We start from the raw sequence: 237,071 nt of genomic DNA, 5'->3' as shown, positions 1-237,071 counted from the left end.
CTGACTGAAAAACCAATGTGACAAGGTGGGCATATTTTGTTTTTGTTTTTATGTAAAGTTGTAATACCAGGGCTAAAACTTTATAGCCTAATGGCCTCTAGAGGCTGCATTAATTAGCGATGTTGCCAATTAAAATGTCTGTCCTGGTGCTCTGAGAGTATGTCCCCATAATGACTTAATATTTTGAAAATGTAGCTATTTATATATGCATGTAAAGCAACTTTAGATTGTGAATAGGTTTGTAAAAATTGTAGTATGGTGCATATTGTAATTGTGTCATTTTAAAGACCATTATTGATTAACTCTGAACTACTGTAGTAGCTTTTAACGACTGTGCTTGGTGATTTTAGGGAAATGCTAGTGTCCTTATGCTAACATACTTATAATGACAACATTAACATGAAGATATTCAGCAGGTTAAGGTTTGCCACCTTATTTTAACGTATTTACATGCTAACATTTCCTAATACCAAACAGAAATTGCAGCTGAGGTTGAAGGGAATAATTAGTTTTGAATCAAAGTATTGGACAAATTTAAATGTCGACCTGATGATGATGGTGCTAATTAGGCAGTCAGGGGATTGACAAAGTCATTAGTCTTCATCCTCTGGAGCATGCGGATGTCTGTGCAAACAGCCCAGTCACAAGAAGAAAATGCTGGCTTTATAAGTTTCTGGAAACCACAGATTTGTTACATTTCCACGTTTCACATGTATGATATAAACATTTCTAAAGTGATGCAGTTCTTATTACTGTAGACATAAAAGACATTTTTTTTGTAAGACACATTGTTTGGAGGGTCTTGTATAACTGCCCTTATTTGGGCGGAAGACATTTAGCCATACAAAAAAATGACACTATTACAACAATTGTTTTCACCTCTTTCACCTCTCTTTATTGTTCCTTTTATGTGACTCCTCTTTCCCTTGTTATCCCAGGAAAGTGTTTCATTGGAAGAATAAATGAATAGGTACAAAAACAATTACAGCAGTGTTAAAACAACAGCAAACTTTCTGAAAGTAGGAAATTTTCCAAGACTGGCGGGAGTGGGAGCTGGAGTGAGTGAGTGAGAGACAAATTGAGAGAGCCATTGTGGTGGATACAAAATGAATTTTATAACTTGTCAGGACTGTACACAATGGGCCACTGAATTAATGGTTTCAGATGGTGAATAGTGTATGGGGGTGTAAGGTGGGATAGCAAAAACAGAAATGTAACAATTTATTCATTACTCATTCACTCACCCACCTTGTAGAAAAAAATTACACAATGAAAAGCAACACCAGAAAGTGTAATAAACTGAGCAGTAAAATAGTAACTAAACTAATTATAATCAATGAGCGAACATACTATTCAAATGCTTTTACTCATGGTAGCACTGAATTGAATATCTCCTCCTGAAACATGGGAATTAGTCAGACTCTTGTTATTCAGTTTTTTTCATTCTTCAGTCATTCTGATGAACAAAGGAACAAAAACTATGCCTGCGAATGTGATTCTAATTATAATAGACTAGAAAAGAAAAATGACCCAGCTGCAGGGTAGGATTAGGGGGAATACATTATCATACATCATTAGTGAGTTTGTCAGAGGATGTTATCAGTCATGGCCAACCAGACAGGCTTTTCCTCCCTATTCAAAATCCGTTATCACACATGTTGTATGTCACCTTTAGACCTTGATTATCTAAGGACAAACTAAAAGCATGCAGTAAAATCTCTTGAAACTTTAAGACAATGACTGTTTAAAAGGTTTGCACAACAAAAAGAGATGGATTTAATTGGGTGGGCAACTTTATTTCAGTTTGAGGTCACTCCCTGTCTTACTTCATGCTGTCATGTTTCCACAATGGCTCCCTCTCTTACAGATAAGCTCAGTATAAAACTATACTTAGAAACGCACTATTGGTTGTCTCAGAGCAAATCGGTGTTCTTTAAAAGCCATCAAAATGCCAGCTTAGAGCCGATAATCCCCAATTATCCCCTGGACATGAATAAAATATCTCTATCAAACAAAGCACAGAGGGTGAATAAAAGTGAATGTGTTGGCAATGTAGGATTTTGAATGCAGAAATGATGTTTTTCCCTCCCCTCTCTTGCTATTCTGCACAACAAAAGGAATGGCATCCCGCCACTTTCCTCCAGTGGTGAAGAGGAGTTTATTTGTGGTATATCTAAAATTGTTTTTTTGAGCTTATGAAGCTAAACAAACAACAGCTTCAAGTCAGATTTCCTCTATGTGAAAGCCGTTAAATTCTTTTGTTTATCTTAATTCTCTTTATTTCCGTTTGCTCCCTCCGGTAGGAGACACGCTTCCCTTTTTACTGTCTCATGCATTTACATTGCTCTCTCTGACAGCACAAATAGGTTTCGCAAATTTGCAACTTTTAGTTACTAGAACAATTTATCTTACAGTACCTCAACACTCTGGCCTGTAATGAGCCAGATTGCCCATGTGACATTAGAGCGCCTTAAAGAAAACCTAAAGTGCTAGAATCTGTTAATTTTCGCTGTAGTACAGACCCCTTACTGATGTCTCAGGGCTTCTTGCTTCAGTGCAGGTCCCCTGGGATTTTAGTGCATTGAGGAAGAACTAACCCACCAGATGAGAACCTCAGGCTCCAACTGTTAGCTCATTCCTATTATGATATACGCAGCTCCATCCCATGTTCAACCCCAAACTCCAACTTCTTCTTTCTTTTCTGTCTTTTCTCTCAGCAGTTTGTAACTTTCTCTATTGAACTAGGGTGACCTTTTGAAATCCCAAAACCGGGACCTTTAAGTGTAGCGCACGCTTGTGCTCTTGATATGTAGAGTATGTGTTTATGCACGCACCATAAGTATTTTCATTGGGATGGGGGGGGTAATATTTCAGTGCTTAGCACACTACATAGCATAACTTTCAACACCATGGACAGCACTTCAGCAGACAAAAAGTTATGTTTTGTCTTTCAAAATCCACTGAGACAGAGTTTATTTGAAAACTGCATAATAAGACTAACATGTGGCGCTCAGTAGCTCACGTAATAGAGCAGGCGTCCCAAGTACAAAGACTGTGTCGTTGCTGCAGTAACTGTGGGTTTGATTCCATCAGGGCCCCTTGCTGCATGTTATCCCCCCTCTCTTTCTCTCTCTCTCTCTGTATCTATCTATCTCTATCTCTCTCTCTCCCTTTCATGCTACACCTGTATTATCAAATGAAGGCAAAAAAGCCCCCCCAAAAATCTTTAGAAAAAAAAACTAACATACAACACAGGCAATCAAGTCAAGTCAATTTTATTTATAAAGCCCATTATCACAAATGCTAATTTGCCTCAGAGGTCTTTACAGCATACAACATCCCTCTGTTCTTAGATCCTGACATCGACAAAGGAAAAACTTCCCCAAAAAAGCACTATAATGGGATAAAAATGGTAGAAACCTCAGGAAGAGCCACTGAGGCGGGATCCCTCTTTCACGATCGATAGACGTGCAATAGATGTCATAAATAACAATTAAATTACAGTAATGACATAAAGGAAAGAGAAAGAGAGAGGAAGAGAGAGGGGGGAGAGAGCAAAAATAATGGAAACAAAGACATAAAATCTTAACATGATCTAACTAGTAAAGAAAGTTACATATTTCGTAAGCTAAAGACTCAGACATTGTTGTCAGGAGCTGGTAAAGACAAAAAGCTAAAAGAAGAATAACTGTTGGACTTACACTCATAATGGTAAGAATTACAATCAGAAGAATATCAATGTCACACCATGTGTGCTGAATGTGTGAAAAGTATGTTCCTGCAAAAATGTTGGCCTCAATAACTTTGAAGAGCTGTCAAAGCTTAGCAATTACCTGATTGTACTGCTAGCTAGCTTGTTCTGTCCAATGCAAAAAAGCTATCAAAATGAACTACTGGTAGCGCATACCCTTTCCCCACCAAACGTAGTGCTTGTACAAAATATGAATTGGTCTGCTCTCTTATTGCCAGTAGACCAGTGTTGTGTACACAGCTCTGCAGTAGACAAGACAAAAATCTTTGTGCAGACTAAATTTTAATTGGTGTTCTAGCACTGTTTGGACGGAAGTGGACAGTATTTTTGTGGCACTGTGACTGTGACTACCACAGAGTCATTTGTCCTGAAAGTGAATGCTGATTGTATCTTTTTCCATCAAATCCGAAATCCAGATGTCAGTGGGTGTTAGTGGGTTTTTTGTCCAGTAGGAACGAGACTATAGAGTAAATTAGCTTGTTATTTACACCTATCAGTATTGACTACGCGTACATTTAACAAAGACCAACGTTTTAAAACATTTTTTTTTTTTTTTACCCCATGTCCGCACATGCCATAGCAGCGTTTGTAGGGAAATATGTAAAGTAAAACCCCAGACTTTGAATATGGAACATGTGGACTCTTGTAAAGAGTTTCCTCAGCAAAGTAACAGATAACTCGTTGGTAAAAGCCCCCAGCTCAATCTTATCAAGCTAATAACACTTCCTGATGCTAAGACATGATTCTTCATGCATTAAAGTGCACACACGCACACGCACACAGCTTCTGTCAGACAGTTTTCACTGGGGTGTTTTATCTGTTATTATGTATAATGACATTTGAGAGGGTTTCAAATTTTGACAACCTGTCTAGGGACCTGGAGAGTGTGCACTGTGGGTCAAGATTACCAGAGCAGGGGGCATTATGCCCAGTTGGTGACAAAGATATGAAATCTAATCTAGCTGAGAAATGTGTATTTAAACTACACGTCTGTGTGCTTTTGTGTGTTGACGTCCATGTTTTTTTGGAGGGCAGGGAAAAAGTAAACAACTTCCCCCAGCTTTCTCCTTCTAGTACAATTCAATGTAATCATAAAGGCAGTACTGAGTTGGATCCCACTGTGCTCTACTTATATTTGATTGTCTCTTGATGTGCCCCAGTTGGTATTGCAAGTGTATTGGCATTATCAGCAGCATGTGTTTTAGTAAAGTATAATAACTAAGTAAAGGGGAATGGTGGTTCTTACACAGAACAGAACAGAACAGAACAGAACAGAACAGAACAGAACAGAACAGCAGCATATCAAAAAAACAAACTGTTATTTACAAACTTTTTTTTGTAATAAAACTCTTGAGAAATGTGTCCTTTGTGCAGAAAACGGCTCTGTGTGTGAAAAAAACAAATTTGTAAGTGCTGTAAAAATAGCAAACAGAAAACGGAGCAATTTACCTTTAAAAGATAAGCAACACTTGCTTATTAAGGGGCATCTGCTACAATACCCTGGCAAACCTCAAATACACGTCATTATTCATTCATTCATTCATTCATTCATTCATTCATATTTGGTTTATTTGCTCATGTCAGCGTATATATATATAGAGATGTCTGCCTTCTTTCAGATATAATGGAACTGGTACTCAGCCTGTGCTTCCTGTGGTGCTGAAAGTGCCAAAAAAACAAATTGAAAAACTCAACAGCGATGTCTCTTTTCAAGAATCATGACCCTGTTAGTCAAGATAATCCACATACCTTAGTGACTCATTGGCTGAACTTCAGTGTTCACTTGCTTTAGTCTTGCTAAGTCAGCTAGCAGTAGATGCACACTTACATTAGCGTGGTGATACAGTTGGTGGGTGTAATTTGGTAGAAAGAAAATAGTTCCAACATGAAACTGCTCAAAACAAAGTCTGTCAATCTTCAAGTTACTTGGTCATGATTTCTGGCGAGAGACATTGCTGTTAAATTTATCAAATGTTTTTGTTATTTTTTTCCGCTTTGAGCACCGGTAGCAGAGTGACATCTAATTCCACAATGTTTGAGATAAAACAGACATCTTTTCAGCTGATATTTCCAACACTCAGCAACTGGCACCAAAACAATCTAGATTGGTAAGTAGCACTACAGGTTAAAGGAAAAAAATAGTGATATCCATTTTTGGATTACCTGTCCATTTAACACCACTTTTGCTAAACTTAAGTTTTCCAGTGTTTTACACTTTGAAGTAACCAGTGTTAACAAAAGTATTAAAATTAAGAATTTTTCCCCTCTCCTCCAAAATGTCCAGTTGTTACTTCCGTGTTCCTCACAGTCTTGTTTTTAAGTACTTACCTGATTCTCACAACAAAATTACATTGTAAATTGGGGGGCTGTATAATAAGTGTTGCTTATTTTGTTTTGTTTTAGATCACATGGCTCACAACACAGAAGTAAGTAGCTGTGGTTCAAGCTTATTCCACTCACAATCAAATATAATGGACTGTATGATGCATACTGTGTCAGAAAAGCAATGTTCCTGATAGTAGTGAAGGTCAGTCATGAACACAACAACTCATACCTTCCGTGTTATATAAAAAAAACTGCAGACTAAGCACTCTGAGGTTTTTGTCATCCACTCTGACTTACAGAAAGTGAGCAGAGAGCTGCCAACTAGGCAGCAGTGTTTGGAGTGACATAAGGTGCTGCTGTGCTGGCACGGAGCAATGGAGTCACATTGAGACATGACTCATTATCCTTGTGGCTAATTTCACTTTCACTTCTTCAGCCATCCCCTCTTATTAGTCGCCATGATTACCTCCACTCCAGCTCCCTCTGACTGACAGATCGACTCTTGTAATATCTTTCCTCACAACCGCTGAACTGCTTTAAGAGTGGCTATTTACATCCCATTGTGATCACAGATTCCATTAAGTTTGATATAATGTATCAGGATGTCAGTTTTAATGTTGTTGATAAGTGGAGGCTGGAAAACATAATAGCCTAGAGAATAAAAGAAAAAGTAAAATTGATTTGGGGCAGGTTGCAGCATGACAATACCTCACCATTATGTCATAGATAGATATTTCAAAATGGAAATTACCACCTTTGTTAAAGTCAAAATAGGAGTTTAAATTGCTGAGAAAATGCTTTCCAATGATGATAAAAAAAAATCTAAATTACTTATTATTGCAGTAATTCATATTCATTTGGCATTATTACATCTGTATATTCCACGAATGCTGTCCTGACATTAGGGATGATGGTTCTTGAGAACCAGAAAATCCTAATCTAAAAAACTGTTGAGCAGTAGTAAAACAAATATCTTATACATTAATAAAATGTTTATTCCTCTTTAGATTGTCTTTAACACAAAATAATTTGTTTGGTTATGCATTTTGGCCAGGTGAAAATATATCACTGGACACTAGATATGTATTTGTGTTAATGTTGGAGACATACATTCCTAAGTCCATTTTTGGAGAATAAGAACTATTGACTAAGTGAAACTCTAAGTAACTAAGTGAAAAAAAAAAAAGAAAACCAGAGAATTCATTCAAAGGTAGAATTCAAATCTTCCCTATCATAAACAGATAAATATAGTCTATATACAGTAAGTTGTCTCTTTGAATAAATTACAGCGTTTTCCAACTATTCATTTATTTGTGGCCGCCCATCATGATACAGACATCTGCTGCCATGTGTTGATTTTTTGTTTGTCTGAGCTGGATCATTCATTAGTAGTGCTGATGAAATATATACACTACTCCCAAAACGCAGAGTGCACTCTGGGCACAGACGGAACAGCAGAATGCCTGGTGCAGTGAAAGTGAAACTTAGCAGTTTCTTGCATTGTGTCTACAAGGGCTGTGTTTACAGACTTGGAAAAACTTCTGAATTTAGAGCGGGGAGGGAGACCGGAAAGTTTGCTGGCACCACAGGTAAAGGCAGGGAATTACCAACATCATATGTGAAGCAAAAATATCTTAAACAAACTTCACTGCAATTCATGGAATTTGTTAAGAATTCATTTTCAATCAAAGTAGTGGACTGACAGACCCAGAGCCTTACTTGTGCTGTCAAAAATTCTAAAAACTAAACTGCTGCATCATTTGCACCCAATGATTACCCTTTGATCACCCATTTTAAGATAAAATCGAGACTGTGTCAGGTGACTTTTTTTCCTGTTTTTTATACCTAGATAAAAAGATGTATCCCAGTGCTGTAATATAGTTTTTTTCTCTGCTGTACATCCTGTTTGCTCTCTAAAATGTTAAATGTTTGGATTTGAGGTTCCTGATGAAATGGCATGGGATTAATATTTATGTTCGACTGTTGGTAATGTGAGTTTAACTTTTTGTTGTAACCGGAAATTGCTCTACACTCTACCCTGGGGGGTTGTTTTCCCTACTCTTGTTTTGTTATGTGTGTAGTATGTGGTTGTAGGTATGGCTTTTAGTGTGCCATCCTAAGATTTTCAGTTGACCCATCTGGCCATCCCAATGAAAAATGTCTCGGGGCACCACTTCTACTCTTCCACCATATCCTCTCTGTACAACAATACTCAGTTCTTGATCTCCAGTGTCAAGTAGTCCTGGATAGCAACCAGTATTGCAGCCCTGGTGTTGCTTTACCTACTGCACCATTGTGTAAGTGTTTTCAAAAAGGGACAATTTTTTTGCTCATCTGTGGTTGATAAAAGGGTCACAGATTCAAAAAAGCCCTTCATCAGTGGGTAACGAGACATGAAAGGCATCTCTGAGCCCTGGTCATGGACAGTCAAGAAGCCTGCCTTCATCAGGGCAAAGATGGTGCTCTTGTTTCTGAATTCCTTGTTATTTTCTTTACTAGAGAGGATGTTTTTCTCACGCTGTATGCGTGCCAACATAAATGAGCTTCAGGCAGAACTCTTCAAATTTGCATAAGCATTACACAATTACAGTTTACTGTGCTTTGACCGGAAATAAACTGGGCAAGGCAGATAAGCCTTTACTCTATACTAGTAGCTGTGTTGTAGTACGCAAAATCAGTTTTGGTCTCAAGACCACTTTTTGAAAGTTTATTTTCACTCGGTCTTTTCTCAGTCTCAGACAAAGGGGACTAAGGATTTTATTTTAAAATACAGCTGCAGAGGTATCATTATATATCCAGTGCATGTCTGATTTATTTGATACTGTCATTGCTGTAAAACTTCCCTCTTCAAATGCAGGCAGTAACTACTAATTTCTAATTCAAAATTTTTATTACTGTTAACATCTGTCATCCCTCCTTTCACTCAAAGAAAGTGAACACAGTAGATGAGAAGAAGCTGTGGATGCCTGGGAGGAGATGTTGGTCACAGTTCTAGTAAGAAAATTTGACCACCTGAAAAGGATCTTCATTTGTTTTTTGTGGTTTTTTTAGGCGAGTGTGGGTCTTTCAGATCAATTTGAGGAATGCCTGTGGTTTGTATGGTTCACATTTTGCTGTTAGTGGGTCATGCAGTGTGGTACTCTCACTTGTCTGGTCTTTGTCTTGTCTTGGTTTCAGTACACTCTGGTCTTGGTTGTGACTTGGTCTCACTTTAGGTAGTCTTGACTAAAACACTGGCAAGCAGACTCTGGCAGCATCATTTCTCCCAACTTTGGAAATAGCTTCTTTTCATGGTTTGTGTACTTTCAGACTGCTTACCACTTGGAAGGGTCACTGGCCTGATTTTTCCTCTAGGAAAAGGAGAGAGTAGGAAATCAATCTAAAAATTCAAAAGTACATTTGGAAAATAGCTGGCAGTTATGTAGAGTATGCACAATTATAATGGGTCTAAACCAGCAGTGAGGTTCTTTTAGCAGGTTGAGAGTAAAGATGTTAAAGCAGTGGAAAAATAATTTTCTCAGAAACCTTGATGTGTTACTCATATTTTTTCATATTCATGTTCAGTTTCAGCAAGTTTGTAATAACTAAACTGCCACAAAGCCTCCTACGCAAAGTCAATAATGAAGCACATTCTTTACCAATGTTATTCAAGTCTCTTCCTTGTCATTTATGATATTAGGAATGATGCACACCAATAAACATTAATGCAACTGAATGTGTCTCATGAGTTGAAAATTACATAACCTGGATGCAGACCTACACAATTTCACACAAAGCCTGAAGTTAAATAGCAATGCTCTCTTCATCTTTAAAAAGCTGCCAGAGACAGCAAATGGGATGTCAAAGACGATTGCACATTAGACATCTTGGTATTACAAAGCAGGATCTGTGCCTCACTCCTCTACCCACATCAAGCCTGCTTATGCAACTATCACTGTTCTTGCTCAGGCAAACAGCCAGTTAGTTAGCTTGTAAAGCACAGCAGCAACAGCAGTTCCAGTATTCACATACTGAGAAATGGCATGGTCATGGTATGTGCATCCTGACTTCCAGCTGGTCAACTGGCTGCTACATTTGAAGTGTGTAGGCTCTCTGCCAATGCAACATACGGACACGAGGAAAGTGTAGTTACACTCAGCTGTCCTCAGAACTCTGTTGTCGCCTTGATTAAAAAGATGTGAGGGAATGTTTCAAGGTGGCTTTCTCCCATAATCATCTGCCCTCTTGTCTCTTCTCAATTACAGAACAAGATGATGGTTGATGTTTGCAGTGTTTGAGAAACCTTCAACACATGAGCATGGTGAGCAATGAAATTTCCTGAGACTGTCCTTTCCAGAAAATCAGCAGCTTTGCCTGCTTAAAACAACCTGTGTGTTTTTTCCTGACAAATGGCCTCTTGCAGTCATGCAAATATTGGTAGTTTTTTTAATATGTGGGACAAGGTGTAAAATGACAAATGATAAAAGAGAGGCTGGACAGTTTTGTCATGTAAACATTTGCAAGTATTGGCAATGCTTACAAACAAGCTAAATAGTTTAGGGGGCACCCAAACTAAATCCTACCTAGGGTCCCCAAAAATGTAGGACTAGCCCTGCTGCAGACTACCGTTTAAGATCAACAAGCAACAAAACCAGGCATTTCTTAGCAAAACATTTGCGGCATTCCTAGCTGTCAAAACATGACCTCTTTCTAGCCCTAAGTGTTTTTGTACCTAAACATTACCTCATTTAACACAACTATGTGGAAAATAAAGAAATGTAAATTTTCAACATGTAACTATTAACTAATAACCACTAAAAAGCAGATGTTACATATCCATTATGTGCAGAAATATACAATGCCAACATTTATTCTAGTGATTGTGTTGGCAATAAATGCAATTTTCAGGGGACAGGGTTGATTCCTAAATATATTCTTATCCAGTCTGACTTTGAGAACTCATCTGCATTCAGCCCAACATGACTGGCTATGTAGCCCCTTGTGGATCCACAAAGAAGCTTCTTTTTACATTACCAACTTCCAACCTCTGCTGAGACTCTGTGCTGTGCAGTTGTGTTTTGGTTTTGTAGTCCCTGGAAGCATCATGTGACAAGTCTTATTGTGACAGGAGCTTGCTGTTGCACCGCAGTCCCAAATGCACTCAGTGCTGCAATTCCACAAGGGCATGATCTAGCTGTCCCCCTCAATGAAGCACTAGGCTAACTGCGTACAACAGAATAAGTCTTAATGAACTGTGTAGCTGGAATGATTGTTGATCTGCTTCTCTCAGCTCTGTTTCTCTCTGTTCCTCTACGACTGTTAGTTGCTGCTTACGTTAGTTCTTGAACAGAAAAGCCTTTTCAGTTCAATGTACTTCACTTCTCATATACTCAAGATATGATTATAGCCTTACCTTGTCTGGCTCCGCTTTCCTCAGAAAGTCTCTGTCACTTTTATGCGAAACACACTTGCTTTATTACTTTAATTTATGTCATGGTCATGATTGGAGTATAATTAGTGGTTGCCAGTAACAACTGAACAATTAATCGAAATTTTAGCGAAATCACAGCCTGCTGCATCCTTCAAATTGCAGGAGGCGAGATATTTGTTAAAGGCAAAATATGCTTCAGAGTTTCATTTTAAATTAAATACTGACATGCTACAAAGATGTCCTGGCAGAAATACCATATTATACAGACTTAAGAAAATGCTGTTGTTTGGTAAAGACCTCTGCAAAAATCCCCCCATAATCATCCTTTTTTTTTTTTTCAATGAAATATGGAAAAATCATGTAATTTTTTAAAATTTCCTCTAATATCACTCATTATTTTGCAAATGCAATATCAGTCAAAATTATTCAAAATTGTTTGGCCCTACTGCCAATGACTATGGTCTCAGAGCAGCAAAGATTTTAGCCTTTTCCCGTGGTATCCCTGACATGTGCAAACCCTTTGCTCAGTTTATACACATTACTAAAATACAGACATAATAAGTCAGAAGCTGTAATGGGGAGGAACCCCCTTCCTCAAGCTTTGGTCATCAGTGAATCCCAACTCCTTTTATAAGCTGGTAGATGTGAAATACACATCACAGTTCCTGTTTCATGCTTTTGGCACAGACTGCGAATGTCAGCACTTTGTCATTAATGAGGATTCATGTATCTAATGCTGTTCGATAACAGGTAAACACTTGCTGATACAGTCTTTGCACATGGCAACTACTCATTATGCAGCTTAAAATTAGAGAAGTATTTCTCTGCTAGAAACATGGTCTTTTCTTAAAATTTGGCTGCCTATGCAGTAGAAAGATGCATGTACAGTTTTAATTAGTGCCACATGACTTGAAAAAACAGAGGAAAATAACTATGGCATTTGCTTTTGCTCAAGTGGTAGAAAATCTACATCTACCAGAATGCACTGCGCCACACCAGACCAATAAATGCTCCTGCTGATGTTGATTTACTGTAAGCTTGGCTGTCTTGACCCAGGAAACAATAACGCAGCCAACTGGTAACAAAAAAACAGTAAACTAAAATATGTCTAAAAACATTTGAGGCGAATAATAGACAATGCAGTAACAGAATCTTATTTCATATCTGATCAGTACTGCTTAGTTTTACTGTTTGATCTCAGTATTTTTAGCACCCATTTTTACAATATGGGCAACAGTATGGCACCCACTTCCTCTTCCTCTTCACAAATTCTCATATAACAGCCAAGTAGTGCACTTAAATATATTTCTGAAGACACTGAGTAGATAAATGGTTATTGTATTAACAGAATCTTGGTTTATGTTAGTTCAGTACTACCTATAGTTTTACAGTTTAATCAGTTTGGTCTAAGTTTGAGGGAAACGTGGTTCTCTCTTTGTCTGCTTCTGTCCTCTTTGTGTCCATGGTGACAGGCATGCAAAAATGTAGAAGTACAATTTGTATTTTGAACCAGCCAGCAGTTCAAGACAGACCTGTCATCCAGTATGTTTGAGAGATGAGCAGTGAGATCTGGGTGCTGGTAAGATGTAGGGAAGTTTTCATTTACACATACTACTGTTAGGATACAAAGCTTTTTGAAAATCTGGAGCGCATCCTTGTAATCACAGAGGTGAACATTTTGGAAAACAAAGAGGATCCAGTTGGGAGAAGCTGCTCTCTTGAGCTGTAAGAATGATTATGTCTTCATTGATTGCACTGTTTTAACTATATTGTTAGACGTTGAATGATCAGCACTCTCCCAGACAGGCTAGTTAGTTTTCCCTGAAATTGAAAACCAGTGCAGTGTTGGCCTTGTTTATGTTGTTATAAATCCACTAGGAGCCTCTGATCATTAGCAGATGTTAGTTGATGTTCGGTGTCACAATGAGTGATAGCGGCCCTCCCTTAGATCAGAGGTTGAGCTTTAATGCCTGGCTTTGTCTGTCACTTATGTGGAAACACAGTCACAGTTAGTAGTCTCTCAATACAATTTCAGTTCAATTTGCGTTATAGGCATAAATGTTTGTAAAACAATATTGCCAAAGCCTTAGATACAATTAAATGATGATATAAATAAATACTCTGTCTCTCTCTCTGTCTCTTTCTCTCTCTCTTTCTTTGTTTTTATATATTTAAGATGAAATATTGTTTTTTGGCCCAATCCCAGTTCTCTTCCTGCAATTCTACTCCTTAAATTACTTGCTCACATCTACCTCTTTATTCTCCAACTCAGATGTTCCGAAATGTTTTCTCATCGAGGAAACTTTTGATGGAGTCATTTGCCAAGATTTTGCTTGAAGAAAGAGGATTTTTGCTGTTAGGTAACATTTTGGACTGAAAAGTGTCTGCCTGACAGAGTTGAGGCAACAGTGAAAGAATATTATACCAAAGTGTAGTGAGTGAAATACAAGAGAGCCAGACAGAGACATAAACCAAGGGCTTTGATATGGTCCAACACACGCATCTCTTTTACTTGTTCAAAGACCCTTCTCTCTCCCACTTCACTTGATCCGCCCAATCTCCTCATCCTCTGTTTCCATTATTGTCAGTGCAGCATGGCAGACTGAGTTGGACTTGATCCACAAGCCATTCATTCTAATTAGATTCCTCAGTTTAACTGGTGAATGTTTTAAATGCAGTATGCGGTCTTTAAGCGATAGACAGAATTTAATCAGGGCGCCTAATTACAGACTTTTTTTTTTTTACACAGAGTGACATTTCAAGTCTTGTCACTTTTAATTAAGTTACATATGTTCTCCACCTTTCATGTGAGAGCATTTCTTTAGCCCCACCTTGCTATTCTTTCTGAAAAATCCACCTTTCCGTAGCTGCTTCCTGATCAGCTTAGAAACACCTGAATGCAAATCAAACCTGCTCACAGCTGCTGCAGGGTCCTCATATATCATGTTATCAGACTTTTATGGAGAGCTCGCAAAGCTGCTGTAGTGGCACTGTGACAAGAATGAAGTGAACTTCAGTTGTCTGTACATTGTAGGGTATACATTTATTTTTAATTTCTTAATAACTGGAAATGTTCTTACTCAAAAACCTTAAACTGTGCAGTGAAATAATTGCTGTCGTTCAGCCATTATTATCCATGGTGGGTCAGAAAACTTAATGCATGAAGTGTATATCACAGAGCTCACAAGAGCTCACTGAATTAGCCAGGGGGGAGAATAAGAGACTACTTTTGCTCAAGTGGTACACCTAATTATCTGTCATGTCAAGGAATATAATACTATTTTACCAAGAAAAAAAATATGGCTGAAATTTGACAACAGTATCTGTTGAATATCTTCAACTTTTGGGCAGAATGTAGCAATATTGAAAAGTTCAGGGGGTCACCAAGTACATTAGGATTCACTGTCTGAGCCCACTATGTCCACAGGAAATTTCCTGAAAATCTTGGGGTATTGTAGGGATTAAAGAACTATTCACATTAGACTAATATTACAAAGGGACCTCATGTGATTTAAATTTTACCCCCTTACATCTCTGTTCCATGCAGCACATTCGCATGGGATAATTGAATTCTGTATTTTACCCAAATATACTTTTTAATTGTCTATATGCATATATGCCACTGTACAACAATAATATTCAGGGTTGGAAACGAACTTTTTTGTCCATCTGCCACTGTGGCTGGTAGATTTTAAAATCTACGAGCCACTCAATAGATTGCCATTGTGTTTTTTGGCTGGTGAGTGAAGAAAATCCAGCAACCACTTGTATATTTTACCAGCATTTGGTTGGTGGCCGTTGCTAATTTCCAGCCCTGATAATAACACAAACCCAGATCACAGAGATTCAAATTTGCATTATCACATGACCTCTGTGTTTGGCGAAATATGGTTGGTAATTTGCGGTTGAATTTTTACTTAACCAATTATGGCCATGAAAAATTCATGCAGTATTAAGACCACATGTGACCTCTGCAATTTTTTTTACAAATTACCAGAGGTCCAAAGGTAATAGTAGTCCTGTGCAAATAGGGTTTATGTTTTCATTTGATTACTGTTTCTCCAAAGTGTGTTCATTTCAATTTTATGCCCATCATATTTTGATATTTCTTCTATATGTGAAAACAAATATTCTTGTGTCTAGACAGGCTTTAGGATTCATCCTCTAGAGACCATGAATACCCATAGCCATTCTGCCCACCTTTATTGATGTGTTTTTTCAGCACCAAAGCTTGAATGGACAAAAAGTTTGCAAAAAATTGACTGGTTTTGCATTAGGGCTACTGTATCTTTAACTAAACACGGTCAACCCCCCAAAAAATTGCTTTCAAGAAAGTAATATTCCAGGAGAATAGTTTGCCTGCTGAATTAATAGAAGGAATATGTATTTTTATTTTCTAAAGATTATAGCCAAGACTGAATGTCATTTCCAACACATTGACAGTGACACCATAACAAGATGCTTACGTGTGTCCTGCTTTATCTCTTTGTCTTTTTCTATGTTTATGTAAGCATGATTATGTCATGTATTCATATGTGTATGAAAATTCCCCTGAGGCCATCATATGTCGGTCATGGACAGCTCCAGAACTATTTCTGATTCATGCTATATGTAGTGTTCTTTACATTGTTCACATCATATATAGGACACAGTAACTGACTCATAAAATATTATTATCAGTAATAATGCTTATGAAAACAACAATGCCCTAATACTGTCCTGATATGTTCAAAGGCTTATTCGGCCATTCACAAAACATGTTTACAAGAAACAACATGTTTAGAAAACCAGTAATCAAATGCTGATGACTCAGGGACCTTTACAGTTTCATCACAATGTGTTATGAGAATATTTCAGCTCATCACTGAGATACGTCAACCTCAAGACCAACAGAAATCATGTTTACCTGCGAATCTGAGCAGAAATCTGAGGATAATCACTGAGTCTCAGTTACAGTGCTCTTACAGAATGTAATAGACCTGCATGAAAGACTGAGTTGGCTAACTGTAAGGCAGAGATTGACCAGCTTTGTGACATTTTGTCAGAAATGTACTGGAGACACAATCACCAGATATATTATATGAATGATTATTCTCTCAATTCGCTCAACACAATCATCAGAAACTATATGCAACACAAAGAAGGTTCATACTTGCGAAAAAAAAAGTATGAAACAGAAAACATCCCATGGCCCATGCACAGAGCCATGGTCAGGTGGAGCTCATTCCCAGTATGTATGTTAAAGAGAATATTACGTATCGGTTCGAAATGTTGTTGAAACAGTATCTCCAAACATTTTAGAAAAAAGTAAATTGTGTTTGTGGATGAAAGTAGAAATCCCCCTTGGAAGTTATGCTTTTTTAATACCCTCTTTTCTTAGAATTAAATGTGTGAAAGCACCAGATGGATAACTATGCAACTCAAGGTCAGTCAAACAAGGAGTTGTGTTTATGAAGAATTACTATATGTATATATGAAGATTGAAATAATCAAATATGCAATATGCTGCTGAATTCTTGTGGGTTTACAGTTGATTTATAATTTTGTGTGTTGGCTCAATATTTGTGAAAATAACTTTTTTGTTTCTTTTCTGTACTTAATGTTAAACCAAAAATCATTGTAAAAATAAACTAGTTGTTCATTAGCAGTAGCAGTTGGAAACAATATCAGCTGGATCATATATTTAAAAATCCTGAGCACTAGTTCACTTGGTAGCCATCATCATTTCAAACCTTGTGTAAAGTTTTTATGATATTCCTTTAGTGTATGATATGTCGGGACCATTTCACAGTAACCCATTTTTGTAGATACAGCACATTATACTACACAACTGTCCTTAAAAAAGGGACATTGATATCTAGCTAAATTAATTCTAAAATCAAGATTTTTTGCTATATATTTTCACTCAGTATCTTAAAAAACAAAAAAAACTGAGTGACCAAGTTGACCGAAGCTGTAAGGTGAGGTCACCAGCTCCTCAAAGGCACTGCAAACAGACACTATGCCAACATAAAGAGGGACATAGGGAAAATGAAAAGCATTTCCCACTGCATATTATGTACAACTTTTAAAATACTTAATGTCTTATGACATGAATATCAATATATTGCCTTTTTGGTATGGTAGTGGGGCTTTTAAAAAGTAAGTCAGTAAAAAACAATAAAATTGAATTTATAATAGAAAGGGGTGATTATATGGGACCCTTTATGAGGGTTCATAAAACCTGTTATTGTTCTCAGAAGATGGTTTGGCATGATTTTTATGAACCCCTGCTGTTTCGTTTGTGTTGCTGTCTGGACAGAATTTACGTTCTCCAAATAGCCAGATTGATGCAATCAACTTAAAAAATCCTGGCCCAAAGATAATGAATTCTCATATTTTTAAGCAATTTTCCAACAAATATTCACTTGTAACTCCCCCAAAAACAAACAAACAAACAAACAAACAACAAAAAAACAATTGCAAAGCTGTAGCTCAATATTTTCTGAGAGAAACATCCTCCAGAGTCAAATAAAGTATTGCATTTTAAATTTTCAGCAGCAGGTGTAACAAACAAGAGGCTGGCCAACCAGTCAGAAGTTGCGGGATTAGAACAGTTAAGGAAAGCGGAAAACCTTTAGAATAAATGGAGATGCTTTACAGTTTAACAGCTGACAGTCATTGTGAGCACATAGTACAGATGTGGTTCTGAAGACAATCCAGTAATACAATTTATTCAGTGCAATCGTAATTGGGTTTTACAACTTGGTGATCTAAAACCTCATGAGCATTATGAGCAATGTTTTGTAAAAGAAAACAGTTACATCTCACAAATTCCATCAATATTCTGCTTTGGCAAGTGCAGAAAGAGTTCTCATTGTCATTGTTTCAAGAATAACAATCTTGACAAAAACGCAAAGCAGAAAGGAGATGAGAGGCACTGGAGCGGATGCATAATGATGTATAGTTAATGAGTCCAATTTTTTATCTATTGCAATTCATCCTGTCATTTCACAGGACACGTTGTGCAGTTGGGGAACTGAAAGTCATCGTTAAATACTAATGGATACAAACCAAATGATGTACAGCTTCTGAGATTAATCACTGAGTAACCTTGCTTCAAAGCTTAATCTGGGATTAAGGTATGATGCCTGCTGCCAGTATGTGACAGCTATGCATGAGTTTCTCAGGCAATTTGAGGTTCTTAGACATTTTCTAACCACTGCAAGGAAAAAATACTCCTCAGAAGCTTGTATTTGAGAATTTGTGCACTATAAAAAGAAAGTATCAATTTATCCTAAAGGGAACCTTATATGCTTATATGCTTTATTTTCTTTCATATATTTAGTATAAATATATGCTTTATTTTCTTCCATATATTTAGTATAAATATATGAAAGAAAATAAAGCATGTAAGCATATAAGGTTCCCTTTAGGATAAATTGATACTTTCTTTCTGTTTTCAGAGTTTTTTTCTACTTTGATAACTTTACATGTTCCTCTGCTCCAGACATGATGCTACAAGTCTCTACATTATGAAACCTACACTGCTGCATGTAGCAACATGCCGAGACAAAAGATACATGTAATCGTGGTTGCTGATGTTTTGCATTTCTCCCCCAAATTTGGATCATATTCCTACTGGAACATGTCGTGAACATTTTGCTGTCAAAGCATTTATTTGTGATTTTTCACAGTTGAAGTAGCTGCAATACTAGCTTACAGTCATTCCCTCGGTTGTACTGAAGGTGACAAGACCGGATGTATAAATAAGTGTGGATACAGAGTTTAAGGCAGGGCCCTGTTAATTCCCATGAGAGTTGCTCAGTGGTGCATGAAGCCAAAATGGTTCAGTTGCATTACCCGGATGATCATCACTGCTTTTGCACTGTACGTCCCATGGAGCAGGCTACTTCAGGTTTAGCGCTTCATTAACTTAAACGGTGATAAAATGATTCAATTGTGCAGCTGGACTTTCCGAATGTTATTAGAACGAACTGATTAAATCCTGAACGTAGAGAGTCATGCAGGGATTTTGAAGCTGAAAATAGTGTTTGGTCTTTTTGGGCTGTAGGGCATCACAACTCAGATCAATCAGAGCAGACGGGGCTTTTTCAGGAGGGGGGCTCAAATAAACACATGCTACAATGGAGCGTTTCTGATAGAGGGTTAGTACAGGTGTTCCAGCACAGACAGTTTGATCAAAATAAAGTTTTTGTTTTTTTTTAACATTAAGTATGGAAAAATGTTCTTGTAGTAACTCAAAGTACAGATATTAGCATAATAAGTTCCCTTTATATCATGTGATGCTTTGTGTTTTAAAATATGCTATAATGCATTTTTGTATTTCATATAAAGAACTTTGAATAACACCATGTTTAAAGTTGGCATACAAATAAACCTTACTTTCCCCTTACTTCTTTTAATGCTGATTAGACCTCCTCCAGGGTTTGGGGTGTGTATAGAGTACACTTGATTGATTACTCCCTGATTCCCCTTTTTGTTTTGCTAGAGCAAGACAACTTGCACCTTTATTTTTCATGTATATGCAGTTTGGTGACTGCCCAGTGTCAGCTTGAATAGAGGTCTGATCAGCCAAAATAACTGAAAAACCACCAGAGTTGTATGCCTTTACATTCAGTACCCTGCATGAAGTGCTCTCAACATTATTTATGTCCTTAAACACAAAATGCTGTAAATTAATCTTTTGTAATAGAACACCAATTACTTTATTCTTGTTTTAAGTATACATGCTCAGTGGTGCATTATTATGGGATAAAATCACAAAGGGAGGTTATTTTCACAGATCAAAGCCATTTTTACAGCTGAACAAAATCAATTTGCAAACATAAACTGGCTACCACGCTGAAAGCACCTGAGAAATTGCTGTTTGTCCTTAAGGGCAAGACGTGAGGCTTCAGTGAATTAAAAAGCAAAAACACAATGTAAATCTCCACAGGGGATATTAAAAGACACTTAGAAGTCCTATTAATCTATTTCCACACCAGCTCAGGAATGAGTTTTGCAATGTAAAACAGCCATGCCCCCGGAGCTGCACACCTAAATGCACACTGTCCTTTCTACTTATTCTTCACCTCTAATTTCTGAGTGGAATAAATCTCCATAAACAACCTGTTGATGTTTGTACCTTTGCTCGAGTAATGGTTGATAACTTTTATTCTAAAATAAATGTGCAAAAATATTTAATTATTTGTATAAAAATGAAAATTGACAATAAAACAAGAAAATGAAGCACTAGAACACTGAATATGTGGCATGTGGGATTAATACTTAGCATAAAAATGAAGTCTTTGAATTTTTTTTGTTTTTATTTTGCATTTATGTCTAACGGTTTTTAAAACCGCCACTGATATTACATTCTGTCTCACTTTTGATCTCACATAAAATGATATAGGCTTTGGAGTCTTCCAGGAAAGAAAAACGAACCATGCTGGAACAGCTCTATGCCTTAGTGTTGTGCATTGTGTGGCTTGTGTAAAACAGGTTGCTTTTTTCGTTTCCTGTGTTTATGTGTGCCTCAGGTCCAATTGTAGTGAGGACACCAATTTGGCCAAAATATATACTAGCTATTTATCTGTCCATTTTCTATACCTGCTTACTGTGTTCAGGGCCACAGGGGGCTGGAAAGTATTTCAGCGTGTGTTTGGGAATATCTTGAATAGGTTGCCAGGTTGTCTTTCTCATTGATAAAAAATATAAACATGTAGCCTATGTTTGAAACCATGGAAAAATATGATAATAGACTAGATACATTTGCCAAATAATTTGCGACAATACTACTGAGAAAGCATATCCCTTGTTTAACCACAAACAAGTAAATTACTTTGTGTCAAATTATCTGTATTGGTTGATGATTTAAGTATGTATCATTTTTAGAAAAGGTTATGAAATGATACACAGAACTGTGGTTGTCATCAGTCAACAGAGTTCACTGTAATCTGAACAAAATTACTCACTACTTTACAGATGATGTTTGACAGATGAAGCAGGAAGCAATATTGTTTATTTGACTCCAGTCTGCACTCAGTGCATTATTGTTTCCAAAAATACAATTCTGGAGACAAATTGTGTTTGCAACATGGTTTAAAGAGTACTTTGACGCCACTGGTGAAAATTCTCCTCTATGTATGCTTTTTGTATTAAGTTATATCAATTTTGCGATACTTGCATCACTAGGTTTTCATTACGGTCTTTCCACATTACATAAGAAAGGGTTTGTCAATAGCTCCAGAGAAAACGGTGTGTGTTTGTGTGTGTGTGTGCTGCCTTTCTTGAGGATTGAACTCAGTCAGCCTGAGGGAAATTTGACTTCGTCAAATCTCACATGGGCCACATGTTAATGTGAGCTAGAGGTGGTAGAGCTGTTGATAAAGTATGACCTGAGGAAGTTCTGGTGCTTATGGGATTTGAATTACTTCAAAAAAAAAATCTGTATAAGTAAGCCCCAGGAGGACCCCCTTCTGCCTGCACACACATATTCACTCAGATACCGGATAAATACTTCCCAGCAGTCTTTGCTGACACAAACAATGCACACTCACACATTTTATGGACCCTTTATGTGAGATTTTGATTAAATTTGTGAGTGAGTTTAGTGTGAGATTAAAATGTTTACGTTCTGTTTTAAAATGCTTTTTGTAAGAGCCAAAGCATAATGATGATTTCTAAGTTAGTGAAGGATAAGTTAACCATGAAAAGTCACTCCAATGTTGAAACATTTGTCAAACAAAAAATGACAGTGATACAGCTCTGCAGACTTGTACTACCAATGAACTGTAATTGCTTTACAGGTGTGATTACATATTATTTCAACCCAGTGATGGTACAGAATTTTAACAAGATGACATTTCCTCCAAGGTTTAAGGTTGCAAAATGACTTTCCATTTCAGACACGTAATGTGCATTTCCCTAATTGGCTTCCCAGGAGACATTTTGACTTGAACCCAGGTGCAGTTCATGGTTGGCACCTTAACCCCTTGGCCACCAGAGCGCCTTAGCTATCATTAGTCACAACATTTATTTATTACATTTATCTATTATATTATTGCCTATATTTATTAAAATTGCTATAGTTTAAAATGGACATTCCTCTCAACACGTGTACAACAAACCTCTGTATTTTTGTAACTGTTTGGTTTGTAAGTAACCAGAGAGTAGAGGGTGAGGAACAAAGGAAGAAAGAAGGGAGGGAGCTATGAGGTACAGTAATTAATCTTAGTAAAGGGCAGTCGCAAAGCATCTGTTAACACATCTAAGTGAGCTGCAAATGTAAAACAAAAAACATGACGGTAAAACAACACAAATTCATGTTGGAAATCCAGCTACTGAAGACAAATGTTCTTTGGAAATTCTTCCAGTGGTCATTTGAGTCATGAGATGTGACAGAGCCGTGACACAACTTTAAGGCAGTTGCTGTGTGTGCCAGTTAGCTGAGGTCTGAAGGCTCAATTTTGATGGGTGGTGGACATGCAAAGAAAAAATAACCCTGCATAGAGAGTATAAGAGCAACTTGATCACATATTTTATACTTGGTTAAAATATTTGTGTTGGTATATGACATAAAATATAGGCTCTGATATTATTTAGGTTTACATAGCAGTTTCCGTATATTTTAAATAGTGTATAGTAGTAGACTATTCTTAGGTTATGTTTATATGTACATCATTTATGATATTATTTTTGTTAGAATACAGGTATGGTTAATTGTGACAGCAATGGTGCTGTAAGGCAGTTTAGTGTGCATGACTAAAGTTTTTTACTTTATGTGGTGACCTAGGAACTTTGGTGTATTGAAACGGCCACTATAGAGAGAAATAGAAATGTGATAAAGAATACAGAAAAGCATCTTGTATTTGATTGTGTTGTCTGTATTTGCAGCATACTATATGTATGTATTTGGTTGTTTTTCTACGGAAGCCCAGAGGGAAAAAAAATATAAGGTGATCACTCTTCCAAGTGTGATCCAAAGTGTTTTCTTACATGTGTTTATCACAGATAACATATTTTTTGCCAGGATAATCTTTACAAGGTCCTTAAAAAATAATCTGTGAAACAGGTAAGGGAAAAGGGTTTGGCAGATGATTTTTTTCATACAGGATCATTTTTCTGATTGTTGTCTTAATATTCATTTTGGCCACAAGAGGCTGAAATGCACGACGACAACTAATGGCAATCATGTTTTCTTTTTCCAGAGTTTTAGAATCTGCATGCACTGTATTTGTAGGTTTTAGAAAATTAGCAGCCTCTTGTGGCTGAAATTAGTATTACAAGAACACACATTTAAAAAAAAAAGGCCAAATCTTTCTTCTCACCTCTTTCACAAAGGGCAACAAATTAATGAACTTTGAACAATATCATTGGCAATACCTTTTCCCACCTGTTCTTAACACCAGAGACATTTTTTTTAGATCAGACTTTGAAAATGGATTACCAAAGTTTTCTTTTTTCCTTACTTGCATCTTATGTCATCCAGTTTTCTCATGTTGCAGTGTCTTTGGTAAATGCTGCATGTGTTGTCAAATTGATGAAGACAGTTTCTTCATGGGCTTTAGTTTAACCTTTTTGCATGTGTTTTGTAGGTTGCAGAGCAGTGAGCTCTTACTGCCACCGTATAGTATGCATGTAAATATCCATACCTATTGAAGCTGGAGGCAAGGGATGAAAGCGAATAGGATGGAATTTCTCTCATTACACAGTAGCCCTGTATCCCATGGAATTACATCCATATTAGATGTTTTTACACCACCGAATTTATGTCCAATGCCAATGTCCAGCACTACTGCAAGATGTATCGTGCACTACATGTAGTGAGACCGACAGGGTGACAAAGTCAGGGTAGTAGATGGAATTCAGAGAAGTTGTGAAAGGGGACTTTTGGATAGCCTCAAACTGCTTCTGCACAACTATTCAAATAAAAAGTGGAACATCCATCTTGAACGAATTTGTTCAGGGGAAGCAAACTATTGTTGGATGATAAGCAAAATAAATTGAGATATTCCTTAAGAACCCTGGGCGAGTTGTTTTTCAGTCTGACTGTACTGTGAGGGCCATCAGTTATGTCTATTAGGTATTATATCATAGTCAAGACCACCATTAAGTCTGTTTACTGTCTTAGTACAACCAGTGCACGCAGTACAATAAATTATACAGACAACAGTCTGAGCAAATGCCCCTGCTAACAAATTCAGTCAATATTTAAGGTTTGATGCTGATTTTATAAGTCTACCTTTATTTTGGAAAATAGGAAGACTCACATTTCCTACAAATTGTTGCAAGTGTAGAAGCAGAGAAGTAATCACAGCTGCAAATATTTTCCATTTTCTGTCTGCTCTGCTTCTGAAGAAAGATCAAACTGTTCACTTTTTTCATTCCTTGATGATGAGTGGTCTGAAATGAAACTTCTGTTTGTTTGAACAGGAGGGCACTGGCATCAATTATAAAGTTTTTTTCCCTCCTTTCATATAAAGCTTTCCTGTGCCCCTTGGTGCAAATACCAGTCTTGATGCTTTTAATGTCTATTTGACATGCTCTTCTCCAACTCCACACTGAATCCACTCTTTATGGACCCCCTGCTATCACCTGCTGAAGGCATTTTTTTCCCTACATGATCACATCCTTCTTTGACATAAATGATTGCATTACCATTTTTATACTTACTCTGAATATTGCTTCTACTGAATGATGGAAGTGTCTGTATGTAGTCCTCGACTGTCCACAGAGTCACCATTACTGACTATGATGATCAGAAGTGCAGTGTCCAAGCTAAAGTCAACTTGTCCTACTGCCTAGGTAAAACAGATATCAAGGTAGATATATGCAGTAAACTTTAGTCTACATGAAGTAAGTGTTGTAAATTGACTTCTTGAGGGTTTTAGATTATCAATACAGCTGAATTTTATTATTGAATTTAAAAAAGCAGCCAGACATAAAAAAGCCTTCATAATGTATCAAATGACTTTAGTTGTCTAAGGCCAATAGCACGCTTATAGTTTGACGTCTATTTTCTAATGTCTGTTGACGCATCTTTATTGTCTTAGGAGTAGTATAATTGCACTTAGGGAGCTGAGTATAATAAGAGTATACATCTTGTTTACATGCACGCTAACACACTAAGGCACATCTCACACCTGCATTAAAAACACAATCAGAAGCTGCATTATTTTCCAGACACAAAAAAGGATAAGAAACAAAAGTTTTGATAACCGTACAGAAGAAGCAGGCCCGCTGAAAGGGTCCATTCAGCTCAAATTAGCCTCCCTTTTAATATCAGTTTTCAAGGTTTTAGCTCGCTTTTTTTTTCATACTTTCCTGTAACAAACCTATTGTAAGCAAATTAATTAATGGAAAAGCAAGATGCCACACTTTGGGTCTTCTGTTATCAAACACCTCTCAGTTTGCCACTATATCTGAAAACAAGTCTAGTCTCATTTCATCAACAGTGTTTTTGTTAATACGCATGAAGAAGGCTACAGAAGCAGACTAGGGTGGAAGAATTGTTTTATTGTGCTCGCTGAACCTTTGGAGGTTGCGAACAGGTTACATATTATCATGCCTTTAAAAAAAACGAAATTATGATAAAGCTAACAACAGTTTACCATACTTTTGGGAAACTTAATTCATACGGTTAGCTAACTATTTAACTTCTCTGCTTGCTTGCCAACTTTTGCATGAACCCTCAACTACAGCACATAGAGTTCATTTACTACATCTGACACAAGTTGAGAGGCAGCTTGCTGTTTTTTGTAAATATACAAAACTTCAGTTTAACACCAACTTTTAACCATTTTCAGCTGTTTATACACAATACAGAGATATGTTTTTAAAGTCAAACCAATTTCCATTTTTATTGAATTTAATTTAGTTAAATAGCTGATCTTTTACATATGTGCCCCCTGGCAACTACAGAAGTACTTCCTGGGGTACAATTAATTAATTAGCCCGGAGTTGGGAATCACTGTGATGAAATATTACTTTTATACCAGTAAAAACAACAAAACCCATTACAAAACAAAAAAACCTCTTGGAGGCACTACACTTTTGTTCTCCTCGAAGGCATGTTGCTCTTGTTCATGTGTAAGTTGAATAGAGATAGTCAAAATTGTGTTTGGTAATGAATGTAATGTTGTGTGTGTGGCCAAAGAATAAGTGAATCTAGAGAAACCTTGTTAATTTTGAACCTGAACTGTAGTTTCCCATGTTCTGTGTCTGAGAAGGCAACAATTTTTGAAATTAGTCGAGTCCTGAGAGAGATGTCTACAGCTGCAGTGGCAAGACAGGCGTAATCCCTATGGGAAATTGCGCACTGTAAATTTATGTCCACTAAGAGTGGTTGACAGGCTCACATTGTTCTTATAAGTGTCTTACAACATTATGGATGAGACCATCCAGAGGAATAAGCCGTTTGTCTTTACCTTTCATTGTTTCAGTCTGTTAGTTATTAAGTGTAATCAAGTCTAACTCGGAAGCCTTATTCTAAAATCTTGCAGACACGTTGACGAAATCAACAAAGTAGCTATAAATTTAAGATACCTATTAGACAAGACTAAGTTATTCCTTCTGTCCTAAAACATGATAAACTCTTCAGAGCACTCCTCCTTTCAACTCTCGCTAACAGGTCCACCATTATTTTTTTTAAATTCTAATAGCAATTTAAGGCCGACATTGGCAAAAACAAGAGCGTTTAATGGACATAAATTGACAGTGTGCAATGTCCCATAGGGATTCCATTGCACCCTATTTTGCTGTTGTGGCTGCATTGATCTCAGGAAAATAGGCTCCGGCTTACAAAATACAAAAGTTCACATTAATTCATTAAAATTTTAGTCTGACTAGACTGTAGAAAGTAGGCTTGTACCTCCCCATTTAAAAAAAAAAAACAAACAAAAAAAGTAAAAGAGCTTGCAAAGTGTAGCAGAAGCAGCCTTAAATTCATTATGGCAAGAGTACGAAGCACAACATATGGTCTGTCCTAAATGATTAAGAGGATACAATACCTTTTAACAGAAAGTGGCAATCTGAGAAAGGCGAAGTGAAGCATAGGGTGCAAAGAGATGAGTCTTTCCAGAAAAACCCAGTCAATAAAGCACAGACTGTTTGCGGGGTAAACATGGCCATATGAGCCAACTGAGGACACAATGCTGACAGTGCTCCCAGACATATACAAAGTTATATGAGGACACCTCTGAATACAGATTTCTTGCACACCAATTAACAAGCAACATCACTGTACCTATTGAACATGAACCCATTGTTGTAAAGACCTTCAGGAGAGAAAGCAGAACAATAGGGGGAAATGAACTGAGATTTTTTTTGTTTTCGATCCGTTTGCTCATTGGGCTGCAGAGTGTGTTCTCATCAAATTGATTGTCCACTGTTGTATGGGTATCTGTTTTGGTTATTGGCTGGTAATCACTTGTGATTTAGTGCAGTCAGGTCCGAACTCTGCCCAGGCAGTACATTAATGCTGGTGGAAGGCCCTACATGAGTGTTTAATTAGAGGGCTGGCCTGACCTCCTTTCTAAATCTGTTAACCAGTCAGATGGCTTTCTTCTCTGGCTAACTAGTTAAGCAGCTTGCCCCTCGTCCTCTTTGAGTTATTCAACGAAACTTGAAGCCCCAAGTCTTTTCTCACAGGATAGCCAATCAAGTAATGGAGCACACCTCTTTTTTGAACTTGTCAAACTTATAATAGCTGGACCTACCTCTTTTTTACTGCAGCAAACAAGTGAAAAAAAACAAAACAAAAACTGAGTCAGTATTATTACTGAGCTGGAACATCATCACAAGGCCACTATCTATTCAAGGGAAATTTAAGTTTCCCATATGGTGATCAGAAAGCATGGTTCAGATTATTCTGGAACCAATCAACATATGGTATTAACACAAGGCCAAGACATAGTACAGATCTGCTCTCAGTAATCAGCCCACCATCAGGGAGATGGCATACATAACACAATCAGCATAAAGGTTCAACATTGTCCAGCAAGCCGGTTTACAGTGGGCCACAGATGCATGCTCAATCAGACCTTTTCTTTGTGCTCATCAACCATTAGCAAATACTGTAAAAATTTCAAATTTCTAAATAAGATATCTTCTTTGTCCAGTGTGTTTCTCCTAGACATTACTAGGCTCAGTTTAACGTCAGTGTAAGGTATAGACCATTTTCTCATAGCCTTCCTGTGGTCTCAGCCCAGTGTTAAAGATCTTAAAATTAGGGGTGGGAGATATGGCAAAAATTTAATATCACATTTTTTCACGATCACGATTTTATCACTATTCTTTTTCATTTTGGATTTTGAGACTATTGTGCATGTTACTGAACAGTGAAACCAAGCTAATTTCTCTATTTATAAAATACAGCCCTAAAATAAAAAAGAATAACACAACATTTAGGCCAAAGTACCTTTTTGAACAGATTTCAATCTGTGTGCGCAAATTTATTTTCCACTGTTTTGATGAGAACCATATCTTTTGTCAGGTAACATATTAGTGATGTTGAAGTTTTTTGCTGGACAAACTAATTCTTTTCTAATTCTACTTCTTCACGATCTAATTCACGATCTAATATTGTCATAGCGCACACCCCTAATTCTCTTTCTCACTGCACTGATCATTATTTGTCTCGGATCATCATCTCTTGAGATAACAGTACAATCCAAATGGAAACTTGAAAGATGTATAAATAAGCCTGCACAAGTTCAAGTCTCAATTCTGTGCATTAACTGTTCTCAGACTTGTCTCCCTTCTGAGAATCCTATGAGCACAGCAAAAGAACTCCTACTGATTTATTGTTTGTTCCTTAATTATAAAGAGTGGTTTAGGGAAAAAACAGATCAGATTCTTCATATTAATAACTATAAGTTATGACTTCAACAAGTTATTGAAAGTTGAAATTAGCTATAGACACTAAAACCATTTTTGCACCAGACGGTACACCTGTTTATTTCTGATTTAAAGTTGGACATGCTAACATGGGGGTCTGTAGGGGTTGAGTCACTTGTTGAGCCAGCCTCAGATGGCCATTAGAGGAACTGCTGTTTTTTGCCCTGGCTTTTTTTCTGTGAAGGTTGTAGTGTGAAATGCAGTGTGTGTTGCCAACAACCCACACTGCATTTCGTTTTCCACAGTCACCTTGGATTTTCCACCATTCACTGGGAATAGTAATTGCGAAGGCCTCACATTGATACTCTTTAGTAACTGGGGATAACTACCAATAGCTACCAATAAAACAAAAGCAGTATCCTACTCCTTTTCAGTGGTTGACACACTTCCTTTGTATTGTAAATCAAGCCTTTATTTTCCTGGGAGATTGTTCCTTGGTGGCTGACCATATTATGTAATCAATGTAAATGCTAAGCTAAAAAAAAGTCTTTCTCCCATTTAACATATTTGCTTGATGTTCAAATGTAACATACTCTGCTAAGTAAACCAATCTGGATCCTAATCTGTCACTCATTTGTGGTTGTATCAGGGAAGACAAAGGTGACACACCAAACATTATTCATGTGTACATGCAATTTGCATTACTCTGTTAATGATTTATGTTTTATAAAGCCACACACTCAAGGACAACTTTAATCAAATGACAAGAGAGGCGGTAGATTGAGCTGGAGTGAGAAAAAAAAGACAGATTGAGAGATGTAAATTCTCTGGAAACCAGACCCACATGTAGCACACACCACAACAATTATCCTGAACAGTGTCCTTTAGCTTTACTATATTATGGATTTATGATTTGTGAAGGTTAAACTGATATCTATATTTTCAAAAGTAAGTGACTGTATTTATGTTAATGAAAACAAGTGAATATGTTAAGACATGGTGCGGGGCCCTGGGCATGCTTATTCTCGGCATTGTAAACTGGTTCTAGGGACGTAGAACTTAACCTTTTTAGCAGGGAAGGAACTGGAGCTGGTGCATGAGGTGGAGCGGTACCAGCTAGATATAGTTAGGCTCACCTCCATGCACAGCACTGGTTCTGGAACCAAACCCCTGCAGAGGGGCTGGACTCTCACCTTTTCTGGAGTTGCCTAGGGTGAGAGGGGCCGGGCGGGTGTGGGGATACTCACGATCCCCCGGCTGAGCGCTACTGTGTAGGAGTTTACCCCAAAGAATGAGAGGGTTGCCTTGATGCAACTGACAGTTACTTAGAGAAGGTCTCTGAATGTTGTTTGTGCTTATGCAATGCTGCTAGAAGCTGTGGTCAGAAGGTCATTGGTTCCTGTTGTGGCGGCAACCAGAGGACCCGCTGGTGGATACTAGTGGTGAAGGAGGCCATCAGGCTAAAAAGGAGTCCTTTTGGGCTTTCTTGTCCCTGGGGTCTCCTGAGGCAGCGGACAGGTACCAGTTGGCTAGGAGGGCTGCAGCTGAGGTGGTCCCCAAAGCAAACACTTGGGTGTGGTAGGAGTTCAGGGAGGCCATGGAGGAGGACTTTTAGTTGGCCTCAAGGAAGTTCTGGCAAACTGTGAGAGGCCTCCGGAAAGGAAAGGAGGGCTTGTCTCAGGCTGTGCTCAGCAGGGGAGGAGAACTGCTGACCCGGACTGGTGATATTGTCGAGCAGTGGAAGGAACACTTTGAGGAACTGAACCCAGCCATCATTGCCTCCATAGAGGCGGCAGAGTCTGAGGACTCGGGGGAACCTTCATCCATATCCCTGGCAGAGGTCGCTGAGGTGGTCAAAAAGCTCCTCAGTGGCGAGGTGCCAGGTGTGGATGAGACTCGACTGAGATGCTGAAAGCTCTCGACATTGAAGGGCTGTCTTGGATAACACGCCTGTTCAATGTTGTGTGGAGGTTGGGTACAGTGCCTATGGAGTGGCAGAGAGGGGTGGTGGTTCCCATTTTTAAAAAAGGTGACCAGAGGGTGTGCTCCAACTATCAGGGTATTACGCTTCTCAGCCTCCCCGGGAAAGTTTACTCCAGGGTGCTGGAAAGCAGGCTCCGACCGATTGACCAACCTGGGATTCAGGAGGAACAATGCGGATTCTGTCCTGGTCGTAGAACGGAGGATCAGCTCTTTAACCTTGTGAGGCTGCTGGAGGGGGCATGGGAGTTTGCCCATCTGGTCTATATGAGTTTTGTGGACTTGGAGAAGGCCTATGACCGCGTTCCTCGGGTGGTCTTGTGGGGGGTACTGCGGGAATACAGGGTGCCAGGGTTGCTTCTACAAGCTGTCCTGACCCACCAAAGTGTGAGCTGTGTCAAATAAGTTCCCAGTTGGTTTTGGACTTTGCCAGGGTTGTCATTTCTTACCGATTCTGTTCGTGATTTTAATAGACAGAATCTCAAGGCGCAGCCAGGGAGAGGAACGGGTCCGGTGTGGGGACCTAAGAATTGCATCTTTGCTCTTTGCAGACAATGTGGTTCGGTTGGCCTCATCACACCGTGACCTCCATCATGCACTCGGGTGGTTTGGAGCCGAGCGTGAAGCAGTCAGGATGAGGGTCAGCACCACCAAATCTGAGGCCATGGTTCTCTGCCGGAAAATGGTGGACTTTCACCTCTGGGTGGGGGAAGAGTTGCTGCCCCAAGCGAAGGAGTTCAAGTATCTTGGGCTCTTGTTCACGAGTAAGGGTAGGATGGAGTGTGAGATGGACAGGTGGTATGATGCAGTGTCTGCAGTAATGCAGGAGTTGCATCTGACTGATTTACCAGTCCATCTCCGCCCCAACCCTCACCTATAGTCATGAGCTCTGGGTACTGAAATGATGAGATGGCGGATACAAGCGGCTGCAATGAGTTTCCTCCATAGGGTGTCTGGGCTTAGCCTTAGAGAGAGAGTGAGGAGCTCAGACATCCGGGAGGAGCTCGGAGTAGAGCTGCTGCTCCTTTGCGTTGAAAGGGATCAGTTAAGGTGGTTTGGTCACCTGATCAGGATGCCTCCTGGCGCCTCCTGGGCACCAAAACTAATGCAACTTGGTTTACTAATGATATTACACCATGGTTACAGGTGGATTAGATAATTACTCATGTTTCAAACTAAGTACAATACAACACAATAGGTTACACAGATGATTGATGTCTTGGATAATGCAACTCCCAAGTGTGGAGATCATGATAGCAACTGAGAGGGGCATGTGTTTTCTTGATTGCCTTCGCCTTCATCCCTGCTATGTATTGGGTACTTTCCAAAAGTCCCTACGGAGCGCCCACAGTTATTTAATGGGCCTCCATAGACTTACACAGTTGTCCAAATTACACATCCTTAATGGCATGTGGGTGGCATCATCTTATCAAAATCTGCTGCCTTTTCCTTATCATTTATAGAAATAATGCACCCATGTTATTTGCTTGCTTTGGTTGCGAGTGTGATCTCCACACCGTTCTCCTGCACACAACTCTTATTTTAACTCTACAATGGATGGATGGATGTTAAGACACTGAAAACTGTTAGAGGCTTGAATTTTTAATTAACATCTCCGTGTTATTATGTGCTACATTGGAGTAACATGAAACATATTCTTTAAGTAGATAATGACGCTGATGGTTTGTGGAAAGTCTTGCAAAGATTTCAATGAGCAGTGAGTAATTTGTAGCATTTGTCATTACCAGATTGGATTTTTTTTTACCATATGCTCTGAACTGACTGGAATTAAATTGTTTGATGGCCAAGTCATATTATTAGAAACCAATCAGACTGTCATGCAATCAAGAATTTAGCCACACTGTCTGAGGAAATAATGATTGTTTGATAAAGTTGTTTATTATTTAGTTGCTTTAGGTAATTTAACGCAACTTAATGATTCCTATTGTGTCTGCACCACTTAACTACCTCGGCAGTCAGAAGCTCTATCCCTCTGTTCGACTTGCATAACCCACATCCATATTTCCATTTTATCAGAGGAGCTGTAATGAACAGATCTCAGATTACTGTTTGATGCCGTCTTTAATCCTTCCAGTCAGGCAACTGAGACACCTTCTGGACTGCCTCTGCTGAGCAGATTTGGATCAGGAAGGCTGGGACTGCCTGCCAATCAGCGCTGTGAGTGTTCAGCATGTGAACACTGAACTCAAATCATGCATTCAGGAAATAGCCTATTAACCAAACTACATTTATCTGTAAAACACCATGAAATGTGCTTTTTATGACACTGAGACTGAGCCATTTGCAAACACTTTCATAAGATGGGGACCACTGAGGGAAATTAAGAAGTTTGAAACGAAAATGCTTCATGAGTCTTACAGTTTATATCCGAACTGAACTGGGGGAAACTCATTATCATTTTCTTAAGTATTCTCAGATGCTGGCCATTCAAGATTGTCTAACAGATCTGCATACACCTCATTGGCACTCAGCGTGTCTGCATAGTAAATACAAAAACAATGAATTCATACTTTCTGAAATTCAAGGCATAAATAGATATAGTTACCCCAAAAATAACACTAGAATCAATAAGTTATCTTTAAAATAGTTTTAATAATTATGTTTTATATTAATTTTAATAAGTATCCAAAAATATCTGTAACAGTTCAATTAGTTGGAGTTAACTAAGTATATTATCTACTGTATGTGTCAATACCAGTTAATAAATTATCAAGAATTTGCAAAGCCTGCCATTGACATCAGTTGTTAGTTGTGTGTTTGCCGATACACATAATTCATAGGGATCAAATAGGGCAGAAAAATATGACAATGGAAGTAAACCCAATTACATTTATTTTTACTTAAATTTTAAGTATATTTTGATAGACTGTATGCATTTAAGGAGTAGAAATTGTCCTCGATTTCTAATTTTCCAAAGGTACAGTACATTTCATGTGGAAGTGGACGTTTATTTTGAAAAGACACATTTAACATTTAACATGAATCAACATATGTAACAAGCCTAAGGTGACATGCTGCCCAGTGCATCTCATCAAGGCCACTAACGGGTGCCTATGTGTGTCGATAGCTGACACGGAGGGATGCTAATCAGATGTTGTTATTTGACAGTTAGGAGTGAGAATATGTTGCCTAACCAAATTTGACAACACATAATTATACTGTACATGGCTGTCAAAAAAATATCATTTTGACAGAAATTTGAAAGTTTTAGCAAAATGTTTTCACATTGTTGTTTTTGTTTTCTATCTACAGTTTATACAATATATATATATATATATATCTTATTACTGCTTTTGCATACTGTAAAGTAGATACTCTGCTGCCAGTTAATTTATTGACCATTAAACTAAACACTGCTGCAGCTCTAATGTTATCACTTACAAGCTAATGTATACTCGACTGCTGGGTCAGGTCTCAAACATAAATTGCTCTCTTTATGTCCTTTGTGAGATATATTATTGTTACAAGGAAAGAGAGAAAGGGAAAGACAGGTATCAGAGTGAGTAAAAGTAATTACAAAGGCATCTCAGGGACAAAACCCTTCTAAAATAAAGTAATATGACCCTTAAATGGCATTTTGACACAATGATGAATTAAAAAATCCTCAGACAAAGTTATGTACTTCAATGTGACCACTGTAAACTGCTGAAAAGAGCTAAGTCATGTGCATCTGATGTGAGGAGCTTCATGGAAATCCTTAATGCCCCTCAGACTTATTGGTTTAAAAACTTCATCTTGGTGCTCAATCTGAAAAAGGCACAGAGGACAAAAGGGCAGGATCTAAATTAAAGCCTGCCCAACCAATTATGTGCTCTCTGCCTTTTTCTATTTCAGATAAAGTTGATCATCTGGGCTTAAAATACCCAAACGCTCCTCATAGACTTCACTGGTAACAAAACACCCATTCATACTTCATTCTAATAACTAACGGACTATGAGAAAATGGGCCCTAGGGCACAGATATACAAAAGGCCCCACCACCTCTCCTATATGGGAGAAAGACACAAAGACTGTAATAGTGATTTTGCCTCTGTTGTTGTTGTTTTGTGTCTCTGTGTAGTCATTTGGCTTTATTTATTTTTATTAACTTTTATTGTATGGCCATGTATCTCCTAGTGTTGTATTGTGTGTTTTTTAGTTGTTTATCTCTCTTTGTGGTTGTTTGACACTTTTAGTAGTTATTTTTTGACTATTTGCAGTTCGTCTGCATCTATTTGTGGTTTTTGAGTCTCTTTCTGGTTGGTACATGATAATTTGTGTAAAATTTTGCAGTTGAGGTCCAAGGGGGGCCTCTGACTCTTAGTATCCCTTTGGCCTGTGTCCATTTCAGATTCTGGCCATCACTCAGACACTCACTTTTACTGGCATGTTTGTCATAATATACTGCAGCTTGTTAATATAGGCTGCTGATGTGGATTTGACATTTTCTATTTATGTATTAAGGTAATACAAATATGTATAGCAACTAAAGGAAATAATGTCAAAGAGCATCTGATCCAACTGTTAAGACAAAGTAACAACCATAATTTTCAGCTACACACCAAGTCACTCTTGACTTTTTACTACTTTATAACTTCACATCGAAATCCAATGATAAAGAGCCTCAGAGCTAGATGACTATAAATGTAACAAATATTCCTGTGACCTTAGACTGAATCACGTACAGTACTAAAATGTTTGAAAAGGGATACTAAAACAGAGGAGACAGGCAGAAATGACTTTCTTTACTTTAGGAAAAGTGCTATATTAGAAGTAGAAGAGGAGAATTTGTCGAGAGGCAGAGAGGGGGTGTGAAGTGATTCTTGAAAAGACAATTTTTCATCTTACACTGGATCTTAAGTGTAAAGTTTGAGCACAGATGCTGGAATAGAAAGCTGCATGTGAGCAGGGAAGTAATTAATTTGGGGCATAAAATTACAGGGAGTGAAACAATTCATAGTTGTTTTACCACTGGTTGTGTAATGCATTGTGAACATTTCAACAATGGTTTTTCTTTTCATGTATTTTGTGAGAGGTCCAAGAGCGTATTTATGGTTGTGATTTGAACAATAATTGAAGACACAGTGTTTTCACCCTTTTATTTATCCATTTTCTAAACCACTTGTCCTTTTCCTGCTATTGCTGCTATTTTCCGGCTATGAGAGGCCGGAGCTCATTACAATTGGGCGAGGCTGTATCTCACCTCACAACCTATTGTATGCATGATTTCCAGTCTGTCATGGGAAAACACATTCACAATCACACCGACAATTTACAGCTCCCATTTTACCAGACCTGCATGTCAGTGGACAGTTAAAAGGAAACAGTGCACCTGGTGGAAATCCACGCAGATGCAGGCAAACCATGCAGGCACATAGTAGCTGGCTGACATTTTTTTATCACAAAGTTGGGTCAAGTGTGAACGGCACGTGCAAAGTGATTGCAAAATTAAGAGTTGTAACTTTAACTATATTTTGAGTAGGGCTTCCTCCTGAGAGTTGCAGATTCAAATCATCAGTCAAAGACCCTCAGTTGACTGAGACTGCTTTAATTCAAACAGGCTTTTTTGTTTTCTGAGTGATGTATGTTTTGATGTTTAAGTCCCCAGATTTTGCTGCAGAGTGAGCGTTCTTGACCTTCATGCTACTCTGGTTTACAGTGAGATGTGGACATGCAGGCAATGGCATAGAGGTTTAGCCTTATGACCTGTTGTTAACACCTTCAGCTTGTTTACTATACATGTGAATGCTGCTTTTACACTGAACATCTAGCAAACCCCCATACAAACTTAAAAACGTTGTACGTAAAATGAAATGAAAAGCTGAATATAGCTGAAAAAGTTTTAAAACCATTTTAAAAAATGTTTATATTGTTATTTCATATTATTAATTTGAATGGTCAAAGGTAAAAGTTAGTGGACATACACTCTAATGAATTAATAACAAAATGTTTAGTTTTAAAAATAGGTAGTTATTCAATTATATGTTCATGTTTTCTGTTCTTGTCTGAGTTAAATGTTCAGATTCTTTCTTTTGGTTGCTTCATATTTTCGTAACTATATTATTTTAACATTGTGCCAACCAACCCCATAAGATGTGCCCCGGATGGAGCTGCTTGGTGCAGATGCATAACATGACTTTAAACACAAATCACCTACTACAAAACATTTGTGTACATTAAAACACATTTATTTATTTATTTATATTTATGTATCTTTCATTTGCTGCTGGTTAGAATATTGTATTCAGAAATTATGCTAGAGAAATACAACAGGGTGAAAAGTGTGCCAGCCAACTCCCTTCTCCCCTATTCAGAAATGTAAATTAGTATGGGATTACAAAGAAACACAGTCTTAGAAACTAAAATATGTACTGCTTTCTCTTTACATTTGGGAATGGAAAAAGATATTAAAGACATTGATGTCCAGCAGTAACAGTGTTTTACTTGTGGTATTGGTTGGCACCGAAGACCTCTGACTTTAAGTATTCCATTGTGTTAAAACAGACTGAAAAGAAAATGAAAATTGTAATACCTACTCTTCAGAGCTGAACACCCAAATGCCGAGGAACACGGCAGGTTGGCTGCTTTACAGTTTCTGTTTGTTTAGGGCTGTTGATTTTGTTTCAGAGAAGGGCTGGTGTCTGCAGCGTCTGTTGTCATGACTACCGTAGGGCAACCCTGGAGATCTTGGCAGCCATCAGTGGTCTTGGGGCTCCTGTAGTCCTCAAGAAAGACCAGACAGTTGACCCATGTAGCAGCAGCTAGTCTGTGTACCTCTACCAGTTGCAAAGTGCAGTTGATGAAAGCATTTGAAGTGGAGCGGTGATGCCACAATGATTGCCGTTCTTGAGCAGCAGAAGAGGAGCTTGTTGGCAGCAAGACAAAAGCTTTAGTCTGGATAAGGCAGTTCAGAGTCAATAGTTTCTGACGTGTTTTTCTGCCAGCAATGCTCATGGACCAACTCCGGCTGTTAAGACTTACAAAGTCAACAGGCGAGGATTGTTTGAAAGCCAGCCTTCACAAAGCCAATTCTCTAAAAAGAAAGGGTTTACAGTAATTATAGCTGTTTTTTGGTGGTGTAAGGAAAAGGTCATGTCTCATAAACTGTGTATGAACTTTGCAGTCCACTTTTCATTGTTAAAGCTCAGACCTTTTAAACTCTTTGCAATAGTTCAGAAAAACATTGACCCAAACTCAGAGGCATGGCTCACTGGCAGATAAAAGCTCATTTTTAAGGTTTGTGGCCTATTATAGATATTTGTACGTGACAGAATAACCTGCTCCACCTATCAGAATAACCTACTCCCGATTTAACTACATTTATAAAGGTTCTTGTCTATTCTAATAGATATTTGTACCTGATAGAATGACCTACTCCACATTTAATTACATTTATAGAGGAATTTTTGGGGTTTTGTTTTTGGAAGTGTCAGTCATTTCAAACTCATGCTGTGTGGCTAAACATTCTTGCGACCCATGGAACTAAATTTTAGATTCTTCTTCACCAAACAGTGCAGTCTCTCTCTCCCTCCGTGCCACTGCTGGCATGTCCGCAGCTGCAAAGTGTAGCGTGAATGTCAAGATAAATCACTCTGCAGCAAAATCTGGGAACCAAAACATCCACTGAAGTACACTGCCAAGAAAATATGACTGCTCGACTAGAAGCAATCTCAGTCAACTGAGGGTCTCTGTCTAATGATTTGGGTCTGCGACTTTTAAAGGGCAGCCGTAGTTGCATCTGTCACAAATTCACACCGCTGTCCCTCTGAATGTTTTTGATGTGGGCAAGTTTTTTCTGCATTTTCATGTTGTTTATTTGTCATGTCCCCAGTGTGTGGAGGCCTTAACTTGTCTCAGGAAACAAGTAAGCACAAAAGTAGTCAGAGCAAAAAGACTGGCAGGTATTGCAACATCAAATCATGGATCAGATAGGCACAATAAAGACTGGAAAGCTTTAGCAGATGCAAACTAGTTGGAAAACTGTCAGGAAATAAGTGGAGATGGACCCATATGTGTAGGCGGCTTATTAGGGGAAATGGGAAGACGGTGAGTGAGTGGTCTGGGAAGGTCAGGTAAAGGGGACAGTGGGAAAGGGGTTACTGCAGGGCAGTGGGGAGTGCCTGAATGTGAAAAGAGAGAATTAGCATATGGCAGAGGAGCAACTGAATTAATACAAGAAGAAGGCTGCAGTAGTGATGCTCTAAGCAAGCTGCAGCTCACTGGTTGCATCAGTCATTTTAAACTCTTTTTGTGCAGCTAAACATGGTTGCAACACATGGAACTTAATTTTAGATTCTAGTAGAGGTTGTTTCTTAAGATATCAATTATGTCAGACTAAAATGTGGGGGAACATGAATGTATTTCTATTTGACGGAGAAGTGCAGCCACAAAATACATGGAGTCTTGGGTTAGAATATTTCACTCAGTATTAACATCATAAACTGCTTCAATGATAAGCTGGCGCAAGCCAATAGAGAAAAAATGAGACTGTCAGCCATCAGGAATAAGATGACTTAGACTCAGATTTTAATTCTTTATTAAAAAGAGATTGACAAAACTGAATTGATTGTTATTTGATTGTGCATAGGCATTTGCTGCAGGCTGATGTCAAACAGAGTAGTTGCAACCATTACTTTTTGCTTAAAATGCATTATAATGGAAAAATAGGTTTTAGACAAAAACAGTATCACTTTACAGATAAATGTTTTATCACAAAATACAAAATAGCATGAGTCCTTTGATCCCATCCCACTCTAAAGGCCTGCTGAGTCCTGCTCAACAGGGAAGTATCTGGCATGTTTTCTCTGTCTTAAATGTGAAGGGGTCCGTGTGTCAAAAGGGCACACAGGTCTCGAGCACACGTTTTCTAAATTTTTGAACTGAGGCATTTTCTCTTTATCTCGCTATGTGTAGAACTGCCGTCTCTTGACAAAAATAAACTTCAAGGAAAGATCATTTAATTAAAAGTAATTCAAAGTTTCTAAATAAAGACCTATTTACCTCATGATATCTATGACTATGATGCATTCAGTTAATCCATGTAATTTCATAAAAGAGCTCCCTCTAATCTCTGCTGTAGAGAAATGAAATGGCACGATATTGTTTCTGGGTGAAATTAATACATGGATTAACAAAGTTAATCTAATGCATGGATTGTCTTTGTTAATCCGTGCATTAGGTGCAATTAAAGTCCCTTTTACACGTTGAATTTGTGTTATTTGTGTTAGTTATTCAGAATTATTAAAGGGAAATGCAACCAGCCACTTAAGCCTTGATATGAAAATTGCTGGCTGTTTGAAGACAAAGATGTAAACCAGAGATATGAGTTTAACCTGTTTGTTGATCTTTTGAACTTGTGATATTTCTTTCTATGTGGCAGCCAACATATATTGCAGTTGAAAGAGTTCTTTTTGTTTTTGGGAGTGGTGTAATTACAGTTTGATATTTAAGCAAAGAATGAGAGAGTATGAACAATAATGAGTAGTGGAGCAAAATTATCACACTCAAGAGCCTTATAAATCACTTTGATATGAGCTGACCTCCTCATCTGTGGCAGCATATTGTGTCGTGGCTGGAGAGGCTGTCTTTTAATTAAAAGGACACATGAGGCCGTATGGGTTAGAGTGGAATGCACACGTTCAAAAACCTCTAGTAAGATATTTCATGATGTGTTATCATACAATATCCCAAAACTGAAAGTGTTAGATTAGAAAATATTATGCTGTGCAACTTGTTGAATTTATTCTTTCGAACTGGCTGATGGTTTTCCTCCAGCATCTTATGACAGAGCGGAGTTTGATCATGGGGGATGAGTCAAGACCACCATCTGGATATCACCTCCTGCAATTATTCATCATGAGTAAGCAGTAATTTCTCTTAACCACATCCCTCTTTCTTAATCATAATCCTCGCCTCCAGTGCTGGATCACCTCCAGCCACTTGTCCATGTCCTGCCGTCTGCTACAATCTAATCTGCATTTAGTTTGCCGAATGCCTTATGCTGTCTGGCAATTGCCTCTCTGACAAACTAATGTGGAGTGATGGAGAGACATGGTATGTTGTGTGGCTATAAATTAATTTAAAGTGTTCAATATGAAACTGCACCAGCTGATAATTTAATGTCTTTAAAAAAACATTTAGGTGTTTAGTAATTAAAAAGTCAATTTAAAAGAGTGGCCAGGATTTAGGGGCATCTAGCAGTGAGGATTGCACATTGTAACCAAGCTGAAACTTCTCCTGTGTGCCAAGCGTGAACTCTTGGTTAGGATTCCTTTAGTGCTCATTGTTAAGGAGCGTTTTTTTTTTTTTCATTTCTTCTTAAACCACGTTTAAGAAAAATGACAAATAAATCTAACTGGTACCTTGTACCTTGAATTTTTGCCCTCTAAATCCTACACACTGGAACTTTCAATTGTGTTTCATTGACAACAGTAAAAAAATAAAAAAATAAAATTTAGAGATTTAGTTTTCTTCACATACAGCTAGCACGTGACCCAACTCATACTCTTAAACTCTGCAAGCTGATAACCCCATTCACACTCACCTTTTCACCAGCTAAGGGCAGCAATATACTTTCTCCTTAATTATCTGTCCATCTCTCTTACCCATATAAAAGAAGAGTGTGTAAGTGCAAGGCAGCAGGGCTTGATGGCATAAGGGAGTTCAAAGTATGCACCACTTGCTGGCAAAAGCTCTTTTGCTCCAATTCAACCTAATTCTTTGCCTTAAGAGGGTACCTCAACTACAGGAAACTTTCAGTCAAAACACCTTTAAAAAGTCTGGCATGCTGGTCTATAATGAGAAATGTGTGGGTTTTAGTGACTTTGGGCTTTTAAAGAAACCTTTTAACCACTTACTAAGGGATGAAATATGAAACATAATGTTAAAAAAAAGCAACACATTTTTTTCATGTGCTGATTTCACATGCATTAATGAGCAAATATCACAAAGGATGATATATCAATTTTATTTTCCATAACATCGTGTTGCAGTAGAACTGTACACATAATGCATATCTTTTTACACACTGTTCATTTTGATGAGACTCAGTGTCATGACCAAGCCTTTTGAGTATTTCCATTACATTCCACAGATATCCCTTTGGTTAATCAGATCATCCACTGGGCGTCGTGGGCGGGGCCTGCACCTGTTTGTGCATTCTTGTCAGTGAGCGCCACCTCCATAAACACAGACAAGCATGCACATTCACACAGCCTCTGAACAGAGGACACTTTTCATGACATGAGTAGTCAACTGGCCCGAAAGTTCAGTCTCTGATTTCTAACCTTGCTTATGTTCTAAAATGACATTTTTAATTGTCTGGTTTAATCTGGTGCCTCTTTACACTAAAAAAGAGAGTAAATACAGCTTGAACATTTTCATTGTGTAACATCTCTAACACATGGTTTAATTCATGCCCCAAAGAATTCAGGCTGCGGGCAAACAAGAGATCCAAGCACGTCTTATGAGTTGCAGCCAACTAAGTGGCCACTGAGTGTAAATATTTATCAGGTGAAAAAGATTTGTGCTTTGCAAATGCCGTAATACGTGTTTCATTCATGTTTTTTTTCTCATCACAGTTTTAAATGTATCAATTGGTTTCTGGTTTGTAAAGAATATATAGGAGGTGCAGCTGCGTTTTCTGTTGTTTGTCAGTGCATTGCATGTGACAGTGCATTCAATTATGTTCCCAAGGCTTGTCATTTTATTTTCATTTGAGTGAAAGTACCTTGTGCATAATTTGATCAGTGTTGCATCCTTTTCTGCCTTAAGCTGTGGGCTGATGTTGTCATGCTGTTACATAACCCATCAAAAGTGGCTACTGTATGGTGAGTATGTCCAGATGAAAGTAAAGGAAGATAACAATAAGGCAAGTCTGAATTGTGTCATTCAGGCCTGTAGCTCAGAGTTGGAAAGTGTCCAGAGGAGAATATTTAAATGATCTCTTTTACCTACTTATGAGGTTGCAAGATTTCTGCACAGCAGACAGTAACACTGATCAAAAAGCTACATCTTTCGAATCACACCAAAGCCTTGATGAGCATCAGCCGTAATGAGCAAATAACTGTATCGAGTTTCTATGGTTTTGGAATATTTTGTGAACTATGGCCTGTGATTACAAATTGCATCCATAAAAATAAGTCAATTGAAGCAACTGTGTTTATAGCAGAAATCGAATGCAAGGCTTTTCAAATGCAAAGTGGCTGCTTCACCCGCATGCTGCTTTTTCTCTAAAAGATCACACAATAAAAAAGAAAAGTCAGAAAGTGAGAAATACCAGGGAATGCCTCTTTTAGGAAGATGTCGACCCTGCATAATTATTGTGCACGGGTGTTGGGTGAGGGTGCAAGAGGGAATCCAATGGCAGAAATTTGAGTGCGTCGCCTCATTGAATACAGCACTTAAAATAGATTAGTAGCACATACTGAAGAAACCTTTCATCTTCCAATGAAAACATTGTGATACCCTTCACTCCTTGCGTCTTTGTGTGTTTATTTTGAAGGCAGAGTTGTATTTACACCATTAAATATATATGTTGCTTTTTTAATTCACACTAAAAATCAACATAGGTTCACAGTTTTTTTGACTCTGAAATCAACACTTTTTTTTTCTGCCTCAGTTACAATCATACATAGCACACCTGTTGCTTCTGTTGTGAAAAACTAACACTCTGCTACAGCATCTGACGTGGTGTTAACATACTCCAAAATGGCAAACACCAGGATACATTTCCTTTTTGAAACTAGGTAGCTCACGACATAGTCAGACATGTATTAATTTGCCAGAAAATGGAAAAATGCCACAAACTACTCTATCCAAATGCTGGAGACTTTTTAAACTCCAGTTTAAAAACTAATAAATAGTGTTTTTCAGAAAAGCAGATTAACACTGCCAGCTTTTCAAATTTGAAAAACAAGATTTAGAATTTGGAAGATGTAAATGTTATTCTGTGTTAAAGCCCAGTGAGAAATTGCAGCGGAGTGGTTAGTATTAACGCTTTGAGGTTGTGCTGTACAAAAATGGTATGCGAATCTTCCCTTTAAGCTGGCGAGTAAGGTGTCACGATTGGTGGCATGGAGAAAAAGGCCCAAAGTAAGGGTGCCGACAGTGAGCATAGGAAACACAAGTGAACATAGTTACATAATGTCGCTGTAGGGTATATAGAAAGAAAACACAAAGGAGAGAAAGATAATATTTGTTCTTCTGTTTCGGCAATTGAGTCTCCCGCCTGAGGCCTGCATGTGAACTTCTGTGCGATGCTGAAGAGAAAAACTTTCTATAGACGACTGTCCTGAATACATAAAAAGAAACAGTATGGAAGCAAACTTGGTTTGCTGAATGGGTTCGTTTTTAATAGAAAATATGGCACTTGCCATGATATTTAAAATTTGACACTATTGTATTAACTGTAAGGCAGTATTTTTGAATGAAAAAAAGACCTCAAAGGACCCAAGGTGTTGTAAAGATTTCCCCAGCAATAACTCGACAAAGTGTATCTACACCTAACGCCCATCAGTTATGCCCATTTCTTTGGTTTAAATTGTTTAAAAGTCTTCCCTCCAAGTGCATCTAAAACACTCTCCAGATGTTTGAGCATTGGTTTTCTCTGCACTGTAACATCACGTTTTTGTTGCTGTTCAGTTCCTCCTTCCCTGCAGCGACCTGGACACCACTCCTGCTTCCCCAGTGGTGGATTGACCTTCTCACATCTCTTGTCAGGAGAGCGTAGTCACTCCCTATATTGATCTAAATCCCATCTCTTCAACAAAAACTATATACCCCTGTTTTCTACCCTCCTCTGCACGGCAAATGTCATTGTTTGCTTCCAAATATTCCTCCTCTGCTTGCAAAGCTCTCACATCTGTCCTGTCCCATGAATATTTATAGTACGACTTTGAGCTTTGCATCTGTTACCATTCTTGATTTATGGCTTTGCACATTTTTACCCTGTATAAGAACACACAAATGTGCTATGAATTTAAATGTGTGAACCAAAATCATTAAAATTATTATGTGGCGCTTGTTTATGCCATTTTTGGATATTTGATTTGTGCAATTAGCAGTTGATTCCATCGCCCCACACTGAAAAACAAATACATTTGTAGTGATGCAATGTACATGCCAATTAAGCAGTGTTGCTAAGAGGTTGTTTTAGATGCACTTTGCAACTGTAGAGAAGTTAATGGAAAGGGAGTTTAAGCATTATCTGATAATAACCTGTTAATTGCGTGGGGTTATTGAGCTTCACATATATTAAAAAAACACATTTTGAATACATCTCCAATAACAATATACCACAGTTAAAAACCACACTGACACTAATTTACAAAATATCCCTTTGAAATGTCTTCACACTCCCATAAATGGCAGCTAATACACTGCAAATGTTTCAGACAACCATGTAACATGACAATATGTTCGGTAGGTAGGCACCCTGAGATGGGAATACAGATATGAGCTGTACCTTCTCAACAATCTTTAAACACACTGTTCAGTCAAGAGGCAATAAAAGTCACTCTTTTGTCAGACTAAATACGACTAAGTGACAGTACAACTCCTAAACACTTTCCCTAATGTACCCTTTTTGTTTGTTTTTCCACAGTGAAAGCATCAAATTTGTCCCTGGTGAAATATTTTTTCTATTAAAAATAAATAAACTACATTAATAAAGATAAATAACCTCTCAAATGAAAAACTAAAGTTTTGCATAAGTAGTTCAGAATACAGAATAAGAATCGCCACTGCGAGAGACATTCTGCATACGATGTAGGAGGCAGAGGAACCTGTGCCCATTCTATATTGCTTGCTGTACTTTCAGAAAATGCATTTATCCGCTTCCTTTTTCCAGCTGGAGGCTTTCTAGCATAGAAGGCAGGAGAACATCCTGAACTTGCTGTGTATCTCAGTCCTTTTGTTGGCTGGCTGTGTGACCCAAACAGCAGCATCATTTTACAGTGAATTGGTAAAATATATGGATGTAGGGACTATCTCAGTTAACTGGATATGATTTTTTTTTTTTTTTTTACATGCAGCAACCACTGCTTTACTTTTTGCATAGCAAAGTGTTGCTGTGCAGAAAGAATCATCCATGCTGTTGCACTTGGCTATTTTTTTATTGAACAACTTAGTGCATTTCAATGTTGTTAATGTGTTAGTGTTAGTGTATGAAGTTTTGCTCTCACTGTGAGAAGTCTTACCCTCATTCTTTACTTGCACTGTGAGTGTTCTCTAGTGGTAAAAGAAGTTAAAGGAATATGTCACACACCAAATTATCATTTGCATATCAGTTACTCACCTCATGATACACTTGACTTTGTGAAGAAAACTATTTTTCTTGCATGCCTCCACAATTAACAAAAACAGCATATTACTGATGAATTACTATAAAGGGGGTTTGTGTTTAACAAGGCAAAACTATATTAATAAATCCATTTGCATAATCTTGCTCAACAGGTGCAGTATAATTGTTAAAACCTAAAACCTTACTATCACATTTAAACAGTCTCACACACAAACAAGTATTACACTTGGGTAAGTTTTTGTACTTTAACTCTACTGGAATGCACAAACAGTTTAAACAAGCCCTCCTGCCCAGGTGTGCTACGTGTATGTGAAAGTGTTTTTAAATGGTGAGGTTTTAGCCAAAATTCATGCGTTTGGAATGCACTTAGCATACGACTGCATAAATAAGACTTGGACTATACTGCTAAGTTATTTCAGTTTGTAAAGTTATTTGAGTTTGAAGTTTTGATGTGGTTTTGCTGTTGTTAAATGCTTCCTTCCCATGACTCTAATTAATCAAAAATTGTCTTAGTTTCTGGATTCCTTGTTCACCATTGAGGCATTCAAGAAAAGCACATATTTCTTCGCAAATTCAACTTAACACAGGGTTAGTAGTTGATATTTAAATTATCAACTTGTGGGTGAAGTATCCCTTTGAGAAAAGGTACAAATGTGTCAGCATCAAAATACACCAAAAGTACCTTAGTGCAAGTACCTCAAAAGGTCATGAATGGAATTGTGCCCTCAGTTGTAGACTTACAGTGAATTAATGCTTATTTTGTTTCTTTGTCTGGGTCTGTCCCAACAGTTTTATATTTTTAACTACAAACTGTTATTGTTTAAACAAATCTATATCTTATATATATACAGTATATTGGATTTAATTTATTATGATTTAGGTGTGTGGCAACAAGCCACAAACACTTTATTTACATTTTTGAGGACACATCTGCAAAGTGTGGTACTGTAGATGTTTTTGTGCTCTGTATAAAAGTCATGTTGAACTTTTGTAGCAGAAAATTAGAAAACAAAGACTCAATATTTTTCAATTAAAAATCAAATAAAATATGATATCATATATTTTTTTCTCACTCAAAGCTTTTGCTTGTTGTAGAAAACTGTTTTTATTCAAAAGAAACTGATGAGGAAGGTTTTTATGCAGCCTCCAGTGACCTTTAAATAGGTATTGCAATAAAGTTTTTTAATGGTTGAAGTGCACCGGCTGAAAAGTATTTGTAGTTTAAGGTGCTAGGCAGAACGATGAATACAGCAGCAATAATAGATAGGTAGGTGTCCTCACCTGCTACATCACATGCACCATTTGTTTCAGAACTTTCAAAAACTAAAGCAGCCATGCTAATTGGCACGTCCCACAAGGTGCGGTGCTAGTTTTGCGCATGACTTCCTCTGTTTCATCCATCAGTGACTTCATTTCCTGAATTAATGTAGGCTTATATGTTCATTACTAAGTTTTTGTTTGTCGTTCTTTGCAGTGCAAGAGGGTTAGACTGGGCAGCATGAAGTTTACGCTACTGACCACATGACTGTCACCAAATGGCACCCCATCTCCTCTTGCCAATATGTCATTCAGGTGAGGCGAGTTTTACTATTTGAGGCTTTTGAAGTTACTAAAGAGAGGTGTATGTTTACCAGTGGTTACCCCATTTCATGAAATATGTCTCAGAGTCTAAAACAGCAGACATTAAAGGATATTACAGTTTTTCTTTTTTTTAAGTACTAAAGTACCATTCAGATTGTTTTTAGAGTACAAGCAAAATGAAACTGCAATGCACGGCTCAGGTCCTCCAGGACAAAACATCTCTTAAAAGCTTTGCAAGCCATGCATTCCAGTTACATCTCTTACTTGATACTCTTTAGCTGCACAACCATCTGGATGTCACATAAAAACAGGAATTACAACTCCACAGGCTGAAGGGTTTCAGATTTCATTCTTTGTTTGTACGATCTCTGACCGACTCGTTGTTGTTGAGCGGCGGAGGCGGCGACTGCTTGCTCCTCATGCTCCTAGCGTCCGTGGCGGCTCGCGAAGTCTCTGTCACAAAGAGCCGAGTCACCCAGACGGATGTGACAATTCGTTTGTACTCGTTCCTGAAATTCCTGTTGAGTAAGCCATAGATGATGGCGTTCAGACAGCTATTGAAGTAGGCCATGAAGTAACTGACCACAAAAAGCCACTCGGGGATACGGGGAGCCACACGGGATGGATCTATGGCCACCGCCAAGCCGATCAAGTTAAGTGGAGCCCAGCAGATGGCGAAAAGCACAAAGACCACAAACATGGTGATGAAATTCCTCAAGTCACTTGGTCTGAGGCGAGGGCTCTCCTCTGTCTTAACTTTGCGTCGCACCTGGATACAAACACATAAGATATAAATTAGAACGTAAAAGTGATATTTGTCTCTGCCTCTTCATGTTAAACAGACACATGAAAACAGACAGAAACCCATGCAGATATCGACACATACAACCAGTCCTGGGATCTCATCCATCTATTTGACTGTCAAACACCATATCACAGCTGAATTCACAGGCACCGACTTTTTAAAGAAAACTACATCAAATAATAAAGCTACAGTAGGTAACTTTTATAAAAGATAACTTCGTTATATGTGCTGCAAATGTTATTATAGCTTGACAGTGGTATGTGGGCCGAAAATCTATGAAATGATCGTGTTCCCTTGCCTCTTCGTAGTGCCCCTAATGGCCTTTGCAAGAATCTGTCTTACCTGAATGAAAACAACAATCAGAGCCAAGGAGCCTCTGATGCTCGCAAAAACAAGTAAACAACTGTGAATGTGAAAGCTTTTTGTCGTCGGTCTTTTCTGTTTACTCTGTCTTTGCCATGTATGCTGTTGTGCGCCAGAATTGATTTATACTGCATTACAGACACCTTTTCTCTGACTGGTTGTTTTTGTAGCACCTTGTTTGGTAGCCTCGGCCACCAGTGTATGAATGTGTGTGTGAATGTGACTCTTAGTGTGAAAGCGCTTTGAGTTGTCAAACAACTAAAAAAGCACTATAGAAATGCAGGTCCATCTACCATTTGTTCAAGTGCAGTAATGTCATTAGAAGCAATATAATGAGGCAGATCATTTGTCTCATGGACTACTGTCAGGATATAGTGACAGTTTCAGGAAATATGACAAAAAGTTATTATTATAAAAGTTGCCAAGTGTAGCTTTTGAGATCAAAAATCTTAACTCAAATGCTATATGGCCAAAAAGATTTTAATGATGTGAAAATATACGGATTTTGTTTTCATCCAATAAAGGGTCATTGATTTAAGGTAAGATTTTCAGAACTTGGAGTGACCATATTTTTCACATTACCAATTTAGATGAACTTTGGAAGGCTGATGGATCATATTATTTTTTGACCCAAGATATGCCTGTATTATTTACAGCTGATGGCACACTTACGGGTTTATTTGGATGGCATTTTTACACTTTTCTAAAAGCCCCTTCCCTCAATTAATACCTTCTGTGTGCCTGGAAAGATGTAAATAACCGCATAGAGGAGCAGAAAACTGACCTGAATCACAAGTACCCAGATGCGTAGATAACAGAAGGTGACCACTGCAATGGGAACCAAGAAGTGAACCACCACTACAGCTACTGTGTAGGAACTGCTGACATTCTGGGCGAAGGTGCAGGAGTAGACCCGCGGGTCATAGCGCAGGGAGCCAACGAAGAAATTGGGGACAATGGCCACGACTGTGAGCACCCAAATTAAGGCAACAAACAGCAGAGTGTTACGATAGCTGTACAGCCGGCTGTAGGAGAAGGAGTGGCAGATGTAGCAGTATCTGTTCACTGCAATCCCAGTGATGTTGAAAATGGAGCCGATGACACTCAGCCCCATTAGGAAACCGCTGACCTGAAGAGAGAGAAAGAGTTTGTGTCAGTGTGTTGGTTTACTGGTGCTGAATTAACTGAAACATGCTTTCACAGCTGTGGTCTTACCATGCATTGTATGTTTCCCAGTGCCCATCCGTCATGGAAGAGAGCATAGAGAACCAAGGGGTAGGGGTAGAAGGCTACCACAAGGTCAGCAAAGGCCAAACTCACCACAAACACATTACCTGCAGGAGAAGGCACACAGTAACAGTCTTTAATATATTTACAGTAAATTGGTGACTGACTGTGAGATGAGTCACCTGCTTTATTTTTCAGGAGACACCATAGTCATGCTGTTCTGTTAACACTGGATTCACCCTCTAATGTAGCTCTGATGGGTTTGCCCCTCATCTTTTCATCTCAGCACAATGCATTTGCCTTCATGTGCTCAGACAGCCAGGATAAGTACATTCAACCCTGTTGGCTCATTCCGATAGGAGGCGTCACAAGTAGCACTTTTGATGCTTTTACATTTAAAGTGTGTACGTGTTTGGCATATAAAACATCTGCATTCTTATTGTGATTTACAATCTATTTAAGACTGACATTATGCTACAGTGTCAGAATAACCCTCCAGTCTTCTGCAGCATAGTCATGTACCTCTGTAGCTAACTGTGTGCACGTTTTGCAAAGTACTTTATTATGACAAGAGAAATTGCTTCACATTCCTTGATTCAATTATTCTTTCTCTGGCAAGATTGTTGGCAGAGAGAAAAGAGATTACATGCCAAAGGTTTCTAGCCACAGCTGGTTTCCTCCCCCCACACAGTTTAATCAGGAATGGCAGAGCCACTGTGTTTTGACAGAGTAGAGGGACAAGCTTTTGGACATTGCACTTGAGCCTCTGCAACACCGGGGCATGCAGGTCCTTTTTAATCTAGCTGATCCCCCAGCCTAATCCAAACAGGGGTCTCTGGTTCACAAAATTCAGTTGGTATGTAGCATTGCTTTAGTTCAGGCAGAGTTCTGTAGTTTTTGCTAGTCGGTGATCAGCTGCTTCAATCGTGCTTCACCATAAGTAGCTCATTCATTGGCTACCAGTGGACTAGTAGCATTTAATGGTATTCTCACAGGTGTACAAATCAGCAATTACAACCTGACACTTCTGGCTCTCCTGATAAGCTCATAGCAGTGTCAGAGCTCCCTCCGCCACCCTTATGTTTTAAGCCTGGGGTATTGTTAACTTTACCCTTATGTAAGATCTATTAACTTTATATAAGATCTAGTGTTAATGTTAAAGGGGGATAAGCATCCCCAGTCAAAGCCATGCAGTACACAACATACATCTGAGGTTGATGAGAAAGTCATAGATTTTTCAGGTATTTGGTCATTCATCAAAACCACTGGACAAATTTAAAGTGAGACCAGATAATGGTCCTAGATGAAAAGTTTAGGGGTTACCAAAATCATTGTAATTCATCCTGTGGGGAACATGAATGTATGGATGAGCTTTCATGACAGTCCATCCAATAGTAGATGTTTAACAAAAAATACTAATATGAATCTCATGGTGGCACTTTTTAGAGGAGAAGTCAGGGGATCATCAAAGTCAGAAGGCTTTGTCCTCTGGGGACCATGAATGATTGTACCACATTTCCTGACAATGGCATCCCCTAGTTTTGAGCTATTTCAGTATGGACCAAGGGGATGGAGCAACCGATCGGCTGACAGAACAACATTTGCATCCAAAAGACATACAACACAGGAAAACAAAAAACACAATTGTGCTTCAAATACACAAACACTGAAAACAATGTACTGCAAATACAGCTAGGAAATGGTCTGCACCTTTTTTCTTAAAATGTTGCATTAAGAGTGAAAATTTGCATTAAATATCACTGATATACAAGTTTTAGTACCCTATAATTAACGCGACACAAACACAAACTGATAAAAGTTCATATTTACTGGGACGTCTCAGTGCAACAATAGCTTAATGCAATCACCAGTTATTGCTCAGTGTGTGTGTGTGTGTGTGTGTGTGTGCCCGTCTGTCTAACAGTGCATGATTTAGAAAAAAATCCAGACATCAAAAGGAAAAAAATATTATTTGAAGTGACAGTCATAATCACAACCAACAAATATGTTGATAAGAAAAATGTCTAGATGTTGACAATCCTGCATGGGGTTATAGCAAGTGCACCATGGCATCTTCAATTATAGCTGATAAGACTTTACTATCCAATACATTTTTTTCAGTGTATTTGAATATAAACAGTATGTGTGCATTAGGGGAAAGAACATACAGAAGTAGAAATAATATTTATGGATAGACATTTGTTCATTATCAACTGCTTTGTATGTGTTTGGGCATGCATGTCCCACTTAAATAGACAATTACGGGAATGAAGAGGTTGAGGTGCACATGCACATTAAGGTCTACAATAAATAGACAGACCTTGACCTTGAGGCTATAGCAGTCTTTACAGGAAAGAGTTTTGAGACTCAGTGAAAGTGGATATTCAAACTTTACCTTTTACATGCAACAAAACAACATTAGTTTTTTCAAAATGCTTAATTGCATTCTCTTTGCGACATAAACCTTTTTTTTTTTTTTTTTTTTTAAAGTATCAATCTCAAACTGATGCGCACTGATGAAAGTATTGCAGTATTTATATATGTGCAATTAGTAAAAAAAAACCTGGGATCAGCGCTGGGCTTTGAGGCCATTTCGACACAGTGGCCAAACATTGGAATTACAACTCCTTGGTTTGTTATGTGATACCATTTGGTCAAGAAAGACTTCTTTCCATAGACCTAGACTATGAAAGAAACATCAGAACATCAGTGGATACTTTTTTTTTTTTTAGCATCACAATGCAAAATGACCCATTTCACTATTGCATTTGATCCATATGTTTCGATAACATTTTGAAAGTCTAGGTGAGCCATGCAGTTAAATTATTTTACACTCATACAAGTTAACAGAACATTAAACTGGAAGTTAGCTACTCAGATGGCTAAAGTTAGTAGATGGCAACTGCAAGTCTCTAGTGCGCTTGCTCTATGGGCCCAATGGTGCAGTAGATCCGAGTAAATTTATACCTGAGAAGTCAAACTTTTTGGCCACTGAGCAACTTTCATAGGAAATGGAGCCCCACCTCTAACGCTCGTTCAGTTCTTTTTATATATCCATCATTATGAACTGGGTGTTGAGGGTGCTGTGTTAAGTTACGGCTTATGCAAACTGAACATTCCCGAATATTTCCTATGGCTGCAGTTTCATATTTAACTGGCAAGTTCACTTTTACTTTGAAGTAGTCACAGCAGGATATGCAATGTGTTTTTCATCGAGATTCGCACTTACCACCATCGTTCATCAAAAATGTGTCGACAAAACAATTCATTTTTGACAGGGATTAGTTTTAAATATCGCAGGGAGTAATGGAACAAGAAATAGCTGTTAAATGAAGAGCTGCAGGCAACAAATTGCAAACCTCCAACTTAGCAATTTCCTCAGCATAAAATGAAACATTAGTTGCTCACAGAATTAAGGAAAAAGGCCACATTTTACTGATTCTTTAACAACAATATTTTGTTTTTGCCTCCCCCAGAACTCAGTGACCTGTAGTATAAAGCCATATTTATGGATCCATCATTTCCATGCTTCATTGTCTATGTAAGCAGCTTTGCAATACATTGTGGTAGTGCAGTGTTTTGTTTCAAGAGAATGGATCTCTGTACCTCATTTGTGTAAATTTAAGTCTAGGCAGCTTGATGTAAGGCAGGGGAGTCCAGTGTGACATTCTGGAACTCTGGAAACTCCCAACAAAGCTTTTAAAGTAACCATTGTCAATTTAAAATAAAGACAGATTCAACAACTGCACTGATGTTTACAGAAGCCCATTTCCAGGAACTGTTTTTGTAATATAAGAGAAACGAGCCATTATGGTCCGGATCTGGGAGCAGACAGCTCGTAGGACTGAAATCTTCAAAATCGCCATTTTAACTTGCTTGCATGCTTTCTTTTTCCACGCAAACATGACTTTTTGTGTTTTGGAAATAATCATTGAGCAATGGAACTCGTTAGAAATAATGCTCAAACTCTGCATCATTACTGTAGCCAATAAAAATGTTATATGGGCTTCTTAAAATATATTCTCAAACAACTGCACTTGGCAACCAAGGCCTATTGTGAATGACTCTGTGCAGTTAGCAGCCTGCCAGAAGAATGAGATCATTTTAATCACAGTTGTTATGGCATTAAGTAGAAAATGGACAGAAAAACCTTTTAAATGTTTTTTTATGCCAATGTACAAAGGCATGCATTAGAAAAAAAAACTTTTTGTTATAGTTTCTGGAAAGTCTCTTTTGCATTAACTTTGAATTGATGCAAAAGTTATTCTTCTATCTTCATAAAAACCTGGAAACATTTTCTGTAAAAAATATCTGCAATCAAAAATGACTGTGAACACAGGTTTTCAGATAATTATGGGTGTTTGATTTTTCAATTTACATGCTGAACTGAGTCACCTCAAACACAGAAAAGTGTTGCATATTTGCAAGTGTGATAGTTCAGCTGCGTGGATAGTCAGGCTTTAAAATATTTGGACAATTATCACACAGCTGTCATAGCCATGTTTTCCTTTTGAAAGGAAATCACCAACACTTCTAAACTGCGAAATGTGTGACCTATTCAATGACCCTCTGTTCCACGGCACTGCCATGGCGTCACACTACATGAGAAATAACAAGCGTTACATAAACTCCTATAAAGCTGCATAGCTGTTATGAGCCTCTTGTTTGCACATAATTGTGTGCTCAATCAAATTTCAGGTACTTTTACCAAATTAGTTGTTTTGTTGTTTATGTTGAAGCATTGTTTATCAGAGAGATACATGAAAGTTATGTTTATTCATGAGTGTCAGAGCAGTCCATGTAGTCTAAGAGGTAATGAGTAGGAAAGCCGTTAACATGATGTTTTAATTTGTTGAGTGAAAATCATGAGATGTGATGGTGTAACAGATTGTTAATAGGCAGTGGAAGGAACGAGTTTTTTTCTACTCACACACACACAACTAATGGACATGTATCAGTGCTGTTTTAAAGCTGGCAGATGGTTGTAATTATTACCAAACTGAAAAGAGAAATCCTTTCTGCAATAGCTGTTTATGACTTTTCTGACCACGCAATGCTGTTAATGCAGTATGACTGGATAAGCAGCAGTTGCCACACGTGTGCACTTCCCTGGCACAAACCCAGGCAATCTGTGTGTCTGTTTGTGTGTATGTGTGTGTGTGTGAGAGAGAGAGAGGGTGAGCAGTAGCTGGCAGCTTTATGTTCTCCGCCATCAGCCTGATGAAGAGCAGCGCACATTTGACGAAGCACCAAACAAGTGTTTCACATGTGGGGATCGCACACAGATGCACACCTGTTAGAGAATTTCTGAACCATCTGTTCACTAAGCCACGGATTATGATGGTGATCACATTTCCCAATTATTCATAGATGAGAGTCTATAAGCTTAAAATCTTGTTTTAGGTTTTGGAGCAACATAAACTATCGTTAGATTACACCACAACTTCATTTACCCAGAAGCCTCTGGGAATGGGGTGTAATTTGAACAAGCAAGTGCTCAGAGACCTTGATTTTTTTGAATTTCCAGTTGAAAGCATATACACACTCTGAAACTCTGGGATTAATTTGCAGTAGCAACCTATTTGGCTGCACCAATCAAAGAGGAAATGAACAAACATGCATAGTAAACAGTATTTTTTGCACTGCTGCTTGTTTTTTTCCACCCTTTTTATGCCTAATAGGTGGATTTGATGTTCCTGAGATTGAAGTTTGTACAGCGCTTCACAAGGTTATTCACATGTACATAATTGCATATGGAAATGGTGACTGAAACTTAATCTTCTTTGTCAAAGGCATGCGTGAATGATTACTGTAATAAACAATATTAGAACCCAAAATGATTTTATGCATTTTCCCTCCATGTCTGTGAGCAGCTCCCAAGGGGAAGAGATTGCAAAGATTTTCCTCTCATTTGCTTTTTTTAAATGTCTTTCCTGTGGGAGGACATGCTAGGCAGATTTGCCTTGTTTGCATTTAAATTTGTTTTCAGTGAAGGAGTGAGGCCAAAATAAAAAATGAAAAAAAAGATGATAAGGGAATGATGACAGGAATGGGGACTGGATCCAGAAAGGAGTGATGTGGAGAGAAAAGAGTGGTCAGGCATGGTAAAAAAAAAAAAAAAGCTGTACTTTCATGTGGAAAGGCTGTGTTAGAAGTCTCATTTAAGACAGGGAAAATAAATAATGCAATTCCCAGAAGACATGATCCAGACAATTTACATCCTTGTAATTTTATAATGAAGCTGTCACCTGTGGTCATTTCTTCAATCTGTTAAATTGAAGAACATGACACAAAAACAAAAGGAGAGACAATGTCTGACTCAGTCTTCAGAAATGAATGAACAAAGCTGTCAACAGGAAATAGAAAATTAGGAAGATGGCGGAAAAATAAAAGGAGGTTAGAGGTTGGTGGAGGAGGGGATTGTTAGCAGTGGAGGCGGAAGAGAGGGGAGAATAAGCTGATGACAGAAGACAAGATAAAAGAGTAATACATTTTCTCATAGTTTTGTAGGCCAGGCAATAAACGATCTTGTCATCACCACTATACATCAGATCCCTTTCCTCAGCATGCCAGCAGCTTCTTCACTTCACTGCCCTGCCGACTGCCTGGTCATACATAGCTGACCCCACAAGGGAGAGAAAGGCGAACCTTTCTACCTCCTCCACTACTGTCTTTTTTTTAAAAAATTGTCTATTTCACTTAGCTGCTTCTCAAATTCCTCAGCCACGGAGTGCTAGTTTTGAACGATACGACCCAATAACCCTCCTTCCTCGCTTTTTAATGATCCAGCTTTTTCTTTTTTTTATTCCTGTGTTGTTTTCTGTTGAATGTAGAAAAAAGAGACAAACACACATACACACATCGGGAGTGCAGGGTGGGTGATCAGGCCACATTGCCAGTCTGAAATGGATTGGGAGCATGTCTGGGTACTACTGTTAGAAGAAAAGGACCTTAAAGTGCACTGTATCACTCTCTAGACTCTCCATATTAAAAAGAGTTCACAGAAGGAGAGGAGTTCCAGCGAAGTTTGAGTCTGTTCTGAAACAGAGTTCAGAATATGCACCATATTCTGTAACTGAAAAGTAGTTATTGCCTTGGGCAAATGCTGTACAGTGAGTTAAACTTTACATTCATAAGCTTACACTTTCTGCAGGAGCAAAGACACATATAGTCTACAGTATCCACGGTTTTAAGTGTCTGTTTTTTTTCTTTTTCAGGACAAAGAAAAAAAGCTGCAACAGACAATGGACGTCGACAGCCACAGGTAAGTCATAACAAGTCAAACATGTAGCTATTGAAATTACATGTTTAGTTAAAAAGCTGAGCAACAATATTTGCCATGCAACTAAATGTAAAGGCCTGAAAAGCGGACGTAAAAAACGAAATTTTCTGAAGCCCTGATTGAATTTAATCCTCAAAATCCCCTTAAGTAAATAACTGGACAACTGCTGTTTGCGCACACTTTATCCACAGCTCACCAACTATCTTATTCCAACATATTTCACTTGACAATACCATTTCTCTAACCCACCAGTAAATTATGTCTGAAGTGCAGAGGGGAAAAGTCATCCTGGTTGAGCTGATTGGTATAAACATCCCCGAGGTAACATTTTAATTAGAAATGTGCAAAAATTTATCCAGTGAGAGATGTGACGAGTCCTCCTTAATTTACCTGGAAGTTAGCGGTTGACTCTAACCAGCTCAGTACATCAAACTAGGATGTTCACATTTGGATGGGCAGTAGATCAATGAAAAAAAAAAATGTATCAATGCCTTTCCTCAGGAAGTCTCAGTATCATCTTATATTACACTAAGACTAGTGTAGCATTTACTGATCTGACATTGCTGCTTAGGTTTTTGTTACATATGTTATTTTTGGTAGTCAACAGGATGCAAAGCGTGGTCACTTGTGTAAGACACCCAAACACCAGGCCTGCTGCCTCAGAGACTTGGCACTGCAGTACAATGACACACTACACCCACCTTTACTTCAACTTAAAATAAAGCAAGGGGCTGCTCTGGTGGGGGTGTGTTGTTTCCAGTACTGGCAAAACAATGAAATATGATGTGGAAAGTCCAGTTTAAGCACATTCACTGATCTCTTTTGTTAGAAACTTTAAAATCTACTGCAGCTCTGATCACCATTTCCACATTATCACTGCTATCTGGAGGCAATAGGACAAGTCTTTGGTATAGTAAGCCCTCTGGTTTGTAGTCCTAGTAGTATTGACCAGTAACATTTGGGCGGGCTTTGGTTGCATGGAGGCAAAAAGTCCATGTGGAGAGCAAAAGAGACAAGAAGTATCGGCCAAATGAAATCTCATAACCCACTGGTTATTATCTGATGGTGATTTAGCTTTTTATTCCTTTTTCAAAATCTTTTATTGCTAGCGGAGACATTGTCCTGGGATCTGGTATAGTTTTCACCTCCTGAGTCAGTGTGTGTATGTGTCATCATGGCAATATGTGGTCCTGGTGACACCCATTGTAGCAAGAAGTACCTCAGAAGTGGATTTGGTATTTTGCAAAGCGTTTCTATGTGTATTATATGTCTGAACTTAACTGGTGTGAAGTTCAGGTCAAAATGAAGGCAAGGGGGCCTAAAACAGGGAGGTAGGAAGTAGGGAAGGGGCTTGACCCATTTTTGTTCTGAGTCCCAGATTGCTGTAGTGATACAATTACACAATGGTCACTAGTAATTTATTCATCTTCATTATATAGATATCAGTTTATAGGGCATCGTGACTTTGTGAATGTATCATCTCAAGGTGCTTATCAGAAACAATGACCTTTGCATGGAAGTGGAAGTCATGTCTTGATATTTGCTAGCTGCACTGTAACCCCTGAAATATTCAGAACGATAGCCGATGGGTTTCGGGGTTGCTGCTACATAAATGCAGTTATTCAACCATCGGGGGTCAGCAAGTATCTTAAAGCTGGTGTTAAGTTACTTCTTAACAAGAGCCTTAGAGTTTAAAAAAAGTCATTGGAGGAAAGTGTGTAGGAAGTGGTTGCTGAATATTTCAGCAAATATGATTCAGCCGTTGGTCGGCTGCTGCTTTGAAAGCAGCTTTGCAAAGCAGCTCTTCCTTCAGCTGCCTCCCTCAGGTCTCTTTCTCTCTCGCTCTCTCTCTCTGCCTCCGTCGCCTCTCTTCAGCGGGCACTGTCACAGATTGTTTACTGTGTAAACAATGTGCATCATCCAATATGACGCTTCATTTATGAATCACATTAACTTTGAGAAAGCACCGCCAATGATTACCATGTTAACAGTGTTAAGCAACTAGCTCCAAGATATCAAATGCAACATGATGAAATCAGTAATAAACAGTGTCCACAGCTGGAGCATAAATAATTCTCAATAACTTGCATAAACACAAAAAAACATAAAATCTTATTTCACACACAATAAAAAATAAGTGTTTTTCTTATATTGTTGCAGCTGCTTTTGGTAAGCTGCTGCTTTTCCCTTTATTGAAGTTTTTATACATTTAATCTGCAATTTTTACTGTTGGAAAAAGCCATTCGATGGAGTGTCACATCACTTTACGTTTATACTCACAAGAGTTTAAGGCAAACAGAACACAGTGACCGCAAAGAACAAACACAACCCTCATGCTGTGTGCTCTTCGCTGATTAACTGGGAACCAATTAAGCAACTGCCATGCAATATAACCTCAGTTTTAGACAAACGTGCAAACCAACCGCAATGGCTGAGTAAATCACCACCATAATGATAAAGAGCAACTTAAATCATGGTCAGTCAGGCACACGGAAAGACAGAAGGTGTCCAGGGAAAAAGTGCAGGGTTCCTCCCCCACTGAAGCACTGAATAAAATGACTGGCCACAATAAAGATATATCATCACTCATTAAATAGCAGCTTTCATACAGATCTAAGAATATCAGCAGCAGCAATTTAAAAATGGTAATAATTTTAACTTTGACACCGTAAAGTGAAAATACAGTTGTCCAAGTGGCTCGTATATTTCACAAAATGCAAAACACATTGTACAAACTTTAATACATATCTCAATATGCAAATAACTAATCTTTTTGTCCCTCTGCACACAGACTATTTGCATATTAACTACAATCAATAGTTGTATTCAGTAAAAGGGACAAAGGGTCATGTTTCTGACCTTTATGCTGTGTGATTGGCCATGCTGAAACTAGTTTATCACATTCATTCATCTCTCCTTTTTGTGTGCATCAGTATGTGCTGCTTGTGTTAATATTTATCTTACTGATCCCACATTTGTTGGAATACCAGTATATGCTAAATGTGCTGTCCCAGTGCAGAGGTGTGCATCTGTGCGTGTTCATTTGTGCAGCCGGGCTAAACTGCTTGCATGTGTGCAAATTATGCCTCAAAACATAACTGCTCATACATTTAATTATTCAGAATGTTATCTGTTATGTGTGGGATGGGAAAGAGAGACGTTTTTGGCATAGACAATCATTTGTTTTGGGGCACAGTCCTCTGAGATATTTCTCCAAATATGTCTGCACAAAATTGACTTTACCATGCAGAAAGCCCAAGACAAATGGGAATGGTGGATGACCAGAGAGCTCATTTTTAAAACGAGAAATATGAGCTCAGCAATGCCACGAAAGGAAAAAAAATCATTGTATGATACACAACCAAGTAGGCTATTTTTAATGTTCTACACAGAATTCCATATTGCTCTGGGTGTACTCTGAAATAGTGGTCTTCAACACTTTTTAGGCCAAGGACCTCTTAGCTGGGAAAGAGACGGAGCAGTTACCCCCTACTATATATGTTACATAAAATTAAGTTGCAATATAAACTGTGCCTAGAATAACGTGCCATGTATAAAAGATACTAAACTATAAAAATAATTACTGTTGTCAAATTCATAGATTTATACATACATATACATTGGTTTTAGATGCGGATGCTATTTTGGAATATGTTGCTCTAAAAGTTGCAAAACGATCCAATGTGAATCACAAAATGTCATTACACGTTAAGTAGTAATAATAAAGCCGACTGGCCAGTATGTTTCAATAATACATAACTATTAACTAACTAGTGATTGTGATTAAGCATCAATTAGCTAACACGATTGCACAAGGATTCATATGCGTAACAGTTAGCCTTTTGTTAATGTTGTGTACTTCTTTTTTTTTAAAAACGAATCGGCCATTTTATCTTTGCCAATAATACATTGGATTCAGGTAATTTTTTATTTTCAGGTCTATTTAAATTGAAAAAACAAAACAAAAGCCAAACCCTTCTATATTTCCAAGCAATAATTTGGTAACACCCTGCAGTAACTCTGAGGCCTCCCTTGGGGAGGGGATCTTAAATGTGAATGAGCATTGTTAGTTTTCATTTAAATGTTTACGTAATAAACAGTAGATCATAATGATTAGCAAACAGATCTGATAAAATTTAGGAACAATACAGATGATGTCAAAAATGCACTTGTGTGTACATCACAGTACAGTAAGTGATGTACTGAGCAGACACAAGGTTCACATGACGACAACTGAATAACTTGACTCCATCATCATATATACATAAGGGCATGCAGAGTTGGAGTTACATCAAAGAAAAGGTCTAAAAGTAAAATCTTCCAGTTTTGAGGTCTGCACTGTGTTACCTTTCAAATCAATCAGATCCCTTTTTTGTTCAATTGCTCCCTGGTTTGAAAGGCTACTTATTTTTAAAGCACAATGAAAAGAGTCATCTTCCAAATAGTGTCTGGCCATTGCATAATTAGCGCCGCCTGTACATGTGGCTTTGCTGTGTACAGGCACGTGCTTTGGGGCTCCTCTTGGTTCAGCCAACACGGACCGTGCTGCAAATAAAATCCAGCATACGTATGGACAACGTTGGTGGAATTGCAATACAGTGTTGTGATGTGATAAAAAAGCTTGTCAGGTGAAGGGATGAGTGAAGGATTTACAGCTGGTGGTTTTATTCCACACACAAAAACCCCGAAACCCTCAGGAACTGTCTTGCAAAATGTTTTTCTGTGTCATGGCCACGCTCTGTGATTCTGAATGGGTTTCGAGCACAGGAACCATTTAACTCAGCCTTGTTTTTATTCCTTTCTTTCCTCTTTTTTTTTGGATGTAATATTAGAAGTAGAGGAGCAGGATTTCACAAATGTATGCAGAGTCAGGCCTCTCATTTCGAGTGTCCAACCAACTCTGTCCTTTTGCAAAACTGCCACTGCATGCAATGGTAATAATGCCAAGCAAACTAGTTTTATTGTAATATCATTAACAAAAGCTATAATCAATCATTTTGATCCAGAAGTTGTATATTGTAATAATTACTGCTACGAATAGACAACACAATACAAGATTGACAGGCTCAGGATTCAGATATAGATATATATATTACAATCAGACTATCTCAAAATGCATTTGAAAGCACAATTGTGTTTTGTAATTATTGGTCTTAGTGTCGGAGCTGTCACTTTAAGCTTCAAGTAAAAGTATCATTTGCAGTTTGCTGGATAGAGTATACAGTCTGTGCTCAGCAAAATGACACACTGCTGTGTCACGAATGACATAAAATATACTCTGAAGTAGAGATGGAATAATAACTCTTCAGTGTTCCTGGGATGTGCTACACAGAGCTTGTGATGTCTTTTGTCAGGCATTATGAATGTGCTATGAGCCAGAGTCCATGTGAAAATCTCTTAAAAATGGGTGCTGCCAAAGGATTTCTCATGATTTGTCAAAGACAACACAAATTGGCTTGATAAGAGAGCAGCAGCATCTTATGTAACAGCACTAGGGCCAAACATGTGACAATAGATGGCAAAATAAACCAGAACTTAAAGACAAAGAGTCTGTGAAAAATGTATATTTTATTATGTATAAAAGTTTATAAAAAGAAAATATTCTCACTTGCATCTCACATTGCTGCAGCTGATTTTCTGAGAACTTTATTTTGCCTAAGAAATATTATGAAGTATGAAATCTAGTGACAGTATGTTCTGTGGGTTATCCAGAGTAGCAGTTCTTTTATAAATTGGATTTCTGAAAATGTGACAACTACCAAAAAATTTAAATAAAATCTTTTCACTGTTAGGGTATTAGCAGAAATTGCGGAGGCAGATAGCTCAAAACCTAGGAAAACAAAACATCTGCATGGTAATAATACTTCAAAAGTAAAATGAGGAAAACATACTGTGTTTTGGTTATTTGGGTGTTCTGACCCTATATACTATTATATGTTGACAGTGGACATTGGTGCCAGATGTAGCCCCTGATCTGTGATGGTAACTGCTGTTGAACTGAATTTCTGACACCTTCAAAGAGAGGGAGAGGAAGAGGGAGTTCTCAGGATCTTAGGATAATCAGAAAACATCTGTGAAATCCAGCAGTTAAGAGGTTGCAGGAAAGTTAAAGTGTGGTATCGATCAGAGCTATCGCCAAACAGACATCAGAAGTTTCAAGGACTTGCCGTTTGAAAGTTCAAGAGCATCCAACACATCGGGCCAAACAGGAAGCTTAAGTTTATCTCTAACTCTCTCTAACATGTCCGCACTGCTCATACCTCAGTGATGGAGGACTTTGCTGCGATTATATCAAAGAGCCAGAGATTAAAGCAGGTCTCTGGGGCTCACTGGGCAGATAGTGATACAATGACTGCATTGTATTTAATGTTAATGGAGAGGGTGAAAAAGTATTCCCATCTGCATGTGGCTGTCAAAAAACCCAGTCCTCATGCATAAACAACTAGATCACTTGCCAACGAATTGGTTAAGGTTGGAGGAAGATCTCATCATGGATAAGGACGGGAAAACATTACCAAACTGAACATAACAGATGGTCTCCAATGTCAAACTCACACACTTTGTTGATCCACTCCCACCTCCTCAGTATCACAACAACTTTAAGCGTCTACCCCCAACTTAGAGAGGACTGTAATTACTCATGACTGCAAGAGGTTTCTGGTCAATTAAAAAAAAAAAAGGCAAATGCTATTGTATTTACTGTTTGTTTGTAAGAATAATCAGATCTGGCCCTGATACCAAGAGTATGCATTTCCTACTGGATCTTGAACATTCTCGACATACAGTGCACTGTTTTTAATACTTTTTATTTTTCAAAACACCATGTACAGTTCAGGCTTCATCAGGAGAACAGACTTATTGGGACATTTTGAAAATAATTGTGTGTCTGTCCTGGTAAGAGGTCTTGGAGGTCAGTAAGAATCAACAGCCATGAACCATGTTCACCATCTTAGCTTACCATGTTAGGACAATAGCCATGGACAGATTTTGAGCCAATGAGCCCCTGGGCACAGACATGCAAAAGGCCCCAAGACCTCAGCCTTTGGACCGAGAAACACAACCTTTGGGGTGGCTTAGCCTCTTCTTTTGTTGTTGTGCTGCATCTCTTTGTAGTCATTATGTAATTTTAAATTTCTGTGGTCATTTTGTGTATTTTTTGGTCATCTTGTGTCCCCTGAAGATAGTTTTTGTGTCTTTTTGGTAGATTTGTGTCTCTTTATACCAATTTTGTGTGTCTTTGTGGATGTTTTGCCCCTTTCATTGTTATTTTGTGTCTCTTTACAATTATTTTGCATCATTTTGAATCTCTTACATGTTCATTTGTGTAAACTTTGGCAGTTGAAGGCCAGGGCCCCCCTGATACTTTGGGCCCTGAGGCATGCTCTCAGTACTCCCATTCAGTAATCATCCATAATGATAACAGTTGCTAATTAGCAGTAAAAATACATGGCCATGAAAACATGCTCTGAACGCAAAGCTTTCTGCTTGCCTCTTGTTACACTTGGCACAGTTTATCTTTGAGGAAAGTTTCTAACCTCCTGTTGTCACACATGTCGGCACTTTCCTCTCTATGCTGGTGTCAGCAACATAGTTCAATGAAAAAATAAGGCCATGCTGAAACCCACAGTAATTTACTGTAGCTTCAGTTGGCAATGGTGGGCAACTGCAGTGCAAATACTGCCAGTCAGCTCTGCCTGATGGTTCTCAGCAGTTCAGTCCTCATCAGCTTGGCTAAAGGTGATGATGTTGCTGCTGGCCCGGCAGGCTGCTCTCCAGCCAGGCTAGCTGCTATCCAACCGTGGGCTGCAGCACCATCAGCTACATCCTTCTTCCTCTGCCTCCTCTATTGTGCTTTTCTTTAGCAGGGGACTCTGGCCCTCAGAAAGCCTCCTTGACTCAGGCAACATAAAATTTGAAGTACTCTCCAGTAGGCTGTGAACAGAAAGAACCTCACAAAAATACTGTATGTCACTGGAAAATTAAAGTAAACTTGGAGGTGCCTTTGAAGGTCCTGTATGGAGAGTTTGACTGGATTCCCACTCTACTGCACTACACTCCTAATACACAAAATATATCTCAATAATATTGCTTTGTTTGGTCATAAAAAAATGCCAGCTACATAAAAACAATTATAAAACTCTTTTTGTAATTTGATCTTCTAAAGCAGCCCAGTGATTGCAAGGACACAGACAGAAACACACAGCTTTAAATCATATCCTCACATTCCCTTTTTTTTTTTAAATAGCAAATTAAAAATAAATTAAGACTTGAACATACATCAGGGTGATAAGAACTATCTACAATGGCAGAATTCATATTTGAGAGAAATAATTTTTGACTTGTACTCTGAGGTTTAAGTTTGGCCGATGGCTCATCTGCTAACATGGAGGGGGCAGGTTTTATGACACCTGGGGGGCAAGGGCAATGTTTTCACTTCACTTTGGGCAGCTGTGATGCTGTCCATCTGTAGGATCTCCACCAGCTCTTTAGCAAAATATCTGGCTCTTCAGCTGCTAAAGCTCCACTATGTTCACCAGCTAGTTGGTAACTTTGTCCGTCTGTTGTTTGGTGCCGGGGTGTCTGTGAATGGCAGTTTGAGAGCAGTTAGAATGAGCCAAAACAGTAAAGTTGCGGACTGGAAAACCAAAACAATAAGCTGAAAAGTGCTATAAAACTCAGAATGGTTTTTCTCTGTGGGTTTGTCTCTACCAGTAACCCATTTTACATTCAAAGAGACACGTCATCCATTGCTAATATGAAAAAAAGTTATAGCTACTTAAAATCACAATAAAAAGAGGAACCCCAAAAGATATTTGTAAGGGATGCAACAAGAGAACAACTAATGGTTAAAGTCTAAGAATAAATCATAAAGAAAAGTAATACTGAAAAACTCTTGAAAAATGTGGCTGACAAAATAGGTGAAAAACTCTCTCTTTATCATGCTCTGTGTAGACTCATGGTTGCTGTGGCACCATAAGCAACTGCTTAGTTCAGTTATGCCTCAGGCTGGCCATGACTGTGGACTTCATCATCATGTCACCAGTTTGACTAATATAGGAAACAAGGTGGAAAAGATTAAAGGTTCAAGGTTTTCTCTAAAACATCCCACTGAATCACAACAGCTCTAACGAATGCTTGATAGCCTGAAAGATGTAATGTTTTCCACCAAGTGTAATTGGAAGCATAATAATTGATAAATCAATCTATTAATCATATCCACATTGCTTTCCTTCGCTGCTCCAACTTCATCATGCATCATATTTTTAATAGGCACCACGAATGGTTGATGTCATGTTTTTTGCAGTCCACTCTGGGTGTCTTTTCAATTTGCATCATTAATTCATGCCACATTAGCGATGCACTTGTTTTCTCTCCTCACCTCAGGTGTGTGAGCATGAGAATCAACACACCGCAAGAATAATGCTCAAGCCTGTCAATTCCTTTTAGGGCCGTATTTCTAGGTACAAAGTTGTTTTTCTATCAGGCATGATTACACTCTCTGTCTCCCCAACATGCAGAGGTGCCACATATAGTATGTGTGTGCCTGGCAGCAGCTGATTTCTTGTTGTCCTTATTGAAGTGTTTTCAAAAAGAACAGCAGACTCGTGATCTGTGGCTCACTTTCAGAGTTGGGGGTTGGATGTTTCTGAGAAGAATCACCAGACTTCCTAAACTTAGGTAGGGAGAGGAGAAACAACAAGTGCTTTAACTTATGACTAATTATATTTTTAAAGGGCCAACTTGCACTTCCCTTTGTAATTTTGAGAAAAGTTAGCTGATTGACATGGTGCAAATCAGTGGCTAACAAATAAACAAAACAATCTGGTAAGAATTGGTTTACCTTGTCAATATGGACTTCATAACTGTTTTGTAATGCAAAATAATGGTATTTGAAACGTGATTGAAAAATATGATTAATCGCAATTCACGATAGAAATTCTGATTAAAAAAAATTAATTGTTTGACAGCCCTAATTTTTATATAGAACCAAAGATAGCATGCCAGCATACCAGAAGCAGAAGATGAGTGATGGGTGTGCAAAGCATCAGCCTCTCGTGTCCCATATGACATATGTGCCAGCAGCACTTTATAAACAGTAAAAAATGGCATAGCATGCCAGTAAAAATCATTTACCGGCCCTGTTATGGTAATTGATCTTGTCCTTTGCTTGGAGGGTAAGGCACTCCTGGACCTTACTGTCTTCACAATTTGCGCACATTTTTGGCTGCTGTTCTTTGAGGGAGCTGCTAAATAACTGCTTGCTTCTTTTTTTTAATCTCTCGAGGATTGGTCGTATACACAACACATTATCAAAATGTTACGACCTTCCATGGTCCTATCCTGCCACCTGTCCATTTTATGTATATGTCGTATTAGTGCTGGTATGCACTCCTTTGCTAAAAAGCAAGACAGCTCTGTTCCCTCATTTCATGATCGTACCTTTTATAAAGAATAGCAATGCTGAATAACAATGTGACGTTCCAGCTTTGAATAGGCATTAAAAGGGCTACTAGAAACATTGGAAGCAAGACTGACTGACATTCCTTTGGGCCTCTTTTTGACTGATCACCCCGCCTGCCTCTGGCAGATTTTGCTGCTCTTTATACTACATCCCCTGATGTCCTCCTTTGCTCCCGTCGTAATTACTACGGCCACTAAAGGTTGCCACCTACACTACATCAGTCCCTCCAGGTTCTTACAATGTTGAGATCGCAACAGTTCTTGAAAATTCAGGCAATCCCTTTGAATTCTACACAGCCTTTTAATTTTGGCCAATCATTGCAACTTCACTGCAACTTTGACTCATTTCATTGTAGAGAGCGAAAACACGTGAAGCCCCCCACAGCTGTCCCCAAGAGGAGCCATTTCTTGCAGCAGAAAGCAGGCAAAATATAACATCTGTCATAGGGAGGACATCATTTCAGGTGCACAACAAAACCTAACAAACAATTTTACAACACTGGACACAGATTATTGCACTCACTAGTAAGTCTTGGAGCTTTTTAATTCCACAAACTACAAAGTGTCACAACTGCTTTCAAGCAGTCAGAGGCACACCAGGCTCTCCCTCACCTGATTGTGGAGCTGTGGAGCGCATGGTGTCTCTCTCACTTGACACTGAAACTGTTGGAGTTCGGGATCCTGTTGGCTCTCATTTACCTGACAGTAAAGCTGCGCAGCGCACAGTGGTCTAGCTCTTATATGTGGCTCCCTCATCTGTCATGTAACCTATTCTTCCTGTCGATCACTGTCTTTACAGTCAGGACAGCGTCACCTCATTGTCATCGCTGTTTCGAAATCTTCTTGACTGGCTCTGACTTAGAAAACTAAGAAAACTTCAACTTTTTGCCAGTATTGGCTCTGAAAATACATCATATCATGATGTGATCCTATATAACTAACTTTAAAATAGAATACCAAGTCTTGATAAAACAACTAAAATTATCACAACTTGCACTGCAACCTTTTAGAAAAGCTGCCAATAAATCAGGCATTTCAGGAAACAACAATTACAAAAACAGTCTGCAAAATCCTAGAGGGACTGACTAAATGTAAATATTGGTCGTAATAATAAAAAGACCTATAGTCTCATTTTTAAGAGAATGGTCACAACAAATGTATGTGGTTTTTTATTTTAATGTTGAAGCAATTAACTATGTCTATACAAATAATTTTATATAATAATTACAATAATAATTGTTATGGCGATGTCCTTCATTGAAGGAAACAGCCTGTCTGGCAGTATACGACAAGCTTTCTCTCCCTCAATGAAGAGGCCTCATGGGTAGAGCTCTGTGATATCCACTGCTGTCATAAAACATGTAAAACACGGGAAAGTAATGTTGACATTATTCAAAAGATAATAAAATTATCCCCTCATGAGCATTATGGGGATGTTGTGAGGCTACTGTTGTTTATCACAGAAGTGACTGCAGGGAGTTTCAGCAAGTTTGGCAGGCTGTTAGTTTCCTCTTGAGAGTTGTTCAGGACTAGAAAACGTCTGCCTATTTTGCTAAATAAGTGAAACAAGTTATTGATCAGATTTTAAGCAGCTACAAGGGGAATAGAGATATTGCTGCCAACTATTTATCTTTTGCCAAGCTGTAAATCCAGCTCAAACTGCCTGTCCAACCACATGAAATCTTACTGAATATCTTGTACAGTGAGCGACAGAAATTAGAAAATTAGAAACTATGTGTGTGCATCACAAATGATGCATGCATTCTATGAAGTTGTCATCTGTTGGTAAGCCTTTGTTTGAGTTTGGAGATGAACTGAGGTCAGGACAATTCACATTCAAAATGCACTTTGTGGATGCTTTGCCTCAGGCAAGCCAAACCCTCCTCACCCCATCACCCCCCCACCCCCAACATTAAGAATGCACAACATTGGCCCTCCTCAGTTTTCCCCTCTGTTCCTTCCTATTAAAAATGCCATCCTGCTCAGTCTGGCGGCACATGCTGGCTGTGAGGTTTAACAGCAGATACCCCCTCTCTCTGTCTATAAACTCAGAGGTTATTTGCAAAGGTTCAACGTCTCATTAGGAAATCTTAAACAGGAGCTGGTGCAAAGTATAAATTTGTTATGGAAAAGAGGTTAGCCCTCTGTAGATTCTAAGTTATATGTCACACTGTATCTGTGATTTTGTAAATGTACACGTTGGACCAACATGATCCTGTGATGCTTTGGCTTACTGGCTTTTCTACTGAGTGCAGAAGGCAGACATTAAGTCTGGTTAGTCCTAGGAGATTGACCTTTGAAGTGCACACTGAACTGTAAGCAAAGCAGATGATTAAATCAGAAAGCTGTCTTAGCTCATCATTATAACAGCGAACATCGGGGAAAATAAAAGTCCAGATTAAAGCTACACTGCACAAAGGGAGAAATGTCTATTGACATTATTGATTATGAAACCCCCAAGAACAGTCTTTTAGGCTCAATCTCTTTCATTATGTAAAATGTTTGGCTTGGATGTTCACGTCATCTCTTGCAGAATTACGTCCAGTTGATGGACTGCAGCCCTTTGAAGGGTTTTAATTTCTCTGGGCATCCTGTGTTTGATCAGAAAACTTGGCATTTTGGATGCACAGCATTTGAATGCTCAAAGTGTCTGTCCTGGCTGCCAAGTTATACCAAGGCTGCAAACATGCTCTGATCAGAAGGTGTGAAACAGAGGAACAGAAAACAAAGGACATGTAACCCCCCAGGAGAAAGAAGCGACTTTGATTGTTTTTTGTCTGTGTTTACTCACAAATACAACTTCTGCTGATTTAACTTCAGCCTGTATTGGGATTTTAGTGAATTAAATATGTCCCAAGAGCAGTCCAATGAGTCATTCCACATGAATGTCATATTGGTTAACAGTTTTAATGGATATATTAGAATAATAATTTTCACTATCTAATTCGCTCAGGCTTCCAAACCCATTCACAGGCAAAAATACAACTTCAACCTGGTTTTACTCCTAACTTGTCAGATACTGATGCACCGTGGCACCCTTTAGCAGCAGTATGAGATGCACTTGCTGGCAGCATTTATGAAGCTCAGAGCAACAGCCAAAGTATTAAGAGTGAGAAAGCTCACATAGGTTTTTTGGATCACACGAACGCCAGACTTTCAACTGGGAGGTTGCTGTTCATGTCCTGTTGGAAACCAAAAGCCAATTGAGAATTTTAATAACACTACAGTGTGCTAGTATGTGTAGCACACTATGCTAGTGACATATGTAACATGATAAATGTGAACCATGTTATATTTTGTTACATTAGGTAAGTAAGAAACATACTTGTTTAAGCCAAACCACAATGTTTTTTTTTTCTAAATTTAACTACAGGCTTTTGTTGTCTAAACCTAAGGAAGTAAACCAATTTTTAAAATTTTTTTTTACCTACGTTATAACTTTATTTTGAAAAGAGACTGTATGCTTAAGTAGTAGAAACTGTACATTTCCTGTGCATGTAAGGAAACTGCTGCCTGACAGCTACATGCTGTCCCGAACCTCCTAAACTTACTGGAGGGTATGCAGAGCATTATAGGGCCACTCACCAAACATTGGTACTGGAAGAGTTGAAAGTGAGAAGGTGTTAAAAACTTTCAATAGGCGAAAGTTAGGAGAAAAGGGAATATATGTAGAAAAATGCCAATTTTAAGCCTAGTACCTTGAGTTTGAAAGACTAGACTTGAGTCGAAATCAATACGATTTGATTAAGTATTCAATTCAGGTTTATTTCAAATTAATCAAAACAGATTGGCCTTTTACACAGATTTCATAACTTTGTGGTCTCATTTTGTAAGAGACTTATCTTAATCTTAAGCCCAACTCTGATTAGAATTACCCCGACTGCTGTACTTGATTCAACACCACTTCAGGGGTTATCGAATAGAACTAGTGAATAAAAACCAAACACTTAACCATCTTTTAATTGGATTTGAAGCAAAGCATAAATACCACTGACATAACATTTGAATGATTTAAACATGGAGACTCATCAAAGTGTAGTTCTCAAACTCACACTGATACAGTTGCTGCAAATTATAACTTTTTGTTGTGCATTTCGCTCTGATTTTTTTGGCTTTATGATATGATATCAATTGTGCTTTGAGTGGTTTCAGTTGAGACATCACCCTGGTGATGCAAAATATAAATTAATCGGCCCATTTTCCCACTGCATTTAAACCACAATCTGAACGTAGATTCCTGTGTAAATCTAATTTTATAATAACTAGATGCATTTAATTCTTCACATTTGGCCTCTAAACCTTTATGTACATTTACAGTCTTTATCTACATCTCTGTAGGGCTGCATTGAGATGTAGATTAGGGAGTAGTCTCCATCCTACTTCGCATCTCTTCCATCGTCTGCCTGAAACAAACTTTGTGTTTGTCTGTCTTGTTTGCAGAGTCGTTTACATGAATCCAGTTCTGCGCATCCCCGTGCCACCCTCCCCTCCCCCCTCCATATCCCATTCTCATTTTCTCATCCTAGTTTCCCCTTCATTTCTTACGTCTTCACCTCCCTCCTCCATTCATTCTTTCTCCTCCTTCTCTTGCAGCAAATCTCTTGCTTCTTCCACCTCTTCACCCACTGCTGCCTGAGGGTTTTGAGAAACGGTTACATAATGCACTTCAAATTATCACAACGCATGTATTATGGATACTGGGAGATACAGGCATTACTGAATATGATAAAGAATAAAGGAATGAAATTACTGATCAGTTGCTTTGCAGATTAAGCGGGTCAATCTACCGCCTTCACGGTTATTGAGATTAAAGAAAATTGTTCCGTCAGTTGCTGTGTGTGTGCGTGCATATGTGCAAACTTGTGCTATTGAGTCATCCCCCGTCTCAGCACTAAAGTACTGATAACAACTGGGTGATTGTGATGACACACGACAGTAGTTCTTACATTGTCTAGGCTGTGCCTCTTCCCTTTATAAAGCAGCATCACTCTCCTACTTTTCATAGCGAGGGATTTCAGTCCTTTCCCGCTCTTATCTAAATGTTGGGCTGTCGTTCTTTATTTTATAGCCTGTGTCCTTGTCATTTCTTTTCTGTTTCCGAGCTGTTTCCAAACCTTCCTTGTGCCTCTCTCTCTCTCTCTGTCTCTCTCTCTCTCTCTCTCTCTCTATAGCCTTGCTCCTCTACGTCTAGCAGGTCGCAGCTACTCCTGCTTCCTTTATCCAGCTGTCTGTGTTCAAGGGAATTACAGAAGTCATGCTTCACCCAAAAAGATACAGGACAGTGTCTGGGCACAGCTCAGGCAGAAGTAGACTCCCAGAGCACTTAAAGCTGCTGAAAACATTCTCAGCAGTCATCCCCAACCCTCACTTCTGCCTAAATACTCACTGAGTAAGACAAAAAACAGTAAAAACCAGATGATGAAAGAATTATATGGCAAAGCCTCAACACATACAGAAAATCCCCCAAAGCCCTGCAGACACTCTCCTCCCATGCATTATAGATCAGCGGCAACTCGGCTCCCCTATGGATTCTACATGAAACTACACGATGAAACTACACTGAGTGGCTAATATTTGTCACAATGGGATGTATAATGGGATGTCAAATGCAATTTTCATGCGGGATTCCAAATGATTCAATATCAAGTAAATGGATTAATTCAAATCAAACCAGCAACAGAGCCCCTGTGTCTAATCTCTTTCCCTTTTCTTTTTGAGCTACAGCTTAACACTCCTCTATTTCCATTTCGCCTGCTCTGTGATCTCTCCGTCTCTCTGCCTCCTTTTCTCCATCTCCTCTGTTAGGCACATAAAATAGGTTCCAAGAGGGTCATTGGGTGGATGGTATGAATCTGCCTTCAGCTGTCTGTTTTGGACAGCTTTTTTTTAGCTGAGAAACAGAGAGCTAAGAAATCTCCTCAGCCTTAAAGAAAATCTGATCAATCTGACAACCTCTTCAGCTGTCACTGAACACTGACGTGCCCCCATGGCAAAAAAAACCCCAATAACACCTTGGTCAGGGGCATAAATTATCGTAGAAACCAAAAAGACCCAAGGATGTGAGGGTACTGGGTCATAGTGGTAATGAAAGGCATAACAGTTTTGAAAGTGATGAGCGGAATAATAAAATACTCTATAAACTGAAGACTTTTTTACCTTGCCAAAATCTTGCAGGGATAACGAGATACTGGTGGAGCAAGTAAATAAATCAGCACATTTTGAAACATTTGACACCAGGGTTACAAAGTGCTACATATCAAAAAGATCAACACAAATATAAAATGAACTTCTTACTACATATTTTTTACACCCCTTGTCTCACAACTTGTTTTATCTGTTTTGATTTTTCTCCAGTGTATTATATGTGGCTTCAGTGGTATTCTTTTTTGTATTATTCTTGTGTGTAGCAGTCTATGACTCACAAAACAGCGAATGGATTATTGCTCAAGGAGGAGGAAATAGACAATGAACTGGAAGATAAGTCACTTTTAACAAGGCCATTACCCAAATAGCTTATGATTGCCATTTTGTGCATGCTAAACTCTTAATAACTTGATTCTCAATTGATTTTGGAGGAACAAATCTCATAAATTGGCATCATAAAGTTTTCAAACTCCAAGGATGCAGTTACAAATTAAATGAGTCTCATTTTTATCCATGTGTGTCTCTTCAAAGTAGGCCTATAATTTCAGCGTGAAAGTAATTTCTGTACCATTAAGTGTGGCGAGATTAAACACTTGCACAAAGTCATTTACGTAAAAGTGAATTGAAAGAAGGACTTCAGTGGTTGGTAATGAAGAAAGAAGTTTTAGAGTGTAATAGTTCCTGATGAATATATATATATATATATATATATATATATATATATATATATATATATAGTATATACACACACACACAATTGGTTGATATATTTATTTCAGCTAGGCTTAGTTGGAGCTGACATTTATCAAACATGTCAGTTGTAGATGTTTACCAGAGAAATACCTTTTTTTCTACTTTTCTACAAAGAGGACAGCTGTCCATCTGAATTCTCTTGAAAGTGCTGTATGTTACAGCCATAGACTGTATATAAAGATGGACAACACGACAGCCCCCCCAAAGTGAGGCTATTTAATCTCGATCACCCCCTGGTGTCTGACTGCAGTATAGGTCCTAAGGCCCGCCCCTCCATGTTAGTATGACATGGTTAGTCAACATCTCTTAGTAGTCGGTCATTTTCTGTAACCGCTTGTCCTCGTAAGGGTTGCGGGGGCTGCAGCCAATCCCAGTGTGAACACAATTATCAATTATCAGTCAATTTAGACAGTGCGTGTTAGCCGTGTTAGTGTTCAGAGAGATCCCTTGCAGTAGTCTGAAAACAGCGGTATGTCCTGTCATAATGTCTGTGAGCGAGACACAGAAATCCTCCATACTTATTCATTGTGAGAAACTCTGGATTAAAGTGTCACTCAGCGCGAGGCCCAAAATGTAAAGATGTGAAATGCAGACTTAGAAACTGTCCCAGTAAACCAACAACACAAATTCTATATTTGTCTCACTTCTCTTACACACATTTTGCAGACTTTTGAGGACTGACTTGCACTCACTCACTGAGGGCGAACACTCACAGAACATCAAACATAACAACACACCTACACTATCTCTAAACCCATTTGTAACCAAGTCCCTCATCTTAACCAGAAAGCTTTTTTAGCTGTCAGGACCAGCTGTCACAAACTAAATTATCATCAGAAGTGCCTGGCTTTTCAAGAGTTGCTCCTCACAAGTATAATTACAGCAGATCAGACAAACACATTTGAATGCTTGCTCTCTCTCTGCTGTGTTAATATTTCACTCACGTTTTCATGTTTCATGTTGTTTCACTACAGCAAAGACAGAGCAGCAGTAGTATTAGTAACAGCAGTGGATGTCACAGAGGACCCTCGGGAGAAACAGAAAGGTCCAGGGGAGAGACTGTGGTTTGAATGTTTCAGAATCAAAGAGAGAGAGTCAGACAGAGAGACTGGAGGTCGTTTTTCCATACAGAGTACGCCAAGTTTAGACTCGCGTCCTTGGGAGTTTGAACTTGCCAAGTTCAACTTGGGAGTCCAAACTCTCCAAAATGGGAGGGCGCAGTATGCTCAATATTCAGTTGGAGCAGCAGTGTTCTTGCTGCCATCCATTCCAGCTCAGCTGGGATCTAGTGATTAGGCTACACTTCAACACAACTGTGCAACTGTTCTGTGACAAAATACCTCAAAGCTTTTGCTAACTGGCTTTTTGGGGAAACCAAAAAAGATTTTTTTGGAGCTTTCAACTGGATTGAGGTTGACTTGTGAGATGCAGCCAACAGTTATCTTTACTCCAATGTATATCTACAACACTTTCTGTGTTCGTTCTCATTTATGAATATGATAATGACCCCAAAGTATTCAAAACTGTTCATAGTCCAACTCAAACTAATTTGGCATCAACAAATTTTATCTTCCAAAATGAATTATACCATATGTGTAAAATGTTACAGAGAAATCAGAGGACACAACCAGTAAATTACAAAGCGATAACATTGTTCTCACCTTGAATGACCGTTAGGGGTGGGAATCACCTGTGATATGATAAAATATCATCACAATACTTTGGTCACAATACAATATTATTGCAATATAAATGTTTTGCAATATGCTGAGAATTGTGATAACACACACTGCGATATATTGTGATTTCTTTCCTTTTGTCAACTGCAAATTAAGAAAAAAACATGCCAACATCTGTTTTTATCTAATAAGATAAACTTTTTCAGTCCTTTTATCTCATTTCAATCATTTCTACTGCAGCAGCATGTATCTAGTGGACTGAAAAGCAACTTATGTTATTACTATTCTAGTAGGCTACATTAGTTATTAGTTAGTGCTGGGATGAGTGGCCCATATCACCTCACTGACAAGTCCTGACATCACTGAAAACATTGGGTCCAGTTCTCAAATAATTCTCAACACTGTTGACTATGAATTAGAGCAGTATTTAGGCTGTGACTGATGACGTTTCACAAGTTCAAAGGAACACAAGCACGGACAAGAAAGAGGATTTAGGGAGGGCCTTAGGTTTGGATGTTTCAGCACCACGGAGAGAGACAGATGAGGTGACTGAGTTTTAGTGTTTCAGCACCATGGATAGAGGCACACTGAGAGGGACTGGATGTGAAGCTGCACTGAGTGTTTTTTTTTTCTCAAGCCTCAGTCTTAAGTAAGGAATAGTTTAAGCATTATTTTTTTGTTGAGGCAGAGAGCTTTACAGAGAAGTAGCTGGAGAGGGAATGAGAGGGAGGTGGAGAGATATGATGTAAATAAAGTCTCTGTGAAGAGAGTCTGTAATGTGTGATCCTGTCTAACTCCCTTTGAAGGTTTGCAACACCTACGCTCCATCAAAGACAAATCTCAGGGGACAAAAAACCTCTGCCCCACACAACTGTACAAGACACCTTTCACATGCTCACACACACACGTTCGTACAAGACAATCAGTAGGTGTGACTTACTGCTCTGCGTTTTTTTCCCTGAATGTGCTTCACATGTTTTTGCGTGCAGGCACACCTCTGCATTCTAGAGCACTTGTGTGTGAGTCAAAGCTTTTCTTTTTTAAACGACTAATTTCAGGAGACAAATGGCTCTAATGGCTCATGAATGCATGCATGTGTGATTCTGTGTCCGCCGCACAGGCTCGTCAGTATACAATAGCACATGATGAGAGAGGAAGCCCTTTAAATTAAACATTGAAGTCTTTTGAAAAGACAAAAGAGGAGAAAAAGACAGGGCAGAAAGGTAATGAGAATCCTAATGGAGCTTGGTTACGTGAGCAACCTGCATCAGAGGTTTGATTAGTGTGAGTGTCATATTTTGATGCCAGTTCAGTGTCAGAACAATAATGAGTCAGTACTCTAATATTTACTCCCATATGCATATATCACTATTAAGGGTAGGTGAGAGTGACTCAGAGTTAGTCATCACTCATCAGCCGAGCGTCTGACAAAATACTGCAGTCCAGCACTCAGCGGTCAGTTTACTTTGTTCACTCTGCCACAGCAGGGACTCATGTAAAGCTACCACAACTGTAGAGGGTAATCATATGCTGGCCTCTGCTCCTGCTGCGACTGTTTCTATGCTTTATTAAGTCAGGTGTTTTCCCAAACACTGAGTGGGTTGTTTCAAACTACAGTAGCCGTCCTTCGAGTTCATGACTATGGGTTCAGCGTGGTTTCTCTACTGCTGAGTGGGCTGTTTGAGTTGAGAGAGATGAGCTTTAAGGCAGAAATGCACCATGTGAGCTGCAAAACTCCCTCAACAAATGTATGTTTTACTACCTCTTTATGGAGAGGTAGGCAGTGGTTCCCAACCTTTTTTCCTTAAGTGATCCCTTTTCGATCATTGACCAAACTGATGATCCCTGACAAAGTGGCATATTTTAAAGTAGTGAAGTAGTGAACACAATAAGTGCAGTTCATCTATAGTTTTGTTTAGAATGAGCTGATGAATTTTAAGCAAATTATTTCCTATAAATGCTGCTTGGTGCTAGATGAGTTTCCCTACAATCATATATACTTAATGGGCTTCTTTTCTTACAGATTAAGTGTTACCTTTTCCCTGACACTTTTGTTTTTACTGTTTACTTTTCAAAAGGCCAATTTTTTAGTGCACGCAGGTCTGCTTTGGTCGATGTGACTTAAATGTTGTCATCCATCCATGTTCCCAAAAGATCCCCACGGAACCCTGTGCGGATATCCACGTGCAGCCCATTTTTTATGACAGTACAGACTGACAGTATAACTACACATGCTTCAATCGCTTGCTTCACACTCCAGTCCAAAAACATTGCTTTCAAACCAGCCACAGCTGCTACATCATGGTGAAGTCAGTTTTGAGTTTGATATTCAACAGACATTCACTCCAGACCCACGATCATCTTCTTAAGTTTCACTTTCACCCAATGTCAGAAGTAGGAGGACGGTGAGCTCACCTCACAGCCCTGGCGTTTCCTGCCAGGGGCTGAAGCGGACCTTCAATTGTACTATGAATAGAACCGCGTGCGCGTGACTGCAGTTATCCGTCAACATTCAATGCAGAAAGTATGTCCGTGCCTTAATGCAGGAAAAGGCTGTTAAGTAGAAAGTGAAGGCTCTGTGAATATAGCTTGTGTTCAACGTGCCCTTATCTTGTCTGATTTCGTCTTAAGTTTATATCTTGAATAAAGATTTAAACTTTTAAAATAATTTTATTTAAAAATGCAATGCTGAGATGAGCCCTACTGTATATTTTTAGGTAAAGTCTTGTCACATCCTCTGAAGGGCCTTGCCACCCCCAGTAACATTTTGGCGGCCCTAAGTGGAAGTCAGAACCCCCAGTTTGAAAACCAGTGATCTGTAGGATACCTAGAAAAAGATTTTAAAAAAAAAACCCCCACAAAATTCAAGAAGTGAATTGAAACTGTCCATTTTTAATCAAGCTGTAAACTAGAGATAAGCCAGGTGTCTCTGTGCTAGCAGTAGTTCAGATGAACTATGTGTCCTGCAGTGAAAAAATTTACCGTTCCGCACTTTGGGGGAGTCATGGTCCTAAATGAGAGAAAAATCAACATTATCACCTTTCTTCTAACATCCAAGCCAAAAGCAGTCCCTCTTAAAAGCACAAGTGGCACTTGAATCAAGCTCTGTGTACAGATAAGCATGTTTTGCCAAAGGGTAAACGTGATCACAGTGCATAACACTATCTTATCCAATGTGATTTTTATAGAACACTGTTGTGGGTGCTGTGTGAGATTTATGTTGCACAAAAACTCCTACAGTTGTTGTTTAAATCTGACCACGGCCATGCGGCCCTATGCACTCACTAGTATTTCTTAAAAGTGTACTCCCAAGACTGCATGACTTCTATTTAAAAAGGTTATATCAACATAATGCAGGAGTAAAAATGAAAAGCAGCAGGGTTAAAAATGTTAAATAAACTCACAGTTACAACAACCAACTCTCTTTCTAACGAGACATAATCTCTGTCTAATTCACTGAAGATGTGGGGAGACTTATGTTTGATTACATTAAACCCTCTGATTGCAGCTATTTTAAGTGCCACTGTTAGTTGAATTTAATAAGATAATGATTAAAAGGATATTTGTAAGTTTGGCTACACATAAATGAAGGCACACTTGACATACTGCATTTGGGTTTCACTTTTGAGCGTCAATAAATAAAAAGCCTTGGTTCAAGGCAATTCAGAGCTATGAATAAGATGAACCTTACCTAAACCTTAGTTTAAAAAAAATCCATGCTAGAGTGCAGAATGTGGGAGTCTTTCTCTGAAGACAGGGTTGCACTCAGATGCTCCTTTGATGACTGTCAATCTGACTGAGAAAAAATCTCAAATAAAAGAAAAAAAGGCTTTCCCTTGTGAATGAAAATAAGAAGTGGTTCATAACGTCTTTAAATGAAAGTAAAGTAGTTGTTTTGGTTCATCCTCGGGGGTTTTTGCCCATCAACTAATAAGGAAGAAAGACTCCCAGCTGCATTCTACTGGATATGCAAATAAATGCAGATTTCCATCAGCATGTGTGGCAGACTTAACTGTATAAGATATCCATCTTGGCAAGTTTTTAGTCTCACATTTAGCTATTTTTTTTTAGAGTGACATTAGTTTTCAGTAAAGAAAAGTAGACCATACTGAAGAGGGGCAAATTACGTGGTAAACCAATAACATTAAAAAAACACACACAACAACAACCTGTGCATAATTCAGTAAAATTCTTGAAAGGGCTTCATTTTCATCTCAAAAGAGTTGAATTACAACCTCAAGGATGCATTTTTTTTCCTGGAGCGAAGGTTCAGTGAAAGAGTTCTCCCATGCTTTATGATTCGACATTGTGCTTTGCTGTAGCCAGCATGAGGCCTCCTGGGTAATTATTTCACACATTCACATCAGAATAGGTTCATCAGCACTGGTATAGTCAGTTTTTCAAAAGGACTCACCTGTGCTTATTAAGCAGCTCTTACACAGCGAGAGTGAGTCAGACTACCTTTGAACTTTACCGGTAAAGAGCAGAAGAGTGAGGCAAGAGAGAGACACCATGATGTTACAGTGGTTTTCATAGTGCAATGTATGAATCAAGCTGTCAGTGGCATATAAAGTTGTGAGGACAAATTGGCACACAGGGAGTCTTCAACACAACTATATGAAGTGGAAATGTACATGTTAAATCTGTGCTATCATGTATTAGCAGCCATGTGTCCTGCACAGATGCCCTTCAGCATGATATGAATGGTGCACTGGAGAACGTTATTAACTGGAAGCTATAGCCTTTGCATTTGGGTTGCATGCATGCTGACAGAAGTAGGTTGACAGCCTAATCCAAACAGAGGCATTTAGCTGAAACCACAGCTTTTATGGTGTGGGTTCAGTTGAGTGTTAAAGCCGTATAAAATGTACTTTGGGATAGTTTTGTTACTGGGTTTATTGATGGAGGTGGCAGGGGTGCATCCATGAAGTGACCTCGGGTGGCACGAGCCACCCATGAAATGTTATTGGTCACCCCTGATGCCCCTCCATTATGACTGACTCTCTGTCCAGTCACTTTGAACTGTTTGATGAGTGAACTGAATTTTTATTAATAGGTGCAATTCAGGCTTAAACTTGAGAGGCAGTAATGTGCCAGAGTAGTGTCCAGCCTGACTAATATTACATACAAATAAATTGATACAGCTGTTTGTTCCCACACGCTTATTTTTTTTCATTTTGTTGGCACTTATCCTTGCTATTGTACTGTTTACTTTTGGTGGAACAGTATCTCTCATAAAGTATGGAAGCTTTATTTCACATTTATGTGGCATCAGTGTTGTGTTGTGATTGGTCTATTTATCTTTTATACAAAGCTATAAACAGGAATGTAAGACACTGCAACGTTCGTAATTAAAATAAATATAGGTATTGAAGACAGAACTGGTAAATTAAAACCATGGTGGTGCATGTGCCCACAGCAGCACTTGTTATTCATGCCTCCTCTGCATAAATCAGTGCCCCACTTGGGCCACCCCAGTGAAAAAAAAAAGTCTGGATAAGCCACTGGGCGATGGTTTTGGGGGGCAAAGTGCGCTCAAGGTCTGTGGGTCAAAACATGATAAAGCAGCTTGTAGATATAAACAAACTTTATTCACTTCATCCAGAAGTCACAGGGCTTATATTATTATGCAAATCCATAGTGCTACAGTAAGGGAAGTTATGCAGCAGGCAAAAGTGCAAGAGACTTTTCCCCTTAAAAATGTGAGTTATTATAGGTAGTTGTCACTGATCCCCTTTATAGTTAGTCATTGCAATGGACAACAGATCTTACCCGAGTTCCTCAGCTTGCGGTTCCTGAACACGGAGATGATCACCAGCAGATTCCCCAGCACGTCTACCACCGTGGTGAAGATCAAAACGCTGGCCAGGATTGCTATGACCCAGGCGGGGCGGGCGCTCCCTTCCGCGGCCAGTGTGCGCTCTAGCTGCCCCAGCCGCGGCTCTGTCCGGTTCTTTATGATCGTGAATGTGTCCGGCATTACTGGCCCACAGCCCAAACGCTGCTCTCAAGTCCCAAGTGTGCTTTAAGTCCCGCAGGTACTGCCGGTACCGGTGTGTCCTAAACGAAACATGGAGCGCACCTGGATGCCTCCTGGGGTTCCAATAGAGCACACGTGAAGTCTGCGACTTAAAGGCGTATATAAGTTACTTGCTATTATGTGGCGCTCACGTGTGACCTATATAAAGTTACTTCGCTTTCTTTATCTTTGCACAAAAGTCATCCATCCACTGTTACCAAAAACTGAGTCGGCACCACAACTACTCCCCGGTGAGAAAATGTAAATTATTTGTCGTTTAGATCATATTTCATAAAAGAAGTCCACTCATATTTCAAGTCCTCTTCAAGTGCCCCTAGCTTGCTGCTTGGCATCTCTGACTCTCATCCGTATGCATGCGCCCACGTTGAGGGGGAAAAAAAAGCAGGCTATTCCTCTCTAAAATGTCAAACCATTGTACCGCCTCGGGAGTCCTTCCGATTTAATTTGCTATTCTCTGAACAAACGGAGGAGCAAATTGTCTTCCCTAACCATTTGTGATGCCCTTGCTATGCGCTGAACTACGACGCAACCGGCGCTGTGCGTGGCGAGGAGGCACTGTGGTAAATATCACAGAGGAGCCCCTCAGTCAGACACACAGCAGGATGGGGAGAAATCCACGGAGTGAGGACGGAATGAGACACACGGTTTCACAAACATTTTTTTTTTACCTTATGTGCCTCTCCCTTTCTCTCTCTCTCCCTTTCTCTCTCACTTACTTTATCGCTCCGTTTTCTACTACCGCGCTGAGGTGTGCGTGCAAACAAAGATTCCCAGTCATTTTCGCTTGCCTTTCCCCAGCGTGACTTCCCAGAATTTGCCTTTGATCTCACCACAATGCTCGGAGTTGCTTTAAGTGTGCACACAGCGGTGGGTCTTGCAAGGGAAGTCCAATCAGCCCACTGTAACTTGTGTGGAGCATTTGTCAAAGATGTAGCGCGAGTACAATAATTGCGCATAACAAAAATCAGACATTTTCAGCTGTACATCTGAAGTTATTTAAGTGCATCCGCATTCATTAGGGTTTATTAATGCATTAACCTTTTAGTGAAAAAAATACAAATTGAGAATAATCATAAAACAGCTGGGGCTCTGGCAGTCTTTCATTTCCAAACACAATACACTATTGATTTATCCAACATTAAGCCCAGTGTGTGTGCATCCACCAGGGTGCCATTTTTGGGCTCTGGACTATGATTCACTTTGTGCACAGTGCAGTCAGTGGAAGTGGAGGTGGCAGTCTAATCCCATTCATCCTTTTAACGTGGGTAACTGGTGGCAACAGTGCTGTCAAACTCCCCATCTGATCCAGTGGATTCATATGTCATCGATACTGTCAGTGCCAGTGGTGACACATTGAGGGCAGCACCATTCACTTGTTTAACTCCTCGCTGCTGGGCTGCAGCGGATGCCCTGAAGCACAACAGCAGGAACAGATTAGAGCAGCCCAGTGTCAGCCTCAAAGCAGGGCGATGTGATGACCAGGCGACAGACAGCTCTGGCTGTGAGGTCAGCCAGATTGGCGCACACACACTCACGCACACACACACACACACACACACACACACACACACACACACACACAAATATATAGACGCTTTAAGTGCAGGCGGACACTCAATAGCAGGAGCATCGGCTTAACAATATCACAATATCACACATCAAGAAAAGCAGTTGTGGTGTAAACAGTAAAATTTGCTAATTGAAAACTGCAAAGCCCTGATAATGCTGTGCTATGGCTATGGTGGACATGCTTCAAAGACTTCGGAATCTATAACCAATGTGATTACTGTGTTTGCCCGCTCGGATAGAACCTTCAGTAATCTTAGGCATTTAGTCATGGTGGTAAAGCATATTGTTGTGGGTATAAAAGCAGGAAAGTTGAAGTGGCTGAATGATGTTTGGATAAATTGACCACGACAACTGGACATTGACACCATATTCTACAATAACCGGTCGTATAGCTGCCCCATATGGCCATGCTCTTTTTGTTTTACTCTACAGGACAGCATGGTTTTATTGATGAGTCTGTTTTGTTGAAATGACCACAGAGTTTTGTTGAAATGACCAGACGGTGTCAGCAAAACAAATGTCTGTAGAGTATGTTGTGAAGAAAACAAGAGAGCCTGGCATTACTGAGGGTAAATATATTTCTTTGGAAATTATGTAGCAAGTGTAACCAAATTTGTATTCCAGTCATGCATACAAACAATGCTTTGCAACACCACTTATTGAGATGACATACAGGTTTGGAGGAGAAAGATGTTGCAGTATTGAGTAGTGTTCAGTCCATGGATACAGCATGTGATAATACTGTAGTTTATTACAGTTAAACTCAAATTATTAAAACATGTTTTGCAGGTTTGTGGATGTGTGAGGATAGTCTTTAAGTCAGTCTTTGTCATAAATAAATTATTGTATATATCAGGCAAAATAAAGAGAATTTTGCCATTTGCTAATGTTGCACTTGGAGTGTGCATTTTCTGTAATACTTTTCAAGGTTTTGCAGGATGTGGTGTTTTATAATAATAAAGCTAGTGGCTCAACAGACACACAGGCAATGTTGATCTATTGGTTGGTCAACCCAACACTTTTGTCCTGAGACAGATGGAAATATCTCAACAACTGATGATAGCTTGTCTTGAAATGTTGTGCAGCAATTCATGGTTCTCAGAGAATGAATCTTACTGGCAATTTTTGGATGGATTGCCATAACATTTTTTCCACCAGTGCCACGAGCAGGTCATGTTTTCATTCATCCTATGAAACTGTATCAAAGTATATACCCAATTAATTGGCGCACAGATTTGTACAGACAGTCATGGTCCCCAGAGGATGAATCCCAATGACCCCGCATTTAGTTCAAAGCACTGCTGTGCCAAAGCACATCTTCGCAGAACTGCTAGGATGGCTTTTGATCTACTGAATGTGATTAAAATTAGGAATGAGGTAAAAGCAATTTTGTTACCACCTTCTGATTTTCTTAATATATCAACCCAATCACCACACTAAATGTTGGTATTCTACATTTCTGCAAACCACAGATATACAACATTTGTATGCTATTCTTTGCCTATATTTTGAAACTCTGTGGTTGAACGACGCTGTGGCTAACGTGTGCTTTTGTTTGGGCACAAAAAAAACTTGGCTATGGTTAGGAATAAATCCTGTTTTGACTTAAAATACCAGCACATTCTCTGCTGGACATGTCACAATGTGTTCCTTTGTAATAACTTGTTGCCTTTTATACCTTCAGATTTTATCAATTGTTGCAATACTCCTGTTTAATAGTATCACAGCATTTATATTTGTAGATTACTCCCAAACTTTGGCTTATTCGAATGAGAAACCTGTGACCCTTTCACGATTGGTAACTGCAGAAAAGGATGTTTGTAAGAATATTAGAAGTGCATGAAACTTTACAAAGGGTATGCAAGTAGAAAGCTGTATCATAATTCTGGACATATTTTGCTTTGTTCTGTTGAGTGACTGTTTGAAAAAAATTATTGGAAATAACATGCATTGTATATTGATTCCACAATTTATAATGTTCCTTGATCATAAAAAATGGTGCGCAATCTCAAAAGTATTGCATGGAATTTGATGCAAAAGGGCCCCCTAAACTAGGTATTATTTAGGGTATTATTAAATATTATTTAAAGAGATTATATAGATTTGGAATTTCATTCATTATTTTTCATATCATTATTTTATAGCAGCACTGAGAAAACTGAATCAGAAAGGGCTTAGAGGGCAGAGGTAAAAGCTGTTAATCCTGGCAGTGCATAGCAGTGCCAAGAAATAATTTTGATTTAAAACATTAGTGTTAGGAGTAGTGTTTTCAAGTGTAACAGCAAGAGTTGTTTTTGGCAGAGATGTGCGCTCTCCAGGTGCCTTTTAGGTGTGTTTGTCACACAACCTCGTGCGTTATGATTGTTCTTACATTTGAGTCATCAGACGGACTGTAAAGGTTACTACCACAGGCATTTCACGCTTGCACAGTTCAACAAGGACCTCATAAAAATCTTACGGTTGTTGCAACTTCAGCGAATCTAGATGCTTATTCTGCTGGCGAGCATAAAAACCCCTGATGATCAAAGCACAATATAGAGCAGACCTCCTCCTTACCAAAATCAGATCTCAGCAATCTCGAGGGTGACAGCGTACCAACTCCTCAGAGCTACAGCAGATAACAAGCTGCGCTCTGAGGCCCATGATGCAGCCAAATTTCTCAGCTGCATTTTTTGATCCATCATTCTGCCTTACCTCTGTTTAAGGCAGCACTTCTTTACAAGAACAGAGCAAAGTGGGGGAGCGTTGTAATAAAGTCCAACAGTGTAACACTGAGGGCTCCTGTCGAATGTCAGAGCTCAAGCCAAGACTTTCAGAGGATAAAAATATCATGGATAATAGAACTGATCTTATTCAGTGGTCTTTGCTGCAGAAAATGACATTGGGCCTCATGCAATAAACTACACTGATTGAATGATTGATTGACTTGAAATCTTTATTTCCAAAACAGTCAAATCGAATGTTCGAAAAGGAGTAGGAAGAAGTGCATACAAACAAATTTTCTCATATTATTGCTTTTATCTGTGATTTGTTCTCCGCTTTTAGATGAGAGAAAATTTCACGAGTGGTCAAGAGCACCTTACCAAGATAAGAGAAAGACATCTCGTTTATCATAAGTTTTACATTTGAGGAACATTTAAGAATGCATGAATATCATTTAATTTAATTTAGATTCAGAGTAAATACAATAACTGGATTATTCATTTTAGGGTTAAAGAAATGTACTATACTTGGTGCCTTGATCCAAAGTACTGTAACTGTGTCAGTTACTGTGAAGACCAGCACTTGAATATAACTAAGTACATTCACTCAAGTACTGTACAAAGTACGAATCTGAGGAACCTGAGTATTTTAATCTTATGCCACTTTCCACTTCTGCTCCCCTACACTTAAGAGAAGTGCAGCAAAAACAGTTAGTCCATTAATAAGAAATGTAATTGGCAACTATTTTTATAATCATGTAAGCTTCTCATATATACTGTATGTATGAGGACCTGCTGCTTTTCCTTTTAATTATTTGGATTTATGAAATCAATTTAAACCTTTTTGCATGCATACTTTTACTTTAAATACAAGATACAAGATAAAATTTTTTAAAATGTTGCTGCATGAGGTCCAATCTTTTCATTCAAACATTTGAGAAAATTAGTCTTTTTCTGTCATGTAAATGTGATATTCAACACTAGGCAAGCTGTGTGGCATAATCTGGTGACATTTATGCACTTTCATCACACAAGAAAATCCAATAAAGGACATGAAGTACGCTGCAAAGCAGTTAACTTCCCTGTCTGACACATAGCTGTTTTGCAGGCATATGCCAGAGGATTGCCTTAGTAATAATCTGTTACAACAGCAGGGGGATGGGGGTTGATGAATAGGGCTGGTGCATAGCTTCCACTACCCAGTCACACATGGCTGAGGGCTGATGTGAATTCATATCATCATACATGGACGTGACCCCTTGCCATTATGATTTTCCCAGCCCCCCCTTGTTGCCTTGTTTTAGCAGTGTAGGCATGTTGTGTCTGATTATGCTCATAAGATTCAAGTTTCCATGAATAATACATGCAATGAAATTGTTTGAGACGCCAGCTGCATTTATGACCATTATGGTCATGTGTGTTTGTGTACGGCACACACTTGTGTGTGCGCGTGTGTGTCATCAGAAGCAGATGTTAGGCACATAGATTTGGTCTGGCTGGGTGTGTAATCCTGGTGTTACTGAGAACAGCGTGGATTTGTAATAACCCACACAGCTACCCCTCAATAAGCAGAAACTGGGGAATGCTAATCTCTTACTTCTCCCACTTCCCTGCTCATCTCTTGCCTTTTCTTACACGATCTATCCTTCATCCCTCCTCCTTTTATGTAACATGTTCTCATGCTTCTGTCCATCCCTTCCCACCCCCTGCTGTGTCTGGACAGATCTGGAGGAACGTCATTGTGGAAAAAAAACAGAGAAGAAGGGGGTGGGGGGTGCAGAAAGAGGTTTTAAGTGGCTTAGCTGACTCTGTGGTGTAAATGCCAGATGGTCCAATGAAAACCCACCAGAGCTAAAGGGACTGGCAGGTCCTCATCAGTTTCCTCTGAAGCATGATGAATAAACATAACAGTCCATTTGTTTATTGCTCTCTCTCTCTCTCTCTCTGTGACTCTCTCTGTCTGTGTCTGTTTTTCCTCACACGCCCTTGTATTTGCCTTTGATTTGACCCTGCGCCTGTCACTAGGACAGCCAGCATGCTCTGAATACGTTAAACAAGCAGCATGGTCGTCAAAAGACTGTCCCAGAGAGTCTGTGTAAGTTATTGGGACATGTTGCATAATCCTTGTCAGAATAATTTAATAAGCCGAAAAACTGGATGAATAAATTGCTTGTAGTTTTTCCCCTCCCTCTGACCAGACAGCGGGACTTTTTCTACCTGTGGTGTGTTGTTTTCAATTGTGCTGTTGATTCTGTGTGTGCCACATGTACGGCTGGAGGCAAAGGTAATGTTATGTAAGGTTGTGCCTACAAGGATGCATGTCTTGTGGGTAATGACTCGTCTATTTCTCCCCCTAAAGACCTGAAATAAAGGCGGGATCACCGCAAAACAAAAAACATTAATGAATGGGTGGATTCAGAGACAGCTGACATGCCACCTGCACCTTTTAGAGAAACCTGTCTGTTATCACTTGAGACATCTTCAGCATATTATGCTAATTGATCAAATCTCATTTTCTGTGTTGCCTTGTTGTGACAGGCAGGAGTAATAGAGGAGACATAGATTCAGGTGTTGTGATTGCATCGGGGAGCGAAACAAGCAGATCATTTTTAGGCTGTAAAGTCGGTAATGTGAGTTTTAGAATGTCTCCAACAGTGACAAGTTTCATCATGTGAATTTTACACAAAAAAATGCAGGATTTTTTCTTTTTTTTTCTTGGGCTGAGGATTCATCTCCCTCAGGTTCTGCCTTGTACCTGTTTGAGTCTTTTGTGGTTCATGGTTCCTGCAGGGAGAGAGAATAGAACTGGAACAAGCCAGCCAACATTTGACTATGAGCTATTTCCATCTATTGCACTGACACAAACTGGCATGCACTAAAAGATATATGAAGTGTTTCAGTCAAAAATGATATCCACTGTTCAAAAAAATGTAACACTTACTCTGACAAAATGACTGCTGCCATGAAAATACAGCTATTGCTGCAGTTGCTTGCTTTCTTAAAATGTACACTTTGCAGACAGTCATTTTAAAGGATGTAATGACAGATTCTTGAGATGTTTATAAATAATTTCAAGGTTCCTTTTTTTCTCCCAATGCTAAGATACTCATGCATGCTACCACTAAATCCTGACTTATCTCAGTGCATACATACACAATACCTATGTATAATATGTTTAGGCGTGGGCGAGTGCTTATTCTCATGTCAAACAGCTCTGTTCTCTCCCCTCATGTTGCATCTCCTCAAAGAAACATACAGTATTTTTGGAGCAGACATGATGAGCTGCATGTATCTGCATCTAAACTACATTAAACACATGTACAGTACATGCACACATAAACCTCATCACCCCTTAATTGGCTAAAATGTGTTATATATGACAGTGAAAATGAAACATAAACGTGATCAGGGAAATATCTGGTTGCCATGGGAATGTTTTCTGGCAGACAGTCAGCCTAGTGGTGTTTACACGAGGAGGGTTGGATGATAACTCCACAGGGGCGGAAAAGGAAATAATCAAAACCCACAAAGGTTCCTTGGTGCGTCTCCTTGTTAGTCACACATAGAGTGAGTGCCAAGCGTAGACGCCGACCATCCTCCAATTTATTGTCACCAAGGAAGAACTAATGACTGGTCACCTTTTGAGGATGCAGATAAAGCGATTAAGAAATGTCACCTCTCTCGCTGTTTGCAGACCTTAGAACATTCAGTAATTAAAGTCCGGGTAAAGCAAACATAAATATGTGTAATGAGCGTGTCACACTACTGAAAAATGTGTCATTAACCACCAAGTCAAATTTAAATTATTAAAAAATCGTTAAATATATAAAACTAGGTTTCAAAATGATGAAAAAAAAGAGCAGTATTCTCTCCTCTGAGAAAATATAGTCCAATGAACTTATCACACAATAGTCCACTGAAGGAGCTAAACTAAGATAAGGTTACTACTAATGTTAGAGCTCGTAGCATTCTATTATATATATTATATATTAGTTTTGTTCCGTTCACCCTTGAATACACAAGTCTGTTAAATGCCACAATCATGTAAACACAATCAGAATATCTGTTGCCAACATACATTTCTGTCGCTTTACCCCAAATTTGCTGCCTGGCCCACCCACAATTAGGCTACTGCTCACTGTTTTGAATGTGTGCTTTGTGCTGATGTTAGCTGCTGTTTGCTGCTGAACGACAGTCTGTCACATTGCAGAAGTTTTCTTGTTCTTTGGCTCTGGGTGTGTATGTTACTAACAGAGGTCTGTAACTGCGAGGCAGCTTGCTCTTTGGCCCGCGGGATGTTTGTACATTCTACTACTGACTTAGCTGCTAACAAGAGGCTGTTGCTTGTTCTTCACATTTATATAGTGGGGGAAGGATTATGTCAAGGATGGCTCCAATGAGTCATTGCTGCGTTTAGGTCTGCCCAAAAAACCCTGGACACACACATGGTAAAAAAAAAAAAGAAAAGCTTAAACTCCACAATGCGGTACAGCACAGCATCTATGAAAAAAAAAAGAAGAAAAACGCTAGGTAGAAACTAGGGGTCGACACACTATCAGCCTGGCCGATTATTGTGGCGTATATTTGGCATTTTGCCGATTATCTGTATCGGCATTTTATTTTGATGATCCCTAATAAAATGAATTAATCAAAAAGTGCAAAGAAAATGTCAGCATGGGAGGAACTTTTACTTTGTAAAATCTCAGGAAGCTATTTTTATTGATTCTTTTTTAATTGAAATTTTCACTTGAGCATTAAAAAAAGAGGCACTAGGAACTTGCTGTATATGATGTTGAATGTTTCAGTTTTGATTACACATTTGCTAAAGGCATTTAAACAAAGTTTTGTGTTTTTGTATTTTGTACCCCAAATTGATAACATTGGCAGAAAATTTAAAATTTTTATTGTAAATGCATATTCGTTCCAAATATTGATTATCGGTCTCATTAACTACTTATATTATTGGTTGCGGCCCTGAAAAACCAATATCGACCCCTAGAAAAAACTATGTTTCTAATTATCATAATTACATATTTGAAATTATTACAGAGTTATTATAATTTTAAGCACCTTTGTTTTTTCCTTTTCTTTTTTGTTTGTTATGTCATTGTTCTTCTGTGCTTTCTTACCATATTTTTGAAAGAAATCAAGCCAATTTGCTCAGGTTTCAAAGGGTTAAACAAATACATTCTGAGACTATGCAATGCAGTTTTCATTTTTCATGTGTTCCTGGAGCACAAAACATATTTTCTGCACAGACAGCAAAAGTATTATCTGATCACAGACAGGTGCTTTTAGAGATGCACGGTCTACATAATTTCCACATAGTTCAGGGTCATTACGGAAAAAAAAAAGCCACAGAAACAAAGAGTGCGACACAATAAGCCGGATATATCTATTCAAGTCAGCAAAGAAATCAGTTTCTTTGGTAAACAAAAGGCACACAATGAGGAGATTATGCTGAAATCAGCTCAACTGTTGACAGCTCATACAGCCGAGGCAATCTGATCATAACACCCCTCAAATGATTTCAAAATAAAATTTATTGTTTGAGTTATCATACAGTTCATGAAGTTCACATTCCAGAAGACATCCTTGTGCTGTCATGTCTTCCCAGGACATCAGTGACTTTAAGCTCCGCTAAATGAAACTGCCAGATTCCAGTCGGGAAGGAAAGGGAAACATATAAAAGGCGTGACAAGACTGACTTGATAGGATTAAATATTTTATGGGGATTAGTTATCTCATGTGTTTGAGATATAGCTCACCTGCTACAGCACACCAGGTACATATTCACCCTTAAGACAGATGCCATTTTCCTTCCAATTAAGTCTGACTGCTTGATTGGAGCATATTCCTCAAGTCCTTGAACAAATACACAGGTACATAAGCATTGTGCTTCAGCACACTGGCCATCTGAAATAACTGATGGACTTGAAAGGTTCTTTGCGAGATGATTCAACCACAATTGATGTCAATAAAAAAAGCAAAGACTTGTCATTTGTTAGTAGTGTTGATTGAAGTTCTAGGTTTATATTTGAGCCTTTGAAAGCTGCTTGTCCTGTGTTGAGTTTGCACATTCTCACAGTATACCTGTGGGTTTCCCTCCAGTGCTTCAGTTTCCTTCCACAGTCCACAGACATTCAGGCCAGGTGAACTGGAAACTGTAAAGTGCCCACAGGTGTGAATGTTTTTTTCTGTGTTTGTCTGACCTGTCCGGGATGTTTCTGTGTCTGTTGCCCCATGCAAGCTGGGTCACGCTCCAGCACTTGCAGAGTTCCTGAGTAGGAATGGGTAAACAGGATGAATGGATGGACACCATACTGTGAGACATGAATACATTAGTTGACACTGAGCCTGATCATGACCATGTTCAGACCTGTCAGTTGACATATGTTTCTACTGTTGTTGGTGGTTAAAATACTTCCAGGACTAATCTGTGTAGTATCTTTCAGTATAACATTCTCTTCAGAAAAAAAATACATTATTGCAATAACAAAGCAATCCATTTCTAGAAGCAGCCAAATTATTTAGTTGCAAAAAAAGCAATTCAAAACATAAATTACTTTTAATGCTATTTGTTGTTAGAAGTCTTACAATTCCATTTGAATCCTCTCACTGTGTGCCCTTGAATTTTTAAGAGCTGTCTTTCTTCACAGTGTTACATCTTCCTCAAGATCCATGAACAGTGCATACTGTTTGATAAGGATGATTTGCTTTTACACCTGGTAATATCTACTCTGCCCTTCAGGAGTCCATAAACAGTTTGCTCAGTTTTTTTTTTTGTTTTTTTTTTTTCTGTTTATGAGTAAGATGTTTTTTCTCTCTACCTCAAGGAGAAAAAGGCAGTTTTACAAGGAATCATGTTTACCAGAGTAAATATCACAAGTGTGAAAAGAACGGAGGTTAGTGCAGCTGCTTCTGACAGCAGACATGTAGTCTGGCTCTTTACTGAACTGGTATTATGAATACATTAATAATTATAGTTAAAGGGGGCCTATTATGCTTTTACCTGTTTTCTGTTGTATATTTAATGTTACAATGTTAAATTTTCATATTGAAGTTTTTCAAATAATCAGATAAATATATGTAAAAGTAATATTGTAAAAAATATAATAATCTCATTCTTCAACTAAGGGCCACCTAGCATTTTTTAACAGCATCAGTGTCTTTTTTTCAGTTGCTTCCTAACAGAAGTGTACGACTGCATGCAGCCGCCTGGAGAAAAATTGTGTGCCTAATGTATTTTTTCAGAGCACTCTGCCTTTTTGGTGCAACCACTGCGAAATCTCTGAACTTTTCAGAAAGGCGGTGATGATGTCACTGCTGCTTTTTAGCTTGGCTACTGTCAAAACAAAGACGGAAAAGCCTGTTTTTGTGGTGCAGATCAGCCAGCGGGCACTGGATGTTGCTGGTGTGTGTTGTGCTTTTATGACCGTACTGTTATAAACTTGTAGTTACCTGTGCAATCAACCCTCTGTTAATGTGGCATCATGTTACCTCACTAGCTAATACTAATGTTGAGAGATTGTTGTCATATAAACAAAACCGATGTACAGTACACCATTTTAAAAAAGCGCTGGGAGCACAGGGTCAAATCAGCTGAGATGAAGCTCCCTAGTGCCCTGCCACCACTTTTCTGCTGAAGAAAAATGCTAGGTCAACATAGGCCACTTAGCGCCACTTTCGAGACAAGCTGACAGCTTGTGAGGGATTTCTTTACTGGATTACTGGCTCCAGGCACGCTTCTGCAAATTTACATAGCCTATTCTGCTAAATGCTACATGTAGCTACATGCCATAGTCAGGGAAACATGTCATCTTTGGGGCTGATGTTGTTAATTTCTCTCAAATTTTGGATCATAATCCTGATGGAACATTTCTGATTGTAAAGATTTTGGTTTAAATGCTTTTATTGGTGATTTTTCCCGTAAGAAAGTGCTGGAGGGGCTTAAAAAGACAGGCACTACAACAGAGTGTTTTTAGAAGGTAAACAGAGATGTTCCACCACAGACAGTATGAGGAAAATAAAGCATTTTTGAACACCAAATCATGTTCGAGCAGAAACCCAAAATCCCAGTATGAACCTGAAAAATCAGAACAATAGGTCCCCTTTAAATACTCAGAGTTACCTACCACCTGTTTGTTAAGCCTTTGTGTGAAAATTGTTCAACATAGAGTTTAATTCCATTTACATTCCCCTTTGTTGTGTGTGAAGTAGGAACACAGCAGCATTTACACTGTGTTATCAGTGAGGCAACCATGTGTACATGTTTTGGGTGAGTGATTCTGTTCTTCACGGATGCATTTCCACGTAATTTTCTGAGCCGGTTCAACACAAGTCTTAAAATTCATATTACATGTTATGACCAGGTGAAGTGGGTTTAATTTAATTTGCAGCTAAAAGTCCATCTTTAGTAATATATACATAACATACATCAGAATGTGTGTTCATAAATGAACCTGTATGTTTCTCCATACACGGTCTTCCATTACTGCCGAGCAGCAAGTACTTTGTTTTAAAATGAGAGGCCAATACTACTGTGGAGTTGAGTAAAACAAAAAAAAAGTTACATTACCTTAGTGCTCTATTTAATCATCGATACCCCTGACACATTTTCAAAGAAGCTCCTAAGCAACTAAACACACAAATAGTGAAATTATAAAATAAATAATCACAGAAAAATTAAATGATTAAAGAAAGATCTCCTGGTATCAACGTCTGGTAATCTTAATAGAGTCTCTGAGGCTATGTCTGGGATGTGGGCGAATAGTTCTCTTCAAAACAACCCCGAGCATGTGCCAATAACAATAAGAAATGCATTAAGTATTACATGGTTGAGCTAACAAAATGACTGTGTGTGCGTGTCAGTATGACTCGATGGGACGGTGTGTGAAATACACAACAACATATGTACATACGTTGGTAACATCTAAAAAACAGAGACAGACTGGTTCCTTTCATTTTTTGATGTTAATAAATGCTGTGCTTCAGTGGTTCCATAAATAATAAATGTAATAGCATTGATTCACAGCCAATCTCAGCTAACTCTCATGCAGCACAGGTGAAGGCGTCTACAGAACACATATATTTCCTCTTATTCCTCCAGCTTATAAATGAGCCAGGGGGTTGGTGGTGGATTAGTGTTAGCTTACAACAGGATAACAATGCGGGATAATAAAAGTATATATGGTAATATTCTTCTTTAATTATTTTTAGGTGGTGGACCAATGGTTTAATAATCTAAATGTCAAGTATAATCAGAGAGGGTCAATGCCTCTCATTCATTAGAGAAATATTAAATCTATTTGTTTTAAACAGTCTTGTGTGCTCATTTGAATCCCTCCCAGCCTGTTGTAGGTTCAGATTGGGTGGAGGCTCTGTTTGTTCGTGTGGCTCTCCTGGCCCGGAGGGACACCAGGTTCAATAGTCTCTCTAGCTCGTCCCCAGGACCTGCCAAACTGGCAGAGCTGAGCCCTTCGCGATCCTCCTGCGATCCCCTCCACTCTCCTGTCTGTAAGTCCCACGCCCTGAGGGGGGGGAGAAGTTGAGCCGGGTGCAGGTTGATGCCCGGGGGGCTTGACGGGTATCCTTCGTAGGCTCGTCGGGTTGGGGGTAGAGTGTCATAAAGGCTCTCTGTGTCTTCACCTTGCTCTGGGTCATGGCTGGTCTCATGGTATTCCTCATAAACAGGCGAGGAGTCTTCGCAGCTGTCGTGGCCGTGCATCTGCTGACGTTCTCTGTGGTCCTGGCATGCCCCCATGTCTCTGCTCCTGTTGCCCGTGTCCTCCCCTTCCCCGTCGTGCCGTCTCTTTTCTTCTCTGTCCAGGATGCGTTTCCTTTCCCACTCACCCGACTGATTCCTCTCCCACTGGAAGGTCCTCCTCCCGGTCTCCCGTCCCCGCTCTCGGCCCCTGTCACTGCTGTAGCCCATCACTTTGTAGTCCAGCTGGAGAGACCGCGTGCTGCCTCCTCGTCTGATGTTTTGCTGGGTGTCACTGAGGTCGTAATGGGATCCCACCTCTGGTGGACGCAGACGTGATGGTGACAACCAGCTTGAAGTCTGGCTGGTAGACTCCCAGCGATATGCTGAAAAGAAAATAACCTTAAATAAATCTTTTTAAATAGTTTGGAAGAGTTTCAGTAAGAGATAGTATGTTTTTAATGGGACAACAAGTAGAGAGACGACCTACTTAAGAGAGTTAAGAAAAAGGATTTTAGTTAACATACTGTGTGAGGAGCCTGAGGCTTTATTCCCTGGACAAACTAGCACTGCCAAATCACTGAAGGTATGTAGCGCTCTTTCCTGACTGTGTGTCTTACGTTACAAACAGCCTTTTGGCAACGTACAGAGTGTGCAAGGAGTGAGATTATCTATCTAATAGGATCAGCCGGTGAAAGGTACCACATCAATAAATCACTTATAAAACAACTGTATCATTGCAATCTTATCTCCAAATCAAATCAAATCAAATCAAATCAAACCAAACTTTATTTATAGAGCACCAGGAGGTAAGTGAGGTGACGCTAGTAAATACGCTTTCAGTTACTACAAGGACTGATCTGAAGATGTTCACAATCACTCAGATGAATGCAGATCTCTGCCCTCCTGAAGCCACAAGAACAAAAAAAACCCACAAGGTGCCAAAATCTGGAATTTACAGTATCCTCATAAACAAACTCCTTTACTTAGAGAAAAAAATGTTACAAACAATAATGAATAGCCTGTGCTTATACCCTGGCTTATGGTGTTTCCCCTCCTTTGTTTTTCCTCTGCTTATTATCTCGTCCCTTGATCTGTTATTTTCATAGAAATGTGTTGCTTGTTAGTTTTGTGCCTGAGAGTGTGTTTGCACATGTGTGAGTGTGCCCTGCATGTTTGTATGTGCGTGTTTGTTTGTGTCTGTAATGCAGCGGGCAGCTCGTGAATAGGCTTTGTTTCTCACTGTGCCACCGCAGAGTTTACTACGTGGTCTGTGGGACTGCGTGTTTCTGTTGCATAATTGCTCCACTTCTCATTTAGAACGTATTAATGCGCAAATAAAATCAGTCAACAATTTTTTTTTCTCCACATCTGAGTTCATGCTGTTAAATGGACTGAAACAGAACTCCCCACTAATCCACTACTTCCTACAAACTACGGCATGCAGGTTGCATAATTCATGGTTAGGTTAATGAGCTGTGAGTGAAAAAAATAACATATTGATGAAGAGAGGGTAGCTAGGGGGGTCACCCTCTGTGTGGGATGGAGAGTACACTTCATAAGCAGTGCCAGCTCCTGGTATATAATGCATGACATGTGTGTGGACAGAGATATCTAATAGACTGCCGTGCCAAACATGTGGGAGGTCTTACTGCATGCCATGCTGCCGAAATCTCAGGCTGAAATATGTTCAAATCAAAAGGTTAAAGGGGGGAGAATTAAATGTATGTTCTTACAATCCACAATGTACTCTTTGATGAACTCTACACAAATCTCATCTTTGCTCTGCAGGTGGCGACTTGCTGTCAGTGAAACGGAAAACAAAACAAATATCTCATGGGACAGGAAGCCTTTGATGATGAAATGCTCTTCTCATAGAAACATCTGAATGTAGAGAGACACGGTGAATTATGACACGGGAGAAAACACAACTGGATAACGGTGAGGGAGAGAGGGAGGCTTGCAGAGAGCCATTCAGCACATCGCAGATGCATGTAAACAGACATGCACACAGCGACACATTATGTGCACTATACATACACATGCACACTAATTGTACACAAGAACGTGTTATCTCATGCAAGCAGGATTAATGATCTGTCAGATGGAGAATAACTGACTTGAATATTTATCACCTTGAGATAAATCACAATTTTTTCTCGTTATATTGATATTTTTAATTTTTTTTCTCATTTTTCTTGATGTGAGTACAAGCATATAAGCACCTACAGTAAACAAAATAAGAATTATATGTTTACATACACTGAATCCAATGGGTTGATTGGAACGACCTATTCCATTCATCATTTAATTCTCTCTGTCTGAAATAAAAGCTTCTTGTGCATCAGTAGGCTGGCATAAACACAGTCTTGCTCTGGGTAAGTAATGAAATGCTTTGTGGACCAAGTAAATTACATGCAACTGAGAGAACAAACAGACTTGGTAACCATGAGCCAATTAATATTGGTTTAAGGCTGTAGCACAAGCAACTAAGATGAACATATTACAGTGTAGGTGCAACAGGATCATACCTGGCCTGATCTTTGTTTAAGCTAAGGCATTCATTTGTTGAGAGTTGAAAGTCACTGTTCAGCCTGTAGATAATGCCCCGTTTAGTGTGAAAAAAGAAAGTGTTTGAAGCTGCCTTCACCTCTGTGGATGTGAGGCTTGGCTCAATGTGCCCGTAAAATCCACTGAGACACTTTACAAGGCCGGGGTGAAAGCTTTGCTTCACTTAGAATGAAGACGGCCAGCTTGACTCAGCCATTAAATGTTAGTTCATTTCAAATGATCTTAATCAACTATTTATCTACAGTCGGCAGTTGTGTATGTCGCATTTACACTGGAAATTATTATGTAGTTTGTTTTTTTTTTTATTTAATTTTTTGCTTTTATTTGACAGGACAGCGTGAAAGGGGGAGAAAATGGAGGTGAAATGCAGCAAGGGGCCGAGGTTGGAATTGAAACCTGCAGTCGCTGCGGCAAGAGCATAGCCTCTGTACAAAGAGCGAACACTCTACCAACTGAGCTACTGGGCGCCCCATGTGGTGAGAGAATTATTATTATTATTTCTTACCTAATGTTTTTATTTGATCATAAAAAGCTGTTTTATATTTAAAAATTCTGCGATGGCCAGCAAGGGCACACACACTACAACGGAAATGTGCCGCAGCTTTAGAAATGATGCCAATAAGAAACGCACCTGAAAATCGTAAAAAACTAAACAATAGAAAAATGTTGTAAATGAAGAAATGTGCTGCAGAAAGCCAAAACATAAATACATTAACTGTAAAGTGTGTAGGATTTAGGGACATCTATTGGCAGAAATGGTATATAGCATTTATAACTATGTTTTTATAATTTATAATCACACAAAAAATAAGAATAAAATAAAATAAAAATAAGTTATGTTTTGTTGCCTTAGAATTAGCAGGTCATCTTTCACAGAGTCTGCCATGTTGTTCTATAGTACCCTAAAACTGACGAACACTGGCTCTAGTTCTACTACATGCATTCTGCAACTATGGCTAGATGCCACTAAATCCTACACACTGGACCTTTGAGGGCAAATGCTACAAATAAATTAAAGCTAAAAAAATATATAAAACCCCATAAACCCCAAAACCAAATTCAGTGGAAAAAGTCTACATATCCAGACAAAACAGCAGATGTTCTCCAGGTCACTAAGGATAAAACTAAGTTGAACACCTTGTTTTTTGACCTGTGAGAGAAAGAGACCACACCAGGGAGCGTCAGAGAGTGTTTGTTTTTTAAGCAGGAAGAAAAGTAAAGAGGCAACATGAAAAGGTACTTGTTTTTTTTTTGAAACAGCAGCTGATTTACATATCTAGTGTTGGCAAGCTAGAGACCTCCATCATTTAAAAATATTTTAAAAGACAAAAGCCAAATGTTTAAAAAAGACTATGTACCTTTTTATTTTATTTTTACTTACTTTTCTTCACGCTTCAGAAACAAACACCCTCTTTGTCTGGTTTCTTTCTGAAATTTAAAATAAAGTTGTTCAATTTAGAGCTCCCCCTAGAGGCTTGAAGAGCTTCCATTGTATTGACTGGATATGCAGCATTTATTTGTTGGATTCGTTTTGTGGTTTATGTTTGGGTTTTTTTAACGCTGTATTGTTAGTGTATTTGCAGCATATGTGCTGTTTATGTAATTGTTTTGGCTTATGGTAGCAAGTTTTTTTGTTTTTGTTTTAAAATTTCCAGCACGTTTTCCATGTTGAATTTGTTTTGGATTTTTAAATTGGTATCATTGCTAAAACTGCTGCATGTTTCTCTTAATAGAAACATTTTGAGCTGTTATAATGCTTCTTCTCTTGTGGGCCACCCTAGAATCCAGTATCAAATCCACCTACCTGATCTTAATCCTTTCAAATCCCTTATTAAAAACCCACAAGACATAAATATGAAGTAAAACTCTTGAGATTCAAATGAGATCTTTATTAGCTTTTGTTGGATGAGAAAGCAGAAACGCTCCAGTTTTGAGTGGAAGCCTAATTAGTAATTAACTGCTATTATTAATCAATCACAACCTGTAGCTAAAAGCTGGAGCTGACATGAGCAGTATAAAATAAGATGGTAAATATGAATCTGACACATTGAAATAAGAGCCTGCATTCGTGAGCATACATTTTCCACTTGCTTCTTAATTTAAATAATAGAGGTCCTGATTGTTATTGAGCTAAAATAAGTTAGTGCTGATATTGATATTTCAAATCTGCCAGTATTCATTTTCTAACATAAAACCGAAACATAAACAGACATTCTTTATGGGCATCCATTTACTTTTAGCAGTTGCAAGAAGCACGGAACCTACATTAACATTCAAAGTCTGGATAGCCAAAAAGAAAAAGGCATCAACAGAAATGGTAATCTACACTGTATGGGGCATGATAAAAGTATCCAGAGTAAATAATGTAAAGAACACAATAGGTTGGGTTTTGGGATCACAGCTTGAGAAATAAAGCCAAAGGGATGGAAAGTTAATAAGATGTTTTTCAGTTGCTTTGCATCTCACTCACCAGGGCTGTTCCGCCGCTGTTCTTTGTCCATGTTTGACACTACAAAGGGAGAGAGAGAGCCAGAGTCAGAGAAAGGCTGAGACAAACAACACAGAAACCAAAGGGGAGAAATTGAAAACAGAGAGATCCGGTGTCAGAAACTGACAGAAATATTGGAAATCTAAGCAGGATGTTTTATTCTGAATAGAAAGGGGATTGAACAGCAGAGGCTTGGCTGCATTCACTACATTATATGTTAGAGCTACACCACTGAACAAACACTTTGGCATCAGAAGATAGACACAATAGAGATAGAGGAGTTGACAGAAGATATTCTTTCATACCTTCACTTTCAATATTATCAACAGCATCATTGACTAGGCGTATGACTGTCACTATGGAGGCTAGGCAGAATAAAGAAAGAGAGAAGAAGAACAGAAATAATGTCAGTGCACTTGAGAATAGGGTAAGGTTTCATGTGTTGGGTGTGAATGAGATGAGATAAAGAATGTGCACATGTGTTGAGAACAGAGGAGAAAGCACGTTTGTATGCATGTGTGTGTTTGTGTGTGTCCTATAAGGGAAGGGAAGAGACATGAGGTCTTTGCGGCTACAGTAATTAGATGGGAGAGAAAGCATCTACATGGGTTTCTTATCTGACAAACACACATGCACATACACATGATCATTAGGGTGTTCCTAACTTCAAACCAAGCAGAGATCAATGGTATTGAGTTATCAGGAGAAAAGACACACTGGAATTGAAGAAAAGGGTTAAGAGTTTTTTTCTCTGTCACTTAAGACCTGTGCATTAACCACTGAGACATTTGTATGTATGGATGTGGTTGCATTAAGGTACCTTTCATAAAACATTTCCACTGGTCTATTTTCAGCTTGCTTTTCAATATGTTAATACAGGTGATGTACTAGACTAAAGTGCAAAGAGGAGTGTTTCTAAATTCGGGGAATTTTATCTACAGCAATGGTTTCTAGCCTTTGTTTGCATGTGAGTCATGAATGTAAAACAATGTCTGCTTGAAAATGAACTTTCCCTTCTTTTGAATACTTTTAGTATACTTTACTATATTTTTTTTTTTTTTTTTTTAAAGGTGCAAAGTATGTTGTGTCATTTTAGCATTACAGTCTCACCGTTGTCATCGAAGGACTCGGAAGTGTAGGAACTGAGGGAGTGTTCTTCAGAGGTGGAGTCTGACAGACATGCCACCTCTTCCACCAGCTCTGACACATCTAATGTACAAAAACACAAGTACAAATTAATTTCCAAACACCTTTTGGAAGCAGTTTCTTAATAACTAACATGTTCAACTAAAAATTTTAAGATTATATAAATTCAACATTTTAAGTCTATCTTAAAGGTATACTATGCAGCATTGTTTGTTAATTCTTTTTAAGTATGCCCGCCACAGAAAGTAAAAGTAAAAGCCAACACCAGATTCACTCTTGTTTGGCATTTTGCCCTGCTATATTTGTGTTTTTTTCATCAGTCTGGCACCTGGTTTCTTCCTTTTTTATAAAGCCCCAACTTCATCTAAACACAGTGGGGGTACACATCCATAAACTTTGTCAGCACAGAAAACAAGATGAAAATAAGAAAATACAGTCAGAGGCTGCAAAAAAAAAACACCTCTTGTATATATTCTTCTATATATTGTTTATATTCAGGACAATCCTGCATAGCATATCTTAATACAACATGCAAATTTGTACATTTAAATAGTTACTTAATGCTGTAATCATCCCTTCTTTCCACCCAGCCCTGAAGAGAGCCCTCCCCGGCATGACTCCACGATGCAGTCTGAGCTTGCCAAATCAAGTGGGTAGGCACTTGATTTGGAACACATTTTTGCACAAGGTGAGAACTGTGGATTTTCCCATTTCTCACAGTGAGGAGATGGAAAGGAGAAATGTTACAACAACCAAAACCTCTTTCAATGTACATATGGGGAGTATTGTTTCTATAAATGATTCAATAACTACACAAATCCCCCAAACTCACAAAGATAAGCAATACACATGGAAAGGCAATTTAAAAGGGAACCATTTTCAAAATTCATACACGTCGTTCCTATGGTCTAAAATAATCCAAAAATGTTTTTTTTAACTTGACCAACTTTTTCCCAAATCCAGAAACTAGAGTGCCAAAACCAAGCATCAGTCTCCGAGGCTGAAAACTAAGCCAGTACGGAAGTGCAAAAAACTGCAGTTCTCTGAACTGCCACTTGAGGCTGGCTCCAGAAGCAAGTCAGTCCCTATAGACTGCCATGTTAAAATGCCCAATTTTACAGTAGAAATAATAATGTTTACCACCTGGTACAAAAAAAGGTTTTGGTCTCTATAGTTATTTTCAACATTCATGACAGTTGTACAGAGGTGAATTTTTATAGTGTTCTAGTTGACACTGAGAGCACTCAGGGGAATGTTCTGAATATATTGGTGCATATTCTTTTTCAGAACTGAAATAGCTACAGTAGAATAAAGCTCATCAGGGGATATAATAATAGAAAAAAATAAAAAAAACATTCATTGTCTGTGGAGAAGCTCAAGATTTTATACCCTTTGAACTCACAAGTTTGAGCCTTACCTCTAGTTTCTGGCTTTGAGAGACAGTAACTCATGTTCACAAATATTGAATGTACCTTCCTAGGACATGGAAATATAATGTTGGAATTCTTAATTGAGTTGGTGTTTCCCCTGTAAGTTGCAGACTCAGACTGAATGTAGGTCTGTTCTAAAAAGCTGCCTAAATGCTTTGCAGTATGGCATTTTTAACAAATCCCAGTGCACCCGCTGCGACTCCAGGTCTGCTCATTTAATGCTGTCTGCACCAGCTGGAGGTGTCACTGAGGCTAAGGACCAAAGAGGTACTTGTTCTACTGTAGTTCGGTGCAGCAGATGTGAAACACAGCTGATCAAATTAAAAATCTTAAAAAGTTGTTCTCACCAGACCTGCTCACACTGCAGTAATCAAAGCTAAAGTCACAAACCTGACTTATGCCTGTGCAAACAGGTCAGATTAAATTCCATTTGCAGGAAGCTGCCAGCCTTAGGGTCTCCAGTTAGCCATGGCTTTAGAGGCAACATTTCAGGTGAATAGATGCTTACAAGTGTGATTCCTGACACACTTTTCCTGCGCAGAGCTGTTTTTAAATTTATTTTGGAGGTCAGAATTGCCTCAGAGTGATTGTTTTTCAAACAACTGCCAGAGGGGCAGATCAGGTGCTTATGTGTCACAACAGCTTCAGACTGAGGCATGTTGCTGTGAAGACTGTCTGTTAAACCAAGAGACAGGTCTGTAGTTCTAGCAGGTGCTTTAAAAGCAGCAATAACATGCCTGGTTTCACATTAGTGTTTAAATTTGAAGAGAGATACAGAAAAGCACCAGAGCGGAAATTACTGGTATCGGCTTTAAAAACAAATCTATTTGGAATATAAAACTGCTTGGAAATAAGAGCTGACAGCTTTGCTGATGTGATTAAAAGTCACTTTTGGCAAAACTAAAGAGGCTTTGTATTGGTAGGTGGAACAAATGGGAGAGAGCAGAAGGAGAAAACAGTTTACAGACATTTCACTGCCTTCTCTGCTGAATCACAATACACTTAAAGTCCCAACTTCAATTTGCATTGAATGCTCAGGATTCTTAGTCTTGATCAGATATTTCCTTTTCTAAATAACACAAGTAATTATTCTTATATGTATTTTCTTGTAGAGCTGCTAATACTAAGACAACTAAACATAAGTTGAGACACTTGGCATATTGTGTTAATAAATAAAAAACAAAGCACTGTAGAAAGACATGTTTCTGTTCCTTAAAGGTCCAGTGTGTAAGATTTAGGGGCATTTAGGGCTCTTACACACCAGGATAGTCCAGGGGATTTGGTTCGATTTGGTGGGGAATGCCAAAAAAATGCACACCTTCATTTGGGTCGGTTCACTTTCACACTGCACTTTTGAAAGCAGACCAAACTGCCTGGACAATGTCACGTTCTGTAGAAACATGCTGGTGTAACAAGCTGATCCCTGTAGAAGACCTGCTCCCTAGGTAGATAAAAATGGTTCATTTAAAGGTAACGAAAATGCAACAATCTTATTTTCAGGTGATTATACACGAACAAAAACATATTTATGTTATTATATTCCATTCTGACAGTATATCCCCCTAAATTCTACAAACTGGACCTTAAACTAAGGGGGAAAAAACATCCTTGTGTCAACAGGACCAAAACTCAGGTGACACATTTTAAAAATGTACAGATGAACAGTCTGTGCTATTCTGCTGTTTCCATAAATTCTGTGCAGACATGAAACAGGTAAAAATGATTTTTTTTCCCCCAACAGTTTTATCAAAAGCAATAAACAATTTGTTAGTGTACTTTGGTGACATGAATGGCTTTAAGAGGTTTTGTGATTGGTGGCTTGCTCCTTATAACACAGCATGTCTTTTTCATTCTTGTCTATTACGTCTTCTAAAAAAATGTCCGCCTTAAAATTGTGCTTCACACTGGGCAGTCTGCAAAGCAGGCAGTCAGGGCTTGGCCTATCTTATAACCAAAACTGTCTCCATGAGGGCTGGGATGTCTGGACATCAACTTTAGCTTTCTGAGCCCAAGCTAGGTGGTCATGGTCCAGTGCGTATGGAACAAGTCAAATGCTCCTGTGGGAATGTGAGCAGTAAGGCAGTGCCATCAATCAAACTAAATAAAGAAGGCAGCGCCACAACCACTGGACTGATCCAGCATGCAGGTAAGGGGACCCCTCTCAACATAATCAAGCTTCTTTTTTCAATTTAAGATACTAAACAAAATTCTTTCTCTCTTTTCCATGAATTTTCTTTCCTATCGGACACTTAGCCGTTATTGTGCCAGTGACTGCCCTGTCATGTGCCAACATTGGCAGCCACGCCTGAGATTACGGACCCAACCCTTCCTCTAATCCTACCACTAATACTCAGCCAAACTTTACTCTCATCCTGGCAACAAAACTTCCCTGCATATTTTCAATTGTAAGAGCCATCAGGAGGCATTGTCTGGAACTCACTGTGAGATTCATCTGATACTCTGGAAAGGTAAACTTTCACCTCACAACTGTTCAGTTAGTACTTGATGGCCCTACAGTTAGCAAGAAATTGGTTAAAAAAAAGTTACAAGAAAATTCCTTGAAATAAGCAATAAAAAAAACCAAAAACAATAAAATGTAAAGTTCTTCAGATTATTATTTTTTTAAATAAGTATCCACTTTCCACGAATTTATAATTAGAATATTTATAAATATAGTTTTCTGTGTATATATATATATATATATATATATATATATATATATATATATATATATATATATATATATTAGTGCTGGGCATAGATTAATTTTTTAATCTAGATTAATCTCACTGCAATCCTGTAGTTAATCTAGATTAATCTAGATTAAAATTATAGATTTGAATTTTGCCAAAGACATTCAAAATAATATCTATCTATCTAAATGATGAAAATGCATCACAAAATGCTTGAGAAAGCTGTTCTACTATAATATTTGGTAAAGAAAAATAATGTTCCATAAGATTTACTTTGGTGTTTAACTTTTTTTTATTTTGTTAAACACAGACATTTAGGAACACAGGTTCTGTCTCCATGTGGAAAAAGCTTTTTCCTGCTAACTGGAATGAACAGCAGAGGGCGCAGCCTCTGATAACATGACCCTAACTGAACTGTGGGCCTACATTAGAGGTCATGAAGAAGACCATTAACAGTCAGCAACTTTGTGACACGGCTTGAGCCAATCACTCCAGTCACTCAGGCAGACCAGTTTCCGCCTTGTTCACGCCCCCTCCGCGTAATTCGACCAGGTATACATCCGCGCTTAAACAACAAAGTGAAATTGGTGCCTTGCTCACTGTATAGACCCAACTTAGTGAATAGTTTATCGCGCGATAAGGAAATTATCGCGCGATAAGGAAATTATCGCGATAATTTCCTTATCAGCGATAAGAATCCCGCGTTAACGCAGCACGTTAACGCCGTTAACGGCCCAGCACTAATATATATATATATATATATATATACACACTTTGTGTTTTTGTTGCTAATTTAGAAAAACAACAACCTAATCTTCAGGCAATTTTCTTTTGAGACATTTCTAAGTTCCTCATTGTCTTTTTCTCAACTTTTTCAAAAGAAATCAAACCAATTTAATAGGGCTAACTGTTTTTGCATTATAAATTAAATATTTGGCTTCCTTACTTTTTTCCCCATTATTTTTCTGAATTTTCATCAGAACCGTTTTCTTTCTTCTTTTTTTTTGTAATGGAAATACTTATTATAAGTAATACTAAATCAATCTGAGCCTCCAACATCAACCAAAACAGCTTCACTATTGGCTTCCTGTAATTAGGGCCCGAGCATCGGCCATGTCAATGTAGGAATTTGACCACAGCTTCACGCACAGATGGCCGCAGCAGGGATAGACACAGAAGTTCATTAGTGGAGACAGATGTTCGAAAATGGAATGTAATGAGCGAATGAACACACAACATTGACATATTACTTATATTTTAGATTTTTTCAGGAATCTTTATGTGCAGAAAATATATAATCTATAACACAAAAGTTCCCTTAACATCTCAATGGAGGCTTTCAGGGCAGCCAAGCTCCCCTGTAATTCGAACAATGCATTCACACAGACTCGCTCATCAACCAGCAAGGTGAGGAGCGTTTGCACCTCCTCGAGCAACCACGGCGTAATCTTTCTAGGTGCCATTTTGGGAAAGAATAAAAAACAAAAAAACAATACAAAACTGCGCTTTGCTGATTGCACTGCTCAGGGTCATGGATGTATTATAGAGAAGTCTGGATATAGCCATGGGGGCGGGGCCTCGTTCTATGCTATGGGCGCTGCTCAGTGGCATATGCATCATGGATGTATTATAGTGAAATGGTATGCATGATGAACTATAAGCATGGATCTATTATAAATCTGGATACAATGTTGGGGGCGGGGCCTCGTTCATTCCTGTGAGAGCTGCTCAGTGGCGCATGATTATCATGGATGTATTATAAGGAAGTGATGATTATAAGGGGCGCATGGACGAGACCCCACCCCCATGGCTGTATCCAGAATTCACTATCCAGAGGCTACGCAGTGAGCGTGGTTACATCATCAATTTCTGCGCATTGATTCGCCAGGGAAACCCACTTTGTTCAGTCCTCTGGGCCAAACAGCAAGGATTGCGAAGGCTTTGTCCCACCCCCTGTGTCCCGATTGGAGAAAAATTTTAACGTCCATGTGTTCCCGGAAATTTGAACATACACGAGGAAAACGAGAGAAAGTGTGTTTGTTTACATAGAAACATACCAGAGAAGCAAAAAGCAAGACCAAGATGGCAAAATGACGGTGAACAGCTAATGAGGCGCTGGAATCTTTTTTTGAACGAGCAGCCTCGCGACTCTGCAGGTGATCCTCCTCACAATCAGCTGGTGCAGCACCAGGAGGACAGGCAGGACAGGCGCTATGACCTGATGCAAGGGTAAGATTTAAATAAAGAAGTTGAATGCACTGTGCTGAATGGGATCAAAATGTGTATCAGCCATAATATCTGTGTTGTGTTAACACCACAGAGCAGTACTAATTGTAATACTTGTGTTTTCAGCTGCTGGAAGCGAGAAGAGCTGTCTTGGACAAAGAAGAAATTGTGAGGGCGCCATCCTTTAGAAGCCAGGAGCTCTCTGAATGATGTGCTGTTCTTCAGGAAACACTGGAAGGGAACCCAAAATATGTAGCAACACACCACAAAAGGCTGCGTACTGGGCCACCCTCAGACAGACCGGCACCGACTGCATACGGGCCGAAGCATCTCATTTAATAAGAACAACTCTGCTATGTTTTTTTTTTTTTTTTTTTTAAATAAAACTTTATTATTTCCAATATATTCCTGGCAAATGTGTATTTTTTTCTCAATGAACTGATATTGTGACAGGTGTCCTCAGTAACTCTAAAATAAAAATAATATCAGTAATAATCATTTTCATTATTATATCAGTAATTATAATACCAAAAATAAATTACTATTGTTATTATTATTATTATTATAGTAATATTAATGGGAGGGGCAAACCACCTTATGTATGTCCCGAAGATGACCAATGAGTAAGGGATTTACTAATAGCAGAAATAAAATATCGGCTGATATCTGTCGACTCTGCTGATATAAGGGTCTTATGGTTTTGAAACGGAAAATTCAGCTTTGTGATGTCTGTCAAAAACTCGACTGATATATGAGTCAGGCCAATATTTGTTGATTTAGACAGACGTCTCTGCCGATGCTGGTTTTACCTGTTTTGGGACAACTTCACCCTGATTTATCATCTAAAACAATATCACTCAACTTTACGTGCCTTAATTTGTTCTGCAATATCATAGTCAGTGTCTAAACTGTATGAATCTACAGCCAAATTATATTTTATGGCATAAATAAAATAAATATAGACTGATATACTATCTCTGTTCTACTGATATAAGGGTCATATGGTGTTGAAATGGAAAATTCAGGATCAGCAGTGACGTCTGTCGAAAACTTGACTGATATATGAGTCAGGCCGATATTTCTTGATTTCGACAGACGTCACTGCCGATACTGGTTTTACCTGTTTTGGGACAACTTCACCTGATTTATCATTTAAAACGATATCACTCAACTTTATAGGCCTTAATTTGTTCTGCAATATCACAATCAGTGTCTAAACTGTATGAATCTACAGCCAAGTGATAATTTATTGCAGAAATAAAATATCGGCTGATATATCTGTCTGCGTTTCTTACATAAGGGTCATATGGAGTTGAAACGAAAACTTCGGTATTGGCAGTGACGTCTGTCGAAAACAGGACTGATTTCATCTTCAAAAGTCATTTGTTATGGGCAAGTATTGAACCCACAACCTCCAGAGGTCTAACCTCATAGTTTATCCACTGAGCCAAACTTCCTAATGTTATTTAGGAGGTGGGAGAAAGCCAGCTCTATAGAGGAGGTGTGAATGGCTCTGATTAGCATATGAATGATACTTGTCAGACCTTACTGGTCTCCCACAACCATTGGATGAAACCACAGACATTCCAAAACGACAATCACCTGTGATTGGACGGTAAATCCTTCACTCATCGGTCATCTTCGGGACATATATGGTGGTTTGCCCCTCCCATTAATACTACTATTAGCTATAATAATAATTTATTAGTAGTATTATTACTGATATTATTATTTTACAGTTACTGAAGGCACCTGTCACAATATCAGTTCATTGAGAAACAAGACACATTTGCCAGGAATATATTGACAATAGTAAAGTTTTATTTAAAAAAACATAGCAGAGTTGTTCTTATTACATGAGATACTTGGGGTCCGATGTGGTGCCAGTCTGTCTGAGGGTGGCCCAGTATACAGCCTTTTGTGGTGTGTTGCTACATATATTGGGTTCCCTTCCAGTGTTTCCTGAAGAACAGCACATCCTTCAGAGAGCTCCTGGCTTCTAAAGGATGGCGCCCTCACAATTTCTTCTTTGTCCAAGACAGCTCTTCTCGCTTCCAGCAGCTGAAAACACAAGTATTACAATTAGTACTGCTCTGTGGTGTTAACACAACACAGATATTATGGCTGATACACATTTTGATCCCATTCAGCACAGAGCATTCATCTTCTTTATTTAAATCTTACCCTTGCATCGGGTCATAGCGCATGTCGTTTCCCTCAATTTTGGAGACGCCGCAGTTTCCCATAAACTCACCTAATATCTCCAAACTGGTCGCTGTCCTGCCTGTCCTCCTCGTGCTGCACCAGCTGATTGTGAGGAGGATCACCTGCAGAGTCGCGAGGCCGCTCGTTTAAAAAAAAGAAAAGATCCCAGCACCTCTTCAGCTGTTCACCGTCATTTTGCCATCTTGGTCTTGCTTTTTGCTGAGCTCTGTCTTGCTAATCTGTTATTTTGGGGTATTTTTCTATATAAACAAACACACGTACTTCATCTCGTTTTACCTCCGTGCGTGTTCGAATTTCCGTGAAGAACACATGAACATTGAAATTTTCATCCAATCTGGACACAGGAGGTGGGACAAAGCCTTCACAGCCCTTACTGTTTGGCCCAGAGGACTGAACAAGTGAGGTTTCCCTGGCAAATCAATGCGCAGAAATTGATGATGTAACCACGCTTACTGCAAAGAGGGCATATGTAATATCACTGGAAAGCTTAGATTCTCCACTTTACCTGACTTTTGCATGTTGATAGTATTAGCGGTTCAAAAGTCAGACTCTAGATGGAATTCTTTATAATACGACAACCCATTGTTGGTCTCTTATCCAGCTGCTCTCCATTGCGTCCATTTTCATCAGGGGCGGATTTAGTTGTTTTGGGGGCCTGGTGCCCCAGCCTAACTGCCATACTTTGTTTTCACCCATTCCCTAAGTGGGAATGATGGTGGGCTGTTGGCAGCTGTAGAAGAAGTTATGCTGTTCTCTGCACCCTCAATACTATTATAGACTAGTGCAGGTGATGAAGAGTTGCGCTTCAGACTCTTCTCTGGGAAGTGGCCTGTAAAACTTACCTGGCCTGGATAAGGTTCAAAATCAACATTTTTGATTAAATGTTAATGAATTAATTTACATGAAATTCTAATGATTTGGTTTAGGAATGATGTACACCAAGATGACATGGAATTTATGTGCCCTCCAGTCTGATCTAGTGGGCGCTGGAAGTACTACATCATGTTAAATATCTCACTCCAGGGCCCAAACTCTCTGCATGCATTATCTGACTTTCACAGAAATGAACGGCTGCTTCAGCTTGAGTTGAGGTTTGAGTATCCCGACATACATGGGGGTGCTGGGGCCCTTTCATCACTGTTTGCATCTTTAATTTCTCCTGTAATTGAAATAGCTGTAGTGCTTGAAGCCTCCACTAAAGGGGCTCTGTCTATCTGCATTATAAGAGAAGCTGGTGTTATTGTGTTTCTGTGAGGCCTTTGGTTGTTAAAGTCATTCAATAATGAATGTATTATTACAAATTTGCAAAACATAATGAAGATCAATATGCTTATTGTGATACATCCTGTTTTGGAGCACAGTCACCAAAAACTGATCAATATAGGACCTGATTTGTTCAAGTATTTTCCAGTTGTTTCATTATTCATAATTTTTATTTATTCATGAGCAGCAGGTAGTGACAGAAATATGACCAATATGTTTCCTCACGTATTGACTTGTGCCCATCTATTGAAATATTAATTATTATACTTATTAGTGGCTGCTGTGGTGTAAGTAAACAACCAAACTGTTTCCGATTGCTTAATTAAATTTGCAGTTAACACTAGAGTCATTAGCCGAATAATGAGATTATTAGTTCGCTATCAGCATAGTCACATTTTAATTATCGGACTCTGATGTAACTGTGACCCTGAGGGGCGTATGTTTTTCTTTTTATGTGCATACACTCAACAGGGGAGCAAAAAAATAGAATAAGCTATTTCCCATTCCCACAGGAAGGAATCAATAATTAAGAGGCAGGAAGTTCCCACCGCAGGCTGTATTATTCAAACAACAGGTTGGATAGAAAATCGAAATGTGTGACGTGACGTCTACCTTCGCACAGAGATGCAACGCGGTTATTTCCCTGACAGAGAACAAACTGTGAACTGTGCTCACACTGTTGACAACATTGGCAGCTAAATATCAGACTGAAGTGGAATTATCTGACAAGTACTTCTCGCCACTTGACCTCAGTCTGTTGTCCTCACAGTTGACAAAGGTACACGTGAAACAAACTTGGATAAAAAAAAAAAGTGGTATAAACTTGGCAGAAAAGTTTCTTGGAGTGTTTCAACTACTTTGATTTAACTTTTTGGAGCAAAAGTAGGACAACAACACAGGACATCAGTTCTGGCTGATTACCCTGACCATTCAAACAGAAGTGCACAGGAGATGTAAGAGAGTTATCTTGGTACATGAGGACACAATTGCCAGTTTCAGCATAAAAGTAAGTTATACCATCATTTACGGCTGCCAGAAAGTAAATAGTAAAACTGAGCTGAAATTATAGCAAAAATATAAATATTACTTCTTAACCACTCTTGCTTACTGTGGGCCATTTTCTTTGATGTGTGTGATCAAAAGGCATAGATCACTGTGAAATAAGCTCTCTCAGTGGAGATGAGAGTATGAGTGTAACACAATGAATTCACGGCCTGTGTACTCCGCGCCTTTTTCATCAGAGGTCAGAAACTTGCGTGTGTGTATGTGCATGCAGTCTTACCCTGTGGACTGTTATCTCTCTGTGTTCTCTCCAACTCAAAAGCTCTCTGGCCCCATTCCTCCTCTCTCTCATCTCTCACTCTCTCCAGCCCTTCCTCCCTTGTTTCCTCTCCCTCCCAGGACACTTTGTGGGCCGGGCTGTGCTCTGAGCGGCAGGACGATGCAGAAGGGAGATTGGGTGCCACGCTGCACACTGCGATGCCCCTCCTATTGGACACACCTCGGACATTAGACATGTCTGAGAGGAAGCTGCTCAACTGTAGAGACGGAAGAAAACAGCAATGGACAAAATAAGATAAGTCATGGTTCCCTGGAAGCACACCTGGTAGAGCATGTGTCCCATGTACTAAGAGGCTGAGTCCTTAGCAGCTGCCTGGTTCCAATTCCAACCCGAGACCCTTCATTGCATATTGTCTCCTCTCTTTTTCTCCCTCCTTCCCTGTCCATCTCCATCTGTCCTACCCAATTAAGGCAAGAAAAAAAGCCAAAAAATCATCTAAAAACAAAGTATAAGTTTATCGACATTTTGTGCTGTCAATAAATCTATTGAAAATCCAACATAAATCGTTCTGCTTCTTTAAATTCCCTGTGGTAAACAGCTCAAAATTAACCCAAACCAATGCACTGCTTATTCCTGTTTGAGTAATGTTTGCTTAAAGAAAAATACAGTGTCCAGCTGTTTTTGTAATAATGCTAAACTCATATCACCCATTTTAGAAATGAAAGACTATATTGCTGAGCCATTATTAACGGTTTACATTCTCATTTGGAAGGGATGGGTTTAGTGCTGAGAGTCACAGACAGAGCCAGGAAGTGTGACACTAATGCATGTTAGTATTCGTCTTAAGATTTATTTTAAAGAGCTTTTGAAATTGCTCTTGTGACAAAAGTTTTTACTTGAACAGAGAAACTGAACCACCGATCATTGTTGATAAACTGAAATAAATAGGGGCCCGCGCTGAACAGAAAAACATTTAAAACATTAAAACATTTCCTTCAGAAATCTCACACATCTCATGCAATGTAATCCAAGTCTCATTTATCCAGCAATATGGCCAATAATTCCCAAATATTTTTTTTTCAAAAGCACATGTGTTTGAACTTTCCTGCATCACACTTAGGAGAGCTTTGTGCACAATGCCCTGGGCTCACTGTATGTGTGAGTGTTGCAGAACCTGTAGGTTTTTTTTTTCCCCGTGTTAACAAATTAGAGCAGCCACACTGCCGGCGTTAAAAACGCTGCTTAGGTCTTGTCGGAGTCTGTCTGGGGCCCCCCCTTCAGTCGGCACTACATGGATAATTCCATGATGCGCATCACTGTACAGCGCAGCGGTTATGCAGAAATTATTCCAGTGCACTGAGAATCAATTCATTTAAACACAACATTGACAGAGAGAGTAGTCGAGATAAACCATGAAGCAAAGCTACGAGAGCTGTTCACAGAAAAAGAAGAGGGAGAAAAATAGGAGTTTTTAACAAACCTGCTAAAGGTATCTACCTTTTTCAAAGCAGTGCTGGCAGCATCGTCTATCTACAGACAAGAGCAGTCAGCTGCCCCGCCTGCTCATAGTAACGTAAAAAAAGATAGCCAAGTCTTGCAAAGTCAAGTTTTAGATGCCAAAACGGAGAGAGAGAGAGAGAGAGAGAGAGAGAGAGAGAGAGATAGGAGATATTAAAACAAACAGAGAGGAGAGATGAAGACAAAAGCTGAGAGAGAGAGAGGGAGAGAGGAGAAGACAAAGGCACACAGAGAGGGAGAGGGGAGACCAGTCAGTCAGTACATTATATGTCTCCATAACTTTTATCTTATTGTCTTGTGTTGTATTCTCACTTTGTAGCTGTCACAAGATACAGTACAAGACAAGACCACGATCAACCTACTGCCACCCTCTGGAAAACCAAGGTAAATAATGACATGTTTAACAGTGTATTAGATTGATGGATGCCAGGCTGGGGGGGCAAATGACTGCTCACCCGGAGCCACCAAATGGTGGTAAGTTTGCCACTGACCAAGAGACACTGTGTGTAAGACCGAAGTTCGGCTAGTTGCCATCATGCACTGCTGTGTGTGCCCCAGGCGTAAGACTGCTTATTCTGAAGTGTTTTAATTATTACAGTTTTAGAGAAAATGCAAGTGTATGGGTGCTGAACATACAACTGGATAAATGAGACTTGGACTATACTGCATTAGTTTTGTGAGTTTGTTAACTGTTTCAAGAGTTTTGCTGTTATAAAATGTGCCCCGTATGACTTCTGTTAATCAAAAATGTTTTGGGATTCTTTGTTCTCTTTGATAACACAAGGGAGAGAAAGTATTTTCTTAACAAATTCAAATTAACACATGCTCAGTAACTGATATACAAAAAAGAAAAAAAATTGTGGGTGAAGAATTCCTTTCAGCAAAAAATGACTTTGTTTTTAAGTCTTGTAAGCTTACAATACATACAGTGTCTTTCATTTCATTATTTCCACTCATTATTAGAAAGTTTTACTGTCCCATATTTTCTATTATCTCAAAACTCCGTCACTCGTACCTCCTGCCATACAAGCACTTTTCTTGTAGTTCCACTCAGAGGACAGTGAGCCCTTTTGTGAGCACACCATGAGTATTTGTCCCATGGTTGTTTGCAAGAATAAGAATAAAAGAGGTACTAATATTCTGAGGATATCCTAGGAGCTCAGTTGTCAGGGGCTTTATGCCCCTGGTAGGGCCAACCATGGCAAACAGGTCCTAGGGGAGGGACCAGACAGAGCCAGGCCTGGGGGTGGGGCTCGATGGCAAGCGCCTGGTGGCCGGGCCCCTACCTATGGAGCCTGAAGAGACAAGGAGGGACCTCCTTCCCATGGGCTCACCACCCACAGGAGCCCCTCCTACGGGTGGTGAGCCCATAGGAGGGGCTCCTATAGGTGGTGAGCCGACGGGAAGGAGGTCCCTCCTCGTCTCTTTGGGCTCCATGGGTCGGGTCGGGTGCTGTGTGAGTTGGGCAGCAGCCGAAGGCGGGGACCTTGGCTGCAGAAGCTAGCTCTAGGGATGTGGAATGTCACCTCTCTGGTGGGGAAGGAGCCTGAGCTGATGCGCGAGGTTGAGAAGTTCCGACTAGATATAGTCGGCCTCACCTCGACACATAGCATGGGCTCTGGAACCAGTCTTCTCGAGAGGGGTTGGACTCTCTTCCATTCTGGAGTTGCCGCTGCTGAGAGGCGCCGGGCAGGGGTGGCAATACTTATTTTCCCCCAGCTCTGTGCCTGTATGTTGGAGTTTACCCCGGTGAATGAGAGGGTAGCCTCCCTCCGCCTTCAGGAAGGGGATGGATTCTGACTGTTGTTTGTGCCTATGGTCCAAACGGCACTTAGAGAGTATCCACCCTTTTTGGAGTCCTTAGAGGGGTGCTGGAGAGTGCCCCTTCTGGTGCTGGGGGACTTCAACGCTTACGTTGGCAACAACAGTGAGACTTGGAGGGGCATGATTGGGAGGAATGCCCCCCCCCGATCTAAACCCAGGTGGTATTTTGTTATTGGACTTCTGTGCTCACCACAGTTTGTCTATAACAAAGACCATGTTCAAGCATAAGGGTGTCCATATGCGCACTTGGCATTAGGACACCCTAGGCCGCAGTTTGATGATTGACTTTGTAGTTGTGTCGTCAGACTTGCGGCCGCTTGTCTGGGACACTCAGGTGAAAAGAGGGGCGGAGCTGTCAACCGATCACCACCTGGTGGTGAGATGGCTCCGATGTTGGGGGAGGATGCCGGTCAGACCTGGCAGACCCAAATGCATTTTGAGGGTCTGCTAGGAACGTCTGGCAGAGTCTCCCGTCAGAAGGAGCTTCAACTCCCACCTCTGGGAGAGCTTCGACCATGTCCCGGGGGAGGCGGGGGACATTGAGTCCGAGTGGGCCATGTTCCTTGCCTCCGTTCCTGAGGTGGCCGACCGGTGCTGTGGCCGTACGGTGGTTGGTGCCTGTCGGGGTGGCAACACCCGAACCCGTTGGTGGACACCGGCGGTAAAGGATGCCATCAAGCTGAACAAGGAGTCCTATCAGGCCTTCTTTTGCCTGTGGGACTCCGGAGGCAGCAGACAGGTACCAGCAGGCCAAGCCAAGTGCAGCTATGGCGGTCGCCGAGATGAAAACCTGGGTGTGGGAGGAGTTCTGTGAGGCCATGGAGAACGACTTCCGGACGGCTTCGAAGAGGTTCTGGACCACTATCCGGTGTCTCAGGAGGGGGAAGCGGTGCTCTGTCAACACTGTCCACTGGACAGTGGAACCCCGGATTCAGGAGGAGCAATGCAGTTTTTGTCCTGGTCATGGAACTGTGGACCAGCTCTGGACCATCTGGACTGGTTGGGCAAACTCCCATGCACCCTTGGCAGGATCCTTGAGGGTGCATGGGAGTTTGCCCAACCAGTCCACATGTGCTTTGTGGACTTGGAGAAGGCATTCGACCGTGTCCCTCGGGGAGTCCTGTGGGGGGTACTCCGGGAATATGGGGTATCGGACCCCCTGATACGGGCCGTCCGTTACCTGTACGACCTGTGCCAGAGCTTGGTCTGCATTGCCGGCAGTAAGTCGGACTCGTTTCCAGTGAGGGTTGGACTCCGCCAGGACTGCCCTTTGTCACCGATTCTGTTCATAATTTTTATGGACAGAATTTCTAGGCGCAGCCAGGCTGTTGAGGAGTTCTGGTTTGGTGACCTCAGGATTGGGTCCCTCCTTTTTGCAGATGATGTGGTCCTGTTGGCTTCATCAGGCCGTGAGCTCCAGCTCTCACTGGATCGGTTCGCAGCTGAGTGTGAAGTGGCCGGGATAAGAATCAGCATCACCAAATTCTGAGGCCATGGTTCTCAGCCGGAAAAGGGTGGAGTGCCCTCTCCAGGTCGGGGTTGAGATCCTGCCCCAAGTGGAGGAGTTTAAGTACCTCAGGGTCTGCCAGTGAGGGAAAGATGGAGCGGGAGATCGACAGGCGGAAGAAGACTCTACACCGATCTGTCGTGGTGAAGAGGGAGCTGAGCCGAAAGGCAAAGCTCTCGATTTACCGGTCGATCTTTGTTCCTACCCTCACCTATGGTCACGAGCTTTGGGTAGTGACCGAAAGAACAAGATCGCCGGTACAAGCAGCCGAAATGAGCTTCCTCCGTAGGGTGGCTGGGCTCTCCCTTAGAGATGGGGTGAGATGCTCGGTCATCTGGGAGGAGCTCGGAGTAGAGTTGCTGCTCCTCTGCGTTGAGAAGAGCCAGTTGAGGTGGCATCTAATTAGGATGCCTCCCGGACGCCTCCCTGGTGAGTGTTCAGGGCACGTCCCACCAGTAGGAGGCCCCGGGGAAGACCCAGGACACGCTGGAGAGACTATGTCTCTCAGCTGGCCTGGGAACGCCTCGGGATCCCCCTGGAAGAGCTGGACAGAGTGGCTAGGGAGAGGGAAGTCTGGGCTTCCCTGCTTAGACTGCTGCCCCTGCGACCCAACTCCGGATAAGCGGAAGAAAATGGATGGATGGATGGATGGAATATTCTGAGTCTCAACCAAAAGATGAAAAGACTGCAACTGAATTAGAAAAGCACATCACCACAAAGAGAAGCTGGAAAATATGCTGATATAACTTTTGATATTATGATAGAAAATTGACATTGCCAAGAACAATTAATTTTATTTTATTAGTAGTATATAGTATGAAAATATAGATACCATTTTTTAAATCTTTAATGTCAGAATCTTACTTGACCTTAACTAAAACTACCATGACTTAAGTCTCGCAATCTTGTAAAGAAAAACAGACTTATTGATGCATGCCCACGCATGCATTTGCATACCTGGCTTCCTTCACTGGAAGTGGTCTTGTCCCCATCCCCACTTCTCATGCCTGGGTTGCTGAGTCCTCCTGGTAGTGGGGAGTGGGTGGTCGGACGCACCATGACCTGGGGAGGGCCCCCAGTGCTGCCTCCCACCTCACCATAGGTGCTAGTGGTCCCCGGTGAGCCAGACACACGCACGGCTTTAAACTCAATCCCTTCCACCCCCATGCCAGTCTTGTGCAGCATATAGCTGGTTTCTGTGGAAATAGCTGACACACCCATCACAGCCTGAGTCCCTGGGCCCGGGTCAGAATCTTTCCGGAATTTGATTTTCTTCCTGAAGGCGATGAAGAGTATGAGGAGGAGAATGATGACAAAGGCAAGGACCCCGATGCCAATTATCTCTCCTGGTCCAACATATGACAGGGGCTCCGCCTGGGTAACAAGAAGAGAAAAATCATATAATGTATCACTATCTGGTGGAATCTTAGCAAGTCCAATATGGGGGATTTTCATATTTAGAATTCACTTCCATTCAGGTAAAGAACGATCACATATTTCTAACTTGCTGAGAAAATGCGTTTGCACAATGAAACCTTTCCTTTAAAAATGTTGATTATCCCTAAAAAGAAAATTGTGTTGAAGTAAAAATCTGGCTTTTCTTCCTTAGCCTGAAGTTAGTGCTGAGTCTTAAAATCATCCAGGCAGACATATGGCAGCTGTAGGAATTATTTATATTTGATGGCAGAGTGCACAGATATAGTGCAGTTGACCTTTCAACCCTACATATTTTAAAAAAGGAGATAGATGTAAATTAAGTATTTTAGTTAATACACTTTCTGACATTTTGTTGGTGTAAAATTTAGATTTAGTTGTATTAAGTGATGTTGGATGAGGGGCACCTGGTGGCTCAGTGGCTAGAGCAGGCACTCCATGTACAGAGGCTATGTCCTAAACACAGCGGCCGCAGGTTTGATTCCAATCTCAGCCCTTTGCTGCAAGTCGCCCCCTCTCTTTCTCCCCCCATTTGATGGTTAAAACTGTCCTATTGATTAAAAGAAAAAATGCCCCAAAAAAATAATCTTAAAAAAAAAAAAAAAGTGATGGATGAAATCAGATTTTTTATCAACTCACTGCTGCAAAGGATTACAGGCATCACATTTCTAGACTTACAGTATGAAAGAAATGATTACTTCCACAGATTTGTGTTTTAATAGGATACATGCTGGGTAAGCTTCAGGAAAAAGGCCTTTCCAGCAGTGCGTGTAAAAGTTAACGTATCAATTGGTTGTGAAAGCGGTCTAATAGATTTAGTCGACTATGGTTACTTCCCTGCTAATTAAAATCTTCTAGGGAATAATGAAATCACCTTCTCACAGTGTGTAACAATAATTGGGCTTACGGTCTCAATATAAGGTATATTGTGCATAAGAAAAGTTATGAGCGTAACATCTTCAAATGGAAACTGTGATTTCCCCATTACCACACATCCATTCATCTACTGCAGAGACACAGATACCAAGCTGATGAACAAACCCTCCGGGAGTCCTTTGCACACTAAAATCAACTGCTTCACTGAGTACGCCAAGTCAACAACAAGCAACCTGAATGTGCAAAAAGCTAGTACTCTTTGGACTATACCAGAGTATATTCTGTAAGATTTACTCATAAATTTAGTGTTCATACTATACCTGCGTGTCATCCCCTGGATCTCCAGTTGTCTGATCATCACAGAACCGCCCCTCATACCCCTCTGAACAGTTACAGTAGAACGAGCCGAACGTGTTGACACACTCTCCTCCATCTCCACACCCATCCTGGTCACACTCATTGACATCCTCATCACATCTGCAGAGAAAGATAGACAAATAAATTGCTATGCAGTGGTGAAGATGATTTGTATCAAAGTAAAAGAGGAAAATTAAAGATGAAAGTGTGACAGTGAGTTAAAAAGACAGAAAGAAAATAAATACTTTGGAGATCATCTTTTCAGCGGGCCTCTCTTTTGCTAAATCAAGGGATTATCTTCACGGATCCCCGTTTTATCTTCATTTTATATGGTTCTGATTTAGAGTAATGTGAATGCATATTTCAAAACACATTGCAAATACTCTTACACACGCACACATGCACGCACACACGCACGCACGCACGCACACTCTTGGATGAAGACGTAAATTGCAACTCAACGTCACAGATGTAATTTTACTCCACACACATCTGTTCTCATCATAACTTGTCATTTTGAACATGGTGCCCTGCTGTGATGGAGACAGAAAATAGGTGTATTTTCCTCTTCAATTACTTTTTTTTGATGAGATTTTCAAAACTGTGTAAACACATGTATAACTTTCCAAAGATTTGCTTGAATGATAAAAATGTAGCAAGCCAGTAAGCATACACAGTTAGTCATGCCGTTTTACCTTGTATTCATGAAGAAAACTTTTTTCTCGCATGCCTCCTTAGAAAACTGCAAACAGACTGTATGGTTGATTGAATGTTTGGGGATCATGTTTAACAACAGCAAAGTATTTAACTTTTAAACATCCGTGTACTAACTCTCATAGTACAATCAGTACAACCCAAGTTTCATTTATCCAGCTGTATGCTCAGTACTTCCCAAAAACATGTGTTTTTGCTAAAAACTTGCTATCTGAATCTGAACTGAAAGTGAAAATTATCTCTGCTTTGTTCAAACCCGGACTCCAGTACTTAAATTTTTTTGTTTTGTTTTGTTTTGTTTTTTTTAGCAAAAAATACATGAATAAATGAAACTTGGATTATACTTTGTTTGTAAGCAGATTTTTTTTTTGTTTTATTGTTTTTCTGTTGCTAAACATGAACCCCAATTAATTAATAAATAAATTTGTTTGTTAGTTTTGGTGGAGTCATGCGAGAAAAACACAGTTTTCCTCATGAAGTCAAGGTATCACAACACAACTGACTGATATACAAATAATCATTTTGTGGGTGACATGTTCTTTTAACAACTTTAACTGACCGCTGATGAATATTGAAACATGAACTCAACAAGCTTTTTGTATTTCTGAGTCTATGATTGAGATTCATTACAGGAAGTTTTCGCTTTATATTATCATTATTATGTAATACATATGTCAGTGTGCTCTTATTATTTATCACTCTCCAGGAAAAACAATTTCATAGCCAATTACACTTAGCAGCTGTTTACTTGTGTCAGAATACACTATTTGCTTTAGCTGTCAATCTGTTTATATAATAGACATATAATGAATTGTAAAATCTGCTGCCGGAAGAAAACAACTTAATTTTTATCTCCCTTATTATTCAGCTAAAATTGTTTTAATTCAATTTCATCAAATAACTTTTTACCTCTTTGTCCAAATCATGAAAAAGCAGCACCATTTTCTCCATTGAGGAAAAACTGCTCTCTGGTGGTGACTCCATTGAACAGCCACATGAGCAGAGAGGTTATTTCAAAGGCAATTACTGAGCTGTAATTAAGAAGGCAGCTAGAGAATGATTACAGGCTTTTCAACCAAAATTATACTGAATTAAATTAGAAACACTAATTTATCACACACAATAACAACTAAAACAACACGGTGGGTGCTGCGGTGCTAATGTAGGCTAATGACTGTGTGTTTGTTGAGTCTCACACGTATTCTTTTGTGTTTGAATGTATATGAGAGAAGAGATGTAGATGTTAATGTGTCTAAATCATCACTGAGTAAAGGGGCAAACCACTCATCAACAATGTTTTGGGTTTTTTTTTTTTACATTCAGTAATTAAGGCTTTAAAAGTGTGTTAGTGTGATTGCAGGCTGTTTTATCTTACATAAGTCCCCCGAGTCCTCTAGGACAGCCACAGAGGAATGCACTGCCTAAAGGCTTACAGTCCCCACCGTTCTGGCATGGGTTCGGCATGCAGGATGTCAATTCAATTTCACAGCGCCCCCCAGTGAAGCCAGCACTGCAACTGCACATGAAGCCTGTTGGAGAGAGGTTCAGAATGTGTAAAATGAGTATGTGTATTTTAATCATATATGTCATTACACAAAATCCTGTTACTACCATGTGATTTGTGAATAAGTGACTGATTATTTGAATGCCTTACAAACTAAATATACATATTGGTGGTCACCACTGTACAAAGAAACCATTAACCATTAAAATGAGGCAATACTAAAATAGCTGAAAACTAAATCTGTTATTTATGACAACAGCTATTTATGTAATTTATTTATACAACAAGATGACTATCACCAATACACTTCTACACTGTCATCTCCACAGACCTCCAGAGGGCAAGCTGCTGCAGATGGCTCCGTTGAGGCACGGCTGACTGATGCATGGATCTGGATAAAGCACGCAGCCCAACTTGACTTCGCTCAGTCCTGCTATCTCAGCATAACGGCTCCTCTTATTCTGGAGTGGCAGCTCGTTACCGTTCAGCATCAGTGAGCCCAGGCATCCCTGGAAGCCATCCTGGGCTCTTGGTGGGGCCCTCGCCCCGCGGTCCCCGAGTCCTGGCCCTCCTTGGCTTCTCCCCGGCCCCGGGCTTGGCCTCTCGCCTTGCCCGCTGGGTGGCCGCACTTGGGCCCCAAAAAAAAAGGATGAATCCGGTGCCAGAGGCCAAAGGCGAACAGGGGCTTGGGCTGCTCGCCGGCGCTCCACATAGCTGTCATCCAGTGACAGGAGGGTGTAGTTCCTAGTCAGCTCCAAGGCAACTGCATGCCAGAGGCCGTCGTTTATTGGTCTGCCAGAGATACCCATAATGCCAAGAGTGTTGTCACAGTCCAACTGGAACCAGAGGCGACCTCCTTCAATCTGTGGAAGAGGAGGGAAAATAACTAAAATGCGGAAAACTCTCTGTGGAACAGATGTGGCATTGGGAAGGATACAGTAAAGTGCAGCATAGAGATGTATTTACCTTGAGCATGGTACAGGGGTTGACACGCGTGAACATAATGACTCCTCTTCTCTGAAGTGTTCTGATCCTCAGGCCGAGCCTCATCTCGCCACTCTGGCCACTTTCTGTCACCCTGTACTTGATGTAACTGTTTCCAGAAAAACTCAGAGAGGTTTGGCCTGCACATTCAAAAGAACACAGAGTTACAGTATTAAAAAAAGAGGAAATCCTTGCTGCATGACCATCTATTTGTCTACCCGGATCAGAAACACAGGAGTTGTAGTTTAGGCTTAAAAAGAATCAAATCCTACCTGCACACTCATCTAGCCTCTCCGGCTGACACTGGCAGACAGAGGGCGCTGTAGGACCAGAACGGACACACTGCATGTCTGCTGGACAGGACTGACCTTCACAAAGCTCCACAGGAGTGGGACATGCCCCCCCTGTTTAAAATGGGCAAATACAGAAATATAAGAAAAATATTCTCTCAGGATGTCAGAGCATCATCTATCTATGTTATAATTTTTTACACAATATATTTTGTTTTAATTGTTCAATTGCATACAATACTGTGATATTTTTGTGACATGTTAAAGAAGCTTTTCAATGACATGTTAAAGTATGACTTTTAGGGACCTTTTGACTGGCATGTTATACTTTGATTTAATGACACAGTACTATGAGTTTTTATGCTATTTTATATGATGACTTTTTATATGATTTTGGATGACATGCTGCACTAACATGTTTAAATAATTTTCATAAGATTTACCATGCTATGAATTCTGTGTTCCATTTTGGATGACATACCATACTGTAACGTTTTTATAACATTTTGTATAGTGAGTTTTTTTATGCTACTTTGAATGAATAACCTAAATTAGAATAACATAATTAGAACTCTTAATGCTATTTTAGACACCTTAAAAAGCCATGACTTAATATGCTTTTTTGGACAACATACTGTATTATGACTGTTTATACTGGTTTTGATGACATACTATTCTAAGAGTTTAAAATATATATATATATTTATATACATATGTGTGTGTGTGTGTATGTGTGTGTGTGTGTGTGTGTATGTATTTTGAACCACATATTATATTATAACATTTTTATAATATTTTGGACCACTAACTATACATTGACTTTACATGTAATTTTGGAAGGCATACAATATTATGACTTTAAGGCTAATTTGGACGACATACTATACTTAAATGTATTTTTTTATTTTTTTTGTTCATTTTGTTGTTTAGGACAACATTGTAAACCATGACATTTTTAATGCTATTTTGGATGACATTATATATAGTTTTTTTTTGTATGTAGAATAACATGCAATGCAATGACTTTTTAATGCTATTATGGACAACATACTATGCTATGACTTTATTATGCTATAATGTGCAACATACTATACTATAACTTTGAATAATGTTATAGATGACATATTATACTATGATATTTTTAATGGGTTTTTTTGAGCTGCATACTATAGTATGACATTTTTGGTGATTTTTGAAAAACAAAATTTGCTTTGATGTTTTTGATGAACACCATGCAATTTTCTGAAGTTTTGGGTGACATACCATACTATGATACTTGTGATGATATTTGGATGACACATTATACTATGACGTTATTAATTATTTTTGGACGAAATACTATACTGTAATGTTTTTGATGATGTTTGAACAACAAACAATTGTATGACATTTTTTGATGATTGTTGGATGACAAACAATACAATGACCTTTTTTCATGATTTTGGATGACATACAGTACTGTAGTATGATGTTTTTGTCATTATTTTGGACAACATACTATACAATACTATACAAGTTTTTTACTATACAAGAAGTTTTTCGTGATTTTGGATGACATATACTAAGTTGTTTTTTCACGATTTTAGATGACATATTATGACGTTTTTCATGATTTTGGATGACATACTATACTATGACGAATTTTTCATGATTTTGGATGACATATTGTAGAATGACCTTTTTTTTAATGATTTTTAGACATCATAATTTTCAAGGACATTCTGTACTATTTGGTTTTTAGCAGTTTTTTGATATTTCATAATTTGACATTTTCCAACATACCATACTATGACGTTTTCAGTTGTTCTTTCAAAGTGATATAATATGATGTTTTTGGAAGTTTTTTCAACATTTTATACTATGATGTGTCTCAACATGCTATACTATGGGTTTTTCAGCGGTTTTATGAAATGTCATAATTTATTCATTTATTTATTTATTTATTTATTTATTTCGACATACAATAGTATGGAATCTTTGGTAAATTTTTGGACATGCTATATGATGATGTTTTTGGACGCTTTTTTGACATTCGATACTAAGACGTGTCTCGACATACTATACCATGTGGTTTTCAGCTGATTTTGGGATGTGTCATATTTTGACATTTTTCACCATACTATATCATGGTGTATTCTGTCCTTTTTTTCAACATGGTATATTATGATGCTCTTGGACATTTTTTGAACTTTCAATGCTAAGATGTATCTCAACGTAACTATACCATGTGGTTTTCAGCAGTTTTTGGACATGTCGTATTTTGACATTTTCCGACATACTGGACTATGACATTTTTCGGTAGTTTTTAGGACATGCTATATTATGATGTTTTCAGATGTTTTTCAACATTCTATACTATCACATGTCTCAACATGCTATTTTATGTGGTTTTCAGGTGTTTTTTTTGACATTTCATATTTTGTCATTTTTCACTATACTATGACATTTTCGATCATTTCTTCGACATACTATATTAAAATGTTTTTGGATGTTTTCTCGACATTGATGTGTATCTACATACTATACCAATGTTTGGGGGTGCGCATACTCCCTGGGGTTATGTGGAGGTACTCCAGTGGGTGTGTGAGATTTTAAGGAAAATTCTTAAAAAAAATAGCAGTCATGCAATACTCCTAAAAAATAATTATATTATAAAAAGTTCAGAAAAAAATATAAATCTAAGTTCATAAACTGAATTTATTACTCAATACTCAATTTCAGTTAAGTGATGCTTATTAAAAAATCAAGATTTGTATGATGGCAAAAGAAATTATTTGGCATAAATTTAGTCATGAATTCTTGAGATATGAAATGTTTAAAATGAGTTTCTTTTTAATATTTAAATTGTGAAAGTGTTTTTCAGTTACAATAATGGATAATAAATCAGAAACTGATTGCACAGTACTATGTTGGAAGTCTTTTTTTTTTTTAGATTCCTACCAAAAATATTTCTGCCGGTCAGGGGGGACATGGCTGAAAAAATATGTAAAAGGGTGTGCATTACAGTAAAAAAAAATTGAGAACCACTGTGCTGGTTTAAAGCTTTTTTTTTTGAACGTCATATTTTGACATATTTTGCCATACTATAGCCTTGCTTTTTAGGTTGTTTTTTCAACATGCCATATTGTAATATTTTTGTCCATTTTATTGCAATATTCTATGTTATGGCATGTCTTAAAAAATTATTTTAGGCAATTTTCACAATTTTCAGCTGTTTTTGGGGCATGTCGTTTTTTTGACATTTTTTGCAATTCTATATCCCTGCTTTTTAGGACATTTTTTCAACATGCCATATTATGGTGTTTTTATCCGTTTTTGCAACATTCTATACTATGGCGTGTCTCAGCACATGATTTATGCAGTTTTGAGGTGTTTTTCGATGTTATTGAGACATGTCATAATTAGACATTTTTTGCCTTACTATAGCCTTGCTTTTCAGGTCATTTTTTCAACATGTATTTTCATGGGGTTTTCGGCCTTTTTTGCAACAATCTTTGCTATGGCATGTCTTGGCACGCTATTCTATGCTGTTTTGAGGTGTTTTCAGCTGTTTTTGAGACATGTCATATTTTGAAAATTTTGCCTTACTATAGCCTTGCTTTTGGTCATTTTTCAACATGTATTTTTATAGGCTTTTTGGCCTTTTTTGCAACAATCTTTGCCATGGCATGTGTTGGGACGCTATTTTATGCTGTTTTGAGTTGTTTTCAGCTGTTTTTGGGACATGTCATATTTTGAAAATTTTGCCTTACTATAGCCTTGCTTTTGGGGTCATTCTTTCAACATGTATTTTTATGGGTTTTTTGGCCTTTTTTGCAACAATCTTTGCTATGGCATGTCTTGGCACGCTATTTTATGCTGTTTTGAGGTGTTTTCAGCTATTTTTGGGACATGTCATATTTTGAAAATTTTGCCTTACTATAGCCTTGCTTTTCGGGTCATTTTTTCAACATGTATTTTTATGGGTTTTTTGGCCTTTTTTGCAACAATCTTTGCTATGGCATGTCTTGGCACGCTATTTTATGCTGTTTTGAGGTGTTTTCAGCTGTTTTTGAGACATGTCATATTTTGAAAATTTTGTCTTACTATAGCCTTGCTTTTTCGCTCATTTTTTCAACATGTATTTTTATGGGTTTTTGGCCTTTTTTGCAACAATCTTTGCTATGGCATGTCTTGGCACGCTATTTCATGCTGTTTTGAGGTGTTTTCAGCTATTTTTGAGACATGTCATATTTTGAAAATTTTGCCTTACTATAGCCTTGCTTTTGGTCATTTTTTCAACATGTATTTTTATGGGTTTTTGGCCTTTTTGCAACAATCTTTGCTATGGCATGTCTTGGCACGCTATTTTATGCTGTTTTGAGGTGTTTTCAGCTGTTTTTGAGACATGTCATGTTTTGAAAATTTTGCCTTACTATAGCCTTGCTTTTCGGGTCATTTTTTCAACATGTATTTTTATGGGTTTTTGGGCCTTTTGCAACAATCTTTGCTATGGCATGTCTTGGCATGCTATTTTATGCTGTTTTGAGGTGTTTTCAGCTGTTTTGAGACATGTCATATTTTGAAAATTTTGCCTTACTATAGCCTTGCTTTTCGGTCATTTTTTCAACATGTATTTTTATAGGTTTTTGGCCTTTTTGCAACAATCTTTGCTATGGCATGTCTTGACACGCTATTTTATGCTGTTTTGAGGTGTTTTCAGTTATTTTTAGGACATGTCATATTTTGAAAATTTTGCCTTACTATAGCCTTGCTTTTCGGGTCATTTTTTCAACATGTATTTTTATAGGCTTTTTTGGCCTTTTTGCAACAATCTTTGCTATGGCATGTCTTGGCACGCTATTTTATGCTGTTTTGAGGTGTTTTCAGCTATTTTGGGACATGTCATATTTTGAAAATTTTGCCTTACTATAGCCTTGCTTTTCGGGTCATTTTTCATCATGTATTTTCGTGGGGTTTTTGGCATTTTTTGCAACAATCTTTGCTATGGCATGTCTTGGCATGCTATTGCATGCTGTTTGGAGGTGTTTTCAGCTGTTTTTGAGACATGTCATATTTTGACAATTTTGCCTTGCTTTTCGGGTCATTTTTTCACAATGTATTTTTATGGTTTTTTTGGCCTTTTTTGCAACAATCTTTGCTATGGCATGTCTTGGCACGCTATTTTATGCTGTTTTGAGGTGTTTTCAGCTGTTTTTGGGACATGTCATATTTTGAAAATTTTGCCTTACTATAGCCTTGCTTTTCGGGTCATTTTTTCAACATGTATTTTTATGGGTTTTTTGGTCTTTTTTTGCAACAATCGTTGCTATGGCATGTCTTGGAACGCTATTTTATGCTGTTTTGAGGTGTTTTCAGCTATTTGTGGGACATGTCATATTTTGAAAATTTTGCCTTACTATAGCCTTGCTTTTCGGTCATTTTTCAACATGTATTTTTATGGGTTTTTGGCCTTTTTTGCAACAATCTTTGCTATGGCATGTCTTGGCACGCTATTTTATGCTGTTTTGAGGTGTTTTCAGCTGTTTTTGAGACATGTCATGTTTTGAAAATTTTGCCTTACTATAGCCTTGCTTTTCGGTCATTTTTTCAACATGTATTTTTATGGGTTTTTGGCCTTTTTTTGCAACAATCTTTGCTATGGCATGTCTTGACACGCTATTCTATGCTGTTTTGAGGTGTTTTCAGCTATTTTTGGGACATGTCATATTTTGACAATTTTGCCTTACTATAGCCTTGCTTTTCGGTCATTTTTTCAACATGTATTTTTATGGGTTTTTGGCCTTTTTTGCAACAATCTTTGCTATGGCATGTCTTGTACGCTATTTTATGCTGTTTTGAGGTGTTTTCAGCTATTTTTGTGACATGTCATATTTTGAAAATTTTGCCTTACTATAGCCTTGCTTTTCGGGTCATTTTTTCAACATGTATTTTTATGGGTTTTTGGCCTTTTGCAACAATCTTTGCTATGGCATGTCTTGGCATGCAATTTTATGCTGTTTTGAAGCGTTTTCAGCTGTTTTTTGAGACAGGTCACATTCTAACTTTTTTGCCATACTATAGCCTTGCTTTTCGGTCATTTTTCAACATGTATTTTATGGGTTTTTTGGCCTTTTTGCAACAATCTTTGCTATGGCATGTCTTGGCATGCTATTTTATGCTGTTTTGAGGTGTTTTCAGCTATTTTTGGGACATGTCATATTTTGACAATTTTGCCTTACTATAGCCTTGCTTTTCGGTCATTTTTCAACATGTATTTTTATGGGTTTTTGGCCTTTTTGCAACAATCTTTGCTATGGCATGTCTTGGCACGCTATTTTATGCTGTTTTGAGGTGTTTTCAGCTGTTTTTGAGACATGTCATATTTTGAAAATTTTGCCTTACTATAGCCTTGCTTTTCGGTCATTTTTTCAACATGTATTTTTATGGGTTTTTGGCCTTTTTGCAACAATATTTGCTATGGCATGTCTTGGCACGCTATTTTATGCTGTTTTGAGGTGTTTTCAGCTGTTTTTGGGACATGTCATATTTTTAAAATTTTGCCTTACTATAGCCTTGCTTTTCGGTCATTTTTCAACATGTATTTTTATGGGTTTTTCGGCCTTTTTTGCAACAATCTTTGCTATGGCATGTCTTGGCACGCTATTTTATGCTGTTTTGAGGTGTTTTCAGCTGTTTTTGGGACATGTCATATTTTGAAAATTTTGCCTTACTATAGCCTTGCTTTTCGGGTCATTTTTTCAACATGTATTTTTATGGGTTTTTTTGCCTTTTTTGCAACAATCTTTGCTATGGCATGTCTTGGCATGCTATTTTATGCTGTTTTGAGGTGTTTTCAGCTGTTTTTGGGACATGTCATATTTTGACAATTTTGCCTTACTATAGCCTTGCTTTTCAGGTCATTTTTTCAACATGTATTTTTATGGGTTTTTGGCCTTTTTTGCAACAATCTTTGCTATGGCATGTCTTGGCACGCTATTTTATGCTGTTTTGTGGTGTTTTCAGCTATTTTTGAGACATGTCATATTTTGAAAATTTTGCCTTACTATAGCCTTGCTTTTCGGTCATTTTTCAACATGTATTTTTATGGGTTTTTGGCCTTTTTTGCAACAATCTTTGCTATGGCATGTCTTGGCACGCTATTTTATGCTGTTTTGAGGTGTTTTCAGCTGTTTTTGAGACATGTCATATTTTGACAATTTTGCCTTACTATAGCCTTGCTTTTCGGGTCATTTTTTCAACATGTATTTTTATGGGTTTTTTGGCCTTTTTTGCAACAATCTTTGCTATGGCATGTCTTGGCACGCTATTTTATGCTGTTTTGAGGTGTTTTCAGCTATTTTTGGGACATGTCATATTTTGACAATTTTGCCTTACTATAGCCTTGCTTTTCGGTCATTTTTTCAACATGTATTTTATGGGTTTTTGGCCTTTTTGCAACAATCTTTGCTATGGCATGTCTTGGCATGCTATTTTATGCTGTTTTGAGGTGTTTTCAGCTGTTTTTGAGACATGTCATATTTTGAAAATTTTGCCTTACTATAGCCTTGCTTTTCGGGTCATTTTTTCAACATGTATTTTTATGGGTTTTTTGGCCTTTTTTGCAACAATATTTGCTATGGCATGTCTTGGCACGCTATTTTATGCTGTTTTGAGGTGTTTTCAGCTGTTTTTGGGACATGTCATATTTTGAAAATTTTGCCTTACTATAGCCTTGCTTTTCGGGTCATTTTTTCAACATGTATTTTTATGGGTTTTTTGGCCTTTTTTGCAACAATCTTTGCTATGGCATGTCTTGGCACGCTATTTTATGCTGTTTTGAGGTGTTTTCAGCTGTTTTTGGGACATGTCATATTTTGAAAATTTTGCCTTACTATAGCCTTGCTTTTCAGGTCATTTTTCAACATGTATTTTTATGGGTTATTTGGCCTTTTTGCAACAATCTTTGCTATGGCATGTCTTGGCACGCTTATTTTATGCTGTTTTGAGGTGTTTTCAGCTGTTTTTGGGACATGTCATATTTTGACAATTTTGCCTTACTATAGCCTTGCTTTTCGGTCATTTTTCAACATGTATTTTTATGGGTTTTTTGGCCTTTTTTGCAACAATCTTTGCTATGGCATGTCTTGGCACGCTATTTTATGCTGTTTTGAGGTGTTTTCAGCTATTTTTGGGACATGTCATATTTTGAAAATTTTGCCTTACTATAGCCTTGCTTTTCGGGTCATTTTTTCAACATGTATTTTTATGGGGTTTTCGGCCTTTTTTTACAACAATCTTTGCCATGGCATGTCTTGGCACGCTATTTTATGCTGTTTTGAGGTGTTTTCAGCTGTTTTTGAGACATGTCATATTTTGAAAATTTTGCCTTACTATAGCCTTGCTTTTCGGGTCATTTTTTCAACATGTATTTTTATGGGTTTTTTGGCCTTTTTTGCAACAATCTTTGCTATGGCATGTCTTGGCACGCTATTTTATGCTGTTTTGAGGTGTTTTCAGCTATTGTTGGGACATGTCATATTTTGACAATTTTGCCTTACTATAGCCTTGCTTTTTCGGTCATTTTTCAACATGTATTTTTATGGGTTTTTGGCCTTTTTGCAACAATCTTTGCTATGGCATGTCTTGTACGCTATTTTATGCTGTTTTGAGGTGTTTTCTGCTGTTTTCGGGACATGTCATATTTTGAAAATTTTGCCTTACTATAGCCTTGCTTTTCGGGTCATTTTTTCAACATGTATTTTTATGGGTTTTTTGGCCTTTTTTGCAACAATCTTTGCTATGGCATGTCTTGGCACGCTATTTTATGCTGTTTTGAGGTGTTTTCAGCTATTTTTGGGACATGTCATATTTTGAAAATTTTGCCTTACTATAGCCTTGCTTTTCGGGTCATTTTTCAACATGTATTTTTATGGGTTTTTGGTCCTTTTTTACAACAATCTTTGCCATGGCATGTCTTGGCACGCTATTTTATGCTGTTTTGAGGTGTTTTCAGCTGTTTTTGAGACATGTCATATTTTGAAAATTTTGCCTTACTATAGCCTTGCTTTTCGGTCATTTTTCAACATGTATTTTATGGGTTTTTCGGCCTTTTTTGCAACAATCTTTGCTATGGCATGTCTTGGCACGCTATTTTATGCTGTTTTGAGGTGTTTTCAGCTGTTTTTGAGACATGTCATATTTTGAAAATTTTGCCTTACTATAGCCTTGCTTTTCGGGTCATTTTTTCAACATGTATTTTTATGGGTTTTTTGGCCTTTTTTGCAACAATCTTTGCTATGGCATGTCTTGGCATGCTATTTTATGTTTTTTTGAGGTGTTTTCAGCTGTTTTTGAGACATGTCATATTTTGAAAATTTTGCCTTACTATAGCCTTGCTTTTCGGTCATTTTTTCAACATGTATTTTTATAGGTTTTTTGGCCTTTTTTGCAACAATCTTTGCTATGGCATGTCTTGACACACTATTTTATGCTGTTTTGAGGTGTTTTCAGCTATTTTAGGACATGTCATATTTTGAAAATTTTGCCTTACTATAGCCTTGCTTTTCGGTCATTTTTCAACATGTATTTTATAGGTTTTTGGCCTTTTTGCAACAATATTTGCTATGGCATGTCTTGGCACGCTATTTTATGCTGTTTTGAGGTGTTTTCAGCTATTTTTGGGACATGTCATATTTTGAAAATTTTGCCTTACTATAGCCTTGCTTTTCGGGTCATTTTTTCAACATGTATTTTTATGGGTTTTTTGGCCTTTTTTGCAACAATCTTTGCTATGGCATGTCTTGGCACGCTATTTTATGCTGTTTTGAGGTGTTTTCAGCTGTTTTTGAGACATGTCATATTTTGAAAATTTTGCCTTACTATAGCCTTGCTTTTCGGGTCATTTTCTCAACATGTATTTTTATAGGTTTTTTGGCCTTTTTTGCAACAATCTTTGCTATGGCATGTCTTGACACGCTATTTTATGCTGTTTTGAGGTGTTTTCAGCTATTTTTGGGACATGTCATATTTTGACAATTTTGCCTTACTATAGCCTTGCTTTTCGGTCATTTTTCAACATGTATTTTTATGGGTTTTTTGGCCTTTTTGCAACAATCTTTGCTATGGCATGTCTTGGCACGCTATTTTATGCTGTTTTGAGGTGTTTTCAGCTATTTTTGAGACATGTCATATTTTGAAAATTTTGCCTTACTATAGCCTTGCTTTTCGGTCATTTTTTCAACATGTATTTTTATGGGTTTTTTGGCCTTTTTTGCAACAATCTTTGCTATGGCATGTCTTGGCACGCTATTTTATGCTGTTTTGAGGTGTTTTCAGCTGTTTTTGAGACATGTCATATTTTGAAAATTTTGCCTTACTATAGCCTTGCTTTTCGGGTCATTTTTTCAACATGTATTTTTATGGGTTTTTTGGCCTTTTTTGCAACAATCTTTGCTATGGCATGTCTTGGCACGCTATTTTATGCTGTTTTGAGGTTTTTTCAGCTATTTTTGGGACATGTCATATTTTGACAATTTTGCCTTACTATAGCCTTGCTTTTCGGGTCATTTTTTCAACATGTATTTTATGGGTTTTTGGCCTTTTTGCAACAATCTTTGCTATGGCATGTCTTGGCATGCTATTTTATGCTGTTTTGAGGTGTTTTCAGCTGTTTTTGAGACATGTCATATTTTGAAAATTTTGCCTTACTATAGCCTTGCTTTTCGGGTCATTTTTTCAACATGTATTTTTATGGGTTTTTGGCCTTTTTGCAACAATATTTGCTATGGCATTTCTTGGCACGCTATTTTATGCTGTTTTGAGGTGTTTTCAGCTATTTTTGGGACATGTCATATTTTGAAAATTTTGCCTTACTATAGCCTTGCTTTTCAGGTCATTTTTTCAACATGTATTTTTATGGGTTTTTGGCCTTTTTGCAACAATCTTTGCTATGGCATGTCTTGTACGCTTATTTTATGCTGTTTTGAGGTGTTTTCAGCTGTTTTTGGGACATGTCATATTTTGAAAATTTTGCCTTACTATAGCCTTGCTTTTCGGTCATTTTTTCAACATGTATTTTTATGGGTTATTTGGCCTTTTGCAACAATCTTTGCTATGGCATGTCTTGGCACGCTATTTTATGCTGTCTTGAGGTGTTTTCAGCTGTTTTTGGGACATGTCATATTTTGACAATTTTGCCTTACTATAGCCTTGCTTTTCGGGTCATTTTTTCAACATGTATTTTTATGGGTTTTTTGGCCTTTTTTGCAACAATCTTTGCTATGGCATGTCTTGGCACGCTATTTTATGCTGTTTTGAGGTGTTTTCAGCTATTTTTGGGACATGTCATATTTTGAAAATTTTGCCTTACTATAGCCTTGCTTTTCGGGTCATTTTTCAACATGTATTTTATGGGTTTTTGGCCTTTTTTGCAACAATCTTTGCTATGGCATGTCTTGGCACGCTATTTTATGCTGTTTTGAGGTGTTTTCAGCTGTTTTTGAGACATGTCATATTTTGAAAATTTTGCCTTACTATAGCCTTGCTTTTCGGTCATTTTTTCAACATGTATTTTTATGGGTTTTTGGCCTTTTTGCAACAATCTTTGCTATGGCATGTCTTGGCACGCTATTTTATGCTGTTTTGAGGTGTTTTCAGCTATTGTTGGGACATGTCATATTTTGACAATTTTGCCTTACTATAGCCTTGCTTTTCGGGTCATTTTTCAACATGTATTTTTATGGGTTTTTGGCCTTTTTGCAACAATCTTTGCTATGGCATGTCTTGGAACACTATTTTATGCTGTTTTGAGGTGTTTTCAGCTATTTTTGGGACATGTCATATTTTGACAATTTTGCCTTACTATAGCCTTGCTTTTCGGGTCATTTTTTCAACATGTATTTTTATGGGTTTTTTGGCCTTTTTTGCAACAATCTTTGCTATGGCATGTCTTGGCACGCTATTCTATGCTCTTTTGAGGTGTTTTCAGCTATTTTTGGGACATGTCATATTTTGACAATTTTGCCTTACTATAGCCTTGCTTTTCGGGTCATTTTTCAACATGTATTTTATGGGTTTTAGCCTTTTTTACAACAATCTTTGCTATGGCATGTCTTGTACGCTATTTTATGCTGTTTTGAGGTGTTTTCAGCTATTTTTGGGACATGTCATATTTTGACAATTTTGCCTTACTATAGCCTTGCTTTTCGGGTCATTTTTTCAACATGTATTTTTATGGGTTTTTCGGCCTTTTTTGCAACAATCTTTGCTATGGCATGTCTTGGCACGCTATTTTATGCTGTTTTGAGGTGTTTTCAGCTGTTTTTGAGACATGTCATATTTTGAAAATTTTGCCTTACTATAGCCTTGCTTTTCGGGTCATTTTTTCAACATGTATTTTTATGGGTTTTTTGGCCTTTTTTGCAACAATCTTTGCTATGGCATGTCTTGGCACGCTATTTTATGCTGTTTTGAGGTGTTTTCAGCTGTTTTTGAGACATGTCATATTTTGAAAATTTTGCCTTACTATAGCCTTGCTTTTCGGGTCATTTTTTCAACATGTATTTTTATGGGTTTTTTGGCCTTTTTTGCAACAATCTTTGCTATGGCATGTCTTGGCACGCTATTTTATGCTGTTTTGAGGTGTTTTCAGCTATTTTTGGGACATGTCATATTTTGACAATTTTGCCTTACTATAGCCTTGCTTTTCGGTCATTTTTTCAACATGTATTTTTATGGGTTTTTGGCCTTTTTGCAACAATCTTTGCTATGGCATGTCTTGGCACGCTATTTTATGCTGTTTTGAGGTGTTTTCAGCTATTTTTGGGACATGTCATATTTTGACAATTTTGCCTTACTATAGCCTTGCTTTTCGGGTCATTTTTTCAACATGTATTTTTATGGGTTTTTCGGCCTTTTTTACAACAATCTTTGCTATGGCATGTCTTGGCACGCTATTCTATGCTCTTTTGAGGTGTTTTCAGCTATTTTTGGGACATGTCATATTTTGAAAATTTTGCCTTACTATAGCCTTGCTTTTCGGGTCATTTTTTCAACATGTATTTTTATGGGGTTTTGGCCTTTTTGCAACAATCTTTGCTATGGCATGTCTTGTACGCTATTTTATGCTGTTTTGAGGTGTTTTCAGCTATTTTTGGGACATGTCATATTTTGACAATTTTGCCTTACTATAGCCTTGCTTTTCGGGTCATTTTTTCAACATGTATTTTTATGGGTTTTTTGGCCTTTTTTGCAACAATCTTTGCTATGGCATGTCTTGGCACGCTATTTTATGCTGTTTTGAGGTGTTTTCAGCTGTTTTGAGACATGTCATATTTTGAAAATTTTGCCTTACTATAGCCTTGCTTTTCGGTCATTTTTCAACATGTATTTTTATGGGTTTTTTGGCCTTTTTTGCAACAATCTTTGCTATGGCATGTCTTGGCACGCTATTTTATGCTGTTTTGAGGTGTTTTCAGCTATTTTTGGGACATGTCATATTTTGACAATTTTGCCTTACTATAGCCTTGCTTTTCGGGTCATTTTTTCAACATGTATTTTTATGGGTTTTTTGGCCTTTTTTGCAACAATCTTTGCTATGGCATGTCTTGGAACACTATTTTATGCTGTTTTGAGGTGTTTTCAGCTATTTTTGGGACATGTCATATTTTGACAATTTTGCCTTACTATAGCCTTGCTTTTCGGTCATTTTTCAACATGTATTTTATGGGTTTTTGGCCTTTTTGCAACAATCTTTGCTATGGCATGTCTTGGCACGCTATTTTATGCTGTTTTGAGGTGTTTTCAGCTATTTTTGGGACATGTCATATTTTGACAATTTTGCCTTACTATAGCCTTGCTTTTCGGGTCATTTTTTCAACATGTATTTTTATGGGTTTTTTGGCCTTTTTTACAACAATCTTTGCTATGGCATGTCTTGGCACGCTATTTTATGCTGTTTTGAGGTGTTTTCAGCTATTTTTGGGACATGTCATATCTTGACAATTTTGCCTTACTATAGCCTTGCTTTTCGGTCATTTTTCAACATGTATTTTTATGGGTTTTTTGGCCTTTTTGCAACAATCTTTTCTATGTCATGTCTTGGCACGCTATTTTATGCTGTTTTGAGGTGTTTTCAGCTGTTTTTGAGACATGTCATATTTTGAAAATTTTGCCTTACTATAGCCTTGCTTTTCGGTCATTTTTTCAACATGTATTTTTATGGGTTTTTGGCCTTTTTGCAACAATCTTTGCTATGGCATGTCTTGGCACGCTATTTCATGCTGTTTTGAGGTGTTTTCAGCTGTTTTTGAGACATGTCATATTTTGAAAATTTTGCCTTACTATAGCCTTGCTTTTTGGGTCATTTTTTCAACATGTATTTTTATGGGTTTTTGGCCTTTTTGCAACAATCTTTGCTATGGCATGTCTTGGCACGCTATTTTATGCTGTTTTGAGGTGTTTTCAGCTATTTTTGGGACATGTCATATTTTGACAATTTTGCCTTACTATAGCCTTGCTTTTCGGGTCATTTTTTCAACATGTATTTTTATGGGTTTTTTGGCCTTTTTTGCAACAATCTTTGCTATGGCATGTCTTGGCACGCTATTTTATGCTGTTTTGAGGTGTTTTCAGCTATTTTTGGGACATGTCATATTTTGACAATTTTGCCTTACTATAGCCTTGCTTTTCGGGTCATTTTTTCAACATGTATTTTTATGGGTTTTTGGCCTTTTTACAACAATCTTTGCTATGGCATGTCTTGTACGCTATTCTATGCTCTTTTGAGGTGTTTTCAGCTATTTTTGGGACATGTCATATTTTGACAATTTTGCCTTACTATAGCCTTGCTTTTGGTCATTTTTCAACCTGTATTTTTTTGGGTTTTTCGGCCTTTTTTGCAACAATCTTTGCTATGGCATGTCTTGGCACGCTATTTTATGCTGTTTTGAGGTGTTTTCAGCTATTTTTGGGACATGTCATATTTTGACAATTTTGCCTTACTATAGCCTTGCTTTTCGGGTCATTTTTTCAACGTGTATTTTTATGGGTTTTTCGGCCTTTTTTGCAACAATCTTTGCTATGGCATGTCTTGGCACGCTATTTTATGCTGTTTTGAGGTGTTTTCAGCTGTTTTGAGACATGTCATATTTTGAAAATTTTGCCTTACTATAGCCTTGCTTTTCGGGTCATTTTTTCAACATGTATTTTTATGGGTTTTTCGGCCTTTTTTACAACAATCTTTGCTATGGCATGTCTTGGCACGCTATTCTATGCTCTTTTGAGGTGTTTTCAGCTATTTTTGGGACATGTCATATTTTGAAAATTTTGCCTTACTATAGCCTTGCTTTTCGGTCATTTTTCAACATGTATTTTTATGGGTTTTTGGCCTTTTTGCAACAATCTTTGCTATGGCATGTCTTGGAACGCTATTTTATGCTGTTCTGAGGTGTTTTCAGCTATTTTTGGGACATGTCATATTTTGACAATTTTGCCTTACTATAGCCTTGCTTTTCGGGTCATTTTTTCACAATGTATTTTTATGGTTTTTTTGGCCTTTTTTGCAACAATCTTTGCTATGGCATGTCTTGGCACGCTATTTTATGCTGTCTTGAGGTGTTTTCAGCTGTTTTTGGGACATGTCATATTTTGACAATTTTGCCTTACTATAGCCTTGCTTTTCGGTCATTTTTCAACATGTATTTTTATGGGTTTTTGGCCTTTTTGCAACAATCTTTGCTATGGCATGTCTTGGCACGCTATTTTATGCTGTTTTGAGGTGTTTTCAGCTGTTTTTGAGACATGTCATATTTTGAAAATTTTGCCTTACTATAGCCTTGCTTTTCTGGTCATTTTTTTAACATGTATTTTATGGGTTTTTGGCCTTTTTGCAACAATCTTTGCTATGGCATGTCTTGGCACGCTATTTTATGCTGTTTTGAGGTGTTTTCAGCTATTTTGGGACATGTCATATTTTGAAAATTTTGCCTTACTATAGCCTTGCTTTTCGGGTCATTTTTTCAACGTGTATTTTTATGGGTTTTTCGGCCTTTTTTACAACAATCTTTGTTATGGCATGTCTTGGCACGCTATTTTATGCTGTTTTGAGGTGTTTTCAGCTATTTTTGGGACATGTCATATTTTGAAAATTTTGCCTTACTATAGCCTTGCTTTTCGGTCATTTTTCAACATGTATTTTTATGGGTTTTTGGCCTTTTTGCAACAATCTTTGCTATGGCATGTCTTGTACGCTATTTTATGCTGTTTTGAGGTGTTTTCAGCTGTTTTTGAGACATGTCATATTTTGAAAATTTTGCCTTACTATAGCCTTGCTTTTCGGTCATTTTTTCAACATGTATTTTTATGGGTTTTTGGCCTTTTTGCAACAATCTTTGCTATGGCATGTCTTGGCACGCTATTTTATGCTGTTTTGAGGTGTTTTCAGCTATTTTTGGGACATGTCATATTTTGACAATTTTGCCTTACTATAGCCTTGCTTTTGGTCATTTTTTCAACATGTATTTTTATGGGTTTTTGGCCTTTTTACAACAATCTTTGCTATGGCATGTCTTGGCACGCTATTTTATGCTGTTTTGAGGTGTTTTCAGCTGTTTTTGAGACATGTCATATTTTGAAAATTTTGCCTTACTATAGCCTTGCTTTTCGGGTCATTTTTTCAACATGTATTTTTATGGGTTTTTGGCCTTTTTGCAACAATCTTTGCTATGGCATGTCTTGGCACGCTATTCTATGCTCTTTTGAGGTGTTTTCAGCTATTTTTGGGACATGTAATATTTTGAAAATTTTGCCTTACTATAGCCTTGCTTTTGGTCATTTTTCAACATGTATTTTTATGGGTTTTTGGCCTTTTTGCAACAATCTTTGCTATGGCATGTCTTGGCACGCTATTCTATGCTCTTTTGAGGTGTTTTCAGCTATTTTTGGGACATGTCATCTTTTGAAAATTTTGCCTTACTATAGCCTTGCTTTTCGGGTCATTTTTTCAACATGTATTTTTATGGGTTTTTCGGCCTTTTTTGCAACAATCTTTGCTATGGCATGTCTTGGCACGCTATTTTATGCTGTTTTGAGGTGTTTTCAGCTATTTTTGGGACATGTCATATTTTGAAAATTTTGCCTTACTATAGCCTTGCTTTTCGGGTCATTTTTTCAACATGTATTTTTTGGGTGGTTTGGGCCTTTTCTGCAACAATCTTTGCCATGGCATGTCTTGGCACGCTATTTTATGCTGTTTTGAGGTGTTTTCAGCTGTTTTTGGGACATGTCATATTTTTGAAAATTTTGCCTTACTATAGCCTTGCTTTTCGGGTCATTTTTTCAACATGTATTTTTTGGGGGGTTTGGGCCTTTTTTGCAACAATCTTTGCTATGGCATGTCTTGACACGCTATCCTATGCTCTTTTGAGGTGTTTTCAGCTATTTTTGGGACATGTCATATTTTGACAATTTTGCCTTACTATAGCCTTGCTTTTCGGTCATTTTTCAACATGCATTTTTATGGGTTTTTGGCCTTTTTGCAACAATCTTTGCTATGGCACGTCTTGGCATGCTATTTTATGCTGTTTTGAGGTGCTTTCAGCTGTTTTTGAGACATGTCATATTTTGAAAATTTTGCCTTACTATAGCCTTGCTTTTCGGTCATTTTTCAACATGTATTTTATATGGGTTTTTGGCCTTTTTGCAACAATCTTTGCCATGGCATGTCTTGGCACGCTATTTTATGCTGTTTTGAGGTGTTTTCAGCTATTTTTGGGACATGTCATATTTTGAAAATTTTGCCTTACTATAGCCTTGCTTTTCGGTCATTTTTTCAACATGTATTTTTATGGGTTTTTGGCCTTTTGCAACAATCTTTGCCATGTCATGTCTTGGCACGCTATTTTATGCTGTTTTGAGGTGTTTTCAGCTGTTTTTGAGACATGTCATATTTTGAAAATTTTGCCTTACTATAGCCTTGCTTTTCGGGTCATTTTTTCAACATGTATTTTTATGGGTTTTTGGGCCTTTTTTGCAACAATCTTTGCTATGGCATGTCTTGGCACGCTATTTTATGCTGTTTTGAGGTGTTTTCAGCTATTTTTGGGACATGTCATATTTTGACAATTTTGCCTTACTATAGCCTTGCTTTTCGGTCATTTTTTCAACATGTATTTTTATGGGTTTTTGGCCTTTTTGCAACAATCTTTGCTATGGCATGTCTTGGCACGCTATTTTATGCTGTTTTGAGGTGTTTTCAGCTGTTTTTGAGACATGTCATATTTTGAAAATTTTGCCTTACTATAGCCTTGCTTTTGGTCATTTTTTCAACATGTATTTTTATGGGTTTTTTGGCCTTTTTTGCAACAATCTTTGCTATGGCATGTCTTGGCACGCTATTTTATGCTGTTTTGAGGTGTTTTCAGCTATTTTTGGGACATGTCATATTTTGACAATTTTGCCTTACTATAGCCTTGCTTTTGGGTCATTTTTCAACATGTATTTTTATGGGTTTTTGGCCTTTTTGCAACAATCTTTGCTATGGCATGTCTTGGCACGCTATATTATACTGTTTTGAGGAGTTTTCAGGTGTTTTTGGGACAAGTCATGTTTTGACAATTTTGCCTTACTATAGCCTTGCTTTTCGGTCATTTTTCAACATGTATTTTTATGGGTTTTTGGCGATTTTTGCAACAATCTTTGCTATGGCATGTCTTAGCACGCTATTTTATGCTGTTTTGAGGTGTTTTCAGCTATTTTTGGGACATGTCATATTTTGACAATTTTGCCTTACTATAGCCTTGCTTTTCGGTCATTTTTTCAACATGTATTTTATGGGTTTTTGGCCTTTTTTACAACAATCTTTGCTATGGCATGTCTTGTACGCTATTTTATGCTGTTTTGAGGTGTTTTCAGCTGTTTTTGAGACATGTCATATTTTGAAAATTTTGCCTTACTATAGCCTTGCTTTTCGGGTCATTTTTTCAACATGTATTTTTATGGGTTTTTTGGCCTTTTTTGCAACAATCTTTGCTATGGCATGTCTTGGCACGCTATTTTATGCTGTTTTGAGGTGTTTTCAGCTGTTTTTGAGACATGTCATATTTTGAAAATTTTGCCTTACTATAGCCTTGCTTTTCGGGTCATTTTTTCAACATGTATTTTTATGGGTTTTTTGGCCTTTTTGCAACAATCTTTGCTATGGCATGTCTTGGCACGCTATTTTATGCTGTTTTGAGGTGTTTTCAGCTATTTTTGGGACATGTCATATTTTGAAAATTTTGCCTTACTATAGCCTTGCTTTTCGGGTCATTTTTCAACATGTATTTTTATGGGTTTTTGGCCTTTTTTGCAACAATCTTTGCTATGGCATGTCTTGGCACGCTTATTTTATGCTGTTTTGAGGTGTTTTCAGCTATTTTTGGGACATGTCATATTTTGACAATTTTGCCTTACTATAGCCTTGCTTTTCGGTCATTTTTCAACATGTATTTTTATGGGTTTTTCGGCCTTTTTTACAACAATCTTTGCTATGGCATGTCTTGGCACGCTATTTTATGCTGTTTTGAGGTGTTTTCAGCTGTTTTTGAGACGTCATATTTTGTAAATATTTTCTTACTATATCCTTGCTTTTCGGTCATTTTTCAACATGTATTTTTATGGGTTTTTGGCCTTTTTGCAACAATCTTTGCTATGGCATGTCTTGGCACGCTATTTTATGCTGTTTTGAGGTGTTTTCAGCTGTTTTTGAGACATGTCATATTTTGAAAATTTTGCCTTACTATAGCCTTGCTTTTCGGTCATTTTTTCAACATGTATTTTTATGGGTTTTTGGCCTTTTTTGCAACAATCTCTGTTATGGCATGTCTTGGAACGTTATTTTATGCTGTTTTGAGGTGTTTTCAGCTATTTTTGGGACATGTCATATTTTGAAAATTTTGCCTTACTATAGCCTTGCTTTTCGGGTCATTTTTTCAACATGTATTTTATGGGTTTTTGGCCTTTTTGCAACAATCTTTGCTATGGCATGTCTTGGCACGGTATTTTATGCTGTTTTGAGGTGTTTTCAGCTATTTTTGGGACATGTCATATTTTGACAATTTTGCCTTACTATAGCCTTGCTTTTCGGTCATTTTTCAACATGTATTTTATGGGTTTTTGGCCTTTTTGCAACAATCTTTGCTATGGCATGTCTTGGCACGCTATTTTATGCTGTGTTGAGGTGTTTTCAGCTGTTTTTGAGACATGTCATATTTTGAAAATTTTGCCTTACTATAGCCTTGCTTTTCTGGTCATTTTTTCAACATGTATTTTATGGGTTTTTGGCCTTTTTGCAACAATCTTTGCTATGGCATGTCTTGGCACGCTATTTTATGCTGTTTTGAGGTGTTTTCAGCTATTTTTGGGACATGTCATATTTTGAAAATTTTGCCTTACTATAGCCTTGCTTTTCGGGTCATTTTTTCAACATGTATTTTTATGGGTTTTTTGGCCTTTTTTACAACAATCTTTGCTATGGCATGTCTTGGCACGCTATTTTATGCTGTTTTGAGGTGTTTTCAGCTGTTTTTGAGACATGTCATATTTTGACCATTTTGACTTACTATAGTCTTGCTTTTCGGGTCATTTTTTCAACATGTATTTTTTGGGGGGTTTGGGCCTTTTTTGCAACAATCTTTGCTATGGCATGTCTTGACACGCTATTCTATGCTGTTTTGAGGTGTTTTCAGCTATTTTTGGGACATGTAATAATTTGAAAATTTTGCCTTACTATAGCCTTGCTTTTCGGGTCATTTTTTCAACATGTATTTTTATGGGTTTTTTGGCCTTTTTTGCAACAATCTTTGCTATGGCATGTCTTGGCACGCTATTCTATGCTCTTTTGAGGTGTTTTCAGCTATTTTTGGGACATGTCATATTTTGAAAATTTTGCCTTACTATAGCCTTGCTTTTCGGGTCATTTTTCAACATGTATTTTTATGGGTTTTTGGCCTTTTTTGCAACAATCTTTGCTATGGCATGTCTTGGCACGCTATTCTATGTTCTTTTGAGGTGTTTTCAGCTATTTTTGGGACATGTCATATTTTGACAATTTTGCCTTACTATAGCCTTACTTTTCGGGTCATTTTTTCAACATGTATTTTTATGGGTTTTTCGGCCTTTTTTACAACAATCTTTGCTATGGCATGTCTTGGCACGCTATTTTATGCTGTTTTGAGGTGTTTTCAGCTGTTTTTGAGACATGTCATATTTTGAAAATTTTGCCTTACTATAGCCTTGCTTTTCGGGTCATTTTTTCAACATGTATTTTTATGGGTTTTTTGGCCTTTTTTGCAACAATCTTTGCTATGGCATGTCTTGGCACGCTATTCTATGCTCTTTTGAGGTGTTTTCAGCTATTTTTGGGACATGTAATAATTTGAAAATTTTGCCTTACTATAGCCTTGCTTTTCGGGTCATTTTTTCAACATGTATTTTTATGGGTTTTTTGGCCTTTTTTGCAACAATCTTTGCTATGGCATGTCTTGGCACGCTATTCTATGCTCTTTTGAGGTGTTTTCAGCTATTTTTGGGACATGTCATATTTTGAAAATTTTGCCTTACTATAGCCTTGCTTTTGGTCATTTTTTCAACATGTATTTTTATGGGTTTTTGGCCTTTTTTGCAACAATCTTTGCTATGGCATGTCTTGTACGCTATTTTATGCTGTTTTGAGGTGTTTTCAGCTATTTTTGGGACATGTCATATTTTGAAAATTTTGCCTTACTATAGCCTTGCTTTTCGGGTCATTTTTCAACATGTATTTTATGGGTTTTGGCCTTTTCTGCAACAATCTTTGCTATGGCATGTCTTGGCACGCTATTCTATGCTCTTTTGAGGTGTTTTCAGCTATTTTTGGGACATGTCATATTTTGACAATTTTGCCTTACTATAGCCTTGCTTTTCGGGTCATTTTTTCAACATGCATTTTTATGGGGTTTTCGGCCTTTTTTTACAACAATCTTTGCCATGGCATGTCTTGGCACGCTATTTTATGCTGTTTTGAGGTGTTTTCAGCTGTTTTTGGGACATGTCATATTTTGAAAATTTTGCCTTACTATAGCCTTGCTTTTCGGGTCATTTTTTCAACATGCATTTTTATGGGTTTTTTGGCCTTTTTTGCAACAATCTTTGCTATGGCATGTCTTGGCATGCTATTTTATGCTGTTTGGAGGTGTTTTCAGCTGTTTTTGAGACATGTCATATTTTGAAAATTTTGCCTTACTATAGCCTTGCTTTTCGGGTCATTTTTTCAACATGTATTTTTATGGGTTTTTCGGCCTTTTTTACAACAATCTTTGCTATGGCATGACATGGCACGCTTATTTTATGCTGTTTTGAGGTGTTTTCAGCTGTTTTTGAGACATGTCATATTTTGACAATTTTGCCTTACTATAGCCTTGCTTTTCGGTCATTTTTCAACATGTATTTTTATGGGTTTTTGGCCTTTTGCAACAATCTTTGCTATGGCATGTCTTGGCACGCTATTCTATGCTCTTTTGAGGTGTTTTCAGCTATTTTTGGGACATGTAATAATTTGAAAATTTTGCCTTACTATAGCCTTGCTTTTCGGGTCATTTTTTCAACATGTATTTTTATGGGTTTTTGGCCTTTTTGCAACAATCTTTGCTATGGCATGTCTTGTACGCTATTCTATGCTCTTTTGAGGTGTTTTCAGCTATTTTTGGGACATGTCATATTTTGAAAATTTTGCCTTACTATAGCCTTGCTTTTCGGTCATTTTTCAACATGTATTTTTATGGGTTTTTGGCCTTTTTGCAACAATCTTTGCTATGGCATGTCTTGGCACGCTATTCTATGCTCTTTTGAGGTGTTTTCAGCTATTTTTGGGACATGTCATATTTTGACAATTTTGCCTTACTATAGCCTTGCTTTTCGGGTCATTTTTTCAACATGTATTTTTATGGGTTTTTCGGCCTTTTTTACAACAATCTTTGCTATGGCATGTCTTGTACGCTTATTTTATGCTGTTTTGAGGTGTTTTCAGCTGTTTTTGAGACATGTCATATTTTGAAAATTTTGCCTTACTATAGCCTTGCTTTTCGGTCATTTTTCAACATGTATTTTATGGGTTTTTTGGCCTTTTTTGCAACAATCTTTGCTATGGCATGTCTTGGCACGCTATTCTATGCTCTTTTGAGGTGTTTTCAGCTATTTTTGGGACATGTAATAATTTGAAAATTTTGCCTTACTATAGCCTTGCTTTTGGTCATTTTTTCAACATGTATTTTATGGGTTTTTGGCCTTTTTGCAACAATCTTTGCTATGGCATGTCTTGTACGCTATTCTATGCTCTTTTGAGGTGTTTTCAGCTATTTTTGGGACATGTCATATTTTGAAAATTTTGCCTTACTATAGCCTTGCTTTTCGGTCATTTTTCAACATGTTTTTTTATGGGTTTTTGGCCTTTTTTGCAACAATCTTTGCTATGGCATGTCTTGGCACGCTATTTTATGCTGTTTTGAGGTGTTTTCAGCTATTTTTGGGACATGTCATATTTTGAAAATTTTGCCTTACTATAGCCTTGCTTTTCGGGTCATTTTTTCAACATGTATTTTTTGGGGGGTTTGGGCCTTTTTTGCAACAATCTTTGCTATGGCATGTCTTGGCACGCTATTTTATGCTGTTTTGAGGTGTTTTCAGCTGTTTTTGAGACATGTCATATTTTGAAAATTTTACCTTACTATAGCCTTGCTTTTGGTCATTTTTCAACATGCATTTTATGGGTTTTTGGGCCTTTTTTGCAACAATCTTTGCTATGGCACGTCTTGGCATGCTATTTTATGCTGTTTTGAGGTGTTTTCAGCTGTTTTTGAGACATGTCATATTTTGAAAATTTTGCCTTACTATAGCCTTGCTTTTCGGTCATTTTTCAACATGTATTTTTATGGGTTTTTGGCCTTTTTGCAACAATCTTTGCTATGGCATGTCTTGTACGCTTATTCTATGCTGTTTTGAGGTATTTTCAGCTATTTTTGGGACATGTCATATTTTGAAAATTTTGCCTTACTATAGCCTTGCTTTTCGGGTCATTTTTTCAACATGTATTTTTATGGGTTTTTTGGCCTTTTTTGCAACAATCTTTGCTATGGCATGTATTGGCACGCTATTTTATGCTGTTTTGAGGTGTTTTCAGCTATTTTTGGGACATGTCATATTTTGAAAATTTTGCCTTACTATAGCCTTGCCTTCGGGTCATTTTTTCAACATGTATTTTTATGGGGGTTTGGGCCTTTTTTGCAACAATCTTTGCTATGGCATGTCTTGTACGCTATTTTATGCTGTTTTGAGGTGTTTTCAGCTGTTTTTGAGACATGTCATATTTTGAAAATTTTGCCTTACTATAGCCTTGCTTTTCGGTCATTTTTCAACATGTATTTTTATGGGTTTTTGGCCTTTTGCAACAATCTTTGCTATGGCATGTCTTGGCACGCTATTCTATGCTCTTTTGAGGTGTTTTCAGCTATTTTTGGGACATGTCATATTTTGAAAATTTTGCCTTACTATAGCCTTGCTTTTCGGGTCATTTTTTCAACATGTATTTTTATGGGGTTTTCGGCCTTTTTTTACAACAATCTTTGCCATGGCATGTCTTGGCACGCTATTTTATGCTGTTTTGAGGTGTTTTCAGCTATTTTTGGGACATGTCATATTTTGAAAATTTTGCCTTACTATAGCCTTGCTTTTCGGGTCATTTTTTCAACATGTATTTTTATGGGGGTTTGGGCCTTTTTTGCAACAATCTTTGCTATGGCATGTCTTGGCACGCTATTTTATGCTGTTTTGAGGTGTTTTCAGCTGTTTTTGAGACATGTCATATTTTGAAAATTTTGCCTTACTATAGCCTTGATATTCGGGTCATTTTTTCAACATGCATTTTTATGGGTTTTTTGGCCTTTTTTGCAACAATCTTTGCTATGGCATTTCTTGGCATGCTATTTTATGCTGTTTTGAGTTGTTTTCAGCTGTTTTTGGGACATGTCATATTTTGAAAATTTTGCCTTACTATAGCCTTGCTTTTTGGGTCATTTTTTCAACATGTATTTTCGTGGGGTTTTTGGCATTTTTTGCAACAATCTTTGCTATGGCATGTCTTGGCACGCTATTTTATGCTGTTTTGAGGTGTTTTCAGCTGTTTTTGAGACATGTCATATTTTGAAAATTTTGCCTTACTATAGCCTTGCTTTTCGGGTCATTTTTTCAACATGTATTTTTTGGGGGGTTTGGGCCTTTTTTGCAACAATCTTTGCTATGGCATGTCTTGACATGCTATTCTATGCTCTTTTGAGGTGTTTTCAGCTATTTTTGGGACATGTCATATTTTGACAATTTTGCCTTACTATAGCCTTGCTTTTCGGGTCATTTTTTCAACATGCATTTTCATGTTTTTTTTTGGCCTTTTTTGCAACAATCTTTGCCATGGCATGTCTTGGCACGCTATTTTATGCTGTTTTGAGGTGTTTTCAGCTGTTTTTGAGACATGTCATATTTTGAAAATTTTGCCTTACTATAGCCTTGCTTTTCAGGTCAATTTTTCATCATGTATTTTCATGGGGTTTTTGGCCTTTTTTGCAACAATCTTTGCTATGGCATGTCTTGGCACACTATTTTATGCTGTTCTGAGGTGTTTTCAGCTGTTTTTGAGAGATGTCATATTTTGACAATTTTGCCTCAGTATAGCCTTGCTTTTTGGGTAAATTTATCAACATGCATTATTATGGGGGTTTTGGACATTTTTTGCAACTTTTTCTGCATTTTTTTCTGCTATGGCATGTCTTGGCATGCTATTTTATGCTGTCTTTAGTTGTTTTCTGCTTTATTTGGGACAAGTCATTCTTTGAAATGTTAACCATACTATAGCCTGTCTTTTGGCCATTTTTTCAATATGTCATAATGTGGTGTTTTGTCAGTCTTTGCACCATTCTAGAAAAGTTGTGTCTCTGCACATTATATTATGCAGTTTTCAGCTGTTTTTGGGACATGCCACTTTTTGACATTTCACCATACATCACCATACTGTAGACTTGCTTTTTGGGTCATTTTTTCAACATGTCAAATTATGGTGTTTTTGTCCGTTTTTGTACCATTCGATGTTATGGTGTGTCTCTGCACACTATTTTATGCAATTTTCAGGAATTTTCAGCTGTTTTTGGGAAATGTCTTTTCAGGTCATTTTTTTAATATGCCATATTATATTGTTGTTGTCCGTTTTTGCACAATTCTATGCGATCACGTGTCTCGACACAGTATTTTAAACAGTGTTCAGGTTTTGTCAGCTTTTTTTTGGGACATGTCATGTTTTGACATTTTTGCCTTAATACAGCCCTGCCTTTTGGTGTTTTTTTTTTTTTTTGTTGACCCCATCAAATGGCCTTAAAGACTGTGTTTAAAGACTTTTAACAGTGTTTGGGACATGTCATATTTTGTCATTTCATTCAACATTCTATACTATGATGTGTCTCGAGTTGCTATTTTTTGTGGTTTTCAACTGTTTTTTGGACATGTCACATTTTGATGTTTTTCGACATACTATACTATGACATTTTCGGTCATTTTTTTTAGCATGCTAAGTTCATAAACTGAATTTCATACTCAATATTTAATTTCAGTTAAGTGATGCTTATTAAAAACTCTTATTCTTTAATTATTGTACAATGGCAAAATAAATGATTTGACATTAATTTAGACATGGATGCTTAACATTTGGAATGTTTAAAATTAGTTTTTTTCAAATGTTTGAAATTTGTGTTTTTCAGTTCAAATGTTGTTTAATAAATCAGACACTGATGGCACAGCGCTGGCTTAGTATGTTTTGGGTTTTAAAGCTTTTCCCAAAGCTAATCAAGATGCTAGCGCAGTTGATGACTGACCAGCAATGTGCTGTCCAAAGTGTTGCACTTTTTAGGCTTCAATATATATATCACCACTTGTGAAACGTCGTCCCTGTTCTTATCATCCACAGTGCACCGGTACTGTGGAATGTAAAAACTGTACAATTAAGGCAAACTGGCGAAAAGTTGCCAGAAATTGGACTGTCATGAGTTAAAGCACTTCCACTGGTTCTTTTTCAAATGTGCGCTGGTGTAAGAAATTGAGGATAGCGTTAGTTCAGACAGGCCACAGTGTCAAGCGCTGCTACTGTTTATATCAGCAGATATCATGCAAGCATCATCAGCTGATGGCCAGCTGATTCGCCTCTAAGCATCTGATTCGCTTAACTCATTCACGCCGCCTTTTTTTTTGAAATAGGTCAAATTAAGCATTCTATTCCAACTACAACCTCATGTGATAAAAATGCAGTGATATTGTGCCAACTTGTTTGCTACTCTGTTAACATTGCATTCTCAGGTGAAAAGTGTCCTGCTTCAGCAGCCACAGCAAAGTTTCAGAACCTGAAGCCAGGAGATTGGGTGCTCATTAAACACCACACGAGGCGTCACCGAAAGCAGAGACAACATCACCATCCATTCCAGGTGCTCCCCACTGAAAACAGCTGTAAAGGTCTCAGGAAAGGCTTCTTGGGTCCACGCCAGCCATTTCAAACTTGTCCCATAATCATACAACCACACAGGGCCCTCCATTCACCTTCCAAAAACATTGCCTAATGCCCAGAACAAATTAAAGTCACTACAACATGTTGAGGAGTCATATCTAGAATGACAATATTGTCATATTGTCTGAGGACACCAATTAAACAACGCAATGATTGAGGGGTGAAAACAGCGCCCTGCTCCTACATGTAGGTTGCCAAGCTACCACCTGCGGCAGGTGACGGCAGTAGACAACTGTGTCACCAGCGAGGGATCAGCGATGGAACCCAGATCCTCTAGACCCTGGCATCCATTCCACAACCTGGGTGTCGTCTCAGGTGCTCTTTATCCTTCTTCTCCCTCTTGCAGTTATTATAGTGTTTCCTTCTCATTTTTACCCATGACAGTTACACATCCGATTCACATAATGACACCACCTCAACATAGAATACACCAAATGGTACATTCACAAAGACACTGACCAAACCAGAAACCCTCACCACAGAACTGAAAATGAATGTTGTATAAGACACAACATATATCATGGACTGTTTGACTTAATGTTTGAAAAATGTCTCTATGGTAGTGTTTGCTCTTGAGTGTAAATAGTAATTTCCCCATGCTTGCTCATCCACATCAGAATTACTATGTTCTAAAAACAAAGCTAATACTAATTTCTAGTGGTCATTTCATGAAGTGTTTGCTTAAACATGTAAATGCGTGCACTTACTGATACTGTGACAGGTTTTGTAGATAAGTAATGGCCATAGTATGGCCCCAGGGGGAATAGAACAGATAAAAATTGTACTTTACCTTCAATATTCATATTAATCACCTTACATTTACCTTATTCATTCACTTTTGATTTGATTTAACTTTTGATCTGACCTGAATTTAACTCATATGAACTTGTGCTAATCATCTGTCCTTGGAAGTTTGTGTGTGAGAAAACTTGCTATTCCTGGGAAGAGGAGACAAATGTTCCTCGTTCCGGTTCACCTTATCTCAGTGGAGGTAACCTCCCTGATTTTCGTAAAACTGTGTTTGCAATTATAAATATGTGACTGAATGCGATCGTCTTTGTCAGACTCACTCAGTACACTCTAGGTGTCTGAGTTCTGTCCTTTCAGCTGAAATAGACTGACTTCTGTTAAACCCTTTTCTTTTTTTATTCTCTTTTATTATTTCATTAAAATATAAAAAGACACCTGCTTCTGTTTCATCATTTATTTGTTCACTTCTCTGAATGAAGATACTGTAATTTCCACCACATGGCATTTTCATTCATTTTTACGACATGATATTTTATGATGTTTTTGGATGTTTTTTTGACATTCGATACTATGATGTGTCTCGACATGCTATTTTATGTGGTTTTCACTTGTTTTTTGGACATCATATTTTGACATTTTTCGACATACTGTACTATGACGTTTTCGGTCATTTTTTTAACATGCTGTATTACACTATTTCTCAAATGGGGGTACGTGGAGGTACTCCAGGGGGTACATGAGATTTTAAGAAAAGGTATTAAAAATAGCAAAAAAAAAAAAAAAAGCCGACATGCGTATAACTACTACAAAATAATTTTATTATAAAAAGTTAAGTAGGTAGTAAGTAGTTCAAAAACTGAATTTCATACTCAATAGTCAATTTCAGTTAAGTGATGTCAGTGATGCATTAAGAATTGTTTGATGGCAAAAGAAATGATTTGCCATGATTTTAGTCATGGATTCTGAACATTTGAAATGTTTAAAATCAGGTTTTTTTCAAATGTTTGAAATTTGTCGAAAGTGTTTTTCAGTTACAATGTTGTTTAATAAATCAGACACTGATGGCAGAGTGCTGTGTTGTATACCTTTGTTGTTTTGTTTTTTCTACCAAAAATGTTTCATGCTGGTCAGGGGTTACGTGGCTGAAAAACATATTTCAAAGGGGGTGCATTACATAAAAAAGTTTGAGAACCACTGTACTATATTATACTGTACAACATTTTTTTCATGATTTTGGACGACATACTATAATATGATGTCTTATTCATGATTTTGGACAACATACTATACTACGGCATTTTTGATGATTTTTGGATGACATACTATACTATGACATTTTTTCATGATTTTAGACGACATACTATACTATGGCGTTTTTGATGATTTTGGACGACATACTATACTGTGACGTTTTTTTTCATGATTTTGGAATACATACTATAGTGCAATTTTTTTTTTCATAATTTTGGACAACAAACTATAATATGGTGTTCGCTTTTTTTGGACCACATGTAATTCTATGACTTCTTCATGCTATTTTGGAAGACATGGTATACAGTGAGTTGGATGACATACTATTCTATTATGTCTTGATGATATTTTGGATTGCATACTATACTATGACTTCTTTTGCTATTTTGGATGACAAACTTTACAATGATATTTTTATTGTATTTTGAACGACAAGATACTGCAATATGATATTTTAGCTGTTTTGGCTGACATATTATATTCTATGACAGTTCAAGGCTGTTTTAGAAAACAACATACTGCAATATGACCTTTTTATGCAATTTTGGGGGACATAAAACTATGACTTTTTTGTGTTATTTTGGATGACATAGTTTACTGGGATGTTTTTATGATATTTTTGACGACATACTATACTATGACTTTGTTATGTTATTTTTGATTACATATTTTACTATGACATTTTTAGGCTATAATGGAAAACATACTGCAATATGACTTTTAACAATGACTTTTTTATGCTAGTTTTGATGGATAATATACTATGATGCTTTCAGGATATTTTGGACAACATACAAAGCAATGACTTTTTTGTGCTAATTTGGACAACATACTATACTATGACGTTTTTATGATATTTCTGAGGACATACAATACTATGACTTTGTTATGCTGGTTTGGAAGGCAGTTCAACTAAAACACAAGAAACTTGTGCTCCAGAAAAGGATAAGCACTCAGTAAAGAACCTAGGGTCACTAATCAGCAATTATGGCTTAAATATAAAGGCCAGGGAGCAGTGATATAAAAGAAAGAAAGAAAGAGGAAAAAAAATCCACCAACAGCCACATATACCTCAATGTAAAATGAGTATAGAAATCTCTGCAGAGCAGCAGTTCATGCCTCTCTGTAACTTCTGCTCAATCTCACATATCAAACTTTTCAGACACAAAATTTACACTGAAATGTTCCCCAGGCTGTCGTCTCTTTAACAGTATATGTCTGAAGTGTCCTGGAGGTATTGTCATTGACTGAGGGCCAGTTGTTTGAGAGTGGCTGTTCACCTCAAATCTCTGACATTAACAGGCAGATCCAGGACCTTAGCCAGCAGTGACTGTTACTACGGCAACTTGTCAGGGCTGCTAGACACACAAACATTCTGACACACAAACAGGCACGCACACACAGGATTCGGCACATTCTACTGACAAAATCAAACAACCTGCTGCTCTGCAAGCAGTTTTGAACCTCAACTAACATATTTAAGACACTGTTCTGTCTATTTTCTGGATATTATTCAATATTTCAACCACATTCAAACTGATAAGACTCCTTTACAAACTTCAGCTCCTATTTCTTCACCATCCTCTAACAAATGTCAGCTTTTTTACCAGGCTTTCAGACGTTCCACATGATGAGTAGTATTCAACATTAAATGACATTCATGCTAATGAAACTCATTCATACGCTTCTGAGGCATTGATGCTACTTCACCATCTTCTAACAAATTCAAGCAAGCATCGTAGTGTATCGTCAGCTTTTCAGCAAGCTTAAACATATTCTACATGATTAGTGTCATTCAAAATTTTAATGACATTCATCCTAATTTAACTTTTTTTCGGTATTCATACTACTTCACGTTCAAGTCATTCAAGCAAGCATTTCAGTGTAGCGTAAGCGTAAACTATGCATTCACACCCGCAATTTCTTCAGAAATTGCATTTTCTAGTTGTTTTATGATGTTTGAAACTCATTTTTTTTATAACATCATTTTTTTACATGTAAACGCTAAACTAGGGAGAAGAGTAGAAAATTTGCAAAAGTTATACACTATTTGTGCAATACATCAGTCTCATAGTTTAACATTTTAGACATGATATAGTTTCACATTTTTCATGCCAGACTACACTATGACATGTTTGACATCCTATAGTATGACATTTTTTTATGTCATAGTATAGTATGACATTTTTCTGACATAATATGTTATGAATTCTTTTTGGCAAACAATACTGACATGTTTATCATACCACTACAACTACATCTTTGATGTACTTTATAGTGACATTTCAGAGTCTTTCTATACTATGACATTTTGGAATATGATTTACCTTTTTGGGCATACTATAATATGATTATTTTTACACTCTATACTGTAATTTTTAAGGACTCTCTCCTGGTATTCTATATTATAATCTTTTGTGCATATTGCATTATGATGTTTTTCAGTGGCATACTATAGTATACGTACATACTATGATATTTTCATGACAATTTTATGGCGGTCTATGTCTTTGACATTTTTGTGACATATTGTAGTATGAAAATTTTGAGATACTATTCTGTGACATTTTTGACATACTATAGTATGACAACTGAAAAAACAAACAAAAACAAACATTATATGCAATTTCATTTTGCTCTATTTTTATGTCATACTATACAAGTACTCTTTCAATTCTATTTCCATGGCTAAATGACATTTTTATGGCATTCTATACCGTGCTATTTTTGACATAGTATATTTTATATCTTTGTTTAGATACTATGACATTTAAACAATTATAGTATGAAATGTTTTTATGTTTGAGTATAGTTTGACATTTTAGCTCATTTCAAAATAAACTATGAATTCTTTTGTCATACTATACTGACATTTTTTAAGATACCACATTTTTTGATATAATATAATTTGACAATCATTTTTTGTCATACTACACTTTGATGTTTTTGACATAACATATGACTTTTTTGACGTAAAATAATATGATTTTTTTAATCTCATATTATACCATGAAATATATTTTCTGATGTTCTGTATGCAGTTTTTAAGGATTCTTTCTTGGCATTCTATATTATTACCTTTTTTACAGACTATATAATGATTTTTTTCAATGGCATACTATACAATGCTTACTATGGCATTTTTATGAAGATTTTATGACAGTCTACACAATGACTTTTTTACACTCTTTACATTAACATTTAATGGTATCTTTCTATTTGCTTTAAAGTGATTTTATTGCACATTATATACTTCATGTGGATTTGTGTATCAGCTCTGTATTCTGTGCCAGCTGGAATATGAGAGTCGCTTCAATCAGGTGTGTTACTAACAGGGACATTAACTGTGGAGATTTACTGCTCAATATTATGAAAATTAACAAAAAAAGTTCTTTTGAAATGTATTTCCTAAAACACTTTTGTTTTAGTATATATCTTATTTTGCATTTACGAAACGTCTCAAAATGATCACTTTAAATGTGCTGCCTTACATAATTATTTTAACAGTGCAAACCTATCACATGATTTGTGGTTAAGGGTAAGGCTGTGGATCTTGTGTCATTATGTTGGATAAATAACAGAACTAATTGGTCATCCGTGCAGGACTCTGGTAATGTACTTTGACAAGCAGCCATGAAAGACAATAAGCACACTGAAAATGTTAAGCTGGACAAATTACAATTGCAAGCACGAGTGCGGTACTAACCAGGGCAGGTGCAAGTCTCTGTACGGGTGAACCTTGGTGCCACCAAGCTGACCCTCTCTGTGTTGTAGATGACAGGCAAGACTCCCTCCATAACCAGCGCCTGTTCACACACCCTGTCCCCACACTCCAGCTCCCCGGAGCAAGCGCTGCTTACCACCACCGCACCGGCTAGGACACCCCGAATCAGCCCCCGTGCTGCAGCTTCCTCCAGCTTTGTGGACAACTCTTGCCGGGAGTAAATCCCACCCATCCGTCCGCTGCCTGAGGTCTCTGGCATCTCCATGGCCAGAAGCAAGTCCACGTCAGATGTCCCCATCACTGGCTGTACGCTGAGTATGTGAAGAGGATCCTGTTGTCCTGGTGACCATTTCCAGCCGGCTAGTCCCCGTACCATCAGTTTAATCTGGCTCAGATAGCGACCAAGCAAGTCCTCCGGGGACAGGGAGCTAAATCGTAATGTCAAAGCACTGCGCAGCAGCACATCTGTCACCTGCTCCACCTGGACTGACACATCAGCTATCACGGCAAAACGTCCGTCACTCACTGTGGCATTCATCTGGTATCTGGAGAGAGAACAGGGCAATAAGTCATGTTTAGACACTTTTTTTTCCAAATCAGCCAGGTTTGAGCCTGTGTATGTGCTTGTTGTGTGTTTGTGTGGTGTGTACCTGCCAGGTTCCAGGCCTGGCAGAGCCACAACGCTGCCATCCTGTCTGTTTATTCTAAACATGCTCTTGGGCTGAGGCTTCTGGGTAAATGACAGCACGTCATTGGGGTCGCGGTCGGTTGCATAGATCTGACCAATCGGGCCTCCCGGGAAGGTATCCGTTGCCATGACAATGAAGATTTCCAGGGGGGAGACAGCAGGTTTATACTGACTGTTCCCAATGACTCTCATAAATATCCAGGAGGAGGAGGTAAGACTGGGCTTACCAGAGTCACTTGCCTAAAAGACCAAAACAAAGCAACACATATTCAGTAATTCAGTTCAAAAGAGGTGCATTTCTGCTGAAATATTAAACAACAATAATGAACAATGTCTTACTGGGAAAGATGTGTCAAGATGATTTAAAAGGTCAAATGTTGAGATTGTGTTTACACTCACTCACTCTCCTGGCATCCGTATAACCAAACAATTAAAAAAACAAAAATATAGGTTGCCATAGCTGGAACTGGAAAAAGTTGGAGGCACAGCCTGCCCTTCTATGTCACCATCGAAGTTTATTATTTATTATTATTTATTATTTATTAATAGCTTCTCCATCAAGGAAATTAGTTTTTATAAGACTACTTTTCAAACCCAAGACTCTGATAGCCTGACATAGCAGCTAACAGTGAGAGACTGTGATAGTAACGTGCAGCTATAATGCGGATTACATGCAAACACAGTTTATTTATTGGTCAACTTTTCCTGTATAAATTGTGGTTAAAAAAGTGTTTCACTGCTGGAAAGAGAGAGAAAACATCTGTGATATTCGCTTTTGCTTAAGATGTTGAAAAGCTACAACTACCACAATATACTGCACCACACCAGATCAATACACACTCCCACTGGTTGGTGACGTAATGAAAGTTTTGCCAGTTTTATGGCGGCCAGCTGGTAACAAACAATCTCAAAATACAGTTAAACAGCATACTAAAAAATGCTTCTGAAAAAAGTTTAGGGGAGAGAAAGACAACGCAGTAACAAAATTTTGATTTATATTTGATTGACACTGCTTAGTTTTGTTGTTTAATCTTAGTATTTTCAGCCTTTTTTTTTTACAACTCAAGAAACAGTTCTTTTGCTTCTGGTTTACAAATTCTCATATTACAACCAAACAGTGCACGAAAATATGTTTCTTAAGATATTTTAGACCAGACATCGGCAATCAGTAACAGAATCTTGGTTTCTCCTTGATCAGCACTGCCTAGTTTTACTATTGTATCCAAATTCTGTCTGCTTTTTGAGTTTGGGAGACAGAGAGAGAAGGTAGCGGGTCACTCCCTCTTTCTCTCTATTCACTTCTATACTCTTTGTGTTCTAGGTGAAGGGCATACAAAAATGCAGAGGTACAATTGGTAGTTCAAGCAACAGTCAGCGGATTTCAGCTGGGAGAGGAGTGGGGAGAACTAGGCGCCGGTAAGATGGAGGAAAGTTCACCGCAGCTCATATACACACACTACCCACAATGTTGTGAAAAAAAAATGGTTGAAAATCAGCAAAGTATCCAAACCATTGCTAACCTGGATTTCAAGTGTGAACTCTCGGGGAGCATCAGGGCCAAACACACGGTTTGACCTAAGAGTTCCAGTCTGGTCCAGGGAGAAGAAATCTCTTTCATTTCCTGACACGATGCGAAACTCAAAGGGAGGGCCATTTCTCAGGGAGTCTTTATCGCTGATTGACAGCTTCAGCAGGGTGGTGCCAGCAGCTTGGTTTAGCTACAAGTATGGAGAGAGAATGGAGTTTGAGATGACCTGAGCACAAAACACATGAATTTAAGCAAACACACACACAAGCACACACACTGGTACCTGTATGACAGCTGTGGAGTTGGGGGGAGTGAACTCAGGTGGGTTGTCGTTTACGTCAGATATGTCGATGTTAAGGGTGACAGTGGAGGACATGGCAGGAGAGCCACTGTCGAACGCCTGCACTGACAAAGAGTACCTGGACACCTATATGGCAGGAGGGGATGAGAGTGCCATAGCATCTGTATGTATCAGGCAATACAACAAGCACTGTTATGCTTGCATAATATGAGACTTTATTAGGTGATGACCTTGAGCGGACTAGGTATTTTCTGTGCTCATGAACCAGAAAATTGCTATTGATTGTTTATGAGATATTGCACTTAAAGATGCATCCTTACTAGTTCTCTGTCGAGGCGCTTATTGACTTTGAGCAGTCCTGTTACAGGGTCAATCCAGAAGTGGTTGCTACGGTCACCTTTTAGGATGGAGTAAGTGATTCGCCCGTTCACTTGGCTGTCCAAGTCTTCAGCCAATACCTAAAGAACACACACATACACAGAGTGAAAGCAAAGTTAATGAAAAAGACAGTTAAATGTAGAAATCAGCGATCCTGTGAGGAGCTACTGGCAGTTTTGGGAGTAATTTAAGTGCATGTGACGACATGTTGAAGTGACTGCCACTCCCTCTTGCCACTCCCCCTGCACTTTGGTAAATGGGGCCTTCGGTGTGGATGGCACATCTATTGCTTGTTTTAAGTTTCAACTAAAAACTCATCTTTTTAGATTTGCCTTTCCTGTATCTTTTTAATGTGTTCATAATAAATACATTCTTTTCCTGTATCTATATTTCATTGCTGTTGTTATTCATTGTCATTATCATTATTGTTTTTCTATTCTTTTATTTTTCGCTGACTGTCTTAATTGGTTTTGTAAAGTGTCCTTGATTGACTTTAAAGGCACTTTTAATAAAATGGATAATCACAATATAATTATTAAAGAGATTAACACTGATGTTGCATTTGCACCTGTCATATCTGAACTAATTTTTTTCACTGAAAGAAAAGCAAAGAGCGGCATTAAAGGCTTTTCTAAATGGAAAAGATGTTTTGCCTCTTCAGCAAAGGTGGCAGATGGTTCATCCAACCATATGCCAAGTATTTTTTTTAAGTGCCTGCCCTTCTCCCAACAGTTTCTAATGACAGCTTCTCAGATGGTTTGTTAACACAGAACCATCTGGTGCATCAGGTTAAACCAATATTAGAGTGGAGAACAAATTAAGACCAAATGTTACCCTTGTAATTGTCTGCCCAACGGATGCGTCCTCGCTGACCAGAACATTGTAGATGTCCTGACTGAAGGCTGGAGCGTTGTCATTGACATCCATAAGTTCAATGGTTACCATGGTAGCTGTGCTGAGAGGAGGGTTCCCACTGTCCCAGGCCTCAACGGTGAGGTAGAAGTCCTTACACACCTCAAAGTCCAAATCATCAGCCACAGAAATAGAACCTGAAATAAAAACATAGTACAGCTTTTATAAGATTTAATTGAGTTTTGCATTCAGGCCTGAAACCAACAAGCACTTAAAACGACCTCTGCTCACCCAAATTTCTGTCGATGGTGAACTTTTTTAACTCGTTCCCTGACCGGATGTTGTAGGTGATCTCTGCGTTAGGGCCAATGTCAACGCTTGTCGCCAACACTCGCAGCACCTCGGTTCCCACGGCTACATCCTCAGGGACAGTAACAGTGTAGTCCCTCCTCTGGAAAACTGGAGCATTGTCATTCACATCCAGCACCAAAATAGTCAAATCCACCTGAGGGAGACACCAACTCATTTGTCTGTGCTGCTCTCTGGCCTCACAGTTCAGTTTCAGCACCATGTACAGGGACATTAATGGAAGCAAAGATACTAAAGGCTTCGCTAACAAGATAGGGGACTGAGGCAAAAATCGATTCAAGTCTGTGTCCACCAAAGTCCCAGAGAGAATTCCTTCACCGCTGGATAAATGTTAAGGATTTGCTGCATTACTGGGTCGTATAAATGCTGTTTTTGATCTATTGAATCAGAGTCAACAGCTCAACTTTTCTGGTACTGTCATTGCTTTACAAAAACGCTGTGATGTTTTTGTAACGCTTGATGTTGAAAAAAAATATTGCTCCCGTTATTACTTAATTATGGAATGTATTTCTTTGATATTAATACATTTAGTATGATTATTTAAGGTGTACTGTGCAGGATTACTTTCCTTAACACACGTGCCAAAAAAAGTGAAAGGAAAAACAAACCTTAGATTAGATTCGCTTTTTTTTTTTTTTTTTCAATTTTTTTTTTCCAGTGCCTTGTCTTTTAGATGTGTGCTGCATACCTGGTTGCTACCTTTTTATAAATTCCCAACCTCACCTGTTTGGATACACACCTATAAATGTCCCGAATACAGAAAAATAAGAAGAATATAAGAAAATACAGGCAGAGAGCAGGATCTCTGCAAAACAATACACGACTAAACACTTGTAGCAGGTCAAAAGTGATGTTTGTGGGGTACTGCTTCTGTATAACTCTATGCATTATGTTTTAGGAAAGTCCTGTTTAGTATAGCTTTAAACATTTTATTTTGAAAGGCTAGATTGCAAACAGAGAGAACAGAACTAAAAGCATCTTGAAAGATTACAGAAGTTTGTTGTAGTGGTAAAAGTTGTTATCTTTCATTTGGACATGGAAATATAATGGGATAATCCAAACCCTTTTTCTTTTCCTTTTTTTTACTCACCTCTAATTATTCAAAAAGAATGTTTATATATGAGCCAGATTTGTTGATGTGAGGCTGGTTGTGTTGTTTTGATTTTTTTTTCTGGTTTTCTGTCACTTCTGTTGTTTGTTTTTTTTGGTGCATGTTTTTCGATTCATATTGTGTGTGTGTTGTGGTTGTTGTAAATCAGATGCATCATATAATTCATGTGTACCTGTCAGATCATATTTCTGCTTCAAATCATTTTACCAAGGTGTTGGGTTAGAAACTGTTATGATTTGGAGTAAGGTTAAACATTATTAGTTTTTTGTATTAATTTAGATGGTTAACTCCATTCAAGGTTAGACATATGAATTAGCTGGTGTAAAGAATGCATAGCTTAGAGGTGCACAGATGGATACCAGGACCAGCTGTTTTCCAGTCACATTCATCTGTGTCTTCATCAGACCTTAATTGTATTTGTCCCACTACTCTTTTCTGGCATATACAAGCAGCATATGGTACTGAGTCATTGAGGAGATGCACTTGATCCCAGTTCCACATACTCCAAATATAATGCCGCTATATTCTGACCTTTACTGCTATTTTATTAATGTACCTACTACAAATACTGCTCCAACTTCTACCAACACTACTATTACAACCACCGCTATTGCTGCTATTACAGTTCCAGCTACTGCTACTTATGTTAGTAGTTCTGGCAGTCTCAAAAGCACCTAAGGGAGAGACCTTGGGAGTGTGACAGATCTCTTTTGCTCCTCTTTTCCACACTGCCTCTGTGTCTGCAACTGTCACCTTCCCTGTCTTTCCTGTCCCACCCACTGCACAATGTGATGACGATTTATCTTGATTAAAATCTACTAGCTTCTTTATCTGATCTCTTCAGTAAACAACATGTTGTTATTCATTGGCTTTTCTTATTCATTGTGTACAGACAGAAATACAGATTGCACTGCACCAGATGGATGACTCTGTGGCTCAATAATGCACCTCTTAGTGTATAAATTCTAATTGCACTGTTGTGGTAAAATGGTTTAATTACAAAATCACATCTATTTTGTGTTTTTAGAAATAATTTCTGCAAATGACTCAGCTTTGTTAACAACTCTGTATCTGATTTAATTACACCATGATTATATCACTTAAAATTTAAATGTTGTGAAGACTGCTGTGAATTTTAATTGTTTTCACGAGTACTTCTTTTCTAGCTAGCAATTAATTTTAGAATAAGTGGTAGTTTTGGGGGGGGGGGGTGTGAATACCTTTTGGAATAATATTCCCTAATGGGGAAACTACATTAAAAGTGAAGTTTATTCATCTACTAGATGTTTTAAATTAAAAATATTTGCACCATCTCTTAACTTCTGTCAAAAACTTCAACTTGTCAAAGTTAAACTAGTTTAAAAAAGACGTTCAACTACTGTAGTTCCAAACTACATGATGGGAAATGAATACAATCTGAGTCTGAAGTTTTGTATTATTACACAAAGGTACAATTGAACTGACACTGAGTAAAGATGGGTGTGTTTGATTTAAGGAATAGAGCAGGCCAATCGCTGCCCAGGCAGCCCGAGGATGTGTTTTAATGAGAGAAGACGGAGCATTGGTTGAATGAGGAAATTGCAACTGTTTTGGAAATTCATCAATTCAGACATCTTAGTTGCAAACAAGAGGTGCTTTTAGTAAAATAGCAGGTGATTGTCATTAAATGACAACCAGGGGCAATGAACTGTGGCAGATTGTCATATTGTACGGCAAAAGAAACGTCATGAGAATATTCTGAAGATGTTTGCAATTGACAATATGAACTACATGACCCAATGTAATTACCTACTGAGAAAGCTACTGAGACTGAGGTTAATGCATACTGGATAGCATAGCAGAAATACAACTGAGACTGAGTGTGTGTAACTGGAACCACCAACCTGTGAGGACAGTGCCCCCTGTTGTCCAACTTGGTCAGTGGCCTGGACACGGATCCTATAGGTGTCTCGGCTCTCTCTGTCCAGAGATTTCTCCAAAATTACCATCCCAGATACTGGGTCGATGGAAAATAATCCATTGACTGAATCCACCAGAGAATACACTACTGTACGGTTAAGACCTGGGGAGAACAGAAGATTCATGCAAATTCATACACAATAAAGACTTAATATTCATTTTAGAAAGTTCTTCTGACATTAAATCTTTTTTTAATCACTGTGTAATTAGAGAAGCACGTACAAATGTCTTTTCTCCTCAAACAGCTGTAGGAAACCACTTTGGTATGAGTAACTGAGTATAGACAAGTTGGCAGAGTGAACACTTAGTGGTATAGTAGCTTGAACCTGCATTCAGTGCAAGTGGGACACTTTCTGTGCTCATTATCATCCTTGCGTGACATGTCAAACACCCAGCTTATAACAACATATTATCTTACCTTCATCAGGGTCGCTGGCTTGCAGCCGGGTAAGTAAAGCCTTGGGGGCGGCATTTTCATAAACACTTGCCAGGTAATGAGGAGAGGAGAATGAGGGGGCATTGTCATTCACATCCAACACTTTGAGAGAAATGTCAGACCGGCAAAACAGCCCTCCTCCGTCAGTTGCCTGGGCAATGAGTTTGTAGGTGGGCGTCATTTCTCGGTCCATGACTGTGGCTGTACGTAGTTCACCTTAGGACACAAAAAGAGGGGTGTATAAAGCTGCAGGAAGGACATTTATTCTGTCATGTATTGTGATCATATAAGACCTAAAACTACATAATGATAGAATGTACCGGTGTTTGCATCCATGTAGAAATCTTCGACCCCGATGCCAAACAGCGAATATTGAATCTCAGCGCTGGAGCCTGAGTCAGCATCTGTTGCGCCCACGGTTAGAATGCCCTTGTTAGTGGGAATGTCCTCAGGAAAAGAGGCGCTATACACCGCCTGGAATAACACATACAACACACATAAATATACAACCACAAAGTGAAACCATGCTGTCTAAAAGAAAAAAAAAAACATCTGTCCAACACATCAAAAAACACATTAAACCGTTGAGCGCTGCATATATTATCCCTGCTGCTAGAACGAGCACAACAGATTTAAGTGCCCCTTTCTGACCCCACCTTCACTCCTGCCTGTGACTGCCTCTAGAAATGAACTTTGTGACCTCACTATTTCACCAAAGACAGACTGGCACAATGGGAAAACTATTTGCTACTTTTGCCCTGTACTTCACAGCTATCCTGAATGATTTCATTATATTTAGAGCTGAAATGTTAAGTCATTGGACAAATATTCATCTGCAACTATTATGATGGTTGATAATCAAGCTAAATAAATAAATAACTGGCAGATTAATTGATAAGGAAAATGATCAATAATCTTATAAAACCTTATAATTAAAACAAAAAATCAAGAACAATGTGCTTACAACACAGTTGTAGCACAATACAGAATAGTGAGTTACTCTTAATGTCTTTTGATACATTTGATGTGTGTAATGCCCAAGTAACCACTTTGTAGTTACACAGGCCTGACTTGTCAAAGAACAGAAGGAATATAAAAGAAGAACAGGGAGACAGGGAAGATCGATTTCAAAGAGAATGAGTAAGAGTTTAGAGGGAGAATGAACGTTTCCCAACTAATTATGTGAAACCTAAGAATTGCAAAATACTACTAAATGAAAAGAGATAATCCCAAGAGACTGGATAGCCCAAAGATCTTCCTTTTTTTACGGTGACTTTCCTCTCATAAATGTCGATCGGATTCTGGCATGACATTACCACTGATTTTAGGTGTCTTAAAGTTGTGACATTATCACACTGTGGTAAAGTTGATTTCATCACATATTCATGTCATTTTATCACCACATTACACCCTATTTAAAAGCATTTTGTACCTACTCAAGTTACAGAATATTCCCTGAACCATAGTACAAAGACCATTTGTTTGAATTAATTCTCATTAAGTTTGGTACACTGTAGAACAGAAAATCAATATTTTAACTGAACAAATCCTGTCCTGCTACAGCCCCAGATTTGGGCTTTTTTTTTTTTTTACAAAGTCATTATGCAAATTTTAACATTATTCAGCAGTAGTTAAAAATGGAGTGCAGTTACTGTATGTTTTCCACAGCTTTTATACTACATGATTAAACACAAAAATTATTTAGTTTCATTTTAATATATCTGTTCCAATAATAATTTTTAACATTTTTAAGCAAGAAGCAATTAGTCTGTAGCCACAATAACTTGCCTTTTATCTTATATTTACTAAACACTGATTGTATTTTCATAGATGCATTCAAAAGGGAAGTTTTATTTCTAATTTTAGACAAAAACACTAATTGGAATAAGGGCAGCCTGGACACAAAAAGCAGATAAAGGCAATTAGTCTACAAAAAAATCTTCAAAAATGGAAACAACAGTTAATCATCCTACATTTCACTGTCTGCTCCGCACTTGTTTGCTTTGCATATTTTTTTTTGATCCATCTCCCTTTGTCTGTATCTCTGACCTGATTGCAGATGGGACTGTTGTCATTGGCATCCATGACGGTAACTTCCACTGCAGTGCGAGCCACATATAAGCCATCGCTAGCTGTGATGTTGAGCAGATACCAGTCCTGCTGCTCGCGGTCTAGCAGACCGCTCACGTAAACCTTCCATTCTCCCTGCACAAGAGCCAGGCCAAACACGCCCCGCGGGTTTCCTCCTGGAGATACACAGACAAAGATTTAAATGCTAACAACTCACAACCAAGAAAGACGTGGTTTTAACAGACTTGTGAACAAACTGGAAGTCTCATTCATTCCCAAGATGAATAAGCATCAACTCCCCACCCATCCACAAACACACGCATACACACAAATGATGCAGGTACCCTTTGGCATAATCAATAAACATCTATCATCATAGTATAAACTGGTCTGCTGGTGTAGCAGCAATGGCCTTTCAAAGTTTAAAAATTTGACCTTTTATTATAACGCTTCCATTAGGCCAATCAGTATTTTTAAATGCCAGAACACGAGGCCAAAATACATCATCCTTAGTTATTATCAGACGGGTTATGTGATAGAAAACATCAAGCTCAGTGCCAAGGTGAGAGTTTTGCAGGAGAGTCCTCACAATGTGTTTTATTACTTCCATAAAAAGAAGGAGTGGTCACACAAAGTCATAAGTGAGTCTGTGAAAGACGACTTCCTAGTTTGGAAGTACAACTAACTTCACATACTTTGCAAGAATGAATTAAAGTTCCTCTGCTATAAACAATACTTTGTTGCTAAACATTTTTCTTTCACCTATTGAGAAAAAAAATGTGAATATACAGGGTTTCACTGCCTTGCTCAAATGTACTGTTGTATAATGCATAATATTACCTAGTAATATTAAAATCAAAAGGAAATACAAAAAAACAAAAGGTTAGTCGTGTTTGACATTTGAGTTAAAATTCATTTAAAATTTGACCTTTAATAATGGCGACCCCATTAGTCCAATGAATAATTTCTTATGCAACACCACTTCATCTCACTGCATGGAGTACAATTACTGCGGCACAGAATGCATTATGTTTGTACTCTGCTTAATTTCCTCACCAGTTATATAAAAGTTGACGAGGCGGTTTTGATCCGTGCCATCTCGATCTCTTGTTTTTAGAACTGCTACCACCTCACCGAGGGGATCGCTCTCCTTTACTGCACCCCTGTACAGCCCCCTTTCGAAGCGCGGCGGGTTGTCGTTAACGTCTGACACAGTGATGGTTACCACTGTGGTGGAGGAGAGAGACTGCAACTCCCCCAGATCAGAGGCCACTACTTCAAAGCTGTAGCTGGAGCAGGCCTCATGGTCCATCTGACTCACTGTTGTGATCCAGCCTGTTTTACTGTCAATAGCAAAGACAGAACCTGTGGTGATGGGGCCACTGAAGGAGCGGCCGTCTATTGTCAAGTCCAAGTTGTAGGTGAGCAAAGGTCCGAGGCTGTAGGTTACCTGCATTTAAAAAAATAAAAAAGACACATACAGTAAAGTGGTTTTTCAGCATCAACAACACTCCAAACTGAAAAGCAAAACACACAAAAATAAAATACTCAGTGTCAGTTGAACTTGGCTGTAACAAACCTGTCCATTAGAGCCCCAGTCTGGATCAAGAGCACGCACTTGGACCACTCGTGTCCCTACTGGCATCCCCTCCATTACTGTGGCTACATAGGTATTTGTCTCAAACACTGGCTTGTTGTCATTCACATCCAGGACCTGCAAAATAACAAATCTTCACAGAATCTGTCCAGCAAAGTCTAAACCATATTGATAGCAATGATAAAGTAACAAGAAATTAAAGTGCCTAAATTGGTATTGTTGCTTATTGTGATGTAATTTTGTGGAGTATCTTCAAATACTTCATGTTCCTAAAACCTGTACAACCTTAGCTAGAAGGTCATGTGACTCAATAAACCATAAGTATAGATAAAAGTATTAGAATTTTGTAATTAAAAAGTGAATACAAAAAACAAACATACATAACATACATATCCGAATTTACAAAATAAAAACACAAAACATATTTATCGAAAAAACAATTTAAATGTAGAAACATTACCAAACATTTCTTAGCCTGTGATAAGTTATTTCAACTACTACTACTATTAGTTTTTGATGGATTCATCATTCCTTCCTCTGGTTCCATTACATGTTATTGCACCACACGGAATTACATCATTACGACCGTATAACATGATGACAGGGAAGAAAGAAACCTTAGCCTTCTGATGCAAAAAGAATAAATGTTCTAGCTATCAACATTTTTATTTAGATCCGTATGAACAGGATCATGCAAACAAGAATCTCCAAGGCCAATACAAGGAAATACTGGTATAATTACGGTGAAATACCCCATCTGCACGCCACGTTAGGTAACATAATGTAATGCCATGACATGATGACAGGAAAGATAGAAGACTTAGCTTGCTGCTGCTGCAAAAAAAAATGCTCTTGCCCATATGGTTCTTATTTTTTATCTATTTAAACAGAATACTGCACAAAAAAGACTTCCTACAGCCGTTTGCTGGCTGTCAGATTGTCTAGGGGTTAAATTGGATTAAATGTATTTATTACAATACCTCTGAATAATTTTTGCATTACACTTCATATTTTGAATTATCTACAACAACCACTTTGACAAAATGCATCTTTTGCTTTAGTTTTTAAGCATTTATACATGCAAAACACTTTGAGGAGAATGTACTTGTTTTGATATTTTAAATGAGTGTTTTAAAATGTCCTCTCTTAATCACTGCAATACCTGTTTTGACACAGATTTATTATTTCTGTCTGTTTAAGCTCTTGGGTACACTTAGTTTCCTTAAATTATATTTCATTTCACTCAAGGGCTGAAAGAAGTCCAACTCAGTTCTCTTTAAACTAAAAAAGTGGAAACTAGAATGGCACTCAGAGAGAACAAATCACCGCCATGGCCAACTGTCCAGTCTTCTCTAATATACATAATATGCAAAACAACCATGGATATAATTCCCAAACTATAAAAATGATGTTAAAAAATATAAATGTGCCTCGCTGAAGCCTCATCATCTCAGCTGTGCATGTATCATGCTCTTCTATATTAGAAATATTTCACATACTTAACAAACCAGAAAACACTTGATCATCATGCACACATGTATAAATATTAAATGCTTAGACCAAAATAATGCCATGACCATGGCAGCTTGTTATCAAAAGCAGTTGTCAGAAAAAAACTGCATATTCACAAGGAAGAAATTTTCAATTTTCAATTTCAAAAATATCTCTGGTGGAGTTTACCGCAGACAATTCATATTTGGATGTAAGTATGAAATTAGTTACATGATATGTGTTTATATATGTTTCCATAACCACATCTTGATTTCAGTAACAGTTCTCACATGAAACCATTGTCCGCAAATGCTCCATAATGCTCCATAACAACTGCTTTCTGTATGGACTCTGAGCAACTACATAGGCAGGGGCGATCCTAGACTCTGGGGCTTTGACTCAGCTACACCCTTCCACCAAGTTTCATGTAAATTGAGCTATTAGATTTTTCAAAATCTTGCCAACAAACAAACCAAACTGAAAACATAACCTCTTTGACAAAGGGAACAAAAGATTAACAGGCTCTGTATGTAACTGTATCACCTACCTTAACCTCCAGATCGACTGTGGAGACAGACTCAATCAGGTCTCTTCTTGTCGTTGCTGCCACCTTAAAGCGGAAGATGCTGATTTGTTCATAGTCCAGCGGCTTGATCAGACGGATCAGACCTGATTCCCTCTCCACCAGGAACGTCCCCCCCTGGTTGCTGTCGAGCGTCTCTCCTCCGACTACAGTGAAAAACCCTGTCTGTCCAGGGGCCATGTACACAGACCCTAGTGCTGTTCCTACTGCTGTGTCCTCAGGGATGGTAAAGGAGTACTGAGGCTGGCTGAAGGAAGGAACAAATGCATCTGGTGGGACAACGTGGATGAAGGCGGACACCAGCGAGTGTTTAGCCGGAGAGCCGCAGTCCGTAGCTTTGACAAAGAAGGACAGCACAGTACCCTGGAGGTGGTCTACGGTGCTTTTAGTCATCATCCAACCACTGTCGGCCTCCACCTGGACATCATCAAAATCACAATTAAATCAACACCAGAGACAATAATCCTAGTATGACAGCTTTTTACCGTTTTGTCCTCTTATGTTCTCATATTGTGGGCAAGATTGTGGGCAAGATTTTGTACATTTCCTTTTATATCTACAAATAAGAGCACAGTAAACAATCATATGAGTTTCCACTTGGGATCTATTTATATTTATGTGCAACCACTTCTTATGTCAGTTCATATTACTGTAAATTAGCCTTTTATACGACAGCTTTGTTGTTTCATTTACAGTCATAGTTGGTTATTTGTTTGTTTTAATTGTGATTCCCTTTTTGAGCAGTGAAATTGTCCGAGACATCAATCTTAATGCACCATAATTTTGATTTGATGAGTTAAAATTTATAATTACTTTAACAGATGGCTGTTAATCCACTGAAATGAGGACGGGGTGTCAGCTAAGAGGATCTCTTAATTAAAAATCAGGGTTATAGCATAAATTATGTGTTTTAATATAGTTAACTCATTAAATAAATTTGTAGAGGTTTTGATCTGGCTCTGCATCTTTTTCTTGAGGGAACTGTGAAGATATATATGCAGCTCTATGTAATAAAAATAAGCTTTGTAGTGCAAATATATTTTCATAAACCCCAGCAGTATTTAGTATAAAATAAGAGCAAACCATACTGACCTCCAGCACATCAACCAGTGAAAGGCGTGCCTCGCTGTAAAGGGAGTAGGTGATCCTCCCATTAGACCCAGCATCAGGGTCAGTGGCTTGTATCTGCGTGACAAGGGAACCTTTGGCAACATTTGCTTTGATGCTCATGCGGTACTCTACAGCTCTGAACCGAGGCGCGTTGTCATTCTCATCAGCAAGAACCACACGGACTGTGCAAAACGATGCACGGCCTTGGAAAATAAGAGAGCATAAATGTCTTTGTGTAAATTTATGAAATGCATGTAGTTTTAATATAGACATAAATTGCCTTACTATACTGTTTCATTCACTGCAAGTCATTCTGGATGATAAAATGTAATGCATCTGTAATGTGAATAACTATTCATAAATTCTCAGTGTGGGATCTTATTATACCTCTCATGCATTAATGTTAGCTACATGCTCAGCCTGCAAGATTTAGGGGTAAGACTGTATTTTTGGAGTTCTATATTGAAGAGAACTTTTACTAGGGACCCAGTTTCACAGTGTGGTCAGTGTCAAAAATAATACCTCCACCATCCAGGGCCATAATGGTCAACACCATGTCCTTGTTAAGAGGATTCTCTCTGTCTAATTTTTGAGCAGTGGATATGATGCCGTCTGCATCAATGTTGAACTGCGTTTTCCCCAGGTCATTGATGAAGGAGTAGGTGATCTGTCCATACAGGCCAGAGTCCTCATCTGTTGCACGAACCTGGAGGTCCATGCAGGAAAATAAAATCAGATTACTCATTGCAATGTTCTGCCCCATCACCAAGCTGGCACAGGATGTTCATATGATATCAGAAAAATGTTGGACTCTAAAGTTGGAAAAATGTTAAATTTTGGCTGGACTGATGATATTTTAAATGTCAAACGCTATTAAAAATTCACACTGTATGGCGTTAACATTATGAAGTTTTGCAGATGTTGGGTTTTGGTCTCCATACCCTATGACTAAATGTCATTATTCTACATCAAGATAACATGGTAAGAGACATTTGGAAAATGATTTTGTTACTCAAAGGGACAGTTCTAATTTTTTAAAGAGGGGTTGTTTGCAATACTTTTCAAGTATCAAGTTATCTAATTTGAAGAAACAGGCTAGAGTCTGGCACGGCAGCTAAGTAATGTACTGCTGTACATATGGGCCAGCAACAAAAGGTATTTTAGCCATTTAAAAAAAAATCAATTATGCTTTAAGTGCATGCTCAAATGAGAACATTTCCACTGCTTTACCTTTCTGTCAGGTTGCCCATGCTATGCTCTCATCAAAGCCACTAGACTTCATTGAGAAAAACATTGATTTAACATCACTGAACATGGGAGCGGCTGGTCTACCACTGTTTCAATCAGTTAGTTTGTCTTATTGTGTGGCTTTGGTGAATCCGAACTTATCCTTTTAAATGCAGAAGTCACACAATAACACAAATAACATAAGTGTATGAGGCAGCTGTAGACCAGCAGTTCCCCTGTTCAGCTATGTTACATCACTGCTTTTCTCAATGGAGTCTGCCTCGAAGGGAGTGATATAATTGCTGCATTTTCCAGTTGGATATGACTGTATAATACCAAGGTAAAGTGGAAAAAATATTTGAATAATACCATAAAGTTAAACTGAAAATGATTTTTTTGGTGGGTTTTTTTTTAGTTGGTTAAATGTGTTTTTTTTGCAGCAGATTGTTTAGCTTCTATGTTGGTCTCCAGCCTGCTTCTCCAAACTAGGAGCATGCTAGCTCAAATCTACTGTATGTAATACACTGACTATAGGTAAGTACATCATATAACCCCAGTAGTAAAACTCTTAACTATCCCTTTAACAAGACAACTTAAAACAAACAAAATATCAAAATCATGAGTTGTCATCATCCTACATTAATTTGACAGCATTAGACTTTGCTGTGACAATAAATTTTGAGCACATAACGTCGCAACTTAAATTCAACCAAATATCAACATCTAACAGCATTGGAGACCAGCTGGAAATTTATGTAGGATGTTTTCTTGAGAAGGCAAACCTACCTGAATGACCTTCGACCCTGGAGGGGCATTTTCTTGGACTTCGGCCAGGTAGAACCTCTGGCTGAACACGGGGCTGTACAGGTTGGCTCCCAGGACACGAACAGTCACCTGCAGATCATCACCATGTTAATGATTGTCAACCCATCATTGTTATCATCATCATCATTTCTGCTGACATTTGTTGATACCATCACAGTAATCATCGCTGTCTGATTTGTCAAAAATGATCACATCAAAATGACATGCACACCAGCAGTAGGAGAATCAAGCTTTAGATTAAAGTGATTGACAGAGCTGCACACACTTGTGATAACTGCTGTTTTCACATTTAGAAGTCGAGAGAGAATAAGAAGAAAGAGCAAATGGGGTGACATGTTATTGCAACAGCATATAGACTCTCAGAGATATGGGATATCAGAGCCCACTTGTAATTACCACAACGAGACAGATGTGAACATTTTTTTTCTCCAGTTGGCAGCTCATCCTCACGGTAAATCTGATATGGCACAAACACACATTAACCTCCGACTGCAGAGCTACTCAGCAGCCGGTGGTAGAAAAAATGCAAGAGTGCTGGACAGCTGTGAATGTTTGTGATAAATTTGAAGCGAGAGATTGCTAAAAAAAGGTCACTCGGCTTCCTGCGTATAAACTCTGTGAAGGTTAAAAAAGAGCAAATGAGTTGACAGAACTAAATTGTAAGTTGTCTCACCTGAGCAGTGTTGGTGAAGACTCCATCTGACACGGACACATTGAGTTGATACGAGAGTTTCATGCCTTGTCTCCTCTTGTTAGACAGACTGAGCACCCCGGTATCTGCCTCCATCATAAAAGTCATTTTCTCATTCCCAGAGAGAATACTGTACCTGCAGGCAATTCAAAGGGAAAGAGTACAATGGTTCTTATTTTGTACAATGTTATTTTGCTCAGAAACTGCTGGAAACACAAAGTATCTACTTTTGTTGCTTGTGCTAGAGAAAAAGAAATAAAAGATAGCGTGAAAATTACTTTGATTGTTACAACGGAAACACAAAAAGAGGATTGCATGGTAAGGAATGTGCTTTTCTAAACATAATGAACTGAAAAGTTTCGATAAAGAGTCAACTGGGTTCAATAGGAAACTATGTACAAAAAAATCTAATCATCACTAGTACAAAACATTGCAGAGAAAACACCAAACCCACAAATTTTGAAAAACATCTTTTACCTCAGCCTTTGAGCGTCACAGATGTCAGCATCCGAAGCTTGAACACAAGTTACAAAGTGCCCTCGGGGAGCCAGCTCGCTGACAAAGGCCTCGTACAGCGCTTGGCTGAAATTAGGTGGGTTGTCGTTTGTGTCAGTAACAGTCACAGTCACACTAACATCACTGCTGAGGGCAGGGTCCCCACTGTCGGTCGCTCTGACAATGAAGTTGTGGCGTTGGATGAGCTCATAGTCTAGCAGGCGTGCCGTGAATATCAACCCGCTCGTACTGTCAATGTGGAAGTAGTCGGTGCTGTTGTAGATGTCAGATAGGATCTGGTAACTCACCACGGCGTTCCTCTCCGAGTCTTGGTCCTGGGCAAACACCTACATAGAGAGTAACATTAAACTTTGCAATGCCTCATGCATTATTCAAAATATGGTCTGATTTGTTTACCCAGACAGCATCCTGCTACAGCACACACTGAGTCCAAATGAAAAAAGTAAATAAAATTCTGGGTTTCGCTGAGATAATGCATCTAAAACCAAAACATTGTCAAGGAGACAATGCATCTAAAACCAAATCATTGTCAAGGATTCGACATAATAATTTTGTTAAAGTGCAATACTTAATAACAAAAGCAGAGAATTATGTCAGGACTGATTGAAAATAATTTGAACAGTGTGATATTCATGATGAGGTAGCTGATGCAAAACCCTTTTATTGTTGGTTTAATCAACTAAATGTGTTTTTCATAAATGAATTTTCCTCATATTAACACAAACAAAAAGCAAAGAAATAAAGAAATAGCAACAGTGGCACAGTGAGCTCAGAAATATGACATCGTGTGATATTTATGTAGAATTTAAACAAGAGTTTCAACTGGAAAAGTGTTGTACAAAATCCAGAAGTACAGATATTTTTGTAATACTGGAGTGAACAACACCGGAATTCCTAAAGTCATTAGAAGTCTTTGGAAGATATAAAGGGCTGGATAGAAACCAATGGATCTGCATAGAATTATAGAAAAAGGCATTTGCCAAAGTATTACTTAAACTGCCCTTCAATGTTTACATTATTTTGTTATTACAAGCAGAAAAGCCAAAAATAATTTGTAAACTAGGCTTTTAAAGTAATGTTCTTCCTTTGTTTAAGTGACATTTGTTGTACTTCAGCCATGCAATGTGCCATCATGTTGTTATTACTGAATGTTATGTTTTTCTCCATACCTTGCATTCATGCTCTAAGACACATAAATGAATGTAATGTACAAAAACAAACTTTATATAGTGAGTGTTAAATTCACAATGTATAGAAATAGAATTAATGAGTGCCACTGTAGGACGATGAGCCAGAAGCCAACGTGTATTTACAATAAAGGATTTTAACCCTTTCATGCATGAAGTACATTACTACATTAGTCAAGATTTTTATTTTATTCTTCGTTATGCATGGACTGCATGCTTGTAAGTTTTCAACTAGAGAAATATAAATCAATAATTTTCTATTTTATGTGAAACTATAAATGTATATTTGAAATGCTGGTAATCTAGTGTGTTCATACTTTTTTACTTAAACAAATTTAAACAAATGTTTTCATTCTGTTCAATGCCATGCAAAAGCACTGAACCTTGCTCCTGACTCCTCAACCTCTCCCCCTTCATAACTTTTTTGTTACAAAAAAGTTAAAATTCTAATGACATAAATCAATTGATTTACTACCAAAAAAGTTATTGCAGCTTTGCATGCTTAGTTAATTGATGCTATTTGTCCAGTTTAGTTGCAACATGATTAATTGTAATTTCTTCCCAACATTAAATCAATACCTGGAAAGTTTAACAACTGCAATACTCCATAGAAGTTATCTAATGTTACAAAATGCTATTTACCTTCAAAGGCTTTTTATTCTGGAAGGACTGGCAAGATATTCCTGAGCTGCACAACATTTCTTGCAGTTCATCAGCCATCTTTGTTTTGAGAGCTTTGTGATGCAGTTAGGACACCTGGCCAGTGGGTGGCATTGAATTGGGTGATGCACTAGGGTCCACTGTAGAGGCTTATATGCAACTAAAGCACCAAACCCATGCATATACAAGTGAATTGCTTTTAAACAAATGCTTACTATTTGTCCACTAGCATGATAAAAATTCATGTGATCCAGTATTCTAAGACTCCTGATTCTTGTTAAATTCAATAATTTAGTTAAATAAGGCCATTAACCTATTTTGATGATTTAAAACCTGAATAAAATTGTTACTGAAACCAATGAATTCAATCATTTGGTGTCTTAGAATTGTCTTATGCAAACATGCTCCTATGTGCAACAAAGGCACTGTTCTATTATTTGCAAAAGGTCAAGAGCTTCCACTGGGAAATTTCTAGGGAAATATCAAAGCATCATCTCATAAATAAACAATTTTGCTGAAGTGAGTCTTAAGTGTAAACAAATATTAAGTAAGGGTACACACTGGACTTACTCAGTAAACAAAGACACACACGCACCTGTAACACGGTTATTCCAATCATGGAGTTCTCAGCAAGCACAGTGGAGTATGAGGTGTTCTGAAACAGCGGCGGGTTATCATTCACATCCAGGACGACAATGTCCACATCAACCTCAGACTTTGCCCCAGTCAGTGTATCTGTAGCCTTCACCGTTAACCGGTAGTACTGTGTGGTCTCATAGTCTAACGGGTAAATCACGCTGATGATTCCTGTGTCAAAGCCAATGTCGAACTGGAGGGAAGGGTCTCCATCTGTGATGGTGAAGATGATGGTCTGGCCTTCAGGACTGGTGGCATTGATACACAGGACAGAGGTGGAGACAGCTACATCCTCTCTGACGGTGACACCATAGAAGGGCTTGTCAAACACCGGCATGGCTTTATTTACTACAGTGACAGGCAGCTCCACATCACTGGACAGAGGGGGGAAGCCACCATCAGTGGCCACAATGATCACCTTATACTCTGCATTGGATAAGTCTGCCTCAAAGGCCCTCTTTAAGGTCAGCTCTCCTGTCACGGGGTTTACCTGCATGGAATATATAAATACTTGTTTGAAACATAAGGAGTATAAGAATGTACAAACAAAACCATGAATTTTCAAATGTATATTCCCCACAGACAAGTCAGAAGAACTTTAAAAGCAAAAAATTGTCAAATCACCTGAAAATTTCTGTGCTGCTCCCGAAGGCTGTAAGTCACTTCTCCGTTCAGACCGTAGTCTTGATCGATGGCTGAGACCTTGAAAATAGCTGATCCTGGCTCTGCTTCCACCTGCACTGCAGCGTAGTAGGGCAGGTTTACAAACTCTGGGGCATTGTCGTTTGCATCCTCCACCTAAAGAAAGAATAGTCATTTTAAAGGGAGCCTACTATGCTCATTTTCTTTTTCATTCTTCTACTACAATATTCTTACATGCCTTAATGTTCAAAAAGCATTTTATTTTACTCATACTGTCTGCGCTGGAACACCTGTATTCACCCTCTGAATGAAATGCTCTGTTTTAGTGCCTGTCTCTTTAAGCGCAGAACAAAAAACAGGTCCAGTCTGCTCTGATTGGTCACTGTTCCACATCTGCAGACTCTGTTGCTGCTCCATCATTGGAGCCAGGGGAAAGACTGTAACAGAGTATAGTTGCACTTCTACAACAAAAAGTCACCAGTAAAAGCTACTATACCAAAATCCTCACTATCTGGCATGTTCCAGCGGGAATATGACCCGAAATAGGGGAGAAATTAACAACATTGCCAACCAAGATTACGTTTCCCTGATGTTAGCATGTAGCTACATGTAGCAGTGCACTTGCTACCATGAAATGACTATAACGCAGTATAGCGCCTTTTCTGTTGTAAAAAATAATAGATAAAAGTTTCTTAAACAAAATCTTCATAAAACTGATATGATCCAGCAAGAATATGATCCAAAATCTGAAGAAACTAACAACGTCAGTGAGCAGGATGACAGGTTTCCCTGACTTTAGCATGTAGCTACATGTATCAGTATAGGCTACATAATGTAAATATTTGCAGCTTGCCTAGAACAGATGACAACATGAAGAAATCTGTCACAAGCTTATATCGGCTTGTTTCAAAAGTAGAAAAAAATGTTGGAAACAGAGTATTCAGGATGGTAGGTAGCCTGAGGTTTTTATTTTCCAGGCATCACTTTTTACATGACCCGTTATCTGAAACTTTGACCATGTTTAATGTGAACAAAAATTCCAATGGGTTCATTACAAAAAAAACTTTGAAACCTGAGCATATTGACTTGATTTCATTTAAAAACTTGTAAGGAAGGCAATGAGCAAGGAAAGAAGAAATCATTCAAAAAATGAGCAAGAAATTAGGGGAAAAAATTAAATGAAAATTACCAAAAATTTGAAAATGTCTGTAAGTCTGTAACATAATTTTAATATGTAATTATGATAATTAGAATATAGTTTTCCCTACTCCTTCTAAACATTCTAATTTCTTGCAATTTTTGAGACATATCTTAACAAGTTGCTCATTCCCTTTTCCCCCATGTTTTCAAATAAGAAATGAACCCAATTTGCTTTGGGTTTAAAGGTTAAATATGTGTAAAATACGTCCGAAAGCAGCACAAGAGAAGTGATGTCACTAGGTTTTAAAGGGTTAAAAAAAAAAAAAAAAAAAAAAAGACATACGCACCTGAACTTGTACAGTCACCCTGGCCACCCGCAGTATCTCATCTTCTCTGCTGACCTCCACCACCAGCTCGTAACTCTCCTTCTCCTCCCGATCAAAGGGCACACCAGTGGTGAGCACCACCCCGCAGGTTGGCCGGATTGTGAAGCGTCCACCGGGGTTCAGCAGAGTGTACTTCAGCGGTTCATTGAGGCGGTGGCCAACTGTGTTAACAACAGTCACTAAAGAGACATTGGGTACGTTTTCTGGGATGGAGGCGGAGTAGGACGGAAAGGTGAAGAGGAGGCCACTGTCTATAGCTTCTCTGACAAGCACTGTGACTGACGCCATGCTGGAGAAACGTCCATCCCATACCTTAAAAACAAAAAAAAAACAGAATGAAATGAGTGCCTTATTGGGGCCTCTTCAATAGCATTTTTTGCATTTATTTGACAGCTTGCTCAAAATAGGCTAAAGAAGAGGATATAAGGCTGGAGTGTTACTGTTAGGGTTCCCTCAATTCTGGAAAACCTGGGGAAGTCATGGAATTCAATAATCTTATTTACAGGCTTGGAAAAGTCATGGAATTAATAAAATCCTTGAAAATTTTGGAAAAGTCGTGGAATTTTGTAATTTGTAATGTAATTGCAGAGGTAGCCTATTTTATGTAGCAGTTGACGTAACATTGCTCTATCATGTGTCAATGTTTGACCTTTTGTTTATCATCACGTGTTTCTTAATTTTCTCTCAGTGTTCCCTGTCCCATGCCTACATCTATGGCAGTTAGCTGGACTTATGTTTGAATATGATGTTTAAGTAATGCCAGGCAAGTGTGAGTCAAGAAAATAATGTTGTGACATTATGATTTAACATGTAGATTCATGAATCCCAAAGTATCCATAACTACACCTCACAAATCGTGCTGCATTGTTGACACTGAGAAATGGTTATGGGCAGCTAAGGGCATTCAGTTGCCTCTCGAAGCGCCAATGAGTAGTTTAGTTTTGTTTTAGCTGCTCTGAAAGTAGAGCATGCTAGTTTGAAGGTATGGTGCTACTCTGGAGTTAAGACTACTATACAGTTCTGTTCTTGTTATCATTTTCAATGGTTGTGGATTTTTTTTTTCATTTTTGTTTTTTATTGGTTCTTAAAAAGTCATGGAAAAGAAAAAAGAAAAGAAGAAAAGAAAAAAATGTCCATTAAAATGTGTGGGAACCCTGTAATGTTTTTTCCACAAGAGTTTTTTATGCATTGCCCTTTTCCCTCACAGCAATAATAATAAAACAACCCCAGAACATGCAGACCACCCATCTACGTGGGCAGAAAACCCTGCATCAACTTGCTGAAGTATTCTAAATCAAGACAATGAATAATAATGATGGACTCTGTGTGCATAACTCTGCAGCTGACCCTGTGCTCTGACCTTCCTGTGGAAATCATTATGTAAGTCACTCAAAGCCAACAATATGCTGTTTATCTAAGTCTGTGACAGGACACATAGGAATTCTCTTCATGTGTCATATCCACTGAAAAGTCAATCACTTACCTTGACATTAAAGCGATATCGATCTTTATTGAGGTTCTGATTGACAACAGTCACAACTCCGGTGAAGCGCTCTACAGCAAAGTACTCCACGTTGCTGTCCACCAGAGAGTAAACTAGCTGAGGTGTGATGGACTTCTCAGGGTTCACGGCGAGTTCAGAGGTGATATCGGGGTCAAAAGCTTCAACCCTGAGGACCTCGACTCCCATGTAGGTTGGCAGGAGGAGCACTGTCTCGTAAGTGTCCTGTGACAACTTTGGAGGTGAGTCATTGATGTTGATCACCTAAGACAGGGTATACACAAAGTGAAAATAATGTCTACAAATGAAATAAAAGAATTAAAGTGAGTCAAGAATGGTTTATGAAGCAGTGAAAGCTGATTCATATGTTATTTACTCACCTTTATAATCACCTCTGCTGGGCTTTCAGCACTCCGTGGGGGCTGACCACTGTCTCTAACGTGAACCCGGAAGATGAACTCGGAGAAGGTCTCATAGTCCAGGCTAGCAATCGTTCTAAAATTTAAGAAACATTTACATAATCCAAAATTATGAGATATATCAGTTTATAAGAAGGTTAATCTATCCTCCTCTTTGCACCTGATCTGGTTTATAACTTACCTAATTGATCCAGTCCCAGAGTCAACGCTGAAAAACATACGAGCAGTCTCATCTACTATCTGGAACACTAACAGGGCATTGTGATTGCGGTCCCTATCAGTTGCCTGGATGACCAGAGGGTTCCCATCCTCTCCTACGACCACACTGTTGACCGGAGCAGCTTCACTGATTGCACCCACATACCTGTTAAAGTAAAAAGAGGACACGCCTGTAAAGGAGGAAAGCTGTACTTAACTCACTCTGGAAAATAACGTATTATCAGGACTCAACACAGCTCAGCAAACAGCAGAGGAGCACGTCAGCACCAAAACTCTCATCTTTTGACCACTACTGATACCTGATTTGTTGGAAGACTGGTGGGCTATCGTTGACATCCCCCACCTGGACGATGACAGTGGTACTGGACTCCACTCCAGCCATACTCAGGGCATGCACCACCAGAAAGTAGGATGCTGTTTGCTGCCAAAAAAAAATGAAATGTGTAAATGTGCTGTCCTCAATTTCCATGTGCTCTAAAAATGATGTCAACACTGAGATTTAGCAGATGGTATAAATTTATACGCTTTCTAGTTGAAACACGAACATGAACAAACCTCAAAGTCAAGTAGTCTGCGTGTGCTGATTACACCAGTGTGATGGTTGATGAAGAAGCAGTGCTCCTCGTTGCCCCTGGTGATATCATAAATGATTGCTGAGCGGCTGAGAGCACTAACGGTGGTCACATGTGTTCCGATAGTGCAGTTCTCAAATATCTGTGAAGATAAAACATTGATGATGACATTTTAGGCACGTTGGTGAGTTATGCTGTGTATGTTTGTTTAACAGTAAAATAAATAACAATGATCTGTGACCAACGGCAAGTTGCATGAGCCATGGTGCTCAGCCAGAGCAGGAGCGATCCATCCATCCATTCATTCATTCATTCATGTCATTTAATTTCTTTGATTTGGGTGACACTGCTGCATTACATTAGATGGGATTATTCACTTTGTTTAGCGTTTAATGTGGTAATCTGTGGTCGATCTCTGACTTATTTATTTATTAGACTTTGTATGTTGTGTGTTTGACTGCAGAAATTATATTTCAGTGGTTACATTTAAATTAAATTATTTTTCTACTTTTTCTTTGAGGTTTTCAACCTAAGACTCAAACTCTTCAATCATCATTTTAATAAACGAAGGAAATGAGTGGAGTTGTCCTGCGTCCTCCCACGCAGCCAAACTTTCAGTCAGCCATTTCTCTCCTTACCTCAGCCTGATACTCATTCTGAGTGAATTTGGGTTGGGAGAAGTCCGAGAGTATCAAGGAGATGCGAGCTGAAGCTGTGGCCATTAATGGAGGAAATCCACTGTCTGTGACACGCACAGTGAGGGTGTAAAAGCCCACAGAGGTGAGGTCCAGGTCCCTAGCAATGAAGATAAGGCCTGTGGCATTATCAATGCCGAACACACCACCAGTGTTCCCTGAAAGTAACAGAAAAGTTCCAACTAGTAAACACGAAAAAACAGAATTTTAATCCCAACTTATTCTCAGACAAATCACAAAAAAAAAACAAAAACTCACAGTTCGCACCAATGTTGAAAAAGCAGAAAAAGACAAAAATCAGATATCACACCTGCTTCCATGGTAAAAGTGAGCTGCCCGTTAATCCCATTGTCTTTGTCTAAAGCCGTCACTTGCAGTACAGGAGTGCCTACGGGAGATGACTCATAGGCCACAGCATCATATACAGTGCTGGTGAAGTAGGGGATGTTATCATTGGAGTCCTCCACTGCCACTAGGATCCGAGCCAGGTCACGGTTAAATGGAAACTCCTGATCCTTAACCTGGAATGAAATGAGAGCTGAATATGGATAGCGCCGTAGGAGGTGATAAATGAAAAGAATCAGCTAAAATCAAGGAGGCACAGTTGCCAAGAGAAGCATAATTTGGAAGAGAGCACATGTACACACACACAGACTCATGACAAGCGCTGACCAAGCACACACAGAAAACCATTTTTCCTCCATGTCTCCCTGCTCACCATAATTGTGAGGATGTGCTGTGTTCTGGCCTCATAATCCAATCTGTCTGCAGTGTAGACAACCCCAGTACCAGGATTGACCCTGAACAGTCTCATACTGACAGGGTCCACACTGCCATAGATGGAGAAGCTCAGACGGGCACGCTCATCCATGTCAGACGCTCGAACCCGCAGTAGTTCCATGTCGACTGGTACGTCCTCTGAGACGCTGACATCATAGGCCGGCTGAGAGAAGACTGGAGGGTTGTCGTTGCTGTCTTGTATTCGGATGAACACCTGAGTGACAAAGAGACAGGGAGAGAGTTGAAAAACTATTGAAGTGAGTACAGAGTAGAAGTGAACTCAGTATGTTATCCTCAGAGGGGACCTGTTATGCTCATTTTCAGGTTTATACTTTTCTATAAGAAAATCTTTAAATGCTTTGATGTAAAACAACAAAAAACTCTTTATTTCCCTCATACTGTCTGTGAAATACTTGTATTTATCCTCTGTCTAAGATGCTTTGTTTAGCACCAAAAAGCCCATTCCATCCTGATTGGTCAGTGTTTGTCGGTCTTCCGTTTCTTGGTATCTCTGCACTGTAACTGCAGCCGCGGGAATGACTGTGACAAAGTAAACGGGCACTTTCTACTGTGAAAAATCTCCAATGAAACCTTTTAATCGAAATCTTCACACTCGTACATGTTCTAAGAGAAATATGATCCGAAACCGGTGAGAAAACATTAAACTGGGTGGTATGTGTGTATATCTATCTATCTATCTATCTATCTATCTATCTATTTTTCTAGACAGATAGAAAAAGATGTGCAGTATATGTGTAATATTTTGACATCTGAATCACTAATATCAATTCCTTCTATTCTGAAAGTCAGTGACACAAGTTTAACATTTGACCCTGTCGTCACATTCATCAATGATCTGACAGTGGTGAAAGGTCCCTGAAACCTGCCCCAAACTCAGGGGGTCCACCAGAGAAGAAACCCCATCTGGGACCAGCAGCTGACGATTTGGCTGATGTAAAGGACTCCAGTGATGAAACTTTGCAGCCAGAAGATAAGGTGGCAGCCTACAATGACCTCAAGATACCCAAGGGAGATCCTTTTGAGGTTTTATGGTGTTGAATGGAGCATGCTAAAATGTTTCTTAATCTGGCAGTGATTGCACGGAGTGTTTTGGCCATCCCTCCATCATGCACAGCCAGTGATAGAGACTTCTCCTTCAATGGATTTGTAATTCAAGTATGGAGAACCCAGCTTAAACCAGAGACTGTTAAGGATATTCTTTTTCTACACAGCATCCTCCAGTCTTTCTGGGCATGGGTGGGTACACATTTTCAAAAATGGACCCGTGTAGGACTTGGGAAAATACAAACATTGGAGATGACTGTAACAGAGTATAGCATGCAGCTGAGAAATGATTGTAACGGCACACAAAATTACATGTTTCCATGACGTTAGCATGTAGCAACATGTAGCAATATAGGCAATGTAATGCAAACATTTATAGTAGCATGCTTGAAGGAGATATTGGAAACAGAGCGTTCGGAACAAACTGAAGCCGGAGGGTTTGTTTACAGGAATTACTTTTACATGTGTTTACCTCAATATTTTAAACTTTAGCCATGTTTAATATATACATCCGACATTGTACCACTAGGTATTATATATATATATATATATATATATATATATATATATATATATATATATATATATATATATATATATATATATATATATATATATATATATATATATACATATATATATATATATATATATATATATATATATATACACATATACATATACATATATATACGTATATGACAGAAAATAAAGAAAAGCATAATAAGATAAGAGCCCTGGTATAAAGTCAGCTTTGGTGACTGATAATATTTGATACAGTTGTAGGGTAGTGTTACTCTTTGAATTTTTTATTTGCAAGGCAGAGATACCAGTAGTATTTATAGTACATCTCTATAGCCAAAGCAGTAGTGGTGTTATTCTAGAGGACAGGGTATTTTCAAAGAGGAATGTAATTGTGCTGCAATTTTTGTATGTATTCAAACACTTGACCTTTATTTGCACAGGCTAATCCCATTAATCCACTGATATCAAGGATTTCCCTTGCAAGCCAGACCTAGTAGGCCAGCCAAGACAGCGGGAGCACAGGAAATGTCAAAGACAGAGCAACAAAAAGCACATTTCATAGTCAGCGAGAGATAATTTTTGAAAAAGGGAGTGCAAGCGTAGGAAGGATGATAGCTGAGAGTAAACAGCTCCCCCAGGAAGAGGCAACAATAATTTAATTTGATGTGGGTCTGGAGTGTGTAAGAGGCAGTGCCAGTGCATAACAAATCACAAGAGTGCGTACCTGTGCTGTAGCAAAGTTGGTCCCATCTGTCACCTGTACAGTCATGTTGTACACAGATTGCACCTCTGCATCCAGAGGCTTGGCCACAACAAGAGTTCCCACCCCCACTTGAAGGTCAAACTGCATGTCAAAGCTCCCTGGAATCACACACACAAACACAAACACACACAGCTCACACAGAGTTTCAGTCATTTAGTATTCACGTCACATGCTAAACTCAGGTGCTCTAAGTTATTACTGTGTAATTGTTTTGGCCAGGTGCCTGCGTCTGGAGCTGGAAGGTCTGTGAAATAAAATGAACTGAAATGCAATGCAATGTAGCACCAAACCCACTTGGCAGCCAGAGAGCTGTTAACAGCCACACAAACATCTGTCTTATCACTCCAAAACACAACCCATCTCAGGGATCAAAAACCTGCAGCCGGGTCTTTTTCCACAGGCGGTGAGTGTACAGTTTAGAGGCTTAATGTTTGATTAGAGTGAGGGAGAGGATTGATACATGTTAGGTATTCAGTACCATCCTTCGTCTCATTCCAGCTTCTCTCCCGAGATATCTGGGAGCTTGAGCTCTCCTCAGCATATGAATACTGATTGGGCATTTTTCACAGAGGCACCGATGCGTGTTGAGTCACAGCAAACCACAGGGATTTACGTTTTTTCCAGTTTGAGAGGTTGGTCAATATTATACTACAATCTCACAATATTAAGAAAAACTGAAATTGCAGACTGTAGTCTCTAAATAAAAGAAAGTATCCTGTTTCTTTCCTGAGGTGCCTCAAGGGGGGTATTCAGACCTTGCTTTAGTGTTTTTGGTAGTGTCTTTTGACAGACAGCGATACAAAATCTGAACATTTAGTTCTATGAACAGCATGTCTGCAGAGGAAATACTGTAGCAGTAGTCATTAAATTATGACTTAGTTTTGAAACGTATCGATATCATTGTTTTTGTTGTTGACACATTATTTTAATTACTCACAGCCTATATTGCCGCAAGGAGACAGGCCAGCACTTTTTTGAGTAAGTCACTGTACTTTTTGTGTCACATATTCTGCAAGCACAATAACCCATGTTACCTTATACAATACAGGCACACTGAAATTGATCTCTGAAAAACAATGACATAATGCCAGCTACTGCAATAACATCAGTAACACAGAGTACCATATTTTACCCTCTGTTGTAGGAAAATATCAGTCAGACTCACGTAAAATGTTGGTTAACATCACCACATACTCACGTACATTCATCCAAACAATATACAATATCTTCCGCTTATCTGTAGTAGAGTTGCTGGTGCAGCAGGCTAAGCAGACTTCTTACTCCTTAGCAACATTTTCTGGCTCCTTTTGGGGGATCCTGGGGCATTCCCGGGCCAGATGACATATTTAATCCCTCCAGCATGTTTCTGGGTCTGCCATAGGGCCTCCTACCAGTTGAACATGCTCAGAAAACATCTAACGGACAGTCCCAGGAGGCAACCTGATAATTTAAACAACTCACCTCAACTGGCCCCTTGCAGCTCTACTCCGAGCTTTCTCTGGATGTCTGAGCTCCTCACCCAATCTGGAAGCCTGAGTTCAGCTACCCTACAGAGGAGACTTATTTTGGACGCTTTTATCTGCAGCCTCATTCTTTGGTCACTAGCCAAAGCTCAAAACCATAAGTGAGGGTTGGTACATAGATGGATTGGTAAATTGAGAGCTTCATCTTCCAGCTCAGCTCCCAATGCCCTCAGCATGGCTGACACCGCCAATCCACCTGTCCATCTTGCGGGCCATTTTTCATTTTTGTCGAAGGTAACCGTCTGAAGAAGCCATTAGAACCACATTATATGCAAAGAGCAGAGACAAAATTCTGGTGTCCTTAAATTTTATCATTTTAAGGTGCATCCTCACCATGTTTCTTCTCCTAAAACCTAACCATTGATTGTGCTTGTCTAAACCAAATCTACGTTAAGGACATAACGTAATTTGTGGGGCACTGATTTGTATGATATCATACTGCTCTGCATATAGGCACTGTTCCCTACCTCAATGCAACACTGAAGAGACATGTTAGCCGGGACAGCCCAACAATGTCCAAAGTCTTCAGCATCTCAAGGTGGATCTAATCCACATCTGACACCTTGCCACTGAGGAGGTTTTTGAACGCTTAGAGACCTCAACTCCCATTTGGAGAAGTCTCACTGAGGTAGGAACACTACTACTGGAGGCAGACTTTGTCACACCCACTTCCCATTTACTTTACAAAGTAGCAGCACAGACGCTGAAGTAATATATGAACCTGTTTGTGTGGAGTGTTTTTCAAACTCAAATCAATCAATACTATCTTTGATTAAACAAGTTCCTGGTGCTGTTAACTGCATTTTCAGAATTTTCCTAATTTCTCCAGACTAAGGTCATTTGAGGAAGCCATGAGGAAAATTACTTTTCACCAACCTGTGTCAAGTGAGCAGTTTCTTCCGCATGCATTCTGAGGAATGTAGAATGTTTCTCTGGCGAGCCGTCCGCCTTAACAGAGAGAAAGAGAAAGAAAGAAGAAAGAGATTATGAATATTTAGGGAGTTCAAGGATATTCTTGTGATCAAAGGTCTGCATCATCTACAGTATATACAGCTCTCTGCAAAGTCGACCCCTTGACGTTTTTGCACATCTATGTGAGTTATTAAGTAATGTGAGTGGAGTGTTCATGCGAATACTTCAGCATAGTATGATTAGTTCAGGGATGATATTCAAGTCCAGTTCTTGAAATTTGAGAGAAAAGATAATCACTATGCTTTCACTTTTTGTAAAATATGTGAAATATTAATGAACGTTTCCTGCAGTGAGAGTAAGAATGGAACAGGGAGAAAACACCACATTTCCATCCACATCTTTGATGCGTGTGACTGAAAAAGAATAATCAGCTGATTATCACCTCATTTTCATATTAACATCCAACTTAGGGAGCTGGGTTTCTACAAAGATTCTCAATCAGATCTGTTGAGTAGCAATCAATAATTAGCTTTCCACTGATTATCCTTTCAAGGACTGAATCAAAGGGCAAGATAGAGCTCCCCAGTTTCAAACAGCCTGACAGGTTTAGAACCAGTACAATCCTGGAGGATACATGGTTTCCACCAGTGCCAGTGCAGCATAAACCATTGTTTCATTGCTCTTAGTTAGCCAGTGTGCTTTTGGCAAAATAAACTCTAGAGAAGTTTTATATACACATTTACTCCTTCTTGTTTATAATTAATCTTGACTACAGAATGTGTTAACGGCCTTTTGATTTTAACAAGCTTGGATTGTGAGAAATATCGACTAACTTTCCAACAACTGTCCAGCAGTGAGGGGTAATGGAGATCAACTGAAATATATCCAAGTTACAGCAAAACGGTTGTATGCATCAGTTCCAGTGTGCTGATTCAAGCTTATCCAGGACAGGTTTGACCCAAAAAGCCAAATCCCTCTAAAAACATTAGAATGATACTCCACAATACAGACTGATATACCCTTTCAGTTAAATTCTGCCTCACTTTTTATCCCTCAAGGGGTAAATCGAGGTAAACTGACCATTTGTTTTAGTCACAAGTGTTCAAAAATCTGCAATACAATTTGAATATGATAAATGACAAGAATGATTTAGTTAATTTTTGGTCGTGTTGCTTGGCTATAAATCCTGAATAAATGTCTCTGAATGAACTTGACAGCACAAGAAAATTCTGAATATGGATTATTCTCTGGTCTGTTAGTTTAGCATCATACATTAATTTTCTTACCGATGATATTGAACCAGACAGGTGTGCTCGACTGACTGACAGCGACTACTCCCACCGGCTGAGCTACAGCAGCTGTCTCCGAAATAGAGAAATTGTAGTACCTCTGGGTGAATACTAGGGGTACAGGCGAGGGGACAGGTTTGCGAATCCACTCTACATGGAGTTTGACAGTAGACCATAGTGGGGGATCCCCGCTGTCCTCCGCTTTTATCTAAAAGAGGGAACAATAATAAGAAATCAGACATTCAGATGACAAATGCAGCTAATTAATCATGCATTTGGGAAACATTTAAGTAAAATTCTAAAAAAAAAAAGATGAAGCAGACTAGAAAACATAAGATTGTATCAGTGAAGTTGTATTTTACGGTTCAGTTTGAATTCCCACTACACTTAGCATGTCTGTATTCAGGGCAAGCAAACACTGAGAATATATTAGAATTCTGGCTACACATTGTCAAACTATACAGATGAGCTCTATACTCATCTTCTGACACGCCACCTACATTTACTCACACCTACACTTCAGCGACAAACTGCTATCCATAAATAATATTTCTGTTAATCTCAAAATTGATTCCAGCAATTACGTTTTAATGGGATGGCTGTCCTTGCGTGGCTTCAAAGAGCTTGTTCTGCTTTTCACACATTAAAAAGGAAAAGCATTTACCACAATAAATCAACTAACCAGGAGGAACCTATATAAGAGGTAATTGTAAAATATGGTGCTATAAGTGGTGCTCATTTAAGACCAGAGCCTGTGAGCCAAATATATTATATGAGCAATTATTTGCTCAGAGACTGGTGTTACCCTTAAAATAAAGACACATAGTTGAAAGAGAGAAAATTGGCCTGTGTGTGGTGTTATTCATGTCACTCTCATATCACGCATGAGCTCTTTTCCAGTGAAACTAAGCTCAAGCTCAAAGGGCACATGGGCGTGACCGACTAATCAGTGAACCAGACACATGAGAAGAATGTGTGTCTGCAGTGCATATGTAAAAGAGGCTAGAGCAGGATGAACATATTGTTAGTATGAATAATTTGGTACACAAATAAAGCCCCCAGAATTGCAATTTTTGCTTGTTTTTTTGAGGATAACACAAAGTCTGAGTGGATGTCATTTCATGCCAGGGTATCATAAATGCTCTGTGCAACCTGATGTGCATAAACATAACTTCCATTGTGCCACTCCACCCACCTTGGCACTTTTGCTTTCATTGGCCATGGAAATGCCAAAAACTAACAAATACCTGGGCATGTGCCCTTTGAAAAATGAGCAATGTGACTGTGCTTGCTTCTGCCAGCTATGCAACTGCATCAAAGCAGAACCCTATAAACTAATAAAGCCCCGAGTGGCTATGAATTAAGTCATAGCAAGACGGGAAACAGGAATTGGGTAAGCTGCGTTCTGGAAGTGGAAAGTGTGGAACACTTTGCCTAAAAGAGGTCACATAATTATCCCTAGAAAGACAATCTGCAGTCTATAATTTAAAATGTATATTTATTGTCTGCCTTGTTGCTAATGAGTGCCCTATTTTAACTATGATCTCTCAGTAGCCTAATTAAAGTATGCAGTATGTAAGGGCATCTATTGGCAGAAGTGATATATGATATTTATAACAATGTTTCATTAGTTTTTTAATCACCTGAAAATAAAAACTGTTTTTGTTTTTGCCATTTATATCTATATCATAGACTGTATGTAAAGATAGGCGACATGCCAGCCCCCTTAAAGTGAGGGCAAAACATCTGGATAGCCCCCTGGTGACTGGCTGCTGGAATAGATCACAAACTTAGCCCCCTCCATGATAGCAGATGGGACATGGAATGAACTAAAAACTCAAAGTACACATCAAATACATTGTTCCCAAAGATGGTTTCTGTCATTTTTGGTAGATATTTCTTATCACACTGATTTTTGTTCAGGCATTCATTTTTATAATAAGTTCGAAATTTAATTGTTTTTTTTTATGATATGAAAAAGGGATGTGACATCACAATTGACAGGGGTGTGTGCCACTTGCACTTGGTGTGATTGTAATCAACAGTGCTACTTGTGACAGGTGCGTGGGTGGGAACTCGATACCACGGAGATGACAGCAACTGTATCTGGGATGTTTTGGCTTCATTTTTGTACAGTGGGAGGAAGTGGAGAGGCATCATCCATTTTTTCATACAGTCATTGATCTATGTACACAGTGGGGTTCCTCCTCCCAGAAATCTGCCATGTTGTTTCTACAGTAGCCAAGAAGGGACAAATTTAACACTTGTTCTAGATTGGAGCCATTCATGTTTTCATGTCATGTAGTTCTCCTACACACTTACTGCATGGGAGAAATCCAATCCTCCCCCTCACCACTAGATGCAACTAAATCTGACATGCTGGACCTTTAAAATAAAAATCCAGACCCATTATAACAACAATATATATTGCCAATATATGACACTAACCGTGAGAATATCATAGCTTCCCGCTGTCACCATTTTCTTTGATGATACCATGGCAGTCCTTGGGTCAATACTGAACTTTTCATCCTCATTGCCATCAACAATGCTGTACGTGATGTTGCCGTTAGCTCCAAGGTCACGGTCATAAGCAAAGACACGGTACACCTGCTCGCCACGTTTGTTGCGGTCCCGTTCGGTCAGGCTGATGCGATAGGTGACTTCCGGGAATGTGGGCGGGTTGTCATTCTCGTCTTCGATGTGAACCATGACCCACACAGTGGACTGGCGGGTGGTCACTGGGCCGTCTATAACTGTCACCTGAGGAAGCGTATGAACAGAAATACAAAAAAAAAAAACACACAGGTAGTCATAGAGATGTTTTGTCATGTGTGGGATTTGCATACGTATTAACATCTTAAATGTGTGTGGCTATGAAGGACCACGTGGGGCTGAGCTCATGGGAAATCTCTTTATATCATTGATCCCCTGGAGGCAGAGCAGAGGTCTGATCACTGATCAATTGGATCAGATCAGAGTGAGCACCACCGCTGCCAATGGTACTGCTCACAAGACTATTAATTACAAACAGCCAGCAGAGACTGGCAGGCGGAGCAGTGGGTGGCATGCATGGACTGGCATTCCTATTGAAATCTCAGGACAGGACAGTGTAACAACAAAGACTTCTCTGCCCCCCATTTTAAACTCCTTTTTAGATGTCAGTGTACAAGAATGTGATGCTGTAAGATGCAAGTGTCTTTCTGCAACTTGTACTGTTTCCATTTCACAGTGTGTTGTCATACGCTTGGCTCTTATTACGTACTGGAGCTGAACAAAGCCGCACAAAGAGTTATTGAGTCTAGACAAGTCAATTGGCAATAGAAACAAAACACCAAGCTGCAATTCTGTGGGTCAACTGAGGGTTATTTCATTCCATTTTGCAGAAGGGCAAAGTGCTTGTAGATTCAACAGCATTTAATAAGTTGTAAGAGAAGTCTGGGGAAGCAGAAGTTTGCTCATGTCTCTGAAGTCGAGAATCTCTGATTATCAGGTTCATCTGCATGCAGAGCAGCGTGAAATGGTAATCACGGAGCTATCTGTATGCCCAGTGTCGGCGCTTATCAAACGCTGGGCAGACCAACTCCTCTCCTCCCTCCTCTCGTCCTGAGTAGAGAAGATAACCAATGATGAATGATTACATTTAGAAATTCCTCAACCTGGGGCCCAAAACTACAGCCATTCATCACAGTTTATGGAGCCTTGAGGGCCTGCCAGGGCTGTCCTCCACCCAGTCTCTGTTAATAGTGGGCTGTGGCAGGTGGCAGGGCTAGATAAATAATAATACTATAAACCAATGAACACTGTTCAGGTTATTCTGTACCTCTAAGAAGTGCTCGGCCTGTTGTTCTCTGTCCAGCTTTCTTGCGGTCGTTGTGATCAGCCCTACAAATTGTGAAAAAGAGCAACTTCAGTTTATACAAACACAGGCATGCTGATGGTTGATAAAAAATTATGGGATTACAGATGGTGCCTGTTAATCATTTTGTGTGAATACAAGTTTCATAAAAGATTTGTCATCTCTCTTTGTAAGTTTACAAACAATACAACATTTTTAAAACCAAAATAATTCCCAATTAGAAAGCCTTCAACTTTAAAATGTATGTGTCGACACTCACACACACATAATAACTGTAGCCCGCAGTCCTGGCAGAGACGGCCGCATTTGGCACATGTTCATATGGCACTGTATAGCTGAGGGTCATTCGGTTGGCCAGCGTGCCACCAGGACAGAGGGAAAGGAGCGAGGCTATTGATAATAGCTTTGATCGAACCAGATTATTCCAATGACGGTTAGACGCTTTGACAAACGCTAGCAGGCTGCATTGCAGATCACAGACAATGACAACTCCATTTTTCCCCTGATGCTTTTGTTCTTTTTTTATTTTCACTTCAGGGTTTTCTTATTTTGTCATTTATTTTCTAGCTCACTGTCATTGCACATTCACACAAACAGCTCCCATACATACACACACACACACACACACACACACACACACACACAAACAGACACAGAGTTTGTGTTAATCAATAATTGCTAGGTTCAGACAGTAAAAACTTTGGGAGCAAAACAAATCAAACGCTCCCCAGACATTTTTCTGGCAAACACGGAAACAAGGATTAAAAATGCGGGCATTAATCCATAAGCAGATTCAGCCCCATTATATGACAGTTTTACAATGTTGTGAGCTGACTTTTGTTTTCCAGAATAAATGAATGTTGTTGATCACAGCTCTTGTATGCTATTCAACATTTCTTGAGAGCATCCAAACACGGTGAAATGGGCACATTTGTCACAACGTGGATCTATTTTATCCCAACACACAAATACACAGAAAAAAGCACCAATACAAGCTGGAATATTATCATTTTGTTTCTGCTTTAGAAAGAGAAAACTCCCGTCTGCTGAAACATTCTTATTTTCATTCAGTATGTGCACAGAGTAACTGTCATGTGCAAATGAAGACATCCACACATACATCCATACATGCATGCATACATATATACTCTGAAGATGTTTCTGTGGATCTTTATGTGGAATAATTACATTAAATGTGCTTGAATGGCGATAATGTGTTTGTTTCAGTGTAATGAACCATCGCAGTGAAGTAGGATTATTTTGGATGCTAAAAATATCTGTGCAGTCAATGGACAGACTTAAACCATGGCACACACACAGTCTCGTGCTTGCACATTTCACACAGTGTCACCTTGAGCTTGCTATGCAGGCTAACTTCAATTAAGCAAATTAGGAGTAAATCTAGAGCAGCGGTCACAAGCTGTAGGAGAGAGACTGGAGGGGGGGGAAGGGGGGCTTGTTCAGCAGAACACAGTGCGAGTAACAACTCTGATAAAAATCAATGCTCTGCAGCGCAAAGCACATCTGCAGTTGGAAAACTCCATTTTAATTGGACGTGGGAAAAATATATTCCTTTTTAAACTTTCACATTCACAAAATTTATGCAACGGTCCAGAGGCATGTTTCAAATCTTTACACTCCCCTTTCCTAGAATACTGAAAGGTGGATCTTCCTAAAGGCAACATAAGCAGCCAGCAGGGGTGAGAGGGAGATGATTTTTTAAAACTTTTTTTTACATAAAAAAATCAAACATAAGGGGAATGGCACAGTGGAATATATGAAGAGGGCCCTTGAATAAGAGAAGATGAAACGTTATCTAAGGTGATTATCCTTGTTAGTAATAAAAACAATATATATAAAAGATAATGATAAGAATGACAATATTATTATTATCATTTTTATATTATTGCCATTATTATAACGCATATTACTTTGAAATACATACAGATAATATTTTCTGGGGGCGGGGGAAGCTTGCCCAGGGCACTAATCTGCTAGGTCCGACACTGACAATACTGTCAGTAGCAAATAAAAACAAAAAAAATATATTGTAAGTATCTTAGTCATGTAAGGGGAACTGCTGTCATTCATCTTCTAACTGGAGCAACTTGATATGAACTTGAGATTTTAAAATGTCATACTTTTGTTCACTGTTGATCATGAATATTGACTCAAACCCATATAATTGATTTGTTAATATCCTGGTACAACAAAACCAATACAATCCAATAGCGGATAGCAGAAAAAGGTCACACAGCCACCATGACTCCATGACAGCACTCTGCAAACATGTATGCTTTTCTAAGAAGCACTCTTTCTAACACCCTGTGTCAACACTTATCTGTTCTGTTTTGCCCCCCAAAGGAGGTAGGCTTCACTCACACACCCAGAGACAAACAGACAGCACTGGAAGCTGTCACAGCACATTTACACACTTTGCACTCATTCAAAGTTTGGCTTCAATGCATTTTGGGAATTGTTGCGGCACCTCAAACCCATCAAATTGACACTTCCAGAGTGAACTTGAAAAATGTATTACTTTGAACCACCACAAACCTAGTTTAGAAAAACAATTTGAAACTTGGAGGGGTTTTTTTCGCAGCTGCTTAGGTCATAGTGTAGCTGGCAGCCACTTCATGAAAGTAAATCAATCAGCTGGGTTTTGTTTATTCATCTATCCAATGAAATTGCTCTGGTACTGCAAAGTTTTTGACTGGGAAAAAAGTAATTTGTGATTCTGAATGCATCTGTCATTACCAAACTAATAGAGTGAAACTGTCACTCACATTATTAGGAAAATTATGCTAATTGTGTTTTTTTTAATTAATGGTTGTGCCTTTCTAAAACACCAAAATACACTACATCTACACAAAAAAATCCATCCACAATTATCATAGTTTATTTATTGGGCTTCAATAAGCTAGTGGAAGCCAACCAGAAGTGTGGCCCCTGAAAGAAAAGACTGAATGAACCATTAAAAACCAATTGCTCAGTATTACAGTGAAAGTTAATTTATCACAGCGTGAACAAGATAGTCATCAATATGAGCTCGCTTGTATGGAATTAATGAGAAACAGATAACAAAATACTGTGGATCTTTGACAGAGATAGACAACAGGGCTCAGATGGCTAAAAACTCTCCCCTGTGGCGCACACACACACACACACACACACACACACACACACACACACACACATACACTTAAACACAAATTATCTCTGTACAGCTGTTAGGTGCATGTTGTGGTTCACATGAGCCATGAGCACAAGAGGAGGCACACTGCCATGTGAGTTTCATACTGTTTGAAGTGGCATCATCTTCATCGACTCATTGCAATAGAGCTGCCCTCTCTGACGTACTGCTGTATCTAATTAATCAATTGATTAATTTGCCACACGCACTCTCTTGCTTGCTCTCTCTCTCTCCCACCCACACTCACAGCAGTTGGATATGTGAGCAGTACTTGTAATCTGCTGGAAACCAAATCAACTCAATCACATCTGATGGATGCATCAGCACAGGGACTCATTATCACAGCTAAGAGATATACAGCCTGGATCATATTTTACTCTCAAGGATTCTAAAGGGTCATGAAGAGGAAGTGTGCCTGTGTTGGCTACACTTTCCATATTGATGAGTGTGTCTCTATTGGGATCAATACTAGCCTTTTCACCCTGCTTCAGTCCAGTCTGCCTCCCTACATATGGCCACATGGATGTATTGTGTTATACACCCATGACGCTAAAATGCACAAGAGCATATTCATAGAGGACTAGAGGAAGAGAGACATGGAAATACCCACTTTGATTTACCTACAGAGCAAATATGACACTGCAAACCATTTGGGAATTCCTTCTACCATAAGCTTGATAACTGACATGCTGCAAGTTACATATAGGCCGTTATTTTTTGATCATTACATTGACATTTCTCTGAATCAGACTACACTTCCCTGTAACAGCTGAAATTTGCCTTTTGTTGTTTACTGAAACGCTCATAATTTAATCTAGGGCAGAGACAGCAAAGACTTGACAATTTTTTTGTTTTTTCTCGATATGTGAATAAAACATTTCACCTCTTCAATAATTCTTTAATGGAAGCTTCAAGCAGCGCCTGTACTGAGAATGCATTGGGGACCTCCCTAGACTTCAAACTTGACAGACAAAACTGAAACATGTCTGAATTTTTTTTATGTGCTTTAACAACTATTGTAGTCTATACAGATATAATGATAAAGTAGAACCAGACAACTTTTAAACTTTAACCCCCTCTAGCGTTTCCTAGTGGTATTATTGTTGGCACAAAGAGAACTTTAAAGCCAACCCAATCAGTTTCCTTTTTCTCCAGAGCCCAGCAACTTTTTTGGAAGAGTTTCAACAGTTACTTCGGTTGTTCCACCGTCCGCCATTTCCACTGCTGTGGATAATAACTGCAAACAACTTTCACTGATACTCTTCGCTAACTGGCAATAGCTGCAGATAGCTATCAGGTAAAACAAAAGTGCTAACCTCTGCCTGTTTTAGTTGCACAATGGTTGAGGCACTTTCTTTGGGTTGTAAATCGACCCTTCAATTTCCCAGAAGATCGCACATGGCGGCTGACAGAATTGCATAGTGGAAGCAAGGCTCATAGGGAACCAATTTAAATAGCAATGGCCATAAGTTAAAAGTCCAGTGTGTAGGATTTAGTGGATATATTGGCAGAAACACGTGAAAATGAGAAATGGGTTTTCATTACTTTAGAATGAGTCGTAACTACATACGGAGCAGGTCCTCTCCCAGGGAGTTCATTATGTTGTTTCTACAGTGGCCCAGAATGGACAAATGGCTTTAGATAGGGCCATTTGCATTTTCCTGGTTTAGATTTGTCTACCATAGTTCTCCTAAATGCCTGGCACACAGATGGGTACAATCTGCAACCTCACCACTAGAAGTTGCCACATACTAGACCTTTAAAGACAAAAACTTGGGAATTTCAAGGGCTGCCCCTTGAAAGTTGGAGATTTGAATAACTGGTGGAAAACCCACCCAGTGATTCAAACTCAGTCGACTGAGAGAGTTGGCGTTTTTGTTTCATTTTATTTTGTTTTTTAGGTACTCGGTGTGCTGTGCAGTGTACTTTCTCTTGATGTTTTGGTCCCCAGATTTTGCTGGAAAGTGAACACTCTTGATTATTACACTACTCTTTGGTACTGAGAGGTGCAGGCAGGTTGTGTCACACAGACACAGGAGATACTCTGCACTGTAAAGCTCTGACACAGCATGATCTACTCTCTTTTGCTTAGAAGTGGTGAATTTACAGCTCACTGCAACTTAACATGATACAGTCTCTGGCTTTGGTTTGATGTCTAGGTCAGCAAGAAATGTTGAGTGCTGATCCGTCGTGAGTGCCATGAGCATGTTTACTCTATTAAATTAATGCTGCTGTCACAATGATCATCCAGCTGAGCCCTGTTCAAATTTTAAAGCTTTATATGGAAATACACTCAGAATCCTCAATATTCGTATTGAACAGCCAAATCTAATTCTACTGATATAATTCTAAATCGGGTTCAGCCCTAAGAAAAAGGCTACTATACATCAATTACTGGAAACTATTTGACCATTTTTCTAAGATTCCCCACCCACTGCACACACACACACACACACAGAGTTAGAGAGGCCCATTCACGGTTTTTACGACTCTAACAATGTGCATTCCACCGTTCTGAACACAGGGGACCAAAAAGAAAAGTCATTGCTACTATATACAACAATGCTGACATCATGGTGCAATTCAAGCACATTCACACCAACTCATATTAAATGATGCATTAAAGCTTCAACACATAAACTACTCATTTCCATCACAGTACAACAGCGCTGCACCTCATTTTTGTTTATTTTCCACTCTGAACTGAACTGAACTGATTGCTCTAATTGTCTTACCACCCTCCTGTTACAATGGCATCTAGGCCGTCTCACAGCACTGTAGCAAGTACTATACCACTGTGCAGTTATAAAAATAAGTGACAATATATCGCTTTTTTTAAAGATTAATTTTGGGGTTTTTTTTATGCCTTTATTCTAATAGGACAGCTATAGTGTAAAAGAAGGAGAGAGAGGGATGACATGCAGCAAAGGGCTGAGGGTGGAATCTGACCCACGGCGACTGAGGCAAGGACATAGCCTTTGTGCATTAGGCACCTGCAGTACCTGGTGAGCTATTGGGCGCCCCGAAAATATATAGCTCTTAAGATGATATTTGCCATTCAACTACTCAACTTTTTAATTAATGAGGATCAAAAAAGTTGAAAATCATAACCCATATGTAATTTCCACTTTTTGTATAGTGCACAATGTGAAAAGTATGGGATCAATAAGGCTGTAACGAGGTTTCTATCTGTAACGCAGGGTCTAATACGTAGATTTCTAAGTTTAGAAATGATGTTGCGGCACAGTGAGATGACATTCAGTTCACAGGCTGCAATTGTAAATCATCTTTTGTGAGCCTGTTAAAATGCATGAGCAATTCAAGCGCGTGAATGTCTAAAAAAAGATTTTGCAAGCACATAAAACTCACAGATGTGTAGAAAAGATTTGTGGTTCTAGAAATGTTTTGAGCAGTTATAAATAAAACATGTGCACAAATTATCTCAACAGTAAGGTTACAGGAACAGCTTTGTGAATATCTGAGTACTGATTAAAAGTGGGAAACTGTGTGTAAAATTAATTTAAAGGGTAACCCAGGAACTTTACATATTAAAGTCTGCTTATAGGTTTTGGGAGTATTATTGTGTATGTGAATAACTGTCCATCTTCAGTCCAACAGGGTAAAAAATACACACCAAAAAGACAAAAACAGAAGTACCTACTGACTATAACATGAATCAAAAAGGTAGATTTTAGCACCCAATTCCGCTACACTTACAGAAAGGTATGTTTGCATGTAAAGGTAATTGTTCAGGACAGGAACAGGATGCAAAGTGTATCTTCAGCAGAAATAGTTTTTACAACCTCAAAGACTTTTATTTCCCTCATGCAGTATTTTCCCACCGGCTCAAAAGGGGTAACAGACAACCACAGGCTGTCTGAGCATCATTTCACAAGCTTGCACTCTTTAAGACCCTGTCTTGATCCCATGGAAGTGGGCTTATGGTGAAACCATATGGTTGCAGTATTTTTTTAAATGAAAACCTAATCCCAATTCCAACATAATACTACTGAAACCTTTTTGCCAACTTTAACTTTTTTATAACTTTCTGAGAAAAGTATGATTTATTTTATTTTTTTTACTTTATATACTTTATATCACATAATGCATAGACGTTTAGCCCTACTTCAGGGAATAAAAGTAGTGGGGAAGAAAATTGCTTTGACTAATGTAAACTCCTTCATCACTAGAAGATATTCACCCACACATGGGCTTCATAAAAAAAACTAACTACCCTAATTTCCTCAAGTACACTGCAGAGAGCTCTCGCCCCTTAAGAAGACTGGAAGCAATATTCAGCTGAGAGTGTAGTGAAGATTGTCTAGGCGGGCGGCTCATCAGTGTCCTAGATGTTTGACTGTGTGGGCACAAAAGTCTTTTTAATTTGTTGTGTGGGACCAAAGCCTTTTATTGGATGAACGTGGAGTGGGAGGTGCATGATGAAAGAAAATTTCAGAGGCACGTAAACATATTAACACAAAAGACTGGTGTAATTATTTGTTGTTTGTAAGGGTTTATTACTAATTATTCCACTAGTCTACCTCATTATACTGTCAATCGTATTAGCAAAATATTTAAATTATTTAACATTGTGCGTCTGTGTCTCACCTGTTTTTGGGTGGATGGAGAAGAAATTCTGCGGGTTGCCAGCACTGATGCGATAACTCAGACGACTGGGAGTGGCAGTGAGGTCAGGGTCCTGCGCCTGGATACGGATGACTGAAACATCCTTTGGAGAGTTCTCCATGACGACCGGGTGGTAGATAGGATCTGAAGTGAGGGGAGCATTATCATTGACATCTTCTACCTGAGAAAGAAAGAGAGGAGAGGAAAAAGAAGAAGTGAGAAAAAGTGGAGAGAGTGAGAAAGGCAGGGATTGGGTAAGAGACAAGCAGCGTTGTTTGTTTCTATTTGGAGTGTCCCCTTTTGGCCACAGATGTGTAGATAAAGCATAACCTTCTAAATCAGCATGTATGGTAATATCTGTATCTTTGTTCATCAATTTATGAAATGCAGCCCGGACTGATCCGTTATCAATCACAAAATGGAAATTCATTTACCAGAAAATGTCATAGATGTCACACTTTAAATGCACTGCAAATTAATTTCCCTTCCTACAGCATAGATCTGGAATATTTATGGCAAACACAGCATTGATTGAGTGTTTGCCGCAAGCCACAAGAGAGCCAAGATGGTTCAGCCGGTGAATGAGGAGCACCTGTGCCTGATTAATTCCCCTATTTTTGTCTGTGATGAAGAGGTCGGGAGTAAAGCGCCCGATCACACCGCCACACCTGAATGTCCCGAAGCCAGAAAATGCAGTTTGTGGGGGTTTTTTATACACTGCTGAACTCTTCCCCAAAGGGGTGAGCAGTGTTGGAGCAGTGATGTGTGTATGTGAGTGTTTAGACAGTGGATTACTTAGTGCCAAATAAAATAGAAGCTAAAGCAGAGAATTCCCTCCGGTGTGTATCTCTTGCTTGCAGGCTCTGCATTGCTATAGTTATCCACTGCACTGAGCACCATTAGCATTTAGAGAGTAACACACTGATTGTTTGGCTTCATATTGTTATTTTGAAGGCAACACTCCACAAGAATATATGGTTACAACATCAAAACTGGCCTGCAGTTCCATGTTTGCAAGACAAAGAAGCTAACCTATTGGCTGCACCCTTTCACACAATGTCATCATTTTGGGGTAAAGAGATGGTAAAAAATTATATGTTCGAAAACTGCATAAAATCAGGAGTGCTGTATGTAAAACAAAATATTCTATTTGTAATAAATCTAAAAATTGAAAGAATCTGTCTGTCTGTTCTTTGCTCACAACCAATTAATCTGATCAACATAAATTTGGTGTATTGCTGAAGACCCGAGGAAGTGCAGTGTCAAGTGTGAGCTCTTGAGATCTATAGTAAAGATGTATTCGTAGTGGGTTATGTACAAACTGTGCAGTATATTGAGAGGAAAACCCCTATAAACCTTTACAGGGATCCTATTAACTGGGTACAGCTCACTGCATTATTTACATAATTTCTTTCACTAACAGATGAAGACAGACAAACCGGAGAGGTTACATTGTCCACAAAAATTTTAAGCATGAATGATATAACTTTCGTAACAACAGTTTTTGTCCGTAAATAGGTCCAAAATATTAAGCTGTTAGCAAATGAAGCCTATACTCTAGCATTGCTAGGGGATGCAACTATGTCATGGCAGATGTATTGCTCAGGACACAAGGAAATACAGTGTTGAGCGTCAAGTTGTTTGGATGAGCGGTTCTTGAGAAAGCTAAACTGCAAAAGAGGTAGTGATCAATTTTCTCCAAACAAACCCTGCTTTAACATGCACTGCACTAGTATAGACTATAGACAATATATAAAGATGGACGACCTGACCGCTTCCCAAAAGTGAAACTAAAACATCTCGATACCCCCTTGTGACTGGCTGCATGGACCAAACTAAAAACTCATAAAATACATAAAGCACATGTCAAATATTTTTTCTAAAAAATGTTTTTTGCCATTTCAGGTAGTTCTTATAACACTGATGTTTGTTCAAGCCTTTATATTTCTTTTAAGTTTGTTTTTAATTAGTTATTTGGCGCTATAATAAGGGGGTGAGACAACATGATTTACAGATTTGTGTGCCAACGGTGTGCTCGCCATCAACAGCTGCAATCAGACTGCTGCTGGTGACTGGTCAGACTAGTGTTTGGATGGGAACTCTATACCTCAGAAATCAGTACTACACAGACTGGCTCCAAATGACCAGTGCAAGATGGCAGCGACCGTATCTGTGATATTTTGGCTGAATTTTTGTACAGTGAGAGTAAGTGGAGGCACATTGTTTCTCTTTATTTATAGTCTATAATATAGAATGAAAGTAGAGAGCACATAAAACTGAATGTTCAAAAGCATAGCTGGATATGGTGGAAGTGAATGTGAGATTAAGCAAGGAACACTCAGGCCAAACCTTTTTTTTTTCAAATATAAAACCGTTTCCCCCTGTAGAATTTAACAAGTTATGTGTGATTAGTGTGATGGCTGAGAAGCTGCTCTACAAACAGGTGTGACTCGGTGAACAAAGGTCAGTGTAGATAAGATGTTTTTAATTTGGAACAAATTCCCTGCCTGCAATTTACAGAGTTAACAAAAATGTTTCTAATATATTAAAATACGATTAAAAAAAAAACAAAAAACAGCACCAAAGTAAACTAATTTGGGCACTTAATGTTTATGCCTATCTCTCAGTGACATAAACAAAGGACATTTCCTCAGTATGAAGCTTCTTAAACATGCATAGTACAATGTGAATATTGGCAGCAGGTGTTGGTACCTGAATAAAGACTTCAATAGAGGCTGACAGGGGTGTAACCGCTCTGTCTGCGGCATAGATTGTAAGCCAGTAGGAGTCTTTGCTCTCACAGTCCAGGATACCAGCAGTGTAAATCACCCCTGTTGAAGCAGAGACAAAGATTAATGCAGTTATTACTTGGGCTTGAGAATACATATCTATTAGGTGTGTGTGTATGAAAATGGGACAGTATGGGTGTCATCAGCAGAAAACATCCCTGAAAGATCTCGCGGGGAAATCTTTGAGTACTAAGTTTTCCCGAGGCAAGACACAAATTTAGAGAAAACTTTGTGTCCTGGCTTCAGTGACATTCACAGGCATTAGCGGCGCCGCTGTAGTCACCTTCAATGTTTCAGCTTCTCTACAGCTAATCACAGCTGACCAAACTGCTCCCAGCTGCAATTTGCTTAGTGCTAAACGTACCCTGCACTGCCCTACACCAATAAAGACACACGCAGACACTCAGACACTCACGCACGCTGACTGGCGTGTGTTTAGTGGCCTTAAGGAAGATGAGTAGCTGACAGCTTTGGTGACCTCTTGAGGGACAAAGAGAACACTCACAATGGATGACACATGAGTGCCTCTTTTTTCTTTTTTTCCTGTTTTTGTGAAATCAGTCATGCAGGACTGTCCATGTAAACACTCGAAAAATGACATGCATACTCACACTCGAGGTTTTGGGATCATTCATGTCATTTTTATACAATGCCAAGAGCACTGATGCGTGGTGGTGCAAGGTCACGAGTGTCACATGCAGTTTGTTTAAACAAAGACACCCGATGTTAGGATCAAAAACAACAAATATCTAATTGCATCATTTCTATCAACAGAAAATAACACATCATCTAGGAATAAATACAGTGAACTCGTATTAAAGGCAAAGCCAGCAGTTGACGCATTTCTGTTCAGTGCACAAAAACTTTTAAGAGCCAGGCAGCATGAGTCTGTTACTTTAACTAACTTAAAGAAACTCACTAAGAGCTAAGGCGTACTGCATGTGTTTGTCGGTGCTTGCAGAGTCTGTGCATGCATCTGTGCTTCAGTTCACAAGCAATTAACCCCAACGAGATGCTCGACAGAGCTGAGACTGGACATGTAAGGGGGTGTATTTTTAATTTGACTTTTTTATGCTTACCTAAACCTCAACTCTGCTATTTCACTTCCTATAATTAAAGACTGGTTGGTGCTGATGATGTTCGTGAAGTTTATGCTCTCACATGCAAAGATTTATAATGTGTTCGCATCACTAATAGATAGTGAGAGCATCGAGAAAGAGGGATAGAGAGATTTGATCAAAAATGATTTTCAGGTCATGTAGTACAAATGGAAGCCCAAATCAGGCATTCCTTTAATTTGACAGATATGAATCAAGGTCTATGATTCAAGGGAGGCAGAGAGAGCCAAGACAATTCAGCCCAGACTCCACCCGCCTGGGATAAACATGCTCAGTGGCACTATTGCTTGATTCCTAACCTCAGTCACCGTGCTAGTAATGTTTTGCAGGGTAGCATTTAAACCAGGATACAGATAACCTCAGTGCGTAGCCCAAGGGGGGCCCATGCAAAGGTCTTTGGTTGACCCTTGAATGGGATCAAGTACTTGCTGACTTATATCAGTGACAATACAAGTTATATGTATTTACATGATAAAGACATTTATTATAAGATTTTATAGTTATCCAATATCCCCAGTTTGGCAAAGTTGAAAAACTAGGCCGAAGGCATTCCTTGGTACCATCTATAGCCTGTGTTATAAAGATGGATGGCATAAAAGCTCCCTAAAATCAAGCCGAAACATCTTGATTTTGACCCTTGGTGGCTGGCTGCAGTATAGGTCATACACCCTGCCCTATCCAAGTCGGTAGATGGAAGTAAAAAATCAAACTCTTCACTAAGTAATTTTTTCCAAAGATGGTTTCTGTCATTGTAGGTAGTTCTTATCACCCTGATGTTTGTTCAAATCTTAAATCTCTAGTTATAATTAGCTATTTAATACAACAAAAAGGGGTTTTCACTACTTGATTGACATGATAGTATGCTTGCTATTCCCATATTTGATTTTGCTTTTCTCTAATCATTCATCAGAGGGCATTTTTTCTCTCCCTGTTTTGTTTTATGGTAAAAGGAGGAATAGAAGTGTCACAGTCTTATTTGAAGGAAGGGTTTTGAAAGTGACTTGACCTTTTGAGCTTTGTAATCACATTGAGTATGCAAAACGGAGTAAGGCCGGGACAGGTCTATAACACTGGATTTGGAAATGCTTGTTAGAGACTTCACCTCTGTCACAACACGGCTAATGGCCAAGACCTATTTGAAATTGCCTGTGCTGGTATTAGAAGTAAGAGTGGGTGGATGTTGTTGGTGGTGGAAGCGGAGAGGGTTTGGATGGGATGCCCAATTTGGAAAATTGTGTCGCCCTGTCTAAAATTCCTAATGGCTGGTCTGATCATAAACCCCTGCTGTTCAAAAACAAATCTCTAACCAAAGAACTTGAGCATAAATTCCATGTCAGTCATACTTTCTGAATAGATTATTAAAATATTACATCATTATTCTTCACTCCCTTCACCCTACATGCTCAGGTTTCAGTCATACAAGCACTCAAATCAATGACTAGAGGTGTGACTGTGTGGCCCCTTTTTGTGTTCTTGCGTCAGTCTTGTTGCAGCCTCCTCAGCCGCATGGTGAAGGTGTTACCTTATCACCAGAAAGCACGTGTATATGTCAGATTATGACTAAGCAGCTGCCCAGGGAGCATGCACAATGCATAGTAAAAGTGTTTGCTGAAACACACCCTTGCTCTGTCGTCCTTGACCACGTCCTTTTCAAACCACATCTCATCTCTGTCAAATAACCCGACAAGAGAGAGGCGAGGAAAACAGAGCTGGCTGTTTCAAAAGCTCTTTGAACTTTAAGACCGACAGGCACTATTCAGTGAATTCAATATAAATCTGACTTGACAGCATCCATTCTCACCATAAATAACGCACTTCAAAGAGTGAAAAAAAAAATTGAAGGGTCGTGGCATATTTTCTAATCTAGAAGTTCACAGTACGCTTGGGTTTACATCCATCTGTCATGTCTATTCAACTTCTCCATTCTTAAAAAAAACAGTTTGGGGGTCCCCACTATCTAATTAATGTCACCATATCAAATAATCAATCCAAAGATTGATGAGTAAATACTGCGTGTACGTGTCTACATCTCGAGGCACAACAGTGTCTGGCAGAAAAGACGACATCAAAAGTTCAGCCTGATAATTTTAACAAATGCAGGGATAGATTACTTTTTAAAAGTGTGTTTGCCTGTAACTTAAAGACTGCTTTATCCTGACTGTGACAAATCCTGGCGCTTGCAAACCCACTAATAGAGGAGCAGTGGCTTCTGACAGCTGCCCAATGAGAAATTGCAGGGCTTGCTTTCCCCCTAACCAATGACAAGAATACCAATTTTTGTTCAAAGTACAGGAGTGCTAAGGTTTTAAGCCAGAGAAGATCCTACTTCTTTTCTGATAGATAGTCCCTGTACTTTGCAATAAAAGAGTGAGTCGCCTTAAGCATCTAAATATCAAAGGTGGAAAAGGGGGCATTCATAAATGGTAAAAATGGTATGACGGACAATGAGGATGTCACAGGCTACACAAGATGCATCAGAGCCAATATACAAACTACAGAGGAGAGGTGGGGATGCACAAGTTCGGACAGGCTTAACAAAATGGATTTCTCACACAATATCTAATTCTCTCTGTCCCTTTTACTCACTCTCACTGTCTGTCTTCTCATACTTAGTTTTGGCACTAAGAGCCACAGATTGACAAGCAGTCAGAGCTGAGCCACTCAACATGGCAGCTAAATGCATGGTGGGAGGACACAGCGGTTCGACTCTGTCCGTGCCTGACAACACTGACTTCTCTAGACGCTGTGAGATGAAATGAAACACTTGATGAGGGAAAACTTGGCATGCGCTTACTGTCTCTTCTCATCTGATACCAAAAGAGGGTCAGAGACTTTTCACATGCTGATGATATTTGGGAAAAAATAACAAATGCTGCAACTTAAAAAAACAAACTTCCAGAAAGAAAAAAAAGTATATAAAAAGGCCTGGGAGGAAGAAAGCCGTATTTTCTTCTGACACTTTTTATGTACTCCAGACTCCCCTGCACCCTCTTCCTTCCTCTCTTCGCTTCACTTCCACTCCCCTCTCCCTTCACTTTCTGCTCTAACAAGCACTCTGATTTCCCCAGGAAAATCTGCACTCAATAAACTTTCTTACTGGCTGTGCCTTACTGAGGTTTTAATACTTAAGTAAATAACAGCACCACATACTGTTACAGAAGACTGTAGGGATCTGTGTGTACTGTAACACTGTTAGCACGGTATCCACACTATACATATGTAATTATATACACATGGAGAGATAGAGTGAGGGCAAGAGATATTCCCTCCATTTGTCCATGTGCTTCTCTCTCGCTTTCTCTCTCAACTACAATCAATACTAATTAGCCTAGTTAAAGGTCAATACAGGCCTCCAGTGCAAGTCATGTACAGTAGGGACAGTGTGACAAGAGGTGAAGATATACCGCCAGAAGAGGAACAAAGTCATTTTTCCCTAAAAGTAGGTACTAAAATAAACTCTACTGGCTAAAATTAACCACTACACTTATTTTCCAACCAGCACTAGTCACAACACTGCAAGTTAGTAATGACAATTTATTTTAGTATCTGCTGTACTGTATATTATTGTAATATTATATAACTACTTTTAACTTCACTATTTGTTTCACAAGTTGCAATTTCAATATATTAGCTAACTAGTAAAATGTACATAATTATTAAGTAACACATTTTAAGTACAGCTTTTTATAACAGTCACTAGTCTCTATTCCATGCCTGTTATTTACAGGTAATGTGCATTGGTTAAAGCTGTACTTGGTAACTTTTATAAAAAAAAAATCTTTTTTGTTATATTAGCTGAAACTGTCACTATACCCACATTGTGCATGAGATGGATAGTTTGTGAAAACAACCACACATGTTCTTATTATGACACATAGCACCTCAATGGCATTTTGTTCAGCTTCCCCTCAGGGTAATCCTCACCGCCATCTTAAGGGCTGTTCCAGCTGTCTGAAAAACTAAATTGAACTTGGTGAGATCGACCCTTGGAGGGCTGAGGGAGCGAATGAACAAGAATGGTTACTTCAGAGGTCTCTATCACCCACAATGCATTGCAGTTATGCATGTGATGCAAAAAAATACATCCATGGTCAGGGGGTGGTAATAAGTAAATATCCAGTTGCAGCACAGAAGGAGAATATGGATAAACTGATCAACAAATAAATGTGGGTATACATTCACCATCTGATTCTCTCCAGTTTTACTTCCTTTAATATATTTAATAGGTCTGTTTAGGTAGCGAATCCATTAGCGTCATTAGCTTATTAGGATGAGGAGAGACATGATTTTTATATATTATATTATTCTGTCTCATGGACTGCTGTGTGAATATAGTGACAGTTTTAAATATGAAAAGAAGTTATTTTCATAAAAGTTACCAGCTGTAGCTTAAATAAGAATATATCACCTGTTCCTTCTGTATGTCTACTAAGAATTTGATGCTACTTGATTATATAGTGTTCAGTAGAATTTAAGGTTTAATATAAATGTTGATTTTGTTCATGCAACAAAATCAGTTTTGTCTAATAAAATGAGTAGCAATGTTGACTCTGAGAAATTGTTTTACTGAGCAAAAGAAACTGTGGATGGTAACAAATGCAAATAAAAAACAGGGAAAACTAGTGACAATTAATGTTTCCATAGTGAAGCAATAGTCTGTAAAACATACTCTCCAGTAACTAATAATAAAATAAGTGAAACTGGGTTAGATATGTGGTAATTAAATTGGTGAGTACTGAGTGAGGAAGATGTAAATAACTAATGAAGTGTGGAAAGTAATGATTAAATTATAATAATAATCATAATAATGGTGCTTACTACATTGCTGTAAAGTGGTTTATCAGGTAACCTTACAGCAGAGGCTGTTGGCAGACAGAATGTGTCATACTTAAGACAGCTTTATTTTAAAGTATAATTGTGACTTCCACCTTAAGCCTTCAAAATTCCCACAATGCTCACTGTTGCATGCTTATACGCAATCCAGGACATGTCAGTGGTAAGACTCAGCGTCAGTGGTAATTACGAGGCACCACTCACTACAGAGTGCCCTGGAGGATGAGTGAATGAGGGACTGATTTTGGAGCTTGGAGTTTGAATGTTTCAGCACCATGGAGAGAGAGAGAGAGAGAGAGGGAGATTAGGTTTAAAAGCTTCGGCACCACGGATAGGGACACAGACTGCAACAAGCCTTGATGGGAAAGCAAGAACTCTCACTTACACCCACTTTTGTTCCCATGGAAATATCAAAAAGGTGCACTCACTTTGCTGACGTGAAATTTGTTAGGACTGTCAATGGGAGGGCCTTAGATTCAAGGTAATATCTTTGTGTCCAAATGAGTTTTACTTCTCAGATGAAAAATATATCAAATGCAAAGATTATATATACCTGTTCATGTCATCATATTGCATGAACACAATTTGGTGAAATTTAATTGTTTTCGGTGGCCTGCAGGTCTGCATGTTTGTTAGCAGTGTCCATCAGGCTTTCTAAGACAGGGATGGGAGATGTAACACTTTTTTTTTCCATTCAATATGATATCGAGACTGAGCAGTTCTTGAATGGGCATGTGGTATATTCATACTAATGGTCATTTTTAACATGCAGATAGTTAAGGGGGGAAGAGCATATATTAATAATAAACGTATAAGAAAATAAAAAAAAAATAATAGGCCTACATTTGTTCTTATTATACCAAAAATTTTGCAGGTTTATAGCCACAGTCTACATCCAGTAAGTCAGACTAGTCTCCTAATAACTTTAAGGGTGTGTAAAATGTTTGAAGCTGCTGAGTGGCACTTTCTTGTCTCAAATAGTGCAACTTGCTGTATTTCTATCTACAGGTAAAAAGTAGTATCATACCATTCTAGGTTTCCTTTTTGTCTTTTTTTCACGTTTGCAGAAGTGTACGGCTGCGCTCTAGGTTCTGATGTCACATATGTTTCCACAGTTAAGTGACATGGGCCAGGTCAGGAATGTTTTAGCGGAAACCTATAAAAAAGTACAAAAAATATTTGACGCACCCCTGTGTATTTATATAATTTTATTATCAATATATATATATATATATCTTTATTATCCCTTTTCTAAGATGACTTTAATAAAATTTATGGTAAGACCTACCCTTGTCATGTTAAATTGCATGATGTGTCCTTAAATTTCTCATAATGTTTAGTATTAAGAATTACATTTAAGTTGCATTTCTTCTTGTCCATGGTTCATTTATATATATATATATATATATATATATATATATATATATATATATATATATATATATATTATGTGTATATACTACTATACTATACTATGTGTATGTATGTATGTGTATGTATATATATATATATATATATACACATACATACACACACACACACACACACACACATATATATATATATATATACTTTACATCAAGAGAGAGTTGGCCTTTCATTCTGATCATGCGCCAATATGAACTTATATGAACTGTCCTATTTTTATACTGGATATTTGATTCATTTTATCCCTGGGTGAGTGAGTCCCGGCCTCTTGTTTGGATCAACATGTTTTCAGCTGTGGTTTGGCAGTTGGAGACAACTGCACGCTTATTTTTGGGTCAGACCTCCTTAAATAAGTCACAGTGATTCCCCTACTCTTGGAAAGGATGGTGGTGCTGTGCAGGACAGCCTTGATCAATGTTATCCACACAGCACTGGATGACTTGTACTGAGCGGCCTGAGGCCCAGCCAATGTAGCTGCCATGCTGCCCTCATTACAGTAATGATCTCCCAGTACACAGCTCCCACGTGAGGCCCCATCAACACACTGACTCTGACTGTACCTCACACTCTCTTCACCTCTCTCCCGTTAATAAATACATACAAAATCATGCTATCAAGTGTTGATGCTGTTTGTGTGCAATGCATAACAACAGTGCAATAGAAACACACATTAAACCGTTAAGCAACACCTACACATGCGTGAAAGTAATCAGCACCAGCACAGGAATAATAAGACTTCCTATGATACACAGTGATTAGCAACACATTTGGGTGTTGATATTCTAAGCATGGCACTGTAAGTTATTGGATTTCCACTTTACATAAATAGGCTTCAGCATTGATCTTGTGTCGCACCTGTGTCTTCGTCAATGGTGAAAGTGCCCAGTCCGCTGCCTCCTCTGACAGAGTACCTCAGCAAACCATCTCGGCCCTTGTCATCGTCCTTAGCGCTGACTGTCAGGACGCTTGTGCCTGCACGAGAGTTCTCCTTCACTGAGCCTCTCACAGCAAAGTCGGGGAAGTAGGGTGCATACAAATTCTCATTGACATCCACCACCTGAAGAAATGCAATGACTCACTTTAATTTGTACTGATAATTTGAAAAAAAGTGTGTGAAGATATGTGTAATATCTTGCAGTATGAATATACAGAACAGTATTAGACCAATATACCAATATTTCCTTTAATTACATTATAGCTAACAGCTATTCACAATTTCCTGGCAAGTAATCATTTTGGTAAATAAATTATTTTTTGCAAGTGTAACCTAAATGCTCCCTTTAAATCATTTGGATTGAATGAACTATATTGACCTGAATTGAATTGAATTGAATTGAAATTGACTGAACTGAACTGAACTGAACTGAACTGAACTGAACTGAACTGAACTGAATTGAAATGAATTGAAATGAACTGTACTGAACTGAACTAAAATGAATTAGATTGAAGTGAACACAATTTAATTTTATTTAATTTCTATAAATTAAATTGAACTAACTTACTAAATAAATTGAACTTAATTTAGTGGAACTGAAATTAAATGCATTTAACTGAATTTAAATTAAATCAAAATGGACTGAAGTGAGCTGAGCTTAAGTGAAATGAACTGAAATGAATTGTGAGGTATCCTGCAACTTCTCCTTAAACAGTCATTATATTGAGGAATTTTAGGGTACCATGATCTAAATGCTATTATACAGGTATTTCTTCCCTTAGAATAAAAAATGAAGAAAACAAGGAAAAAATATGTAAATATTGGTATTTGGTAGAAACAATTTGACAAAAATGTCTAATTAATGAAACTGATTTTGATGTAGTATTTGTTATTATGTCAATGTGTTTGTGTGTGTGTGTGTGTGTGTGTGTGTGTGTGTGTGTGTGTGTGTGTGTATTACACACCTCCACCTCCACAAATGTCTGACTGATGAGGCTGGGTACTCCTCTGTCTTCAGCAAGAAGAGTCAGGTTAAAAAACGGCTGTTTCTCAAAGTCCAGCTCCTTTCTAATCCTCAACACCCCACTCACAGCATCGATCTGTACAAAGCATTACATTCCCATACATCATAAACTGCCAATAAAAAGAGGATCAGGATATGCAACAGCACAGACAATACAAATAGTGACATCACCTACCTCAAAAGTTCCATTGAAGTCATTAATCAGGGAGTATCGGACCTGTCCGCCGGGGCCTACGTCTGGGTCCTGAGCCTGCACCCAGGTAATCACGGCCCCTGGTGGGAGGTCCTCCAGTACACGAGCACTAAAGCTGCTGGGGATGAAAGCTGGGGCACAATCATTGACATCCTCCACTATTATACTGAGAGTAGTTACTGACGACCTTCGAGTGCCTCTTTCCGCCTTGTCTCTCACTTCAATCTTCAATGTGAACATTGGGATGGTTTCTCTGTCTAAGTGGCTGGCAACAAACACACTTCCAGTTTCGCTGTCAATACCAAACTGAGGGACACTGGTCAGCATTATGTACGAGAGCTGCCCGTTTTGACCCATGTCTCTGTCAAACGCAGTGATGGTAATAACTTCCATGCCAATGGCCGAGTTTTCTGCCACAAGAGCAGAGAAGCTGTCCTCATAAAATTGGGGGTCGTTGTCATTTGCGTCCTCAATAATCACAGTCAGCAGTCTCCAGTTGGACATCTGAGGAACACCCTGATCGTAGATGGTGATATTGAGGAAGTAACGATCCAATCGTTCACGGTCAAGCGGCTGCAACACAGTTATCAACCCATTCTCCATGTTGATATTGAAGCAGTTTTCTTTGTTACCATCAGATATGGCAAAGAGAATGCGGCCATTGAAACCTGAGTCACCATCACGGGCTCTCACTTGAAACACACTGGCACCAGCAGCAAGGTCTTCTCTCACAAGAATACTAGTCGGCAAGGCCTCAAATTGTGGAGCCTGTTTGTTTACAGAGAAAAGATCTGTATATCTCTCATCAAGTCTTGGTCTAGCCATTGCAGACGCTTTTGAGAGCATTTTTTCTGCCAGCAGCTGGGCTACCCTGGTCTCCTTGCAGTTGAACCCCCTGCCTGGCATCCTACCCCTCACCACAGATACATTCACAAATGTAGGCTCAGAGAACATCTCCCCATCTGTTGCAACTACTTTCAGGTTGAATACCCCACTTTTTAAATTAGCCACTCCTAGTGATCGCTTCAATGACAAAGCCCCAGACTCTGGATTTAGGTCAAAATAGTCTAACTCATCTCCAGACAGTATCTTGTATGTCACCATTCCTAGCTCATCCATGTCCACAGCTGACAAAGTGACAATAGTCTGGCTGACAGGGAAATCACGGCTTATCATTCCCCTGCAAGACACCCTCTCAAAAAGAGGCTGGTTGTCATTTATATTTATCAGACGAATGGTGACATTAACTTCGCTCTCCCTTCTGTACGGTGAACCCCAATCAGACGCTCGCACTGCAAAAGTATAGGTATCATCTGATGACTCAAAGTCTAGGTCACTTGTGATCCGCACCTCCCCTGTGTCCTGGTCAATTGTAAATGGAAGAGACTGTTCGCCACTTATTGTGTGGGTTATATACCCATTCTCTCCTTTATCAGCATCCACAGCGGATACTATGAGAACAATAGTGCCTATAGGTAAGCTCTCATTGATTGCAATATCATAAAATGGCCTGTTGAACACCGGAGAGTTGTCATTAGCATCGTCTATGGTGATTTGAACTCTTGCTTGCTGCTGACTGATAATATCAACTACCTCAATTTCCATGAAATCCTGTGATATTCTTGTCAGATGCCTTGTGGTCATAATAACTCCAGTCAAAGGGTTTATATCAAAGTACATTTGATCTGAGGCGCTGCCGAGGCTGTAATTGACACTCAGAGGAGCTGGGGAGATTTTCACCACCTCTACAATAGTGCCTGGGGGAGCTTTTTCACTCAGCGTGACTACATAAACATCTTTCTCAAAATTCGCCAATACTGGGTCTGGCTTTGTTACCAACAACTGAACAACTTGAGCATTAGAAAACTTTGGAGGTATGCCTCTGTCTTTAGCCTGGAAGGTTAAGTTGCAGCCATAGGGGAATGTATCCCAGTCAAACAATTCTGAAGTTTTAACCCTATAATCATTCCCGACAGGCGATCGATCAATCACAAATTGTTCAAGGGGGTCACCCTCAATGATGGACACCCACTCTATATCCCCAGATACCCCCTCGTCTTTGTCCTCCACAGTCAAAATAGCATAGACTGGGTCCTTGTCTGTCCATGATGGAATGACAGCAATTGCATTAAGAACAGGAGCAAACTCATTTACCTGCTCCACAGTTAGGACCAGCCTAGCAGTGCTGCTGATGCCATTGTTTCCATAGAGTTTCATACCTCTGTCCACCACCTGTACCTCCAGCTCAAACCGGGCTTGTTTGTCCATCCTGGGCCGACCTGTCAGAGTGATGACCCCGCTGGTCGGGTGAACAGCAAAAAGGTCAATTTTGTTCTTTAAGAAGTAGTAGAACTCCCCGTTGGATCCCACATCAGCGTCTGTGGCTGTTACTCGTCCTATGCTGGCTCCCAGAGGGGCACTCTCAGACACAACGAATGAATAGGAGGTAGGGGAGAAGAGAGGTCGGAGATCATTGGTATCCAAGACCTTGATATAAACAGTAGCTAAGGCCTCTAGGCCTCCTTGGGCAGATGCCTTAACCGTCAGTGTGTAATTGTCCTGTACTTCCCGATTCAAAGTGGCACCACTGCCTCCGTTAGTGCGTATACGGAGGAAACAAAAATCTCCCATTACAAAGTCCTCAGCCTGGAAGATTCCCTCACTGTCTCCAGACACAATGGAATATTTTATGTCTAATGACCGAGGTGGCCCAAGAATGATGCCCATTTTAAACTCACTTTGGGTATAGGTTCTTGCAGCAGAGTTCTCGAAGACGGAAGCATTATAGGCCGGCTGGGTGAAGAGAAGCAGGCCTTGTCCTGACCTCGGTTCTGTCAGGAACTGGGCATGGGTCATGGGGAAAAATAGGAGGAGGAAGACGAAAATAAAATGGAAAAGAAGAGGAAAGCTCGGTAGAGGAAGCATATTTCTCCATTGATTAATCTTCATCACTATTCCATCACCAGTCACCCTATATTTGGAAAGAATAACAAAAAAAAAGAAAGATCCAGATTCAGTCGGTAAGATGTTAAAGACATGCACTCTGCATGCTAAAAATCTGATATAGAACTGAGACAAAAGTTACAAAGACATTTCAGGAGCGCTGCTTATCACCACAGGGATATGATAGCATATTCAATGTTGTGCTTCAACAGTTTGCATTCAAACACTGACTATTGCACCCGAAAGACTCTGAAGCAAAGACTGACACATCTTTAAGCAAACCACATCAAAGCACAACACACTTACACAGCCTCAGTGAAACACACTATGTTACCACATAAAATAACAGGGATCAGGAAGAACACTGTTACTGTAATACAGAGTGCCTAAACGACATAAGGGCTGTTGACTGTTGTGGTATTTTCACAGGAGAAAATCTAACTAGGAAAAATAACAAACATGGTCTAAGAAAAGTCACTGTGCACAATTTCTAAAGCAATTTTACACTTTTGTAGAAATCAGTTGCACAATAGCATTTTTCAACATGTTGTCAGTAGTGGGATGTAACCAAGTACCATTTACTCAAGTATGGTACAATTTGAGGTACTTGTACTTTACTTGAGTATTTGGAAGACAAATTTTGCTCCACTGTGTTTATGTTGTTTATGTGGCTACATTGCAGGTTCAGATTATTATTACAAAATATGTAACAACTAATAAATTAGGATGTATTATTATGCATTAAGCAACTGAAAGTAAATAAACTTGCTCAAATCAGGCCCACGCTTACCAGCTGCAACATTAGTGATGATTACACATAATGCATCACTAATTACAACACAGTCATATAAATATATTATCAAAAATGAGCCATTTTGCACTAGAGGGTGAAATCAGGTAATTTGGGACACTTTTTGTTTTTTAAATGGTGAAATCAATTTATCTGTTTAGTCATAAAATCATTAAATCATAATGTAACCCGTAACTATTCATTAAAAAAGATATTTTTTTCCATGCTTTCTCTATTATTTTGTTGCCTGTTGCCTTGGTCCCATATTATCAACACCCAACATGCATGTATGTGTAACAGCTGTGGCTATGACAGGGTGGCACAAATCAGCATACATCATGAGTTTATGGCACCTGCTGGAAGTCTAAAAACATGCTGGTTTTACTTCAGAAAAGTGAACCATTTTATCTGAGTTTTTTTTTATCCCATTTTACCTGGCTGTATCAAATACTCACTCAAAAACCTTTCCCATAACATTGTTTTGCACCAAAACACCAAGTATGATTCCTTGTATGTGTCAATGTACTTGGAAATACAATCCAATTCTGATTCTAAAAACTATAGTGTGTTGTGAAAACATTTTTATTATACGTCAAACAATAAATAAAAAAGAAATGCCCCACAGCCATTTTTCTTGTTATACCCTTATTATTTTAGCGTCAGTACTCTTATTACTAACATGAGAAAATCCACATCCCAAATGGCTTTCCTGGTAAGTTCTGGGACCAGTGACTCTTTGACTCCTTGCTTTGCCCTAGAGCCCTAGATGTAAAACCTTATTTATCCCGGTTACCTGATGTCCCAAATTACCTCACTTCACCCTAATTGTACTTTTGGATGTAAGTATATTTTAATGCAAATTCCCTTTTTTTATTTTGAATGGAAGACTTTTACTTAAAATAGGGATTTTTTTTCCCACTGTGTTATTGCTCCTTTTACTTCAGTAGATCATAGTACTTCTTTCCACCACAGGTTATCATCAGGTTAAGTCCAATGCACAGCTAAAGTTTAGACTCATTAGTAACTGTCAGAGAAGGGAATGGAAAATGAGGTGGCCTAATTAAAAAGATTTTAATCTCTCGTTTTCTTTTCATTAGCCTACAAATTATTTTAAACGTGGGCCTATTGTATGGGCATCTAGTAATTGTTGCATGCATCTCCTACAGTGACATTTTCTTGATCATTATACAACTTAAACAGAAACTAATATATTTGTAAATGAAATTTCCACTTTATACTCTAACCGATTTGTTAAATGGTGGGCTACAGATTAATATCAGCACGAGCACCAAATATTTTGTCACAATCGACTCAAATTAGCATTCCCCAGAGAGAGACTGTCCCGGGAGATATTGGGGTGCCTTTATCGCCTCCCATGTTGATGCAGTGGAGCTCGCCTCCGTGCAAAATCCACGAGTTTATCAAGCCACAGTCTGAAGCTACAATCTGTAGCTTTAATTAACTATACTGAACACAGACTTCACTCACACATCGCAACGTGTCCTACCTTTACACGAAACAGCTGTAATCAGTGAAAGTAGATCCTTTCCCATCCTGTCTCCGACACAATTTAAAAAGGAAAAAAGGCAAAAACAGTCGCACAGAAGTCGGTGGTGATGCGCGAGCCGGAAAATGTGCGCATATCCCGACAGGCAGTTGTCTACTAGGCTGCAGCCATCCTCGTAAAACTAAATAGCTATTGCCCCAGTTTCGTGCACCTGACTAATGTAACCCTTAGTGCAGTGGGCTATTTTGGCTTTATCTGCAATAGTTACCACAAAACTGACGCTAAAATAGTTCCTGTTATTTGCTGATTAAGGTTCAAGTCCGAGATAAATGTGGTATAAAGAACATGTCGCTTAGCGCAAGTTATAAAGCGGTCAGCATCAGTTGTCGCTTGAGTGGGACCACAGTGCGCTCACAGGATGGAGGTGGTGGGTTGGGCTGGCTCCGATCTTTGCCGAGTGCAGCCGACAATATCCGGAAGTGTAACTTGCAGCAGTGTTAAGGCAGCCACTACGGCTCTGTATCTCTGCCTCGCGAGCTCTTTAGTGGTTACTTAAAAAACTGCCCACTAGTTAAACTTGTTTCACCAGCCAACATGTCTGTTTTGTGCTATAATAAAGGATGTGGACAGCGATTTGATCCAGACAATAACCCAGACGGTGAGTAGTATTTTAGTTAACTGTCGATGTGCCCCGTGCCAGTGTGTTAGCAAGCTAACCTCTGCTCATCTGGAAATTTCTATAGCAAGCAGGCCTGCCGGGCCCATGTAGCTAACCTGGTGTTACTGTGGACGACTGGACCTAACACAGTAACAATTTCATTCATCAACACAGCGGCGGCTGATAACATAGGAGGCTAAAAACACGTGGGCCTGCTGTGACTTATAACACGATGTTGTTAGCATGTTAAGCTCATGTGATTAGCAGGTTAGAGGGTTGGCATAAGCATTGTCCCGGACAGGACACACAGTACGACGGTTTAAAGTTTCAGAAACACGTAATTAGGCCAACATGTTTTTTTTTTAACATGTAGAATATCAACAGAAATGGCGTCATATGATCCCATAATGATAACAATGTTACCACAAGTGTTACTGCATAATTACGCTTTTTAACAACTCAAAAGTCGAGGTTCCGTTTTTACGGTATTTAGCATTATGTCTGTGTTTATGGTAGAAATACTCATCAAATCCCTTTTTAAACCTTTGAAGGTGACAATTAGCTTTAAGTTCCACGTGAAACAAATGCTAGAAAAGAGACGTAAAGTTATTGCAAAACCAGGACACTAAACTGAAAAGAGAGTGGGACCAATGGTAAGCTATAGGTCGGCAGGTAACTGGTTACAAAAACTATAATATTCACAAGAGCCTCCCATAACTTTACACCACAATGTACATGCTTTAAATTTAAACCTCCTTATGTAGGTATAGTAGGTTTATTATTACAAACCTCATATGTTTGGCACATCTGCCCCAAGGCATGCAAGGACGCAAAACAAGAAGCACAACACACGAGAAACCCTGAGAAATACTCAGAAGTTATTTTTTTCCTTCCTACAGTACCAAAAGGGTTCTGCCTGAGGAAAGCCTTTTGATTGAAACCACATCCATATAACCAGGAGACAATTGACAAATTTAGTCATGATATGTTTACAGTGTTTATTCCTCATTAAAACAGTGACCAAATCCTCAAATATATCAAAAGATGCCTTGGGAGACAGTGACGTTTTAAAACGCAACTTATCATCTTCAGCAAAACAAATAAATCGCATCTTTTAGCCTTTAGGTCATGTTTTAGGCCATGGTTGAGTTAGTTTTTTCAGGTTTGGCATACAATTTATGGTGTATCACCCCGTTGTTTTTATTTGAGATACAGCAGATTTGGGATGCTGAATCCTCACACATTTTATCTTATAAAAATGAATGAATAGATAAATGAATTTATCTTATAAAATGAAAGTATTCACATGTTACACTTTAAAGAAGTCTGTGTACTTTCAGGAGTGCAGTATCCAAGCAAAACCACTAAGAAATGAACATAAGGTTATGTAGGAAGACGATCACTACCATGGTAATTTACTCCTTTGAGCTTCAGTTTCCTTACTTCAGATAAAGTTTGGTCATGAAATTGTTATTTAGCCTATATGAAAGTATAGTAAAAGTAAGTATAATTGAAACTTCAAGGTGGTATTGTTGTCTCCAAGCCAGACGACATGACCTCAGTGAGTCCTCTTTTTTTTTTTTTTGATTAGAAATGTCCTCCTCTGTCTTCTAATAATAGCCTATAACATTGAAAATCTGGCAAATGAGTCAATTTCCATTTCAATAGGATGCCTCTTTTCATAACAATAGAGTATTATGGTCACCTTTAGAGGTATCTCAGAGGTGTATCTAAGGCTATCGCATAGGCGGGGCACAGCTTTGTGGAACTGTGAGGAAAATGTTTGATTTATTGTGTTGGCCAGCCAAATTTTTTATGTTCTTTCCGCAGTGATTAGTCTTTCGGGGCAGTTACAAAAAAAGAGTACTTTTCTCAAACGATGCTGTACTTTTCACACAATGCAATTTTGAAACGATTTTATCTCAAATGTATCATTTTTTCAAAAAGTTGAATAATATAAGGTTTTCATGTCTGGGGCCTTTTGTCTTGTATGTTGCTCATATTTTAATTTTCCTTCAGTTTGAAAGAACTTTTTTTTCTCCACAGAAATGTGTTATTGAAAGAAAGTTTAATAAATATTTCCTATTTCTTTCCCAATGCTCAAGGTTAATAAATGTATTTTGTGGGCTGCACTCACAAGGACAAATGCAAGATATATTGAAAAACTTTTTTTTTTTAAACCAAACTGATGTTTAATACTGAGTATCACAAACACTATCCACTAAAGCTTAAATTCTTTTTCTTCTTTGTGTTTTTAGTTTGCATAGTCTGTAGTGTGGTTGATCATTTTACTCATAAATTATTCTCTGTTATTGTCATTTTTGGACTCATGATTTGTTCTTGTTTGAAACACCAACTATGATCTTACTCCAGTTAACTACTGAATTGCCTCCAGACAGAGAATACTTCTTTTTGTTTTTGCATTTTATCCTGTAGATGACATACAGTTTACAGTCATTCGAGTCAGCATATTAGGGTAATTTTACTGAAGTTTAAAACTTTTTTGCACTTGTTTGAGTAAGTACTTTTGGGGAAAGACATGACCCATAGAGCCATCAAATAGTGCTTTCAGTTGAGTGCACATTGGCAGACCAGTGTAACTTTTTGCTGTTCTGTTTCTAAAATTTCTTTAAACTGCCTTGTTCGAGGCTCCACTTTGGAGTTCTTTCCAACCGTAAGTGCCTCAAGTCATTATGACAGGGAACACATGAAGGCAGACACAGATACTTCAGACCCAAGACTCTTGAGAGATGTACCACTCATGAAAGGCGCAAATTCAGACATGGTATATGCTTCACATGCTTTATCAAGAAAGGGTTGGTACCCCTCGTACAGCTGAAAATGACTACAAATTACTCAAAATGCCTAGCCACATCCAGAAACTACATCTCTATTTATCAATAAATAAAGATACCAGATTTTTGCCACAGTGAGCAATTTAGGTGTACCTTGAAAGCTGGAAGTTTTGTGTCTTTTATAGAACTCAAATCCATTAATGTAGACCAGCCTATAAACAACAAAGTTTTCATGTTATTCACTGCTGGTGTGGGTAACACTGTTTTTTATCACCAGATATCTTTCCTCTAAAATGATCCAAGTTGTGTTTCATTTTCACAGATGGCTGCACCTACCATCCAGGAGTCCCAGTATTTCACGATGCATTGAAGGTAAAATGTTTGAAAATTCTTGAAAAAGTTAACTTGTGTTTTGTTGTCTGGTCAAAGTTAAATGCCTGTCTGACTCTCTAGGGATGGTCCTGCTGCAAGAGAAGAACCACTGACTTCTCAGACTTTCTCAGCATCGTTGTAAGTTTTAACTTCTGTTTCAATCCATATCCTTTAATGGCCATGTTTCCATTGGGTGTTGTTTTCATAGGCATTGACTGCTACCTTTGCTGTGGCCATATTGGCCTGAGCAGGCATTGTACACAGTAACTTTCTCCTCCACAGGGCTGCACAAAAGGCCCCCACAACAAGGAAAAGCCACCTGAGCCGGTGAAACCAGATGTGACATCATCGGGAGAAAAGAAAGACACAGATGACCAAAAACCAAAGTTTAACGAGTACATCATCTCCGCACCAAAGCCTCAGGAGGCAATATGCAGGCCAAGGTTGTAAAGTTTGCCAAATACATATATTCTTATATTTTAATCAATACAATGGGAATATCCCTGTTTGTGCAGCATGCAAAGATTTCACCAAATCATATTTAAAGTAAAGAAACAGGCCATGAAGAACACATTTTCCCCCGCTTAGTACACTAACCATTCAGTTTAAAAGTATATATCCATATTATCCCATGTATTACATTCTGCCCTGAATTATTCTGGTTTAGTCTCAAATGCGTAAAAGGATAGATTCAGTATCACAGGTATTATATCAGCCTGAATACCGACGATCCACATGATAGTCAGAGGCGTTCTCAAGTCTTTACCCTGAATACCTCCCGCTGGAGTTCAAAAAAACGTGGACAAGAAACTGATGAAGCAATTACCACTAAATAGCAAAACTCCTAATGTGTAGACCTCATTTTGAAGCGATGTTGCCGATAATGTCTTCCTTACTTAAAGTAAAAAACACAGCAACCTTCCAAATAGTTTTCAATTAAGAGATAAATTAAAAAGAGATACCTTTTTTACGTCCCTTTGATGTTTCATGCTTAATAGATTTGTTACCATTTCAGCGCCGATGAGCCGATGGTGAGATTGCAGCACAAAGTCTCTGCTTCTCTGAAGCAGGCTCTCGAGAGACTGAAGCTTTCTGAAAATACAGCAGAGAAGAAAGGTGAGAGCAGAACATTATCATCTCCTTCTTTGTCCTCTTATGTTGTTTTTCTGTTTTTATGTCCTCTTTATCATAGACACCCATCCATTACCATTCACTTCTTGTTACAGTAGACAGGAAGGTCATGTTGACAGGGGAAGTTAATGGACGGCCCCGGGGAATTTGCCCTCACCTGTGTCATTTCCACCACCATGGTGTTTGAGTTAAAGCTGGCAGCGACAGGGACACACATCATAACTGTGGATGCATTTTTTTAAAGCAACTAAGTCAATTCTTTATCTCTCTTTCTGTCTTTCTAGAGGACGATAATGACGAGATCAAGATTGGAACATCCTGTAAAAACGGAGGATGTACTAAAGTAAGTGAATGTGTGTACTCAGGAAAACATTCTGGGCTACAATCTAATGGTGTTGAAATGCATAAATATCTCTGTCCATACATCTGTAGAGCTTCGGAGACAGCAGCTTAAATGTTTTGACTTATTTTTCTTTAAATACATGCTAAAATTAGGAACTGTGCCATATAAGTTTCCACTTCTTCTCCATTTTTAAGCCAAATTCAGTTCGCACATTCGTAAAAGTCTATGACAGATTTCATAACATGAAAACATGAACAAATCATGATAATGCCCCAAATGAGCGCTCTGCTCCGGTTAAGGTGAAGCAGATACACTTCCTTTTCCTCCTCCGCCATGTTTGCTCTGAGACGCATGCAAAGCTAAAAAAATTGTTTTTCTTTTTTTTTTTTTTTTGCTCAAGCTAATCTGGCCTGTCAGCGCAGAACCCTCAAGATTAGTACATAAATTGTGAGGAAGATTTGCATTGACAGGTTTTGTAGAAGCTTAGAGTGGGACTTTAATGATTTACATAATTGCACTTTAACTGATGTGATTGAAAGCCATGAGACGTTCTCTCAAGGGCTGCCTGCGTTTAGTTGATTGATTTAGTTGGGGTCTTGGTAGAGTCAAAACTTGTAATTTTTTTCCTTAAGTCTTTGTAAGACAACAAGATATTTGTCAACTAGTTCTCTTACTTGTGCCATATAGTATTTTTATACAGTATTTCTTAAATAAATATTATCTGCTTCAGTCTTTGGAATTACACTTTCGTTATCTTCAGAGTTTTGATGGACCAGCAAGCGATTTGGATGTGTGCTTATACCACTCTGGATTTCCCATCTTCCATGAAGGGTGAGTATTACTGAAAATTTCTTATATACAACTTTTACATTGACATTATATGGTAGATATTCTCTGGAAACTGTAAAAGAAGCGTGAGGAGCTACACTAGTATTTTCCTGTAAGTCTTCCTGTTAGTCTTGTTCAGTGGTTCTCTTGAGTGACAAGTTATTGACTGTTAAAAATCCAGTGGGTGTATGTCTTTCCTGCCTCACCAGGATGAAATACTGGAGCTGTTGCAAGAGGAAAACCTCTGACTTTAACACCTTCCTCTCTCAAGAGGGCTGTACCAAGGGAACACATCTATGGAGGAAAAAAGATGCGGTAGGTGTGCTGGTGTGATAGCAAGCAATCATTAATGTGTGCAAGCTCATATCAGAGAGACTCAGCTGTGACTCCATCTAGTGGTGTCTGGTAAACACTTGCACAGAGGCTTTATGGGTAGAGACTTTATGAATCAAATAATCTAACATGGCTTCTTCGCAGGATAAAAAGGTGGTTCCGTGTCGGTTTGACTGGCACCAGACAGGGGCGCAAGTCATCATCTCTATTTACGCCAAGAATTCCATCCCAGAGCTATGCTACGTGGATGCAAATAGCACCACGGTGAGGGACACTGTTTGACTGCCAAATGATTTCTGTCCATATTTAAACTGCTGAGCTTTCGTGACCGTGTTCTTTCTGACCTAATGTTAATTTATCTTTTCTCCTTCAGCTCGACATCCATGTTATCTTTGAAGGAGAGAAGGAATTTGCGCAGAAAATCAGCTTGTGGGGAGTAAGTACAGCATCACTTTCAACATTATGTAAAAGGTATTGTGAAATTTGTTAGAAGTCAGATTTGACATACATTTTTTTTTAAAAATGCATTGTTCTCAAGATATCAGAGTTATACATACTTGTATGGACACTGAACTGCTTGAGGTGGTCACTGGACAAGTGCAAAAGAAAACGGGGAGTTTTATTGTTACGGTGACAAAATGTGTCACACTTTAGTTTTTCTATTTTCACTAAAATAAGACTAATTTTTACGTGTTTGCCTTAACTCATCATAAAACACACACTCAAACTCAACAGCAACAAGATTAAACCAAACAAAACCATTTTAGTTCATCTTGTTACTGAGTTTACTGTCCCAACAATCAACAACCCTGGTTTGGTCAAAGTAAACCATTAATTTAACAAGCTGACGTGAAAATAGGCTGATCTGCACACTGTGAAGCCCCGAAGGTCTCTCTTCCTCTCAGCTGTCAAATCAATTCTTCACTGGTTCTTTCGAGGCTACAGTAACATCAAATCATGTTTCAACAAACATGCAATCAATAGTAACAAAAGAAACTGGGAAATAACAGTTGTGGTAATATTTTAAAAGTAATAGACTGCTGAATTGAGAATGAACTACTACACTGTTCGTTTTATCATTAGACCCTCACTGCAGTAAGTTTGCCACTTTCCACAAGTCTTGTTTTTGGTTGTAATGGCATCGGTACACATTAAAATATAAATAAATAAAAACTAAAGCCATGGCTCTGACCATCCTGCTACATTGATTTGCATAGGGATATACGTTTTGCTTTCATTGTATTTCTATGTATGCGACTGATCTCCATTAGAGATATTTGCTGTGGGGATTTAAAGCGGCAGTAACTTTACTGGAAAAATGAATTTCCACCTGAATATACACAGTTAGTTAAACCATTATTTTAAAGTGCTTGTCAAACTCCCTCCCTCTCTTGTAGGTGATAGATGTAAGTAAAAGCATAGTGAACATGATGGCCGCCAAGATCGAGGTGGCCATGAAGAAGTCCGAGCCCATGTCATGGGCCCGTCTGGACCTTCCTCCCCCGCCCCTACCCAAAGAGAAGGAGATGGAAAAAGAGGAGGCTGACAGCGAGGATGAGGATGAATGATGAGGAATTAAAAATCCAAACATAGAGTGTATTTTTAGCCGAATCCAAGGCCACACAGACCGTTCCTTACCTCTTTTAAAGAGTCGCCTCTTTTGCTGTCATGGAACTTTGGCCTCTACTCTTCAACCATGTTTGCCCTTTCACTCTTAATTGTCAACATACTTGTTTTTGCACATTTTTTTGTGTTTTGGTTCTTTTCTTTGTTTGAAAGAATCTTGATTTTTCTTTTCTTCACAGCAGCTTTTCACTCAAATACTGGCATAATAAGGGGGGCCCTGACTTTAAGCACCCCTCTAATCAAGTCAGACGATGACTCTCTTGTTAATTGCACTGATATCCCCTGGAAAATAAAAACATACGATAAGTTAGGAGTCAGACGCGACCAAGGTTAATCTCAGACCCATAAAGCCTTTCATGTGGACTGTTCACATAATCATAATGGACCACCATTTAAATATTCATTCCATCCATTCCCTAAATTGTTTAATTATTGCGTTTTGTCCATCATCACTTCAGACTGAAAGTTGTCATCCCAGATATATTTCCCATATATGTGCGACAATTAAGCTGCTCTATGTAGTTTGAGTAGGACATTTGGTTCCCTAAAATGTCCACACTTGTATCATATGGAGTTTATCTAAATACATTGCATTGTAAGAAACACAACAGCTCCTTGGGACTCTTAATTTGGAAATTAAATGCTAAATCACATTTTTCACAGTTAAAATAGCGGATTTGCTCCATTTTTTTTTTTTTACATGATTATACCTGATGCATATTTTGTACAAGTTTTGCTTCTAAATTATCACTGCTGTATTTATTGTCACAGCAACATTACACAGTTTTAATAGTAAGAATGTACTGTAATATCTGAGAATGCCAATTGAATACCAAGTATTTGGAGCAAAGTACTGTATTATAAAAACGCTATGGTAGACAGCATGTGTCAAGACTTAGAATGTATGAATTAAATTTGGCTAAATGAGACCATAACGTAACAGAACAGCTGTTGGGGAACCAATTTATCTTACCAAAAATAAACTTTTGTGTTGAACTTTTGAAACTGGAGTGATGTGTGTGATAGTTTATATCCTGCTGTGAATAATACAAACATAGAGTCCATATGCAGACAAGTTTTGTTGGAGCGGTATTAACGCCAGACTCTCTCGACAGTAATAACCATGCAAAACCAAACACTTCTCTTGCATTAAAGTAGGTTTGACCTTTTGAGTGAAGATTTCAGACCACATGCAACTTAGGGAATTGCAGTAACTTTTGCAAATGTCATCAAGTTTTTAAACCTGTCACATAACTTTAAGGTTAGAATACTGAATTAACATCCCGACGCAGTGGCAATGTCTCCGACCTTGACATCTATGTAGACATTATCACCTTTTTCACTTTCCAGAAGCACGTCTCATGCCACACACATGAATCAACTTAAATGTTAATTAAAATATGGTTCAGTCAACTCCCACACAACAATAATAAAAGAAAGTCCCCCGAGGCTTTTGTGAATTTGTCTGAAGAGTTACTTTAAATGGCAGTTGGATCATGCTGGATTTTTTTCATGATAAATGCCTACATACATGACTGATGCAACATAATGCAGAACCTCATTTTTTAAGGTAATTATCCAAAACTATGTGAAACGGCACTATGGAGCATTTTCATGACAGACCCATAAATGTTGAGCATGTCTGAAATAAGCCAAGTTTATACATTTTGGGTGGAAAGTTTAACTTTAACATACCTCTTAGCCCATATCAAACTGTTCTTTACTCTTAATACAATTTAAATACAATGCCAATAATAGATTATAGATTTATTACAGATAGTTGATATAATGTATAATTCAGAATGCTTTGATGTTAAAATTCACAGGTAAGTGCATTAATATGCAGGGTTGGCTGTGCCTTCACATAGTTGTTTGGTAGTTACGGTGTTTGGTTTCCTCTGCGTCACTGCTCCAGATAAGTGGCTGTCTCTCTGGGAGAGCAAATAAGTTTTTCCATTTGCTCACGTGCAGCCAAGTTGCCTCTCCATATCGCCGTCTTGCAGCCAGGATGCCAGCAGCTATGGTCACCGCCACAATACCACCACAGAGTGCTGCGAGCAGCAACCAGGGCCACACATCCTGCAGTTCCTCCAGGTAAGGATGCATAGATTCTGCTAGCCTCTGGTCTGGAAACAAAGACAGAGATTGTCTTAGGAAAGCAGCAAAATAGTTGTTAATCTTAATTTGAGGGGTATAAATTATCATTCCTTTACAGAAAGGATATCTTGTTTAGACAAACAACAGAGGTCCCACACATTTTCAGAAAAAAAAATCAAAAATTTTCCAAGACTTTTCAAGGACCCTTAACATTTTTTTTCTTGACAAACTTGTCTGGCATTTTTTCTAAACTTAAGAGATTCAGAGAGATTCAAATCGTAAACATAATTACATAATTTCAGCCATCTGGAATACATGACGGTAAAGACCCAATGCAAAGAGAAAAAGAAAAACAACAAAATGACATACATTGACAGATTCTTCTTGTTCTTGTTCTTGTTATGTCAACAGCCACAGAAAAAAATGCTGTTATGTTACAAGGTTATCCACTGAAGATTACTGTAACAATATCATTCCACACAACCCAATTTCCATGACTTTTTCAAAACTTTAGATAATTTTACTAATTTCATGACTTTTCAAGGTTTTCCATGACCGTGTTAACCCTGGAACACGCTCTGGTTAAGACTTTGACTTAGATTCAACAGGTAGATTTCAGAAAATGCAGGATAAAGAATGAAAAACAGACATTAACAGCGATAATAGAAAGCACTTTACCTATTTCCTCAAATGCAAATTAATGTTGAAAACAGAAACACTACATTAAGATAGAACTTACTAGCATCTAGCAGATACGTATATTCATATCCCAGGTCCTTGCTGGAGGTGAAGAATTCTCTGTTTCTATGGAGCGGCAGGAAGGGCACCATGTGGTATTCGCTGTTGTGCCCTATAGGAGCATCAGAGTCTGGATACTGTGACAGCAATGGTCTGTGCCTCCTCAGCCACTGCTCATAAATGCTTTCATAGACAATAAAACCAATGTTAACCACAAGTGTATAAGTCACCTCAAATGATAAAATGTGCTGCTGTATGTGTGTGTGTGCCTCACCTGTCGACAAAAGCATGGTGGAGAAGGAATATGGGGTCATTAGCTGATCCCTGCACGGAGGACATGGACCCATTCATGTACACATGGAGAGCAGCGTGCATGCCCATACGAGAACTGTTGCCCAATCCAGTCTGAGGATCTCCGAATCCTGCATCAAAACAACAAGCAAGGTGAAGTAGCTTTTAAGTTTCTATGCTTCCCACATGTGGAACAAGCTCTCTGAATACCTGAGGTCTGCCAAAAATGTTAACTCGTTTAAATCAGGACTTGAAAAATTACTGTGGTTTTTCCAATAACATAACATTTTCTTTCATCTGCAGCTATTTATTTGCTTGTTTTTATTGTCTTTAAATACTTTTTTCTCTTCTTTTCAAATGCAACTTTAACATTTTCTTAATTAATTACATTTTTAAAATTCTATGCCCCTGTAGAGCAGTTTGAATTCCCTTGTGTCTGAATAGTGCTATATAAATAAATTTGCCCTTGCCTTGCAAGATGAACAATATTTAATTAGCACCAACATAAGTAGCAACAGTATGTAGTTGTTAGGGAAACAAAAGCTTTTTGTTGTAAAAAATTGCAAAGTGTCCCACAAAATCAGAATCAAATAATGGCATTTTTAAAAGATGACCCTGGGAACTATAAGTCTTCCACTGATAACAGGAAGAAATAAGATCCAAAGTGGATACAGTTTATTCAGTATAGTGTATTTTCAGTTTTAACCTGTCAAGCAGACAGGCATTGTATATTTAAACAGGATGTGTATAACAATGGCAAGCTCCATAAAGTTCTCCTAGTGGACTATCTTTTATTTCCAGGAAGTATGAGATATGTGACGTTCAGATCTGATATAGGTATCCTTGGAAACTACCACAAGCCTCAAAAGCTATGACAGCACTTGAATAGTACTTTGGTGGTCTCTACTATCAAGAGAAAATAGATGTGTAGCAATGTGTCATGAAGCTTTCCTACAATAGTTGAATATGTGCAGAAGGTGCTATCCCATATTCATGTCGGTGCCAAACCAGACTAATGCACATTCAACTATATATTTGCATGTTTATATATATTAGTGATATACAATATCATTAAAGTGAATAACAACATTGGACAATCCAGTTTTGGCTTATGCATTACAACTTCTCAGGTGGCACTAAGGTGGCATAATTCATTATTAAAAACAACCTGGTTGGTCAGTTTATGGGGCATATTGAAGGTGGTGAGTATCCCAGCGCAAATAAACTTAATTTATGTAATTTGAGGCAAATTTAAGGCCACAAATGCAAGTGCAAGCAGTCTTTGACAACATACAGAGTAGCCTGCACACACAGGGAGAGGACAGACAGACTATTAACACAGTGAGAGTGAAGAGCAGCAGTGCAGAGCTGTGGATAATTTAAGGTGGAGCAGCCCAGCGAGTGATACCATTGGTAGAGCAGAACAGACTGTGTGTGTGTGTGTGTGTGTGTGTGTGTGTGTGTGTGTGTGTGTGTGTATGGGTTTGCATTTATGGTCAAGCTTATCTGACCTTCCAGAGTGTTCCTGAAGCTCATGTTGGCACCGCGGTCCATGGCTCCAGTGTCATAGTTGGGCAGACTGAGAGTGAACTCCACCTCTGCCGAAGTTGGTAATCGCTCAACCACATTACGGTTGTGGTTTCCAGGGTTACGACGCAACGGGCCTTCCTCCTCTGCATCACATAACACACCCCTGTTACTGTAGTCCTCTGCTTGAGAGCACAGTACCTGTTGATGGAGACACACAGGAACAAATTGCAAATACAGCACATGAAAGCACCAGCACAAATCCTAGCAATAAAGCCAGTTGGTTGTTGCAAATGAGTTATTGCTACTTCAAATTGGCTACATTGAGTTTAGAAATGAACTTGCTATTAGGTTTACTGTTACGCTTAATTATTGTCATACCAAAGCAGAGTACAAGTACATTTGGAAAGCATTTTCCTCAAAACATGTTTTTTAACTCAAGTAAAAGTTCTAATGTCCTTGTTATTTTCATCCATTCATTCATTTGAAAATATGCTATACAGTGTGTGAGTGACCACTGGTATTCTTTTAAAATTTCCTGCACTTTTATTATCTTTCAAATGTCTAAATGTGTATGAAGTTAGGATATCTACAAATTCTGTTTTGTTAAAATATGATTGACTAGTTTGCAGCCAGCAGACAACAGATATGTAGAACATTAAATTTGGTTTACTGAAGTTGCTAACACTTTAAAAGATTGATTTAATTAAACTTGTCATATTTCAGTTGCAACAACTTCACAAAATTAAGTAAATATGACTAAAGTTTAAAGTTAACAAGTTAACTCATCTCTTAAAGCACTTGGTTTCCTAGTTTTTTTTTAAGAAAAACCAACTTGTCAGATTTTACAGTGAAATATACATTATTATATCAATCTTTGACTATACCTTATATTTTATCACTATATACTTTTATCCAATATACTTAGATTCCTTTTTTTACTTGGGTGATTCCTCTCTACACATAGCCAATTTAACAAGCATTAATTAAAGGGAGCCTGAAATGTAAGATTTTCATTGGTAAGGATTGCTTCTCTGTAATTGTTGTGCATGTGACTATAAATAATTTAAACACTGAAATTGTTACTGTAGGCTAGAATAGGTAAGAGGGTAAATAAAAGCGAGGAGATGAACAGAATAACTTTGCAACCACCCCGAGGAGAAGCTGTTTACCCTCCAAGAAGAGAAGACCGAGCCTGGGCTGAGGAGACTGGGATCCTGAGGGCTCCGGGCCCCCATCAGCTCGTCCGTGCACACGTCACACCCCTGAGCATCCCTCCAGTCCCAGTATGGGATGGTGAAGCTCATGTCCCTGGTCAGCTTCCTGATCTCATGCTCCCAGTGCAGCAGGTACGCGCGGTGCCACGGGAGAAACGCAGGGGCCCAGTGGGCGAAGTCCACATCGGTCCACACATTCCCGGGCCCGCCGAGCAGCGCGGCCCGGGACACGTAGTAATGCATCCACACAAAGACATCATATGTAGACACATCTGCGAACATCGGGTTGGTGCCGTTTTTCATCTCCTGGTAGGTCCCGGTGGCCACAACGTAGTCTCGGCTGACTGTCTGCTTGGCCAAGTTCAGATAGGACACGAGACGGATCCTCTCGGCTCGGGACAGGTGAAATATGTTCCTCCTGAGAGACTCTCTCCTCTCATTGCAGTTCACCCCGAAGAAGCCAAACTTACAATCCGCGCAGTTGAAACCCATGAAGTTCCCTGCACACTGGCAAGTCCGGTTGTAGAAAACCAGGGGCCACTTCTCTCTGTCGTCCAGCCCGGAAAAGGGGTACTGCGGTCCGTCCGACCGATCCGGCACCTCAACATCCTGACAGGAGCCTCGACCCGAGCTGGCTCCGCAGGGCGAACCGTCCCCTTCCCACGCCGGGCAGCACTCCTTTGCGCGCAAGGCCTCCCGGGTGGCACACAGACGGGGGAATTGTTGATAGGAAGGGGCAAAACAAACCAAGACACTAATGATTTTAAGTAGCCACATCACAGAAAAGTTTTACTTTGGAGACGGCGAGAAGTCACGAATGCACAAAGGCCCAAGTGATTGTTTCACAGGCTTAAATTCTTGGGAGTTTTCTCCGGGCGCCCCCTCCCCTCTGTGGAGCCAGTCACATGCCGCCTAACCTCAGGGTGAAGCTTACTTCATGAGGAGGGCCATTAGTAGAAATGCACACATCCCTGGACTGCAGCCAAACTCTCTCTGAGTTAACACAGGAATTACTCTAAAGAAAATTCTGTGAGGCATTTTTATAATGTGATTTGTAGGTTATTTGGCAGCTTAATTTAAGTTAAATCTCCTCTAGGCTTACCATTTATAGTATATAATGTTACAAATAGCACCAAAACTGCTTTACAGGCATAAGTATTAAGACAAATGAATTTATGAAGATGAATATAAAAGCATTGAGTGAATTACCAAAAGGGCCTTCGGGGCCAGGGGTCCAAGTGCTCAGGGGGCTTCTGTGTGAAGTTGTAACCCTTCAAAACCCGGAGCCCAATCACTTCTCTTGTGCTGCGTTCAGATACCATCCACATGTATTTAAACCTTGAAACCCAGAGCAAATTGGTGTGATTTTTTTTTTTTTTTTTAAATATGGGGAAAATGAGCAATGAGCAACTTGGTGAGAAAATGGTGAGAAATGCTCCAAAAAATAAATCAAAACAAACAAACAAACAAACAAAAAAACAATTAAAAAAACAGTAGATCATGATACTTTTAAAACTATATGTGTATATAGAGAGAAAATGCTAGGGGAAATGTCTACTTGCTTTTTGTTTGTTTGTTCAACTAATTTTCAAGTAATTGTCTTGCATTATTTTTACAATTTCCTTGCTGATTTTTGTGACATTTCTTCTTTAGTTGCTCACTGCCTTCTTCCCATGTTGAGAAAAAAAAATCAAGCCAATTTGCTCAGGTTTTAAAGGGTTAACTTTGCATTTCTTGTCAAATGACTTAGTCATCATGTCAATAACAGAGCCTCAAAACGTATTACAGGAATAGTCAAACATAATAAGTCACAAGAGAAAAAAACAACATGATACATTTTAGGCGAAGTTTCTGTTTGTTCTCTCAGTTTATCTAAATGACTTAAGATGCTCAGAGTACTCCATGCCCTGGCCCTTCAAGAAACATGCTGTACCTGTCCGAGAGGACATTGAGGGGCTATTGCGGCTTCTAAATAAGTTCGAAATAGCCGCCCACAGGCGCGAGGGTAGATGTATTCAACTCGTTACGGTTTGTACTCACTCGAATCACTTCGATGATCCGGGATGCTTTGGGGAATTTAAGAATCGATTGATTTGCAGTGTGGGGAGTTGCAGGGTGAAGCTATGGACTGATTTGTCTGACTGTCGCGTCAAAAAGAAATCAAAAACCTCGAACAAACATTCCAGAAAAACACGCCTCTACAATAAATAAATAAATAAATAAATAAATTCAAATCACCGAGATAATAAACCTAACAATAGATTAAGTTTAACCAAACACACGGCGGTTGAAGACTATCCTCGTGGCGTGCTCCACAGCGGACTCATTTCAGCACACCTGAAGGATCCTGAAATGCCAGGTCAGGTGACGCATTCAAGTGACTCAGAAAAAATAGGAAATTATAAGGGCTTGCTAGAAATGGCCTTTAACAGGGGGCTTTTATGTATTTCCAGGGGCCCATTGTGTCAAAATCTGCCCATGGATGTGAAGAGAGCTGAGGGCCAAACTAGAAGCTCATATTTTTTTCACAATGACTTTACAGTGATTTTCTGCTGGGGATGTGGTCTGCTTTCTATTCCCAGTCATGAGCTTTAAACAGGCGTAACTCATGATCCACACACACACACACACACACACACAACACACACACACACACACACACACAGCTTAAGTAAACTGTTATTCCTGG

The 237,071-nt window shown here is 38.6% G+C and overlaps 4 protein-coding genes and 2 long non-coding RNA genes across 10 annotated transcripts; 3 read left to right on the top strand and 3 right to left on the bottom strand.

Annotated features, from left to right (window-relative positions):
• Positions 1-10,322: 10,322 nt before the first annotated feature.
• On the top strand, positions 10,323-99,937 carry LOC148187295 (uncharacterized). Its single transcript, XR_015778842.1, has 5 exons — positions 10,323-10,376; positions 48,062-48,159; positions 57,781-57,827; positions 98,688-98,837; positions 99,799-99,937. It is a non-coding gene; the product is annotated as an uncharacterized LOC148187295 (long non-coding RNA).
• On the bottom strand, positions 42,265-83,671 carry mtnr1bb (melatonin receptor 1Bb). Its single transcript, XM_042499300.2, has 4 exons — positions 82,655-83,671; positions 50,552-50,670; positions 50,121-50,465; positions 42,265-48,937 (listed from the first exon to the last, which is right to left on the bottom strand). Exons 1-4 carry the CDS (start codon positions 82,860-82,862, stop codon positions 48,515-48,517), a joined length of 1,095 nt encoding a protein of 364 aa, XP_042355234.1. The 5' UTR covers positions 82,863-83,671; the 3' UTR covers positions 42,265-48,514.
• Positions 95,739-218,138, bottom strand: fat3b (FAT atypical cadherin 3b). Its single transcript, XM_088087980.1, has 51 exons — positions 215,169-218,138; positions 214,935-215,069; positions 213,891-214,092; positions 205,580-205,698; positions 202,850-203,048; positions 195,013-195,074; positions 193,638-193,952; positions 191,187-191,397; positions 189,865-189,936; positions 187,427-187,563; positions 185,051-185,326; positions 184,643-184,853; positions 184,276-184,490; positions 183,621-183,779; positions 183,365-183,486; positions 183,028-183,210; positions 182,808-182,922; positions 182,410-182,691; positions 180,888-181,238; positions 179,383-179,556; positions 178,718-179,248; positions 176,237-176,601; positions 175,742-175,895; positions 175,030-175,137; positions 173,539-173,722; positions 172,999-173,219; positions 171,871-172,323; positions 169,815-169,949; positions 169,292-169,685; positions 168,215-168,411; positions 166,486-166,639; positions 166,148-166,381; positions 165,654-165,832; positions 162,582-162,795; positions 162,273-162,487; positions 161,381-161,518; positions 161,043-161,186; positions 160,752-160,949; positions 159,194-159,471; positions 158,526-159,088; positions 125,212-125,343; positions 124,922-125,079; positions 124,287-124,818; positions 123,827-123,980; positions 121,701-121,857; positions 120,028-120,444; positions 114,222-114,477; positions 103,066-103,164; positions 102,261-102,320; positions 101,938-101,976; positions 95,739-97,282 (listed from the first exon to the last, which is right to left on the bottom strand). The coding sequence occupies exons 1-51, from the start codon at positions 218,133-218,135 to the stop codon at positions 96,525-96,527; spliced, it is 14,328 nt and encodes a 4,775-aa protein (XP_087944106.1). The 5' UTR covers positions 218,136-218,138; the 3' UTR covers positions 95,739-96,524.
• LOC148187294 (uncharacterized) lies at positions 114,439-126,716 on the top strand. Its single transcript, XR_015778843.1, has 3 exons — positions 114,439-116,123; positions 123,832-124,013; positions 124,285-126,716. It is a non-coding gene; the product is annotated as an uncharacterized LOC148187294 (long non-coding RNA).
• A 2,730-nt stretch (positions 218,139-220,868) lies between the features above and the next one.
• Positions 220,869-229,517, top strand: chordc1b (cysteine and histidine-rich domain (CHORD) containing 1b). Its single transcript, XM_042498584.2, has 11 exons — positions 220,869-221,084; positions 224,202-224,251; positions 224,333-224,389; positions 224,534-224,694; positions 225,267-225,367; positions 225,667-225,725; positions 226,486-226,556; positions 226,763-226,868; positions 227,031-227,150; positions 227,260-227,322; positions 228,284-229,517. The coding sequence occupies exons 1-11, from the start codon at positions 221,021-221,023 to the stop codon at positions 228,452-228,454; spliced, it is 1,023 nt and encodes a 340-aa protein (XP_042354518.1). The 5' UTR covers positions 220,869-221,020; the 3' UTR covers positions 228,455-229,517.
• Positions 229,518-229,963: 446 nt separating this feature from the next.
• On the bottom strand, positions 229,964-236,773 carry LOC121952100 (tyrosinase-like). 5 transcript variants are annotated; one of them, XM_088087974.1, is made up of 7 exons: positions 236,423-236,773; positions 235,592-235,720; positions 234,338-235,136; positions 233,150-233,366; positions 231,622-231,769; positions 231,349-231,530; positions 229,964-230,638 (listed from the first exon to the last, which is right to left on the bottom strand). In XM_088087974.1, the coding sequence occupies exons 2-7, from the start codon at positions 235,708-235,710 to the stop codon at positions 230,373-230,375; spliced, it is 1,731 nt and encodes a 576-aa protein (XP_087944100.1). In that variant the 5' UTR covers positions 235,711-235,720; positions 236,423-236,773; the 3' UTR covers positions 229,964-230,372. The 5 variants fall into 5 exon arrangements, with proteins under 5 accessions (XP_087944100.1, XP_087944102.1, XP_087944101.1 ...); XM_088087976.1 differs by having other exon boundaries at positions 234,338-235,075; positions 235,592-235,687; positions 236,423-236,768; XM_088087975.1 differs by lacking the exon at positions 235,592-235,720 and having other exon boundaries at positions 234,338-235,075; positions 236,423-236,768.
• Positions 236,774-237,071: the final 298 nt, after the last annotated feature.

The sequence above is a fragment of the Plectropomus leopardus genome, chromosome 15, assembly GCF_026936395.1.
Source record: "Plectropomus leopardus strain MGB_pleo_1.0 chromosome 15, ASM2693639v1, whole genome shotgun sequence".
In the NCBI taxonomy this organism is placed as follows: Eukaryota; Metazoa; Chordata; class Actinopteri; order Perciformes; family Serranidae; genus Plectropomus; species Plectropomus leopardus.
The sequence above is the reverse complement of the archived record's forward strand: the minus strand, read 5'-3'. Positions and strand labels throughout refer to the sequence as shown.

What these genes read in the sequence shown, in the direction of transcription:
- chordc1b (XM_042498584.2), top strand. Translation starts at nt 221,021, where the DNA reads ATGTCTGTTTTGTGCTATAATAAAGGATGTGGACAGCGATTTGATCCA. An exon ending in TCCAGACAATAACCCAGACG is followed by an intron (nt 221,085 to 224,201) that starts GTGAGTAGTATT and finishes TCATTTTCACAG; the next exon opens with ATGGCTGCACCTACCATCCA. An exon ending in TGGATGCAAATAGCACCACG is followed by an intron (nt 227,151 to 227,259) that starts GTGAGGGACACT and finishes TTTCTCCTTCAG; the next exon opens with CTCGACATCCATGTTATCTT.
- mtnr1bb (XM_042499300.2), bottom strand. Translation starts at nt 82,862, where the DNA reads ATGCCGGACACATTCACGATCATAAAGAACCGGACAGAGCCGCGGCTG. An exon ending in CCGCAAGCTGAGGAACTCGG is followed by an intron (nt 50,671 to 82,654) that starts GTAAGATCTGTT and finishes CTTCTCCTGCAG; the next exon opens with GTAATGTGTTTGTGGTGAGT. An exon ending in TCTGGGTACTTGTGATTCAG is followed by an intron (nt 48,938 to 50,120) that starts GTCAGTTTTCTG and finishes GTTTGTATCCAG; the next exon opens with GTGCGACGCAAAGTTAAGAC.
- fat3b (XM_088087980.1), bottom strand. Translation starts at nt 218,135, where the DNA reads ATGAAGATTAATCAATGGAGAAATATGCTTCCTCTACCGAGCTTTCCT. An exon ending in CACTTTTACCATGGAAGCAG is followed by an intron (nt 184,491 to 184,642) that starts GTGTGATATCTG and finishes TGTTACTTTCAG; the next exon opens with GGAACACTGGTGGTGTGTTC. An exon ending in ACCCCTGTACCATGCTCAAG is followed by an intron (nt 124,819 to 124,921) that starts GTAAATACATCT and finishes CCTCTTCCACAG; the next exon opens with ATTGAAGGAGGTCGCCTCTG.
- LOC121952100 (XM_088087974.1), bottom strand. Translation starts at nt 235,710, where the DNA reads ATGTGGATGGTATCTGAACGCAGCACAAGAGAAGTGATTGGGCTCCGG. An exon ending in CACCATGCTTTTGTCGACAG is followed by an intron (nt 231,531 to 231,621) that starts GTGAGGCACACA and finishes TGTCTATGAAAG; the next exon opens with CATTTATGAGCAGTGGCTGA. An exon ending in TACGTATCTGCTAGATGCTA is followed by an intron (nt 230,639 to 231,348) that starts GTAAGTTCTATC and finishes CTTTGTTTCCAG; the next exon opens with ACCAGAGGCTAGCAGAATCT.